Raw genomic sequence first — 264,716 nt, 5'->3', positions numbered from 1 at the left:
TCATTCAACCCCCATCTGACCCAAATGACAAAGACCCCCTCTCCAGCTATGCACCTCACAGGTAGAGTGAGCATGCAAGAAGTTCACCAGAGGTCACCAACATTTAACAAAAAAAGAGAACTATTTTATTTCCCTCGTGCACATGAGTGCGCACACACACACACACAGAGGCATGTATGGTCAGACATTCTTATTAGCCAACACACCTTATTAAGAAAAAAGCAAATGGCCAGCTTGCTGTTCTTCTGAAATTTCCTGCCTTCTTTATATTTGTATTTCTCTAGCAGATCTCTCTCTGTTCCTGTTGTTACCTGAAAATTTTATTAACTGCAATTTTTCCTGTATTTTCAGGTCTATGATAAAATCATGCAAAGGCATTGTGCCTAACACCAAAAGCTGCAGAATCCCCCCCCAGACACCTCTAAGGAAAACCATCTCCTGTAATCTGTCAGTTCACCCTTGCTAAATTCATTTAACCCGGAGGACAGGGCTTTAAAGAGCCGCTCTCTAGAATGATAGCACGTAAGTGACAGATCACACAGCAAAATTGTTTTAATATGTTCCAGATGTATTGCTTCAGTGAAGTTAATACAGAGATTAACCTGAATCACTGTGCCTATGGTCTCTGCTCTTCAGGTCTCCCACGGCTACATGCCAAATTTTCTCTGCTTTCAACTGAAAGGCTTTCGACAAAGTCAGGCTAAGGGAGTAAACGATTTGGTCCCAAGTAACTAGTTAAGTATTTGAAGCTGTTGTCAGCCTTTTATGACCTCAGTTTAAAATTACATTTAGGGAGGTTTGAAGCATGTTAGATAAGACAAATGCTGAAGAAATAGAGGAGGATCATCACGGAAAAAAAAAAAGAAAAGAGAAAAAAAGGAAAAAGCAGTATTCTACCAAAATAATATAAATAACATACATAAACAGGCATGCACACGCACTATTCCCCTGTTCCTGAAGCAAATGCACCATTAACAAGAAATTCTCAAATTATGAAAGGATATGGTAAGTTACTTAAATCTTAAATTTTCAGTTGTAGGGAAGTGATTTATTCTGTATCAGTAAAATGCTTAGCTGCAAAATAGAGACCAGAATTCAGTGTTCTGTTCAAATGCTTACATAAATCTGCAAGTTGGAAGACAGCTTTGATACCATCTTCATGGAATCAGCATTATTTATTTAAGGAAAAACAGTATTTTGAAGAGACTAAAAAGGACAAAAAAAGAAGTTAGGGCATCTGTAATACTGAAGCAATCCATACTAGCTCTGCAGAATAGCAGAAATCCAGGAGAAAAGATTAATGTCTGAAACTCTTTTGTAGGCAAGAAGAATATTAACTTCTGCTGTTATGAATAAATGAATTCTAAATTATTCTTTGTCTGCTAGATTTTATGAACTATTACCATAATCACATAAACCTCCTTTTTTTCACATAAAGCTATGTATAGCATAAGACTTCCCTTTCAGTCCCATGATCAGAGAAACTGTTTGAATGAAGACATTAAAGCAGTGAGATTCCAATTACCGTATGAAACACTCTAAATCTGTCAAAATGAGCTGCTCGGGTTACTGCTAGACCCAGAAAACCCCAAATGATGGAGAATGAAGGTGAATCAAAATTCAGATGTGCAGCTGTACCCATTCCACAAGCCCTGCCGTTTGATCCCAGAGCACATCCTTTTGCAGCCAAATTGTCCTTTTCCTGGTCTCCGAGCAGATGAAGAACAAAGTTTTATTTAAAATAAGAGTCAAGTAGGAGAATGTAATACATAGCACAAGTTTGAAAGGCAGTGACTTTAGCTGTCTTGCTGAATGAATATAACCTGTCTGATGCAGATGTATGGTGAAAGAGGAGAAAAGAGAGCAACAAGTTGGTGCCTGGCCTTAAAAGAGAAGATTTACACAATAGCTGAAAGAACAAGGATCTTGCACTGAGAAATTTGAAGCTACTTCTCAGAAATTAACATACAGCTAAAGAGACCAGACATGCAGCTGTTCTGTGTAAAAATATTTTATGGGACTTCTTTTCAATATCTTCAGTGCATCTTTTTTTTTATGTCAGGCGCACACACACACACACACAATCAGAAAACCTTTCATGGATATATAGATCAAACTGTTGTTCAAAGGAGTAAATTAGGAATTTTAATAATTGTCCACTGAAGTGTCCTTCTGTATGCCTCCATCTAGCCCATGTGAACTCCAGGTTCTCGTCCTTTACTTGAAAATCAACATGTGGAAAACTATGTTTCTGCATTGTCTCTGGCGAGCCACAGACCCCACAGTGAGCCCACAGAAATAAATCAAGAAATTATCCACCCTTACCCCTGTGCTGAACCACTGACCTTACTGACCATATCCCTCCAGTACAAATGGATAATGACAAAAAAACAGATTCACTCTCTGTCCATGGAAATCATCTGCCTCTCGTTTCAGAGGCTGAGCACAGAAGTAGTTGATGATTTCTTCTTTGACCTGTGGTCGGTCCGAATCTGCATCTGTCCAGGAAATACATGCTTTAGGGGGACACCCATGGGACAGTCCTTCTCATGGGGATTTCTCTACGGTGGGTGACGTTTTGCAGTCATTGCAATGGGAGATGCCCGGTCCTGTCTGAGCCAGGCTCTCTGCATGGCAGGCTGTGCTGGTGCAGGAAGAGCCGAGGTGTTCCCTAGCAGTGATGGGATGGATGATGGAGGACAGGCATCGAAGTCCACAGCACCGATGCACAGGAACAATGTGGGAAAAAACCTGCCTCACAGACAGCCGGAGCATGTTGCCACTGTGGCTGCTGACCCCCACCTCCCTTGGCTGCCCCAGGTGCGATGCTCTGCAGCTTCTGTGGCCACTTTGGCCACAGCAAGGCTGAGGGGGTAAACTGAGCCGGAAAGGTGGGCTGCACAGAGCAGCCATGCAGGGAGGAAGGGTGATTACAGCAAACGTGAAGCAGCATCAGACTGCATTTCTTTAATGCTTCACATCCACTATTGTCTCCTTAATAGAAACTGCACACTCACTCTGCCATCTTTATGTGTTTAGAGGGGGCTGAGGCAGAAATGAAACAATAACCGGTTTTCACTACCCTCCCTTCAAATTCTGAGTACTTAAACTCAGTGCTGCTACTACTCTGCCTTGTAGTCATACTGCAGGTCTGACAGCTCATGGAGGCACTAAGCAAGATCATGCTCAGTGCTTGGTACAGAGATGGTAAATATAACCTGTATCACCACTTCCCTTCAGAGCTTTATACAGTTCCTTATATTATCCTGCAGTTTAACTGCAATGTCCTCTTCAAGCTGTGCGTAGGAGGACGTGGACAGAAAAAGGTACTTAAACAGATAAACTGAAAGTTAAGCCAGTTCTCTTAGCAAGTTTCAGCCACAGCTTGCTTCTCTCCTTGGGTGCCTTTTGGATCACAGCATTAGCTGGCACTGATTTTAGCTGGAGAGCTGAAGAAGTTTTGCTCCCCAAGCACCATTCCCCCACAAGGGCTCCAGCACAGCCCTCTCTCCTGCTTATTGGTCTTCACATGCCTCATTCTTTAGATTTTCTCTTTAGACAGTAAAATCAGTGTGAAATCTTCTGATGGTCTAGATGCACCTCATGATCTTGACCTCTGTGAAGAGGTATATTGCTTTAGATTGACCAATTTTACACAATGTTCGCTTATTTTCAGGAAAATTTCTGAGCGTTTTTTTACTGACAGTTGTCACAGTCTGTTTCAAGAATCATCTCAGTCAGGAAAAAAAAAAAGGAAAAGGCCTTTTAAGGATATCAGCCACAGAGAAAATCAAATGCTAAGCCTATTCAATGTGTTCTCATCAGAGCACAAAACTGAATTTTAGGGACATTACAGCTGTATTTTGAAGGTATTGTTTGTTATAGGAATACTGGCAGAATAACGATTCTCTCTCGGATTACTTCATCTAGGACAAACATGTGTTCCCCTTGGCCGGAAGTCCTGCTTTGCTATTACATTGGAGTTTCTTGGCATAAGTGAGAGCAGCCTATGGCCCATGGTATCATGTTAAAATGCTGGACTACTAAGCAGGTGTGCCATTTTGCTGAACCTCTCCCAAGACTTAAAAAAAAAACTTAGATAAATGCTTTTACAACACACTAGCCAACTCATTAGGAAATATGGCATTCAATAATTGCATTATTAAAAGGGATTACTAACATTAAAAAGGTCATTTTCATATATTGAAAAGGACGTATTCATATGTATATATCATTTCTATATGATAATGTGAGTCATATTCATTGCCAGGGTAACATCTACTGATTCCACTGAAGCTGTATTAGGAACTAATTTTGCCCCTGAAGTCTGTTTTCCTATTCTATATTAGCTACATTATATTATCTCCCTCCACAGGCAAAATTGCATTTACCTCAAACTTGATTTGATGCAATTATCAAGGAATGAATGATCTTGTTTTGACTTGTTTCAACAAGTTGGGCCGTTTGCACACTGTTCCAACATCCTTCTGCCTGAAGAAATCTCTTGACAGTTCTTCAACTCTGATCTAGAAGTCTATCTGAAAAGGTACAGAACCTTTGTGTGTACTTACTGTACAAACACAATTGTTGCTGCTTATTTTTTTCCACAATGTGTCAAAACATTCTGTAGGGGGTGTGGGGGAGGTACAAGAATGTTAAGCTAAAGCATTTTTTAGGGCTAATATACTTGCATACAAAAAGCAAGTGTATCATATGCTTTTTAAAAAAAATAAATGTCAGATCACATTTTAGATGCTTATAAGAAACATACTTCTAGACACCTATTCTACCTTAAGCTTCTAAATTGCTTCAGTCCTAATAGAAATGTATTTGCAAGCCATCAGTTGTGTGCTCTTATTCAGACTAACAGAAAACTCAGATGCTGGCACACATAGGTACAAATAGGACTAGCAGACTTCCTTGTCACTTAGCACCTTTATGAACAAATTCAATGAGCTTCTTGAGTTATTCTCATTTATACCATAGCTGATGTTGGCCCATCATTTTCCTATGATAGCTCAAGTCTTCTGTCCTTTCCCGACCAGCTGCACAGGCCTATTTCAATCACAGAATTCTATTTCAAGATTTTAAAAGTGAGTTTCAAACAAAAGAATTAAAAAATATTAATAACTAATTACCAGCATTATTTTTGTGCCTTATTTTATCAAACAGCAATATTCTTCAATATCAGTCCATAAAGGCCATGACTTAACTATTATTTAAAAGCACATATTTGACCTTATTTGCTGAGATACTAAGCAATACAATGGCCAATTTCACAAACTGCAGTCTTAATATTACGCTGACCTTGCACTATACACTTAGCTTCTCTTCTACCTTGCTTTCCATAAAAGCAAAGAAATCACTTATACAACATACACCAGCTAAAAGCACTGAGCATAACCAGACTTAAACAACCCAAGAGGATTTACTTTATGTTTTAGAGCTTCCTGCTTGCTTGCTTAGGTTTTCTGTATGCTGTTTAGTAAATAAGTTGTTGTGTTAACAGCAGGTTGTAAAGTCCAAGAGTAGATGTGGGGATGGTCTAGGACACCAGACTTCTAAAGCTTCAGATCTGTTCCTATTCTGGTCTATCAATCAAAAAAAAAAAAAAAATGGGGTTATGTTTTTATTACCACTAACAGAATTGACAACCTATTTCAAAACACACTGCAGCTTGCAGAGGAAGTGGCTGTCTTTTCTTCACTGTCAGGCAATGGTTCAGACTTCAAACATCTCAGTGAAGGCAAAGAGTAAAGGCAGGGATCTGGGCACCCTCCCCTTTAAACACCTCTGCACGGAAGCGCTGTGCTGGCTAACACACAGATACACACTTCTGTTGCCTTTCTGTTGACAAGAAGAGAGTTTCAGTTTTGACTGAATTAACACCTTCTGGGCATATCAAGAGCAGAGATGAATTTGGCAGACAGCCCCGTGCTTTGTCCCAGGGCAGAGGGTGCTCCTTAAAGAGCATCATAAGGACCTGAGAAACCAGCCGGGCCTTCTCATTTTTCTGGTTATGGTCTGACGGGTGTTCCCAAAACCTGCAGTCTCTAGCGCCAGCTCAGGCATCCAGCAAATCTAGAAATGGCAAAAGAAAGGTAGTGGCTACCTACAGCCCTCCACATCCACTTGAATCCGCCTGCTCTTGCTCACTGAGTATTTCAGTGGCCAGCTCTTGGGAGCTGAGCTGTCTTTTTGCTTCATGTTTACAGCACCTTGAAAATGCAGATCAGATCCAAGTTAGGACCTTTAGGTAATACTGCAATAAAACTGATCAATAGTACTGATATCCTAGCAGTCAGGGAGTCACCAAGCTAGACCAGGACCCAGCACCAGCCCTCTGTACCACTCTAACCTGGATGGAGGCTAGCAAGAACATTTATTTAGTACTAGGTGTTGTTGCTCCATGGCACAGACAAATCCCACTCCACCTGGCATCTCTGATTTTCACATCAGTGCTGGGTGCTGACGCACTCCTGTGGGCTTGCTGTTTTTCCTGTGCTTTCTATGTTTCCATGCTCTTGTAGCAGGCTGAGAAATGGCAGCCCCTCACTCTGTCCTCACAGTGTGAAATGGTGAAAATCACCACCACGAGATGCTTTGTGCAACAGAAATATAAAGAGGTTCAAAAAGCAATTAGGAGGGAAGGTCCTTAAAAGGGCCACTGAAGACAGAGAGGCAACAACCTCCAGCATGGCAAGTCTCTGAGTGTGACTGGTAGCCAGGAAGTTCTATACTGGAGGTTGCTCTAGGAGCACATGCTTGTTCTGATCTAAGCTTGCACCAGAGCTAGGACATGTGAGTGATGAACTTTTCTTCTGATCCTATATAGTTATTTTTGTACTGACTGTCAATTTAGTTTTCTTGTTTTCCAGACCTAGGGAGACATTAACCTATTATATTTTCTCCCAGTTCTCATTCTTCCAATTCTGGCCTACAGTGCTTCTCCTAGAAAATGGAAAAAATCTGCTGTGGCTGGAGATTCTTCTAAAACAAATAAGCAAACAAAGTGCCAGCACACCACAAAATACTGCTTCTTTTAGGTTGGGAAGGTTGTAAATGACATGTGCTGCTGCAGATGGGAGCCAGAGCAGAGTCCTGGACACCAGAAACTGAGAGACGACAGCTTATGAAAAGTAGGAGAGTGCAAATGCTCATTTTCCACTGTTTTACAGCTTGTAAAATAACTTACATTTGACTTAAGCAAGAAGAAGAGTGTCAGAACTGTGTCAGAAGAGCTGACACCTGTTTTGCACACTCTGCATTAATCAAGCAGTGCAAGCCAATGCAGGCAGAGACTTGGGCCAGCACGTGTGGCTGCAACAAGTTTGAACTTCCCAAGGGGGATTAACTTAGTTCAGTCTGCCTGCAAGTCAGGCAGCACAGGCTTTGTCACATGCAGCAGCCCAGGAGAAGTACTGAGGCCGCCGGACTGCACTGCCATCACTGCGCTGATGGCACTACCAGGTTATTGCTACTCTGGGTGTGATGCCTGGCCTATTTTCACATCTCAGTTTGACAGTATGCATCCCATAAGATGAGGAAGAAGGACAAGGCAGGCAGAGCCAGTTTTTCCGCAGGTCTGAAACCCACTGAACAAAACAGAAGGCCTCTTCTGGCTAAGAACATTTTGTTTTCAAAAGCAGCATCCTTGTGTGATTTCACTGACCAATCCACATGGGACTATTTTGTGGAATTGAGATAATTTGTGGTATGATTTTTATGGTACGATTTTCTGAAAAATACATGTATGCAGCAGTCAGTAGTGATTACCAGCTTCAAATTCTGCTACAGCATAGCTCTGCTCCCGACAAGGCTGGAAAAGGCCAGGGGTGGGAATCACACGACACTGGAAAGAGAAAGCAGCGTTAAGAAGACCAACAGCAGTCTTGCCACTAACAATGCTCCTGAGCATGCAGGCTCCTCACCATCTTGTGTTGTGCAAGGCAAAACACTCTGTTTCCTTCACACTTCCTTCTCCAGGGCCAGATCCCCAGCAGGTATAAATCAGCTTCCCAACGCTGTGGTCACTGGTCTCTGCCAGCTGACACCAGCTGAGAGTTTGGTTGGAGGTCCTTATTTTCCTGAACGCACAGCAACACTCCTGAAATGTGTCGGAAGCCTTAAGCTCTGTTGTGTTCCCTCTCCCATACCTCCTGGCAGCAAAACTAGGTGCCAGCAGTCTGTTAGGAAAATGCGTGTCAGTTTTTAAAAGCATGACTGTAAAAGGGAAGGCAAAACTCCCCCGTACCTTTTCTCTTTCTCGCTGTCACACGAAGGCACCTCCCTGCCCCATGGAGGGAGAAGGCTTGCTGGACACAAGCCACAGCCTTGGCAAGATGTTTCCACCTGCCCAGCGAAGCAGAAGAGACCCATCACTGTCAGGCCAGAGCCAATGCACAAGATTTTACACAACTATTTTTGTGGTGGGATCGAATGGCTTAGTATCTGGGACATCTGCCGGAAGCAAGACACCCTTTGTGGGAGTCTACACAACTCAGCTGGTCTCGTGCTGCCAGTTGCTGAAGCCACAGCCTGGGACTGCTTCTCAGGTTTGGTTAAGGGCAGGAAAAAAAAAAACCAAACCAGATTGCTTCAAACTGATATCAATCATGCTCAGTGTTACCATGTTATGTATACCTTGTGCAAAACCCAAGAACCTGTGACATCCCCCTGCATGCCTCCTTGCTTCCCCAAATCCTATTTTTGAGTGAGGAGCCAGAGTGAACGCATGGTTGTGGCAGGACCTCAGCACCCACCACCTCTAATTATAGTGGAGTCCTGGTCTGTATTAGCAGAAAAACATGCCCCACACGCACACACATTCACGCTCGCTCTCTGTGAATACAACTGTTCAACCGCTAATTTCAGGCACTGGTTCCTTCATGGCAACAACACATAAATATAGACCTTGATGGTCCGGAAGACTCTTTTTTTTTTCTTTCTTCAGTTTAACCCTTGTATTATTTCCATAGCTGATACTTAAGGTCGATTTTGTGATATGAAATCCAATACTTGGGGCCGTTTGCTGTCTTATACCCAGGTACCCATACTGTTAAACCAGTATCCATCAGCATCAGTTGGTGCTCCAGGCACAAACGGTCAGCGGTCAAGTAGTAGAAAGATTTTTAGACTGACTCATTCAACCTTTGTTGAGAGAAGAAAAACCTTGTCACAGTCTAATCGCTCTTCTGCTTGCAGCAAAGACACTTGTCACTTGTGCCTGCAGTGAGATAAAACACATAGATGTTTTGTATTCAGAAGTAATGCTGTTTGAGGCTACAAGAAGGTAGCATGAGGTCAAGGTTTATAAGTCCTCCAGAGGCCCTCTTGCTTTATCTGTGGCAAATATTCAAAACAAAGTCAGGGGACTACCTGTGTAAAAGCCGCAGTACCCAGACCTGGTCTGTAGGCTTACTTACCCATGGGCATAGTCCCATATATGTATGCATCTATGCATTAAAGAGAGACTAACCCTCAAATTCTAGTCTGGAGGTTTTGTAAAATTCTTCAGGAAAAGGCATCCTAATGTCTCCATGCAAAACAATTTTTTTGGAGAATGGGTCTCACCTTTTTAACATCACAGGGGAATGCAGCAGTCCCTTTGGCCTCATGACTCAGCAGAAGCTTGGCTTCAAGCAACACAATTGAAGGGCAGAGTGAAATGTGTGGTTTACCTGCTGTGGAAAGAAGCACTCTTCCATCTTTTCCTTTGCTCGTCTGCCGAGTAAGGATTTGCATAGTCTGCAAATCAGCCAGGCTGAGGTATGAAGACCACCCAGATGATCCTATGGCAAATACCCTTCCTCTGAACCAACCTATATACTTTGTGGCCAAGCAGATGGCTCACTGGCCTCTGAGTGGCCTCTGAGGACCTTAACCTCAAGCGTACCATGTCTGTCTTTGGCAGGACAGCAGCCTGAGACTGGTTTGTTCTTTGCCGAACTCCAAATCCAAAACTGCATTCTTTGTTCCGAACTATGGTTTACCGAGGTGTGGTTTAACAAGGTCATATGCTATTTCAGACGTGTAACAACCAAAATGTAGTTGGAAAATCAAAGAAAATGAAAAACAGCTTATTACACTCAAGGACCTAACAATTATATGCGAGTCCTCCATGATACACAGTTAAGAAAATAGGAGAGGGCAGGCAGAAACCTCAAGGAAACATAAATCACAGGGAAAGGAGAGGGGAGGATGGCAGCAATCTGGAAAGGACTTCAAGAGGCCATCCGCTTTTTTTCTTAGGGCAAAATCACTATCTCTGTCATTCCCTACAAATGCTTGTCTTATCTTAGATGAGATAAGACAAACATCAAACACTAGTAATGGGGACTCCACAGCCTCTCCAGGCAATCTGTCCCAGTGTTTCACTATCTCTGCTTTTAATTCCTTGCCTAAGTCTTTCTTCCCTTACTTTGAGTCTGTTTCTTCATGTCACATCCACCAGGGACAAGAAAATGAGTAGGAATCGATTTAGAGAAATTACACTGTGTTTTGAAGAAGGGATGGCAAATGGTTTTTCTTTACAAGTTCATAAGTTGTTCTGGCTTACAAATATGGAATTTTTTTGCCTTCTCTTTTTCTTTTTTAGGGCCAAATACATTTCCATGTGCAAACTGCTGGCAAATTGATCTGCTGCAGAAAAAACACCAGTAACAGTAAATCCCTGCAAAGATATGGAGACGGGCAGGAAAACTGAAGTCTTTCCTGAACCTATTTAATAGTGTCCCTGTTAGAGGTCTGAATCAGCAAAACCTGGAAACCTGCCAGGGTCTTCAGTCCTGACACCTAGAAAGGTATGAGCAGATTTGATATTCTTACCTGTAAGAACATATGCTGAAGTTTTCAGATGTATTCTGGCTTGGCCATATAGTTCCTCTCAGGCAACAGGAGTTTTACCACTGACGTGATTTGAGAACTTTTAATAATTGGTAGAAATAGAGTCTTTCTGAGTGCAGGCTGCAGCATCATTGTATTGCATTGCCAGAAAGAAACCAGCACGCAGTTAGCAAAAGCAATGTTTTTGAGAGTGGTGTCCTGTTCCCATGGCAGGATATTAGTCAGCGTGGATGGCCACATTCAGCTTGTCCCACATTACCCACACAAACATGCACTTGCAGAAGCCAAAGGGCAGATCCGCTGCAGGGCATAAGCTGTCATAGCTTCACTGACTTCCGCTGGGTAGCAGTGATTTCCATAAATTAAGAACCTTGTCGCCAAACATCTACATGCTTGGTTTCCTTCTGTATTTACAGCAATACTCTCCACAGGCTACACGTTAAAGGGAGAGTCAACCCTCCATATGCAGGCTCCTTTTGGATGCATTCATGAACATGTTATGGTTGTGAAAGCAGGCCTTCAGCTCAGCTTGATTATAAACACTTCCGTACTTGCTAGTAGGTATAGAACAACCAGATTTTTAGAAATTGAATGAAAAAAACCCCATGCTTTACAACCACATTAGTTCTGCATTGACAAGAACGTATTTAAGATGGCATTAGTGCAATTTATGTGGGACAGTTATTACAAGTAAATATTCAGTGTGTTTTAAGTTTTGCCACAGAAATGGGTTTGATAGCATAGTGGGGAGAACCTTTTCAGACTTTAACGCTTACATTACATATCCAACAAACAGTAATAATGCTTATGAAAAGGTTTGGCATTTGTCTTTTATTGAGATTCTACTCCCAAGATTTAAACTATGGCATAAAGATACAACTGCAAGGTGGTGTAACTATAGGGAAGAAAAAAATCATACCCAGACATAAACTGATTACAACGGCTTAAATGAAAATAAGTCAGGTAAACTGTTTTAAGCCTCTTCTGAAAAGATAAATGGCATTTTCTTCAGGTATCTGCAAACAAAAATACTTCTGTTAGCAAGGCAATAACTAACAGAATTTCAGCATCAGAATTTTCAGGTTTTGGTGAGAAATGGCATAGGAAACTCCAAGTAGGTGCAGTCTGTGCACAAACTTAAACGCTTCAAATTTTGTAGATCAAAATTCTGCCTGTCACAAACATTTAGGCTAATGCTGTAAGGCCCGGACCAGCTGGGCACTCTGCTTGCCAAAGCCTCCTGACAGAAATTGTCTCACACCACCTAAGTCTGCTAACGGTGCAAAAGTTTGATGGGGCAGGACACAATCTGCTACAAACTCCTGATCTATAGAAACGGAGAAGCACATGTACAACTTTCCATTCATGATCAGATCATGTGTAGTGCCAGGCCTGTTCTCTTACGCAACCCATTTTGAGGTTGAGTTTTGCAAGAACTGACTTTTCATCTTTTCATTTTGTAAATGCAACACATCCATTACCCGCATTGCACAATATTTTCCCTGGACTGAAAGGGGAAAAAACAGAGACGTAATAAGCCATTTTTCAGCAGAGTATGTGTCTTCCTTTCTCTCTCTGTGACTTAATACTATTACTTTCCGAAAGAATAGGGGCACATATCCAACATCGCACAGCCCTGAGAGAATTCCCTAAGCAAACTGCTCCACTTTATTGTTCTTCAGCATCTCTGCATAGCTGGAGCAGAACGTGGCCTCAAGTCTCTTTCTTACTCATCTCCCACCTCTGTGTGCGATCATAGGCATTCCTCATCAGCGTTGAAAGGTACTGTCAGCGTAGCTATGATTTCTTTTTCATTCCCTGCCTGACATGCTTACAATGGCAAAAGCTCTAGAAGCAAGATCCATTTGGCAAAAAAGTCGCAATTGCCAACACACCCAAAAGGAACTACTTTATCCCAAAAATTCCACTGATGTTTTAGCAGAGGTCCCTGGGAAATCTGTACTAGCAAACCCTCTCCAGTGTAGGCAAGATCTGTTCTTCGTTTTTCCTTCCTTTCACTACAGGGCCCCTGTATCATCATTTGAGGCATCTAGAAGCTCATACACAACCTCACAGTTACATGGGGAGTCCCAGACCTTCTGCCCACCGCCCTCCTGTGTGCCCCAGCAGCGTGGGGCAGCATGTGCCCAGGAGGATCTGCTTTCCCCCCCGTGCTACCAGAACCCAGACCAGGCTTGGCAGCTCAGGGAAGAAATGCCTCAAAGACCTCGGTGTGACTTCCCAGCACAGGCGAATCCCTGAGAAGCTCTGCCAGCCTCCCAGTCACTCTTAGCAACAGGCTGTAGCAAGCCAGATGTAATAGCATATTTATTAGGTTAACATGCAAGGTTTAATAAATGTGTTGTAAGGAAGGAAATACAACAAAATAAAGGGCGTGTATTTAGCTCAAGAGGGCTTCTCTGCTGCATTCAGCCAGTAGTTCCAAAGCCAGCCTAACCTTTGGGACAACTATCACAGCTCTGAACAATAACAAAGATATAGACTTTATATATATTGCTCTTCTCCTTGGTGGTTTTACATGCCTGTACACTCATCCCTAAGGATTATCTGTAACCCCCAGCTCCAATAACTGATTCAACCAGGATGTCAGCTTGTATCTATCATCTGCCTTACTAATGAAATCCCATCTATCACCAGCTCAGCAGCTGGTGGGAAAATGGCTTTTGAAATTCATCTTCACAAAGGGCAGGCGTAGAGGGGTGGCTGAGAGCCACATTAACTTTGAGTTCATGTAAGTCTATATGCATAACATCTCCATCAAGAACTATTTATTTATAAACCCATAGAGAGAATAAAGAATGCAGCCCATTAGTACTGTAAAGTAGAGTTTAAACATAGGGCAAGCAAGTAAGCTTTGACAAATAGTAACCTTGGGAAGGTGATCTCCAGACATAATTTGCTTAGTGGAAACAGAGAACAACCAGTAAGTCTCCTTCCATGGCAACATCCTCATTTACTCCCTGAAATCATCGTGACTTCCTCCCAGGAAACCAGAACAAGGCACTTTCTGCCCTGTGGATATTGTGCTGCTCTCTCTGCCCAGGTCTTAGTCATTACTCTTACTCAAAAGTCAGCAAAATGCACTGTTGCCGTGTAACCATAAACTTGAGTGGTCTTGTATCAAATTACCCATAATTTGCTATTGGGGTTATCAGCTATTTTCCAGATATAATCAGGACTCTCTTCTAAAGTAATGAAATTAATTAGGTTCGCTAATAATGTGAGAAGTTTTCTAATTAACCTCCTCCATAGCACAACAAAACACCTTTCTCGTTCTGTCCCGGTAACTCCTGCCCAATAGGACTTCAGCAGCATCCTGAGCTGGTACACCCGGGGAGAGACATCAAGCGCCTTATTATAATTAGTATTTTATGACACTTAAATTGGAGATCTCTGACTAATGGCATTAACTGCCGTGAGCTAAATGCTATGAAGAGCTAGAGGAAATCTAAATTTTGGCCCAGGGAATATTGTTTACTTCTGCTGAGCAGCAGGGGAAAGGGGAGGCCTTGCTTATCAGGAAGAGAAATCAGAAAAGCAGCCACCTAATTTCCTGTCATTTGTCAATTTACAAAACACACTTGGATGCTGCTCCTTTATAGAAGTAAGTCAGAAACAAACAACAAATGTGCAAGACAGTTTAGGAAAAGCCAGCTAACAGTGTCCTAGTGCTGGATGCAGGTGGTTTGTGCTACCATCTCTCCCTGTCCATCAGGCTCACTCCCAAGGCAATCACCAACTTTTTTTGATCCAGCCCCTGATTTGGAAATCCTTACTTCAGGTCTCTTCAAGGAGAAGGAGGGGCCCAGAATGGGGAGCACAGGCTCCCTGCTGTGAAGCTGTTTTGAGATGTGAAGGAACCACCAGGCTCTGTCTCTTGGTTTGAAAGATGGGAGAAGTTAAAAGCCTGGCAGATGCCCAAGTGTGGCTGCTACACAGCTGCTCCAGGTACACCTGCCATCCTAACTTCATCCAGTCATCAGCCCCCAGGCATATCGATTGAGGTTAACATCCTCACACTTTGCATTACAGGAAAATCTGGTGTTACTTTTGTCCTCACTGGTCTTTGCATTCAGCCAGCTGTGACTATGGGGTATAGGACTCCTTCCAAGCCCCTTGCAGAAGACCTTGCCTACTTTAGGCCCTATATGGAAAGCCCTGTAAGTCCTATCAGACCCCAGATACCAACTGTCCTTGGGTTGTGTCAGCCTGCATGTAAGCAAAACCCATCCTCAACACCACATCCCAACAAGACTAAACTTGCCCAAGCCTAAAGCATCTCCAACCTCTAAGCAGGCGCAGCTCCTGAAGCTTTTGATCTAACAGCTGCGTAAGTCCCCATTTTAACATGAAAATGAAGGCAGGGAGCTTTTTCCACTGTAGGTATCACCCCAAAGATTTCTATGCCATAAGTCATTAGCACTGTAGCTGTAACCATAACTCTGAATAAACTCATTTTCTAAATTATTGTGAGAGCAAGTTTCCCCCCCCACACCTTACCTGTAAGGCCAAAGTAGGCTAGCTTTTACTGCTAACACTTCACTATAAACAGAGGTACAATCTTTCAAGCAAATAATGGCAGTTTGCCCTGTGGCTGAATAAAAAAATAATGTTACTTGCCTAGTGAACAGCCTCAAAAGAACCAGTGTCTTACATGTAAAGATGAAAAAATACTAAGATGCAGCTGTTCATTCAAGCCCTCATAAAGTTTAATGATATTGTGGAGGGTGTGGCTGCTAATGTAAACTGTAAATAATTCCTTGAAAGTAATTTATGGGAAGGGACCTTCCAAAGGTCTTGTGTGTTTTTCTCCCCCAGTCAGTCACACTGACTTACATTAGAACAGCTGTGCAGAGCCTTGGGGGCTACTGGGCTGAGTAAGTTAGGCCCAGCAAGAGCAGTACTCCTGAACTGAGCTAGTGATTCTCAGGGGTTTTAAGGATGGAGTTATTGGTGCATCGCAATGCCCGACACCTTTTTGTGTCAGCAAGTCCTTTTGATTTTTAATTTTTCCTCATTCCCTTTTACTTTGGAGAGAAGTGCTGGAAGTCCTGCTAATTTTTGCAGCGCCTTGGCCAGCTGCTCCGCACACACGCACGCAGCAGTGACATACTCCATCCATCCACTCATTCACAGTGGCAGACAAAGCCAAGCTCCAGCCCCGCTGGCAGCACAGATGGCCCCGGGGCTGTGCTGTGGTCAGCGTGCGGTTGCTCTGATTTAGAATTCCTCCTCACTGTTATTTACAAATACCTTTTTCTCTCTCAAATCTTCCGTTTGTGGCTATACTTGCCCTCCATCAAGAAACTGCGTGCCAGTTTTAGTTCTCCTTCCTGCCGTGGTATTTGTAACTGACAGTAATTAACGCGTTTCTGGAGCACGCTTTATTCATATTCCTGTAACTGTAAATACCATTCAGCATGCGCTCAGGGCGGCTCTCAGCTCATCATTGCCTTTGGGCCTGTTAGGGTTTGCATTTTGTGGTCAGAGCAGAAACAGACTGTGGGATTACCTGTCAGTGCTACCATGGTTAGCCTAAACCTTCCTGTGGTCACCATTAAAGCCCCATTCCTAAAACTGGAGGTTTTAACACGAAAAAGAGGTATATTTCAAACAGAAGTGGATATTTTAACTTCCTTCCCCCTACAAAGCAATATGGCATTAAGATCTACCTTTTTTTCCTCCTTTCTTAACCAACAGAAGTAATATATAGCAGAAGTCAGAGCACCTGGATTATTTATCTCTGAGACCACCTTTGCCTTTTGGGGAGACACCTTGCTTTTCCTTGGTGCTTCCATCTCCCTGTAACAGCTGTTCAGTTTTCTCAAAGACTTCAGTGGGAAAGGTCTCTCTGTGTGTTAAACATTATGGTAAAGAGTCTCTGGTCACATTCAATGGAGAGTGAGCTGAGCAGGCTCATCTTGCACACTGTGCTGTTGATCTGTCTTGACCTTAGTCATGCTCCTCCAGCTTCACTCCTAAGCCTGAGCCCCTTTCCTTTCACAGGAGGCTTCATTTCATATGCAGGCTTTATTTCTCAAGTGTTGTAAACACCAAAGTCTCAAGCATACCAAGGGAAAAAAATACATTTTGAAAGAAAAATATTGATTTTTCCCTCACCATTTTAAGTCTCCTGCCTGCGAATAATGCACAGATTTCTTTTTTTTCCCTTTCCAAAAGGATAGCAGATGGATATTTCACCCATTTTCAACCTGGTTAAACTCCCCCCCCCCCCCCCCCCCCGCCCCCAAAGCCCCTTTTCACCCCTGTCTAAGGTTCTGCAGAGAGGCAGGAGAGTAAGGACTTTTCCATTCACTGTTATGGGCATCCTCCATGCTTTTCTGTCTGTGTATGTCTTTATTTCTAAAGCTAGAATTGCGGAAGGGATAGTGATAAACTATTCCTCTTGGTTTACATGTAACTGTTTAAGCTTTATCATTAATGTATGCAGGGGACATGTAAAAACAAGGTGGAACTATATGTATATAATCTTATATGATGAGACTCAAACCATCAGCTTGTCCTCAAAATCTAAATATTTTTCAGTATATCAACACTGCTAAACTATGTCATGGACTGAATATTTCCACTGGAGGAAAATTTGATCCTTTAAATTAGTTAGAGAGCATATCAAGAGAGCTTCAACTACAAATTTCTGGCATCTCAGTTTGTATGAAATCTTTGTTCACACCCCAGCCCAGAAAAAGCAATAATAATTTGAAATGATATTACCCTGCTGTATTATAATACTTCAACATACCACATGTGGTACTGATATTACTGACAGAAAATAACTAGTGCAAGCCCAGTTGTTGCACTCCTTAATAGGCACCCTTCCTATGCTTTTCAGCAGTTTTAAGACTGTCATTCAGCTTACCTGAAGTCCTAATGAAGCTCGGTGCAACAGACTGGATTACATTTTGCATAAAGGTTACAAAGCATAACGTGAATTGCGCTCAGAGAGGGAGTACTGAACCCGCGGTGAGGAGAGGCATGAAATGAAGAGCTGGAGAAGGAGGGATGCTTACAGCCTTCAGACAAAGAAGAGTTTGCAAGGAGAAACAAATGTTCTCCATATGCCTGTCCAGAAAGCTGCCAGCCTTCCTGCAGAATGGGATTGGTGTGAGGATAGGAAGCAACAGCCAAATCCCAAGAAGGGGTCTAGAAGAGGGTGTCTGTCACAGTGCATGGCTCCCTAACCACCAGCAACATCGGCCTCACTGGGGTTAGGCAATACCTACGAGAAGCAGTACCAAGCATTGCCCTTGTCCTGTTTCCTTCACAGAGAGCCCTGTTACTCCCTGCACTAGTACAGGGCTGCTTCTTTGCTCGCTTGGCTATCTCCTGAAACGCTGGCGCTCACCAGAGTGGGAAGCTCGGTGAAGAATAGCGAGAGCTAACTCTAGCACCCCACGGGGCTGGGGAGGCAGCAGAAATCAGAGCACCAGCAGAGAAAAAAGGCTGAGAGGTACAGCATTTATGAAGAAAAAACAATCTAATTACAAGTGTAGACAAGGGACTAATTGCAAAAGGTAAACAATTAGACATGTATAAATTAATACTTAATTCATACCACTAGTGATAGTGATTAGCAATGCCTGTAAGAACTAAATATTTAGAAATAGACTCTTATTCACACAGAGAAATATCTTTCTGCATGGGCAGCCCAATTAATTATTACCAATGCAATTGGCTTGGTAGTTCAGATGTGACTCCAATGGCCAAGGACTAACAGTCATTGCTATCTAGGCTGGATGTCAGCTGCAGACATTCATTCAACGAACTGTTGTAATGAGTTCAAAGTCTCTAGCAGACCCAGAAATGAAGAAAAAAATAGGGCGCTTTTTTTTACACAAATGCAGAAATCTAGCTTCCACTTGAGGAGGCCTGTGAGACACGCTGGGGTTGTGACCCTTACTGTGTGCCCCCTGCATGAAGCCCAGCGGGGCTGCCTTGCCAGGAGACCATGCAGCAGAGACGGAGCTGGATGTGAGGTTTGAGTAACCGCCTGCTTGGCCATCAGCTTAACCCTTGTTATCAATGGCCAAGCAAAACTCTTAGCTCCGTGAGCTGCCTTTGACTTTAGCGCTGTTTCCAACCAGGGGCAATACAGCAGCTACAAAGCACAAATGCAGCCCAGGGCTGCCTCTACTCACAGACTTGCACTGCCCTTTACTTGCAGTTACATGAGCAATAGTGGCAATCTATAGAAACATGTCTACAGCGCACGTAGAGACACTCGCACTCCATAGTTTGATTATCTGCGCTGCTTAAAACACACACACACACACACATTCACAAAATCCTTATTTTTCCCAAGTACTGTATTCAAATTAAATATTCATCTCCCTTAAAAAGCAATTAAATTTTACTGTCTAGTAATTTGCAAATCTAAACAGCAAATGTAGAAAAATAATTAGCATGGTAAGAAATCGGTTATTTCTCTGATAAGCTCATAAACCCTTTTAATTAAAATCACAATATTTTTAATTGCTAAAGGGAATATTTTGTTTATAATAGCAAACATTTCTAAGTTTTAATTTAAGTTCCAATCTAATATTGTGATAATTGAGAAATGGCCTCCAGGGGGCAACAGTATCCACCAAACAAAATAATGTGCATCTCCACACTACCAAAGGATTTTCTTGCATGAAAATATGTCTTCTTAGGATACAGGAAAGGTAAGTTGCTCTATACAAACTCTGACAAGTCTCCTGTGAGCATACATTGAGGGAAACAATTGCCATTCATTTAAAAACACACTTATTTAAAAAGTTATTATTAATCAAGATACAACAGTATACTTCCAGTAACTCTATGCATGCAAACTAAAATACAATTTCTAACTGAATGTATAAAAAGATGTGATTTGCTTTTTAAGCTTTCAGACATGTTATTTTGAAAACATGTGAAATACCTTGGAATTGCCGTATTGTGTCACTTTTTCTGCCAACAGCAATCTAATGACATGTAAAGGATTTACGAAAATTAGGGGCTGACAAACCTGGTGGCCTGATAGAGGTCAGGCTGCCACCACTCCGTGTTCCCCAGTCCAGCCAGCAGCAAGGCTGAGCATAGGTATATGCCCACATGGCCAACCACACATACAGGCATGCCTAGCCATCACGAAAACGCTACCAACAACCTCGTCCTGTTCCCTCACTGCTGGTCAGGACGATGGTCCATTAGTAGGGAATATATACACAGATATGCACAATATGGATCCCTCCAGTAGCTGGCTCCTGGAGCAGCCCAGGGGAGATAGGATAGGGCCTCAGGTCTCTCACGGGGGTTTTGGGGCTCTCCACCCTCCCAGCAACATGCTGGGCTCCTCTGTCAGGCTGAGGAGCCACACATAATCACATAACCTAACAATGAGCACATCCAAGTTGTACATGATGGATGGTAAGAGGCACAGTCTCAGTGCTAGGCCACCAGCATTCATCAACCAGAAGAAATATTTTAAAGAAACCATTGAGTTTCTGTCTTGGGTACCTTTGAAACTGCCATCTCCTGGGGACATTGATCACAAGGTGTTACTACCTGGCAGCCACTTAGTGGTAGCTGCCTGATACTAACTTTGTAAAATATTGTCCCTACTTCAAGTAATAGTCAGCACTGAAATCCATCTTTGCTACTACAGAAAAAAAAAAGGGGCTATTCATTATTCATTATTTATTGTGCCATTATATTTAACAACCTAGTCAAGATCACGTTGCCTAACTTTCTGGGAAAGGAATTATCCCAGAAAGCCTAAAGAACAAAACTACAAGGACACACATAGGACTGAAGGAGAGGAAAGGTAATGAATTTTACAAGTGTGGGCCCTATAAATTGATCTCAATTCTACATGTAAATGCAGGTACTCGCCTTGTGGAGGAGTATGAGATAAGAAGTTAGTAGCTGAAAAAAACAACATCTAAAGGATGAAGAATATGGTCATATCTCCAGGTGCCATTTCTTAAAAATTAAAGGGAAAGATAATTAAAGCAGAAGAAGACTGAAGATAGGAGGAAATCACAGCAGTCGAGAACTTGACACTCAAGGAGACAGAACTCTCTTCCTTCTGGACACTGCCCCGAAGATCTGGACTGAGGTGGATGGTAGGAGGAGAGTCAGTTTAGCGCAGGAATGTGGTCAGATACTGTCACTTGTCTTTTGATTTTCCAAGATGCTTGAGTAATATTGAGATCCAAAAAGCTCAGCTGCTACTTGAGTGTAACATTGCCCACTTGGCGATCTCTTGTTTCTGTTTTACGTTTCTCTTTGATGTCTACATGGCAGTCAGAATACAACCTTAAATTAAACTTTGTCATGTGTAACTTGGTAGTTTCATCCTGGATTTGAGATCCCGGTAGAATATTTTCCTTCATTTTGATCATAAAGAAGGAACTATATTTTGACAGACCTTTTAGCTTCCATTCATCATGTTGCTTTTGTAGTTTACCATATCCAGGCTTGACTAAGCATTGATCAATCATCCATTGAGCACATGACTCAGATAGCATAAAGCACAATGAAAGTTGCGTTTCTCTGCCTGCAGAAGATTTTAATAAAAGGAAACTCCTCTTTGAAGAATGCCAACTTTTTTCACCCTACAGTCAAAGGGAGGTCCAATCAACCTTATAATAAAAAGAAGTCAAAATAACTATCTTCCTACATGTGAACTAGTATTTCAGAGTCCATTTTAAATGTATTTAACTGAAACAATTCAAAAGAAGTTGGATTAAGCATCAGTTAGCATGGTGTTAGTAAAGCTGTCCTCAACCAAATAAACATCATATGTAATTTTTTGTTGTTGTTCCTGTTATTTAAAAATGGAAATTTTTTAATTGTTGGAGGAGGGAAACTCTATGTCACATAATTATTTAAAATTATTTCTGTGTAATAAAAACCACATACTACTTGGTTTTGTAAAAAACCAAAAGATGTATAAATGTATAATTGCATTAAGAAGAACATGGGAGAATAGAGTCACAATATCAATATATTCCTGTGTTACTTAATTAAATAAAAACTAAAGTAACCACAGTGTGTTCCAGGACCAAAAACATACTGGCCATTTCATTTTGAGAGGTATTCCATGGCTTTCTACTCCGCTAAATTGTGCCCAGTGATCTGCATTTTCGTTCATTTATTTGTTCACAGGTAATGTTTCTTGTAGCAAGTTGTGATGAGTGCAAGATTTCATATTAAAGAAAAAAAAAAAAAGGACTTACTTGGGCATCAGCTATTAATGAACTGGTTTGTATCATTTCTGACCTTTTGTAGCCAGATATTAAGATATATCAAAATAGTCCTTCATACATTGGATGAGAAAACCCACATCATTAAAAGTCTAAGAAACAAAGGAAAACAAAACCATCAGTAAAACCAAACCTCAATAACCAGCTAAACTGAGTAGAAATATGAAGAAATGCTGGCAGGTAACACAGAAAATCATACACCTGAAGCTGTGTGCCTTAAGGAAGAATGTGTCTGGGACCAGCTACAGCTGTGAGGTTGTTCTCTTATACCTATTTAATAGCTGGAAAGTGGAAGCTGAGAACATCTTTTGCTACACGTAAGTGATTGGGAGTGTGGGACTGCCTCACAGGGCACGTCTGCACATACCATGCATCAGTTGTCGTGACAGCACGAACTCTCCTTGCATCTAAGTAGACCATTACTGTGGGTTTTCCACCTGATGCTCACCAATGCAACATGTCCAATCAACTGTGCAACTTGTTTAAGTTATCTTTACCAAGGCTATTAAAGTGGAAGTTTTACTGGAAGTTCAGGCCCTGTGCAAAGCTTTTCCTCAGGAGAGCCTCCCCATTCATGTTTATTAATTATACTGGGTCCCAAAGCTCTTATTTTCTTCTTATTTGCTTATTTAGTAAACTAGTATTGTAGGCTAATAGAAGAATAGCTATCTGATCGTGTCCTTTTGGAAATTATTAGTCCGTTTTTGTGGGTGTATCCTTTTTTTCATAAAATCTGGAAGCATCTGAAATTGTTTCTTAGCAACCCTTTTCAGTTTGCCATTTCCTTCTATTCAGCTCCCCAAAGAGTGCTTCTAAAGCTGTAGTAAGGTTGGCCATTTCAGAGAAGCTATTATTTTTCCTCTTGTATGAATGGTGAGATCGTGCCCAGATACCACAGCCTGATAGGAATATTCTCCAGTATATTAAAAACTATCCTTGAAACAATTAAATACTTTTAAACTGAGATAATAGGTGAATTACTGGCAAGAATACTGATAACTGTATCTATTGTTCTTGGCAAGGACACAAGAAGAAAAGGACAGCTACTTCCTTATTGTTCTGTGTAGAAGGTTAATTTTGTCTCAACCAAAGCTTAGACATTCATCTGAATCTACAAATGTACTTCTCACCTTGCTCATATACTTCTACCGCCTTGCCTTACCTACCCAGAGGCAGAGGACAGCTCAGTTATCTGCTGCGCCATACAGTGGTGCTTAGAAAGCCCTGCATAGTGGTAAATACCAAATCAATAGCATGAATTTTACACGTGAGACCAAATGACTTGAGCATTGCCCTCTTTGGATACCATAGGTTGCACAAAATACATATCACCCATACAAAAAGTGAAAGTCCCTCCAAATAGCTCAAGGCCACTGCACTGGTTCCTGTTTCTGTACTTTCCAGTTCCACTGTTCATCATGCAAAGAGTTACACACTGTTTCAAAAGTGAGGTTTTTCACAGCATGCTCAGGCAGTGGTAAACCTGACTCTTTTAAGTTAATTTATAGTGCAATAGTAAAACAGGGCAGGACAGAGCACGCTACAATGGAAAATTGTGCCAGCAGAAGTCCATTCACCCGTTAACTACTGTGGAAAGGCCCTGAGACACACAATGGACTGTTGATTAAGCAGAGTGAGTCTGCTGCTCACTTGCTGCCCAGAGTCCCTGCAAGGTCCGGTGCTCCCTTTTGTTGCCTCGCGCTCCTCCGAGTTTAATCGGTGCCATGTACCATGGCACTGATCAGTTTATCTATATATAAATACATTCCAGTAAAAAATGCTAAAATTCTGCATGCAGGCTTCAGGACATTTGGGACTTAAAATATTTCTGTCATCTCCAAATAAGTACATTACCAGAATCCTGCAATAAACGGTCTCTTTGGCTAGACACTTGACCTAGTCTACTCCCCTTCTGCTGTTTCACCAGTACAAAAGGCACTTCACATTGCCAAGAAGAGGTAACCAGTTTGCCATCCACCACAGGAAAAAAAAAATCTCCTTCATACTCTTTGTGTAGCTGCTTTAGACACGGTCTCTGGCTGCAGTGTGGAAATTCAGGCAATGAACACCAGCATGACAAGGGGCAGTTATTATTGCATGCAACATAAAATGGCTTTTTGGCACCTCTCTTTTGCCCCAGCTTCCAGCACAGAGAAACGCAACTGGAGTTTTGGCACACTTAGGCACCCATTGCTCGAATCATCTGATTTTCAGCAAGTTGTAAGACTAAAGATATACTAATATAAATCCCTCTTCTTTAATCACACTCGTGTATGAACTGAAAATCTGAAGATCCATCAGAACCATTTAATCAGCAGGGAGTCTGGGATGAAACTGTCTTGGAGGACATTTGGCAATGCTTAGCTTGTTTTGTTTGTTGAAACTGTGCTGTTCATACACACCTAGTCTCAGCCTTGCCCCCACTGCATCTGTTGATAAGGTTAGCATAGGGATCAATAGTAGCAGAAGGAGGGCCAAAATGGACATGTTAATTGCCGAATCTGTAACTTATGTCACCTGTTAGGAAGTCCTGTGACACATACCAGCCCTGCAGGGAAGATGAGGTGTATCACACCATCATCTGACATAACGCAGCAAAGCCACAGATAGCACAGTGTCAACATCAAGCAGCACCAGTCACTCAGATGGAATACAAGATGGAACAGATAGACAAACTGGATGCATAACCAGGCTTATGTCTGTATTTCTGCCCCTGCTACAGACATTTCACCTTCATCAGATCTCCAGAGATCGCTGTTGCACTTCAATAGGATATTAATTATAACCCTCTCACTCTAACAGAATTTGTTGTCTCTGTGATGTCCCTCTCAAAGTTACAAAACTTTGAGGTGCAATGTTGTGTTTCTCTGACTTAAGACCTGGGCTTTCATATACAGCAGGAGGACACTTGGTGGCACTCATTCAACATCATTTTTACTTCCCATACTACAGAGTCTCTGGGTTAACCTAAACATGTGAAAAATTCCCCTTAATAAGTTTATCTCATGAACTCTGTCACTAAGACCAACTCCTGCAGTCACTACTCAGTTTTGACTTGATTGTTAATGAAGTAAAAAATAATTTGTTTTGTGTAAAAGAAAACTAAAGATCAGTTTATGACAGTAAACTGATCACTAAATTAGAGCTGAGATGTTTTTGCCTACCAATTATTCTGCAAAATCTTCACTTTTCTGCTTGGATGGGTACCTGAAAAATTTAGTCCCTGTGTAATGTGCAAATTCTTTGTTCCTGCACATTACTGTTCAGTGCAACTTGCACACAGCTGTTTGTTTGAAAACAAACAACAACAAAAAAACCCCTGACTTGAACCACCTGGTAACCAAGACAGCTACTGAGAAAGAGACTACTGCAAAGGAGGTAGAGAGTTGCACTGGGCTGTACCCAGTAGTCCTTCTAATTTATACTTCTGGGTGACTGCCATCTGCAACCCAATATTCATACTGTGTTTTGAGAAAGACACATGGGAAGCAGCAACACCCTAACCCTTTTAGATGAACAAATACCTATAACCCCTCTATAAAATCCTTCTTTTCCAGGAGTTACCCCTGCATCTTATGGACAGTACCCTAAAGTCCTGCCAAGGACCACAGTCTTATCGCTGACACCTGGTGGTTACTCCTATCAAAGCTGCTGAAAGATCTGACAGTCAGGAGGGGATTTGTTTATTACTCTTAACAGCAGGACGCTATTACATTAGCTAAGGATAATCCAACACCATTAGATAGCCCAAAGCTCTACTGAAGGTGCCTCCTTTGCGGGAGGGGGGGAGATCAAGCCCAGATGTCCCTGCAACTCTCCACTTACTGCACTCAAACTTCTGCGAAACACAGGTTACAAATAGGTCAGTAGCCACTAGCAGCCAAGACATCCTCAGTGGGAAATGCCTCAAAGCAATGGAGTGCAGCCAAGCACACAAGACAGCCCGTCCTCTCAAAACACAGAAGCACCTGCCTTCCTCTAGAACAGAAAAAGGGCCCATCCCTGTCATCTTTCAGCAATACAAGGGCCAAAAGAGTGACCGGCAGCTGTTACTCCGGGTCGCAGCACCCACAGAGCTTCAGTACTCCATGGATGCCCACTGGCCCTGAACCTACAAAATCCATGCTTTCCCAGCAGTTTTGCTTTTGTTCCAAGTTTTACCAGCTGCACTGGAGAATCTTTAACTTCTTTGGACAAAGTGCCCGTTTCATTATCTGCGTGTACGTCCATGCACTTTGTTTGTATACTCAGTGGTGTTTGTATGCTTGAGAAAATGCTTTGCTGACAAGTTCTGTACACTTTTCCAATAATCTTTATTTAAAACCCAGCCGGCACTTTTCAAGCCAAGCAAAGATTATTGTGCTCTGAAAGGTGTGTGCCCAAGCCAAACTCTTAGTTTCAGAACAGTGTACTTCTGGCCCGTTTAGGAAGAGTTTTATATTTAAAAATGAGACAGTATTATCTTTTCCCTTTCCTTCTTTCCTTCCCTTTTATGCAACTAAAGGGCTTTTCTTCAGATATTCTTCTAAAAAGAGCGAAAAAAAAGACCCCACTGTTTTAGCAGAAAGACAGGAAGGCAAAGCGCGATCCTACAGTGAGTGACAATTAACCAGATGAAAAATCACACCGAGCACTATTTCACCATGCTAAGCACACGGGCTGCTACAAAGCACCGACATGTGCTCTTCACACCAAGCCAGCATTCAGCGTCCGCTGTGCCGGACGTGGTTCGTTGCAATAATTGCACAGCCCTTCCCAGACTGGAAGAGCGGGAGCATGAGTCACGAAGAAGGGCAGCGCCTTCCCAAATTGCTCTGATTGACCTGACCCCTTGCAGGAAGCTGGGGCTGCCTCGTACAGAAATGCCACCAGCACCATTTCTGTGCGCACCGGGAATTTCAGTTAACGTCGAATTTTATTATTGCCTGCTTTGCTAGAAGAGTAATTACTGGGAGCTAACGGCCGGGGGAAGCTCGGGGCAAGCACCACATAAACAGAAAGCGTGCTTCGGAGCAAGACAGCCCGTCCTGGGCCATAAACTCTCCAGCAGACGGTGCTGCGGGGACAGACTGGTTCACGGCCCAGCCCAGCGAGCCAGCGCCCCGCTCCGCCCCGCCCCGCCCCGGCCCGCCCCGCCGCCACCGCCTTCCCCCCGCGCCTCCTGCCTGCGCGGGCGCGCAGCGGGCGCCCACCGCGGGGCGGGGGCACCGGCGCAGGGTGCACCGGCGGGGGCCGCTGCCTGCTCTCCGAAGGGTTAAAAAGCCTTCGCCCTCCCCCCCCCCCCCCCCCCCGCGTGGGTGGGGGCCGGGCAGTATGAGCAGAAATGCAGAAAAAAGTAGGTCAGTTGTGCCCAGCGGCGTAGCGGGACGGGGCGGGGGGGCTCTCCCTCGCCGGAGGCTGCAGGACGTCCGGCCCCGCCCCCAGGAGTCTGCCGATAATTTGCTCCCAGGCATTAGCAGGTACTCTCATAGCATTTACAAGCCGATAGCTCTCCCGCTCCATACACATTTGTGTTTTAGTAAATACACAGACACGTTCAAGGAATTTCGGGGGGGCGGGGAGGCGCCTAAAATCAAAAGTGAAGCATAATTTGAAACTCTGCCTACACCACAGCTTTTACAATCAACTTGTGACATGCTTGGCACTAAACACTGTTTATGTCCGTAATTAATGCAGTTAATACTAGGTTAGTAGCTGTGGCAGTCAGCCACGTGCAATGCCTGGCACATGGGTGCCTTGCCCTGACTGCAGAGGCACACTTTCCTCTTCAGTGCACACGGATGGGCCAGTTCGAGCACATCTGGAACCAGTTTAACTGGGGCCTCCCTCCAACGCAGCACTCAGCGCTGCCAGTGTATTCTTTCAGTCAAAATGCTCTAAAAAGGGGAGAAGGAATTAAGACAAAAATGGGAGTGGGAGAGGATGAAAAAAAGGGGAGCACAAGGCTTTTTCCAAACAAAACCACCCTGCCGCAGCAGGTTTCATAGCCTGCCTGAACAGGACCCGGCATCAGGGAGCCCCTAACCAGGCCTTTATAACCAGTTCGGTGAGTTCTTGTTTCTTCTATGTCTCCAAGCAGCTGGATATCTCAGAGTGCGTTACCCACCTGTGGCTGTGGTGCAGCGTCTGTTGTCCCCACCTGGTGAGGGACAGTGGCAATGCTGTTCTCAGCAGAAGGTGGTTCACCTAAGGGGTACTGCATTGTACACCCACCAAGCATAAGCATGCAAGCCCAAGTAACTCACGGATGTTTTCCAAAAAAAGGCTTTCTTAAGACGGAGACACCATGTTGCAATGGGAGGATGAGCATCTCACGAGTGGGTTGCAAAACCTCATTTCTACTTTTGGGGCTGGAGGTGAATTTTGAAACTGCATTTTTACAAGTTCAAAAGCTCTAGCAAGACTTCTGCAGGCAAGCTCAAGGCTTTCTTGGGAAATCAAGCGTTTTCAAACATTTTGCCTACGTCTAGGCATATGTCTGTGTATCTACTAACTAATGCATCAGGCACACCAGTGTCATAATGTGCCCTGTTTTTCTTCTGTAGCTGCTTACAACTTCAGTGAGAGGAGAATAAAACGTGCAAATCAGTCATGCATTAAGTAACGTTGCTATCATCTATCACGTTTGTTCACTTATCCTTTCTCCCAAGGAGAGAAGCGTTTGGTTTGGGGTTTTACACCCCCCTAAACATTTATGCCAGAAATGTCAAGGTCAAAGAAAGGTGCTCTTCACTTGCAGTAGGAGCTGGTGAAATCTGAGAGAAGCTCCCAGAGGAATGGAAGCCTACTTCACAGTCATGGCTTGGCCATCAAAAACAAATGCCTTCTGCACAGATATACATCATCCTTTATCTGGAGGGCTACCTCGTGCCAGAAGAACATCCCTGTCAACCCTCATCCTTTAACCCAATTCTTCAGATAGTCTGAGATGATCTGTCATATCAGTTCCCGCTTCCCTTGGCATGGTTACATTAGAGGCAAACTCTGTATCTCATTTCTGTTCAAGCCCAGTCCACAAAATACCAGAGGAGTAGCTTTTTCAATAATATTTTAATCAAAATGATAAGTATTCTCTTACTTTGCACTGACAAAATGGGAAAATTGAGTTTGTTTGGATTTTTTAATTAAGTTACAAATTCATTAAAGGGAATTACCACTTCACAGGGTACAAAAGACTGCATGTGTCTGCAGTTATTTTTCTCCACATTTCTTTCTTTAATTGCATTCTGGGTCACCCATTACTGCTTTTTCACCTCCTGCAAGCTATAAGCAAAAGCGTAGCAAATACATTGCAACACATGCTTGTAAGGGTGCTATTCTTCCTGTTTCAAAGTTTTAGAAGTAACTTCAATCCACAAGCCTCCAAAAAGCACAAAACAAAAATAAATGGCTTTTTACAAAAAAAGGAAATCAGTTACTGATCTCCAGTGAAAATGATCTTTAGGTGAGACACTTTTCATTTTGACATGCTTAAATACCACAGAATTAATACTGCATACAGATGACAAAAGGGTCACACACTCACCAGCAATTAAAAAAGAAATCATCTAGCAATGGAAAAATGCAAGTGCAAGGAAAAGGACTGTGTCCAAACAATGCAAGGATTATGAGGAAAGAATCTTCTACACCTATTAAAGGGAAATGGCATCCTACCCAGGGTGCAGTCATCAGGTATATTACAGTGATATTTTATCTCCTAAATAATGAAGAAGGGGGATTAGGTGGAGTCCCTGTTCATTGTTGAGTAAATGGTAAAATGGTTGGTAAAAAACAGCTGTCCTGGTTTCAGCTGCCCACCTTTTTTCCATCATCACAAACTCGTATTTAGGAAGGCAGGATAGTGTAGAATGACAACTTGTGCTGTTGGGTTCCTTGCTATACTATTCAGCAAGGGAAACTTCCCACTGTTTAAAATGTCTTTTCTAACTATTTCGCCATCGAATCAGAGTGTTTCAGCATGGTGCTTAGCCCCACTGTCCCTGATTCTTTGGGGCAGGGATGGGCTGACCAAAGCCAATGGAGATATACATTATTTAGCAGGTTTCTAAGTAGTTTTCCTTGGACTCTCTGCTATTCATTATACAACATTTTAAGACTTTGAAGATGGAAATGCACAAAGTTGAGAATGGACATGGAATACATATGGTTTTATCATTCAAATCATCGCATGTCAATTACCATCACTATACTAACGAGGTCAGTCAGCCATGCTCTTCTACTTGCAACTGGAGGGCACTGATTGCAGATGTAGTTCACTTGGATGACTCCTTGTGGGAAGAAATACGTAGGAAGCCCTGGTTTCAATACGGTGGTGAAGATTATGGACATTGTTACAATCAATTGGCAGAGACATCATTTTAATTTATAATGAAACCTAAGAGTAAGTTTGATGCATTTATGCGTTCATAGGGAGCATTTCTCTCTGCTCAAGTGGATGCAGTGTGCTTCATTTCTTAGCAGTGTGTTCAGGAAGAATCAATGAACGGGAGAGTGAGCTGAAGAACACCTAGGTAATCGTCAGCAGTGAAATGTGGAAGGCGAACAATGCCACCACTCACAGCCAGATTACCATAGTCATGGCATGCCTCAGAGCAAGCACTGCCTGTGGAGGTCAGTGAAGAGTCAAACCGTGTCTTACCAGCAGAAAGAAGGGGGAATTTTAGTCCCTTTCTACTTCTTCACTCTCTGTTTCCTCAGATAAGCAGGAGTTATGAGAGCTAAGGATCATTATAAGATAGTCTTTGACCCACAATATAGAACAATTGCCCCGTTAGCTACAGTTGTGTTAACTGGGTTCTGCTACACGTTGTGTGGGGTAGAGCTCACTAAAATGTGTGCCTTCAGTCATTTGTTGACTAATGCAGTCTTTGTGGCCAACTTAAGCACGTTCCACTGCAAATGCTTTTGATAACGCTCTTATAAAGGCTTGTGAATGTCAGTGTAGGAGGGCAAAATATTTTGAGCTGCTCAGCTTCACTTTATAAATATTTTTGGAAGCCACCAATATGAAATGTTCCATTCACATTCGGCACTGAAAAAAATAATGGCTTCTTCTAAAACAAAGACACATCTGTCAGTGCAGTAGAGTATATGAATTTACGCAATCTGCAGCACAGAAAAAGTACTTTCTCAACCAAATTAAGTTGAAGCAGGCAGAGAAAGAACAGCATGAAGCTCTCTATGCAATGTCAACAATAATTAACAGAGCACTTTATAGTCTGCCAGTGCTTCCCGTGAGTAAGGTACTCTCAGATATTTGGTATGAGCAGGCTGCCCTCCTGTTCCTCTGCTCCTCGAACCCAAAGCCGCAAATGTTAGCTTTTAGCAGCTAGCCTATCATTAACTTTTTAAATGTTGTATGCTACCCAACATTTTCCCTTAGGAGGACAAAGGGCAGAGGGCAAGACGACACTGTTGCAACTGCTGCAGGGATTCATGGGGTTTGTTTTGCCTTGTCATACTGGGAAATTTGGGGGTTTTTTCTTCTTTCTCAGGTGCATCAAAATGAAAAAAACAACACATTGCACCACACACAGGGTCTGTTAATCTCTTTATTCTCGAGTTTGCCTGTTGATAACTTGGGAGAAGGCAGCTTCCTTGTTTCCCTCACAGATGAGTACAACATTTGGAAGTTTTCTTCAACTCCTAGTGATTCTCCAGGGATGCAGACTGCAGACATTTTGCAGCAGGGAGTCTGAGGCCACCTGTGTACAAAATGCAGAATGTGAGTCTGCTTTCGCACAGAGCACTGTATTGCTCCCATAATTCTGATTTAATTGTGCTGCCTTTACATGTACTTATGGATTAAATTTCCAGTATTGCTACAGAATGGGGCACTCCTGCCATCTTTCTCTCTTTACAGATGACAAAACTGCAGCCTTGTCTAGAGCAGAGGGATTTCCACAAGTTTTTTCCTTCTAGACTGATTGTGACCGATTTCTTCCACATAGAAGAGTGCTCACACAGTTGTCAGGGAGACAACTGTTGGCACAGCTTTGCCCTGGTATTTGGAGGGCTTGGCCAGTCAATTGCTTTTCAGTGGATTGTGCATTCATGCAGATGCAGCACGCTGGCAGACTGACAGACCTGACTTTTTCATTTGCCAGTTTGAGCTCACGAGCATGCACTACCTCCAACCTGCAGCTGCGAGAGGTGGCCAGCATATCTCAGCTAGTGTTATTTGAACTAGTTTGAGCAGCAGCACAGTACAAACCTGGTGACCAAAAGTCAAGTGCAGCCAATGTGAGACACAGGACTTATTTGGAAGGTTGGGCTGCACTGTGTATATTGCTGCTAGTAGCTCAGCTGGTTGTTCAAACTAATCCAGGCCAAGATAAAACACTGTAATAATGCTTCTGTGATGCCAGTGTCCTTCATACAGTACAGCTGTGAGCCCAGAAATTCCCATCAGCCTACAGCCTGTGCCATTGCCTGCATCTCCTCTGCGGACCTCAGCACTTTCTTCCTTCCCCTCCTGCAAGCTGTGACCAAACCTAAATCAAAACCAGCCATCACGTCCCCTGAATTGGTGTAAAGGTTGAAAACAAGGACAATAAACTTTGTACCAGCTGAGGCTAATTAGCATGCAGCCAGTCATTTATGATTAAGCCATGCAAAATGTGGTAGTAGCACAAGAGCTGAATGCCATAGTACACAGCAAAGGCTCAAGGCACAGAGAAGTTAAGTGATTTGCCCAGTCTGACACCGCCATTCAGTGACAGAGGTAGAAACAGGCTGCTCATTTCTCTCTCTCAAAACAGGTTTAATCTCTAGATCATACTTTGATCTTGCTTTAGCAGCAGAAAATAAAAATTCCTCTGTTCATGCTGTAAGTCATTACAGAAATTACTTTAAGGTTACAGACTCACCATTATCACAGCACTGCTAGATCAAACAAAAAAGAGGGCAGTAGGAGAGGAAAAGAAGGGTTACTATGTGTCATTTACTTCCACAGTCTGCTCAACAAAGCCAAAGAGGAAAAACATTTTTTTTTTAGACAGATGCCTTTTACAACACATCAAACACTTCTCATGGGTGTATGTCAGAGACATTTTACTACAAAGGCTTTATCCTTTGCATTCACAACAGCCCGGGTGTTTATCAGGATTTTCCATTCCCTAAATTCAAGATCAAATTGGGATCTGCATTAAGATAGCAGAAGAAGTACATCAACAAAGTCCAAAATACAAAATCATTAGTGAAAAGAAAGCATTAAGTCAGCATGTTCCTGTGCTAAGGCTGCAGTGGGGGGAGTTTCTATCATCACAAAAGGAATGTCTGGAGAAGGAAACAGCCTATTTTCAATGTGCTGGCTTTGGAGGAAGCCAATATGAGGAAATAATTACTCTTTCTAATGGATTTTACTGCTACTAAATGTTTAAGTCCTCCATGCAAAGCATGTGGCCCCAATGTCACGAAGACAACAGTACTATTTAATACATAACATCACATGCATATATTCTGTTCTCCACATGCCCGCAGCAATGGTCTGATTTGTTTATTCATAAGTGCAGTTTGTAATTCTCTAAATTATCAAGCATAATGAAGAACATTACACAAAGACAAACTACATTTAACATTGCTACACACTCTTCCACTCTTAGGCCAAAACTCAACAGCATCTTTCATTTCTTCCCTCCTCCCCCTGCCCGCTGGTATGCATAATCTCAGCCCCCAAAATACTACAGGAGCCTTCCAAAAACTGTAGCATCCTTCCTGGGTGAGGTGTTGTCCCACCTCACAACCACAGCTGTTGTGCTAAGACAGTACTCCCAGCCTCTCTGCAGGCAATACAAGGATGGCAGATGATGGCTCATGCCACCCATGCAGGGTGATCCGCTCCACTCCCTGGGAATGGCCAGGCCTGAAGGTTTGCCATCCTCCAAAACCCATCAGCAACAGTAGAAGCACCAAACACCTGTCCCCAAACCCAGCACCTCCAGTCTTTTCACTTAGGGTGACACTGAGCTCCCACAAGATGTTCTGTCCCCTGAGACCACTGTAGGTTTAGATACTTACTTGAGAGGAAATTTCATTGTGAGCCAGAAGGACAGCGTGCTCTTACACTTACAGCAGAAAAAGAGGGTAGGCAGAAAGAGCAGAGATGCCTGAGGTCACTTCCTTTGCTTCTGTTTGGAATATAAAAAATGTCACAATTCTTCTCTATGCCAATTCTGTTGTACATTGGAGTAATTGGTTTCCAGTTCTAGTGGGTGATCTTGATTTCTCAAGAAGGTAAGCCATCAGGTAATCCTACACTTACTGTCTGGCTCCTACCACCATTGCCACTGTGTAGTCTTGTACAACATTTTTCAAATACTGGCACATCAGTTCATGCAGTGTCCTTGCTTCCACCACCACTGAATGAACGAACCCATCCATCAGGCTCCAGCAAATTTGGGTAGCTGTATCCATGAAGAACAGGACTCATGTTTGTTACTGGTAGCAGTAACACCTTCCCCAGTGAGTTTGAACAGTCTCCCCCTCCAGGTTAAATCAAATGGCTCTTGCTCTCCCTCAGAGATGCCAGTGGATGGATGTGCCACCCCAAAACTCCCACCTCTTGGATCATATAATGCTTATGTGAAAATGGTGGGTAAGCTCCTAGCAGCTCTTCCAGTTCAAAACGGGCTGGGGAATAGCAGCATGTTAATTTTCTGGCAACAATGGTGGACCTATAAAATTAATGACAGCCTCTACAGCTATTCCCACCTGTTCTCAGAGCAACATATGTATCAGATACATACCCACCCATGAGTCTACCTGTGATGGTAATTCAAACTATAACAAAAAAACCCCAAACCAAACCAAACCCCAGCCTTTCCTGCACAGGGAAAAGAGTGTAAAAGAGCAGGTGGGAATTTTGACTATTTTGACATCACACTTAATTGGGCCTTCCATAACACATGTCCAAAACAAGACAGATGTGTCAGCAGCAGCATCAACCCAAGGCTGATACTGACCAGACATATTGTAATATATGAAGATGGAGAAAGATGAGGGTGAGTCAGCAGAAGATGTTTGTCTTCTATGAAGAAGATATGTCCTAAAATTTGGCTCTCTATTACAGGAAATTACACTAATATTTGAATCACTGTTCTGTACACATCATCATTCTGTACAGAAGTTTTCCATGGTGAGGAAGTCATCGTCAGGCTTTACAATTTTGTGCTACAGTTTTATTTCAAAACATGTCCCAGAGCGTCCAGCTGACCCTGTGCAGGAAAGTATTTGAAGTACATGTGACTTCTATTCTCTCCAGTAAAAACTCTGACCGAGACACTCCAGGGATACATGCAACAACCCTTCCATATTCTACCTGGAAAAGGCAAAATAGTTTGTGGCTATTGTCTAACAAAACATTACAGAGAAGAAGATGAAAAGAAGTGGAAAGTATCAGTGGAATGCTCATAAAATGGAGATTTATCTCACGACAAATGCACTAAGATTGCCTGGAATTTTTCTGAGATATTTTTAATTTTTTCCACATAATTTGCTTGTTAGTGGCCGTATTTTCAGAAGGAATATTCTCATTTGAAAATGCTTACATTATGATTAGAATTACTAAGCTTGCTCTGCTCTGGAAACTTTAAAAAAAGTCCTGGCAAATTACTGTTAAAAAAGTCCCCAAGATTTTACAGGTTGAGGGGGAGTTAATTCAAACTCATCTGTAGCAAAACATGTTTAAAATTTATTTCTTTTAACGGCCATTAAATGTTGAAAGTGCAGTACAGGAGATATGCTGATAATAGAAAAATCCTCCCTTTTGTGAATAACAACAGTAATGAGGCACTATTGCACAAGGGGAAAAAGAAGATAAGCATTTCATCGTGGATATTCTTCCCCTTAGACAATACGGCCTTTGGCAAACTGTGATGTTACCCAGGTCTTTAAATAGTGAAGTTTCCAAACAAAAGGTTGGGAAAAAAATTTGATGAAAATATGTTTATAATTAAGGATGGAGCTTGGAAGAAGCCCAACAATGAAAGCAATTCTTGTTTTCTAACCTGGAGAACAAACTTTCTATAAACACTCACAGTGAAGGAGATTACCACAGTAATGAAGCAAAGCAATGAGGTGAAACAGGGTACACATACTATACCTGAAAACGTTTCAGACTTTCAGCTATTCTCAGCCAAGACGCAAGCTGTCTAGCACAGATAGATTTGGGATGTAACGTCAGTGGACGTCTGGGGAGACAGTCTTGCTGTTACATCAATACAGCTCCATGCTCCCAAAACGATCCTGCTTCCTTCCATAGCTACTCCTTGGTGGAAACATTTCTATTATCTTTCCAGTATCCCATAAGTCAGCACTGCACAGAGTGAGGTAGCTGAATTGCAGTTGTTCTTTTTAGCATGTGCTGTTTTTACACATTCACTGCTAGTTCTCTGATTGAGGCTTTAGCCTAGCTATGCGAAAAAAAAAAAAGGTGGGTTGGGTTTTGCAAAAGCCAAACCAAAGCTGTTTCAGTTCCAAGTCCCATTTTTTCTGAACCCTGAAAGTTAAAGCCTGGGTGGTTTGGGTAAGTGCTTCTAATTCTAGCATACCCCTATTTAAATTAAGAGGGAGGATTTGTTTTTAAAAACCTAAAACTAGGATGGTCTGGAATGAAGTCTCTGAAGACATTTAGGGAGAATTCAGATAAGCAGTCCCATTCCTCCCCCCACCCCTTATATCTCTCATGAATTTTTATCCTATCCCTTCCTTGCTTTCTATCTCTCAGATATTGTTTGTTTCCCCTCAATTTCCAATGGAGCTTGAAATTAGATTTCTTTTACTTCCTTGTTCACAAAGAAAGCTCTGAACCACACATCTTGGCATAAGTTAACTCCCAGACTGAGTCACTGAGTTACCTTCCACCTCTGTACCTGAACTGGTTGAAACCATGCAACAGAAATCATCATGTATGCCTTTTTCCATCTCACACTGTCATTATTTGATTTTTGGAAGGAAAATTCTGATTTTAGTTGGACAGAAATAGAACCATCTAATTGTAATGGTTTTAGTCTCAATTTATGACAGCAGGAATTGGCCCACAGTGTGACTCAAGACAGAAACAGTATTCATTGTCACAATTTATAACTTCATCAAGAGTTAACTTGGGAACTGCAAGCTGGCAGCAATAATTCGTACATTGCTGCACACTGTGTTTTCATCATTTCTGTTGATACTGGCAAAACACTTGTTTTGGCTTTCTGCATGTTGCCGTCATTAGTATAATATAGTATAGCCACTCAGATCTATTTAGGGGAAGGTCATTTTTATTCAACTGATTATGTACTGGGATGTTAAATAAACAAGCAAGTTAAAGACATCAGCAATCCTACTCCTTGATTCATGCCAAAGTGAATTCTAAAAGCTGGCCAGTTCAATTAGAGGAAAAGTCAAGCAGTGATTATTTCAGTTGGAGGAAAGAGGACATTACATTTCCTTTTACTTCAGAATTACCTGGAACGCTACTCCTTGATAATGGCTAAATACATCCATAAGGCTGGATGTGTTCAAAGACAAGCTAGAACATACTTGGTAACTATGACATGAGCAAGATTACTTATCCTGTTCATAACAATGAAAATTTCCTATTGAGATTTCACCAAGCAGAAAGTACAGAATCATGACTATTTATTTACAGCTGTTTGGAGTGCCCTTCCAACGCACAAAAGGACACTGTCCTTGAAAATGATATTTGGGGGGAAGTAAATGTCCATTTTTTTTCATTTTGCAAGTTTGCAACCGTAAAAGTTACAAAACAAGTCTCTTTTGGGAAGTACTCATCTTTTACGCTCATTAGATTGCAATCCAGCGATGACTGAACATGATATTTAAACAGTAGTGTTTTTGCCAATGAGTTACATGATCAACACGAACTGCTAATGTCTTCTATTCTAAACCTTCTCAAAATGTCAAGTGTTCTTGTCAGCTGAGTGGAAGTGGCATAAAAGTAACTTTTGAAGTTGCTGTTGATGAGATACCCTTGGGGAACTTAGTACATATACTGAAATCATATTCACAATATGCTCTAATCTCCCCTGCTGCAAAAGGACTAGGCTCTTAACTCTCATTTCCATTAATGGCAATGTAGCACAGCCTGGGTCTTCCTTCCAAAAAAGACACTGGGCATTCTCAAATAACACAAGTCTTATTTCCTGATTTTTTTCAAGCTGTAAGAAAATAAAAACATAAAATAAACTAATGAAATTGCTTTTGAAAACCTAGACTTGGTAACTAACTCTGTTACAACCCTCATAATTGCAGCACTGTTAATTTTTATTATTTTTTTTACACAACAAATCACCAAAACAGCAAAGAAATTCACAGTTGTCTGATTCACACTGGCTGTAGCAGACTCGCTGATTCTTCAGTGCCAGTTTCTTTTGTGAGTGAAAACATCTTTCTGATGTTTTAACATCTTTCTGATGTTTCTGATCTAAGGTAAGAAAGACAGTGCATTACCTGATGTCCTTGCCAAGGATGCGCATGACCTGGGTTCATTCCCTGCTCACCCATGGTTATCGCATGTGACCATGGAAAAGTCATACAGAGCTGTTTCCACTAATGTACTGAGGCAAAACTTCGACGTGCCTGCCCAGAGGTCTCGCAGCCTTGCTCAGGTACCTCCAGAGCTCTGTTGGCACTTGCTGGTTACAGTTGCCTTTCATTGACTTTACCCTACTGCCCCAAGAAAGATGACGGGCTTCCAGGCTTTTGCCCCAAAACAGTGCTGATGGTGGCTGTTACACTATTTACAGTAAAAGCCATGAACTACTTTGCTTCTAAAGTTTCAATGAAGTAAGATAACCACCGACACTGTATTTCCAGCACCATGGGTCTTACATGTTGACGCATGTCAAGATAAGGTATTTTTTGGAGTCTCTTTCTTGACTAACGAACACTTTTTTTACTCAAAGTATTTTCCAAAAGGCTACTTAGACAGGCGGATCTTTATGGACTACTAGCAAAGGGACTGTGCGCTTGTGATCAATGTTTGGTACTTTAATTACACATACACAAGATCTTTTCCTCAGAAAGTGCCAAAAAAAATACCCCAAAGTCTCTGTTCACTTGTTGAAAGGCAAAACATGTATTTTGTGCTGTTCTTCCATGCACAAATGTCTGACTGCAGGAACAAATAGCAGTATTTTGGACAGGGAACATTCAGTTTTCAGTTTTAGCACTGTCAATCCAGAGTAACTGCAGTGGCACGTAATTTGGTGCAAAGCACAAGTGTTTATGAAGATGAGCTTTTATACACGGCACTTCATGGTTAATGCGCAAATAAGCATAAAAATCAGAAAGCAGGGTAGAATTTGGTATGTATTTTATTATGTTTGATTTTGTATCCACATTTTTTCACTTGACCTGTAACAAATATTAGTTAGTATATTGGTTCCATTAATAAATATTTCAGAACTTGAGTGCTTTCAAATTGCTAGCTGCTTTTTTGTGATCATTTAGCAACACTCAGTGCTAATGTCTCTGTAACAAGTAATCCATGTCTAAACTGGTTTTCACACTGCTAAAAAGTAAAAGTTCAAGGATGCTGGAAGAAAAAGTAGGCCTCCAAAAACATTTCAGGGTCATTTCACATAGAATCATAGAATAGAATCATAGAATCATAGAATCATTTAGGTTGGAGAAGAACTTCAAGATCATCGAGTCCAACCATTAACCATGCCCCCTAAACCATGCCCTGGAGTACCCTGTCCACTCACTTTTTGAATATCTCCAGGGATGGTGACTCAACCACTTCCCTGGGCAGACCATTCCAATGTTTGACAACCCTCTCAGTAAAAAAATTTTTCCTAGTATCTAACCTAAATCTCCCTTGCCTCAACTTGAGGCCATTTCCTCTTGTCCTATCTCCAGCCACCTGACAGAAGAGACCAACACCCACCTCACTACAACCCCCTTTCAGGTAGTTGTAGAGAGCGACAAGGTCTCCCCTCAGCCTCCTCTTCTCCAGACTAAACAGCCCCAGCTCCCTCAGCCACTCCTCATAAGACTTGTGCTCAAGGCCCCTCACCAGCTTTGTGGCCCTTCTCTGGACATGCTCCAGCACCTCAGTGTCTTTCTTGTAGTGAGGGGCCCAAAACTGAACACAGTACTCGAGGTGCGGCCTCACCAATGCTGAATACAGGGGAAAAATCATGTCCCTGTTCCTCCTGGCCACACAATTTCTGATACAGGCCAGGATGCGATTGGCCTTCTTGGCCACCTGGGCACACTGCTGGCTCATATTCAGCTGGCTGTCAGCCAGCACCCCCAGGTCTTTCTCTGCCGGGCAGCTTTCCAGCCACTCTTCCCCAAGCCTGGAGCGCTGCATGGGGTTGCCGTGACCGAAGTGCAGGACCCAGCACTTGGCTTTCTTGAACTTCATACGATTGGCCTCAGCCCATCGATCCAGCCTGTCCAGATCTCTCTGTAGAGCCTCCCTACCCTCAAGCAGATCGACCCTGCCTCCCAACTTGGTGTCGTCTGCAAACTTGTGGAGGGTGCACTCAATCCCCTCATCCAAATCATCAATAAAGATATTAAACAGAACTGGCCCCAACACCGAGCCCTGGGGAACACCACTTGTGACCCACCGCCAACTGGATTTCACCCCATTCACCACAACCCTCTGGGCTCGGCCATCCAGCCAGTTTTTCACCCAGTGAATAGTGCACTTATCCAGGCCACGAGACGCCAGCTTCTCAAGGAGTATGCCATGAGAGACAGTGTCAAAGGCCTTGCTGAACTCAAGGAAAATAACATCCACACCTTTCCCTCATCCACTAGGCAGGTCACCTGGTCATAGGAGGAGATCAGGTTGGTCAAGCAGGACCTACCTTTCGTAAACCCATGCTGACTGGGCCTGATCACATGTTTGATTGCATCTGCTCTTGTAACTATGTTATGCATTGCTGGATTTAAAAGCCTGTTTTCACACAGGTGATATCATACTTTACAGCACTGTAGCCTCATTTACATTGCATTCACAAACATAGCAAGTGGGGCGAAAAACACACAAGGATATTCAACAACTAGGTTAACCCACATCCAGAGACATCCAGAATGTGGGTTAAGTACAGGTAGAAGAGTACAGCTGTCACATCCAGGTCAATGAGATGCATCTGGGTTCCCAGCCCATCCTTGCCTCAGCTGGCTTCCTTTGTAAACCAGGCAACTGGGCCAGTTGATGATGATGCTTAGCAGCTCACCGTGCAAGCAGGGCACTTTCACTATTAGCCCTAACCACTTAACACAATCTTGACAGTAGTAAAGCCTGGCTTTTTGCAATATTGACTCACTACCATGAAGTATGAAATGAATCTTTAGAATATCATGGAAGGTAGGAGCTTTCTTCATTGGTAGCAAGGATCACAAAACCCTCAATGAAGTGCAGAGCCATAAACGCAGAAAAACCATCCCACCAGTATGAATTTTTAACTGAAACATCAGAAGCAGGGGACTGACTAGAAGCAAGAGGCTCCTGATGATTGTACAAAATAATAATAACTTTAAGGCTCATAATTTTCAGGTGATTTATTTAATCTTCACACACACCCACAATGAAGGAGGGCAAAACAATTCTGTCTGTGCTGCACAGGGACTGTGAGGCATCAAGAATACAGGATCTGCCCAGGGCCAGCATGAGGAGTCTGAAATGCCTGGCTGCCAGCCCCATTCTCAAAATACATCGCTCCTTTCTAGAGGCAGCAGCTGTTTGTTTGTTCTCTGACACTTATAGAACATCTAAGATTATTTCCATTGAAGATAATAATCTGTCCAGTCCAGTGGGAACAAAATTGGGTCATAAATGTTTAAGCTGGTCCAGTTTCACTGAAAACTCTTGGTAAGCTCATGGTTAGACACAACACTGTAATTATCAGGTTCAATTTAGGAAGCTGACTGGCACACCAGGAAGGCTGGGGCAAAAGCACAAGAGCTGTGGGTTCAGCTCTTTGTTCTGCCACTGGAGTGACCAATCTTCTGGCCAGGGCAATTCCTGTAGCCTGAAACTCAGCCAAGAGTTGTACACATGCTAAGAATCCTCCCATGCCACCACTAGAGGTGTGTACCTCATGCGAGGAAAAGGCAAGCACTTCCCCAGCCCATGACTGATGCATGCACTGGAGACATGTGAAAGCGCAAGGTCTTGGGAATAAAAGCTTCCTCTAGGATGCATGGACATCCCTCTGCATTTCAGTTGTGTGATGGGCTTGTCTGTCCCATGAGAAAGGGGACATTGTGGAGTTCTAGGGATAGTGGCAAAGAAGGGGGCATAGACAGGACCAATTGTCCCAGGAAGCAGGATCCAGATTTGAAGCCCCAGGTACGATGTCCTTGTTATGCTCTGGTCTTTTTGTGAGACTGTGGGCAAAACATAAGCGTTTAAATTTTTCCACAACGAAACTACTGAAAAGTATTTTTTTTCTTTTTAACTGGGATGTTCACCAAAACTTGATCATTTTAAAGCAGCAGAACAGCAATGAAGCTGGTGGACAGTGTCTTGCGACTGCAAGAAAGACCCTCAGTGCTTCTGACTTCCAGCAAGCTCCTACACGAGCAGGACACAGGAGCCACGAGCCATGAGCCACTGACATTTTTATATCAAAACCAGTAGCATTTAAATGATCACCCTCATTTCTATTGAAGAAATTTGTTCTTATTACTGGGGCTTTTTTTGAGCAGAGGTAGGCAGAGTAAAAATAGATGTCAATCTGACTGCTTATTACAAACGTTTTCTTTCTCCTGCTTTTTGTACCACATCTGGCCCTTTCTGTATGTCCATAGGGCACAGTGAAATGCTTCAGTGTAGGCATTTCACTGGGGCAATCTTGAGTTGCAGGCTAGCCACTTTGGACACGCTTACTGTCACTGAAGAAATACACGTACCACAAAAGGATAATTATGCCCACCTAAAAATCCAAAAGTGTGTCAAGCAGCTAACATTGGGTCTTGTAATAACCTACAATTAGCATGTAAAGCCCAAGGCATCTCCATGTTGACAACATGGTTTAATCCAGTAATAAAGTAGGCTAAAATTATTATTATAGCTAATAGTATTTTTAACAGAAGTGAAACTATAGAAATGAAGCTATGCAAACATATTGATTTCAGCTGTGCCTCCCTGACAAGTCTGTATAGATTTTGTTATCTATGGCCCATTTTTCCAAAAAGAACCCAAGGCTCACAAATATAGAAATCCCTGGTTGTATGAAATAGACAGTTGTGCATCAAAATGAGGGATTTACATGTTTAACTGCCCATATTTGTATCCTTCTACCCAGCCTGCATACACAAAGGTGAAGATTGTTATATTTATCAGTGCATAAATGAAAGGAGGAGAGATAAATGACCTGGTTTGCAGAGGTGCTGAGCACATGCAGTTCCCATTTATTTCAACTGGAGTGTGAAAAACAGGCCCTAAGTGACTGGCCCAAGCTCACACAATGCATGATTGTCAGTGCCAGGAAGAAAACCCAGAAATCCTTCCAGTCTAATCCTCCCAGTCTAAATCCTCCCCAGTCTAAACCCTAGACACAGGCTCTCCCAGGAAGGAAAAAAAGAAAAAAGCTGTACAACAGCCTAACCACTCTCTTATTCTTACCTTAGCTTGCTAAGAGAATAAAAAAAAAGGGACATGAAAAACTCCTGCATAATCTTTAATGACTAGCAAATAATGCCAAGTAGGGCAAGTAAATATGTGTGAAGCATTGCTCACACACCCAGCAACTTGCATGTGTGTCACAGATGGTTTTAGTGAAGAGCCAAAAAGAGAAAGAGAGAAAGGAAAAGGAAAACAAGTTACAGTCCAGATAAAGAGTAAGATAGACAAAGACATTTTCTAGTATTAAAAAAACCCCATCCCTTAAAAATGCCACAAAAACTAATGATAAAAAACCATAGAACCATTCCCTCTCCTTGATAACGTGTAGGCTAATCTCTACATAAATAGAAATAACAGCCTTTGAAATGGCAATGATTTGCTTGGAAAACATTCATTAAAAATGTCCTGCAATTATTGACTCTATCATTATTTCTTGGCAACAGCTGAGTCTCACTGCATCTTGTGTTGTTTTTCCAATGAAAAGCAAAGCATTGTTTGGAAAAAGAAAAACACACCAAAAAAACCCACAAGGACATTGTATTTGAAATATGTGCTTGGTGACATGGAGCTGATTGCCCAAAGGAATCAGGATACATATATTTGTATTATTGTACATGTGAGTAGCTTGAATCATGTACTGCTCTCTCTCTTTGTTTGGATTATGCAGCTTGGCTGGGCAGCCATCCAAAAGATTCACATTAAATTCGAGCTATATTCAGCACAAAAGTCATCTAGCATCAGAGGATCAAAGTTACATCAACCAACAAGCACTAAGGAATTGATAAGCCACTAAAATTAGGTCATCTCCTAGCAGCTGCTTTTGATGGATGAAGTAGAATTTAGCCTCAGGTTTTCTATTTAAAGATCTGTTACAGCATCTTTTCCTGCAGCTACAATGAGAACACAACAAAGTATAATGCTTCTGATTAAATGTTTAATCATTACTCTTTACTCTTCTGATTGTTTCTGCCATGGCACAGATGATTAACTGCACACACTATTTGCAGCTTTCCTAGCCCTTTTTAAACTGACATTAAAATACTCAAGATTTTTAATTCCTATGTTGTAAAACCTAAGAGATGATTTTTAAAAAATGTGGATAAAAATCTTGCAAAGCTGTTTACTTACCATACGTAGAGAGAGAGATTCTCACTTACTGGAACTGAAAATTAATCTCTATGCAATTATCCCACCGCTGTGTCCACCGGAAGAATCACCGCATCACTAGGAACTGTATGAATACAAAAGTACATATCTGTGCATAAGTACATGTGGGGCTATAGAAATTTTTATGTATTTATGATTTTATTTGTGGCTACTTTTGGGGAAATTATCCAATTACTCTAATTAACACATACTTTTAAAGGTACTCGCTAGTGCACTAGGCTATCTTAGGTCATTAGCAACTGGCATTATGATTGCTAGACGGAGTTCAATACATGACCTACCAAGACATGCTTATGATATCAGGATAATACAAATGGTGCCATCATTAGCAGCTTTACAAGAGAGCTCAAAAGGAAATAGACAAAAACCCCGAATTAGTTTCACATGCATAGAACCTGCCCTTGACCTGTTCAGAATATGACCAAGATCTGCTGGCTGCAGGCTGTGTACAACACTGTTATGTCATCATCTGCGTAAATGAAACTAACACAGGACTTTGTTGTCAGGGTTTTCAATATGACATCTCTCATGTCTGTTAAAATCACTAAAATCTAATTTAAATAATCTTAAGAAACACAGGAGAGGAAAAGAAAGAACATCTGCCTAGTGCAAAAGATGAAGTCAACAGTCTTCTGCCTTTTCAAGTAAAAAACTGATGGGGGAGAAAGACTGAAAAATATAGTACGTGACAATGTCACATAAGACACATCACTTTCTACAAATGATGGACATGTGTATGCCACTCTAGAGCAGTCATGCTCTCTGCTCCCTTATGCCAGCCTAGTAAGTGGGCTGTTGCTGGGTAAGTTTTGTAAGGGGTGGAAACTCCGTGTGCATTTCCGCTCCAAATTTGGTGTGCCCAGTCTTTATTACTTGAGAAAGCAGCATTATGCACTGTAGTTCAAAGTCTAGCTCTAGCTTTTTCCAGCTACGTACCTCTTTTTTAATTAAAAATCTAAACTGGGGCAGAGGGGAGAGTATGTAATACATCTGGAGTAGACAACACATCTGAAACTTTTTCTTTTCAAGGAAGAATCTTTATGAGCAGAATGTAAATGAGTTTAATTTATCAGTGGTGCTTAGTACTGCAGTCTGCTTGGATCTCAAGCTAATCAGCTTTCTCTTTTGCTCGGGGCCTCAGAGAAAAAGCCAGCCACGGAGCCAGCTTGTAGGTGCCTATCTGGCTCATGGAGTAGGACATCTGGTGAGATGGGGATGCTTTGATGCCACATAAATTTCTGACAACCTCAGCTGAAGGCTGTCTGTCATAACATCTGCTGTCTTACTGTGCTATGACCACGCTTTTTTCCTATGCATTGAGCATATCTGATATTACACATGAAAATCTTGGGATTTCAGTTTTGACTGGCCTAACAAGAAGTGGGAGAAAAGTGCCTTTTCTGCCCTCTAGCTGCCCTCCTTGGCTCATCCTAGCATTAACATCCTTTCTGTTCATTTGTTTACTAACAGAGTTACCTCATCATCTACTAATTACTGTGTGCTCAAGGCAAAACTGGCCAAAGATGCCAGAACATAACAAGAGTTTGCTTACTTTGTGACATTTCATCTCTACATCGATCTAAGGAAATAAACACATCGCCCTCTATTGTTAAACAAAATACCTGAACTCTTTTTAATGGAGTAAGGCCACATATGTTCATCAGGTCCACAAATTTCATTTAACTCAGAATAGAAAAGAAGAATAACATTTGCAGGAGAAATGTATTATCCTGGTCACTTTTTCTGGCAGTGGCTCTGATTTAAAGTTAAACCTATTACTGAATAATTCCTTCTTTACAGCTATACTTATTCTTGATGGTGACAAACACTCACAAATGAGAGTGGGAGTTTAGTATACATATTATACTGAGTCTGATACTAATCTCAACACAATGCAACATTCCATAATCAATGACCATACACTAAATCTCAATTGTTCAAGAACTGATCTGAGGCACTTTTAAAAAATCCAGTTGGCCAATTTATCACTTGACAATTTGAAGACTTACTTTTTTTCTGCTTTTTTTTTTTTTAAATTTTTAGTTTCAGAAATTTCTTTCTTTTTCCCTCTTTTTCCTTATGGTCATTTGATGCAACAAGTTGTGTGATGATCAGAATTTGGAGATAATCTAAAGAAGGAAGAATATCTGCCTTTCTCTTTTGTGCTGCTACCAGCTTTATCAAATGTCAATATCCTTGAAAAGTTAAATAGGGAAAGAAATGAAACACCAAAAAAAAAAACCCCATATAAAAAAAAATTCATTGCAGTCATTTCTCCTTTTATTCCAGTTAGTGATTAAAAGGGGGAAGGGAAATAATCTTTCCTCTTCTCTCCCCATATTTAGGACATTGGTTTGGCATAGCTACAGTTTCTAGTTTTGATAAAATGCTGTGTTTGTAAATATGATAGTTATCATTGTTGCTCTGATAAATCATACTTTGTTACTAAATAAAGTCAGGAATAATTGGAAACAGATCAAATAACATTTTTATGAGCTCTAGTCCTATTCACCAGGTACGAAAGCACTAGTAGTTCTAGATCATCTTGCTTGCCCACACATGGTTGCTATGCATTATGTTCCAAAACACAAACGCACAAACCTACTGACAAGAGTCAGTAAGAAGAGGAAAATTGTGGTTACTTGTCTTCTCAGATGAGAGGACCTGTTTCTTTTAGGCCTCCTTGTCTATGTCAGAAGAGTTGTACCATCCTATCCATGTCTTCTTGGAAGGGCAATGTGTCCTATTTCCACTTAAAGGTTGAGGGTTTGGCAAGGAATGTTCTGATCTTCTAAGACTGAACAAATGTTGTGCAAGATCTCATTACAGAGATCCCTGCTTGCTAGCCTAAAAATCTTCACCAGGCAATCACTGTTTCTTGGGTATGCTTATGAACAAGGAGGAGCTTGTTACTTATGCAGCGTGCAGTACACCAGATATGAAAATCAGCTACAAGATAGGGAAAGTGTTTATAGAAGAAATGGTCACTATACACCACCACATTTTGATGGGTCACTAATCTAAGCAAGCCATAGTGAAGATTTACGTAGGCTGACAGTACGAGGCTTGGTTTGTGGTCATGTGCTCTGAGGAATCAGCCACGCCAGCTGTCTCTCAGAAAGCGCTGTTGTTGTTTTCCATACTCATGATCTGCACTGGAGAAGAAAACTGTGAAGAGGATAATAAGACTCACAAAATGAAGCCCTTGAACGTGAACAAATTAAGCAGCAGGACTAAGGTTTTCCACTGCCTCTTACTTGAGCCCCCACCATGCTCCCCAACCTCAGTTCCTGTGGCCATGTCCAGTTACACGTCTCATACCCACAGGCAGGTACATAATGTAAAACCTGGTCAGACATTCTTCTGCTGGAACCTTGCCTTATTCCAGTGAATGGGCAGTTACTCGATACTTACGTTTATCCTACTCATTCAGCATGGGATCTCAGGTGGCATTTCCTGCATGCTTTTCAAACCCTACAAGAAAAAGAGAATTTTCTTTTTCTTGGGCTTTTATCTGGCTTTTATATCATAATATATTCCCATTGATTTGTTTGGGTTTTTTTTCTTTAAATAAACCTGAATACATTTACTGAAAGAGATATCATTATCACTGTTTTTAGATGCACAAGAAGCTGTGTTTCAGCAAGAATAAAGTCAAATTTGTCCACACTCTAAGCTAATTTGGGGGCCAGTTTGAGATGCCAACTACAGTTCTCAGTACTTGATAGCACTCTGTATTTGCTGAATACGGTTCTCACTGCCATCAGTTTCTGCTGTGAGGGTTTAGCATTTCTGCAAATCAGATCAACACCTCTAAACATGGATATTCCTAAATCAAGAACCTACTGTGCTTCCCAACCCATCCAGGATCCTTCTCTTCACCTGCTATTTCTCACCCTTTCAGTGACTGTACCGCACCAAAGCTGCCATCTTCCTCCACCTACCCAGGCAGTAAGATTTGGATTGCAGGAAGGACACCATCTCTACTGTTGGGTCTAGTTTTCAGCTCCAGATAACTGCTGAGGGCAGCAATTTCAGGGGAAATTTGCAACGAAAAGGCTCTCCTTTGTGGTTTGTGTATGTGCATGCAAGTGTGTGTAGCAAAGCTGACTGAAGTAGAAAACTATCACGTTCCCTTGCCTTTACATAGTATCTTGTCCATAACCCTCTGATCCCATCTTCTTTTCTATTCTGGAACTTGTTGCTGAAGGTATAGACCCCACCTTGGTGTGCTTCACCCCCTTTAACTTTTCTTCCCCTGCTTCCACAGAAGTTTGGGCTGGGATTGCCCAGCTAGGGCCAAGACCCGTAATTGTGACTGGTTTAGAAAGGTATGGTGAGACTAATGTGAATGAAACCAACAGAAAAGAAAAATGTTCACTGAATAAAAAGGAAAAAATGATCACTGTCAGGAATTTATTAAAATCTGGATCAGACATCCAGGTGCAATGGTGGACAACCCACATTTGAGACCCTTGAAACTCAAGTGGACAAAACATCCATTTTGCATGTGCTCCCAGGGCATGATGAACACATCGTAACAGACCTTTCCAGCTAAGATTTCTAGTACTAAAACTTATTCTTGCAATGCTGCCAGCAGCCTGTATATGCTTTGCCTAGCTGCAGTGGTCAAGAAAGGTACCTTCACAGCTATATCAAGGCCTTTTCCCCTTACTTGCAATAGTAATGAGTATATGAAATATTTTACATCCCTTTTCCTTGCCATATATAGCAATTATTCTCTCATTCATCAAATGTACACGAATTCCTTTTCATATGTAAATACACCATTTGCTTCACAGCTCTAGCCAAACAGTTGTGCCATTCTTTGTCAAGAAGATAATATATTTAATCATGGAGTGCCTTGTTTCCATTGTATTGAACAGGTGTTGTTTAATGGCACAGCCATTGTAATATTATATTCATTTATTAATATGAGTGTAACGAACATATTGTAGAGACATGAATGTGCTGGTCTCATGGTTAGGGTTAGTGGTTTCTTATGATGTGGTATGTGTAGGATAGTGGCTTAGATTCAGACTGCAGAGAAGCAGGAGTTCATTACAGCAAGTCCAAGTGATGTGGCTGGTTTTGGCCCTTGTTCACTTTTGAAAAGCAGAGAATACATGAAAGACTTCATTGAAAATGTGCAAGTTATTCAGTGTGGTTAATTCTATGTTGGCTTCGCTCCCACCTTCTTTCAAGAATGCGTATGTGACCATGCTTTCTGAAACAGCAAAACCAATCTGCAATAGATTCATGTTGCTTTTGGATACGTGCACAATCCCTAGTATCCTATTTCATGAAGTGACTTGTCTTCAAATATGAAGGAGGAGGTCAGCAGGTGATCAGCTAAAACTATGAAACAATGCTTGCTTGGTTAGCATAGCTATGGAAGCTCTGTCCCTTCATTTTTACACACACTGCCATTTTAAGAGTTACTGCTCTGAGCAATCCCTACCTAGAATTGCAGCTCAGCCAGCTGGCAAGGTAGCTACAGTCGCACAGGCAAATCAGGTTAGTAAGTGGAATAACTTAAGCGAAATCACCCATTTAGGATCAGGCCTCAGGGGGCCAAAATTCACAAACAAAGGTAAATGCCTGCAGTGCCCATTTGCTTTATGGAACTCAAGTGTCTACTTCAGTTTGTTTGGACACACGTCTCTTTTTTTTAAGTGCTTTATGCTAACTGTGATGGCCTATATCATCATTATGCAGTGCATTAGAAATACTCTTTTTTCTGCCCTTTTGGAAGCATTGCCTTTACATTTCATGGTATGTACTTAGGTGATTGCATTAGAGAAAAGATTAATAAATGCAACTAAATCTTCACCTCTGCACTGTACCTTCTGTTATATGACATATCTTGGCTTTTGTATTGTCTGGCAATTAAATAATCTTAATCTTGTTAATCTCTGTTTCACTTCCATAATGCTTACTGGCCGTTTCACAGCACTTTCTACCAGTCAGCCACAAACACTTTCCTCGCAAACCAAATGACAGCGTTCCACTAATGATTTTCATGGCTGCTTTCCGGACTCTGTCAGTTCCCAATGTTTTACTTTTAGTGGAGGGCCAAGAACAGAACAAGGTAGCTAGGAAATAAAATAAAGTGTTAACATTATTAAAACATATTCTGCAGTCTTCTCTTGACGCTTCTTTAAATTTTTACAAGAGATTGAGCAAATGCCCTCATGAAGTTGCCCAGCTTTTCTTCTTGCTTAGACTGAAAAACATATTGGCCTCATTTTCTTCTCACTAACACCAGCTTTGCAATCTTCCAACTCCAGTTTCAGCTGAATTACTTCACAGTTACAACTGAGTAAAGAAGAATTGAAACTGATTCATTATCTGCTTTCCAATTTTCTCCCATGGGACTTGGGATCAAGGTAGGGAGCGTTCAGTTCCAGCAGGAGGGGAAATCACTTCTGCATTCATGGTCGGTCACAACTCGGGCAGAGTGCAAAGGCCCCGTGCATGACAATCCCTCAACTCTGCAAGCTCAGCCTGGATAACTGTGCTTTGACCTGCCATGGCCATAGAGGACAGGCAAAAAATCTGGACCCTTACTTGAGCCACTTTGCTGATTTGCCATCTCCTGTTATGTCAGCTGCAACCATCATGCCTTTGCATGGCTCAAAGCAGGCTCTACTCCTCACCCCAAACCTCTTACTGAGTTTTATCCTCTTAACTCAGGCAAAAGCGTCAGTCTTCTTGTCCCTCTCATTTCACTATCTCTTCCCTAGAGATCTGATTTCTTCTACGAAAACTGGTTTTACTGAGCTGCCTCCCAAACCTACTGCAGGTTAGAGAGACAGCTAGGGACTCGTCACCCAAGGACACCCTGGTTCATTTTGTGCTGTAACAGTGATATCTAGCACAGATGCTCATACAGCGTTAGAGGTTCCTGTCTTGGCCAAGGCCTCTCTGGACACCACACAATCACATCCTGAAATCCAGCCTCTTCCGAATGTCTGTCTAACAAGCAGGACTGACAATAGATTTGTTTTGAGTGGGGGTGGGGGCAATCTGCCTACTGTTACAAAACAAGACTGAGAAAACTGGGAGCAAAAGCATCTTTTGGCTTCCCGACACAATACTGTGTCTGACAAGCCACGTCAGGCTGTTTTATTTAGCTAGTTTTTACTGAATTTATTATTAACCAGAATGAATTTTATAACCAGATGGGAACAGTAGCCAGCAGCCAGCTGTGGCAGACCACACAGCCCTCCTAGCAGCCCGGCGGCTGCTCCTCCCTCAGAAGACGAAGACCACAGCTCTGAGGATCTGATAACTGATTACACAGGTTGTGTTATCACCTCTTCTCTTTGTTCATACCTCAGCTTTGTCACCTGCCACTGGAGACCTCAGGACAGATTTTGATGTATGCCTGTCATGTAAATTAGATTAAGAAAATCACCCTCTCCAGGGTGAAAGTGACAGCACAGCCAGGTCTACCTACAGGATGAGTCTGCAACCTGGACTTCCAAAGGAGAGACACCAGGGATGGCTAAATCCATGCATGGCCCTGAGTAGTCTTTGCTCAGACATCTTTGCTACACAGACTTGAAGACTAAAATATGACAGCTTTGTACCTGAAGTGGAGCTGGAGTGAGGCAAAGTAGTTCCCCCATCTCTCCCATGGTAAAGATAGTGTAAAACTTTTGACAGAACCCTCTAAACTAGCTGTCCTGTGAAATACAAACATAAGGCATAGCAGGGGGGCTTTTTATTATATGACAGTTAGAGACACACATGAGACATCACACTTAATATTCATTTTTTACAGATTGCCCTTCCACCCACATCAGGAGATTACGCCATTATCTGCAGCAAGAGCTTTTCTTACTTGATGGAAAAATATTCTGATGTTGGCCATGAGAAACACTATTTCAGTACATATGGGAATGAAAAGAATGTATTCTTAAATGAAGAAAAAGAAATCCCCGATCAATAGAAAAAGGCAAACAAATTCTGTTCACAGCTCTGCATCTGTCAATGATACTAGCCAACTTACCCTGAATTGTCAGCAATGTAGCTAAGAGTAAACTTTGGCCAGTAACTATGGTGCATTTCATCTTACTATAAACAGAACTGCTAACATGCAAACTGATACCCAATCACAGCTGCATGAAAATAGCAGAGCAGCTAGGTAGGGAAGACAGGTGATAGGAGGTTTTCCAGAAATAATTGTCCCTAAACAATAGAGGTTCTTTGTACAAAAGATTTCTAATGGGAAGATCAATATCTTTAAACTATTATATCAATAACACTATTCTTCATTAATAGAATAAACCTATTAATATTGCCCTGTATCACTTAAGTGATAATAAAGGCAATACACCATTTTAAGAAGAAATCTTCTGACTCCAAATTCATGTTTTTCACCCTGAAAGGAATAATGCTATTAAAAGGAAACATTGCAGCCTTTGCTTTAGGAAACTTAACTTTTTTTTCCAAAGACTTATGAAGACTAAAGAAAGCTCAAGCATCTCTAGTGAAACTAGAGCCTCTACAGCTGAGGAAGATGCAGTGATCTGTGACAGTATAATTCCCTCTTTCTAAAAATTTGTCTGTGTGATGGAACGTATATGGGTACAACGCAGCTGTTGTACGGTCTCAGGCAAAGTGCAAGGGAGAGTTAAGTCATATGGGTGCTAAAATGATGTCACTAAACATAGCTATCATTAAATTATTTTTAAAGTTTTAACACGGAAACATGATCGTACTAGTCAACAGTTACTGGACAGACCAGCTGGGAGGATCCACTAGCAGCATAATTCAGGACATAGACATTCAACACATTGCATATGAACCTTAAAATAAGCAGAAAGAGGGGCAGGATTCCAGAATTATTTTTAAAAGCAATTTCGTAACAACCCTCTCTACCATGCCAGCTACTCAGTGCTCCAGGACACTCCTTGATAACTGCTGTGGTCTTGCTATCATGATCTCATCTTTAATTCTCATTATATGATGAACTAAAGAAAAAAATAATAAACTTGTCATCACGGTGGAAAAAAACTTATATTCTAGACAGAAAGAACACTCACAATTTATAGATATTAGCTGCTGTGTTTTCCTCCACCAACTTCCTAAGAAACTACTTGCTAAGAAGACCATGGGATTTACTCTTTCTGCTTACTTTGTTTACCTGTTGACAGCTGCCAGATGGCATACAGGCTAGAACAGGCCAGAATGGAGGAAACAGCACAGCAAGGTTTTCTATGGCAGCACCACACCCGGCACGTTCAGCAAGGAAACTTGGAGCAGAGGGTGTGCTGTGCCAACATGCAGGATGAGCATTGGTAAGTGAAAGGACTCCAGAAACAGGAGTCCAGAGCAGAAGTGTTTGTTTGCAACATCTACTGTTACCTGGAGCTACTAGGATGTTGTATTGTGAGAAGAATACTTAAGAAATAAAGCTCTTTTTTTTTTTTAAGTGATACTTATCAGGTTTTTTTTTACCCATCCTCACTCTACAGAATTCTAGCTAATGTTCCTCAAGTTATCCAACAGTTCCATAAAATCTTTCAGATTACAAATGGATTTTTTCTAGGCATCATATTGCCATGTGGCCCCAAATTACCAACTGACCTGCATTAATCCAGAACTTCTGAAAAGTCATTATGCAACATAGCAACAGAGCTACAGGAGCAGAGGTTAGTCATTACCATGCCCCTAACTGAAGTGATGGCACTAAAATCACATTAGGGAAGAATTTCAAAAGGCTACACCTACTGTGTCTAAGTAAAGAACGTAGATGAAGTATTAACTGAAAGTCAGAGAAGTAGCAAGTTATGAAAATAAGATTAGAAGAAGAGTTACACAGGAAAGAGAGACTCAGCTGATTAGAGAGAAATTATTCATAAGACCAACTGCTGTAATTTGGAAAAAACTCCAGAAGCAGCCAATTTATACTACCGTATTTATGTTAAATTCAACACTGTGAGAGACAATTACTGAAGATGTTAAATCCATACACTGGGGAACTCACCAAGGGACACTGGCCGTGCCTGACATTTAGGATAAAATGCCATGAGGTTGCACTGTTCCTTTTACTTGCCCTCGGTACTCCTCCATTATTGCCTGCTGGTGATATGCTCAGAAGGAAACTTGAGCTGCCCTGAACAGTAATGAAGTGCCATTGTGTTATAAGGGCATGCTTAACTTAGATGTTTCAATGTTATTTTTGGCAGCCATGTGATAAAAATCAAAAACTCTTGTGTGTGTGCGTGCAAGCCTGTTACATTCAAGTCACATGAGCAGCAGGCATAATTCTGTCCCAGAAATAAATGTACTATCAAGGCTTAAGTTTTCTAAAAGTGTTTTTTCCCATCTGATGCTCATTTAGGCAAAGAGAAATCAGCTTGTCTTACTGAAGATGCAGCAGCAATTTGCAGTAGTATGCCTGCCCCGCCCCACCCCCCGCCTTTAGCACTTTCCCAGTGCTGCTGCACTCCTATATACAAACTAATCATGGTACTGGGAGCAATCCTTACTCCCTCCACGCCCTCCTCTACTCCAGCACCCAGATTAGTCTACAATAGAGCACCTAGCCTCAACACAGCGCTTCAGTGGTGCAGCAGGACTGAAGCCGTGCTCAGTACTGTAAAGGCAATGCCATTCCCAATGCAAATACGAGGTGTTTGCAAACCCATCCTCAACAACGCTGAGAAGCCCAAACCGCCAGTAAGCTTCCAGCCAGGCAGTGTGGCATCTGAAGAGAAGACATGGAGTGCCTCCCAGGATTACTCCTCCCCATAGTCTCCAAGGGTCCTTCAGGTGATGGACAGGTCAGGAAACAAGAGCAGTATGAAACAGCAATGACTACCAGCTGCCAAATTTAAGTCAGGTGAGCAGGGCAGGATACTATGGACAAACCCAAGTTAACTGCAAAAAGGCTAACTCTGGTACCAGGAGCACTCTTGTCCACACTGCCTGGAGCTCTCTGCAGGCTATTTCACTGCTTCACAATCCTCCTTCAGAAACACCGCCTCATTTTTGGCAGAAGCAAAACAACCAGTGGCATTTGGAAGCTGTTTTCCTTGTCATGGCAACACATAAAACAACCTTTGTGGATGTTAAGAAATTGCTGGGCTTGAACAGGCAATGCTTTCCTCTTGCACTAATAGCAGATGCAGACTTAAAGTACCCAAAGAGCAACCCAAAAGGCAGGAGTGGGGAGCACTGATGAGCTCCAGGGCCTTGAGGATGGAGAATATTTGGGGTGGCTAGGACACATGGTGGGTGAAGGTTTACACAGAAGGAAGCTGTGTGAGCTGCTGGCCACGCTTGGCCAGCAGGACTAGGGAAGTGATCGTCCCCCTGTACTCGGCACTGGTGAGGCCGCACCTCGAGTACTGTGTTCAGTTTTGGGCCCCTCACTACAGGAAAGACACTGAGGTGCTGGAGCGTGTCCAGAGAAGGGCAACCAAGTTGGTGAGGGGCCTGGAGCACAAGTCTTATGAGGAGCGGCTGAGGGAACTGGGGTTGTTTAGTCTGGAGAAAAGGAGGCTCAGTGGGTATCTTACCACTCTCTACAACTACCTGAAAGGAGGTTGCAGCAAGGTGGGTGTCAGTCTCTTTTCCCAAGTAACGAGTGAAAGGACAAGAGGAAATGGCCTCAAGTTGCACCAGGGGAGGTTTAGATTGGATATCAGGAAAAATTTCCTCACTGAAAGGTTTGTCATGCACTGGAACAGGCTGCCCAGGGAAGTGGTTGAGTCACCATCCCTGGAGGTATTTAGAAGATGTGTAGATGTGGTGGTTAGGGAAATGGTTTAGTGGTGGACTCGGCATTGTTAGGCTTGTGGTTGTACTTGATGAACTTAAGGGTCTTTTCCAACCTAAATGATTCTATGATTCTAAGCTACCTAAACAGGTCTGTATGCTGTACCTGGTTGCTGCTGAGTCATTGGCGCCTTTGAGCAAGTCAAATCTCTGTGAAGAAAGTGTCTCAGTTTCTTCCCTTTCAAAGCAGGATAATGTTTACTTAGCGGAGTAAACCTCAGAAACACCAAAAGCCTGCCTTGTGCTTTGAAGCTCACACATACCATTTTACCACACAGAGTCATTCCCTTTTCTTCTGCTGCTCTTTTCCATATGAAAAAGAAATTATTCTGTGAACACTGAAATGAAACCTGGTTACTTACGGAGGTCACATCTTTGTCCCATCAGTTTTCTTTCCCCAGTCACCTCTGCCCAAACCTGTTTCTTCAGTCCCCACTGTATTCCTGATGCATGCATGTTTTGTATGTGGAAAACAGTGTGTGCTATGCTAAAGACGCCCATGCTGACCGCTTAGCTGATACCTATGCTTTACCTGCCTTTCCCTCCACAGAGGCACTGCCTCTGCCTCTCTGCCTCTGGAGAGAAAGCAGTTTTCACAAATCTAGTCAAAACGTAATTATCTGTAAACCCTCTTCAAATCCAGCTGAAGACTGAACAAGCTCAGAAGCTGCTTGTGAGGGGGACCAGCAGACAGACTGATGACAAAGAAAGATTGCATAAGTCGTGTTTTCTTATGAAACTAAGCTACAATAGAATTAGGAGATTCAACATGAAGTTCTGCAAAGATTATAATTCATCCACCTTACACAAGTTATTATAGAGCAACATTATTCATTTTACAAAGCAACACAAAATATTACACAGGAAAAAGAAGGGCTGATCCCTCATTATAGTTGGTCCAGGGGTCATGAACCTCATTATGGGTCTTGCAAGTAAATAAAAAATTTTAACAATAGCACTGCAGAATTTCATTTAGGGTTGAAACCTACAGAAAGTTGAATAAACAGACTCAGGATTTGGATTTATCCTCAAATCACTATAAAGCTAAGCTACACTATTTTAACTAACTAAAATACCAATTAATCACAGACATCTACTTTTACATTACAGGAATACTGGTCACCCTTCTAAATTTCAGTAGACATAGTCTTCCTCACAAACATTCACCATCTATACACCTAAATGTAGCTTCCACAGCTGAGCTTCATTCTGCAGCTGTTTTGCAGTAGTGTATGCACTTTACATTTCAGTAGTATGCACACTTCAGTTTATACATGTGTAAGCTTTCTATTTAATATAAGTTGCTCATTCCATTTGTGGTTGCCATCAAAGTACTTAACCTCATTTTAAACCCCAATTTTACATAGAACTGAAGAGTTACCTCAACAATATTCAAGCTTATGCCTTTCGGACGACCTGCATCCAGCCATTTTAAGTCAACAAACATGTCTTTTCCCTGACCCTTTTGAGCTTTTGTTCAAAAGTTTGAAGGCTGCTTACTGACAAGTGATTTGTTTCCATTAGAACATGCCTCATTCCAGCCATCCGTGACCATTTTGTACTTTGGGCTTTATAACCAGCACGTCTCAACATTCCTAAAATCCCAGAGAGGATCTGAAAATAGAATAAGAAATGAGCATTTAAATTAAAAGCAACAGCCCTTGCATGAAGCTGCCAGGTTTTTATGGTAGATAGTGTCTTGCCCACCCCCACTCTCTCTACTCCCCCTTCTTCACAGGGTTGTAAGCCACATTTTCCATAATATTTTGCAATGCCACCTAGGGTTACATTCACTCTATTTATAGGGGCCTGTTTTAAAGTGAAACAGGTGTCAGATTGAATGAGGCTGTTGTCAGCATACATGTCCTCTTGGGGAGGGGATGGGAGGTTTACTACTTTCTGTACTTGGGGATTTACAGTTTGATTGCTAATCTCTCTCTGCAGGGCTCAGTTGGAGGAGGGGGAAGAGCAGAAGAGCAGTGGAAGGAAAGGTTAGCTTTCTGCTGAAGCTATGCAATGCTGCCTCTCCCCCAGCTCCATGCAACCAGACCTTTTCTTTTTTCATGTGCTGAAACTGATCTTAGTGTTTGTGAAAGGGGCCAGACAGCCTGTCCTGAGGAACGAAACCCTTGGAAATGGCCGCGAAACAGGCAGAGCTCAGCTGAGGTGGGGGGAACTGAAGAATCCCATCCCACCCACCCCTTTCCATTCACCGCATCAGAGACCACTTCTGGGCAACATAAAATCAGCTTAAAGCCTCAGTGCCTCTCCGTCCTGGGTCACCCTTGTTGCTATTACCTCCTAAATAGTGAAGCATTAACATCGCATTCAGGAACTCTGGGAGGAGGCAAGATACGGATCATTGTGCTAAGTGGTGTAGCAATAAGCACCAGCATAAAGAGTCCCTGACCCACTGAGCTCAGAGTCAGACCAAGAAGGCAAGGAGTATGTGAACAGATTAAGGGTGTGGCGGTGGCATGGGAAGATGAGGTAACACTTAAAGAGAATTTAGTGAAAAGCAGAAGTCACAGCTCGTTGCTTGCCTTCACTCTGACTTGCATGTTACCCATGTTTATTGCCTACGTAGTGATTCATAAGGATGAAATAGAGGCCCCTAAGAGATTTGACATAGACCAGTAACAGTTCATGAATTGTTGTGACTATTAATCACTACCTATATCAAAATAAACTTCTTAATACACTGAACTCCAGTACGTGCCAGACATGCTACAGTGGCAAGCAAAAGAATTGCTGCTTGTCCAGGAACACATGGAAACTACAGAAGTTGACTTGACAAACAGAGGGAGGACAAAGGAAATGTGATAAAAGTCAGACAGCTGATGAGAGGAAAGAGAATGGAACAAAAGAAATCATGACTGAAGCTGGCTTTTCTTGCTGAGGACAGTTAATGCAGAGATGAGTGCCTTTTTGGCACAGCAGAGAAAGCAGGTCTTTCAGAAGTGCTGGAACGAGAAGCTCACAAATGGCATCAACATATAGGGAGAAGTTGGGAGAGATGCACAGGGACAATGCCAAAGGCATGGTGTACACCACGAAGACTGGAAGCAGAGCTATCAGGGTGAAGACAGAGTTGTGGGGAAAGACAGTAACAGAGACAATTTGATAAGTAAAGTCTTCCTAGAAAGAAAAAATTTTGCATGTGACACTGGCAACAATGATTTTAGAGGTGTCTTGGATTCATCTGGCATCATCAGCATACCCATCTGTCTATATGATGTATATTTCTTTAAGTATTCACAGGTATCCATCAGGGATTAGAACCTAACCTAACTTCCACAACACCTGAAAATGGGAGGATCTTTCAAGAGATAAAATCATAATTAAAGAATAATCTGGAAGAGAGGAATATTTAAGGTGGGTTAGGCCACCATACCGATTTCCATTGGAAGAAAGTAAGCTGTAGTTCTTGGAAAGATATAAGCCACATAAAACTGTCATATTTATCCAAGGAACAAGGCGTTAAGGCAAATGGATTTACATGTGCAAAAATCCCAGTTCAGCATGTGTTTGTGGATTTACTGTGATTCATCAGGCATTCATGTTAATTGGTATACAAATAACAACTTACATTTTAAATTTAGTATTTGTACTTGGAGTTATCACTACTGTGTAACTCATCATGGTATTTGTGGTTTCATTTGTGCACATATTTATGAACACTTGGGTTTTAAATATCATGAAAATCACAAAAATATGAAAAAATAATCACATAAATATGAAAATCCCGCTGCACAGAAATGCAGTGGAACTCTTGCAGGACTATTTAGTTTTGTTTTATTAAGCAAGGAAACAAATTCTGAAATAACAACGAAGAAATGTCACATAACTTCATGGAAAATGGGGTTGGGAGAAGACACACAAATATTTAAGTACAAAAGGTTACATTTTCAGATGTGCTCATCAGCTCCCATTCCTGAAAATGAACACCAGACCCACTGGATGCTGAGTGCTGTCAAAAATCTAACCACTTCACTGAAGAGCCTAACTGGGAGCTGAACTGTCTTTGTAATCTGATCCCATTTGGGAGATGTGGCATACCAAATTCTTTGGAAAGAACTAGATCTTATCATTGCTGTTCCTGAATTAATAAAACACAGTTGAAAGAGCGCTTTGTGCAATATAAATCATTTTTATAACAAATTTACATGCTGCAAAAACAAACAAGAAAACAACCCCCCTGAAGATATGAAGGTTTTTTAGCAGGTTGTTCTTATATTTGGTAGTGGACTTCAAAACAGGCAGCTGGGTAAATCCCCACCTGCTTAGAAACCCTGGGCACAACTTCACTGGACTTCGCTCTCTCCTAACCTCTAGGGCTTCTGTTTCCCCTCATGCACAAAAGCATAGAGATAGAGCTGGAGACTGTTACAACAGACACGGCTCTGTTGGCTGCTGCACTGTCTCTTCCATTTTGCCATCCCTGAAGCTGTCATGCCCAGCTTCATCCTCATGGCAGGATTCAGATGTGTACTATATATATATATATATGTATATACACATACGCATATACAAAAGTTGAGAGTTTGCAGACAGGTTATCTGCCAGGGATTACAAAGCAGTTGCTTCCAGTGGGGAAGCCTGCCTTAGATCGCTCTCTGGAAAGTGCCTGGGTCTTGAATTCAGCTGTAACTATGAAAATGCTTTCCAGGCAAAGTCTGCTACCCGTCCTCTGTATCACTCCAACATTTGTCAGATCTCATGCCACTAAGCAAATGCCCATAGCTTGGATTACAGGAAACAGAGACGACAATAGCTGTAGTCTTTCTTGCCATTCTTAGGTCCCTATCCCTAATATTCTTGGCAACTGATCACCTGCTCCAAAATGATCCTATCTCTATCAATCTAATTAAATCTGCTACCTGCTACCTATAGCTCTTTGTTTTGTTCTGCTCTCCTACAGATGCAGTTAATTTTGCATTTTTCCTCAGATTACAGTTCTTACAACTATTTCTGCAGAATGTCCTTCCTGTCTTCAGCATCACACAAATCTGCATTATATTTTCAGTGTGTGACAGGCCTTGATTCTTGAGGGTCACCAAACTGTATTGGCAAAGTCCTTGTTGGCTACAGCAGAAGTCTGTACACCACTCTTTGTGCTGTACAAGTAATGAAATAATAAAAGCATCCACTGTGCAGCAGGAACTTCATGTTCACCTTTCAAAGGATTTGCCACCCTTATGGAGTTAATTTACATTAACATAAATATTCCATTAGTAGAAAAGTTTATAACATACTTGTCTCTCAAGAGGCATTCTGCAACATGATTCTTCAACCACTTATGTTTGACTAATGTGTATCACATTTGAATAATATAAAGACAACTGAGTTAAGTGATTGAATGCCTGGAGAAAACCAATGTTAATTTCCACTAAAAGCAAAGCACATTCCCTTAATTCTGCAGCTTAATTACTGCAGTATTTGGCTCACAAATAAAAAATGGTTCAAGAAAAAGTCTCCAATAATAGGTTGCTGAAGCTTGTTTTTCCCCTCCCATGTACCTCTAAAAAGGACTTTTCAAACACATTATTTCAAGCCTGTTCCTGTGAGCCAGACCAAGGCAGGTAATGTTGAATACTTGCTTCCTGATATGTTGTTAATGTAATCTGATACCCTTGCAGGAGCTTGGTATGGGGGTGGCTTCTACATCCCAGGTTAAATTAGTGCCAAAAATCCACCCAAGGAATATGCCTGGGGTAAAACAATGCCCTTCTCCTTGATTCCTTTTGATAGGAAATTCTCCATGGCACTCTGGAATTTTACAGAAGCAGCTTTACAAGTAAAGTTTAGAAATGAGCTGATGGCCATGCTGTCTATTCTGCTACTGAGCTAACTTGTTGGCGATACGCTTTTAGTAATAGTAGCAGTGACTTGCTGAGGTTACTTGGTTAAGATGAAGGATGTACCGTGTTTCATATAAATTTCAGTTCACTGACATCCAAAATAGAGTGAATCAGTTTTCCTGCTATATAGAAGGCAATCTTTAAAAAATTCCTTTAAAATGAACAGGAAGCAAAGGCGTGTCAGTAAGTAAAGAATATATTAAAATGTAAAGCTTAACAAGCCTTGTAGTTTATGCATAGAAAACATATCACTGACAGAGCTCAGACAAGCTTAGAACAAACTCACTCGTGGCCATGAGCAGGATCACTCCTTTGACTTCAGTAGGAAGAGGGCAATTTACTTTATCTGGAATACAGCAGTGTCCTGATGTCTTACATTATTGCTCAGTGGAGTAGTGACCCAGATGTCTACTCCAGGCAGCTGGAAATGTCTCATAAGGGTCACTTAAAGTGTAATTATTCCTACTTTATCATCGTTATAGAAAGTTAACTTACTTTGTGCTGAACTCCTGTGAAATTTCTAAAACCCAATTGCTAAAAATTTAGCTCTAGTGAGCGGTGTTCAAGCAGTCAGATGAGGATGCAACAGAAAAACAGAGAAGAGTTAATTCGAGCCTTGTGAAGCTTTTTTTCCTTCCTTTAATGCCCTGCCTGTTAATTACTTATTTCTTTCTTTCTGTAAGTACAGAATCTTTGATTCTGCACTAAATTATGTGAAAAAATCTGCAAAATGGCAATAGCAGGAAGAGAAACTTTCATTTCAACTCAAGCTTCAATGACTTTTAAGAACAGAGGATATATTTCCCTGAATAAACCATATGATCTCTTATGTGCTCGGTCCATCCCATTTCTCGAGACTCCTATCTTTGTGTCTGGAGTGCACACAAGTGTACCATTACAGGGCCATTCTTTTACACAAGTGTGTATTCCCCTTCTAGTGAGACTTTTTAAATTCCCGATACACTTACAGTGAATGTGTAGTACATTGAGGTGGCTGGCTTGTATTATTAGCTTCTATGGACAACATATGTAATAGATTTCTGCAGCGTGGACATAAAAATGGGCACAAGGATAATGCCCATTAGGGACAGAGGACTGATTAGAAACAGAGGGCTTCAGGGGCTATCTTGAGGACTACCAAATTTAAGTCCTTGCATTTGAAGCACAAGAATGAATGTTAAAAAATTTGCTGTGTGATTTTATTGTTAAGAGCTCCCATTTCTCACATCCCACATCTGAGGTCATGATTAATACAAAGGTGTAGGCAACTTAGTTGTTTACCCGCTCATACAAGGGGCTATTTCACACAAACAGTGGTGAGAATAACTACTATGCCCATGCAGATATTGTCCACAACTGTGTGCAAAGAGACAACACCTCTTTAAGGGGATTAAATATGAAGAGTTGCTCTCAATTGTAGTTTTTGTGTGTGTGTGTGAGTAGGAAATTTTTCTTATTCATACAGAGTTTCACAAATTCAGAGATCTTTCTTATCTCCAGATGTCATGCCAATTATTATCTGCTGAGTGAAGGAGGTGCCTTATTGTCAACAGTTGCTGGAGGAAACAGTTATATCTGTGTGACTCCTACTCAGTATTTTTTGTCTCTGGGTATGTTAATTGCATTTAGAGCCCAAACCAGTAGAGCTGCTCTTCTGAACATCAATCCAGCAAGGAATCTAAGTGTATGCCTCGTTTTACACACGCAAGTACATTCATGAAAATTGCTTATGCTTTTGAAGCTAGACAGGTACTACAATTCCTTATGTGAATCCAATTTCTTAATGATGAATTAAGAATGAACACTGCCTTATCTAGCTACTGCAAACATCTGTTCTGCATCAGACAGAAAACATAGTGACTACCGCAATCGTCAAAATGTTGCCACAAGAGTGAACAATGAAGAGGATGGACAATGCTACTTGAATAAAACATAGGGTGCCACTGAAATTAGATGAAAACTGTGATGTATTTTAACGGAAGTAAAAATCAGGTTATAGAAAGGAAAAGGCCCTGAATCTGATTTGGTAAAACACAGGGCTGTAGAGCAGAGTGGAGGGATTTCTGAGTGTGCATGAAGTAATCGGTATGAAACTGTTGTGGGGAACTTTCCATGCTGGGAGCAATTTGTAGCATGGCCAGAGAGGATGTACATCAGGTCAGAAAACATGATGATACAGCAGAGCGCTGGAGAGAAATGAAGTGGCAAGCCTCAGAACAGCCACAAGGGCAAGGAGAAGACCTGTGAGCACATCTCTGCACCAGGAATCACACTCCCCCCTTGGGAAAACCAACAGTGAATTCCCTGCCACAGTTACATAGCACCATCCATCAGATGTCAAGGAAAACATGTCTGAAACATATAAACATAAAAGAAAACAGCAATTCTAGCACTTAAACTGTACTGACACTTAATACCTGTAATTGCATTCAAAACAATAAACTCCAAGCAGCTGGACGTTCACGGTACCTTTGATCACACAGAGTTATGAAGTAGTGTCAAAAAAGATGAGGCCTTCCAAAGAACTTCTTTGTAAGTGTGCTTGATGGAGGATGCTTGCCACCTGTGTCTGATAACTACGTGATGAATTTAGGCCCCACATTTCTTCCAACAATGCACAGAGGTTGCGCATGCACAATGCACATACTCTGCTCTAAAAGCTCCACTCCTCCCTAGATGGTAGGAACCAATGTGATAAAGCAGAAGCTACAGTATGCTGAAAGGACTACACACGTTTGAAACTACTGTATAAATATATGCATATATATAATCAACATTATCACGTAGAATTACCAACAGGTCTGCCCACAAAGGGGAAAGTATAGAGCTACCTGGCCTTCCCCTTACACCTTCATATACCAGCATAAACTTTGCCAATGAAGAACCAGAGCCTTAAGAAGAAATCACCAAAATGCCTTCCTGGAGAACAGCATCTATGAGGAGACATCACGGAGAAGCAGCTATCTGCCTAATAGGCACATTTCTTTTTTGTTTTACAGGGAAAATATATTCTTAGCATTCACAGTAGTACTTTTTCAGAGAAAGGTTATATAAAGCGATACAACACACACACAGATACACACGCAAAAAAGAAATGTGAATGACTCACTGCACTTAGGCAAACTAAGTTGCGTAAGCCTGTTTTTCTCAGCTCTTAAAAAAACCCAAAACAGCACATACACAACCCTAAAAAATAAGCTGAAATTTGCAGTTATGAAAGTTAAAATTGTTGAATAAAAGCAGAACTCCCTCAGCTTCTCAGGGTCTTTCACGCCCACATCTGGTGTAGTGTTTACCAATGGATAAAAATAGAAAGTTGAAACTTAACAGACCCTAACATTTATCACAGTATTTAAGAATCAAAACAGAAAACATCAGAGAAGAGAGATCAACAGCTACATTTTGAAGGGAATTTAGTTAATCCTCACTGAAATACTACCCTCTAGATACTTAGCAAGGGCAGGCCAGAAAGAAAATAATCAACTGTACTTCTTTCAAATCAACAGGTAGGTAACTATAATAATGCAACCTAAAAAGAATTTAATCTTTTTAAAAAATCTTGTGGAATGCCATTTAAACGATTACATTCATGACATATTAATTGTTGGCAGATGACATCATAGGAGTTGGTTTCTTTAGACATGTACAAAGTCTATCTTTCTTGCTAAAGGGCAGGGGTATTTTCTTACCTGCCAGAGCAAGCACTTGACAGCACACATGCCAGAGGTGGAACATGAGCAGATGGGTAACTCCGCATGTCACCGTTCGGGTGGTCAATAACCATTATGTGTCTGAGGCGCAAGGCATCACCAATCAGCCCATCAGCAATATCTGTTCAACTTTGGATTTGGAAAAGACATCAACAGTTTGGCGCACCAATTTTGAGGGCTGCCAAACCATGCCTTTGAACGGATAGGCCACAAAATTTAGATAAATTAAGCCCTGAATTAAGGAAGGTGTAACATGAAATCAACCTTCTAATGTATTCTCAGAAGTATGATCCACAATAATTTAAGAAAGCGTTTGCAAATAATCCTTCTTTTAATTGCAGTAGTAGCATTACTTTGGTGAATTATTCAAATCTACTGCTGATGAGATAATATCAGGCCAGAAAATTATATGAGTCAGCTAACCTGCTCTCACAAGATCCTGTTCTCTCTCATTCACAGCACACAGGCACATAGCACACAAACAGCATGTGATTGATTAGCAATTGGATCCTACGAGAGCCTGAATGTCGAGTCTGGGGGGCTGCTCACAGGCTGAAAGCACCACTTGGCGAGAGAGAAGACTGGAGTGTATCACTGCCCATGCCCATGTCTCTGACACTGAGCACAGCAGTAATGCCAGGGCAGCCAGGAGGACCCTGGCCATGACGGAGTGGAGCAGAAGAGCAGAGAAAGCTGCACTGGTAAAGGACAGAGAAGAGGGGAACAGAGGAGGGGGGGCTGGGGGATGGCCCAGAAGGAACCTGAGGCAGAGGAACAAGAAATTTGAAAAGTGAGGCTCTTTCACAGGCAGTGCCAAGTACGCACTAGACTAGTACATATTATATGTAAAAAGAAAACCCTGAGCACCTTTTGAGTTAGAGGCTGCAACTCTATGTCGGGATTCTGGCACCTTCATTCTGGCTTCATGACTGCAGAAGAAGCCTCTGATGGCATTCTAGCCTCACAATTCAAAGAGCTGCTGGTTTTGTTTTACATGATACATGGGACACGAGTCCTGGTCCTGTGCCCGCTGCCTGTTACTTATTCAACATGACAGACACACAGAAAACAGAATAGAGTATATTTAGAGGAAATAAAAGCCTTGACTTTAAGGCCACAAGCCACAGCTCAATGGTTCTGTAAGATATCTTTAGAAAAACACCATTTTCTGTGTTGTGGTACATCAACATTTTCTATTTGAATAGAATATTGATTTTTGAGCTACAGAGTTGGTGCTACAGATGATAAAAAACAAATTCTTGCTCTCTGTCACAACAGCAATCAAAGCAGCACTCATTTTCAGAGAGCTCATGGATAACCAGACTTCAGTTTTAAACTGTTGCCAGTATGTCAGCTTTGAAGTATAGGTTTAGAGTACGCCAGTAACCTAGCAATCTGCCGGCAGTCCTGCCTCAGACAGACAGACAGCATTCAGGAACCAGTTCTGCTCTGGCAGACAGCCCAAGGCAGAATCAGCAGTCCCGCTGCCTTCAAGTTAATCTCAGTTAACACTAATGACACGAAGAAGAGCTACATTCGTGGACTCCAAGCAACTGTCTTCACTTCTCCCAAGATGCTTCCTGTATTGGGGTGAAAAGTCCTTCAAAACTGAAAACTAGCCTAGGTATGATTTCAGAAAAGACCTCTAGGTACCACACACAGTCATGCTGCATGGCTCTGCCCTCCACTTCAGGACACTGCAGGTCAGGGCAGGAGACAGGGTTGAGCTGAGGGAAAGTACACCACGCTAGACAGCAGCAACACCACGACAACGTCTTTGCTAAAGATCCATCAGTAAAACACTGATGAAACAGAAATTTCAGTAACAGAAACACTGCAAAATGTTCCATTCTGGGAAACCCGATGAAGGACAGTTCGTACTGCTGACTGCTTTAACTTGCTTTAGAAGCAAGTTGCTGTAGGCACCAGAAACATCTAGCACCACAACACAGAGCTTTGCGTGGGTCATTTGTGCTGCACTGTGCCACATAGACCGGGTCCAGAAACGATATACCCTTGTCAGCTAAAATGAACAAAAAAATATCTGTGCATTAATGAAACTTAAGTGTGTAATCACAGATAAATTCAGTTTGATGGGTATGAACAATACCCATATGGTTGAGAAAGACACAGGAGGAGCTGAAAGAAACCATGTGACACAAATCTAAGACCTATCCTTTAATGTTAACTCTATCAACTCTGTCCCATTAGAAGTCATATAAATTAACTTCAAGATCTGAAGATGCTTTTTTATTCTGAAGAATAAAATAAAGCAGAAGAAAGTCCGAGTCCTACCAAGTTTTATGTGGGTAGTTAACTTTATTTCCACAGTCAGGTCACATAAAGTCAAATCATGTATATGTCTTCACATAAGGCAAACTTTTCCTTGTCAGCCTTTTCAGAGGAGGAATAGTTTTGAATGACTAATACAAGCCAGTATATTGTGTATGTACAATTAATATTATTTCAGTATATTTGGATTTCCATTCGACTTTTGTCATTCAAGAGAGCCCCAAACAAACCAACCAGTTTATTTTCTGCATTCTGTCCTTCAAACAACATGACAGAGGACAAAGACAAAATGCCCTGTCAGATGAGGCAAAATTCAGTTTTACAAGAATTCATTTTACTGAAAGCTGCCAAAAATATCTACTTGGGTTTCACGGCCTCGTCCTGACCAACGACAAGGAGCTCTGAATTCCACTGAAGATGGAGAAGATTACATGCTGGTACTCCATAGTGCTTACACTGATAAATTAACTTTATTTTTAGGAAGTACAGACTCTACTTTCAGAAAGTACCCCCACCACACCCAGCTTCTATTTTAAAGGACAGGCAAGAATCTACGTATTCAAGCTAGATTAGTTACACCACTGATTCAAGGCAAAGGTAGGGATTTTTTCTCTGTGTTCTTCACTGATTCTCCACATCTTCCTGATCCTCCTTCCTTCCAAGCAGGAGGATAAAGAACAAGAGTATCACTTTATTCATTGCAAGACTATATGAGTGCAAAGAAGCAATGATGACTGAAAAAGGAAACAGAGAATGACACTGAAATTGTGTGTTATGTATTTCCAGTGGACAGAAGTGTGCTTTCTCTGAAAATGACAGTCCAGCTGCCAGATTATGCACTGGGGTGTTGCTGAGGCTGTAATTTATAGACTGACATCATAGTTGCAAGCGCTAAATGTTGACTGGTTGGCCGAAGTCAGAAGACTGATAGCCTAGCCCTGCAAAATGCCAGTCTGACTGAGTGAAGCTGGATAGCTGCAACTTGGTAATTTACACACACAAGGTTTCTGACCGAGAACCCGTGTGCTGACCATATGAAACACACTGCTGCTCTAATCCAGGCAGATTAAGTAAATCAGTTCCTGACCAAAAAACATCACTGCTGGGCACCCTTCTCCAGCAGACAAGCCTGAGAGGATAATGATGGGAATTAAACTGTTCTTTCAGCCCCAGAGGCAGGGCTGTGCCACACTGGCAGAGCTGCTCAGGAAAGCTGGAATGACTGCTGTGCTGCTAGCCTTGGTGTTGAATGGAAGATGCTAGGCTCAGTGATTACACTAGACAAGTCACAGGTGACATCCAAATTCACCTCCTGGTCCCGAGGAGATAGCTGAAAAGCCAGATACAGAGGCTGTTTTCTTTCCATAAAGACTGTTTTAAAATATGCTTCATGTATGAGGGTATGATAAGCATACTGATATATATGTGACTATATTAATTACATATTAATGAATATATTAGTGTCTGTATTTAATAGAGACGTATTAAAGATACATGAATATACATAGTATGTTCATGTGTATTTCACAGAATTACACATCATTCCTTCCTGGAATCATCAGTTCAGCTATGCACACAGTTATTGCTCACCTGAAGAGTAACAAGTACTTCTTCTAAATTTACTTTGAAAATATTAGTACTAAATTTAAGATATACTGCATTTTTATTGTTAATTATGCCATTCCAGACGTTAAAGCCACCAATATCTGCTACAACTACCAAACACTGTATCCCACACAATATTTACTGTTTAAACAGACCCTTTATTTAACGGGGAAGAGGTACAAATGAAGCCCAAGTGCTCTGCATATGGTACTCTTCTTCAGGGTATTGGTAACAGCTCGAGCAATGCTATGCCACCTGGAGTTGCTTCTGGTGGAGAGAGGTTGCATGCTGACTGGAGCACTGATGAAAACAGAGAACTGATCTGTAGTCTAATAAAACTTTTCCATGAAACAGTGTTTGCTTTGCTTGGACTCAAAGAACAAGCATTTGTTAATTTTAGCATACAGCATGAGCACAGATGGGTCTACTTTTTGCTGCGCTAGCCTAAACCAGTAATAGAAATCTAGTAGCATACAGCTACAAACTGGCACATGAACAATTTGACCCATTTCATAATCTTTGGATTCAACTTTAGCTGTGAGTTCATTATAATTCCAATATAAAATGACTTGGAGAAGAAGAGAACAGCAACAGTCTGTACCATTTTCTATTTTACATACTTATTAAATAGACATAGACATATGTACATTGCCTCTGCAGATAGCTGGTATATGCAATTACATGACAATTTTTAGTATATACACCCCTTTTATTCTCATTTTCAAGGATGAAAACTCTGATAATATAAATAGTTGGTAGCAGAAGGTGTCGCCTATTTGACTATTGAAATAATTGACAAGTACAGCCCTAGAAGTCAGTTCAAAGAATACTGTAAGAGAAGCCTACTCAAAGAAATGGTAATGAAGGGGAGGATGTGCTGGAACATCGTATGTGCTGTAACATCGTATGTGCTGTAAAAGCAAGACCCCTCTCAGCTGCTGCACCTCTAACTCCCTTCAGTCACTCACAAATTAAGTCCAGCTGATTGTCACCTGCAGTTGCAAGCAAGTTCTTTACAAAAACTTCTCTATTAGTAGCTATGGGTAACCTGGCCAAATTTGGAGCTCTGCCTTCTTCTCTACCTGCAGAGGTATGCTTGTTTAGGGGAAGAGAAGAAAGAAAGAAAGATGCGGTACACCAAGCCTGAAAAACAGACAAGTCAGGCATGATATACCAAGTTACTCTTTTGATCCACCACTTCCAAATGAAAATATGTCCTGCATAATCAGACAGCTGGAAGCCTCTGTCTTCTTAGTGGTCAGTCATACATTGTCTTACAGGTAGCTGAGATACGGGAGTGCCTGGAAGGGACTGCAGGAAGAAGAAGGGAGTGTGGAGACTCAACAAGCTAGCAATGGTTGCAGGAGATGGATCAGAGATATGGGAAATATTTGGATGGTGTTAGCTGCCACACAATTTAAGTCTGTCAAAAGCATGGAGAAATTTCAGTTGTGCACTTCTATAATAATATAGCTCCTGATGTATTTCACAAGAAGCCTGTATTATGTGGAAACAGGTGAATGAGCACAAGCACAAACTATTCCCCAGCACTGCCCTGCAAAAGCAGTATTTACTGCTTTTCTTTGCATTAGAAAGCCTCAAGATGACATACAGGAATTAAGTCCTGTCACCCCTCTGTGGTGCAGTATTAGCTTTCTTTGCATATACAACACAACAGCAAGCTCAGAAGCATGTTGCGTATCCTGATTGCTAGTGATACTTGCCAAGCTCTAGGCCACATCTACGTACCATAAAGACCCCTTTCGCAATAGACATAGTTCAGCTGAAGGAGAAAGATGGCAGCAGAGCACATGTTTGCTCCCAAGCCCCCTTACTACACCTGCCCAAGAAGGGATTTCCTGTCCTGTGAGGGGAATTCCTCCGACTAATACCGAAGTTTCCACCCCATCAAGCTAACACCCCCGTTCCAGCTCAGCAGGTGAGAATTTAGGACAGTGGAACCATGAGAAAGAGATTGTGGACAGTCTCCCCTCATCCATCGCCCAGATCCTGCCTTGCCCTCTGAGAACACTTCCTCCTGGTGGTGCTCCATGAGAGGGAGAGAAGGTGCTGTGGTCCCAGGTAGCACTTGTAGGGATTTTTTTTTTTTCACTTTCACTGTATTGATCTAGGACTCTGGAGAGATGAATAAAAGGCCCTAAAATGCACTTCAAAAATTACGTTTCACACCAGGTGCACGTTTTAACTTTAAAGTCTTGAGGGCCCATTGCCACAATGTGTTACATTTCCCACTGTTACACCAGACATCATTATCATCTTCTAGCAGAGTTCCATGCACTTTGCAGGCAGTCTTTTGTATCTCATATTTCATCACCTATTAGGGTACTGAGAAATAAGCCCTATTCTATAAAAGAATTAGGCCTAAGTATGTATCAAAACCAGTATTTTGCAAACCCTAATCTCAAGTAAATTCTGACACTCAGAGACAAGAAAAGAACTATGCAGCCACATTACAATCCTCAGAACAAAAAAACACTTAGCCCTTGTCTGTCCATGAAGGCATCTGAACCCTTACAGGATTGTGTTGAATGTTGTTGTGCTCCAGGATAACGTACAACTTTCTCGGTCTAGCTCATTAGACATGTTGTTCAGGCCCAGGCACCAGTCTGAAAGGATAGAAGCCAGGTGTTTCTCCTATCTACCCTTGAAGGTGCAAAGTCTAACACATGTATGTCAGTGTACATCTACTCCACTCACTGGGTCAGGCTGATACAAAAAGTAATAGCCACCACCTTCTTTTTCAGCATTGCTGGAGCTGATATGGGTTTTACCCTGGATGTGGGACAATCAGAAGTCACCACCTCTTTTCTTGAAGAGATGTAACTCTTCATTTCAGAGGAAAGCATCCTGAGTCCTTCAGCCTAGAAGGGTGAATCTTCAAAACCACTGGAATTGCACTACTGACCAGCAAATTACTGACGTGGATGCAGGGCATGCATGAATGCATGTACAGATGACTGAGCCTCCATGGGTGGGAAACTGGGGCACCCACCTGAAGGTGGGGAGACCTCCATTTTGGTCACCAGATGAAGTACGGAAGCAATCGTATGAACAGGAACAAGAACCAGTTCTTTTTCTTACCAGTCATGAAAAACAAAACAAAACTTTACACACTGAAAAAAATCTCTAATGCAGAAGGGCGTAGGCAGTAGCCCAGCAATTGTATTATTGCCTCGCAGCAAGAAACAAATGTGGATTTGAAAAGAGGAGACAGATAACTGAATTAATTTGTCTCAGAAGTCAGCAATCCACTTGCTGTCTAAAGAATGCAGAAGTTTAATGCCAGCGTCTGGATGCCACTCACGAGATGCAAACATCTGCTGTCTACCAAAGCTGTCTTCTGGATGTGACCTGTCCTCTGACCAGGCCTATGACAGTCTTTCACACAGCTGCTTTCCCATCAAGTTAAGTGGTCCACATCACCCCAATAAGCTCATTACAATCAACTGTGCTGGCGTTTTCTGCTTAGCTTGACATTCTTGCCTGTTGAAACTCCTCTGACCTTGGGGCTGTATCCCACGGATCCTGCTTTAATCCACCCCTACATTTTTCCATAATGAGGCTCATATTCCCCTATACACCATATACAAATACACACAGAGACAATGTTTTAAATAATTAGTAATTTTCCCTTAAGGGTAAAAATGTTCTGTAATACTATTTCTTTTTGTTATGAAATAATGTAAACGAACTTGGTGTGGTAATATTTTGTAATACGGCTGTGTTATGCAATTAAGGCTGTAGGGTTCAGATGGCTTACATGCACCTGGAGATACTGACACATGCTGGAGACTTGGAGCTGTTGAAAAGCACTTACATGTCTCTATGCATGTACATACACATGCACATAAATACACAAAGTGACATACCTATCATCTGCCTACATCTTTTTACAAAAAAATACTAGGTACACTAAGGTCTGTGTAGTTTAATTTTGGCACCTTTCCTGTTCTCTTCAAATGAAGATCTCTTTGTAAACCTTAAAAAAGAAAATTTGTGACTATCTTTAGGGAGGTAGATCTCATCTCCTGCCTTCTCTTCTGCTAAGACATGTAAACCCTGTTGACTTTAGCTAGTGTGTGTTTGGGTCAGTGCAATTCAATATCCTCAACTTTGATTTTGATTCTTTTCCTCAGCTTTCAGTTTAGTTTTGATGAGGAAAATGTAGAAACCTGCCAAATGTTCGTGTTTGCAAAGTAAGTCATACTGACAAAAGCGTAAGAATTCATTTGTTTAGTGACTTTTTTCCTTCTTCTCCTTTAAGGTCATCATTGGGTTAAGGTGATGTGAATGACATAACATTCGCATGAAAAACAGTTTCTCACTTCATCTTCCTCTTTCTTTAATTCCAACAAAGACAGTGGCTGACTTTGCATAACCAGAAGTTTATCTAAAAATCACAGTGGACTGTATGGTTCTGCCTAGAGAAGTTAACCATCAGTGGAGTTAAACATCAGACTGCTGGCTGCCTCAGCACAAGCATCACCGTAAATCACATGCCTGTCCTGGCAGAAGCAGTCATTTTTTCACACTTTCCATCGTCCCACAGATTCTTTCATCTCAGGATTGTGAGATAGCAAAACTGTGTAGGAAAGGTAGGCTTTTAATACTCACCAAAAAGTTGGTGTGAGAAGGGAAGTAATCTGTTATTGCAGGAAAAAGACAACAGAAAGATCAATGTTTGGGGAATAAGGAAGATGACAATAAGGTTCAGGATCAGTCTTACTTAGAAAATAATACTGGGATAATGGGAATTGTGGTCAAAAAAAGTCAACCCTGTGCAAGGCTAAAAGGTAGAGGAGAAGAAGGGTTTTCTTGAAATAAAATTGTATTAGTTCAACACTCTAAAAACAAAAAAATTGTTTCAGAAATTAGACTGTTTCTACATGGTTTCCATTTTTCCCTCGAACTCACAGTCTGTCCCACCCGGTCCTGGCTGGGGTGCTGTACAGGGCCAGACCTGGGACAGGCCACAGTGCGGTTCCACTGCATGAACAAACACACAGACACGGTTGGCACTGATCAGTGCAGTTACACATCTGAAACACGGAATGACAAACTGACAGCAAAGTATCTATATGTATACCATACCAGGTATGACCATTCCTTGAAATGGTCTGTAATCTACAGCACTTCCATGACCTGTTTACTAGTATCATGCATGTAAAATCTACCTATCCTTGTAGCAAGCAACATCAGGCTCCTGTAGGAAGGATCTCACACTGCATTGTACATTCAGTGCTGGTCATCATGAGGTGGATCTGACAGCTAAAGCTGGAGGTCTAGGCACAGAGTTCAGGGTCTTTGGCACACAGGAGGTAAGTGTACTCTTCAGTACACTACAATAGAAAATTTATCCAAGAAAATTTATCCAAGTTTTCTCTCCCACCTTTCCTTTACATGACAGCTTGCATGCTCTAGAGCACGTCTCCAGGCGTACTTCAGTCAATTTGCTTTCAAGCCCAACTGATTCTACCTCGCAGCGCAACGGCTGCCAACGTTACTGACAATGTATTTATAGAGAGAGAGTTTTTCAAACTGAGCATTGCAACTGAAGTTCAGAGGGTTTGAAGGAAGGTCTGCTCTAGAGCATATGCTGAACTCTCTGATAAGAAGTGCCACGCTGCTTGCTGTAAGAATGTAACTTACGTGTGAACTGAGAGACCAAACCGCGCAGCCTAAGTTACCTCTAGAGTCAACGGAAAGGGGTTGATGCTGCCAGCTGGCATGATTTAGCACACTTTATCTGGGCACCTTCAGATAGGAAGTGAGTATTCACTTAATTAGTAAAATAAAGTCTTGATTTGGGGAATTATTGATCTTGCCAATCTCCAACAAACAATGAGGATTCTTAATAGTTCACAGGATTTGACCCTAAGGAGCTGTACCTCAGATACACAAATGCTGCCAGACACAATATTTTACACTGAGATCATTAAAATGAAATCTCTACCTTAGAGATCTGGTTTTGGTTCAGCTTTCTGCATCCATCATGCTAGGATATGTCCACACGCTATAGAGATAACAAATACCACCTTCTTTTACCTGAACCCTTACATTTAGTCCTTATGCCAACAGTTATGCCAAAATGAGCTAATACTGAAAATAATTCTGAAAATACTGTACTGTCAGTCTGTTATGTCAATCACCTGCAGGTGCACAGGGAATCCAAACGACTTTTTCTTTTTTCATTCATTAACTCTGTCAAACCATACTTTTAATAGAAGAAATTACTTTAAAGCAAACATAAGAACCCTACTTGACTAAGATGCACTACCAGTGCTTTTTTTTTCCACATGAATAACTCTCACTCTCATTTTCGTTTTCATAATTACAGAAAATGGGCTGGTTTTTAATGTCTGTTCCAGCTGAGCTGAAGATGTTGAATTCAGACTCATTCAGATTTTAAAGTCTAATTCATGCAGTTGATCCACAACATTAACCGGAGTGCAGGTCTCATCAATTTGATAAAGTGTCTTTATAACAACAGATGGTAATTTGTTGATACTTAAAGCTTTAAATGGACTCTGTTACAAAACCACTTAAAATGCTTTCTTTAAAAAAAAAACCACAAAAAAACAAAAAGAAAACCAACCCACACAAATGTTCTGATACTTTAACCCAAAGAAATTGCTGACAGATTTGTTTTCAGCCCAGCAGAGTACAGAGCTGACAACACATTTTTGCTGGATATGGTAACTTGGGTCTATTTTTAGGACTTTTTTTTTCTTTAAAGTGTACCAAAATAGCAGTGGGCTTAAAAATCACCATCTGCTTCTAGCAATGAAATAATTATCTGAAGAATAGCTAATAGGCATAAAAAGCCCACCCCCAACTCTTACATTCTCCACAGCAAGACTGAAAGTCACAATTATGTATTTGTTGTAAGCACGGTTTATTTCATAAAACCATACTGCAGGGTCCCAACACTCCTGTAAATGTTCAATATACCTATTTACCAGTTATTAATTCACCAGCGTAAACTGTTTACATTTCAGTCACGAATGACTGACTGGGAAGTGCTATTGCTATTGCTGTTACGATTTAGAATGCTGACATTTAGGGCCCAACGCAGACTCTCCCCCTTTCTTACTTTAACTTGGATTTAGTTAAGGTGTGAAAGAATTCTGATTTGTAGGGATTTGTGGTTTTGGTTTTTTTTTTCAAATGTCCATTACAGCTACTCTGCAATTAGGATTTGCAAATGCATGTAAAGAAATCTGAGCTGGTTCACTTCCAGCTAGTTTGGATACTGATAACAATGAATCACTATGTCAGTTCAAGACAGCCTGGGACCTGGGCTCTTGCTCATTGGCTGAAGCCTGTCACCACAGTTTCCCAGTCCTCAGCAGAGTTTATGCCTGTGACAGCTCGAACGACTGACTGCACAACAAGATAAAACCCAGCCCCACAGATATCCCCTATGCTCTACCAGTGCATCAATAGCCTTAAGAAACAAAGTGATGTTATCACTATCAGTCAGTCCTCACCCTGGTATCTTTTGAACCCTTACACAATGTAAACTGCGCTTGAAAGAGGCAGAGGAGAATCCATTAGTTTTCTGTAAATGGTTAGATGGAAGACAAAGGCTCAAGCTAGCATCCCCTTCCCACCTGCATCCTGGAGAAAAACTTGTGTAACTTGGAGGGCTCTTTCTCTTGGAGGGCTCCATCCACAAACAGCACATACCTGTGGTTAGGTTAGATGACACGCACTCCCTCTCCTCAGCAGGAGATGTCCTGGGCAGTAGGAGCAGGGATTGCACGGCAGGACGGGCAGAAGGTGGCAAAGGCCAAAGAAGGGAAGAAAATTGGTTTCACTAGTACGAGCGCTGGTGGGACTGTGTTCACTGGTTCTGTGCTTTCAGTAAAGATGACAAATTTTCAATTGTAGTAATTTCAGTTTAAAACATTTCAAGGTTTTGAACCACAGAACAGCAGTTAGCCTTTTAGTATAATTTGCAAGAAAGGCACTGTGGGGTTTTTCTTCCCCATGATACTCCATGAAAAAACAATGTCTTTTTCAGACATTAAGATCAAGTCTTCTAAAGATAGAAATAAGATAAACCACAGCAAGATGCTCCAAACAACATGTAAGACGACTTATAAACAACCAGTTTTACAAAACAAAGAAGCTTTCGAAGTAGCAGTATTTAACAAGTACCATTTCTAACAAATTTGTCATCATGGTGTTTAATTAAAATCAAAGCTCATGACAGCAGCGGTTCAAAAAAGAAATTGCCCGTAATTCATATTTATACTTGGTGGATTAGAATTTTTGTGAACATTAATTGTCTAGCGTTTAAAAGACCTGCTAGTGACCACTGCAGCAACATTATTTAGGCTTTCACATTTCAACAAAAAGAGATTAGAAAAATCATGGAGAAACATAGGCTTGTTGGTCTGTCCTGTTCTGGCGAGGACAGGACTTCTTCATAGTAATGTGCAAGAATCACCTATCTCTAGTAAACAATTACCAAATAATTTATTAATGAGGGAAATTTGTTCTTATTTTTTTCTGAGTAGGCAATAACTAGCCCAAGAAAGGAAAAAAAAAACCCCAAAGGTAATTAAGGGATGTAGTGGGTTTGACAGCTCTAGTGTTCTCTGGACCTTTTCAAAGGGGACCCTCTTCACTGAAGAACAGTTGCAGAAAAAAAGAACAAACTTTGAATAGCCAAGATTCCTAGTGATCTCACTGGGAATTACACATTTATTTGGAAGGCATTAAAGGAATAAGGTTACAGACTTAAGACCTGATCCAAATTCCATTATGTAAATGGAAAAAGAAAATTTTGTTGTCTTAAAAGGAAATTGAATTTAGCTTTTAGTTCCCAGTTAATGATATATTAGTAAATGTAGAGAACTGCAGGGGAAGTGATGAAAGAGAGATGCCATTTTGGGTTGGGTTTGTTTTTTTTTTTTAATATTAAATACTTATCTAGGCTGCGATTTACTCAGATTTATCGTCGTAAGACTCTCCATCCTACTGATTCCATCCTTCTCAAGTGGCATGCAGATCCAATGGAAAGGCAAGTTGCAACTGACTTAATGTCATCCTTAATGAATGAATGGAAATGGGGCATATCACAGATTCTAAATGTGTAATTAGCGTCTAAGAATGAGCAAAGAGAGCTATGTAACCTGCACATGATCCATGGGTTATATACTCCTGGCAATATATTCCTTTCTTCACAATAACATACGGTTATTGCTGTTACTAAGGATATTGCTTGGTTTGAAACAAACACTTCATAGATTCCTCTTTCTTTTACAGTCTGTACATTTCTGTGGTTTGTTTGATCCTGCTAAAGCTGCTTTTGTTAGTGCATGGAATCACCTAAACAGGCCCCAAATCTGCAAAATGATCTCACAAACAGGTCCTCCCACTGCTGCTAAGTAATACTTAGGTCAACTGGGCTCGTACTGCGCACTCATGTCCTAGCACCTGAACTCAACCCCAGGATAAAGGATTAACCTTTTGTGCTGCAAGGTTCTGAAAACTCTCAGCTTTTGCTGGACCCAGAATGAGTTCAAGGCACTCAGCAACTGAGTTTGCACAGCAGGACCTTTCGAGCAGCATGTCACAGACATGTTTCTTCTCTGAAGTTACAGGTACACATAAGGGTCTACAAATAACGTGAATTTCAACAAAGGAACAGATCCATTTTGATTTGCTAGTTTTATTGAAAATTAATAAATTTAGGCCATGTATAAACTATCCAGTCATATACTGTAAAGGTTTAAACAGTGAAACCACAAGGGAAAATAAACTAACATCTCTTCCCTTTTTATCTTACAAGTGTCTGAAATGAATTCGTTGCTAAAGAAACCTGATATAATTGTGACAGAGTGTTTTGAAACCCTTAGTGGAGTTCATCTGAAACCTCAGCATAACAAGTGGCCTCTTATCTGCGTACTATTCCAGGAAGAAATGCATGGCATTTCGTCATCACAGCTGAAAGACTAGCTGGCTCTGCACGTAGGCTAAGTGAGAATAAGAGCCCTCAGCTATAATGAGGGCACGCTGGTAGCTAATGCTTAGTCAGAGGCCATTTCCTTTAGCCTTTGCTACTACTTGTAGGAGTTGGAATGCAGGAAAAGGCAAAAATTAAAGTGAACATACTGAAGGTCAATGTTTACCTTCTCTAGCTTTTCTCAATGCAGATCATTTCAGAAGAAATGGCACACATGCATTAATGTGGTGACATCCTAAACCATCCCCCCTATTGTAAGGACTTTAAGTAGCTTTATTTAATGTGACTGTTTGTGAGCAGGATTACTTACAGGAGAGAGAATCATAAGAAGCAGATGTCATTTTTTTTAGTCTGACATTTAAAGGAAAATTAGTAAGTGGAAGTTTAATATAGTTATTTCCTTGTGAAAACTGATCTTGAATTTCCAAATAGGCAAAGCAACTTTCTCCTTAACAAAGCTGTTGAAACATAGATAACTGGTAGCAATTGACAGTACTTCAAAACTGGAGATGAATCTTCATATGTGGAGGAATATGGTGAGGAACACTTCTTTTTATAGGCTTTTCCCCTTTTGTACATCCTTAAGATGATAACATCTGTGATGCACTGTCATCATGCTTTTTAACATAAGATTCTGCAAAATTTGAACATGGAATGATAAATCAATAGAATACAAAAATGTTAAATGTGAACGTGTAGCAATGTTCAGACTGTAAGTTTGCAAGCTGCTTCATTCGGGACCACACTGTGCTTTCTTCATCTGCTTGCAGGAAAATCAGCAATTATTGGGAATTTACTCTGCTATAACCATGCTGATTTAAGCACACAACTGTATGCATTGTAATACTGAACACACTGGACTGAGTCATTTTACACACACGCAGTTGCTGGTCTAAATAAGGGCTAGATTTGACTTGTTCTGTTTAACTCACTGGTTGAAGACTGAAAATAGTTGGCACAGATTCTTCTCAGGAAATTCAAACTTACACAAGCGGAGGAAAAACATTGCGAATGAGATGCTGCTGTGTGCAAAAAATCACCTTGGGTAAAACTTTAAACCCTAAAAATAAATCTTGTTTCCAGTTCTCACAAATAGGCTCTTCTATTCAACTCTGAAGGTTTAAAGCAGTTGTTAATCATGTACTGTACACAGTACCAAGCAAGAAAGTGTTCAGTTATTTCTGAAACACGTTATTTTGAGGCTATATTTGAATCTTCCATATTTATGTGATGAGAGTTATGTCACAAAGTTAATCATTCCCAGGATGCTAGCATTCAGGGTAATGAAAAACTTCTTGTGCAAGCAGTCATTAATCAGTGAGTATAACATTGCATAATGCTTTCTGAAGCATGTGTTATGTGATCAGAGTACAAGGCTGCATAATACAGCAAAGTGTTTATGCCATATGCTGACCTTTTCTAAAGCAGAAACGGAGCCATGTGACGTGCTGCTCCTGCCAGCAGTTGCTTATTGCCAATAATTAAGTTTGATGATATGAAGAAACACAAACTTGCATTGCTTTAGAGTTCTAAAAGGAAGAAGCTTTGAAGTTTTTGGCATTGTAAAGCACAAAGATGGCCAACTTGGCTTGGATACACTACCGTTGTCCATTATAGGCACCGCCCATAAAAACTGGAATCAAGTGCCCCGCTCAAGTGGTTACTGGCATTTCTGTAAAGCAAAACATGTGCATTGTTACAGGACTGCTGTATTATCCAGAAGAGCATAAAGGTCACAGGAACAAAGCAGCCAAAAGCATGCTTGGTACCTCAAATCTCAGAACATCACAATAACATTTGATGTTCTTGTGCAATAGTGCTAGTAAGCAGCTATTACTTAATCTCCTACCAGTATTACACAAAAGTATACTTGCGAAATACTTCAGATAAATATGCTGTAATTATATGAAATATAAAAACATGTATAGGACAAAATGTTTTTGTAACTCTAAACACACATACCTGTGGAGATGTGGTTTTAATGAGCTATTTTAACAATGGAAACAATGCTTTAAAAGCTTCTATGAACAACCATAAAACTATGTGCTGGAAGCAGAGTGGACATATGGACATACATTTTATATATTATGCATATACACACACACAGCGTGATCAAAAGTCGTCCTGTACACAGCTACTTTGCTTGTCTGTTGGCAGAATCAGGCTGCAGAGCTGGAATAACCAGCTTAATATGACTGCTTTAGCACAGCCAACCATCCTGCTAGCATAGCTATGCCACTGCTGCTCCTACACCATCTCCTCCCTGACTTGCTAGGGTTTCTTTCTACCTCACTGATGACAGCCTGACTACTTTGGGGAGCTTGTACAGAAAGGAGTAGCCGGGCTCCATAAGTACCACCACCTGTTAACAGCAACTCGGTTCCATCATGGGATCTATGATATGTCACCAGTGGCCAAAGTGATTTCTGATATCCCTCGCTTACTTTAAGGAAGTATTTTCAAGCTTAACTAACAATCCTAAAGAGTAAAGCAGCCTAGCAGTGCAATCACGAATGCACACAACTAAGACTACATCTATGCAGGGAATTAGGTGCCCAAGTCCAAAATTTAAATTCTCAAAATTCCTGCTGAGATTTTGCTTCAGGAAGTCACAGTCCTGATGATATTAGGCAATGGCAATTAGACAATGCTGTATCGAAGGCATTTCAGGATTTATGAATTAAACCTTCTACACCGAAGGAGTCTGACTCAGTAGGCATCTTCACACTTGGCAGACAGGACTCCACACAGTACAAAGATGATGCTGGGGATGAGAGGAAAGTGAGCAGGATTCTCACCCTTGCTACAGCATCGATTAAAAAAGCCATTGTGATACTTGCTGCATGAAGGACTGCAAAACAGGCCTTCCCTCTCTAAACTAATCGGTGAATGGACATTATCTCTACATCTCAATAAATTAACTTGTAAAATAAGTAAAGCAGAAAAGTTTCATCAGAAGTGACTGAGAGCATCCAGTGACGAGGTCACTCCTGTAGGAGGGTTCAGTTCAGGTCAATTAAGTGAAAGGAGAGAGCAGAAAACGTGTTGCTCTGGTGTTTCATGAGTCCTTCAACTACTGAGCAATCAGGTAGATCAAGGGGCTGGAGCATATCCTCTTCACTTTTTCAAAAAAAGGACTGATTTCAGCTAAGATTTGGAAAAAAGGGCAAGAATCCAAAATGAAGAAAGGAATTTTGTTCCACACAAAGCAGAAAAAAAACATGTCCATGTGTTCATTTACAAACTGGTAACTTAGGCAGAACCCTTGTCATTATGCCATTTTTGTGGCTCCTACCTCCTTTTGTATGTTAAACGGATAGTCTAGGAATCCTGTTTGGATGTTATGATCTCTATTAGTCATTAGGGTATAGAACTCAGGTGCTGTAACCAACCAATACAGAAAAATCCACTTTGTGGAGATGCTCATGAAGATATTAGAAATGACTGTGGTGAAGTGGACTGTGACTTAAAACATGTAGCCTGAACACACCTGACACACCATCTCTCCTATCCATCCTTCCTAGACCCACTGCTTCTCAGAAGTGTGCTCCCTGGCTCCCTCCTCCTTTCACCACTACTTGGAAGAGGAGGCTGGCCAAAAGATGACAACTACAGGACAATATGAACCACAGATTGAACCCTGAGTGATCACTAGCTGGGGATACTTACATATATTTACAAAAATAGTTCAGCTACAGACCAGCTTGGAAGACAACAGTGCTGACAGTATAGACCTATTACACAAAAGATATGGAGTCAAACTCTTTCCACACAAGCATACAGATGTATTATTAACATTTATATGTAATGAAAACACAACCTTCACAACTCTACCCTTACAATTAGAATTCTAAAACTTTGCCTTTCTAAGCTGCATGGAGACACATTTTTTAAGAATTTGTACAACTGGCATCAGATTTTTTAACATGCTAGAAAGAATTGAGCCAAATATGATATCACGAAGTCCCTTATGCTTAAGGGAAAATGTTAAATCAATTAGCAGTTGCTAGAATAAAGAAGCAACAATTTGATGTATAAGTTCCTTAAAAAAATAACAAACTTCTCATGTTCTTCTGAAAGTGATTATATTATGCAACAAGAAAACTGCAACATATTCTCATCTCTTTAATGTTACAAAAGCTTTATTAGCATATGCTTCAGAAATTATAATCAAAGTGTAGTAGTCACTAGCCAGAACTTTGAAGAGTTTATAAACATATATGTACAGGCTATGCCTTAGAGGGTTAATGTACTATTTTGAACCCCAGTATTGCAATAGGACTTAGCTTAGACACAGAACGTTCACACCCTCTGTAATAAATTCTTTTAACATACTTCATATTTCTTCCCATGTGAGTAAGTGTCCTTGGAAGAATTATCTACCAGATAAAATTTGAAGATGAAATCTAAGTCTAGACTTATTTAAAGAGGGTGGAGACTGATCTTATAATCTACGACAGTTGTTGATTAATGAGCCGCCCATGATTGCTGTAGGCCTCTCCAAACTGCAGAAGCAAACGATACTATAGGACTGAAAGGAATGTGCTATCTGGATGCCACACCTTTGTTGAAACTTAGAACTCACCTTGACTTCTGCTACTTTTATTCTAGCCTTGAACTACCAGATGTGCACAACCAGGTTGTGGTAACATACGTGTGTCCCCTTGCTACTTGACTTCTGCTCCTGTGGCAGTTTCTTTGTTACAGAACTTCCACACTTTAAGCATGGCCACTTGTGGCAGTCACAGTACATACTGTGTGGGGTTCAAGGTTTTTGCTGGTAGGGCTCTTGCACAAACAAATTCAAAACTTCCTGGAGTAGAATAGTACTATCAAGTCCTGAGGGAGTTTGGCCTCATCTGACAGTCTGAAGAATTTTATTTATATGTACACATATGCATATGCACATACAAATACGTATGCATGGATATGACATGTCAGTATACATACATATATAGTATAATACATAATGAATAATGTGCATAAATACTGTGCATTCTGCATAACTACGGAAACTTCTATTCAACTCTGTGCCCAGGTTGAAACTGAACATGATTTAAATCTATAATAAAAAAGGTATGTTACCTCATCTTTGGTGATAACATGATCATTTCTGATTACATCTTTCAAAAACCTTTTAGGAAAATTTTTAAAACTTTCCTAATTTTGCTTATAAAATATTGATGTTCTTAAAGTGAAAACAACCCATACAAATTCTTAAAAATGTTCCCTGCACCCTGGTGTCCAAGCTCCAGACTAAGAGAAAACAAAAGCCAACAGAAAAAAAAGGCATAAACAGGAAAACTAGTCTTTGTAATCCCTCAAAATACACAAGAGGAATTTCATTACCTTTAGCTGAACACATCTCTCCATTTGGTTTATCTGTTTGCAATTATTCTCCTTTTTCTCAATTTTGGAGACAGCTGTCTTTCTAAAAGTGTGCAGAAAAAGAACATCTTAAACCAACTACATCATCATGAACATTATCACACCTTGAGTACACTGACTGTATCAGCCTCACTAGACAGTGAAGCCCTATGGCTTTTCAGCAGTGTCATTAGGTGCAAGAATGAGGCTGAAATCCCACAAATGAGACGTGAAAGCACACCTTGTTCAATGTACACCACAAAAAATACCAATGGTTTTCAATTATTTTTTTTTTAAATTGTAAATAAATCCTCTCTCTAATCTCAGTAGACACCTTTTCAGGGATTTGCTTGCATGGAAAAGCAATAAAACAAAAACTAAGTTGGTGATAAATTAAGATGTTTCAATTACTCTTTTCACTTTGCATCTACGAATTGGTTTTAGTATGTGAAGTGACACTAGTACCAAACCCCTTACTTTACTCCCTAAGTCTCCCAAAACCAGATTCCAAGTAGGAGAGCGCAGAATATCATGCTGTGTTGGAGAGACCTGGGTTTTTTTGTTCTGTTCAACAAATCTGATTATGGTTAAATGCATCAAAGAGCAATGACTGAGGAAAATATGAAACAGCTGCAAATGATACACCCCGATGTTTACTATTGTGAATGCAGCCCGTTAAAAGCAGCTCTAGAAAAGCATTGATATGAACCTTGGTGTAGGACTACGAGTAACTGCATGCAGACTGACAGAATTTCAACAATTTGGCACAAATGCTCTGCAATCTCATAGAAATGTTCCACAGAACAACATCCTCCAAGTGCTGTTAACTGTATCATTACACAACCTTAGAATAAATAAAACACCATATTTCTTCATAGCAGGGGAGATACTCAAACGCACTGAACTGACTTAAGCCATTAAAAAAATTCTGAAAACTTTATCCAGAAATTTAGCAGAACTAGTAAGAATGTGAGTTACTTCAATAATATTGAGGAGAAAACGCAAATGCTTTCATAAATTAAAGGCTAAAATGGTATGTGTTATATAAAGTCACACATAAATTTCTGCATGAAACTGAGAATCTCTAGGCAATTTCATAGGTTGAACTTGCACTTACACTGTTGAGAGGTAATCAGCTGAAGGAACAGACCTACCTGTATTATAACTTTTCAATATCCAACTTAGTGGAGAAGTGCAGAACAACTCACTAGCCATTTGAGCTCAGCAGGAGCAGGAGAAAAAACTGCTTATGCCTAGGGACCATGAGATAACCTTTCAGGAAACCAGCAAGGACCAGGGCTCACTCACCCATAAGGTACTGTGGAGAAAAGCATGCCTTTACCAGGAACTGAAAGAGCTGAGCCTAAGCACTTGAAGGAGGATTTGCCAGATCGTAACTTTTGCAAGGAAAAGTCAGCCTTTATAAAAGCATTTCTGTTACAAATCACCCTCTTGTGGAAGCAGAATTCTTATATTGCTATTAATCACGAGCACTGCAGCCATTGTAACATGTCACTTAATAACAGGGACAGTAAGTGATTAACACATCTTTTGCTAAAATATTGTTCCGTTAGAACTATTTCAACATCACTAGAAAGTACCTTTAAAATTGTCCTACTGGTACTCACTTTGTAATAATATTCAAACTGTTGACTTCAAAGAAGGGACTCAAATTGCTATGATACGACAGTATCTTCTCCTGAGAAAAGGAATGGAGAGACCACTGTGACAGCAAAATTATTTTCTGAGATAAAACCTACTATTTAAAGGCACAAATCTACAGAGTCTTATGCCACAGTATTTAAAATTATTAGGTTTTTTTTAAATAGACATTCACAGAAGCTACTTAATCAGCGCTTGTTAGAAAAACAGAGGCAGCTCAATAACCAGATTGTAAATCAAAGTTATGAAACAGAAACCCGTCAGCATAGACTTAATATTTTTTCTCCTATTAACATAATTATTTCCTACTCAGTAAAAATGAAAATGACATGTTAGCATTTCAAAAACAAGAGAAAATGACCCTCTAGGCTTTATATAACTATCAAAACAAGCACCGGTACTTTATTTGCAAATTATCGTGCATGAAATGATCGACTCAGCAAGTTTACCAGTCAACAAAGTGTGTGCTCTACCAGTTATAATCAATTTACATGTAATGATATGTCTAAATAGGAATTTAAATAAGTTCTTGTCATTTAATGTTGATCAGCTGCTTTATCATCATAGATATGGACAATGACCATAGTTAATGTTGCAGAAACAGCAAAGCATGCACAAGTTTTGTGAGCCAATGGTAAACAAACATGAAGAAATTTGTTTTCATATAAAAAGACAGCCTCCGACTGCTAAGCCATGTTTATTTTCCAGTCAAGTTAACAAAAATATTTTCTAAGAGGTTATTTCCAGGCATTTGCTCTATATGCCATGTCCACAGCAAATATACAGTATGAATCACAACAGTTTTCTCACCTCGTAACCTACTGGATTTCTCTTTCAATGTATGAAAAGAACCCTGAGGCCGCCACAGAACTAAGAACATTTCAGCATCATCCCTGTTGTATACAAATATACATTATTAGGACCTGCAAAAGGATATTCTGGGGATTAAGAGAATTCTAGTTTCTTTAACAGCGCATTAGTCACATCCCTGCACAACAATCTTTAATACAATCACCAAAAATTTAAAATAACTGAGGCAAGTGAAATAAAGTTCCTTCACAGCAGACAGTGCTGATCAGATGATATGTTGGAAGAATGCAAGACAAAGCCAGGTTTAGCATACAAGAATGCATAATTAAAGGCTGGCCTCAAAAATGTCTTCATTTAATACAATTAAATGAGTATAATGGCAATGACTTCATCAAAAGGACGAAATTAACTTTAGCACATAATGGCATGTTACTTAGAATAGTGTAAGTCAGATAAAGAAAGCGTAATATTTTCCAAACAATAATCCTTTTCATTTCCCTTAGCTTTATTAATAATGTACATATTCGGGTAGAATACGCAAATATAATTTTTACTGACATACAGAACCATTTTAATGCATATTTGGTACAATTTCTTATTTTTGGTGGTCAGTAGTCGCTTTTGTTTTGATAAAATGATACAGCAGATTTATACTTAACATCACATATAGGTTTTGTCTATATAAAGAATTTACAGAGCTTTTTCAATTGTGGAACGGTACGTTTCATACATATGAAATTTTAAAAATGCTGCATGAACCTGTGACCTTGCCAATATACAGATCAACCTTCAGAAATGTAATGAGCATGAGTTGACACACATTTCTATCTGGGCCCAGTACATGTATGGACACATTCAAAATGTTGTAACATCAGTATGATTTGCTTTTACTTTGGTGGTTGTGATATTCCAGGTGCGGATGCAAAGTGCACCTTAATGGTCCTCATAGCAGTACTTTTATCCCCCTGTATTTTAAAGGCATCAGCTTCTTTTATTCTCCCTTGTAGCGAGGAGGTCTCTTCTCCTTAAATGCAAGAAGACCTTCAATTCTATCTTTTGTTGGAATAGTCTGCAATGAGCAGAGTAAAAATTCATTATTGACACCAAAAACAATACCAAGAAAAATATTTCCATACAAATCCTAGTTCTTCAATGTGTCCTGCATGCAACATATAATACAACAGAAAAATGAAACCTAAAATGTCTAGTCGGACACGGGAAAGTACCAGACACTTCAAAGGCACAATATAAGGCTGAGAAACAATTTAGGAGAAGGAGTATCTTTTCTCCAAACAGATGACTGTGAGAAACTCTTTAGGGTTTGTTTTTGAGTTTTTGGTGTTTGGATGCTTGTTGGTTTTTGGGGTTGGGTTTTTTTGGGGGTGGTGTGGTGTAGGTTATTGATCAGATCACCATATGTTTTAAATAAGCATCTAATGCTAATGCTTCTATTTCCAGGATCAAAAACTTGTCTCAAAGTCCAAGAACATACTCAAATACAAGATTCCCATGTTTTGCTGGCAAAGAGGTTTGTCTCGATTTTCTGTTGGTTAGCACATATGCCATTAGTGGCACATGTTAGTGAAATGTCCTTCATGTTATTTCATGTTAAACCAAAAAGAACCAAAAGCAAGGCAGTTCTTGGACTAGATGCACAGCAGAGTATGACCTGCTAGGTATATGGCTGGTAGTGGTTCACTACCTTCACACTAACACTCTTGGCAGGGAGTCATTTTTGTCCTAAACTACACCTCCTTACTTAAATTCCTTACAAAACCAGAGTATGTAGAAGGAAGGTCTAAATACAATGCCAAAATATTTGTAGAAGAAATTGTAGAGCAATTTATAGTTGAATTTCTGCATGTTTCATAACAGGCACCAACAAAGCTTGTTTTCTGGGTTTTTCCATGTAATCATAGTTACATACCTGAGCGTAACAAGCTTCTTCAATTGCTAAACCTGTTACCAAGTCGACCTGAGGAAAAGAATATAATGGGTTTTAAAAGCATATTTTTGTATGTTTATTATATAATATTTCCTGACAGCTAATTTAAATACTGTGTTTCTATATGCCACATACCAAAACACTTTGCAAAGTTCTTCTACACTACTTTAACACAGAAATGCTACCCTGCCATGTGGTGAGAGTGGTTAGTCTTTCTGTAACAGTTTCCTTATTTGGTGATACAATTAGTATGTAATACACTGTCAAAACAATGTATGTTCTTCACTACAAATCATCTGGACTAAAAACCATTAGCTACTTGCACATTTGTAATCAATTCATTTACTACAGTGGAAAAGATTTAATGTACTCATGATTACTTAAAAACTGTTCTGTAACAAGTTATCTTCACAATGTCATATAAGAACATGGTGCCATGCCACAAAATAAACATAAATTTGAGTTTAAAGGGATTTAAAATTAAAAAAAAAAAAAAAAAGAGGTTAATGGCCATCCTGCATCACCACCTAGTTTTAATAAGATTTTTTTCTTTGTGAGCTGGTCTGAACAGCTGAAAAGGCTGATTTTTCCCCTTACTACTTTTCCGCCTGTCTTAAGCATCAGCTGCTGCAGAACTTACCAGCTCTCCACATGGCCACTGAAAGGACTGTGGCTATGCGCCACAAGCAATTTGTCAAGAGGAGATAAGCTATAGGATAGATTACCAAAGGAAGCTGTGAAATCACTGCCATGGAAGGTTTGTAACAACAGCTTGAATGAACATTTGGCTTGACTGGTTTTGATACAGTAGATCTTGTCTTGGGGCCTCAAGATTGAACGAGACAATCATTCAGAGTCCTTCTAACCATATTGTCCCTAATTCTATAAACATCATGATTCTGATATTTCAGTCCACTACACCTGGTAGCTAGATAATTTAGCTTGTAGCATTTTGAACCTTGAGTACCACTGAAATAAATCTTGAATTCCATCATTACTTGCTGTGGAAACCTAACAAACATATTCTTTGCACAACAGCATCTGAGTTTGGTTCTCAGGCCAAAACTTACTGGTGGTACACTTTGCTGAACTCAATTATATCACTGGTTGCTTTGGAGACTTTAAGAAAAAAAGGACCATTCTTAAATTTGTCTTCCTGGATTCAGGTGTTGCAATGCGGTGTGATCCCCTTTCCCTTGTCCCAGTGTCGTGGTTTAACCCCAGCCAGCAACTAAACACCACGCAGCCGCTCACTCACTTCCCCCCCACACCCAGTGGGATGGGGGAGAAAATCGGGAAAAGAAGCAAAACCCGTGGGTTAAGAACAGTTTAATAGAACAGAAAAGAAGCAGCTAATAATGATAATGATAACACTAATAAAATGACAACAGTAGTAATGAAAGGATTGGAATGTACAAATGATGCGCAGTGCAATTGCTCACCACCCGCCGACCGACACCCAGCCAGTCCCCTGAGCGGCGATTCCCCGCCCCCACTTCCCCGTTCCTATACGAGATGGGACATCACATGGTATGGAATACACCGTTGGCCACTTTGGGTCAGGTGCCCTGGCTGTGTCCTGTGCCAACTTCTTGTGCCCCTCCAGCTTTCTCGCTGGCTGGGCATGAGAAGCTGAAAAATCCTTGACATTAGTCTAAACACTACTGAGCAACAACTGAAGACATCAGTGTTATCAACATTCTTCGCACACTGAACTCAAAACATAGCACTGTACCAGCTACTAGGAAGACAGTTAACTCTATCCCAGCTGAAACCAGGACACCCAGGTTGAGCTATAAGGTGTCCTGGTGCAGAGATCATGCATATACTTAACTTTAAATATGCATAGTCCTGCTGAGCTCAGCAACATGATTCACAAGCCTAAAGCAAAACACATGTCCAGACATGTTCAGGGCTGGATTTTAATGAGCTTTAGAGATAGGTCAATAGTGTTCAAGAAGGAGTGGCAATCAGAATCAAATATGAAATCAGACTCCAGATATAATTTTAACACTAACCTCTATTAAACTATTAAAAATAAATAACGTCTTTTGGCCTTTATTAGTTACTAAACACTGAGAGCATTGACAAATTTGACAAAGTATGACTTTGAGGTTTTTTTCCACCCAGCATTTGAAATACAACTTGTTCATAGTAGTTTATGTTTACTTTCTAGTATTAATAATTAGCAGAGTGCATTACTCCTGGACAGACATGAGGTTACTAAGCCTCGTTACAGAAATCAGTATCAACTCTAGTCTCAGGAGTCTGAGACATAAAAAAATTGCATTTCCTCTTTTAAAAAGTTTTGATTAAACAGATTTCGAAAGACTATGCACTGAGAAACTAAAAACAGTTCTAGGAAAAAAATCACCACAGTAGACCTGCTGCCAGCCTGACTTCTGCTTATTCTTAGAGAAAGTACAGATCCTTACCTCCATTCCCTGATTGATAGCCAGTTTTGCAACTCTCATTGCTACTGGTCCCTAAAATGAAAGAAAAAGCTTAATTACATACCATCAAAATCTACAAGATTATGCAATGAAGAGTTTGTACATCAATGCTCTTACATTGCGACCTTCTTGGCTTTGGACTTTTATTAAATTTATAATAAATAGGTCAAATATCCTAAATTACATCACTATAGTAGCCATTTGCTTCCAAACGGGTAAGTTTCAATATTGAGAAAAAATGAAAGTAGACTGTTTTTAAAAGAACCTAATTAAAGCAGTGTGCTTCATTTATGTTTCAAAGGTGCTGAGCACGTCCACTTTTGTCAAGCTTGTTCAATTCCCTTCAAAACAAGGCTCAGAACGGCCACCTTAAAAGACATCATCAGAGGCCTTCGCAAGGTCAATCTTTTGTCCTTATTATCACACAACGGAGACACATGGAAAGATGTGATAATGAAATAAAATGAACTGATGCAGCCTCAAACCTAAAATATGCTACTGCAAAGCCTGTGCTGGTCAAGTGATGACACACTTCTGTGATCGCCTGAGGTCCCCAGTGAGCAGAGGGATTTCCACCCTCCTCCTCCAATGTGCCACAGAACAGTGAGACATCGTTGGGAATCGTCTCAGTCCTGTGCCTATCCATCAGCATCAGCTTCTGAATGTTCAGATGTTGCTTTAGAGAAGTGGCCTGCTGCTTTGGGAAAAGCCAAATGCTTTTAAGCCGGTTCCAATGTGAAGCTGTAACTATAAATCAACCTTCCAGAATCACTGTATGTTAAAATTCTTACTGTATTTTTCATGTTTGTCTTTCTATGAGGGTGTTCAAGACACAAATAACCAATGTTAAATGCCACATTTAATCTGTAATATTTTAAATGAAAAAATGTAGCTGTTACCCTTGTGATCCAATAAAGTGGTTTACTAATTATTTTCTTCTTCTGCCTCCTGTGAATTTGCTACCTGGGACCCTTCACTTGAAAAGCAGGGTTATCAAAAGCTCCAAACTCACATTCCTACTCTGAACAAACAGCTTGCAGCCTATGGCAACAAGGGAACAGGCAGCAATCAGCTAAGACAAAGACTCCTGTAAGTGTCATACTTAAAACTTTTTCTTACTAAAATTTTCAAGTTCTAAAGCACAGGAATTCAGCAAATCCCATTTCAATTCTTTTATGAAAGACAGAGATAGGATGTCACTTAGAATGAATGATAATAAGAGCATGATTCTTTCATCAAGCTTATACACAAAGGACAGAAGGCAAGCTTTCCACTAGTAAATGGGATTTGCTTTAATACTGAAATTATGTTTTCAAAATAGGAGTTAAACTGAGATATGTCCACTTTCATATGGACCTTTTTGCCTCTCTTCTGAAGTGTTCAACAGCAATGGAATAACCTACTGAGACAATTGCTTTACTAACAAAACCCCCATACACTATTTTTTGTTTAAAACTTGAAAGCCAAATAAGCAATACAAACACAGACCATATCATGACGATATGAGGATTGACAGAGGTTTTTTGAAATAATTACCAAATAACACCATTCAATACACAAGAGAGAAAACTTCTGATTGCTATCTACATAACTAGAATGGCTTTTTAATACATAACATCGTAACAGTTTTTCTTAATACAGCTGGTTCTTTTTCAGTTTTAATGTTTGGTAAAAACTAAAAACTAAAATAAAAATAACTTGTTTTACCTGAGGTAAAAATTCTCTAGCCAGAGCTAATGCTCTTCTGTATGCAGCATCCCCTGCTTCATTTTGTTCTACCACATGGCTAATCAATCCTATTGATTTTGCTTCCTCACCATCTACAATACGCGCAGAGAAAATTAGTTCTTTTGCCAAAGACACTCCAATCGTGCGAGGTAATCTCTGTGTCCCCCCTAAAGTTTGGAAAAAGAGAAAATGCAAGTATTAGTTTCCCATCCATTTATACCACAAATGTAGATGTCTTGTTCAGTTCAAATATTTTCATTTTTAATTCCATAAACAATTATATGAACATACAGAAATTAAACTATCATACAAAGGCACTCCTAAACGCCTTCTTCAGTTTTGCAACTACATTAACCAGACACGTGAAGATTGCTTAGTTGGACTAACAACTAACTTCCAGAACTGATGAACAACGAGAATCATTATCAAAACTGAAGAAGTAGTCAAATCACAGAAGCAGATGTTTATATGAATTAAAACAGTGGAAATAGCCTTTATCCGGGAGAAAGGATTTTGAAAATATACAAGGCCTACCATTTTGACATGGCTCTGAAACAAATATTCAATTTATACAGACAGTCGGTAAGTAAAAATTTCTTTTCAAATAGCTATTTCTGCAAGAGCATGCTAATATATTCAAACATAAATGTATGTATATCTGCAAGAGGAATATTTATAAAAGAGATGTTCAAAAGGAGGTCATACAACACTGGATAAATGTGTGTTCAACTAATGTAAAATAGGTTAATTTCCACTAGATAATGGTGGACTAAGCCAGTATTTTATTGAAGCCATTCAGTTCTCTTACTGATGTTTCCTGAAAATACTTCAAATACATCTCTGAGACAAACAAACTGCCTGGAAACAAACAAAAAGTTTTTATGATTCAATGATTCAGCTTTCAACTATTGTTTTTTATGAATCACAAGCTTCAGTACTACTGTATTCCTTTCCATAAAAACAGACCTGCCATTGAACATATTACATCATACAAAAATGCAGAAGGTTTGGGAGATTTCTGCCTTACGCCTTTCTAGAATATTACAAAATCATGATCTATAACAAAAACTGAGATCTATTTTCTGGGTTGTAACTGGAGAAATTAAAAAAATGCTTTCACTTTTAACAGTTCAAATAGAATTTGTAGAACAACATTAGTAAATACAAACAATGTCATACTCTCTATGGTCCTACCACTCTGCGAGGATTTTAGCAAGCCTATGCTTATGGCCGAGGGCAACAGGCAACAGCAGGAGGAACTCCTGTTCAATAAATTCTGCTAATTCTGCTAGTTGTACAGCTAAGCCAGTGACAGTGCTTGGGGGAAAATTCTGCTAACAGTGTAATTCTGAGAAAGCCCCTGCTGTAGGGCATTTTTATAAAAGGGGTGGGGGGTGGAGACTAAAACAAAACCCCTTGTAAAATACTACAGATCCTGAAGCCTAAGCCTTCCAATTAGCCTTGGCTGCCTCACTGGTGAGATTCACAGAGAATGACTAAAGCTGTAACTATTAACCTTTATATCAGAGCTATATGCCATAAACATGTGAGCTGTGTTTTCAAGAAGCTTGCTGCTTTTGATACTGAGTTGTATCACCATCACCACCAACAAACATTTACTGGCTTTTTTGTTTTAAATACTGAACATGTCTTTTAATTTCTCACCCAGAGAAGCTGTCACACCCCAATCAATGTCTAGCCTTATACACATTTTAAGTGTACATGAGAACACAGCAAATGTCTACCCTGATTCTCTTTAAGAATAGTTTAGTCATAAATTATCCCTTTCACCATAGTAATGGAATCTAGAAAAGCATCAGGTTTGGCTTTTCATTAAAGAAAACCATTTGTCCAAATCATAAGATCTGAAACCATATGAGGCTGAATTTACTGACTCCACATTGCCTGTTTCTTCTTTGCTTGCTATGCCTAGTATTTTTTTCTACTTAATTATCTCCCCTTCCTTTACTGTTTTATCTCTTCTATTACTGCTTTTACCAGGAAATGTTGAAAACAAAATTTAATTGAGCAACAATATTTCATAACTTTGACCAAACAATGGGTATGTTTAAGCATGAAACAGTGTTTATAGATGAAAAAAAGTGTTCTTGCCAGTGTCTTACACAATAATGATTAAAGAGCAGAAAAAAAGCAGACTATAGTCTATGTTGCTTAGCTGTGTCCTACACTGCAAAGCTATTAAGCAGAGGAGCGTATTCTTTGATTAATATTCATAGTGCAGAAGCCAACAGTTCAGTGCATCGATCATATATATTCAGTAGTAGGAATAAGATATACGCACACACAAAAGCAGTAAGACCCAATTAATCAAATGCAAACAACACCCCAAAATACATCCAACACACCAAAGTTACATCCATTTATGAAGAAAAGACAGAGAGTACGCTGCAGATAGATGTTCTGTTTTAGTAATATACAAAGGAACATATAATGCCTGCCAACTACAATCAGAGCTAAAGGAAGTAACACCCAGTCTTCAAAGACATTACTTAACCAAGGCATTTCATCTAAATGTAGAGCAGAATTTGACGGAAGAATAGTTGTTTCATCTTCACAAATTTAATGACATTTTATTTCAAGGACTAGTGATCTGGTATTACTCACTGTGTTGATAAAAGTATTTGACATACAGTTGCAAAGGAAATGCGTTCTTATCTGAGATGGTATATATTCAATGTTGTAATAATTGTAAACAGCAGTTTTAGATGACACTCTAGTTCATGTGAAAAGACACAGTAAATGCAAGACTGCTAAATTCTGGTACGAAAATTGTTAAACAGTATTTTTTTTTTCTTTAAGAAATAGTTGATTTTGTATGAATATTTATTTACTGCCAGTAATTCATCAATTACAAAATATGTACACAACTGGTTTGGATTAAGGGGATTACGTGATAAATTCCCAAGAGTATATCCAACAAGATGAAGCAACTAGCTTACTGGAAATAGATTCATCATTCTGGCAGAGAATATCTACAGTCAGTAGTTTCTCATAGCTGAAAGCGCTGTCAAAACATATTGGAAAAAATCCTGTTCTGACAAAAAATCCAAACTTTAATTCAGTAATAATCCTGTTTATTAAGTCAAGTAAAAATGAGTCTTTCTATCTATCCTTTCTATCACAAGCTTTGTTTGATTCGCATTAGATTGATTTAACTGACAGGTTTCTAGATTTCTTCTTTTAAAGACTACTGTGCATTTCTAATGTTTTACTAATAATCAATGGTGAAACCAAAGTCTGTCAGCCACGAACTTTCTCATTATTCAAGTCAGTCAAGAAATGGCTCAAATGTATCCTTGTGATTCTTTTGCAGAAAGCTGTAAGGAGTAGATTTCTCTCCTTTCCATTGAAGCTCATAGAAATGTGGAATGCACTGCTGTTCCTAACACCAAATCCTTAACAATATGAGCCCATAAATAAACTAATATGCATAAAATTATTATTTTAATGTAATACTTTTCAATCATGTAAGTCATATTTTAAAAGTCTGTGTAACAAACATATTTTCCACCTTTAAAGTACCTGCCATCCATTGCTAAATTAAGCAATTTTCAAAATATTAAACACTGTAAAAGCCCAAACACTCTACCAAGACAATATTTAACACCAAGTTTCCAACAGATTATTTCCCAGATTAGGCCTTGATCCTCCGAAGTTGTACATGTTTTAGCTAACTTAAATCCAGGTATAAATCTTTATGGGGTCAGACATCCCAAGAACATGAAGAGCCCTTCACCAGCACAAACTGGATAGCCAACTAATAACTGAAAACAGCTTATACTGGGAAAGACATCAACAAAGATGCAAGTGATGGGGTGAAAACAGGATGAAGAAGAGAAGAAACAAAACACTATCTCTGCAAGGGCAAAAAACCACTGAGCTGACGAAGAGCAGGCAGTAGGCAAGACTGCTTTCATGTCTGGCCATATGTTGTTGCTTGGAAGAAGACTGGAGACCTGAGCAAAGCCTGAGACAGTGGCCTGAGGCTGACTCAGAGATTGCCCCGGGGCCTGTGATGACTGAGAAGTTGTTTCAGCGAGATGTCATAGTACATTGCCAAAAGGGCTCATGGAAGTCTAGCTTGCCAGTCAAGCCGAAGAAAGGCCTGCAGGAATGTCAGACACAAGCCTACCCGAGGTCGAAGAAGCAGGGTGACCTGTTACCTATGCCAGCCTGGCAGTGGCAAACTCCAGCTCCAAAACTGCCAACTTAAGTTGCAAATCAATCCTTAATTTTCACCATCTGTTTTATTCATCTGTGCCTGTGGATTGGTTTATTTAAAAACCTATCTGAGGAATGCCTAGAATATACCAAACCACCATGCGTGGGTGGCTTGAAGGTGGCAGCTTGAATCACAAGAATGTAGTACTTAGCTTGAAGATGTATGAACACTTACGACGCATGAGACAAAGTGTAAATATACTTTCAGAATTCACTAGCAGTTAAATAATCACAGCTTTTGTACAGAAAGATGAAATCATTGGGCAATTTAGAAAAACTAATTTATTTTCAAAATAAGTAATCCTCTTGTAGATTGAGAAAGATAGAAGATGGTTTCCCAGCAGATGGCTACATATGTGAAATGAATGGAACCAAAAAATGCATCTGGAACCTGATTTTTATAAAATGGACTCCACTTCAAATGGGATGCTGCATCTGGTGTAAGAAGCTTACTCCACATTTCCCTCACAAGCATGGTACAACCAACTACACGGACTCCACTGTCAGACTAAATACCGCTTGACAATCACAGATCAGCATTATTCCCAGCACTCACATTATTAGCAATGCACACACTGACAATTTACCTTTTTTTTTTTTCAACTTAAATTATTTGAGGAAGAAAACAGAAATGCCTAAGGCCATTAATCTACTTATTAACTTTTACTTAAATGTAAACAAATGCAACAAGCATGAGCACACAGAGATATTCGGTAAGGCCATGTGCATTCCTATTACTCCAGATAGTAACTTGGTCTTATGGTTTGGGAATGCCATGATGGAAAGTGAACTTAAATGAAATTCAGAAGTACATACACATTAAAACATAACTCATGTTGCTGCAGATAAAAATTAATGGCCCAAGAGAAGGCATTTTCCAGTTTCAAAATTACACCCACACATTTATGAAGTCACTACTCAGCTGTAACAACAGGTAGGAGGTTTAGACCAGTACTGCTCTGTATGATCATACTTTACAAATCATGTGGGCTTTATGAGTAATATTAGGTAAAAACTTTTATTTAACTTGTATTTTAAATAAATAATTTTATAGTCCATGTTCTTACAGTTTTGGATTGACTATGACAGATAAAATTTGACTCGTGAAAATCAGGACAAAAAAAACAGACATGAGAAAAACTGTCATCATTACTTAGGACAAGTGAAATACAGAAAAATTAATTACCACAGTAATATCCTATTTTTATTTACATTTTGAATGAGATCACAGTCCCAAATTAGGACAACTACTGTAGTTTTTAATGGACAGAACTGAAATAAAGAAACAACAAGCAAAGCAAAAACCAGACCATTAAATCTGAAGTCTTCACTGCTTATGAGCAAGTGACTTGAACGTTTTCCTCACTTCAGTCCTCTCTTTATGGAAATCTACCATTTTATTCTTCCACACAGCAAAGAAATCCATCACTCTGCTAATCCCCCAAACCAATTCCTATTCCTAACCCTATTCTTTTTCCCATCCTGACTACTATCAAATTAATCTGCTTTCAACTGTTCCAAAGTAATGGGTTTTTAAGAATTTACCTCTGAAATTATTCATCCCTGAAATTCCCTGACTTGAGCAGTACTAAAGAAAGGAGAATTGGTAGCTAACAGAATGGGAGCCCAGGGAAAACAGCAAAGCCAACAAGATTGTGGGAGGACGCAACCCCGCCTGGTTCAGCTGTCAAATCCCAAGAAGGCAGAGTGCTCTCTCTACTGATAAATATATGTAAAATGAACTTGTACATATGAAGCATATTTTTCATCTTGAGCAGGATGTCCTCCCAGATGAGGCAGCCATATACTACAGCTATACTGCACCTAACCTAGTACCTAGTATCTATAACATTTTACAGTGCTTTGAAAACAGACTCTACCAAAAAACTGGCCAAATTGTTCAAAGTTATCATGCATTAATCTAACAATCTGCAATGCAAAAGACAAACTTTTCAGTAAATCAGAACTTAATTTTGAGATACCAAGTCTGATACTCAAAAATACTCCTAACTTCTTCAGCTTGATCTGTTAGATTTTGTAGCACCATCTAGGAGTGCCAGAATGGCATTCTGTTCTTTTAACTTCCCAGACTGATCCTTCTATTTGTTATTTTACAGTAATAGTTGATATAAGAAGAAATAATCACTGCTGTGATTATTTCAGCCTAAAAATTCTGTAAGTCACATGAATAATTGAAATGTTATTTTTATTTGTGCATGTTAATTTGTATTCTAAATGTTACATTATTTGCTATTCCTTCTAAGCATATACCTATCTGCAAGAATAATTAAAACTTATATTAGAAATCAACAACTAAAATAAATTCATCACAAGTGTAAATATAAACATGCATTTGGTCTATGTTATAGGATATTCTCCATGTGGTAGTTTTGAACACATGGATATTCGTATGCCTAGCTTGAAACAATGGAAGACTCATTTTTTTCAGAGACACAAGCAGCCTTAGTGACTTCAGCTTCAGGTTTTCATGCTCATTACCTCCAGATTGGCTATCAAAATACTAAAATCAGTGAACTGACACTTAAAAAATTGCAGTTTAAGTGATCTGAACACACCAGGTTAGAAGCCTATGACACAGGCTGGGAGAAAAGCTACTCTTCCAAAGCCAGGATCATTCTTTACAGGGTCTACAGAACACTTTGTTATTCACTATACAAATATGATTCAGTCACTACTCAGCTATTCTGAGAGCAGCAGATATCCTCCAGACTATACAAAAGACCAGGTATTCAAAGACTGAAAGGTTACGGATTCTACATAAATGAAAGCATTTGGAAGAAGATCCAAATTACTTATTTGTTTATGCCCTATTAGGAAATCACATCTCTCTACCACTTTTGACTGACCCTTGGTTCCATATATTGCTGTTCAGGATCATCTGAGAGAGGGTAGGTAGGACTAGCACATTGTTTTGAGTTACACTACTATTAAAACACCAGACAACAGATGGTACATTTAAAACTACTTTCTTCCCTCACTGATAAATACTATTCTGTTTAATTCACAGTGTTAATATTTTGAGAATCAGAGTTTTTAAAGACATTACAGTCCAAATTAATTAAAATTTTTCACTTTAATAGGCATATAATTTTGTGTAAAAATATATAACACCTTTAAATGTATATGGGATGGATTTTCTACTAGGGCTGTTCCTGTGCAACAGTGGACCTGCCCCAATAAGTGCAAACTGGTATTTTAACATTTTATTGTTTGGGGTTATTCAGATGTTCTTCCTCAACAGAAAACTATAGCTCTTTGGTCACCTTCTAGTCAATTTGTAATTCCTCAAAAAAACCCCAAAGCCAGTAACTGACAGGAAATCAACAAAGAAAGAGATTAAATAAGTGATTATTCCGAGGCTGTAGCTGTCAGACTGCTACAACACTAAGGAAAGGAATTACATTAAGAAAACACTTTTTATATTCCTCTCACCTGCTGCTGTGACATAGCAATACAGAAGAGAAGTCACTTTATAGCATGCAATGCAAAACGGCTGTATGAAAAGGCAAGTCTTTCCCTATAGAGAAGCTACTGCTAATTAGATTCTTCTGTCACCTAATCACACACAGATGAGTTGGCTTTCATGGACCTTTACAGTTTTAAGGATTGAAGAAATCAGATATTAGTTTTATTTTCCTTACATCCTACATCCAAATTCCAGGAAGAGACATTTGGGGCTATACATGAAGGAGGTAATGAAGAAATGGATCTATATCAGCAGCAAGAGCTAGGATAGTTGCTGGAAACACTGCACTTATTAAAAAAAAATATAAATGTCTTTTAATTAACATAAGCCATTAAGAATAGTTTATAGCAAATGCTAAGGATCAACAAGATAGGGAGCACCACTCACTTCTCACTAGCTGGCCTTATCCTTCTCTTCAGGCAGGACCATTCTGATGTGAGCAGACCTAGATGCTGAACCTTTTGTTCTTCTAGGTGCGGCTACAGCCTTCTTGCTGCTCCTAGTTCTGGATCTCTCAAGGCACTCCTACATGCAGATCCATTGACCCTTCTCTGGCAGCAATCCACCTGCTTGATTAAAGACCCAGTGCTAGAGCTCTCCCAAATCCACAGCAGTTTAGGAACATTTTACTGAAACCTGGAAACTTCAAAAGCTCTATTTCTGCCTAAGTCCTTCAGAGAATAAATGGCGTATGAGCAAGAAACTAAAAAAAAATAATTTCTTTAATAAAAGACACTTTACCCTTGAATTCCAAAGAGAATCATGGAATCTTTAGAAAAAGAGTAGGCATGCTGAATGAAACCCCTTATAGACTCCATTTGCCTGCAAGGCTAGGAATTTGATGAGCAAGCATAAACCCACATCAGCTTCTTGGCCTCAGTCTCCTTTTTCTTTCTCAGAAAAAATGGTATTTTTTAACAGAATTCCCATCTCTCTTTCACGATAAGCCTGAGATGTGTTTCACCCTAAGAACTGGCAGCTCTCTTCCCCAACCAGCCTCAGCTGCAACATTTATTCTTCTTGCAAGTGGACCACTGAAACAACTCAGAAATTGAAAGCCTTTATCACTCCTCTGTTCTTAACCCTAACCAAACAGGGCTGTATCTTACCATGTATGTATAACTTAAGGCCACACAGCAAGCTCTAGGTATTCTGTGGAGATACCCAATGGAATCCCAAAGGCAGAATAAGCTTGCAATGTGTTAGCACGGCCCTTATACTTTTTATGTTATAAAACCTAAATAGGACTTGAGACAGCCTACATTGCTGTCTCAGTCTCTCTCATCCGGTTGCTTGTTCATGCATCTCTATTTCCTTGGGTTTTTTTAAGAGCCTAAACCATAATTTCTGGTGAAACAAAATATTGTGTTTAATCTGAAACAAAACATTTTGGTTTTACCACTTGATTTTGACTGATAATTTAGTTCAGCCAGTGAACTGAACCTTCAATTTTTTTTAATAGTCCTACCTACACCTAAAAATGTCTTATTGAAGAAAACAATTTATCCTTCTCCAGTCTGCTGCTTGTACTCAAGCCATGTACTATTTCATACCAGTGAGAATTTGTGGCAAAGAAACCCCGGGTTGTTTGAACTGATAAAAATAAAATACAGTCAATAAAAAACAAGACTGTTAATGTGATGATGATCTTATATGCTACTCGCACTGTGTATGTGGAGTTCCTTGAGCAGCAGCAATTTTAATTGTTTTATACTGATAATCCTCCAGCCCCGGTAATACGTACATCCTCTCCTTACTGGTTCGTAATGGGACAGAGGGATAGGTGCACACATGTGAGCTCAAGCTGGTAGGTTCAAATCCCACAGACAAACTCCCTCTGCTTATTGGACTAAACACAGTCAAAATTTCCCACAATATTCTGTGTTAGATCATTTTAGCTCCCTAAATATGAGAGCAATGGTGGTTTCATACAAACATGCTGGATGGGAAAGAGATAACTACTTCCACCCCCAAAGAATAAAGAAACATTTCTGCAAGTATAAACTACATATAGCTGATGCTCAAGGCACACATAAAGGAAGACAGGGTATGGGGAGAAAGAACTCTTTTAAGGAAAAACCACTGGGAAATTGAGTGTAGGGAGTAAGCCTGCAGTTGCAGGGAGCTGGAACAGATGACTGTAATTGGAAGCAGAGTTTCCAGTGACCCTGTGCAAAGCTCCTGAACTACTTCTTTTTGTGGCAAGATCATCACTATATTTCCTAGAAACAGGGCAAATGAGGACTTCCTTTAGCTTGGTTCTTTTCTAGGAACACCTAGAAAAAATTCTTAGGACCATCCAAATTCTGTCAGGCCAATAAATATATTTTATCATTCTGCGCAATCAAGAAAGTCAAGAAACTTATCGTGAGGAACTCATAGTCCCAATCTAAAAGGAGAATTTCACTCCATTCACAGTGACCTAACAAATAGCCATCCCTTGTGGCAGGTATTAATGATATTAGCATATTGAGCTAAAAGGTCAAAATTAAACTAACTTCCTTCATCCTCTTTTTAGTTTGGATAATTTAAATTTCAGCATAGTCATTCATATTTCTTGATGCCCAGATGCAAAATAAGGTTAAAAAGATGCATCAGGGCAGGCCTCTGACAGACTGAATTCTGTATTTTTTTGCTTAAAACTCTCATATCTATGTCAAGTACATTGCACCCTGTGTTCCTATTTTCTTTACAATTTCACAGAACTTCTACAGTAAGAATTAGCTGTCAAGAGAAAACTCAGATTAACTCAGTCATCTGATTAACACTAGTTTCTCAGATCTCAAATTCATACTAAATCATAAACATCATTAATACAGAGGTTTTAGTATAAAGCTACAAAGGATTAATAGCTTTTGGGGCAATTTTTCCTGTAAGCTTGTTTTCAGTTGTGCCTGACAATCAGGGGAAAAAAGGTCATTCTTGGTCATAAACTGAAAATAAATGATGAAAAATGGAGGTAAAGAAGGAACGACAGGAATCTACTGTTTCTGAAATTTAGAGATTTGTAATAGTTGGCTCAAATAAGTCTCCAGAGCCAGAGAGGTTCTGTGAAGTAATTAAGGAAACAGTACTTCATAAATCATTTTGTCCAACTTGTTTTGTGGTGAACTAACTTGTGCAGCTGTTCTTTTGAGGGAGACTACACAATTGCCATTTCATTTGCTGAATTTTCTGGAAATTGAAGAAAAATACAAGACATACAGCGAATTCATTATGAGTTTGGAAGCTATTTTTTTTCCTTACATAATACAGTCATAAATTAATAAGAAATTGAAATAATTAAGACTCTGTATTATTATTGAGTAATGATGGATCTCAAAATAGGTAAACTGGTCAATTAAAAACTGAGTTACACTATTCATACCCATATGAAGGATATATTTTTCATTTGCTTTGAGTTTAATGTTGACCGTAAGTAGAATGGATTTAGTTTTTCGTATTACCTTGGCCTGATACAATAGATCCTACTTACTTCAAGGTCTACAACCCTGTGCCAGCTGAAAATGGGGTCACAGTAAATTAGAAGGCTGTGCTTCAATTTCAGAGAAGTGTCAGATGTTCCATTCATCCTTTACACTATCCTTATCAAGAGTTCAGGAGTTGGGTTAGTTGTGTTTTCCAAGAAACCTGTCAGTGTTCTACAGAGCCATGATGGCAACCATGCAATATAATTCAAAGTTTGCCTTTTATACATTACAGTATAAATGATCCATGACTGTATTTTACATGAGTATCCTAAATTCAGTTACTGAACCTCTGGAAGAAATAAGTTTGATTATCTTTTTGGCATAATCAACTGCTTTTGCTTATTCTTTCTAGTAGAAACAAAAGACTAATATTTTTGATGTTCTGTGCCTCAATACCCTTGAGTAATTAAATTTAATTATTTAGTAGAAACAAAAGCTAAGTCTAGTATTTTTGACCTTCTATGCCTCAAAACTCTGAGTAATAATATTTCTTAAACACAGAAAGTGTCCACTTGTAATATTCATAACTGAGTAGTTGGGGAGGGTGCTGTTTTTATTTATTTATTGACACAAAAAAGGCAAAAACTTGTATGAACTAACAAAAGCATTCCTTCTACCTGTTTCCTCCCCCTTAGTAACAGCTATTACTCTTACAGCTTCCATGTGCCAAGACAGGGATTTCTTTTGATCGAACATTAACATTTTCAAATTCAAACCAACTGCTCTAGCAGTACAAAATAAGTTTAATATTTTCAGTTAGCTCTAACACATTACATGCATATCTGAGAACAAGGGAAGTGAGATACATCAGAAACTGTTTTGCAACTTCTGTGGTCATTACTAGTCCAAGTCTGGTAACCGCTATGTAACAGGCTAAATTGGCTTTTCTAATAGCAGAGGGGTGAAACCTAAGATGATGTGTTACAACAGCTGTGGAAGTCTCTAAATGTACAAACCTGATTACACCTGTTACAAACTACACGGGAAAAATATCTCAGTGTATCACAATGAGATTAATGTGATTTTGTTCGAAAAAGGAAAAAAGGGAAAGGTAGAGATTAATATTTTTGTTAACCACTTAACATTTTCTCTAAAAATGAAGGACAATCAGGAGAAGAAGTTATTTGCTGGATTTTTACCTTGTTGATAAAACAAAGCCATTTATACTCCTTCACAGGAGTTCTGGAAAAAACAAACTGTTTAACATCACGACAGCATGGGTGTCTCATAGCTACTACTGAAATTTATTTCCATTAAACGCTCCTGTAAGATGAAGTATTACCACCTACATGTACTTTTATATGGAAAAATGAACAATCATGTCCCCAGAATAAGGCTGAAAAACGTACTGAGAAATAGGGAACGGTGTTCAGTTTACACAATGGGGAAACAAAATATACAAAATGTTGAGTATTAGCTAATTAAAGAAGAACCATTTATTCTATGAGGATGGTATCCATGAAAAAATGTGATGATGCAATTCATGTTTCACAATGCATATGTACAGAGGAGACAATTTCAGTCATGGGGCATTATAGTGACGGTCAAACTTGTTGCAGTTTTTCTGATAATCATTGGAAAATGTGAATTCATTAGTAAGCAAAGTATTCAGTATAAACATACTTGTTTTCATTGAGTGCAACACAGGTGGGTTTCTTCTGAAAGCACCTCTGTTTCCTGTCAGTTAACACGCATAACTCATTTAAGTCCACCAGACTCTTCAGTCTGAGGAAGCTTAGCCATGAGGAGTGTCCAGTCCCACAGACTGCAGGATTGGCAAGCTTATAGCTCTGTGGTAGACTGACCAAGCAAAATATGTTAGGTCTCTGACTTAAGAAGCACTAGGCTACCTGGCCAGTTGGCTAAAGTATACCAAGCTCCGGCCAAAGTGGTTGCCCAAGGCCATTAACCAGAGCAAAAAGCTGGCCAAGGAGCCGGGCAGCTCTTCAAGGTTCTCCCAACAGAGGCCTCAGGATCCCTGGCCACTAGATGAGAAGCTCCAAGGCGCCATTTAAGAGGATTCTTAGGCTTTAGACATGGACTGGGAAACCTATATAAGAGGTAGGCAGGTTGGGTAAACAGCTGGCCAAGAATCTAGAAACCCACAGACTTCATACAATTGATTTCTTTTAATTTTTCTTCATTTGCTTCTTACTAATTCCTGCCTCAGCTTTATGTGTCAAAACCCTTCCTATTCTTTTTAGCCACACCAGCTACCATTAAGTTCTTAGGTTTTTCAGTTGCCTTTATCATACACCACAAAAAAAAATGGGTTCAGTATATTATATACAACTTTGTTTTCCTCCTGAAATGATTGTCCATTTTGTCTCTCCAATCTGATTTCATTATGAGATTAAGCTTCGCTTGTAGGTTCAGCATTTGAAGTTGAAAGTTAATAACTTTCCTGAGTTCTGGTGATTTATAAGAAATGGGCTGAGGCAGCATTTCACACCATACCGCTCAAACTCTAGAAGTCAGTATGAAACCTGTGTATGGGGATCAGGTAACACTAAAAGAGTCTGCACAAGAGTAGATGTTAATTATCTCATGGCAGGAGGAGAAATAGCTAAATGCTACTTGGTTCAATTTTCTAGTACCCCCTGCAGGTTAATACAAAGGAGTCGCATTTGGCTTCAAAGTGAATAGCATATATATCCTGCCTAATTAAAATGAAAATAAGACCAAAGGTCTTTTATGTTGTTATTAATATTTAATAAAATATTTTTAAGCTTCTGAGTGAACAGAATACCAAAGGGAGTTCTGACTGTATTTCACCCATCTCCTCAATTTCAGGATATCATAGTATCTTGTTCACATTACCATAGTACCTACTATTATTGTTGGGATTATACTTAACAGTCTTCCTTCGTTTCATGCTTCTTCACATCCATATCAGGTTATCCTGACCACTCACACTCCTCTGTTCAAGAAGATAAAATGGACTGCTCACCTAATTCAGCTACTTCAAGTACAAAGTAATCTTTTTAATGTAAATTAGGGATTCAAAAACAAATAATGGAATTTCATGACTTCTCTGAATTATGGTGTTATATTTTTCATTTTCTATTGCGTCATCTAACGATCTTGTACTTTACACTATTGAGTAATCAATTTTCATTTCACATTCATATTAATTTCCTTTGTATGATATAGGTAGGGTAAGCAGATTATCACAGGCCTATTTTTTCTTAAATCAAATGCTAATAAAGTTAAAATTGATCTAAAAATTAATCCTTAATTTAAAGAATCTTAGCAATATGTTGCATTTATATTTCTATTTACAGGCACTGCTGGTAGTATCACCTTTATTAATATTACATAAAATTTCCCAATATAAAGTGTTATTTTTAATTGAGGATAATTGCTCAAGATTTTTAACTGCTCTTCCCTTTATAAGTATTGTCCACCAAGCAGTTCATATTGCTAGGCTGTTTATGTGGTGGTTTTTTAATTCAGCTGAAACAGTTCATCTGTACCTAAGAATGAAACTTGTGGAAAAATGTGTTTTGCTTGTATTTTAACAGAAAAAAAAAAAAAAAGCCTTATTTTGAGCCCCTCTAATATCTCTACTTTGGAATACAGTTAAATTTGGCTTGACATTGGTAGCAATATCTGCAGAACATGTCATTTGCAATCCACACAACATATTTGGGCAAGCTTCAGTCTTTAAAAAAATCTCATTATGAACAGCACCAGTATACAAGCTCATGAAATGAAAGAAGATACAGAATAATGCATAGAGATAAAGAGCTGGCTTAAAACTTTGCAAGCTATACTGTGCAGTCTTGTGCAAGGTTGCATATAACAGTAGCTAACTTTTGAGAGCTTCACTTTTCAATCACATTCTTCCAAAATACATTTTACATATATCTGTATAATCTCCTAGGCGTTGCCCCTGCTCCTTTTTTTTTTGAGGATCTATATAAGGAACCATACAAGGTATACTTTTTGAGGAACCATATAAGGTATATTACCTTCAGCTGCAAGGTCCTGGATTTCCCTGCTGCTAAAAGATAACACTGAAATTTTCCTACAGTAACATCGAATACCATGCAGAGTGCAGTGCATGCTGCGCTTGGGACTGCTGGCAACAGAAGAGTAATGTGACTTGCAGGATGCCTGTATGGGAGCATTCTGAAATATCAGACTGATTTATATTGAAGTAAGAAAGTTCAATTTCAAAATGAATTAAAATAAATCAAGTTAAGTCCATTTTAACTTAGAACTATTTGTGTCCATATGGGAGTTAACACAGCTTAAGTAATACTTTAAACAAATACATTTTAAAATGACCTCCCTCTTCCAGAACACTGGCTCCATTCCCAACTCTGTAAGGGACTGTGTTTTACTAGGCACCGTCATTTCTGGTATGTCCCCATCCAAACATAATTTTTTATGTACCACTTCTCCATTTGGACACTCAAACTGCGCCCTGCCCTTTTCCCATTTGCTCGTTGACTGGTCAGCCCCAGTCCCCTCCCCAGCGTTATGGCTCTTCAGCAGGCTTTTCTCACTTCCTCCTTAGCTACTCGTTCCTTAACACCTTGTCCTTTCAGTTCCAGGATCACCTACCAATTTTTTCCACCTAAAAACCTAAAGCAACTCCTCCCAAATCCCCATTTCTTCTCCCTTCTGAAGTCCAGTTTCCTGCTAAACAAATTCCGAGCTGTGTCTTCCTTGCTCACGCTCCCTACAAGCCCTGAAGCTCTGCAAGGTGCTGGGGTGCTCCGCAGCCAGCCATACGCTGTGATGTGGCGGGCATTGCAGCAGGGTTGCCAAGAACACAGGAAAATGCCTAAGATTTCTGCCCTCGAGCCTGACTTCAGCCTCTCACTATAAGGAAAATACTGCTCAGGCCTGAACAGAAACAAATGAATGTCATTAGGAAGCTCCAGAAAAATCTATTAACAGCATGTGGAAGACTCAACAACTTTTTTGCTTCAGTCTCACTGGGGACCTCTCTTCCCACAACTCTCGAGTGGATGGACTGCAAGATGGGGACTGGGGGAGCAAAGTCCCCCCTGCTGTAAGAGAACATCTGGTTCATGACCACCTGAGGAACCCAAACATACATAAGTCTATGGGACCTGACGAGATGCATCCCAGAGGCCTGAGGGAATGGCTGATGTAGTTGCCAGGTCACTCTCCATGATACCTGAAAAGTCATAGCAGTCAGGTGAAGTCCCTGGTGACTGGAAAAAGGGAAACATTTCACCCATTTTTAAAAAGGGTAGAAAGGAAGGCCCTGGGAGCTACCAACCTGTCAGCCTCACCTCTGTGCCTGGGAAGATCATGGAACAGAACCTCCTAGAAGCCATGCTAAGGCACATGGAGGACAGGGAGGAGATTTGAGACAGCCAGCATGGCTTCATCAAGGGCAAGTCTTGCCTGACCAACCTAGTGGCCTCCTATGATGGAGTGACTACATCAGTGGACAAAGGAAGAGCTATGGATGTTGTCTATCTGGACTTCTGTAAGACCTTTGACATGGTCCCCCACAACATCCTTCTCTCTAAACTGGAAAGATATAGATTTGATGGATGGGCTGTTTGGTGGATGAGGAATTGGTTGGATTGTCGCATCCAGAGGGTAGTGGTCAACAGCTCAACATCAAGATGGAGACTGGTGACAAGTGGTGTCCCTCAGGGGTCCGTATTGGGACCAGTACTGTTTAACATCTTCGTCAATGACACAGACAGTGGGATCAAGTGCACCCTCAGCAAGTTTGCAGACAACACCAAGCTGAGTGGTGTGGTTGACAGGCCTAAAGGATGGGATGCCATCCCAAGGGACCTGGAAAAGCTTGAGAAATGGGCCTATGTGAAACTCCTGAGGTTTAACAAGGCCAAGTGCAAGGTCCTGCACCTGTGTCAGGGCAACCCCCACTATCAATACAGGCTGGAGGATAATGGGATTGAGAACAGGCCTGTGGAGCACTTGGGGGTACTGGTTGTACTATGTGCGCTCGCAGCCCAGAAAGCAAACCATATCCTGGTCTGCATCAAAAGAAGCATGACCAGCAGGTTGAGGGAGGTGACCCTCCCCCTCTACTCCACTCTGGTGAGACCCCACCTGGGGTACGGTGTTCAGCTCTGGGGCCTCCAATGTAAGAAAGACATGGACTTGTTGGAGCAAGTCCAGAAGAGGGCCATGAAAATCATCAGAGGGATGGAACATCTCTCCTATGAGGAAAGGCTGAGGGAGCTGGGTTTGGTCAGCCTGGAGAAGAGAAGACTCTAGGAAGACCTTGTTGTGGCCTTTCAACACTTAAAGGGGGCTTATAAGAAAGATGGGGACAGACTTTTTAGTACAGCCTGTTGCAATAGGATGAGGGGTAATGGTTTTAAACTAGAAGAAGGTAGATTTAGCCTAGGTATAAGGAAGAATTTTTTAATGATGAGCATGGTGAAACACTGGAACAGGTTGCCCAGAAAGGTGGTAAATGCCCCATCCCTGGAAACATTCAAGGTCATGTTGGATGGGGCTTTGAGCAACCTGATCTAGTTGAAGATGTCCCTGCTTGTTGCAGGGGGGGTTGAACTAGATGACCTTTAAAGGTCCCTCCCAAGCCAAACTATTCTATCATCATTCCAAGGATAATGCTTAGTCAAATTTTGGATACCAAAAGCTATCTCCTTAAACATCGGGTCTTCTGTAAAGTCCTGCAACCTTCCCAGATCAAAAAGCTGGTGGGTTGTTTTTTCTTTTAAAACAGCCTACATTTCCACTTAAATTATCCTGAGAAAGTCACTTAGCATTAAAAGTTTCAGCCCAAATGACTGGAACTTGTCAGTTGTATAAACCCGTCCCGAGACCTTTCACCAAGGAATTCTTACACAATGCGCATCTTCTTGGGAAGCCTCAGAGAAACAAGAGCTTTCATAAGCAGATACTGGCACTATGCACTGAATGGAGATAGTCATCTATATATGTACGTATAGAGATGCAAAAGTATGTACAGACTCACATAGGACTGTATCTCTGCATTTACTTAATAGAAATACTAATCACCACAAGTTTTCCCCTGCTATTTACATCTTTCCAGGCCTCAGCATATAACAGACTGCACAACATACGCTACTTAGGAATACCACTTCGTGTATTTAAAAGTGCTAAAGTGACTGAAGACAAGATGACTAATTCAGTACAGTTGTTTTCTTCAATACTATTCAATAGATATTGGAAACACGGCACATGGGTATAACGTTCAGATGAACGGAAGGGGTAGAAACAAACAAAGATCTAAGAGCACATCTTTCATTAAGAATAAAAAGCAGTTACCTAGCAGTTTGGTAGGCAACATGAAATCTGCCTCACTGCAGAGGACTTGCTGAAGGGATTCTTTTCCCATTAAACTGCACTTAAGCCCTTAAGCCATTTTTAAGCACCATATTAAATGAAGTCCCGGATACACGTAGCCCTGGCAGATTTTAAATGCTTAAATCTATGACAAACCTGGTCAGATGAATCAGACTTGTATGGTTTTGCACATGTGCAGCAAAGCCAGTGCCTCAGGATCAGTGCACTTTCACAGTAGAGTTACTTTGGTTATGTCCAATGAATCCAGCACAGCTGGTGCTGGACTGAATATTCGTGTACTATTTAGCCATATGTACTCAGCAGCCATTTTCCTAGAGGTTGAACAACCTGAGTTATCAAGCCTCTGAAAACTATTCAGATGCCAGAAAAACAAAGGAAAAGCCATGCTCCGTATGCTTTTCTGTAAGGTCAGGTTCTACATCCTGTAATACACAACATTATCTACAGAAAATATCTGTTAATCCTATCTGTACTACAATGAAAGCCACTCCAGAGCTTCAGGCAATGCCAAAACACTCACACCATCATCATTGCTGAAGTGAAGCTCACTCCAGCTCAATTTCACTGTACCTGTTAGTCAAAGAGGTATTCTGAACAGCCCACTGTCTTGCCCAGATGCTATTTTTTTTTTCCTCAAATCAGCTTACACATGCTAACCTGTAAGGCCACAGAGACACAAAACACAACACAAAAGACATCTGACATAAACAAAATCAAAAGAGGATGTTTAAAGTGAAGATCTTTACACTTACATCATTGATTACTGCATTGTATGAACTGCAATGCAAGGTTACCTTGAAAACCACATCTTCTGCTGGAGTTTATTTTTACTTAAGTAAAACCTAGTTGAAATGTTAGAACATAAACCCCAAACTGCATAAAAGAAATATAATGTTTACATTAAATGGTGTGTGAAATATGATCATATAGTTTTCCTTCTAACTCAGAACAGCTCCCCAATGTTTTTATTCCTAAATAGGCAGTAATCACACTACATTTATAAACAATAACCAGTAAAACAATGCCCTTACCTCTTGTATCTTGCATCTCAAGACAGATAGCAAAAAAGAGACTTTATTTCAATGGAACCACAACAATGTAATCTAGATGAAATGAACTGAGAGCTTATTAACTCAGAGTGCTCTGCTGAAACTTAGCGATTCTTCTCAGCATGTTATTCTGGTTTGGTGGTTATTGCTTTTTATTATTTCTTTTTTTTTTCTGTGGGGTTTTTTTAGCTTCTTATTTGCTGCCTGTTATGATGTGGCAGGATATCATTTTGAACAAGTCCTGCATGAAGACTTTTTTTAGGCTTACTACCACAATTCTTAAAACACTCTATCTATCAGATTGCTGCTTTCTTCTGGAACTTTTTAATTAAACTTCTAAGTTTTATTTGTATTGATCACAGATGTAGAATAAGATTATTTAATATTTATTTTAGTTTAAAAAAAAAAAGTGCTTCGGCAGAAACCTTAACCTACAAATGCTTAGTTCATAATGGAAGCTATATTAAATATTTAAAAGAATGGCACTGATTCCCAGTAGATGGGCTTACACTGGTTAAAAGCCTCTACAGTGACGTTATCAGCCTCATTATCTGGAAAAAATTTTGTCATCATTTCCATTACAATCTGGTGCTTTCAAGAGTATAGGAAATAAGCAGTAAGTATTTACTTATACTACATTTTTATATAAAACCTTAAAACTAATTTCTAAATCTATTGCAGATTTATTTATTTATTTTTAGCTAATTTATTTATTTATAGCTAATTTTATCAATATACATCAGAACAAAAGATATTCAAGCTTATTTCTCAAAAATTAAATCTGACAAGTAATCAGTCCCTAACATGCTTGATCACTTTTAAGATTTCAGGGGGAAAAACTAACCAAGGCCTCTTCTCCTTTAGGAAAAGAAATTGCAGGATGGGAAAGTTCTGGAGGATAGAAAGTGACACAGAAGGCTCTGAATGGCATTAATTTGTAGCTGAAGACAAGCAAATGCAAAGCTTCCCAAGGAACCTCATGTCCTCCTCTGAGTATCTTACAGCATCCAGAGAGAGGCAAGGTCCACTCAAACTGCTTTTTGTCTTTTTCCCTCCTTATATAGTGGTCCTCTATCATACTGTTATCCACAGTATTGCTTCCTGCAATAATCTGCCTTCTTTTTCACAGAGGAGAAACTGAACCACACCATTGTCTCTTCATCACACACAGCGCTGCAACCAGACCCACTGTCATGGCCTATTCTGTGAAACACCTCAACTCAAATATAATTATTTCATTGTATCACTTTAATACTTTCAGATAGAGAAAGTTAAAACAGAGTGAATAATAACTATTTCTTTAATTCATTAAAAGTGAAGCAAAAGATTATTTCACTTGCAGTGTACTTTTCAAAATGTATTTTGAAACACCAGCACAATGTAAACATTATAAAATCTACTTTATTTTCTATGAGGTTGTATTTCCAAACTTAGAAAACCAGAGCTCCAAGAAATATGTAACATATACACACATTATGCATATACACATATTTAAGTAACCTTAACATAGCATTAATGATTAGGTTTGTACAGAGCTCTTTCTGGTTTTCTGAAGTTCTTTGTGCCAAGAGGAAGTCATCATTTTTGTTGTTATTCATACACAAACAATGGCTTATGTTTAATGCAAATTATTGAACGTTAAACACAGAAATGTAATATCATGTTTGTACTTGTTAAAGGCTATTATCCCTTGAATCTGCAAAGTACATCACTGTATGAGATGAGATGTAAGAGATGTATGGAGCTACGTCTCAAGCAAATCAGTTGGTACCTTATATTCAGAACCACTACTTGCCTTAGCAATTTGCTGAATTGAAGCTTTACATTACAATAATAAAGACCAACTTTTTGGCATATCCTCTCCTTGACAGCATCGTGGTTCTTATTCAAAGGATACCGACAGCCTGCTTCAAAATGTGAGCTTTATAGATCACAAGTAACATAAAAGTCCTCAAATGGAAAACAAGGAAATTCCAACTGAAAAACTGGAAACGTCAACAAATCCTGACTGTAATAAGCAATCCCTCCTCCTGAGCAGGGTAGTCCCTTAAAGAGTTTCCTCAAAAACCTTAATGTAGAAAGGTTTGCACTTTAACATATATAGATTTGTGTCCATCTAAGCGTTTCACTTTCATTTCTGAAGCTGACATGTAACGATATGCTCCAAAATTTTGCACTCTGATTCAAGACAAAAATAAGAACATCATACTTAAATGTATCAAGTCACTAGTACAATCTTGACATATATTTATGTTAAAAACATGTATCTACTGGTTATGATGACCTTTCATGCTTAAATTCTGTATGTGTCATAGAATTTGTCAGCACTGGGGGCTTTCCAGTTATTTTATTATTAAAGTGAATGGAAACGGAAACTTAAAAGGGCAAGTTCAAGATAACTTTGGGCATAGTGATACATGTTAACAGGAGATACTAAGTAACTTCCAGAACAAGTTATACAACGTGTGTTTCCCTATTCAGTACAATCTGCAGTAACACAGTTTGATCATAAAATGTCATCCATCTGCATGCTTCTAAACGCTCCAATACCCTCCTGCATGTCAAACACCTTCTCTTCAAACTTTTAGCTTCTGTTGACACTTCATTAGAGAACATTTTGAAAATTCCTCTGTTTTGAAATATATGCATTTTGAAACACAGAGTCTCTGGAACACTTTTCGCAACTCTCTCTTGGTTTTCGGTATGAAGTTTATCTTGCACCTTCTTAGTCTAGTTTCATACACCCAAATATCAGAAAAGCCCCCAATGACAAGTCAGTGAGCACCCTGGAGCCCTCCTAGTCTCCTATCAAGTCGTATATTGATGACAGGGCTGAACTAAGGACTTTAAGGCCTCCAAAACCCATTCCTCTGCAAAGCCTTGGCATACAATTTTTAGGCTTGTCATGGCTGAGGTGCCAAATTCATCCAAACTCCCTGCTGCAGAACTAAGAAATCTTACAGGCTCTACTATGAATTTAAGAAGCATGTAGACTTTAGGAGGAAAAGCCTTAGTCAAGCAGCTAGGACACCTAAACAGATAATGGTGGGTATTAGCTCTCACCAGAAAACAAAACAAAAACAAACAAACTCCAAAAAAACCCCACCTCAGGACTAACATCTTTGATGGTATGCTACGTTTCAATCTAATTCTGCTTAAGCATTCATTACTTTTACTCACAGCAGCCTTGTATGCTATTGTTCATCTCAGAGCTCAGTGCTGGTTGCACAGGAGGGAGTCCCTCAGAGGCACAGCGTAGGTCAGGATGATCAAGGAGCACAACTGAGAGCCTGTTTGGGCCGATGTGTGTGTGGGTCAGGAGCCTTGAGGATCCAGAACTCAGGGTTGTGCTGAGAAGTCTAAAAGCTTGATGCATCTGATCCAGTACCAGTTTTCAATTCTCTGATAAACTTGCTGCAGTTTTTCCATTCCCATAGATAACTTCTGAAATCCTAATTTTAATTCTGAAACATCATGACTCTCCCCACAATACTTCAACTTTGAAATTCTTTCACTGAAGAAATACTCTTGACTTGTGCTACTTAAGAAATCAGTTTTCCTACTAGCTGGTTGTACAGCACTTTCTACTTTTGATAGTGCTATCTCACAGTATATTGAATAAGGTAATTTTAATTAAAATATGTCAAACTCATTTCAGAACTTGCAATAACTTATATTATATAAGATAACTGCAATGACTTCGTTTAAATACCAACAGTATGAATTTCATCAGACATACTGCACATAACTAAGATTTATAATAGACATACTGCATATATTCATCTACTACATCTGCAGAAGTAGTTTCTACAGAAAATCAACAACTGAGAGGATGTTTCAGACAGCTGTATATTATTTGCATCCTCTCCCTGTCCAAGATTTTTCTCCTGGTCATTACAATCTCTGCTGCAGCATATTTTGTATCTCTGAATGTGACTTCTAAAATTATTCTTATAGCTCACAGATGAAACTGAATTAAAAATGGATAGGTTTTCAAAAGTATCAGGACTGCCAATGCTGAAACACCAATTGGAATTTCATAGAGGCAGATGTCAGTATTTTATCATTCATTTACCTCCTAATTCAGAAGTCACTGACAGGGTAACTGAACAGTAAAATTTTGGCCACCAGTCTCTTTGTTATTTCTTCTCTAAGGTTAACTTGCCAAAAAGAGATTGTTGCAGTACTTCAAAAAAATCTAGTAAGAAAGGCTTTTGACTGGCATACGAATAATTATGTTTTAGGTTCAAACAGAAGCCACAGAATGACAACAGCATACTGAGGTTGTTCTTTTTTTCTTGTTACACGTCAAATGCAATTTGCTATAATAATTACACCATGACTATGTTTTGTTCCTTTACCACCTAAAGATCATTGGGATTTCAATAATTAGTCTAACACACATATGCTTTAACTAGATTACAGAAAGAATGTATGTTTTAAAAGCCTCAAAAATTAATGCAGTTGCTTTTAATAAAAAAATACAGTATTTGTCAATTTGGGCTGTTTATAAAGGTAAGGAAAGGAATTAAAACACGAATTACCTGAACTGCAGCTACATCACAAAAGTTGTTTCACTTATTCCTACAGACTTCTCAAAATGTAGCAACATTCAACAAGTTATTAAAACCGTCATACTCTGAACCACAACTGAGTCATCTTACACATCTTAAGTTCCATCCCTGAAGATCAAAGCTAAAATTTCACTTTGTTCAACATGAAGTCATCAGAGTTTAAAACTCATTTTACTTCATCACATAAAGCCTGAAACTGTCACTGAACATCCTACATGTCTGTAAACTATTATATAAGATTGTTTGAAAGCTAATATCTGTGCCTTCTAAACTGCTTTACACCAGGAGAGCAATTTGCCTTTTCAGACAAGTCATCTTGTAAGACAGTATTAGGAAAAGAGTTCTTTTTAGGAAGCGTAGGAATAAATGGCTTTGGATGCAGTTTAAGTCCTCATTTAAAAACCACTAGAGTTGTCTAATTTAAGACACTGGCAAAAAAAAAGCTCTGTACTTTTTCATACACCATACAAAACAAAAAATACAGAATTATTGTACGTGATGAGTGCTGCAAATACAATAACATTACGAGAGAATTTTGATCAGCCCATTAAACTGGTTAGTGAGGCCTGAACTGTGTTAAACACATATCCATTACATCTATAGACTGTTCTAATTAAGCTTTCTGCATTTTATTGCCATAAAATAACTCTTCATGAACGGTGCAACATTTTATAAATTTCTTTCAATGAAATAAAATTAAATATACATTTGCTAATAACACCACTATAACAAGGATATTAACTGCAACCTTTATAATTCTCTGAATTGCTGTTAAAAATAAATTTACTCATCACAGAATGACTGATATAAAAAAAAATTTAGCTAGAAACCAGGTATCCAGAGCGACCTATTTTTAATGGAACGTCTCAAATCCCCAAAAAAGAAAAGAGAAGGAAACTGCTTAAACACACACTTGAATGTCACTTAACACTGTTTGAACAATGAGACTTGCCTTAACAATTGCCTTTGTGCATTTTATGAACAGACTAAACAGACATAATCACGCTAAAATCAGAAAAAGGTTAATCTCGTTCTACTGTACACTATTCTATATAAATTGATAATTATTATAAGGTTTGGACTGCACTCTAGCTCTAGTATTTTATAACATAACAGGTAAAACATGTTTCTAGTACCACATTCCCGCTTGAGATAGAGGGAGCTGCAATTATGGAACATACTCAATTACTCATGAGCAGAGCCTTCAGGCTATTGAAATATTTGCTTAAAGCCAGGTATTTCTCCAGCTGAAAGCAGATGAAATTCTGGCAGCAGTCATCGAGTAAAAAAACTGGGCATGCAGAAATCCCCATGATAAATTTCCTCTGCAAATATGAAGGAAAATGAGAAAAAACCCAGAATATTAGAAAGTGTATGTAAGGTGGAAGTGGGGACAGGCTACTTAATAGGAACACAGAAACATCACCTACATGAGCACAAATGGCAGTAGGAGCTGGAGTTGGAGGGGAACAAGAGCTTCTTTAAGTATGTGAGCACCAAAAATTGACCAAAGTAAGTGTGTGGGTCCCTGGTGAATAAGGCATGAGACCAAGCAACAAATGACACAGAAAAGGTATGACAAAGGACATAGAAAGGCTGAAATATTATTCAGTGCCTTCTTTACCTTGTTCTTTATTGTCAAGGTTTGCTCTCAGGCCCACCAGGGTTCCTGAGCCTCATGTTAGCATCTGCTGCACTGAAGTACTGCCCACAGCAGACGATGACAGGGTCAGGGACCAGATGAGCAAACTGGACATTGCCAAGTCTCAAGGAGGGATGCATCTGAGGGTCCTAAGGAAGCTGGTTAATGTCACTGTGATACAGGTCTCTTCTTTGGAAGGTCACAACAATCAAGTAAAGTACCTGATGTGAAGACTAGAAAAAGGCAAACATCATACCCCTCTTCAAGAAAGAGGATCCAGGGAACTAACTACAAGCCATCCAGGCTAACCTAAGTCTAGGGAAGACTACAGTGCAAATTTTCCTGGAAGTCATTTGTATTCACATGAGAGGCAGTGCCTGACCAACCTGACAGTGAGATGGTTGACTCAATAGATGAGGGCAGAGCAAAGACTGTAATTTACCAAAAATTTAGAAAGCTTTGACAGTCTACCACAGTGTCCTTGTTATCCTCAACTAGTTAAAAGGGTAGTTATAGAAAAGTCAGAGACCAACTCATCTCAGAGATGCACAGCAAAAGACTCAGAAGCAAAAGGCTCAAGTTGCAGCAAGTGAAATTCTAATAAAATAGAAGGAAACAATCTTCACAAGGAGGGTGGTCAAACCACAGCATTGGTTGGTCAGAGAGGCTGAGGAATAATTAACCTCGAAGACATAAAAAACTTGGCAGGACAAGACCCCGAGCAACTTGATCTGACTTCAGCAGGGGATTGGAGCATATGACCTCAAAATCACCTGTGCAACCTATGTTATTCTATCATTCTAGAATACACAAGGGAAGTTCATCTTGTATGATATTAGCTTTAGTCAATCAGACAGGTCCAGCTGTTCCAGTAAAAGAGGTTATTGCTTCTCTTTAAACACCAGTGAGGTTGCTTCTACAACTGATCCCAGGACTCAGATTCCCTGAGTTTGCTTTAGTCAAAATCAGCCTGGATAGCTTAAATTGTAGTCTTTGCTAGCCCTTTTATTTTGTCTATAATAAGAGTCTGCACAAGCTGTTCTGCAAGCAGATCTAAATGCATGATGACTTCTGGCAGGAGGGCAAGACAGGCAGCTGAGGGTAGGACAGTAAGCAGTAATCTCTTCTCTCAGCACAGCTGCTTGTAATGTGCTGACACCCTTCCAAGTAACTATTTAAATTGTTTAACCGACCACATCAGGAAAAAAGTGCATCATGGCTAGGTTACCAGAACTTGTGTTCAACTAAGCAACTGTTCTTTGTCAGGTAACACAGAGACTCGAATTAGCTAGTGTGAGTGAGGTAAGGAGCGAGGACTAAGGGAGCAGAAAGTCAAGAAAATGCATGAATTCTGTCAGCATTTCCACTTCCCTTACTGCTCACAGAATCCACAGTTGCAGACACTGGTAATGATGTAATGGTCATTTTAAAAAAATGGTACTTAGATCATCACTTAACTATCAGGTCACTGTTACACTGGAATCTACAGATCCCTCTGTGCAAAGTCAACTCAGTGGTACAAGTACTGAACAAAGCTTTTAACAAAGCAGGAGCTTAAATGGAGGAAAGATCAGACAAATTCATGGAAGGAGAATCCACCAAGAGTTATTAAAAATATGTAAACTACATCCAGCTCAGAAAATCCCTAACCAAAAAAACAGAGACTGGGAAAGTAATAAAGATAGGTATCATTTATACATATTTGCCCTGGGGGAGACAAGACACAGGGCTAGACAGACTTTTGGAGTAGGCAATACAAGCTCTTTGGTTCTAATGCCTCACGTGCTCAAATAAGCCCCACCTGTAAGCTGGAGAATCATATGTGGAAAACTATAGCCTCTATTCACCCTTGTACTTTAAAATTTAAATTTGAGCTTACAGACTTCAACTAATTCTTAAACTTATCTGTGGTGCAATCAACTGTTGAGGATTTTTAGACTGTGTGAACATTGGGAGATGAAATAATTAACAAACTCACAGAAGTTTAGCCTATTTCAGATTCAATAACAACATATTTTTTATACTGTTTGGTGTAAAATTTTTTTCCTCTTTCTTTATGGAGAAAACAAGACCAGCCTATAAAATTGTGAACCTAAGACTCTGTCAGGAGCAAAAGAGTTCTAATAACACCTCCATCTGTGGCTTAAGGGAATCATTAAGAGATCAGAGAGAAAACCAAGGAGGCCATGAAATGGTTTGTACAATCATCTCAACCAGTGGAAACTATACATGAGAGATCCACAATTCAAGCTGCATGTACTCAAACAAGTGTACTCTTATTTCCTCTACAAGCTTCCTACAATTCCTTTGCCAGTTCAGAACCTTATTTCCATAGTGTATCCCCACTCAGCTTCATTTGCAGCATCAAAAAGCGATTCTTCAAATCAAATAATGTTTGTCATAAGGTCAGAAACAAGGTGTGAGAGTATTGAAGAAATGTTATTTTTTCTCCACCCAGAATATGTTGGGAATGCCAATGGCAATCTTTGTTAGTCGTGCTGAAAGATACAATGGGTTTAGATTATGGTGCATATGATTAGCCTTCACGCCTTTGTTGATCAGAGTATAAGGATAAAACTTCAGAAAAGACTTCATTCTCTAAACGTCAAAGACAGTGTCTCTACTCTGTGTTTCTGATCCTGCCATCTCTCTCTCTTTGCATCTTCTGTGGGCTGGACTCTGCTTTTATTGAGTAAAAATATCAGTGTAATCCTATCCATGAAGTCTCATTCAGTACTGAAAGAGTGAGTCTGGTCTTCGAACTATAGCAGTAATGCCAGCCTCCACCGTTCACTTCTCATGTTGTGAAATAAGCACCTTTGTGCCTTCTTCCCTGATACACCTCATGCCGGAAAGCAGTCTTTTGGAGACATTCACTATCCTCTTCAAATCCAGCCTTAAATTTTCCTTTACTCTGATGCCTAATGAAAACTGAAGAGACTATATCACAAGTATACTAAAAGCATTACCCGTCACACCATATAATGTGGTCTCATGGTTTCCTTATATTTTGAAACCATATATTGCATCTTTCCTACATTTATACTTACACTTACTTTGTACTGTATTTTCCATCAGGGACAATCACTTTGCTCCTATTTGCACCTTGCCTTAAACAACAGGCTTCTCGTCCATAACCAGAGTATTTATGCACTACAACAATACAAATGAATGATACCAAATATTTTTAAAAGCACCTTTTTGTTATTACCGATTCTCGCAAATCCTCTCAATTACTTAGTTTTATTGTTAGTATGTTAGCTTTGCAGTTATCAGAAGAAAGCCTGTCTTTTTTTTAACTGTAAAAACAATGGGAAAATTCCTTTAAATCACTTAAATATCACAAAGTAGGACATACAAATGATTTGGGTTTGGGGTGTTCTGGGGTTTTTCTGAAAATCACATTCAAAATTGGAGTGAGTTAATGAACTTTGAAGTAAATGGCAAATTAAGAGGCAGTCTTCCATTACATCATTGCAAACCAATTGTCCAGGTACAAACACATAATCTTTTTCCAACATGTAACATAACAGACTAATTCTACTGCACTAGCTTCATGGTATGAGTAATATAATACTCAAAAACTGATTCATATGACTATAAAACTAGAGGCTGATGTGGACCACAGTTCAACCAGTTTTTATTCCACTGAGACAATGTGATTCATATAATAGACATTTTCTAAACGTCTGAGAAACTATTCCACGTGAACTCCTCCATAAAATAAGGATTAAAGTATGATACAAATCCTTAACTGGCCAGAAGGCCTGACATACAGAGGCATGTTAGGGTCAAAGAAAAAGTGCTGTAACACAAAAGGTATTTAGTAGAAATCTAAATAGAAGTCCTCAAATGACCACCTATTTGTCCACTTAAGTGCTGAAGTAGTTTCCTAAAAGACGTGCTATTTTGATAAATTATATTTGTATGATACATTTTCATTTCACAGTTTATTTATTAATTCAGCTATTTTCCAGCCACAGTGCATTTTACTTCTGCATTTCTGTTTAAATTCTACTTTTCATGGCGCAAACCAAAACCAATTTGGCTATTTCTACCCTACTCCAGCTTTCATAAAAAGCTTCTAGTCATCCTAAGGAGTGTCAGACATTCAAAATTAACACGTCACCCCATTACAACCTTAAAATTGCTCATTGTTTTGTGTAACACCCACAGTGGATGGAAGACTGCTGGAATGGCTGGATCCTGCATGGAAACACCAAACTTGAAAGATTCCTCTCATATTCATCTCTTCACATTTGTGTGCACATGGCTTCTGATAATATAGTCTGGCCTTTTCTGCAGACAAAACTCATGCTACAGTTGCGTAATGTTGTGTATAAGTGAGTGCAAAACTAATTGCAATATTTAATATATTTTAATGTATATTTTATCTCTGATTTATACTAATTCTTAATTTTTTATGTTATAGTAATAGTTAATCCTTCTCAATTTTCTAACACTTGACAACTGCAAACAAGCCAACACAATCCATGCCCATGGTGGGTTTTTTCCTGATCTTCCCTACAGCTCTTCACTTCTGGGCTAATAAGCCTATATATGCAAGATTAAATGTACCTGGAAGGATATCCCAGCATGATATTTAATCACATCTTCATACTGCTTTAGCACATACAATGCTGAAGACCATCTCACTATCATATGAGATGTTTCTCTTGACCAACTACTGTCTGTGTTTTCACTTCTTATTCTGCCAGAGTCACAAAAAGACCTTTGCCTTTTTTTGAACGTGAAGATAAAAAGAAACTGGGCTTGAAGTAAGAGCTATTCGAGTTACACAGTCCCATTGGCTATGTTCCACTGATGACCAGGACACTGACAATGTTTCATTTTTCAGAAGCTTTACATTAATTTTTCAGCTCCTCCATTTCAATAAAGAGGGTTTCACCTGTTAGATCTTCCGGAATGTGAGAAAACACTTTCTGTCGATTCTGAGATGACTACAAAACCCTTTGAGCTTCTTCACTGATGCTTTTCAAGAATTCATATTTTATCTTTTCAATATGATAACTGTTGTGAGCTAACTGTAGTGCTACCTATTGAGACCAGTCAACTGCTTCTCCCTCATATCCTCAAACATTGAATAGAACTTCTCAATCCTGAACTTAGTGTGAAACAGTAACATCACCGGCTTAAAGTAGTGATCAGCAGCATGAACATTACAGCTCAAATCAAAACTAACAACCTGCACGCCATACCAATGGCAAATACCACTACTAACATCGAGCATGCAATGAGAGCAAATACTTTTACTGTAATTGGTAGTCCTAAAGAAAGGAAAAGGAAAAAAGATAACAAAGGATGTTTAACAAACATCAGTAACATTTTTGCATCTATTTTTGTTTTGAAATTTTAACAGGTAAACATTTAAAGAAATACAAATATCACTCAGCACTAGTCAAACATAGACACTTTGCTAATCTATTAGAATGTTTAATTGTCAAGAATTGAAAAAAACACATTATTTCAACTTCTTGTCAAACAGAAGCTGGTTCCAGTGGCTACAGGTCTTTCTTCACTAAATTCTACTTTCTTTCTTAGCAACCAGATACTTCATGTAACTTACTGTTTTCGAAAACACTTAATAAGAATTTTTGTGTCATCTCCTTTTAGATTTTTCAAAACACAGTTTCACAAACTGTTTCTAGAACAAAAAATTCAAGTTGGAATTATGTTAAATTCATCCTGGAAAACACAAATTAAAAAATAAATAGAAAAACAAGATCATGCTTAAAGCACCTAGTGAATTACCATTCACCTAAAAACATGAGTGTATGCATGCATGTGCACGTATACAACACTCTGCATAAGCTGAAAGTAAAAGTTATTCTAAAGTGTTAATTCTTACATTTACAATTAAAACAAATGTTTCGGATATAGTACCAATCCCTTCAACTCCATCCTTTTTTCACACTTAGAAAATTAGGTAAGCTGTTGCAGAATACCATGTCCAAGAGAGTTGTAAAACCTAATTTTATCCAGAGGCACTATAAATTTAAACTTTTACATATCAAAGAAAAACATCCAAGATTTTGCAACATACTCCAGTTATCTTGTCCTTCAAAGTGACTAGTATCTCTAACTAAATCACAATATATTATGTTTTCTTTTCTGCACAAAATACCTTTATACAGTTCAATTAATTCTCTCTCCTATGCTTTCACTAAGCATTCACTGAACTACTGTTCATCATCTCTACTTAAAGTAATTCAAAAGAGCAAGTACAGTAAGTAACAGTCTGTAGAAAGAGCCATGCATCTTAGGGCATGACCTTAAGTTAGGGAACAGCTGAAGTTACAGTGGACATTAAGTATCAAACCAATATTAAAATTATTTAGATTCACGATAATATGTGTTTTCTTTACTAAGTTATCTCATAAGTCTAAATTTGGTTGGATTCATGAAAATACTCACAACAACAACTATGGTATCACCTTCTACAAATTTAACCTAGCTTACATAGTTCATTAAAATCTCAGTTCTAGGTAAATGGTAGAGCCCTTAGTTGCATGAAGTTCCATTCTAATTATGTGGAATCATTCGTATTTGCCTACCATCACAGGGCAAGTTTAAGCAATCAAAATTTCAGTGATACCAAGCACAGCTGAACAATATGGACTTTATATTAGGGATATTTATCCTTGATTATCTTATCTGCAAAGTCCTGTTGACAAGCTTAAGATGTCTGCTTTCTAAGAAGACTGAAAGTAGAAGACTAAAAGTGCACTTCTGTTATCTATTTTTTAATATTGTAAACATGAACTTGAGCTGGAATAATTAAATAAGCAGAGGGCTTCCAACAAGCTTCTGCATCTTCCCCAAGGTGCAGAATTTTCAAACTGATGTACTAATTCATTGGTTGCTTTCTGCTTCTATACTGTTAAAACTACGGGTATGATGGCAGAACATTATGAAATAGCCTTTGCAACAACACTACATTAAGTTTACTGACTGTATCAAGCCAGATTCCACCTAGTTTCATATTCAACATCTGGTTTCCCCACAAAAGATACACAGAGGAGAGTGTGATGCATTATTGAATCAATCTGGATTTTCCTTAACCACACGGTGTAAAAGATTGACTTACTCAAGTAGAGAGGTTTCTATCTTTTCCAAATTATTCTGAGTCTTTAATACAATAAATCAGTCACTTAAAAAAAAAAAAAAAATCTTCCTAACACCTTAAGAAAATTATTTTGTAGAAATGAGTACCTTGCTTAATTCTGATTTGTGTTTAAAAGTAGTAAATTTTAAGTGATTTTTGACTTAGTTATTAAGTCAGCCACATACTTGATTGGGAGGCAAAGAAACGTGCAAACCAGCCCTTTTCAGCATTAAAAGAGCTTAGTAAATCACAATGAAAGACAACATAGAGATAATTGCCAGACTGACCATGAAAGCAAGTGCTGAAAATATTTCACTCATCATAGGACATAATGAAAAGCAGAATAAGGCATATTGGTTTTAATTTTTTGTGTACAGAAATAAAACTTAGCAGGCCAATGTGCAAAACACAGAATCACAAGCAACTTCTGACAAAGAATGTCAATGATTACTAAAAATGAAAATATCAGTCATACGGAGGTGTGTTCTATTTAGATGAAATGGTATTCAAATGTAGTTAGTTCTTGGAAAACATTTTCCTCCTACACACATTCTTAAAGCTGACTTTTTCATTATGGAAATGATTACTACTATTACACCGCTTCCATATTTCTACATTGCCACCCCAGCGACTGATGTGATTTACTTTAATCAGATACTCAAAAATCAATGAGCTACACTGCAGATAGTTTATGTCCCAATATACCACTTCTGCAGTAGTGCAGACTAGTCTGGAGTTATCTTATATTTGCAAAATAGGCAAAAATATCCCTACTCATACTATACTTTACACATATCTGAAGATTGAAAATAAATCAATAACACCTTTAATGCAAACTGAATTTTCAAATTCTTTAATGGCACAACTCAGTTTTCATAAACTGTAATTATTTCAAAAAATAACTACATCACTATACTTTGCTAAAGCTGACTTCTCACAAATGAAATCCTTCAAAGATACTATGTTCACCTACTTAAATCTCTAAATATCAGGAAAGTATCAGGAAGTAAAATCAATATAATTTCAACTTTTCCCCAGAAATGACTGTAATTTTAGTGGGCATTGCTATTTTGCAGATGAAAGGGACAGTAAAGACCATGTATACAGCAGAGGAAACCGCCAGACCTCTCTTTCAAGAAAAGTCAAAAATCATGTTTGGTCATGTACAGTCAGCCAACCAAACTTTACACTTGGTCTGTACTTGATGATTCTCTAATCTACTAAAAATATATCATTAGTGTCAAACTTTACAATCTATTGAGCAGTGCACTAAAGATTCCCTGTAAAATATTATCTACATTTACCCTTTCAGAAACCTGTAATTTGATACAGATGCTATAGGAATACTAGAAAAGCTTATTATAATAACAAGCATTCAGTTCTCTCTGTGAGAAAAACCCACATAACCAAACACAGAAATGATGGGAGCTATGATTTCGCAAATGCACTTCCCCTAAGTGTTTATTGATGTGTTTATGTAAATCCCTAACAGTAACACTGTCCCTGACAGAATTAGACTATATGCATATAAATAAGAGAACATAATTCATTTAAGCAAAGAAAATTTGACACTTGCATTACGGTTGTTTTTCATATCTGTTTACTTAGGCATTCTGGATGGACTTCAGCTATAATTGTTCAGCCAATGCAGAACTTTACATCTGTCAACAGCTGCTTCAGAGAATGATGAAAACTGTGCAACACGTAAACTATACCCTCTACAAGAATAAACAAATAAAACCAAAAAAGCCTCTAATTTTTTTCCTGACTCTCCAAACAAAGCAATTCTCTCCATATTATTTTCAAAATATAACCTTTTAGTTAAGGTCATTCCATATATTCTTTGCATCTGTAGAGATGCTAGCCATATGCATAAGACTGCTGAAAGCAAGATTCCTACTCAGTGGTGGGTCCTATTTAGGAATGAAACCTAGAACAAGCAACCCAACATGACCCAGCAAAACCTGGAATAAACACCCCAATGCAACGCAGTCACTGACGTCTATGTGCTAGAGTATACTAATGCTCAGCTCAGATAAACACTTCCTCAGCCACATACAAAAGCTATGAATCTAGAAATACACGACCAATCTCAGAATGCTTCTTTGCATTACCCAAGTCCCTCTACAGTTTAGCAATACACTTTGAAATTAACTACTGGAACAATTTAATCCTCAAATGTATATACTCACACACTGCCAAATCAGAACTGGATATGGTACTAGGGCATCTCCCGTTCCTTTTATATCTTCTGTCCTGCCACCCTCTGGGCCAAGAATCACTGTACCTTGCAAATCTCTCACTCCCTAAATGTGACTGTTCACCATAATGTCATTTTCAACAAGAAACAGCCACTTTTAAGATAATCTCAGAACACATTTTGCTTTTAGAGCATGGAAAAAGTCTGCAACGGAACAGGCAAATTCATGTCAATCTTAACCACAGCAGTACTATCATTTCACTATTATTCTACACTTATTTGTAAGGATAACGCCACTTTACTTTGTTAGTCGTGTTGGCTTCCCAATGTGACAGCCTAAGGCACACTCCCTTTGGCACCAATCCAGTAACTGCACACTTATCTTACACACTTGGTTAAGCAGGAGTACAACTAAAGTTCTGAACCAAGCCTATTACCATCAATAAAAGTATGAAAGTGAGTTTACTATTCACATCACACAAAGTAGGAAGGTAGAAATCATAAAACACCCTTGTTTAAAAGACTAAGCCACCTTTCTTTAAAAGGCTAAACTACAACTCACACATGTAATGAAACTTGTGAAGTAGAGGTTTTGTCAAAGGTGATAATCTGAAGTCCTACAACATCAGGAAACAAGAGAATGAAAAAAATAACAATTTTGAAAAATAGCATGAGACTGTGATAATATTTTGTTCTACAAGCAGTGTTTTCAGGAAAGTCAATGATTTTTCTACTGACCCATCATACTTCACCAGCTGTCATTTTGTTGGTCTACTTTGAAAGTGCTACTTCCTTTTTCTATGCAGGGGGCAAGGAAAAACAACCAAACCAGATTTAGACTCACATACACGTTTAACATGTTTCTTTCTGTTGTGCTAGTACTTGTGCTTACAACATGCAAGCTCACTTTACCCTGATTCTGCAAAGTAAGAACATGGTTTTCACTGTCTTTTGATACTTCATCCAACTGCCAAAATCACAGAATCACTGAATGACTGAAGGTGGAAGGGACCTCTGGAGATCACCTTGTCCAACATCCCTGCTCAAGAAGGTCACGTAGTAAAGGTTGTTCAGGACCATGTCCAGATCAAGGAATTCTGAAGACCAAATTTTTCTTATGCAGTAGCTGGCTCCTGGATGATAGGATGACCAAATGGACATCTACACAAACCTCCTAAAATGTATGTCACCTGACAAACCTGAAACAGATCAAAGTCTAACAATTATTTTATTCTGCCCACCAGAAAGAGAAATGTCTCTTCAACCACAAAACATAGCTTTTACTGATTTTTCTTTCTTTCTTCTTGTTTTTAAACAAATACATATTTTCCTGGGGTAAGATATTTTGGGGTTGTTTGTTGTTTTTTTTTTGGGGGGGGGGGAGTGGTGGTTCTTGTTAAAAGGAAACAATAGAGAATTGTTGTGACTATCATTGGTTGCATTATCTATAACCATCTCTTCTCTAGGAGTGGAAAAACATATAAATGTTGTCTTTGCAGACATTGAAGCACACCAAACTGAATTTAGGTTTCCAATAAGAAAGGTATAGTAAAGATAAACTTACAGTAAAGGCTAAAGAGTAGAGTGATCTCACCAGGAACTAAAGAAAACAGTCTTGCCTAGAGACATTACATATTGCAGGGAATTGAAAAGAATCAGAAAATCTGTAGTTACAATATGTTACACCCCATACTCTAATTTAGGACACATCTTTTACAGAACATGGAAATAATTTACTTGGGTTTTAACTCATTTTGAAATGGAGAAGCGTGATGAGCTCAAAACAGACAACGTATGAGCCTTTTCCACTATTTAGACCCTCGACACTATCAAGACTTACTTTTTTCCATATGAAGAACGAGCAAGGACTACAACAGTTGCTTCCTATGCTGCATGTACTATTATTTTTGTACTCCCGGTGTTACTTTCTTCCTCTCTATTTCTCACTTCAAGATTCTGTTGAAGAGATCATATCCAGAAAGATAGTTGGCACTTCTAAGCATTCAGCATGAAGACTTTTGATCACCTGCAATAGTTATAAAGCTGGCTAGGCATAACATCCTTATGAACAACTAAAATACCAAAATTCAGTCACTCTATTTCTGTCTCTAATAGCAAATCTTGGAGAAGCAGTGAGAAATCTTTCACTACTATGGTCCAGTCCCATAGGAACTGACAGTCCAATATATCTGGGTTAAAATAGTCTATTAATTCCCTCAGTTGTAAAGAAATTTAACATACAAGCTGTATATTGCCTTGCTGATTGTCAGACTCATGGCAATTAGTACATGAATCTAGTGTCAAACTTCAGGAATTTCAGTAAAAGATCAATAGCTACCAGCTACTTTTCAGGCAGAATTATTATCGCAAAGAGCATTTGGTCTTCAAATTATCACATTTCTTTTCCATACTGACAGCAGCCAATTCCATACCAAATTTTTTCCTTTAACTTTTTTTAAGTTTTTTGTAAAATGAAGACTGAACTGGAAAGCAAATTTTATACTCAAAAAATAAGAATAAAAATATGAACATTTATTCTGATTTTATGACTTACGACTTATAAAAGAGTTGGTCTAATCTTTGATGTGAGCTTTTACATATGAAAATTCAATGGAAATTACTGGCAAAGCCCATACAACTTACACTTACTAAATTTTATTTCTGAAGAGCACTTTTTTCTCTCAGATGTTCTTTGCCATATTTATGATGGCTATGTACAGAGCTATGCTGTACCTCTGTACATTCCAGTAGCATTACAGTGTTTCATATTGTTAGGACAGTCTGTGAAGTTTTGGTATTGCCTACACAAATGGCCACATAATCATTTGCTATGTTTGTTCACAGTTGTTACATCTGGATGAGTCTGTTACCAGCACAGATTACATGCATATAATTGCAAATTGTCTGTCCCTTGTAAGTAAAAAAAAAAAAAAAAGTTCTGGTTCAAAACAAAAATAACCAAACAAAAAAGCAGACAGATCCATCTGAAAGAACGTAAAACCAGCAACTTGTACCATGCTGTTATGTTCTGTACTCTACAAAAAATTGCCCTTACAACCTTCTGAGCTTGAAGCCTCAGAACACTGACATTATGCATGGGATTCAACTTACTACACTTAGGTATCAAAAGCATTTTGGACATCACAGTGTCTCTACAATTCCTACACTGAGAGAGAGAACACAGAAGTAAGCACAGCCCCAGCCATGCACTCCAGGGCACAGGACACCATGTTTAGGGAACTGAATCCCACACGCTGTCTTCTGCTTGCAAGAACAGCCTTCTATGAATTGTCTGAGGAGAAAGGTTGGCTCCTGCTTCAGGATATGACAACTCAGAAACACCCGTGTCCTTGTGCTACTGTGTGCCTCTGTTTTGACAATTAAGATGAATACCTAGCACCTGGGTGTCTGAATTCAGAATTGTCCTACCAGTCCACAGGGTACACAGAGAGAAGTGGGAATTTAAGCTTGCCTATGTTTGAATCCAGGTGTGGTAGCACTCTAAGACTCTTCCAGAAAGAGAGTAATAGAAAATATACAGAAAATATCAGCTTTCCAATTAAAGTAGCTTTTACTTCACTGATCTTTCCTAAGAGGACAACAACTTTTCCCATGTTTATTGCTACACTGAGGCTTCCACTACAAGAAAAAATGGTGGGAAAGTCTGTACTGTAAGATGAATTTACCACAAAAATTTTTCAGCTGACTCAGCTAATATCCACCTAGCACCTCACATATTCATACATGGTAGAAGAAGTGACTTGGCAGATGTTTTAATTTTTCCTTCTGTTTAGCAGACATGTGAACTCACTGAAATTTTAGCTGTATTTAAGATTAAGGCACCTGAGAATGGCTTGATGATTTTGGAGGCAAGACTTAAAAAGTCCTACAGTGTACAGTGAAACTCCACACATAAAAAGTTCAAAGCTATGAATATTTTCAAGATTTTTAATTGGTTATCATTCATCTGCTTTCTGCAAGACCTACTTTTTTTTCCAGCTCTGCTGGGAGAAGTATCACCTGCTGACCTTTTACAAGAAAACAGAGAGCCAAGAAAGGTATTTTCTGAAGAAATTTCCCCAGTAAAAACAGTGAAAAAAAGTGACTTAATGACAGAAGAGGAAAACTGCACTTAGCTTATATTCTTGGTAAGTGCAAACCTTTGGCAAAAGTGTCACAGAAATTAATTTGAAACAGTTGAAAAAGCAGATGTTAAGCTCAGCTAAATGAAAAAACCTGCCACAGTAATGACAAAAACCAGTGAACCCCTAGAACACTGAAGTTTTCAAGAACATTCACATGAATATTTAGAAGATTAAACTGCTCTCTTTTAGGCTTCCTACGGTATAGGTGAACTAGTGATTCAGGCTGAGGGATTTTCCAAACATGTCATTTTCAATGTCCCAAAACAACTGTGAGTTTAGAAAGCCACCAAACATTAACACATTTCTTTATTTCATGCTGAAACATAAAAATGGGACCAAAAAAACCCCAAGAAACACCATCTGAATCATGTTCACACTGTGTACTACTAATAAAATAGCATAAGAACACTATAAAATATGAATGGGATTTCCTCATAAGTAATTTAGAAATGAATACAACTAAAAAGACTTCAATAGTATGTTTTAAAGAAAACCACTCAAGTGTCTGAAACACTGTAAGATGTATCCAAATCATTTTCATTTGGTTTGCCTGGCAGGAAAAACCAAGTATGCATGTTCTGCTTCCATGTAATTTGCTAGATCAGAATATTGTTCTACATTGTTCATCCCCAGTTTTGGTTTTCTGTTTTATCACATATTAGAAAATGACTCACCAGGAATTTACTTTGTTTTTATTCTCTGTTTTATTACAAAGACTTTGGGGGACAGTCAGCAGATGCAGTGAACAGAGAACAGCTTAATTTACTGTGTCACTTAAAAGAATTCGAAAACAAAGGAGACATCAAAAGATGCAATGGGCCAAGTCATCAAAATTTGCTAGCATTCCATACGCTGAAAGACTGGATATTATACAAAGCAGCCAGAGCTTTTCATGTTCCATACAGTGGAATCATACAACTAGCAGTCCAGTAAGATAAATATCACTAAACAGAAGAGTATGCAGTAGCTACTACCTTTTATACAAGTCTCCATTAGAAAATACTGGTTTTTGCAAGAGTCAGTAAGAAAGCTGCTATTTTCTGTCCTATTTTGTCTATCTTTAATTCAAAAAAATGCATCTTCCTATTATATTTTAAACCAAAAACCCAACAAGCCTTGGAATTGAATTTTCATAAATTCTATTCTAGCACTAAAGAGGTGTAGGATGATATTTCTATGGACATCACAACTTCACCCCAAAATAGTGTTTGACCCCTCTAAAGGGTTCAGATACACTGTATAAAGCTGGAATTTTCAAAACTACTCAGTTTCAACCTACAAGTTACCGCTAAAAAGATATTTCTAGTGGTTTTCCAGCCTCAAATACTGGAAAACAATAAAGCAAGACTCCCAAAAAATGAGATTGGAAATAAATGTAGCCATTCACTTACACTATCCAAACCATTATGAAGAAGGGACATGTTTTCAACTACCATTGCTCAGCCATGGAAGACCAGGCCATAAGTTGTCTTCTGAAACTAAAGCTTCAAGAAAAACACTACTGATCATGAAACCTGAGACTAAAAAATGTGGCAATTATTTCCATTATGGCAATGGCAGCAACAGTAGATCAGCACTGAGCTCTGCTGAAAGTTCCATCTCAAATTTTAATATCTATTATCACATGAAGTACTCTAACTCAGAAGCTCCTCAACTGTATTAAATGAGACCCCCAAAAAACCCCAAAACCACCAACCCCCCAAAAAACCTCTCATTATTAAGCTTTAATGTGTGCCCGAAGATCAGTTTTGCACAAGTCTAGATAAGCCTTTTCCCGTATCTACCCAAGAGTAGGATTTACTACATGCAGTGATGGTGTCTGATACTTTAATCAGAGGCAGCTTACTGCTATAGGCAAAATTTAATTTTTCTAGACAGTGGATTAAGAGACAGGATGCTGTGCAGCTTGTACCATGGGGAATGGTAAATGAGGAAAAGAAGAAATATTCAGATCTAAAGTAAGGTAAAAGGCTCAGAGCTAGGATGCAGAACAGGGGAGGGATCCCTTTAGAACTAGGTTTGCTGCTGCTTTACAGCAGAAACATTTAAAATAGCTGCAGCATTGCTAGGAACAGCCAGCTGTGACACTGTGCAGTAAGAACTGTTTTCTGACCCCTGAACCCTTCTCCCTCAATGGCAGCAGCAAGCTTGACTCTCCAGGGCTCTGGCACATGCAAAGTAGAAAAGGGCTAACAGCTATTTTGCTATGCAGAGCAATCTACTGCCCCGAGCGTCAGCCTGCCGTGCCTGTGGCAAAAGACAATCCTGATTTTAACAAAACCATTGGGGGTGGGGAAGTAGGGGTATGTGAGAATAAGCCTGGGACACCAGTAAATTTGAATTACTAGTTTTCCTTTTATTTCACAAGTACAACAGTAATAATGTAACACGCTTTTTCAAATAATTATGTATCACCTACACATGCTGAATTTCTATACTTTTTCAAAGGTAACCAGAACGTTTCTCGGATATATTACAGTATAATGTGGTGTAAAACAACCACTTCAAATCAGTTATTTCTCTCCAATATTTACTAATTACAAGTATTTTCCTTTGAATTAAGTTGCTGGTTTGTTTTCATTAAGTCAGACTCTTCTACATGATAAAAACCAAAAAATGTTACATTGAACAGAAATCCTGTAACTAATCACCTGATAGGGTGACCATGACTATTTCCAGACACTTCCTCTGCCTCTGTAAGCCAGTGACAGATTGCAGTTATTAACAGGTCAGTGAATAAATTAATTCCAGGGCACTGGAAATTATGTTCATGAAATGAAAAGTGGCCTTGCTGACATTGCATCACTATTTCTAGACAGTGTGCTTGAACACCAAATAAATCTCACAACTTGGATGAGTGCCAAAAACTAGTGACCTAGTTTCATTAGGGTGGGAAAAGACTAGCAATTGGTCCTATGAGAGCAGATTACCAAAATAACTTCACACAAAAACATTCCATAGAGAATTTTCTTTAAATCAGACATTTTCCAATCTAACAGGTCACTGAAAACCCTCTCTCCCTCAAAAATGCCATTAAAGATGAGATCCATTAAAGTTAAAACACACTTACGTTACTCATGCTGCCATTCCTATAGAACATTCCGATTAAACAGAATAAATATTATCTTCTTTCCATCTCATTATCTCTTTCCATCTCATTCATGATAATTTAATACTGTTTTAAATCAAAACAGCTTTTGCATTTTCAGTGAAAAATATAACACTTCGGGCTTAAACAAAGCGTTTTCACTAATAAAAGTAAGTCTATTTTTAAATATTCAGCACACAGTAATCTGCTCAGTAATCTTCCTTGATTAAAAATTCCTTGGCTTCTCTTCAAAAAACACACTGAGTATGGATGAGCTCAACAGCTGTTGACATAATTTTTAGGAATTTACCAAGCATTGTTGCATCTATACTAGCCCCCATTTATACACTCCAGCTGGTGCTCCAGAGCCCCACTCCCAATTCTTTGCCCCTAGTAACATCTATATTGAGATGGAGACATACTGAAGAGGGGAATCTTAATAACAACATACAGTAGAAGATATTTTGTTGTCTTCTTTTCATCTTTCCAAAGCCTGCTGCTTCCTGTAAATTGCTTTCCATTCACTAACCAAGCGAAGCGCAAAAGGTAACCTGAAATACTGCAAGAAAACTATTCTTGCACTGCTAAAAACCCCACAAACATTTTTTTATAAGCCAGACTTGAACATAAGTAATGCAACGCATTAATTTCACCCAGCAATCCCTGCTTACACAAGTCCTTACTAACACATGCCAATGACTAAACTGCAACTCTTCTCTGCGTGCTATGCACAGCAAGGGTCACTTGCGCAATGACTTACACAAAAGGTCTAGAATTTAAAAGACGGAAACATACTGGTTATTTAATCTCCTCAAAAGTTGGGGTTTTCTTTTTTCCTCCCGATTCCCTCTGGATTCATTACTACTGAAACAAATCCTAAAGGATGATCATAGTTTTTGTAGTCTTTACTGTGGCAAACACTGATGTCAATAGAAATTTTGACGTAATAATGACATAGAGAGTTGCAACTAAGTTTTGGGAGGACATACCCATCATTTAAATTTCAAAAATGCTGTGGGATTATCTGGGAAAAAACAAATAGAACAAAAAACTAGATACATGGATATGTTTCTAAAACCCATCCTTATTATTTTCTTCTTAATAAATCATTTCTTCAAGTGACTCAATAGGGAAGTTTTAGCACCTTATTTCTTTCTCCTCATTTATTAAAAACTTCATAAGTCCTCAGGTTTGTACCTCCAACCTGTCTCATTTCTCTGTCAGCAACCTCCTGATCAGAGTGCATATCTTTTCTCCTCTTTCCCTCTTTCATCTTCTGTCTCTGCTTCTTTGCACAACCTTTGTACAGATCTAAGGTTTCTTGCAGACTCCATCCCAAATATACATACAGACTGTGGCAGTATCATAGCTAGGTTCTGCCAAACTGTAGACTTAAAAAAAATAAAGAGCAGGGGCGAGGAGGGGGGATATGTCTCAGAAACTGAGTCACTTAAAACCACTTAAAGAGTGGCTTATAAGCTGTTCGATTCCTGTGTGTGAATGCTGCTTTTCTCATCTGTGAGAATCATGCAGGGCTTCTATACATACTTTTTATCTCAGCTTCTGCAACTGAAAAACACACTTGGTCATCACTTCTAAAGAACTACTGAAAACTACAAAGTGACATGTAATATGATCAGCTACATACGTTAGCATCCAATGTCTAATCTTCATCATCTTGTACGAAATTCTGTCTATCACTATGCAGATTAACAAGCTTCTTAACACTACAAGGAATATTTTCATCACCCTTTCTACACATCTTATTTAGGGACAAATCAAGAACTAAAATAAGGAGTTTATGTTTCCTGGGCTGTCAATGCAGAGAGACAGGAGTGATGCACACCAACTAAGACTTCCAAAATTGCCTATATGGTATGAATAATCTTCTTCACTCCTTTTAGTTTGCTGTCTTCCACTGCCCTGATATGTTTTTCATACACACATACTGATAGCTGGTAATGATACATTTCTGTTTGATCTGTCACTAAAAGATAAAGTTTGATTTTTCCCTCACCACCTCAAGAAACCAGAAAATAAATTCCCAACCCAAATTGACTGGCTTATGCATTTTCACCTTCATTTGTCACTGATTCTTTAAAGTTATTAATTTTCTGTACTAGACTCTTACTTTCACCTGCCTATTTTCTCCGCCATTCCTAACACTCCCTAAGGAGTTCTTTCTCCTTACCACTTTTGTTACCATAGAGATAGGAAGAGTAGAGAAAAAGTTGTATTAGTTTGCCAAATAGAGAGTGTAAGTGAAGGTACAGGAAGAAAGGACACTATTGAGATAATACTTAATCTCTGACAATGAGCTGAAGCAGCAATGAGTCTCCTCAATAGAGGAACGTAGAAAGGTAATCAGACAAGAAGGTGGAGAACCTCAAAATTCAGAGATGCTGACTATGGAAGAAGCCGAGCCTAGAACTTTGAAGCTCAGGATTTTTGTTGTAGCTCCTAGTCTACCAGAAGAAGAAAGACAAGTCAGTAGACACTGAGTTTGTCTAATACTTATTTCCAAAATGCAGGGGTTTTAAATTCCAAAAAAACTTCAGTAAGCTAATTTTTAAAAGAAATTTTTATGCAACTGTATTTTCTATATCCAGCAAATTTTTATTTTCCTCATGCTCCCCTTTCCCTAGAAACATTGGTTATTATTCCTTAGTCTTCTTTTTGTTTTCACATAAGCTTAAAAAAGAGAAGTTGAAAGAAAAAAATACAAAAAACTTTACACCAAAGTGTGCAGCTGGAAGTTTTTATCATGATTTTAAGTGGACAAGAGAGCTTGAGATAGACACTAGGTGCTGGTTTCAGGACGTGTTTGGGGATGAAAAGGGTGGTCTTTTACAAAGTAAAAAAGGGTGGTCTTGTACAAAGCGCATTAGGCTTCATCCAACTTTTAAAATTAATTCCAAACTTTGTGCAAGGGGAAAATAATTTCATCAAAGCATTCATGAACTCTGATGGATCCTTATGAGTGAATACAAACCTCACTTACCTGATTAATTGCAAGTGTGTATACAGACAATTTTAAATTTTAAGTGGCTTTAGAAAAGCAAGGGATTCTTTACCTAGCAGCATTTTAGATCATTCTTTTCTCCATTTACTTTATTCCCTCCATGCCCTTTTCACTTGAGCACCCCAAATGAATATATCCTACTTTGCACCTATGCTACGAGACCTACCATGAATTCCATCCATATTGTTACAGTGTGCCTAAACTGTGGTTTCTATTCAGTATCCTACTATTCTATATATGGTGAGAAAATCAAATTGCAAAAGCAAAGTTCAGGTTTGCTTTCTTTTCAAAGCTTCACTCCTCAGTTACCAATGGCACACAAATGGTCTGGAAAAGATACAAATGTGATAGCATAACTGATGCTTACTGAAAGAGTACCTGAACCGGGCTTAAATCTACATGATTTAAGGAGGATGGAAGAAACCTAACTGTTTGTTACATTTTTTCATTTTTCTGGCTGTCATTCAAAAATGAGCAATCTATCAGTCTCACAAAACAATTTTCAAACTGATGAAAGCAAATGTACTTATATACCTATGAGAATGAGGAAAACAATTGATAACATTGCTCAGGTTGTAAGAATGACTTTTAATAAAAACAGCACTACAAAATTCAATCTTGATATAAAGAACAATGTTTTTATACCCCCAAGACATGACAAAGGTCTAAAGAACAGTCAGTCATTGTTTGTTGCTAAGGTTTGCTTTCTCCATAGGTATATTATACTAATCTCAGACTTTCCATGCTTTGCTTTCCAAGACCAAGAAAATTCCCTTTCTTTCCTCTTATGCTTCTAATGCTCAACTTGGCTTCTAGGGCTTTCTTTCGTCCTTGTTTTATGTCCTCCTTCCTCGGCAGCATCAAAGGCCTACCTTTAACTAGACACAGTATGTTGGGGATGCAGTGCCACTCCTTATGATAGTGAAATTTCTCAAACGTCTGATTGTTAATTCTGATTTGTAAACAAGACATCTCCAATTTTAGGTTGGTGTCCTGGTTTCAGCTGGGATAGAGTTAACTGTCCTCCTAGTAGCTGGTACAGTGCTATGTTTTGAGTTCAGTATGTGAAGAATGTTGATAACACTGATGTTTTCAGTTGTTGCTCAGTAGTGTTTAGACTAATGTCAAGGATTTTTCAGCTTCTCATGCCCAGCCAGCGAGAAAGCTGGAGGGGCACAAGAAGTTGGCACAGGACACAGCCAGGGCACCTGACCCAAAGTGGCCAACGGTGTATTCCATACCATGTGACGTCCCATCTCGTATAGGAACGGGGAAGTGGGGGCAGGGATTCGCCGCTCAGGGGACTGGCTGGGTGTCGGTCGGCGGGTGGTGAGCAATTGCACTGCGCATCATTTGTACATTCCAATCCTTTCATTATTGCTGTTGTCATTTTATTAGTGTTATCATTATCATTATTAGCTGCTTCTTTTCTGTTCTATTAAACCGTTCTTATCTCAACCCACGGGTTTTGCTTCTTTTCCCGATTTTCTCCCCCATCCCACTGGGTGGGGGGGGAGTGAGTGAGCGGCTGCGTGGTGTTTAGTTGCTGGCTGGGGTTAAACCACGACAGTTGGGAAGAAATGTTCTGCAATCTCTGCTAGCAGAAACAACTAGAATGTCAGAAGTGGTCTATTTTTTACACTGAACTTGACATTTCAAATAACATTCTATACAATTGCAGTCACTTGGGACGCTGATGATAGCCTTGATAGCTCCTTTTTCTGTAGGAAGTACTAGTTGTGGTTTTAATATGGTTTTGGAAAGTGTTCTATGGCTAGTATGCAAAGGGAAAAGCATAGATTGCTCTGTGGATCACTCTGCAAAGGTAAGTACTGCATGCTTCATGTAGATATAGGGGATAGTTCTGATGACATGGAGTTCTCCTATCATCCTTTCTTCTGCTGTACGTTGCCACTACTTGCAAAATATTTTGTTTATATAGAGAGAATGTAAATAAAGTTTGCAAAACACTAGTTCTATGTATGGAGCTTTTGCAGTGTTAGTATTGCATGACATTTTGAAGTTTTGCCTCAACATCATCACCATTACAACTGATCATAAAGCCAGCGAGAAAATGAGTCATTTGATGAAAACCAGCTTATTTTTATTTAAGAAAAGGAAAATGTAAGAACCACAATTCTCCCTAACTTACAGAAGCAGAACCAATTTACCTCCCTCTAGTAACATTCTATATATTGTGTTTAATTACTCTGAGAAAAGAGTGGATGTTCAAACATCTGTTTTCTACACTATTAGCAATTTTTTACTGCAGGCCATTTATTTAACATGATGCATAAAATAAACATCACAAAATATTAAAATGCAAATAAAGCTATCTATACTTCAGACGATTGAAGAAAAAATAGATAAATGTTCTTAGAGTGAGTAATTTAGGGGGTTTACTGTATCAGATCATAATAGGATTGTAAATGCTCAGCAGTCACTGTTAGACCTCAGTAAAAAAAAAAAAGTTTTTCTTAATTGTAAGGGAAGAGGAAGAAGAAGAAAGTGTATCTTCTTGGTTGTTTCACAGTAAATAAATTTTTAAGAACAATATTGATGAAATGCTGAAGATGTTGATTCAGGAGCTTATCTGAAGCCATCTTCTACCAGTACTTAATTTGGGAACTTTATAATATTAAAAATCTGACTGGGATAAGGAAACAGGAGAAGCAAGAGAAGTCACAAGAGAGTTTATAGACTAACTGAAAAAAAGAGTAACAACCCCAAAGCTAACTGTTTCACTTTGGGTTTTTTTTCCCAATCAGTCAGTCAGTTGTCACAGGACTAAGAGTTGAACTTTAAAAATGTAAGAGTTTGGTGTCCTTATGTAATGAGAAGTTGGTGTCCTTATGTAATGAGAAGAAATTGTGTATGTAAGAACTAGGGAGACTTTATGGAAAAAGTAAAGGAGAAGTCAAGAGTAGGCTAGTGAGGGCAGGAATAAAGATGGAATGGAGAGGTATAGGATTACTCAAGTAAGATGTTTAAGTTATACGAAGTAAGCAGATCTTTCTTTCTAAGTATCTCTGTGATCACGTACTATCAAGTAGCACCTACATGCAGAAAAATTACACTAAATGTGCAGAAGCCTTTAAGTCCTACCTCAGACACTACCACAAATGGTGACATTTTAATTTTTTCAGTATTTGTCAAATGCAATTATTCCTATTACTGTTGAAACTAAAGTATAGAAATCCGAAGAATATGCTAACGATATATTGTAAAGTGCGTCCGATTTCAACTTGAAATGTCTGACATTTTCTTTAACCTTTACAGTTGGCTGAATTGTACAACTACTGCTGTTACCAAGATCACATTCTGTATGAGTTTTTCACATCTGGAAATTCCCTTGACAACTTTCTCATCCAAAACAATTTTTTTTCAGCTTTAAAATAAATCCTGTAACAGAGACCTTCATGTTGTGTTTAGAAGCAAACAATGAATACTTTAAGAGATAAGCAAAATTCATAATGATTACCTAAATACAGTTTTCATTCTTAGGCTCATCTTCTTCCTATGCAAAGAAAACTAATTTTTCAGTGTGTTCCTCTGTCATCTTTTATAATCTTATAACCCACAAGTACCATAACTTCCCCAAACAAATTTTAAAGTTTAGAAAAACAGTCAAAACAATACTGCTACCAAAGTGGAAAGAGCAGAACACAGAAACACTGCCATTAAATCTCTGCCTTGCTATACATTTTAAAGCAGTCCAGCCTGCTATATAACAAAGCTTGAGTTTCACCTTTGGAAAAAAGGGTTCAAAGTAACTTTAAGATGCAGAAAGAAGATGTAGCTTATTTACAATCTTTTTTAAAGATTTAACAGAGATTCTTTTTCTTTTTTTTTTTTTTTTAAAGCCTTCTGGATAAAATACACTTTTAAACTAAATGCTGTCAAGGAAAAAATAATCCCAGGGATTATGTGCTGGGTTTTTATTTTACCTTTAAATAGTGGAAGACAGCTCTGTAATGAAGTAGTGATATTTTGGGGAGGGGCAGGCAAGAACAAAGGCAAAATTCATTTTGATGAGTTGAATGAAGCCTTACTAATTAAAATGTCTTCATAAACAAAAGAAATAAAAAGGAGCAACAGCTGTAAGTATGCAGGACAGTAACTATGGTTTTAATCTAGCCGGGTCAAATTATCTGCTGACACAAGTATATTAATTTCAATGCAGTTCCATTATTTTATTTTGCCTTTTTTGTGGAAACATAATTGTTGATATATACCAATACCTCAGCTTTAGACACGAAACTTTCATAGAAAAACATTGCATAACGAAAACAAAAATTATTTTTTATATATACAGCTGTCTTTCCTACTTCTTATTATCACAGAATATTTTCCCTTGTCCAACCAATCATATCTCATTCTACTAACAGAGTAAGAACATTTATGTATGTTGTTTACAAGTATTTTTATCTTCTCATAACAGATCTATTACTGAGTGGTATACAAATAAGATCCTAACAGGTAAAAGCAGGTCTGCCAGCAAGGCATCATCTATCAATTGCAGGCCCTGTATGACATCCATTGTGAAAATCTAGAGATAAACAACAGAAATAAATCATGGATGGAGATAGCTTTAAAGTTACAAAGCAGAAAAACAAAGGACTTTAGATACAAAGGCTCTAATAGACAATTTCTAGCTAAGGAGAAACTTGCCACTGTGAAACACTTACTTTGCAAGTTGAGAGACACCAGAAACTACATTCAATTAACAAAAGCGGTTTGCTTTCTTTTTACTTCAGTTTGGGAAATAACAAAGAAACATGATTTTTGTGTAAAAGAGACTCTTCTGACATTATACTGAGTTCTGTACAGACTACAGCGTTACACAAAAAATTAGTTGTTTAAACAGCTTTTTGACTAAGAGATCCGAAAAATCAACTCCTTTCAGCAATGAACAGCTTTTAGAAAAGCTACCCTGGCTGATAACAAGCATCTCCATAAACCACAAAGCTAATAAAGTCTGGTTTCCCATGAAATCCTGTCTCTCATGAACTCACTGCTGTCCAGTGAGAGGAGTATTCTGACAAACATTCTCCACAGCTAAGACATCCACACCACCTCCCTCCTGTGCCCATTCTTTCATGCCCAAGAATAGGTTAGTTCATGCTGAAACTTTTCATCTGAGGACAAGGTAATTTTCCCTTCATCTGGCCACTTACTTTTAATAAAATTCTAGGGACTATCTTTTTTTGCAACCACTGGCCTGTAGTCAAATTAGACCACAACTGGCCAACAGACCCCAAGTTCACAGGGAAGAAAAGTGAGGAAGAAAAGGGATGAACAGGCAAAGAGTCTGAAATACAATACAGTACAGAGGAAACAGTCTAGGAGGTTCCTGGAGTGTGTGGAAGATAACTTCCTGACACAGCTGATGAGTGAGCCAGCTAGGGAAGGCACCCCGCTGGACCTGTTGTTCACAGAGGAGGACTTGTGAGTGATGTGATAGTTGGAGGTCAGCTTGGGCATAGCGATCACGAAATGACAGAGTTTTCGATTCTTGGAGAAGTAAGGAGGGGTCAGCAGAGCTGCCACCTTGAACTTCTGGAGGACAGACTTCAGCCTGTTTAGAAGACAGGTTGACAGAGTCCCTTGGGAGGCAGTCCTGAAGGAGTCCAGGAAGGATGGACATTCTTCAAGAAGGAAATCTTAACGGTGCAAGAGCAGGCTGTCCCCGTGTGCTGAAAAGACAAGCCAGTGGGGAAGAAGACTGGCCTGGCTGAATGAACAGAGAGCTTTGGCTGGAACTCAGGAAAAAAAAGAGAGTTTATGACTTTTGGAAGAAGGGGCAGGCAACTCAGGAGGACTACAGGGATGTCATGAGGTTATGCAGGGAGAAAATTAGAAGGGCCAAAGCCCAGCTAGAACTTAATCTGGCTACCGCTGTAAAAGACAATAAAAAATATTTCTATAAATACATGAGCAACAGGAGGGCTAAGGAGAATCTCCATCCTTTATTGGATGCAGGGGAAAACATAGTGACAAAGGGTGAGGAAAAGGCTGAGGTACTTAATGTCGCCTTTGTCTCAGTCCTTAATAGTAAGACCAGCTGTTCTCAGGGTACCCAGTCACCTGATCTGGAAGACAGGGATGTGGAGCAGAATGAAGTTCCCATAATCCAAGGGGAAATGGTTAGCGACCTGCTGCACCACTTAGACACACACAAGTCTATGGGGCTGGAAGGGATTCACCCAAAGGTACTGAGGGAGCTGGCAGAAGTGCTCACCAAGCCACTTTCCATCATCTATCAGCAGTCCTGGCCAACTGGGGAGGTCCCAGTTGACTGGAAGTTAGCAAATGTGACACCCATCCACAAGAAGGTTAGGAAGGAGGATCGAACGAACTACAGGCCTATCAGTCTGACCTCAGTGCTGGGGAAGGTTATGGGGCAGATCATCTTGAATGCCATTACGCAGGACTTACAGGACAATCAGTCGACCAGGCCTAGTCAGCATGGGTTTATGAAAGGCAGGTCCTGCTTGACCAATCTGATCTCCTATGACAAGGTGACCCGCTTAGTGGATGAGGGAAAGGCTGTGCTCGTTGTCTACGTGGACTTTAGTAAAGCCCTTGACACCATTTTCCACAGCATTCTCCTGGAGAAACTAGTTGCACATGGCTTGGATGGGTGTACTCTTCCCTGGGTAAAAAACTGGCTGGATGGCCAGGCCCAAAAAGTTGTGGTGAATGGAGTTAAATCCAGCTGGTAGCTGGTCACAAGTGGTGTTCCCAGGGCTCAGTATTGGGGCCAGTTCTGTTTAGTATCTTTATCAACAATCTGGACAAGGGGATTGAGTGCACCCTCACTAAGTTTGCAGATGACACCAAGTTGGGCGGGAGTGTTCTGCTTGAGGATAAGAAGGCTCCGCAGAGGGACCTAGATGGGCTGGATCAATGGGCCGAGGCCAATCGTATGAGATTCAACAAGGCCAAGTGCTGCATCCTGCACTTCGGTCACAACAACCCCATGCAGCACTACAGGCTTGGGGAAGAGTGGCTGGAAAGCTGCCTGGTGGAAAAGGACCTGGGCGTGCTGGTCAACAGCCGGCTGAATACGAGCCGGCAGTGTGCCCAGGTGGCCAAGGCGGCCAGTGGCATCCTGGCCTGTATCAGAAATAGTGTGGCCAGCAGGAGCAGGGAGGTGATCGTTCCCCTGTACTCAGCACTGGTGAGGCTGCACCTCAAGTACTGTGTTCAGTTTTGGGCCCCTCACTACAGGAAAGACATTGAGCTGCTAGAGCGTGTCCAGAGGAGAGCAACCAAGTTGGTGAGGAGCCTGGAGCACAAGTCTTATGAGGAGTGGCTGAGGGAGCTGGGGTTGCTTAGTCTGGAGAAAAGGAGGCTGAGGGGAGACCTTATCGCTCTCTACAACTACCTGAAAGGAGGTTGTAGCGAGGCGGGTGCTGGTCTCTTCTGTCAGGTGGCTGGAGGTAGGACGAGAGGAAATGGCCTCAAGTTGCACCAGGGGAGGTTTAGGTTGGATATCAGGAAAAATTTCTTTATTGAAACGGTTGTCAGGTATTGGAACAGGCTACCCAGGGAAGTGGTTGAGTCACCATCCCTGGAGGTATTTAAAAGATGTGTAGATGTGGTGGTTAGGGAAATGGTTTAGTGGTGGACTTGGCAGTGTTAGGTTAACAGCTGGACTTGATCTTAAGGGTCTTTTCCAACCTAAACGATTCTATGATATATGCCTGTTGTAGTGGCGTAAGACCACTTGTGCAATGAATAGCAATTGGCAGACTTTCTTTAGAAAACAAAAATCATCAATATTCATTCTCAGGTAACCACCAGCACTGAGTTACCAAGCCATTTTCTCTCTTTTACACACTTTCTCTAGTTCTCTGAATCTTGACTTCCCTACTAGACAGTGAGATGTACTGAAGAGGAAAAATGGAAAGATTTTCTACTTTCCCTAGCTCACAGTCTGGCAGCTAAGCCTTTTTTCATAGTGGAGAGAACTGGACTTCAATTTCCAAAGGCAGAAGAATCAATCCTTCTCCCTCACAACCTGAACAGCTGGTCTGTACACAAAACTTATGTATAAAAGGAGACACTGCTGTCACCCCACTTGGTCTTGCTCTGCTGTCTGCCATGGATGAATGTTCTGAGGAGACTCAACCTGCTATCATACATAAGGCATACTCTACAAATGCCTACTTGGTTGAGACCCTCAGCAGACTTAGAAGGAACAATTCATTTTGGTATATTAACTGGGATTCAACTAACTGCTGTTCAACCTTAGCCTTTAGAAGGCTGCAGTACTTCTGTGCATATTGAAAAGCAAAATTTCTCACACCTGGGAAATTTACGTTAAAACTGGTTGGTCAGTAGACAGCAGCTGACTGGGTCTTTGGATGACCATGTTTCAAAATAGGATGGAATAAAACATAACATACAACCAGGTCCAAAATGTCATAGCTGATCCGCCCTGAATCTATATTTAATACTACTAAATTCTAGTAACATTCTTCTAACATAGCTTTTTGAGTGTAACTTCCTGGTGTTTTAAAAAAAAGCAAACAGAAAATAAAGAAGTTTTTCATACAGCCTCAAACACCCCAAAAATTATCTATTAACTATTACCCAGTTAATTATCACCCAAGTTAAAATCTTTACATCCATCACATAACTTGTGGCAGCTGATGGAGCAGAATAAAAACAGTAGTAACTTGACATGCTGTAGGGACCTACTTCAAAGAAGCAACACGTTTTGTCAGCGTGTTTCAGATGTACTCAATGGCAGCAGAAACCTACTGAGGCCTCTTAATGGCTAATGCTCTCTTTTCAGCTCCACTGCCCAGTCCTGCTTTGGCTCAGAGCATCCTAAAGTAAGCACTGTAAGGAAATATTCCATTAACCTATGAAGCCTATGGTTCAAGTGTGCATATCTGGCTTCTCTACCTAAATGACATATGGAAAATGCCTTCACTCATTCTTCACTTTCTGATGACAGAAAGCATGATGAATTACTATTTGGATGTGTGCTGGTTTTGGCTGGGGTAGAGTTAATTTTCTTCACAGTAGCTGGTATGGGTCTATGCTTTGGATTTGTGCTGGAAACAGCGTTGATAACACAGGGATGTTTTAAGTTACTGTTGAGCAGTGCTTACACAGCATCAAGGCCTCTTCTGCTTCTCACACCACCCCACTAGCGAGTGGGCTGGGCGTGCACAAGAAGTTGGGAGGAGACACAGCTGGGACAGCTGACCCAACTGACCAAAGCGATATTCCAGACCGGATGATGTCATGCTCAGCATATAAAGCCGGGGGAAGAAGAAGGAAGGGGGGGATGTTCAGGAGGTATGGCATTTGTCTTCCCAAGTAACCGCTCCACGTGGTGGAGCCCTGCTTTGCTGGAGATGGCTGAACACCTGCCTGCCGATGGGAAGTAGTGACTGAATTCCTTGTTTTGCTTTGCTTGCACATGCAGTTTTTGTTTTGCCTATTAACTGTCTCTATCTCAACCCATGAGTTTTCTCACTTTTACCCTTCTGATTCTCTTCCCCATCCCACTGTGAGGGGAATGAGCGAGCGGCTGTGTGGTGCTTAGTTGCCAGCTGGGGTTAAACCACGACAGGAAGACAGGAGACAAAAAGGGCTGAAACATTGTCATTGCTCAACAGGATTGGTGCAAGTACAGGCTGATCAGGAGAAAGTTATGATAAGCTCGAATACACACAGCAAAAGTAGTCCTCAAAAAGGCTGATAGGAATAGGGAAAAAATTCATCACTGAACTTACTCTAAAATGTTTTAAGTTTAAAAGGCATTGGTAACACAGTGAAATCTGTCATATTTTCATGGAGCTGAAGACATATGCCCAAATCATTATTTTAGGATGAGGAGAAAAAAAAAAAGATTTTTCAAACCTCAGTCTTTGAATAGCAATAAGATATTCTGAACGAAACTCATCATGAGTCAGTCACCTAGCATTTTAAGGTGAAAGCGTTAAAAGTTTGAAACATCTATAATTAACTAAAGACAAGGAAACATGAGACAGCCTAAGTAAGTTGAGAACATATGGAGAACGTGACCTGAATTTCTTGAACTGGAGAGTATGTCTCCAACACTGTCCTGCAGAATTCCTTAGGCGAGGGTGGAGTAGGAGGACAAAGGGGAAAAAATTGTCAACAAATATAAACACCACCATTTTCTGTCTTCTTCTTCACTAGGACTTATTGTCAAGGCACGTTATTTCATGACAACACCACCAGAAGGAAATATATCCTTAAAATCATCTACATTATTATCTTTATCCACTGCTAAAAAAGAGACCGGTTATCATAACTCAGTTTTCCTTACGTAAAATATAGCTCTGACCACAGAGGAAAAGAGATAGGGAGAAAGAATTGACTGAAATCACAACTCAACAGTAACCATAATAATAGAGCATTTGAAATTGTACAGTAATTGTCTAGATTAGTGATAGGATGGGATAGTTTCTTACACAAAGTTCATACCAGTGCTCACATTATGGTAGTTTTTACTGTCATCTCTACATGAGCTGCAATGGTATCCATTAAAATTGGATACAGTGCTTTCAAAATAGGTTCCACCCATTACAAAGAAAATATGGGCGAAGAAAGGGTATAAAGTTCCCCAGAACTTCCAGAAACGAAGGCCAAATCTAGGTGGGGGTCACAGGGATGCACTGGTTTTCAAGTTACTGCACTTTCCCCAGAAAGGCAGCTATCTTAATTCAAGTGACAATGATTTATCCATAAAATAAAACCAAAAGGTTTCGTAACACAAAGATCTCCTCAAACATTATTCATTACATAACTTTCATTCACCTTGAATCCAGGAAAAGCCAGTCAACTGCCCTTCCAAAAAGAAAAGAGGTTTTTGACCCCCAAAATCTCAAAAAATCTTGGCAAGACAGAAGATCTATTCACAGCTATACTTTTATCTTTTGAACTCTTTACAACCAATTTACAAGCAGCATGAAAACAGAATTTGAATCCTAAAGTACCAGGCGTTATGTAACAGTGGATCATTATTTAAATTACCAGGTTTGTACACTGATAGTTAACTCTGTCTTTTTTCCTAGTCTGATCCTTAGCGAAATTATTCAGCCTTCAGATCAAGACATTGTATGTCATTTACAGAATCACTCAATACTGACCAAGTTAATGAAGACTTTGATTAAAAACATAATATACAAGTGCCACTCCCTAAAAAATCTTTGTTATTAATTTTTGGTAAGTAATATGAGCAATAAGCTTTAAAACATGCCATGATCCTTAAAAGAAATATAAAAATAAGAAATTCATAAACACTCCAAAATCAAACATCAAAAGCATGTGTTATTTAGTTACCCATGGTAACAAAAGCAAAACTTTCATACCTGCACCTGGAATGATAGCCAACTTCGTTTCAACTAGGCCCATTTTAGCAGAAGAGGCTAAAAAACAGAATGTAAATGAGTTCTTACTATAATCTGTAAGAAAAAACTTTGCAAAGTATGTAATAATGACCTACAAGAGTGTTAGTTTATTACATTTCCTCCATAAAGAACAATAAATCACTTAAAAACCTTTTGTTTATGAAAATCTTTAAATAGATTAAACTGATCTGCCTTCAGTAAAAGATCCAACTACTCCCATCAAGGCAAGCTCTGTACCTTATTAATTTTCACACAGCAAGTAAGCAATTACAGTGAGTAACAGAGGCTTATTTGCAAAATGTAAAATACTAAAAGAAAAAGACTTATTATTTAACATCTTAAAATGGGGTAGAATTCCGTATCTAATTATTATGAATTCTTTAGCTGACAGAATATTCTCTAAGGGTCAAACAGCTTTACATGCCCTAAGTTAGTTACCCACAACTGTTCAGAACCCAGTTTCCATTTACTTTCCAACAAATGGCTTTACAGTTCTGACAGCTGGATAGGTCAGGGTTCTTCTTTTCAAGTGCTGTTGTCACTTTTCTTTTATAACAGCTTAATTGCTTGTGTAATAATACTCTCACTAACAACTTTTGCTTTTCCCTGTAACCTGTTTAGACAAAATCAAATCTCCATCTACAATACTTCAAACACAGAAGAGTAGAATACTTTAATCACTAAATAAAATATCAAAACAACTATATAACCCTTCTAGCAATACTGATAAAATGAAGGTCATAACAATAAAATAAAATGTGTAACAAAAACAAGCCAGCTATCAGCAGTTAAGTTGTTTGAAATTAAACATTAGCAAGTACTTAGACAGGTTTCTACTAAATCCCCTTAAAATAATTGGTTATAAATAATGTCAAATACAAAATAAGTTTTATAAGATTGTTGCCAAAACAAGGATTAGTCAAGCCATCTGCAACACTAATAATCCTATGTTATATAAACAGGATTCAGACCTACCTGCCACTCTTATATCACAGGCTAACGCAAGTTCTAGGCCACCACCTAATGCTGTTCCATCTATTGCAGCAATAGTAGGTACCGGCAGATTAGCTGAAAAAAAAAAGTTCCAATTTATACCAGTCTCATAAAGAACAACTCTGAAACACCATTTGCTTATATTTTGTTCAAAGTACAGTCACACTATAGGAAAAGAGTTTCATAAAACAAAGCAGGACTAAAAACTGATTGCTCAGCAAGCCTTTGGAAAAAAATTTGACCCTCCCTCTAATCGCTCTGTGGCTGAATAGGTTCGCAAGCCTTTTTCTCCAGCTTCTGCTCACTTTTGCCAGAAATCTAACCAGTAAACTCCAAAAATATACATAGCAGAACTAGGCAAACAATAGAACAGGAATACTTAAAAAAGGCACACACACAAACAGTCCCAGCTGAAATACAGATGTCTTATCATAATCATCTCTGATCATAGCTGGAAGCTCTCTGTGTCTTAATAGTCCCAGACATGGGTGGTGTGGCCACCACTACTGCCCCTTTCCTCCTGTAAAGCAGCAGCTAACAGCTCAATGGAATGTGGGAAAGTTGTCAGCCTGATGAACAGATGCACATGCTGCCAATACAGGACAGGTAGCAGGGCTCCAGAGGCCTGTGATTTATCATCAGTGTTCTGACACGGGGAAGGCATTTAAACATTCAGCTTCAGGTACTGCTCTTCACCTACAACAAGTTTAAGTTCTCTTTCTCCCTCTTCACCAAGAACTCGAAGAAGTTCAATGAAAAATGTGGTTTTTACTTGAGAAATAAACTTGTGTATTACAGCTTTATCTTTAACGTAACATTTCCCACAAGCTATCAATAATTTTAAACTATACTCAAACAATATTTCAGTAGTACATTTTTGATACTAACGTTTTAAAGATAATCTAAAGCAATTCATTAGCTGAACACTTGGGTGTACAGCTTGTTGAAATGTTAAACCAACTCGACAGCAATACTTTTTTCTGCAGATCTTAAAAAAATATTTTCTTTGTTTTAATGTTTCAACTACTTGAATTCAATGACCAGTTCATTCAGTCTTAGTTGGAAATTGAAAAAGAAAAAAACCTGCTGCCAAAATATAAATGAAAATTAGGTGCTCGAGAATGTTCTCTCCTTTTAAAATCTAGAAGGGTAATGTGACCAAAAATGATTAATTTAATGTATTAATTACAAATAATACTTCCTTTCTTTAGTGAACTTGTTAGTTCTAAATTTAGAGGTTGTGCTACCTAGCTTACCTTTTTCCTTTCTGACAGATAGACTTTAGGTAACTTCAATTTTTAAAAAAATCAATTAAATGTTAATGTGTATCAGCATGAATAAATCTGTGTACAAACAGGTAGTCTCTCACTGGGTGACAAAACAAAATATCAAATTAAATGGAAGGCTATTTTTAGCTGCAAATCGACAACTAATGAAAATCCAATTGTCTTTAAGAAAAGAACAAAAATTTACCAATGTTTTTCAAGATTATAACAGATGCTTTAAACCAAAGCCGCTTAGTTGCTGGTTTAGATTGTGATTAAAAGTGATTATCTTAATCAATTACAATGGCAAAAGAGACTACTGATTACTGTCTGCAACATCAAGCACTTGCAGTCACTTAAAAGAGCCCAAGGTATCCATTACATTTTTCATCTACAACAGAAGGCATAGGAGACAGAGGAACAGAAGTAAAATCTGCTGTTTCTCTATTTACTTTTTCTTCGTATATGGGAAGGCAAGAAGAGAAGACAACTCTCACTTCCAGCAGGGCCAGAGTGCTGACTGAAAATCATAACCCTGTGACCATAACTAATGTGCCAAACAGTCTTGCAATCCAAGTTCAAGGCTAATACAGCTAGCATTTCTCTTAAAGTAATCTGCCTTTGCCATAGGTAAATGAAAACTAATTTGCCTGAACATAAAGGCATGGTCATTATTAACTGTAGTTTCCAGCAGTTACTGTCTGCATGTATGTTCCATTTCTCAGAGACTAGCAAACAGGGTCTGGAGTACTATTTACATAGCTTTTGCAGTACTCCAAGGCAGATTACTTTCCCTATGATAAGTAACTTCCAGATTTAGCTATGGTACAATTCAAGTAGACTATTACACATGGAAATTAAACTTATAGAAAGAATATTATAAAACAGCTTGGTTTCAAGAATTACAGCCAGCATTCCTATCAAGAAATACTAAAATTCATAATTAAAAGGGAGAAAAAGCAGTTTGATACCGTAAGTTCAAATCATCACTTCCCAAGGATATTAATTTTAAAGGGTGACGAGACATGGAAGTTGACAATGAAAGAAAGGCAAAATACAAATTCTTTACAATAGCCCTGTGCATAGCTATCAAAAGAATTGAAGAAATTAATCCTTTTAACATGTTCTTGTGAAGCATCGGAAAAAGCAATACAGAAATCAATTAGCAATTGCTCTGGATTGTAAACTGAGTTTCCAAATTACTAGAACTTAGTACCAAGGGCAAAGCTTCTTGGAATATTCACATTTTGTAGTGCAAGAGGCACTTGCTCATGTTTATCTGCATAATTTTAAGACACAACTGCCAAAACTGTTCAGCTCAGAACAAAACCAGAGATGATGTTTCACAAATCATGCCCTGTAGACTTAACTGAGTTGTACGCCCTCAAATTTTAAGAACAATAAATTACATAAATAGACAGGTCAACCTCCACAATGATTCTACATGGCAAGGCTCATTTTCTATGAGTGACAGAAAAAAAACTATATAAAGCTTTGCCAAGAAGCCCAGTGCTTTTACTCTCTAACATTCCACATTTAAGTAACAGATAGAAATTTCAGGCAATTGTTGTACTACTAATCATTAGTGCTAGATTCTAGATCTTATACGGGTTTATCAATGTGCAATCATGAGCTGCATAGTAAAGTCCACAAAAGGAATTAGAAATGTATAAAAGAAACAAAATAATTAAACTAGATTAGAGTGTACAACACACAGACAAGAGTAGACCATGTATATACACAGATTAATGTTGTTAGAAGTAGTTAAAAAAAAGACTAAGTAATAAGCAGTATTAAACTGTAGTCAGAGAATTGCACTGAACTACTGTAGTGCATCTAAGTGTGGAATATGAAGGACACTAAATAATAAGCCAGTTCACACAATGAATTCATAAAGGATTACTTCACACATCTGTTGTATTGTAAAACATGCTGCACATTCTGCAGATAAACTTCCATTCTGCATATAAAAGAAGCGTCCCAAGCAAAAGCCAATACTCATGTCCTAATATAACATCCATGCTTAATGATATTACAGAAAAGGAAGGTTCTAAGTACAGTAAAGAAAAAGAAGGGCCCATTTCAGTATATGTTAGTCCTACATCAGCAATAGATCCAGATATAAGACAAAACCACATTTCTATATTTGAGATCACAGGAGTAGAAACAGAGTTTGACTAGCCGAAGAGAAGGCAAACATGAACAAGCAGATCAAAATAATTTTTATGTATTAACTTACTTAAGGAATAATCTGTTAGGACAGAAGGCAGTACAACCTGTATAAACATATTGGCTATTCAAGATATGATACAGGTGGAATGACCAACAGGCAAACTGAAGAAATAAGAAATCAACAGCATGCAAAAAACTTCAACAGAAACTAAACATAATAACATGATACAGCTAATTAAGTCCAATAAACCCATAAAAAGCTCAGACAAAAGTTAGAAAAATATAATATCCAGCAATATAAAGAAATGAGCCTATTTCCTACTCTGTAGTAACTGTGGATCTTCAGCTCAACTTCAGGAATGCATTCCTGGTAAATATGTATGTTACATGTAGTATTAGATTAGGCTGACGAGCAGCATCTTGTAGTCTCGGGATGCCTCCTTATTTCCTGTGACTCTCCATTACTGAAAGACGTAAAGAGTAAAGCAAGCTAAACTCTCCTAAAATTTTGTCACCAGTATAGAATGTTACAGGAGGAGGACTTTGCATTTAAGCACATAAAACCATGTGTAATGTGTGGGAAGCAATCTCAAAGAATCACAACTGTTTTGAAGGAGGTAATTGTTATTTCATCTTTACATGACTTTCCACATGTCCACGGCTGGTGACTAACAAGGGATTTCCTTTCTGCTTAGAGTTGATTATATGATGAAAGACCAGCATATGAATACAGGCACCAGGTCTGGAGGATTCGACCAAGAAATAGTTTCTCAGATGTGTGTCACAAAGCCCACACAGCTGATTCATATATTGTGGACACTGACATTCCCCAAATAGAAAGCAGAAGTTGCCTGGATTCTATTGACCTGAATCATATGTGACTATTTAGTCCTCTGACTAATTTGTTTTAAAAGTTCTTATAAAATTACAGATATGTAAGATAGTATCTGAGAGGAAACTGAATTACACTTAGTATTTTCTTAGCAACTACCAAGCAGCCTTTTCCTATTCTTGCACAGCCTCACTTTCTCGCTATTGACAATGAAATGGTCTGATCAACTAGGAAAAACCTACTTTCTGCAAATATTGAGGAAGAAGGAAGGAAGAAGTATGAGGAACGAATAAATAAATAGAGTAAAAACAAAATGGCAACAATTTGTATATGAAAGTAGTCTTGCCTTTATGAAACATTACGTACAATAGATTTTACATAACAGGCAATAAGCACATTCTTTAGACAGTGTCCAAGGGCTCAAAGGAAGACCTATCACTATTACCAGTCCCTTAATGAGAGTTCCTGAAACAGGCAGAGAAGAATAATATGGTTATCCAGAATTCCAGACTTTGTGATTTCTGTTCCTGGTCAACTTACATCAACTTGTCCAGATTGATTAACTTAAAATACATGACACACATAAAAAAGAGTTACTGATTTAGAATGTATCAAACCCAGGGAGACCGACCTCTGAAGAGTACTTTGCTTGCCAAGTAAATTTATACCTGTAGTATTTTCTGTTAGCAACTGTACCACATATTCGTACAAAAAGGAGAAACATTCTCGAGCTAGGCACAAAATTTTGAGATCTAGGCTGTTCACATGCCAATGAGCTTTCTATGAGAACTATACATTTGTAGCTTGAGAGCAGTTTCAAACAATCAACCTGAAGAACACCTGTAGTAGTCCTTCCTATAGCTAGGATATACGAGCCATCATTAAAGAACTGGAAGTCCAGCAGACTTAGAATTCAGTTTCTCTTAAACAACTGCACTGTGACTGCAGCAACAGTTGCAGTTCATGATTCCCTTGAATCAGAAAAGAAAACTCCATGGAAACCCATTCAATCCCTAAAGATGAACAAGTTATATACTGTCCCTTAGATATAATTAACTTTTATCTTTTAAGTACTCTTTTATAGATTAGGACAAGTATTTTCAATTCAACTAACCACAGCGGTCAGAATTTGGTACTTAGGAACATTCACACAAAGTCCCACTTTAAAGCGTGCCTTCTCAAGCATTTGATATGAAACACTAAAATGAAAGACAGTCACCTTAACTCCCCTCGCTATTCTTCTGTTGTCCTCCTATACCTGGACAATGTTGAAAAAAGTCTTTATTGTTCATTTTTCTTCTTATTTCAGTGACCTCTGGCAATCAATCTTCAGAAGGAACAGTTATTCAGATGTAAATCAGAATCTAGTCACTACCTTTAGCACCTGCTGAACCAGATTCACAAGCCTGACTTGTCTTCAATTATCAACAGACAGCCAATGGTCTAGGAAGAATTCTTGTTTCCCAGTACTGACAGAATAGAAAGCAGTGAGAGTACTCCCCTCAAAAACTGTAAGTCTCCAACTAAGGTAGCAGTAGCAAGAGAATTCAAATTTACATGACAGCACAACTGAGTTCCCACAGAATGGAGAAATAGATTGTCCAAGCTATTTATTCCACACGTGCATTTCTGATTATTTGACAAATACAGTTGATTAGTGCACGGTGTACGAGGACAAGCAAATTCAGGGGGCATTTCTAACAGCTCATTTTTCCTTTTGAATAATGGATTTCATAAAACATAAAGCAAGGAGGATGAATTGTCTAAAAATATCCTGCATACTTTATTACATGGATTACTGGAAGAAAGTATGTTATAAATTGAGGGATATACAAAAAGTTCCACAATTCATTATCTAACTCAAGCAGATTAAGAAAGCATGGCAAATATCTGCCTACATATGCCTGCAGCACATGAGAATCCTTTAAATCACAGAATGGCTGAGGTTGGAAGAGAACTCTGGAGGTCACCTTGTCCAACCCCTCTGTTAACGCAGCATCACCTGCAGCAGGCTGCTCAAGCTCAAGACCAGGTGGCTTCTGAAGATCTCCAGGAAGGAGACCTCCTTGGGTAATCTGTGCCAGTGATCAGTCACCCTCACATTAAGTAAATGTTTCCTGATGGTCAGGAAGAACCTCCCATGTTCCAGTTTGTTCCCATTGCCTCTGGTCCTGTCACTGGACACCACTGGAGATAGCCTAGCTTCATCTTAACACCCTCCCCTTTAGGTATCTATATATATCGACGAGATCATCTCCTGAGCCTTCTCTTTTCCAGGCTGAACAGTCCAAGCTTGCACAACCTTTCCTCATAGGAGAGATGCTCCAGTCCATTCATCATCTTGATGGCCCTTCACTGGACTCTTTTCAGTAGCTCCATCTCTCTCTTGTACTGGAGAGCCCAGAACTGGGCACAGTACTCCAGCAGTGGCCTCACCAGTGCTGAGGAGAGGAGAAGGATCACCTCCCTCTACCTACTGACAACACTCCTCCTAATGCAGACCAGGATACCATTAGCCGCCTTTGCCACAAGGGCACAGTGCTGTCTCATGTTCATCTTGGTGTCCACCAGGACCTGCAGGGCCTTTTCTGCAAAGATGCTTTCAGATCATTAGCACCCAGCATGTTCTGGCACATGGGGTTGTTTCTCCCCAGGTGCAGAACTTTGCACTTTCCTTTGTTGAACTTAATGAGGTTCCTGTAAGCCCATTTCTCCAGCTTGCTGAGGTCCCTCTGAATGATGGCACAACCCTCTGATGCATCAGCCACTCCTTCTGTGTTTATATTATCAGCCAACTAAACTCTGTCCCATCATCCAGATCACCAATAATGTTGAACAGGACCAAACCCAGTACTGGCCCCTGGGGTACACACCCACTAGCTAGGGGCCTCCAAGCAGACTTCATGCTGCTGATGACCAGCCTCTGGACCCATCCATTCAGCCAATTTTCAATCCACCTCACTGTTTGCATGTCCAGTCCACACTCATCAGTTACTCTATAAGAATTGTACAGACTAGGTAGAAAATATCCACTACTCTTCCCTCATCTACCAAACTAGTCATTTCATCATAGGCTACAAGGCTGGTCAAGCATGATTTCGCTTTTGTGAATCCATGCTGACTACACCTGATGACGTTCTTGTCCTTCATGTGCCCAGAAATAGTTTCCAGGATTAGCTGTACCAGCACCTGTCCAAGGACAAATTTTAATTTACAGGTAAGAAAGCTCCCTCTCTGTTTCTTAGTACATTTATTTAAAAGTAGTAACAATAATGGAGCCTTCAAACTAATAAAAAGAGTGGTCACATGCCCCCAAAATGTCTAAACACAACTAAAGACGTATTTGTAGAATCCATAATTGATGGGTCAGCCATTAGGAAAGCAAGAACAAAGAAACATAAGTCACATCATAGAGTGAAAATGTCAAATAAAGAATTATAAATTTGGGGTTTATTATTACAAAACAATGTACTTATTTACATTCTGTTTATCTTCAGTGAATATTTCAACTAACAATAGCTTAAAACCACATAATACTGCAAAGTCTGTGGGCTGATTCCTACACCAACCGTGTTGAAAGAAAGGTTCAAGATCTGTTACTTTACAAAGTTTCTTTATTAACCCAAAATCTGCAAGTTTTCCAGTTACAAGTTACGAAAGAGTTTTCAAAAGGCCACAGATGTAAATAGGAATTTTGAATCAGCATTAGTATTTGTTGAAAACTACATGCTAGCTTGCTATAATAACTGGGAATGGATTTTTGTTTTAAAATAATTAAGTTTGTACCTAAATATTCATACCTTGTAACTCAGAATAGACTTCTCTTCCACCTGCTCACTATCCAGACTTTTGATCTGTCTTGGTGATGTTGCTCTTGAGTGTAAAATTAAGATATTTCCCTTCAAAAAAATAAAAGTGCATAAACTATGCACCTTGAGTGGCAAGTAGAGGTAGTCCATTGGCAATTACGATAACAGAAATATTCTTTACATTAGGAACATAATTTAATCATAAATTATGATTAAATCACATTTAATGACTAATTTTATGATTAAATCACATTTAATCATAAAATTACACTTTCACATAACTTATGTCATAGGAAATCAGAAAAATAATTGCAATGCAATACTATATCTTGATTTCATCTTTTGGGATCTTTTCCTGATAACATTAAGATGGCATACAACCTTTGCACTTAAGAGAGCAATGTTAATTAATTGTGTTTCAGGCATTTACCTTGCCTTGTAAAATCTGTTATCAAGTCAATGACTACAACAGTTTGCTTGCATTTTCAATTGCAAGCACCGCCATCAAAAAAGGCCCTTCTATGGGGAAAAAAGCTAACAGAAAACCAATACTTCAACAAGCACTTTCATCCATTCTATAACACTATGAAAACTAACCAATGTAAGTAGCAACATACGAAAGTGGCTAAGAGACACTGTCAGATCTTCCTACATGAACTTGAAGGCAAAGAACATTGGTCAAGCCATTTTTGTGCAAGGCAAATAATTAAATGCTACAAAGCTTTACCTGTCATAATTGCAAAGAGAATGAAAAAGTGGTTACTCAAAGTAACTTAATATATTTACATATGTTTTAACAATATCTCCATCTGCAAAAACATGACCACACTTTTAAGTCTGAACAGTCTACATGTGCATTTAGATACACACAATTCTCTTCATACGTTTGCTAGTTATAACTGTGAAAGACCTTTAGCTACCCTCTAATTCCTGTGCTTCAGATAAGATGCTTAATAGACTGCTACTGTTGATAGATTTATTTCAACATTATTATCTTTGCTTTAATACCTTCAAAGTTCAGGCAGACAATTGGTAGCAAGAAAGAGCTGCATAAAAAAATTATTTTTCAGTACTTGGAAAGAAATTTTGCTTTTTAATGAAAATGGTTACTGCACATTGCTTACAGCTGATTATTAAGCAAAAGATATTAGTCAAGTTTATCTTCCCTTTATTACGACAGTAGCTAAAGGGTTTTCTTAAGGCATCTTCCTCAATCCCATTAATTTCCTGGTTTCCTCCAATGATCACTCACTCTTATAAATGACCTAGAAAAAATATTTTCGAATTGACAAAAAAGTACTTAATATAGGAATATTATGTACTTAATTTTAAAATGTTCTATTTAGTACTTTATTATTGACAGGTAATAGGGACAGTGTGTTTTATATTCTTGATAACAGAAGCAAAAGCTGGGAAACTAATGGGAATGAAAGAGGTGCTTTAATCAAACCCTTTAACTACAGTCTTCTGCAGCCAACTCTCCACGATTCTCTTTTTGTACTATATAAAGTAGTTTGGATATTTCATTCATCTTCAGTGATACACTTCAGTTTGATAAACAGATTCCTCAGTTTCTTTTTATTTACTAATGTTTCTTCTTGTAGAAGACTACTTCTGCCCTCAGTAAAACAATGAAGAAAAGCTTTGGATTGAAGAAAAATGAAAACTATTTCTTGTATTTCTTAACCTTACTAAGTACATTTAAGAGCTTATTACTCAAATAGCATAGCACATATTCAAGCACTGCATTTACAAAACAAAAGAACAATGCCAAGGATAAATGATTTCAGTTACATTTTTACAATCTACTTCTATGTAAGTTTTTTTCTTTCATAGAGAGCACACAAAATAAAATTCAAACAACAGCACAACTATAATCTCTAATAGTTAAGAGAATCCAACGGGACAAGTTTTTCATTTTTTTAGTTGTCTACTTGTGTGATTTACAGTATGAAGATAACACATACTCTAGTACCAGTAGCATTCTTGTTTGATACAATACAAAGAAAATCCCACAGACTGTGATCATTTTAGGTGAACATTTCTAGAATTTTTTTCCTGTATCTATTTTCAACAGTATTCCATAAACATACACTCCTCAGTCTAGTGCTAAAATATCTTTATTTCTAAATTAGCTTAATGTATTAAGTAATAGTTTCAGTCAGCTCATTCACTGAACACTATGGAGGAAACACTCCCTAATGTTTCACAGTAAGCATAAAAAATTTTTTTTTATAAATTACCTTGGTAATATCATCAAAGCAGCACGTAACTAGGTAAAAGCCATGTTCAGTACACGACTTGAACGTGCTATTCTGAAGTCAAAGCCTAATGCTGGGCCCAAGCAACGAGCTTAGGATTTCTTCGATAGAAGAGCAACATAATACTTTCGGTACCATGCCAGGAGTCACTGCCCTTTGAATACCAATTGGTTCTAGGAACAGAGCCAGAGACTGAGACAGGCAAAGCAAAAGAGCTAACAAACTATTCCTTCTCATTCAGGGATTGAAACATGCAATTTCAAACCTGAAGAGGGCAAGGAAAGGGTAGAGTTTCCCAACGCATCAAACATACACAGTGTGGCTCCCTAGAGAGGGAACAGAAGCCTTGGACAGCAAGTCATACTGGAGGCCTGTTTTAACAGTCAATGTGCAAACTGACTATGTTGATCTCAACAAACCTCTTGAGCAAGTAGCACCCTTCTTTTGGTACAGTTCCTTTTTGTGGGAGGAAAATTAGAGCCATGTCCAGAGCACAGTCTCTTTTCCTCATAGAACAGCATTTGGAATTACTACCAGAAGCAAAACTGAACTGCATCTCAGGGTATGTTAATTTTTGTCAAGGCTGTACAGCAATGCCAGGGATGAAAGCAATGGATTGGCAATGCAAAGCCACCTCCTTCCCTAATCTTCAGATCTATAATGAAGGACAATCAGCTCATTCTAACATTCAGGTCCTCATTTCTGCATCTTTTTTTTATAACAGTTTTTAGAAAGTTATTAATATTATAGGGGGAAAAGTGTATTACCAATTGTCGAAGCAATGCTGTCATATAAATAGCTAATAAACATCTTGGTAGAGAAGTTTAATGTTGCATTCATTGCCTATATAATGGTAAAGAGTTTAGCATTGTGTTTTTTAATTAAAAACAAACCAATGCAATTTGACGAAGCCTGTAATTTTAGCTCTGCAAGGACAGTACTGTCTATTTAGGAAACAGACAATACTTAGTCAAAGGGTATCTGAAATTAATTCAATGTTAAGAGAAGCAGTAAATCTACTACTGGAAAACAACCAAGAGCTCAGCAACGCGTTCAGAATGCTAGCAGTCTTGAACTGTATTAGCCATGCTCTACACTTAACTGAACAGGCAACAACATAACACAGCAAGACAAATACTGTGCCAAAATCTCCCTTTCACAGTGTCAGCAATGCAGGGAGACCATGATGCCTAAGGATGGCTGCTAAGCATGGCACTGCTAGCTGTAAATAATGTCCTTTTTCAAATTTGATTGCTACCTGTGGTATTTCATTCAGCTTCCCAGTGAATGCTTTTTCAAGTTATAGCCTATATCTGCTCTTCCCTAAGACAGAAACCCACAGTTCTTCTCACTGGATTTCCACATCAGAGCACTCCATCTTTGCTGCCCAGATTTACCTCCAGCAAACACAGGTGGATTTGGTCAATGTTAAAAAAGCAGTCACTTCTCAGAGCAGCGATCAGGTCTGGAGTGTTCGTTACTAAACCAGGATTTTTAATGTTAACCAAAGCTCCACAGAAGCCCCAGAAACTCAAATAGTAAAATAGAGCACTGCACCGACCTCATCAATGATCATTCTTGCCTATTTTTGAGACTTTACAATGGAAAGGTGGGGTGGCAGTTAGCAGACCAGAAATCAAGTGAAACTTATATAATCCCGATCCCATTCTTGGAACCCCTGAGATCAAGTTTTGACAGCTTGCATCCAAAAACAAGCATATAACGTGGCACAGCGTAAGAATTTCCAAGGATGCACGATCTTCAATAGTCAAAAAAGGAACTTTTTGGACAAGAGACTGTTCTCCCGAAAGATGAATAAGAGCACTCTTTTAGGTAAATTAAAAGTTTGGAGATGACCGAGAGAACCCAGAATGACAGAAAATTGCCAAGGAGGACAAAAAATAAATCTGTAAATATAGAGTTGTATCTGCTTTGAATAAAATAAAAAGCAAGCAATAAAAAAACAAATGCAAGTAAACTGACCACAACGTGCTTTCATTCAGGATGATCTCATTCAGATTGGACTATGTCAAAATAACCACATCTGTGAAAATTATATCTAAACAAAGCTACTAAATACCACTACTTACTAAAGTTGTATCACAACTTACGCATCAAAACAAATCAGATGTCTTAAAGCACTATAAGGTTTGTTAGAATGGAACATGTCCAATAGAAAACAAGTAAAATTAGTTGTTTTACTAAAAACTTCTTCCTTAGCTCAGTTCAGATCTAGGTTCCATCAGGCCACAAGTAAGGTGTTTTACCTCCAAATGTGACATAAAAATCAAGCCTGACCATACTTTAATTTTAAAAAGTAACCAAGAAAGTCAGTCTCCAATTTTTTTTTTTTCCCATTTGTGGGACTTAGGTACTTAGGCCTATGATCTTTGGAAGAGCTTTGCTAACCAATGGTGTTTCTCACTTAGAGGAGGTTGGGGCCAAACGTCACTCCAAGTAATTACAAGTATTTGCCAAGTTCAAATTCTTTCTGCAGCTTCACTTTTTCTTTCTGTTAAACAAGATGTTTTTCTGGAGGAGTGGTTATTGCATTCAGCTCCATACATAGCCTCAGTTTGTTTTGCAGCTGAAATCCCAATAGATAACATATATACAATGGTAATATCACAGCCCAGGCCCCACAGCCAGTATAAAGAACAACATGGACTTAATGGGAGTCATACCATAAAATATATGCTGAAGATCTGACCCGCAATGATGGCTTTCTTTTTTTTAACCCAAAGTATCAAAAACAAGGTTTCTGGGAGTCAGTAACATTTGATTTCATTTAGTCAGGTCTGTTCTGTTGTGCGTAGTTGCAAGAGATCTATTAATGCTCTTCTCTCCTAGTGTTTTGAGGGTAAAGGCAGCCTTATATCAGTAACAAAGAGCCTCAAGGCAGAATCTAGTAATGGACAAGTAGCCTTGAATTCCTACTATTAAAAAACAAAACAAAACAAAACCAAAAAGCAAAACCAACCCCCACAATTCTGGTATAATTTTAGCAAAAGCAACCACTGCTAAAAATAGAGGCTGTTTTGATTCCCCCCCCCCCCTCAACTTAAAGGTCTAAGCACTGCAACTAACAGCTCAGTACAATTTTTTCAGCTCTTTTTTTAAGTGCTTATTTTTATACCAAGTAATATTTACTGCAGTCTTAATACTTCAGCCAAATTTAGCACGAAGTTATAAATTAATCCCATAGAAACAAGTGCAGTATGCTTTTAATTTCCAGAAAACTCTCTTCTGTAGCTGTATTCCAAAATGATACCACAGCTTTTTACAAAACCACTAGCATAAGGTTTTTAAATATAATGAAATTGACAGGAACTAAAGAAAGTCAAAGCACGCAAATTCTAAAAAGCCAGGTTTATCCAGTTGTTCAAGACATAATTAACCTTTTGTGTACTTTGTCTACAAAGATAACTTAACGGTCTTCTTTCTGAAAATATTGTTAAAAGAAGCATCTCCTTACTAGGTCACACATCTGAACAAAAACGCAATTATCAAAACATGACCTATTTCTGAAAAGCAAAGAGTAGAACACATTTTAAATGAGATTACAGCATTAAACCTGGATAGAAAAAGAACAAAGTGGGAAATTGGAAATATTGTGCCCTGGCTATATAGCATTCTGCAGTGGCAAATAATAATTTGAAAATTGTTTCCCCTCTTTAACCATCTCACAGCATTCTGGTTGTTGCTGGGCAAGAAATATATCATTATGATTTTCAATACAGAGATTCACTGCAGTAATCAAATGCAAATACAACGTCCCACTAGTTCTACAAAAATTACGTTCTGTAATGCCAGATCACTTCTTCAGAAGAAAAAAAGAAAAACTGAGAACCTCTGACTTGCTACAAAATTAATGTTTTCTTCCATTCGTAAGGGCATCACATAACATGATGCCTTGTACAGCCATCTGATCTAATCTCATTTATAAAATCCACTTGTATATATTCTCTACCAGTTCCTGATGTACGGAACCACATTTTAAATTGGTCTGCAAAGACCCTTCAGAAAAATGTTAGATCCATCCTATAAATACATCTACTGTTGGCATAATGTGTTCAAAAACAACGCCTCAAATATGTATGTAGTGGGAATACATCATGCGACTGAAAAATAAAAGCTACTTATATAATATGCATGTCCAAACATACACGATATGAAAATTGACCAGTAACATTAGAAGTGTTACCTCAGTATTATTCTCCAATCCTGTAAAAACGCCTTTAAGAAAATGAACTGGGAGATGGCCAAATATCATGTAACCATTAAAGAACATTCTAGTGACTGTTTTGTTTAGCGTTTTAAAGCAGAAATGGCAAAATGGGAGGAGGGAAGAAGTGAAGAGTGAGGGGAGAAGGGGGAAAAAGAGGGAAAGAAGAAGGACGGGAGAGAGACACTCACAAAAGTTTTGTTAAAATATTGGGCAAGGGCTATGTTCAAATTCTTTCTCTTTTCCAACGTGCAGCATGTCTAGTTGCTGTTACTACATCCCCTCGCACACCTTCCTATCTAGGTACTTCAGTGACCTAGAGTCTCAAACACTAATTCCACTTACTCATATCTCATGCTTCTTTCTTGAGAAAGAGACTAGAGATCAATGAATGAAAGCACTCATACTGGTTTCCTAAACTTCAAGTAATTCACTGTTAGCATAATGATCCACTGTAAACCTTTAGATAACATTGAAAATTTGCTTACATGTTCAGTAGTTAAAGACTCTCACAGGAACCTTAATGAAGACAATCAAAAATTTTTCTTAAAGTCTTTTCAACTCTGAAGCAAAACAAAGCATCACATCACTGTGTATATTTTCCACGCATTCAGTGCAGAATGCCAAATCCAAATCTTCTTTAGTCTTTAGGAATTTTCTCACTTAAAAATTTAATCAAATTTAAAAAAACCTATTTCCTGATCACAGGAAGATCTTAAAACCAGCCGCACCTGTTTAAACGTTGATAGCAGCTCAGAAAGTATTTCCAGTAACTTCAGTCCAAGAAAATCTGAAAAATTATAACTTACAACTAAGGAAGCCACCCAAAAATCTTACAAAGTAACTAAATGGAACAACTTGTTGCCTTTTGCTCAGCATTCCAATAAAAGGACAAATGCCACCATGAAATACAGTATCAGCTGCAGGAAATTAATGATCTATTCACTTCTAGATATTTTACTGATTTTATTTATTTAAAGAGCCTTAAGAACCTGCTTCACTTCAAAGACATTAACTCAAGGACACAAGTATCTCCATGAAGTACCTAATCAAAGACTCATTCTTCAGTAGTCTGTCATTTACCTGCAACAACTTACTGGTTTCCACTAATAACATTCTGCCAAACCAAGATCTGACCCAATGTTATTAAGGATGTACATCTAAAAACATTCTCTGAGAAGCAATTTATTCCTTAGAGTTTTGTGCCAAAATTTCAAGTAACAAAATATGTTGCATATATAAATCAAATGTATAAAATTGCTTCAAATTTGGTACACTTGACTTCTCTTTTTGACAAAGTGTACCAGCAATGCCCTGTTGAAAAACAATTATATTAAAACTGATCAGCTGAGATGCAGAAACATAATGATTTGATGGTGAATTCATAATGCAAAATTTACAGAGAAATTACCACCCTTAAAAACTGGTACAATTCAATTAAAATCCCAAACTATTAACAGGTTTTACTACACCAAAACAAGTGCATATTAAACAAAATTGTAGATGGTCTTAGTAGCTAACTTTCTATCAACAGCTGACATTTAACATGTTTCTAAAATGTATTAAAGACTGTATTAATTATACCAACCACAAGAATTCAATAGTAAAAATTAAATTCTAAAGTACTTGGATGTCACTGAACAATCCATCCTTTATGAAAACAGCAGGGCAAATCACCTCTATTTCAGCTGAGATTTAGCTTTTCCTAGCATTCTAAAAAAAAGTCCAATTCAATTAGGAACATTTTAAAAGAAGTAAGGCACTGTGATTCGTATTTAACAATATAAATAGTTGTGGATATTCTACTACCTGTCAAGAATTAACCATGCACATTTATATCATTCCTCTGATCTAACCCTTCTCAGGTTACAGTTAAAATAACATTGTTCAAGGGAGAGGTTACATACCCATTTCATTTATAGTTGCTCTTGCTTTTGAGACAAAAGAACTAACTTCACTTGAGTGCATTTTTGCTCTTTCTTTAAGGTCAGCACCTGTAAGTGACATTTCACATACATGTTAGCAAGCCATATACAGTACTGTAAATACATTTTCAAAAGTAAAATATTCCTATATTCCAAAAAAAATTTAAGTCTACTTTGAGACAAGGGCAGTTCAAATTGGTGACATTCATTTCCCACAGATTTCAAGGAAAACACGGACTGTTTATCAAGGAAAAACAGAAACAAAATTAAAAAACCCCAAAACAACAACAACAAAAAAATCACATTAACCACCACCAGTTTTTCACTAAGTATATTCTTCCCAGTGACATTTCTTCTTCCCATATTAGTTTATGAGCAAGAGTATTTATGCTAATATTTCACCTGACATACACTTATATTCTCCCAACTGTGTCACAAAGTCTGATAAATACGTGTTTTTCATATTGTGCTCTTGTTATTCTTTTATTGGTAGATCATAAAATACCTAGGGTGCATGTGTTTATATTAACAGACTAGATTTATGTAAATAAAAAATTCTAGAGTGGGCCTAGTACCATTTTTCAACTCACTTTACTGAAATGTATTTTTGAATGTGAAATACCGCATTTGTTGTTCTTCCACAAAAAGCTAAAATTTTTATTTTTTAATCTATTTCTTCATGTTTAAAAAGCACACTGGAACTAGAGATGGTTTCAAAAATGTGTTTTTAAAAATTCACCAATATGCAAACCCAACATTTTCTCTCATGAATGTGTAAAGAAAAAGAAACAGATAGTAATAATAGCTAAATACAGAGTAAGACAGGAAGTCCATTTTTCTTATAGAAGAATACATGAAAAAGACAAAACCTGCATATACACATTTATTCTCCAAAGAAGTGCAACATTCCCACTGCAAGTTAGTGTGTATTTTTTCTATTTGGTACAAATAAAGCTATTAAGTTAGTGTCTTGGCATATGCCTGAAAAGGCTAAACAAGGCATATAACCAAAGCAGAAAACAGTGTTATGTTTCTCTACCCTAAGAATCAAAATACTATCCGTTCAGGAAAATGCATCAGACTCAGATGAAGTTAAGACTGTATCTTTGAATTTTAAATTAAGCAGTGATAGGCTCCCCTTTTTACCTTTCTGGACTTAACTCATGCTAGACCCTCTTGGCCCTCTTCATCAAACACAGTTTTAGATATACTTTTGTTGGCAGCATTAGTTGAAATTCACAACTCTAGTCTAGCTCCATGAAAATCAGTATCTCAATCTGACATTTTCTGATAGACATCCAGCTACTGTTTTAAGGTAACATGCCTAACAAAGCAGCTCTGTATCTCCCCTTCTACTTCCATCATAGCAAAGCTCCTCATTTCACTAAGACTTTTGTTCTCCTTCTATGCACGTCAATATAAAAACAATGAAGCATCAGTCCTGACTGCATTTGCATGTTTCCCACTAAATAATGTCAAGTTTAATTTACACTATCAGACACCTTGCCAAAAGCTTCCAAACAACCTTCTAGGATACGCCCCAACTGAAGACAGTGTGACAGACCAGTTGAGCAGCAGGATAAAACAGGAATTACTGTGGTCAAGTCTACGCTGCAGCAAAATTGCAGTTGCTACTTTAGTAATTCATAAACAATGCACACAGAAATCTTGCCAGGAACCTGAAAAGCAAACAAAATTTCCATCCATAAATCTGGATAGAACTCTAATTCATATAAAACTGCAAGCAACTTTCACAAATGCATTTATGTATAGGGTTCTGTAGCTAAAAGGAGCGTTTTAAAACTTCATGACAAAACCCGCTTTAAAAGTTGTATGAGCAAGTGTGCAAATGAAAAAATATCACTCCTCTGATATCAGTTAATGTCTGGGTCTAGCTTCTACAACTCTGTCCAGACCATTGCCTATATAAGAACAAGAAACTGCATGCTTTATGAACAAGAAAACTGCACGGCTGTGCAATCTCACTCAAACCCTCCACACACTGAAATCCTGCTCACCGGTCGTACCCTTGAAAAGTATAAAAAAGAAAACTTCAAAAGAGAGGCACTGAACCTAAAAAATACCTCTAGTATTAGTGTTAAGAAAACAGTTGGACTCAACCCCCAAAAACCCAACCCTTCTAAAACAAAAACATACAAACTGCAGACTTCTTCCTTCATTTAGAATATACGTTTCCTTGATGATTTTTACAGAAATCTATTAAATTTTCCACAAAAATTTTTGTAAGAATGGATTAAAAGGTAGCTGAAAATTTAATCATTTTGAGTACTGTAAAAAAATTTCTAGTACAATAGCTTATCTTAGCACCCTAACCAACTTCTGTAATCTTACATTTCCCTTTTTTCGTATTTCTCTCTCATAACTGTCAAGGAAATGGAAAAAGTTCTTTTCCTAACCCTTTCCTATTTTAGCCCTCCAAAGCATAATAATAGTAACTGAAGCTTTTTCAGAGAGAAGACTTTTAGGCAGAAACCATTCGCTGCACTCCAACAGAACACCCGCCTTGGCATCCTCTGGTTCACAAGAGATGGAACTGCTACTGACTTAATACTTTTGTTCCTGTTACAAGATTCAAACACTGATCAAAGAATTCTTGAAGAATTCCTTGACCCATATAGCAGAGAACTATTCACATGTTTCTTCGAAATCTCTTCTCAAGTCAGAAGTAGGAAAGGACAAGTTTCTGAAGACAGCCATGAAGGAGAGTGCAGGTTCAACCAGAGACTTCTGCTCTCTCAGCTACTGAAATCAAAGATCCCTCCTCTCACCCCAAGTTTCCTACTTTAAAGTATCTGAAAATAGTATTTGCTCAACTGCTGAGAGCAAAAAAGTAGCTAAGCTCTTCAAACCACAAAAACTCTCACAAAATGAACCTCTGCAACTTTCCCATGGGCCACAGCTGAAATCTGTGGCCGCGTTTGGCATATCTGCTTCCCCACATCCACTCACAACAGACTCCAGGGGCTGTACTGTGGGTCCGTGACTCCACACCACACTGAACACTGGGATCTCTAAGTCCTTCTACCCAAAGATGTAACAAAGGGGGAACCTGAGCTACCAGTGAGCAGAGGCAAACTAACTGTTGCAGATTTGACTGTACACTGTAATTACGTCCCCACATCCATCCGGTTTGTGCTGAAGCATGAATCACTGTTTTCTCCATATTACGCTTTCTGGCATCTCAATGCTTTGTCCCACTAATTGAATCTCATCTACTCCAAAATGCAGCAAAAGCTCGTCAAAACCAACTGTGGTTCTAGGACTCATGCTCCCCAGTTCTCACCTCTCTACTCCCAGCACTTTAAGAACTCCCTTTTAAAGACTACGGAGTGCCTTTTCAAATTACTAGCTGTTAGTACAGGACAAAAGAGAAGTGCAACTGTGAAAGACTACACTGACAGTGCAATCAGCCACTTCCTCCAACAGCTACATTAGGATTAAGACAGGTACTCTCCACTTGTGAATAAACTCTTCTTGAATCAACTTAATTCACAGAAGCATCACTTCCAAATTTATGAAGCAAACTGGTAGGAGAGAACTTCCCTGAAGACTTCCAATGAAGTCCTGTTGGCAAACTATCAGTACAAACAGCAGTCTTTTAGAGATCTGCTGAGCAGCAAGTACATAAACTGGTACACGCAGATCAACCCTTGAAACTACTGTGAAGAAGATGCATGCTGGTTTAAATACTACCTACACTTCTACTGAGGTTTGCCAACCCAAAAGAAAATCCGTTTAATTTTCATCCATCACTTTCTTATTTCCCCCCTCCAATACTGGAAGAACATCAAAAGGTTAGTTATTTTTTACCTTACTTCCCATAAGTATAAAAACCCTGATGTAATCAATTAACTCAATTGCATGTTTTTAAACATTTGGCTACTCAATGACTGTTGTATATTGTCAGTCCAGGGAGTTTTTGCAGCATGTGCCTGACTTGCATTTCACAATGATGCCAGAGAAAATGTTTATTTCAGAAAGCCAAGGGCAGTCCAGCAAGATAGGCATATTGCTATTATTCACCAGAATTTTCTTCCACCTACATGTCTATATGACAAGGATGGCTATTTAACTTAGAAAACACACCAAAAGAAACCAAGTTTTACAGTGATTACTCTGAACCCATGCCTCTTGCCATATTTGGATTTTTTCACACACTTTCTAAACAGAATTTATATACTGTTGAAAAGCTAAGTGTTGTGTTTGAAAAATCTGTTCCAACATCTTTGTATAAGCCTCACTTTCCAAATACCATAAATGCCTAGAAATTTTCTTGTACAGTACTATTCTATACTATGATTTAACACATACTTCCAAAGTACACCACAAAAGCTGTAAACTAACAAGGCATAAAATTTAATGGTTTATACATCACGCTTAAAATTCTAACTTTATGCAATAAGTATTTTTATTAAAAAATAAGTCTTTTAGAAATCTGGCACACCAAAATTAAACAGTGAAGTTATTCTAACAAGTATCAAAAAGTGCCCAAAGTGCCTTTTCTCTGAGAAGAGAAAAGGAAGTGACACATGCACAGGCATTTGACGTAGAGTAAAATATTAAATTCTTACCATAGCAATGTTATTTTGAGCTTGCCCTTTGATCTTGCTAAACACAGATCAACCAATTCTGTCAGCATACCAAAATTTCAATAAGGAAGTGACATCCAAGAATATCAGAAGATACTCTTTTGCATACTCTGTCCAATTCCCCTGTACCTTGTTGGCAAGAACTAGGAACATTGAAAACTGCAAAGCACAGAGGCATCACCTTAATAATCCAATGAAACAGGTTAAGGAATTTATGAAGGAAACTTACAATGCTTTCAACTGGGAGTACAAAACATGTACTACCTCACCAATTAAAAGGTTAAGAACTGCTATGTGCCCACAGCTTATTCCCACACAAAGTAATTAAGCAGACTGTGAATTAATATCCCTCCTTCTCCACACAGAAAAATAGACACTTAAGATACTGAACTAAAATACTGAGGCAAATGGTCAACTTTGACATATATTATAGATTAAATTATAACTACTACAAAAAACTCCACCAGTTAGGGTACATATAAATATCCTTCCTCAAAGGCAGAAGCGCACATCTCCTAGAGAAGCCACTGCAAGAAATCCAAGTTTAGCTGAAATCATTAGCAGAACCTCAATCAACTTTTATGAGGTTAGGAATACCCCAAAAGGGAGCTGTATGTACATATTTGAGGACAACATTATAGCCAACTTAAGTTCAAACTCAGAAAGATTTACCAACAATTTTTTCTCCAAATTTCCAATAATTTCAGAAATAAAGCTTTTACATCCTGAAATCTATTCAGGACAACTTACTTCCCAATTTGAACAGAAACTGCAATACCTCATGAAAAAATAAATTTATTTAGTGATAGTGTCAAGTCTACGATGAGCAAAACTGTTTAAATAGAATTAGTGTTATATATATACACCACAGTAATAAATAAGTTACAAATATTATTCTGCCAATAGATATACACTTCAAGCTAATATCCTTAAAAATCCTTTAAAAAAAACACAAAAGCATAATTTAAATTTGATAATAATGTCACCATGTAGATTAATGATTTTTATTTTGCTTTCAACTACCATTTTTCTGTGTGTAAAGCTATACACTTGACAAATCACAGTACAAAAAAAAGTCAACCACTACTTAAATTTCTTGCCTGTGAAAGAAAAAATGTTTTATGCTTTGCAGACAAAATATGCATGCATTCCAGTAAGAGCTCCATTGCACCTCTCAGCCCAGCCAGACCCAGGATACTTGGATCATCAGTCTCTAACCATTAGAGCTACTACTGATTGTAGTCTTGAACAAAAATGAGTCCAGTCTGTTCAATTAAGAACAGACAGAATGCTTCATAAACATTAACTATTCTGGACCATCTTTCAAAGAGTAACAAAAAAGATTATCACCTATTTGGTAGAATAATAGAAAAGTCTAGACTGGAAGAAAACTCTGGAGATCACCTGGTACAACCTTCTGTCAAATGCACAGCCCTAGATTAGCTCATCCAGGGTTCTTTCAAGTCTTTAATACTGCTGGCAAGGGAGATTCCACCACTTCTCTAGGAAAATCATTCCTATGTTTAATTCTTAATCAATCTTCTCACAATGAAGAATTTATTTTATCTGGACAGAATTCTCCTAAAGCAACTTGTGTCCACTGCCTCTTCTTCTGTCACTGTATACATCCTTGCAAATAGAGTACTTTTCCCCGTATCTACCGGGCACAGGAAGACCAGTTAGCTCTCCCACCTCAGCAATCTCCAACCCTCTAATCACCTTCTGCTGGCCTACTAAGTGCTGAGTAGAACAAGCACATGCCTTGATATGCTGATGGTTATCTTCCTGATGCAGTCCAGGACACTGTCTGCCTTCTTTACTGCCATGGTACACTGCTAGCTCATGTTAAGCTTGCTGTCCCCCAGAAGCCCCAGGTCCTTTGCAGCCAGTCAGTCCCCAGCCTGTTCTGCCACTTAAGATTTTTCCATTCCAGGTGCAGGACTTCATATTTATCTTTGTTAAACCTCATGCAATTCTTGTTGGCCCAATTTCCCAGGCTATCAAGGTCTCTCTGAATGGTGGCTCCTCCTTCCCACACACCTGCCTCTCCTTCCACTTTAAAGTCATCTGCAAAGCCAGTGAGGGCTCAATCCTATCCTTAGAATATTTACAAAGATACTGAATAGTACTACCAGACCCAGTATCAACCCTCAGGGAACTCCACTTGTGACCAGCTGACAGTTTGACTTTAAGTCATTAACACTACAGCACCCTTTGATCTTGGTACGCGAGCCACTTTTTACGGTCTGTATGTCCAGACTGTATCTTACCAACTACAGGGATGTTAGGGCAGAACATGTCAAATGCCTTGTTAAAGTCAAGGTAGTTAGCATCCATAACTCTTCTCTCATCCACTGAGCATGTGATTTCATCACAGAAGGCAATCAGGTTAGTCAAGCTCAATTTACCTTTGGTAAATTTGAGTTGGGTTTTCCCAGCTGCCTTCTTGTCTTTCATGAGCCTGGAAACAACTTCCACAAACACTTGTTCCATAATTTCCCCAGAGGCTGGAGTGATACTGACCGGTCTGTAGTTTCCCAAATTTTCCTTTTTGCAGAGTGGTGTGATATTTGCCCTTTTCCAGTCTCTTAGGTCTTCAAACACCTTTCAAATATGATAGATGGTGGCTCTCTAGTGCACCAACTCAGATGCATCCCATTGGATCCTGTTCAGGTGTATGTGTCCAACTGGTACAGATGGACCTTAAGTCAGTCCTCTACTGTCAGTGGTTTAGGGTTTACTTTGTTGTTGCTTCTTGGCACAGAGACTTGGGAGCTGACCTTTCCCATGCAGACCAAGGCAAAGACAAAACGGAGTACTTCTGCCTTTCCTGTGTCATTCATAACTAAGCTGCCAGTGGACATACATTTGGCTTGAACTTCTGCTTTGTACTAACATACCTACAGAAATTTTCCTTGTTAGTCTTGACACCTTTTGCTAGTTTGAGCTCCAGCTGCGCTTCTTCCATCCTAAACATATCTTGGCATACCTGAGCAGTATTTCTGCATCACTCTTTGCTAGTCTGTCCCATTTTCCAAGGGTAAGATGAATAAACACCTCCTCCAAAAATTTACAATGGATATTTGAGAGATTAAAGGACAGGAAGAAAGCTCTTTTTCAAATTTTTTTAAGAATAAAAAGGAATATTCAAATCTAAATGTTTAAAAGCTACAGAACACACCAAATAAACTTATAATGTACTGAATATGTTCCAGTGTATTCCTAAATATTTTCAAGATTTTATATTCGAATTGATTCTATCAATACTAAGAACTCAGTTACTAATTCAGACATTAAGAAATGAAACAATTTCATCAAGAATCACGGTTTTTAGTTGTGAGGTATAACAGATCTGAAAGTTAAGGATAAAGAGAAAGGGAAAAAAATATTACTGAAATACCTGCTAAACAAAGAACTGCTAGCAATTTGCTTCTGAGGATCAGCTTCTTTTATAAGTACTACTGAAAAGAAAGATCTTACTCAGAAAGCAGTACAACTTACTCTCTGCTTTTTCTGTTCTCTGAGATTTCACATTTTAAATTTTAAATCAAACATGTGCATGTAAGAGGCAAAATTTAAATTAAAAGATCATTTCCTCAAAGATTAATCTCTACGAGAACAATGTATTATTGGCAAATTATGGCTTTATATAACCCTTTTTATTGTTTTCTTATTCCTTAGGGAGAGATAAAAATCTACGACTCACATTAACTTTGCCTGTGCTGTAGAGTACCTCAGAACTTTTCAATGAGGAAGGAATCCCATGACATTTAGACTCAGTCTCCACACGGTTTCATCCAAACTCTCATATCTTCTCATACTTAAATTTTTCCTTGATACTTATTTTTTAATTTTAAATTGAACAGACATTATCACCACTTTTACATGGCAAGTATGACTTGGATCTCTACATTTGAGTGCATTTCATACTGGGATTTAAAAAAGAACAACAACAACAAAACAACCCAAAAAACCCCGCACTTTAGCGATTTAAACAAATTAGGTAGAAAACAAAAACCACAACTGAAAAGAAGTCAGTAACATATCACAGAATATTAAGAAAGTGCCGAAAATCTTCTCATATAAAATGGAATGGAGAACTCCACAAGTTATATGTAAGTATTCATAACTCAATTTTTCAGATGCACAAAATTTTTAGGAAGTCAGCACACTATAAAGATCCAGAATGATTTGAAATGAATATAAATAAGCACACATATGCTCATGATCATTAGGAAGAAATTTCAGTATGCAATGTATAAGGAACCAAAAAATTAAAACCAGTACATTACCATGGGACCCAGCCTTAAGAGTGAATTAATATACTTACAAGCTGGCTCTGAAGCCCCAAAGAGCTATAAATAAACATCCAGTGGCTAGAAACACAGACCTTGGCCCTATGCCTATCTAATTGGGTTGTCTCTCCATCTTTGGTACTGTTACACAAATATATTAAGAAGGTTATGATACATTTTTCACAATTGCCTGTTAAATAACATTTCATCTAAGAAACTAGTTCACAACGTATGGTTATCACAGGGTTTTTAAAGCAGCAGACTTCATAATTCACCTTTCCTAACTTGAGAGTAACCACCTACTTTCTCTAGTAATCATTTGCTTTATTGACAGCAACCATGAGTCCTATTGCACACTGGTATAGACACAAATTTTTGCAGACGCCACCTGAACTGAGCACAAAGAAAAATGCATTTACATGTAACTTTAATAAAAAGCAAGGTGTATTCTAAATTTCAAAACAAAATGAGAATGATGCTGGCTGAAGGCATTTTAGTCAAGGGAAAAACAGTTTGGCATGAAGGATGCTATGTAAGTTTCCTACATAAGTAATTTAAATTAATAAAATTATTAATTTTTATGCAAGACTTTATATACCTGAAGTTCTCTAAATGTGGATATATGATTTTTAAGTCAAAACTGATATTGATAGCCTTCCATATAAGATTTGCTGTCATAATTTATTAACATGACTTGGATATCTGTACTTTTTGCACGTATCCCCTCTGTGTCACTGTGTCACAGAAAGCTCCTGAGAATCATCAAACTGTGAAGAACAAAGAAAATGTCTACAATTCCTGTATATTTGAGCCTGTGGCAGAATGCCAGTCCTAAGCATTCCCTCCGGTAAGATGGCAGTCTTGTAGCTCCACTACTATAGGTTATCTCATATCTTGCAATAATTTACACTCAGATCAGCATATTTAAAGCACTAGCTGCTAAATCAGATGCCATGAGTGGGATATTTCAGAAGATACAACTTTGGGGTTTTTTTTTACTTTTGTTTTCCTTTTAACTTTTGAATCCCAAGTCTTTCTTAAAGGCCAAGGTGTTAATTCAGACAGGTTTCCTCCTCAAATCCAGGAATCCTGAATATAAACGACCCTAACTTTATATACAAAAGTTCTACAATCCCTTTTCAATGCCTATGCAAATTCAGACCTGATACAGATTAAAAATCAGATGGCTCTTTTTCCATCCTGCCTGTCCAGCTCTAAATTTAGAAGCACCCAACAGTATTCCTCCTGTTAACCTTTCCTGCCACAAAAAAGGCAGCTTACACCTCACATGCCTTTCCTGAATTCATCTTCGCTTGCAGAAGGGAAAAAAAAAGAATCATTATAAGGATCCTAATCTCACCTCTTAAAACCAAAGCCAATTTTTTCCCAAACATCAACCAGTTTTCTTTGTGACACTTCCACCATCTAACAACTACCTCAGTCACTCCTTAGTCCCTAGTATCCTCTTATGGAGCCAAAACATTGTGGAACTATCACAACAGGGCTTCTTGCAGTTTCTTCCATGGCACATGAAAGAGACCACTACTGGTGGAAAGGTATGAGAACAGGATAGTTACCTGTTTCCAAACAGTAAGTTAAGACAATATTAACTTTGATTCTGTGCTATGCCTCACTTCTAGTGACCTCTGTCAGGCCAACTATCAGGACTACCAGAAGACAGGCATGGAGGCTGCATCATCCTTGACTCTCAGATAGATACAGAATCAGTGGACAAGATCCAGGAGGAGAAGACAGTGGTGGCAGCAGTGAAGTTCACCTAGTAAGTGGCTAGGAGCCACAAATACAGACCTCTAGAGCAATGAAATCATGACAAACCTGTTTGTCCCAATCTTCAAATAATCCCTCATACAACAGCTCAGCTACTTAAACACCGCAAGACCATGAGTTTACACCGCACATCAGAGTAATGATAATTATCAGTATTTAATAAAAAGCAATGTATGTTGCAATTACTATTCAATACAGAGCTTTTTTTTTTTTTAAAAAAAAAGGCAAAGCTACTTCCTATGCCACTTGTATTTCTATGTTATTTCCACAATAAGCATTACAGAAGTACTTCTTTAATCCAGTCATTCTGGTAGTCTGAACACCCAACTTCCTCAAATGACTTTTCATTTTCAAATTCAACCTTCACTAAGAGAACTTCTACATCATGCCTATAACATGATGTGCACTTACTTTCTGGTAATGAAACATAACTGAATTCTTATAGGGAATAACATAGTTCAAATTAGACAACCATAAAAGCTGCATTTTTTTACCCGACTATTTAGCTCCAAATCGTGGAATCATTAATTGTGATTTCCATTTATTCTACACCTTCCATAAGAAAATCCTCTGAAAAGATCAGCACCAGAGTTCTTGGGTTTTAAACAAAGAACTAAAAGTAATTTACTCAATAGAATAAAAATGTATGGATATTTTAACACTACTACTACTGAAAAAAATATCATTAATGTAGCACCGCATCTGATTTGTATCAATTGCTATAGCTATGCAGTGAGTTTCCTAGTATCTAACCCCTATAATGACAAGTGACACACAGTTTTCTACCTTCTAATTAATAACCAGGCATTCCTAAAATTTGCTAGTGGTGAGATTCTTCATCTTTCTTCTTTAACCTCAAATGAATAGTGATATTCAGACTGAACATTCTTAGTAAATAGTACTAAGCCTTTCAACTCAAAGAAGTATGAACACATCTAAAATTTTGAGCAACCTGCTGTTTGTTCCACTTCGATTTCTAGTAAATTAAGTAATCAGAAATAGACATTTTTCATTGCACTACTGCAGATGACTGACTCAAATCTTTTGCATATACCATATATCTGACCACTGCACATATGTTTTTTTAATGTTAAAAGGAATTGATACTGCTGGGTTTATCTATTTTGATTAGCAATAATTACAAAAATAGTTAACTAACAGCACACCCAGTTTTATGAGCTGTAAATACAAAAGGAGGAAGTGTGTTATGTGGTAAAAAAGAGAAAGTCAGAATCTCTTCTAAAGAAGTCCTGAAGTCAGTATTCAGCTATAAATCCTATTAAACAAAGGAGGAGTTCTTCCTGAGAAAAACCACAGTTTGAACTGCTGTATCACCTGAATGTAGATAAAGGCATGGGTGAAAGCCTTTTTCGTCTTCTTCGTTACCCTCTATCCCATCCCTTGATTTGAAAAGCATCACCCAGTAAATCTTTAGCTGCCTTTTTTTTTTTTTCTTCCCCCTCTCAATGATCAGTATTTGTCATATTGGTATATTAGCCCGAAACTTCCAGCAGGTCAAGATTCAGCGACACTGGATTCTGTGTAGCTATACAGCAAGTGATACTTGCAGTGGAAGATTTAAAGAAGCAGGTAAATAATGCACGTAGCATATGAAAATAAACACACCTTGTGAAGAATATCTGTAACAATAATCATGACTTGTTGCTTCCCAATTACAAGATGATCATTCTCTGCATACAGCAGACCACAAACAAATTTGAGGAAAGATTTGAAGGAATAGCCTTAGAAAGATTAGACGAGGTGACTACTGAGACTACTGAGTTTGACTGGGAAGCTTTTCAAGCTACAGCAGGTAAGAAGAACAAGGACTTTTGTGGGAAAACTCAGAAGAAGAAGAGCCTTCAAGGTTAAATATATGGAGCTCAGCTTTGGCCACTTTAAGTCTATTCAGAAAGCTTAAATATTGAACTAAAAAGAAAAAAAAGCATTAAAATGTCTGGCATTCCTGCACAAACATCTCTGGCTCATATTAATGCTGGGCCAGCACTCAAGGCCAAAGTCTTGCCATTCCACACAGTACTGTGTGAAAGTAAGGACTAGTAAGCATTTGAGCCATGAGCAGGAACATCTCTTAATTATGCTTTGTTCACACAAAAGTCAGACAAGAAAACAGCAGCTGTGATTCTATTTCTCATAAGCACCAAGTTAAGCAGCTCACAAGCAGTACTTCCCCTTATTCCCAGTGTCCCCAAAGGCTTCAAACTGACTCAGAAAAATAAATGAAAATGTTTGCAAATAGCAAAATTTCCCATCCATTGAATATATTTTCAGCACCAATGTTGCAAACTCAATTTTATTTTCTAAGGACTTGTTATTTTAAAATACTTCAGAGATATTTGATCTCTTCTATTTTAGAAGACCATACAATAGACTTGTCAGCAAATTACTTCAGAGAAATAAAGTAAAGGAAAGGAGATCCAACACTAGAATATTACCTGCCATCTGGAGGGGCTTAACAAATTATACAGATTGGTGGTATTTGAGCCCAGAGCTCAATCACTTAAAAACCATGTCCATCCACATGCAGTCATTAAGTTCCAGCTGGTGACAGGAACTCCACAAAGAAATGTTAAAATATCGAAGAGAGAGTATTTTGGACCTAAATTTCTTATATCCTACAAAACCCTGCTCCTTCACTATTAACGTAAACTACCGACGTTGAGTTGGAATATACTGAGGGACATTGTAGACACCTATCTATCTGCACCTTTTTACCCTTAAATAGCTTTTGGGGGGCTGCTTTTTGTCTAAAACAGGCAGGATCTGACTAAGAGGCACAGCATTTTTTTTACTTTTCTTTTAAATTTCTTTTCGTGTAAGACAATAAAAGAGTTGCCTGATCTGTATAAACAGAAGCACACGTATATTTCTATTTATTAAAACATACCTATGGGATCAGCACTTAAATAGGAAAGAAGTAAAAATTTTTACAAGGAGAAAATTATCTAAAGAGAAATTTCAGAATTTCTTCATTTTCATATTACCTGTATTACTTTTACAAAGAAAAACATTTTGAAAGGTATAAAACAAATGTCCACTGACTGCATATAAAAAAACTAAATTACATACAAGATTCATACCATTTTCACTATGGCCAGGTCTCCACCTTTTCCTATGTCACTGCATGAACATACTATAACTGTGAATATATAAGCAACTCTATGCTACATTTATGTGGATTCAGTTATGTTGTTCTCCTCTAAGCTTTCAAGAGCTGCACATTCAAACTAAATGCGGCAAAAAAACATCTTTTACTGCAGTAAACCTACAACAAAGGTGCCTTTAAAGGAAACCAGTGTAAGTGGCAGGCAAAGACAAGAGAAGGGAAAGTAAAAATTTTTAATTATTGGAAGTTTTTCTTCATATTTGTGGCAATTAGCACACATATGCATAGTTGCATTGTGTGTTATTCTATGCCATTTATAGAAGGAAGCAGATATGAAACTAACTGCTGTAAATTGTCTTAAGATAAAAATGCCATAGATTCAGATATGTCTAAATACCTCTGCTACATGATCATTTTATTCTTTTCAAAAGCAAATGGAAAATAATTCTTTACCATGCAATAACTATTTTTGCCATGTGGTGCGTACATGTATTCTATTTCCAGCACACATTACCACCAAGCACATGAGATCAGATTATTTTTGCCAGCAGGTTTTCTCAGCTAAGGATATAAATGGCAAAGCAAGCTCAGTTCCCTCACCAGTAAGAAGCCAGGTGCCACAGGCACTTGGTCCACCAGGGTAAAGGCTTAGTTAGCTCATACAGTGCACTGTGACAACCTACCTCAGAGAAGTGCGAAGAAAACCAGCAGCCTTTCTTCACAAATCAAGATGTCAAATACCCACAGACATGACATGAGTATTTCAAATGGAGGTGACTACTCAATTTGACTTAATAATTATGGAAGAGATCTGGATCTTAGACACCACAGTGGAAAATCAAAAGTTCACAGGTACTTAATAGAAGTTAAAAAGAATTAAATTCCTCATCTAAGCACAAATGCATTTACCAGTGGCGTCCTGGGTAGCAGAGGCCTACCCAAAGTTATCCTTATCAATTTAGTATTAACAGGGCTAATCAATAATGTGTATCTTTCTGTTAAAGTGATCTTCATCTGGTTTTAGCCACTTCAAAACCACACAGTTTTTAACTGTTTTATATGGAGCAGAGACAAGTGAGCATAACTTCTGACAAAAAATGGATCCACATACGCTCTCCCTGAAACTGCACCGAGCCCTAGCCAACATCTGAAACTAAGCTTGCGGCCTTTGAGAAGATGTAGAAGAGTCTATGACAGACATGGAATTTACACATAATAAAGATTTGATTGCTTTCTTCTAACCAGGATTTGAAGTTGATGAAAAGAGTGAGAAATACATGAACTAAAACAGCCACCTTCCATCATAATAATGTTAAAATGGGTCTAGTATCATGTTGGAGTCAACCAAATTGCTCAACACCCCAACTGACCTCTTATCATCACCAAACCATGAACAACTTGATATTACTAGAAGACAGGATTCTGTCTAATAAAGTCCTCTGTGTTTTCTGTGCAATAAATAAAATTCCATTTCAAAATATGCAACACTGTCTTGGGAATCTAAAATGTATTTATTAGAGAGATATACAAGCAGCTTGGAAAGACAGATAAAGTTCCTGAATTGTCTTAATGCAGGTTAGGATACTAACCCAGCTTTCAAGAGATCTTAAAAAAATAAATTAAATGTCTTCACTCTTACATACAGAGAACTTTTTCTCCATCCCAACATTTGAAATGAAAGACTTAATGCAAAAGCACACTGCTGATGCAGGCCGACAAAGAAAGACAGCCAACCAACATTTTGTAATTTATGAGTATATCTCAAACTGCTAATCTAATACCTAATACTCTTAAGGTGCTGCAATTCCAGACTCCAGTAAAAAACTGCAACTGTCCACAGGTAAAGCAGTGAGAATAAGAAACCCCAGAAGTCATCTCTCAAAGCCTGCACGAACTGCCAACCATGAAGGCCTAGAATTACAGAAAGAATCTTTTTCTAAAACCTGTGTTTCTACCTGAAGAGAGCTAAAGATACTTCTGGATTAAAAATAGCTAAACAGCACCTCCCTAAATACTGAGTTCTTAGAGTTCACCACTGCACTCTGAAAATAGAATGGGAAAAAAGAATAACCCTCTAGGGCTGCAACACCTGTTGGAACAGGCTTAAAGTGACTTCAAGCATCCCACTAGCAAAGTTAAAAAGGAGTATGGTAACATTATAGTTATGTTGGTATTCATTACCATACAGGACATTTTTGGAGCTACCCCAGCTAACAGCTCAAGATTTCATTGCTGTTGTCATACAAAACTGTAGTTTTGTACTGGGTTTGACTATGGCTGGCAGGTAAGCCTCCACCCAGTTGCTTGCTCACTCCCCACCAGCAGGATGGGAAAGAGAAATCGAATGGCAAAAGCAAGGGGGGTGAAGGGGGAAACACCTCGTGGGTTGAGCTAAAGGCAGTTTAATAAGTACAGGGGAAAAAAAAGAAGAAAACAAATGATGCAAAAGCAATCAACCACCACCGGCAGACGAAAGCCTCACCAATCCTGAGCAAGGTCTGCCTTGGAAAAACAACTCCCAGTTTTACTGCTGAGTACGTCGTCATATGTTATGGAATATTCCCTTGCTCAATTCAAGCCAGCCTTGCCAGCTGTGTCCCCTCCCAGCCTCATGCCCACCCTCAGCTCACTCATTGCCAGAGTGAGAAGCAGAGGGGACCCTGATGCTGTGCAAGTACTGCTCAGTGACAGTGACTGGTGTCTTATCAACACTGTTTTGGTCACCAATCTAAACACAGCACCATAATGGCTGCTACAAAGAAAATTAACTCCATCCCAGCCATGGTCTGTACAAGCTTTTAAGATAAGACCACTGGTAGTCAAAGCATTTGTTAGCACATAGGTGCTAACACCCGTTTCACCACAGGTGAAACAACTCAAATACTTCAAAACACCTACAGAGAGCTACCTACAGAAAGCTGGTACATACACAGATATCGGAGGACCCACCTGAACTGCCCTGGGACTTTAAAGAACCTAAAGATACCAGCAAAGACTGCATAGATATTACTGTAGCTTTAGATATTAAATCAACAGTTATCTAGCTCTAATACACCTGTAGGAACCTACACAGCCTATAGCTTCCTTAAAGATGAAAAATTATGCCATATTAAGGATTTTCCTGGACAGGAGAATCTCAAGCATACCAAGACAGCTTTGCTCACTTCCATGGAAACAAAGACTGTTCAGATACAGCATCCTCTCCACTAGTCTACCCTACCAAATCAAAGACTTCAGCAGCACTGAATCTTGCAGTCCTCAGACTTTGATACACACACAGAGACACCACAGCTGGTCTGGTGATGGTTGTGCAGGTTTCCAGTTAAGTCTTCTTTACTACAGTCAAGTTCATCTGCGCATCTCTACATTACACATGTAGGTCAATATAAAAATTTCTTACATGGTATCATGTACACCAATAGTCATCTAATTACAACCTTACATGACAGAGGATAGAAAAGGAAAAAAAAAAAAAGTGTGATGCATTTAAGTTAGTAGCTGTACACAAAGTTCAACAACTCCTAAGCAGTCCTAAGCAGTGACACAAGGACTATATTCCGAAAGTCAAATCTAACTGTAACAAGCATATGAAATGCAGGAAGTCATCTACACCTGTAAGCTAGACAAAGTGGGTTTGTATAAACCTGATAGAAATACTACAGACCACATTTTTAAAACTAAAATTAAATGCATTGCAGTTGCAGTAGATACATAATATAGCTATCAAAGATGCATTTCCAATCCATAAACGCTCCAATAAGCCAGTTACATCACCAAAGACATCTGTGGAGCAAACCTTAGAGAAGCATATTAAAAAAAGATGACAAATACAGAGCAAAACTATTTCTGATTATTCTCTAAACATTGAAATAAAAATTTAGATAGATTTTATATCCAGAAAGCAGAGTGTCTTTATAAGAGGAACTAGGAAAACAAATTGTCCGACTACCTAAGGACATCCACTGCAGAACATAGTTGTCCCAATATAAAATGTTCTGGATCCGCCTGGTACCTTTTCCATTTTAATTTAGTCTATTCTGGTAAAATCCACTCCAGAAAAGACTTCACTATCTGAAAATGCACTACAGCACTTTAAGTAAGGTCTGCATGCACATTGCACTATTATAGGTACTCAAGTGAGGTGCCTTTCATTGCTTCATAATCATCTTGACAAGATGTCACTTTCATTTAAATTCTGGGACACACCTGAAGATACTTCTACACAGCTCCTGCTTGTGTCAAGTTTGCACACCAATTCACTACACACTTCTACTCAGAAGACTTCTGTATCATTTCTGTAACCATCCAAAAGATCTTGAGCATTGTGTCAGTTTCAAGCATCTCAAAAAAACTGCAGAAGTTCTCCAACTGTTCAGGATCCTATTTAATTTGCTTATTTAGAAGCTTTATGGATATATTTATTCTCATTAATGAAATGACATTCAGTCATTTCGTTATAAAAGTCGTAGCTCTAAAGTTAGGCTCAAACTCTCTATCTTCCATTAAAAAAAGCAAGCTGCACTTCCAAAATTTTCACTCAACTTAGTCTAAACTAGATGTAGGAAAGGAACTCATAACGGTCAAATGTATCCTTCAGATGTTTGTCACTAAGTTTTCTGTACAGCTACTTAAAAGAAAGGATACCCTGGAGAACAACTCTGACTGCCATACACTGAACCCAAACAAACAAATTTCTCTTTTCACCAGTATATTTATGTTTTGTGACTGCTTCTCCAAAACATAATAACAAATTATTTTGTACATAATATTTCAATTTAATGATTTTAGGCATTGAATTTGATCAGTTTTTCCCATGCTTTTACGATAATTTTTTTTTTAAGGGCTTTAGGAAAATCATTCCTGTTTTCTGTTACCCTCCTCTGGTTAAACTAAAGAACTAACCAAATGCCACTCTCTCAGAAATACATCTTCTACCTAGAATTTAATATTTTTAGGTGGTTTTCACTGAAAAAAACTATTTCCATAAAATATCACATTCATTGTGTGCATTTGTTCTAATGGATTAAAAGCCTAAGACAATTCAGTAAACTATTTAAACAGAATAATTTTTTTTATCAGCAATTAAAACTTACCACAACCTCACTATTTTCTCCAATAGCCAAAGATACTCTTTAATTCTGCTTTTATACTTTCCAGCACACATAAGGCAGCTGAATGACACCAAGTACAGTATAGCCCTCTGTTGCTCAAAACTAGTTCTAAAGACAGATATCCATCATATAAAATAACCCCACATTTCAAATAACTGAAGTAGGTGTTCGTTTATAGTTCCATGTGATTGTATTACAGAGTCCAGCCTCAGGTAAGTCTTACACTAGTAAAGCACTAGCTTGATCATTCCTATTAAGTCACTGTCCACAAAAATGTTGATTCTGCTTGGCATGAGAACCAATTCGGACCAATTTGGGTTTTTTAGGTAAATCTTAAGTAAAAGCATGGATCTCAAGTCCAAGATGGCTTCAATTCTAATGGGGAAGGAGAAAGAACAATGCTTATATTATTCAGATAAATGAACATTTTACATTTCCATTTTTTAATCAGATATCACTAGCTACACAAGAAAAGGAATGGTCAGATGTTCTGTTTCATCAGCTTGAAAAGGCAAATACCAAAATTACGGCAATCAAGGAAAAATACTGCTAGAAAGATGGCTCTCTAGCTGGCTTTCATAATTTATCTTTCACTAATGGCCTGATCTTAAATTTGTTCAGCTTTGTGCTCACAAATCACAGTGAGCTACAGTCTACAGCTCATTCAAGACCAAAAATGGAAGAAAAATTGCATGGAAATATCCACAACTAGCATCCCAGCTGAATACAACCAATTACCAGAAACTTAAAAAAAAAGTTTTATGCTGCGGTGGTATTAGCTATGAATAAAGTTGTCTCTACTTCCACTAGAGCCTATGAAAAACCTTGATACAGGAGAAAAGTACACTGTGGTTGAAAGTACTTTCAATTCAAATAGTCTTCAATCAGCAGAAGAATGGAGTCTCTCAGACAGAAATAGAATGTTTTTATAAATTGCTCCTGGCACTAAAGGAGTAACTAAGCTAAAGTTGTCATTAAAGGACTTAAAAAGTAGAGGAGAGGGACACACAGTACTTCATAGACAAGTGGTTACAGCACACAATGTAGGAAGAGAGAGACCTGTAAACAGATGTCCTGCACGAGCCTGATGAAAAGAATCTTGCATCTCAAGTAAGGGATGGAAGAAACAGATTTAGTCTCTTCTGTCAAAGTTAATCCACTTTAGCTTCTGTACAGTACTAATTACACAGTACTGGTCACTACTCACTCAACCAGAGACAAAAATTCCTGACTACTTTTATTTGGCCCAGTTTTTACGCAAGCATCTCCGAGAGTTTATATGACCAGTCCATTCTCAATTTCATAGTTCCTCAAGAATAAAGGTCTTGCTTGCCTCAGTCTTATTTTGGAAAATCCATAATAACTGGATGTGGTGGGTTAACGTTGGCTGGCTGCCAGGTGCCCACAAAGCTGCTCCCTCACTTCCCCTCCTCAGTAAGATCAGGGAGAAAATACAATGAAAAGCTTGTGGGTCAAGATAAGGACAGGGAGATCACTCAGTAGTTACCATCATGGGCAAACCAGATTTGACTTAGGAAAGATATACTTAATTTATTGCCAAGTAATTACAGAGTTGGGTAGCGGGAAACAAAAACAAAACTAAAAACATCTATTCCCGCCCTTCCTTCTTCTCAGGCTTAGCTTCACTACTAACTCTTCTACCTCTTTCCTGGCTGCTGAGCAGCGCAGAGGGGATGGGGAATGGGGGTTGCAGTAAGTAGCACTTCTTCCCTGCCATTCCTTCCTCCTCACACTTTTCCCCTGCTCCAGCACAGGGTCCCTCCCACAGGATAGAGTCCTTCACGAACTGCTCTAACGTGGGTCCTTCCCACAGGCCACAGTTCTTCAAGAACTGCTTCAGCATGGGTTCTTTCCACGGGCTACAGTCTTCAGAAACAGACTGCTCCAGCGTGGGTCCCCCATGGGCCACACCTGCCAGAAAATCTGCTCCTGCATAGGCTGCTATCCACAGGCCACAGCTCTTGCCAGGAACCTGCTCCTGAGAGGGCTCTTCATGGCTGCAGCTTCCTTCATGACATGTCCACCTGCTCCAGCATGGGATTCTCCACAGGCTGCAGTGTGGATATCTGCTCCAAAGTGGTCCTCCATGAGCTGCAGGGCGATAACCTGCTTCACCATGGTCTTCTCCTTGGGCTGCAAGGGAATCTCTGCTCCGGCACTTGGAGCACCTCCTCCCCTTCCTTCTTACTGACCTTGGTGTCTGCAGGGCTGTTTCTCTCATGTTTTTTCTCACTCCTCTCTCACAGCTGCTGCACATGGTTTTTTACCATTTCTTAAATAAGTTATCACATAAATGCCACCAGCATCGCTGACGGGCACAACTTTGAGTAGCCATGGGTCCATCCTGGAGCTGGCTGGAGCTTGCTATGTCCTAGTCTCTTTTCACAAAGGCTACCCCCCTGCCACCGAAACCTTGCTATGTAAACCCAATACACTGGTTTAAAAACTCTATTCCCAGCTACAGAATAACTTTAAGAAAGCTGAGTATATGAAAAGAAAAACCTTTCCTATAATTTCAAGGCAGGCATTGTCATCACCAATGAGAAGGCAGACAAGTAATTCTTAGCTGAAAGTTTCGTAGCTGATTAGAGCTGATTTAAAGACTGCACTGCTGTTGACAGTCCCACCCAACTTCCTACCCTATTCCTTGTGCTCGCCTCCTCAACAGGAATGGATCACTCTTTTGGAGATAAAGAAAACAAGCATGGTTATATTCTCGTATTTGTATTGGAAAAGTTCCTGGTAACCTCCCATTTGTATTTTTTCTGCAGCTAAAAGATATATGTATATTTATCTGGTTTTGCAGCATAAACCAAGCATGCAGCTACTTACTGTGCCACCACGTGCTGCATTATCTACAAGCAATTTTCATTTGCTAATTTCCCAGTACCTTGTTCTACAATTAGCCACAAGGTTAAGGTAAACATGGGCAGAATAACATGTATCAAATAACATGCTGAACTCATCTGAACTACATTCCAATACTAGAATCATGTAAGTGATCAATTAGGAACACAGCAGCTCTGCCATACTTAAGGCCAAGAAAAACTTTTGTTTAAGATGAACGTTTCTAGCTCTCAAAACTCCGCAGTCATTCCAGTTTCTTCTGAAATTCAGTATGCCTCCTCAGGGTAGAAGGCAGAGGAGCACCTGGAGCTATCTGACTGAGGTACTTCCAAAAGAAAGACATTTAAACCAGTTTTTCTTATTGGGATTTTTTCCTGAATAGACTAGGGCATCAAACCACAATCCGAACTGCACTCTTTATTGGCTCGGTTGTTCAACATGTGCTCTAAAAAATCATGACAGCTATTAGTTCTTTCAGAAGAACAACATCAGAAACAAAATTAGGAAGTAAAACAACCGATGTCAGACAAATGCAAGCTGCAGACTCCAAACTCAACAAATTACTATGCACACATTCACAAGACATAGCTGTCACACTGCTGACCAACCTGCCGAATTTCACATAAGTCATGTTGCTCTAGGGAAAATGCAACTGTCATTGAGCCTAGTAGTCTACAAGCAGCTAGCATCAGTTTGAATCTGAACCTTGGTGAAAGTCTGGAATGAAAAAAAGAGGAAAGAACCTAGCTACAGTCTGAAGGCATTTATTTTGGGGAATGAAATGTATGTACAGCAACAAAACTATTCAGAAGACACTAAAATATTTTCATGTGTGATCTGAATCCTCAGAAGGGAACAGTGGAGTAATATATGAACTCTTTTCTCAGTTCCTGTGCAGAAACTGGGATCTGGAGGACCAAAATATGTTCTCGGAAAATATACCCCCTCCTTGCTTGCTTAACAGAGAATGGAGGGAAAAAAAGAGACTACACCCACAGTAATACTTCCCTACTACTCTTCCTAGTTCTACAAAAATAAGAGTAGGTCAAGTATTTGAGAGCTATTATGAAACTCCTCTCCTCCTCCACATCAAAACCTCATAAGCGAAGAAGGCTTCAAGGATCTGCTCTACCAGGCTTGTCTACTTCATAAATTTCTGCCAGAAAAACTACACCAGCTGGAAATGGCAGCCAGGAACCATACACCAGACAGCTAATTCAGCTGTGCTGGAAACAAAATTCTGATGTAGACAAGTTATGCCAACAGGAAAAGCGTTTGTGTTGGCTTTACTCACACCACAGACCCAAACGATGAATTTTTGCTGGCAGAAAGATTACTTCTGCTTTTCCAAGAGTGGGCTTTATTGGCCAAGCAACTTCTAGGTCAAAGCAGTTTGAAGAGCTCCAATACACAAATTTTTCAAATTGTCTTGAAAGACGGTTACAACAAAAAATGTTAACTCTCCATATTGTGATATATGTCAAAGATTTGTGAAATAACATCTCCAAAGAACAAGATTTTTTTCAAGTCTGTCAACTAAAAATTGCCCCAAAGCTCTCCTTCTTTGTGTGCACTCATATACAAAGCAAATAACTAATCAATCTCACAACCTCTATTTCAATTAGTGCAGTTCACTCTGGAGAAGCAATACTGAAGAGCCTGTTCTTAACAATTATACTCTAAACACAGTCACCAAAAAAATCTCAAGAAGTTAGAGGTTCTTGCCCCTGAAAGCTCTCCTTCTAAGTCTTGCATGCAAAAAGAAATCCAGAAGTGGTCTGTTCCTCTAGGGAATCACAGCATTTCATTCTCCTCCCATATAAGACAGCAGAACTTTTATGCATATCAACAGAGGGTAGATGGATGCAGGGAAACTGACAACAACTCACATGTGTACTTCTAGGAAGGAAACAATCTCTGATTGGACTGGGACAGTCAGAGTGAAGCAACTGTCCCTGTTGGCCAGGTACCAGAGGAAGGAAAATAAACCAGTAACTACTCTGAGTTGTAAAACAGTAGCATGGGGTTTTATTTATGAGTATGAGCTGTAAACTCAACCAATGGAGTATGGGCCAGTAAGTTACTGCCTGAGACAAACACATGAGGAATAAAGTTTTAAAACACATCCAAGTGCCTTCTTGATAGGACCTGAAAAGCAGGCTGGAGGAACATGACAGTCCTAAGGGAAACAACAGTACAAGGAATAGCAGGTGGAAAGGGTGAAAGAAAAGAATATAAAAGGAGTCTGTTTCTTTAATTACTGTAACTATCAACAAATCAAACTGTTTAAAAATAAAAGAATATTATCTGATCTCAAATATCCATAGTTTGCAATTGCAAAATATAACGTAATCCCCATTTCACATCACCAAACACACAGACAAGGGGTGAGGCGGGCGGGGCGGGGAATGAAAGGAGAAGATTCGGAATCACATGGCAGGCTTCATCTTGCCAAGACATTTCCAAATATGAAATTCTATAATAACTGGAAGTTCTATAAATATTACTTTGCCTTTTATTCAAAGCCTTAGGAAACTGAACGACAAAAGCTTTAACGTGCAATATTAGGTTGTTTAACTCTTCAGGCCACAAACATTATCAAACACTATCTGAAAACCGAAAAAGTAGCTCTTGAGCAATGTACTTTATTTATACCTTCTTCCAGACCTCACGTAGTTAAGATCAGAAGAAGCTGTAAGATTGTCTCCAGAATACACTGCCACTCCAAAATAAGATTTTGCAAAAACTTGCAGACAGTCCTTCCTCCCTTCCTCACAGTACCGTATCTCCCAACAGTACTATGCAGACATTTACACTTCCAGAAATTTTTTGAAGATGAAAAATTCTGAAAATCTGCTCACAAAACTACACGAGTGATATCACTAATATGTATGTTAAAATTCCATTAATAATGAAAAATGAAGCTGTTCAAACTCCCTATGTAAATGTAATTCAGCCCCTTGTGTGAACACAGCACAGCTCTTAATTACTTGACCACAGACTTTTTACCCATGGGCCACCTGCCTTATCCCATGCACAAACTGTGCCTTCCTCAAGGATGGAAGGCTGCCACAAAATAAAAAGACTCCTGCACAGACTCACCTGCCTTGGCTGCAGAACTGAGCAGCCACATAGTGTAGGCTTACATAGGCCAGGACTGGTCATACGTGTTCACTCCAGATATTTATTTGGTTTTAGACAGAGAAAGAAAGGGGCCAAGAAGTGACTCAGAGCCAGAGCACTTCTGACTGAAGCACAAGAAGGCCTCACAGACATAATGCATCTTTAACCCCAGCCAAGCTCTTCTTTGACTTCTAGTTGTCCTTTTTCATCAGTACTAGAGCATTAATGAGGAACTTTCTGCACCCATGGATGTATAGAGCGTAACAAAGAAGATACAAAGAAAACAGTAGTAAAAGATTCAAAATGAATCTTTATGCAGAAATCAAAGGATACAATTGCTGGCACATCTCTATATTCTTTTATACAATTCCTTTTCTTTTTTCTTCTCCCATTTTACCATGTGAGAATTCCATAATTTGGAATCATACTCAAATGCACATCAGTCATGAACAGAGTTTAAATCTTTCAATCACCCACACTGCCATTTTGTGAAAAACAGTTGGATGTCATGTTTTATGGACTAGCCCTTAGAAGGAAACAAGACACTTGACTTGTGGCTTTCACAGATTTTTGTTGATAGCTAAGGAATGGCAAGATTTAAGGATCTTGGATTTCATTCCACACATAAAAGGGAATTACATTCTAGGACAAAGTTTCTCAATCTGCGGTCTGTAAAACATCAGATGGTGGTCCAAAAACTCATCATCAAAAATGTATTTTTAAAAACATACATTCCCACGCATGCAAGCAAGAAAATGTAACTGAAGAAATACAAAAAATAAAACAAATATTCAAAGTTTAGCCTAATTGAATTGCACTATAATGCATAAAAAAATGCGACAACACTTCACAAGATGATCCTTGCATTTTTTTAAGGAGTTAAGTGTTCTTGAAACAACACATTGTCCTTTAACATTTAAGCTTGAAAACACTTTTTTCTGTCCTACTGAATTTCCTAAGTCTCCTCCAGAAAATGCCTTGTTACATCCAGTATGTTCCTCCCTTCATCCTACTACCCTAAGCCGTCGCCTGTGTTCCACTATGCTTTCTCTAGTTTCATTCTCTTTACAGAAACCCCTTAAAGTCATCTATAGAAGCAACCCATCCAGCCACTGAGCTCTTTCTGCCTATTTTCATTGACAAACTCTGCCTCAAGTCTTCTGGTTCACCCTGAATTTCAGTTACTACTGTTGGAACATCCTTTATTTCACTGGTTCAGCTGCAGGAGTTTCCTTTTGTAGGACCCTCTTCTAACCTGTCACTTTTTTTTTAAATTACAGATACCTGGTCCACACCCTATCTCTACTCCCTGGTTTAAGATCCAGATACAGCTACACAGCCCTAGTCTTTCACACTCCTCTTTTCAGGGCTAATTTCCTTTCCTAATGTTCACACATAGCATCTTGTCTACAGTCAGCTGTGTATACGTCCTCTTAAGTTGCTTTTTTTAGCCAGACAAACGGGCAACAATGTCTACATGAATTCTTAATACCAAAACAGCTCTGCAAAGTCAGCCAACAAAGAACACTAGAGAAGTACTTGAAGTTCATAAATACAACATTAATAGCATACCTGAGATCCTCTCCCTCAAAATGAGTATTTCTGCTCTCATATATTCTATATAACACTACCATAAAATTCATGAATGTTAAATAAAAATATTAGGTTAAAAAAAAAAAACAGTTGATAACAAATCTCAACTAATGGCCACCTTTTTATATGAAGTACATTAACACCTAACTTGAAATCCCATTTGCATGTGTTGCTCTGATGCTGCACTCTTCATCAGTTTAAAAACCACAGCTTTTAAGCTTTTTTTTCTGAAGATTATTATTAGTAACTGATCTTTAAAACTTGTTGTTTTAAAATAAGATACAACTTTTAAATTAAATATGCTGATTAATACACACATATTTAACCTGTTTATATGTATTACTAAATGCTGAATTGATTATTCCCTTTTTTTAAGACAATTCTTTTCACAAGTCCTGCAAGTGACAAACTGTATCTGGATGAAAACAGACTTATTAAAACAACAAAAAAGAATTTTAAATGCCACTAAAAGTATTTACATATGTTACAGATGTAAAAATTGGAAAAACTATTTTGCATTTAAAACTGAATTAATTATGTGTGGCTAGCAAGCTTAATGACTGCATAAATGATCAGGAAACAAAGATTTTGGAACGGATCTCCTCCTCTTTCCAGGCAATTCTATTTGTATATTGGAAAGAAGAAACTGACTTACTTCTGTTTTCACTTTCAAATGGATTTATATTAAATTTGAACAAATTAAGAACTGGATGGAACATCTGAAAGTAAGGAGACTATTCACTCGATATCCACAAAAGACAAGGTTGCTTCAATTCATTTTGACATGTTGACAAATTCTGTTTCCCAGTGTTTGGTAGTTGAGAGCTTTTATTTTCCTGAGCACTTTGGCAAGACACATATACTGCTTGATATGTGGGCTGGGGTGTATGCTTTTTGTTTTGGTGTGATTTTTTTTTTTTTTTAATTTGAGAATACATTCAGCCTGCAGTAACAGTCACATTCATAATGAGTTTTAAGTATGTTTCTTTAATTAAAAGTTAATATAATGTGTTTAAAATATGATTTTGATACAGCTTTCTATACAGCCTCTCTATATAGCCTCTAGCATTATTCGGTCCTCATTCTGAAGTACATGCAAGACTTCCTACGAGCTCAATTAAATAATTTTCCACCATCATGAGTAACCTATTATATATTTTGAAATACTTTATGACACAGAAAGAATAAAACCAATATTTGGTTCTTGTTAACAATGAAGGAAAATCATACAAAAATGTTTTGTTTCCTACTGAGATGAATATATACAAAATACATGTTTCCTTGGAATCTGGGCTTTTTTTGTGAAATATGATATACAGATTTCCAGCTTCTCAGGAAAATTAAGTTTGCATACCAGCACAGAATATCCCTGGGACTTCACTCCGGAATATAACAGTTCGTACTTTCTTATCAGATTTCAAAGCATCCACAGCTTTTGACATCTACAGAGAAAAGGAGGAAGGGGGATAACCAAACACTTTTTAAAGTGCTTAATTCCAATACTTCACCTTTATAGTAAAAACTGTTCTTTTCACTTACCATTTTTAAAAGATTTTTGTTAAGTGCATTCTTGGCTTGAGATCTGTTTAATCCAAGCACCACAATTCCTGTAGAGGAAGAAAAATTGTATCATTGTTACAACGTAGTAAAATATAAATTATCTATGTAAATTATTATTTTGAAATTATAGAAAAAGCATCATTGAGGACTGCAAAAAAAATGCTACTGTAATCACTTAACTACTGAGTTTTTGAAAGAAAATAAATTGACTTACATTTTCCAACGTTAAACATTTCAATGTTCAACAGAAATTACATTTATTTTAAGAACAAAAATATGGCCCTAACACCTTCACATGGAAATAGTGCTTACAAAGGCTGAATGTATAATTACACAACTGCATGCACAAATTTCATGTTTGTGTGTGAAGTGCTGACATGCAATCAGGAAAGATACTTAATTGTAAAGCATATGTTTCCATATTTAGACAGGCTGCCTTCAGAGACTTCTCAAAGAAAGAAGTGCTACCACAGCTAAGACTAGCAACTCTGATACAGGTAAAAGGAATTCACGAACATAGAAAGAACGCTACCAACGGGAAACCTGAATTTTTGTTTGAAAAGAAAAAATCATATAAAACTGCTCACCCAAGACACAAAAACTGTGCTCAATGCTTGGTACACAGCTCCAATCACACGTTCACAGCTCCCTTAGTCCAGTTAGGGATCAGTTGTCTCACTGACCGATTACATGTGCATTGGTGTGAATGTTGCAGCAGAAACACCATTGGTTTGTCCTTATTTCACCCCCCTTGGTTTAACAGGCATGATAATCAAATGGGAAAACTCTGGAAAGTTTATCTTAGTAATGTCTTAAGTTTACCAAGCCTATAGCAATGTTTTAGACAATTACTTCCTGAACACACTACAACTCCCTGAATTCTAAACACCAGCACACAGTCCTATTAAATCTGTCCAGCCCTGGTAAGATCTGATGACTCAGGACTTTTTTTTTTTTTTTTCTTTTTTTTTCATTACTTGGAGAATGCAGGGCTAAGGGGAGAAAGACAAAGGACTAGGACAGGAACCAGGAATGGAAGACAAAAAGGGAGCTCTCTATCTCAAACAAAAATGCTCACAGTATTGCCATCAATCTACAGGATGAAAAAAGAAATTCCAGAAACTCAGTATTTGCCTGGGTATTTACTACTTCACCACTCTGCTTCGCACCTATAATCTATATGTAGTCTGGTTCTCGTAGCCTCCACAGGGTGCCTATCTTGTGATCTCAGCACATACTACTTCTTTTATCTCAGGGAAACCTGTCCTCCCAAAGGACTGACCCATCAGTGCTTGAGCCCACTCCCCTCTGACTTCTTCCTCCTGCACGTATGCACACATGCACGCACACAAAAGGACATTAAAGAGAGCTCCTGCTCCTTTTGCAGCTACCAATTTAAAACCAAAGTCCTCTATTCGGCAGCTACCAAGATTCAAATAAAAATGGTTAAACCCAAGTAACAGAGCACACACACCTCTTGCTTGCTCCCAGGGTATAATCAATTGCTATGTATAGATACCTCTTAAAAGGGGAGAGGAGCCTGGCTAACACATATGACCTTCACTCCCTTGTTCTGTAAGCCTAAATTCCCACCTGTTCATCCCCAAGGCTGGAGGTATTCACCTAGGACCTACTGCAAGGGTCCTTATTCAACACTTGCAAAGGAATCATTTATTTATGTTTTGTTAAGCAAAAGGGAGTAGTGTTGTAGCACTTTTCCTCTCTTGTCTCAACTTACTCTTCAGGAGGATTACTCCAAATTCAAATATTCCACTCATTCAATGCAAGTAGATTAGGCAAAAGCAGCACCACACGTTAAAGCAACAAAAAGACACTTGACCTGGCTTTGATTTTAAACTCCAAGGCACACGGCAAATCCGATGTTTGAATAAACTAGAGATGCTATCCTCCCAAACTGTTTTTCAGTTAGGAAATAGAGTCCTTTTCAGAAGCATGTTTTTTTCAACAGCAATGATGTTTTTTAATTACACTTGTATTTTTCTTCTCCCCATCAGAGCCCAAAGACTGCTGCTCCACCATCAATCTTAGTGTATTCAGAATGAAGTTCCAATTAACATTAAAGCACATTTAATATTTTTTCCTATGAAGGTGTGATCCTTGAAGACAAATCATACAGGTTGATTCTTCTTAGCAGTGTTGCATCAAATCATAGATCTACCACTTCTGCCTCCCTCTCCAGAAAAATAAGAGGTAAATACAGATGACACCCACACAGCTGTTCTATTTCTTAAATAGGAAAAAAAGATGAAACAAGAACTGCAACAGGAAAAGCATAAAAGGTTTACAAGAGAAAACTATACATTGCAGTGATTTATACAAAAAGACATTCCTAGAATTCTCCTTTAAGTCAGTTTTGTTCTAATATGCCATTACTATGGTACTTGGGCATCCTTAAAACAAATTCTTAGGTTTTTTAATACTGCAGTAAGATTTGGAAAGTTTTCCCAATGTATTAATCAGTGACCAAACTACAGTCAGATTAAGTATGTGCTCAAAGTCACAAAACAGAAATTGAAAAATAGACTTCCTGACTTCCCACTGAGAATTTAATACCTCTCCCTTCCCCAGCCCACCCCAAGAATCTCCTGGCAAACACTTGTTTAAGGCAAGTCTTCTTTATTTTGCACATTCAACAGGATTTAAACCACTGGCCACATGGGCATATCAATTTCAGATGAGATAAATTTCCCTAACCAGGGCAAAAAGGAAAAATCAGGCTCCATATAACACAGCTGAGCCCCACCAACCCAATTCTAAAGACAAGAAAAAGAACAAAAAAAGCAAAATATCCAGACAATACTGCTATACAGGTAACCATTTCAACAAATATTTTTAGTTATACAGAAAACCTTATTATTTTTATGTATTTTAAAATACCTGTTACATCATCATCTAAAGCATTTAATCATGGTTCATTCTTCCTAAAGCACCCACATATAGGTGTGCTTTCCAAAATCTTTAAAAAAAAAAAAATTGTTTGAAACATCTATTGTAAAAGAAAAAAAAACATTAAAAAGTCATCATCACATTCATCAACAAATATCACTAGAAATAATAATAATAAAAAAATTCCAGTATCTGTGTGGTGTCAAAGAAGTGGCAGATGTACTAAGAAGGAATAAGCATTCACATAATGCTAAACTCAATATCAATTTCATAGTTTTTCCTGGGAGACATCTCCACATTATTGTAGAATACACTTCAGCAAATAATGCGCGTCTATTAAAAATTACATCCACATATCAAAAACTAACTTTCACCCTATTAGCTAGGCTCTCCAAGGGACTAGGATGACTCCTGATGCTGTCTAATATAAGCAGTAAAATCCCTGTGTACTACTTGCCTAGCCAACCATCGGAGGAAAAACGTATGCAAATGCACAGTATGTTCTCTGCTTATAAGTTACCTTTGTCAAAAGAGAAAGCTGCCTGTGATATAATTCTTAATGTTTAAAAGAAAATTATATTAAAGTCATATGTAATAAAAACAAAAAATGTCTTTCAGTGAGATAAAGATACATACATATATGAAAGATAGCTTCAAAATACCTCTAAATTCCCAGCAACATCCTCATTTCATAGCGTACATGAAATTTGGGATTTGCATATGAGTAATTCATACTGAAAGGTTCTTGTATTTTAAGAGTGACAGCAAAAACATATGATGGTATCATTACTCAAAACTGCTGAGAGAGAAGATCATATTTCTTTCTATACTGTACAAAACAGGGTGGACCAATGTAAGTGAAGTGATTAGATCATTGTTTAACTACAGTTAATATCAGCACACAGGAAATCTTACTTTAAATAATGATTTTTATCTGTTTTATCCTGTACTTTTTTGTTTTCAAAAAATACTCATCCTCAATGTTTGGTAGAAACGCATTTAAATGGTTACTTACAAATAAATCCTGTCTTAACACTCACATTAGTAATTTTGGCTGAGTTATATTCACTAAATCTGTATAAAAGTATGGAAATACATCTATTTGTATTAAGTATACACACACAAATGATCTATCCAAATGTACTTTTTCATAACATAAAAAAATTTAAATATCTGAATTATGCACTGAAAAATGGAGGGAGGATCAAAGAGAGGTAAGTTATTTTTAAGCTTGTCTCTTTTAACTACTTAGATAAACCAAGGTAGACAAGTTGACTTAGATATTTATTATTCTGGAATAGTTTCTTAAGCAAAACAAGCATCTATGGTGAGTGTATCGTGCACAATTCTGGTGGTTTCCATTGATTGCCTTACCGGGAACTATTAAGTGCAAAATCACACAGATGTGTATGAGATGGTATTTTTAAAAAAACACCAAAACACCTTCCAAAATCCCATGTACCTGCACCTTTTTTATCTCTAAACACCACTTAAAAATCTTTCCTGCACTTCTTAAATTAGTAGATCTCATCTGCTCAGCACTGCTTTATTTAAAGATAGCAAAAAAAAAAGAAGGGAAAGCTTTTCCAATTTATCAGCTAGCTATCAGTTTCCAACCTGTGATGAAACAACTTCAACTGAGAGCGTATTTGTTCTGCTCATTCTATGTATGTTAAAATTCTAACTGATGAGGACAAAAAGCTGTCTCACATACTCTAACTCAACTAAAACCAGCTGAAAAATATAAGCACAAAGCGTCATTCTAGTGTAAAATCTAAATTTTACAAATATTTATATCACATTCCAGCAAGTCACACAGCAACACTTGAGTCAAGACTACAGAGATATTTCTCCTAATTCCATCTATAACTTAAAGAGCAAAAGCCCTAAGTTCATTACAATTTGTAATGGGATGACTAATGTAACTTGGCTAAAAGTTCTGAAATAGTTGTAATATATTTCAGCCCTAGTGATAATCAAATACAATCTCAAATAAAGTAAAAGATATGTATTTAATTAAAAAATACTAATGCACTGACATTCACCTAAACTCATAGAAAACTGATACTAAAAGCTTCACAAGTTGCAACAAGTTCAGAACACACAGGAATTTTACAATCACATTCTTCAAAAATCTCACATCTTTTGTATTCTAGTTCAGTTCAAATTTGGAAGCTGGAAAGTCTCGAGTTAAAATTGCAATAACTAGCCATTTCAAATATAGTCTCATTTCAGTTTATGTTTAACAACTTTCCAAAAACTGTAGTATATGAATCACATGTAAGTGTTAGGAAGCAGGACGGTTTGCTACTTCATCTGCAGGGAATGATTTGTCTAGAGCTGCAAGATACGTGCCTCTATGTGAGGCAGTTACTGTCAGTTTTCCTGTCTCCCCAGCACCCTCAGCTATAAAAGCCCCTGGACAATACATCTTTCTCCAAGTAGCACGGAAAGACTAGGCATGGACAAAAGCATAACCACAGCACAAATAAGCATGTGTGCCGTAAAAGGCAGTCAGAGGGACAGGGTCTGTCCCTGTGTGTAGTCAAGAAGTACGTAATGGAAGAATATGATTAGACAACAGCACTGGGGTCCCACTCGGGAAGGTCTAGAACCTGAACTGGTGGAAAAAGAAATGGTAGGTCAGGGAAGAGCAAGAAAGACCACAGGGGCTTATATGGAGTTAGCATCCTAATGCAGCAAGGGTATTACATGCTGTAAGCAGATAGATGAACTTGACACACAAGGCGAGGAGGGTGTGTAGTAGCAGCATGGGGAAGAAGCAGAGACATGTTTCTTTCGCAGAAACGTGGTGTGCTCTTTGTGCTGCTGAAGGAGGCATATGAAGCTTATGTCTCCTTCTGGCTTACTTCTAAGACCCTTGCTCTTATCCTTTATTAGCAAATAGTATTTGTTTCTATGTCCTTCTGAAAGGCAAAGCCAAAGAAAATCCCTTCTCCTGAAGAGAATTAATGAATTAAAAATACGTTGATTGAATCCTTCCTTATGATAGCGCCAGTTGATTTAACACTCCAAAAGCGATCTGCATGTTTGGGGGCATTTTTTACGCCGCATTTAACGAAGATGTATATTCTGAGAAGGAAAGAAAAAACAACTCCAAAAAGAGTTTTTCAACAGAAAAAAAATAAAAACAGGTGGGCTATTGACATGCAAAACTTTAGCTATCTGTGCACCTTTTCTTCAAAAACCTCATTCAATTCTCTGCATAATCAAACTTACATCGTCTGCATGAGAAACACCCAACAATGAACTTTGGAGAGATACACAGTACAAAACACCTTCATAACATTGCAAAAGCAATGATTCCTAGCTGATTGAACAGCTGGAACACAGTACCTAATTCTATTGCTTGTTGTCTAATAGCAGAAATAAAAATCTTGATCTTAGGTAGTACTCAAGTATCTTCTACCTCTTGTTGGAAAAGCACAAAACAAGCAAAAACACTCCTTCAACATTTTACGAACTCTTTGCTCCCACCTTGCCTTTTCCTCAATTTAAAATAACCTTAAAAAATTAAAATAGATGTTTAAAACTAATTCCGAGTTCCACAACTGGCTGAGAAAACAGGACTAAAGAAGTATATCTTAAAGGAATTGGAAAGAGTTGGGAACAGAACAATCACCAAGACAGAAATGGATTTCAGGATCAGATTACATCATCAACTTTACTGACCCTTACCAGTGACAGAAAAGCCTTCCCTCAAATAAAAGCAGAACCTCAGTTTTCCTTTGAAAAACAATCATCTTCTAAGCCTCATGCTGAAATTCAAAGTTTTAAAGTTACGTCTCTCTATATGTGTACAAATCTATATACATGCATACACAACTCACAGGCGTTCACCTGGATTTGCAGCAAGTCTGAAATAACTTGAGTTTACATGCTGAAAGATGTAAACGGAATTGTGCATCTCAACATATGGTTATCCCAAGACATGCTATCCACTTAAAGAGACTCATGCACTGCAGATGATGAGCTCCACACTATGGCCCTCTCCATAGAAGTAGGTATAACATCATGTCTCTAAAAATAAATCCTCACGAACGGAGCTTGCACTGTTTCTCCACCATTCCTAGCCCTGCTGCACCCAAATGGGAAGGAAGTGACAAACACCAAAGGAGGTGAAACACCCCCAAAGGAAGATCACCTGGTGAGCATCAAACCAGAAGAGGAAGTACAAGTGTCCATGTTGTGATGCACTGGCTCCAGATAGCTCTGGAGCACGGATTTTCCTTCTTTATTTAACCAGGTGGGTTAAAACAAGACTCTTAGCATAGTTGAATAGAACAAGGTCAGCAGCAGCTGACAGCGCTAAAAGCAAGGAGGAGGGCGAGATGGTTACTAGGAGAGCAGCATGAGATGAGCAAGAGCACTGAAGCCACACTTTCCAGAACAGAAAACGTCGATACAACTTCTGCGTCCTCCTCTAACCCCCGCACGCAAAGACGTAACAGGTGTGGGAAGCAGCACGACTGTAGCAGTTTGCCGCTAAACTTCATTTTCTCCCGTTAAAGTGGCCAACAGATGCCACCTGAGAGAGGCGTACCTGGCACACGCAGCACGTACCCTGAGGTACTCTGAAAATGACAGGCCAAGAGAGACCAAGCCGCCCCACCTCTGCAACTGCCATGCCGGCAGTTCCCAGCACCCTGCCACAAAGCCACGGGCCGAGGTGCCGACGAGGAGGAGGAACCGCCGCTCCCTTCCTTTCTCTTCCCTTCCCGCCCCTCGCCGCGGGGCACCTCCCCCTCCCTGCCCCACCGCGGCGGCCACCCCACAGTGCCGCGGCGGCCACCCCACAGTGCCGCGGCGGCGACCAAGGGTCACCCCGGGCCGGCGGCCCGGGCGCTGCCGGAGCCGGGGCAGCGGCAGAGGGCCGCCCCGCCGCTGCCGCCTTCCGCTCGTTACCTTTGTGCTCGTCATCCAGGTACCGGACCCGCAGCTCCTCCTCTTCCTTCGCCTCGGAACCATAGCTCCTCCCGGCCGAGAGGAGAGCGGCGGCGGCGCCTCGCGGCGCCGGCGGCCGGCGGCCGGGCCGGCCGAGGGAGGAGGTCGCGGCGGCCGCGGCTGCCAGCCTGACTCGGCCTTGCAAGAGGCCCAGGCCGCCCAGCGCCGCCGCCATGCTGCTGCCTGCGCCGCCTCAGCCTCTCGCGACCGCCGGCCGCGGTCCCGCCGCCCACGTGACTGGCTGCGGCACGCACGGGGCGCCGCCGGCCCCCTCCCCCCCCCCCCGCGCCGCCGTTGAGGCGCGAGGACCTCGCGCGCAACCCGCGCGCGCACTCAACGGCCGCCCGGCAGTCGTTGGGGCGCCGCCGGCCGCAGGCTGAGCCGCGGGAGCCCGCGGGGAGGGGGAGGCTGGGCAGCGCGGCGCCTTGGCCTGGCCTGGCCTGGCCTGGCCTGGCCTGGCGGCGTCGAGCGGCCGGCCCCAGCTCTGGCGGATGCCGATGGGGAGAAAAGACTTGTTAGCGAGAAGAGAGATGAGGTTTTTCACCCACAGCTTGAAATACACTGGTGTGTGGAGCAGTTTCTGATCGGTAAAAATTGCTGTTTAGTTTTATTGAGAGTGCTTGATAGCAGTGGAAATTATGCAGCACATTTATATTTGTGGTGAGCTTACCTAGATCCCATCTGAAAGACAACGTGCTCGGGCTTTGTTGCACTGTATGAGGTGGTCCCAGAAAGAATGCACGTGAACTTTTCCGAAGCTCTTGCTGCTTTTCAAGTATCACAACCGTGCCCAGGCCCAGTGGTGGCATCAGTGCTGACCAGAGCAGCTACGGTTACTAACTTAAACCAGGTAGTGCTTGGTTCTGCATGCTGAAGTAAAAGACTGCTTGCATTTGTTTCCCCTCTTGCTCTACACCCACCCTTCTCTTTTTGGGCACTCAGAATTACCGTTGCTTTCCAAAACCAAGGATCAAGTTAATATGACTTGATATTCAGAGCTGGGTTTAGTTGTGTAAGCAACATGGCCATGGTGTCTGCTTCCCCTCCATGCACACTGGCAGGTGTACCAGCTTGAAGGGAGTCAAAGGATATAAGCGGTAAGGGTGGAGGTGGGAGATAGTTGCCATCTTTAGTCGCAAATTCACATGTTACAAGACCACTATGACCTGTTTCAAAAGGACGGTAGAATTTCATCAATCCATGTGTCAATATTATAAGATTTATTTGGGCCTGAGTATATGTATATATTAGGTATAAGTAAAGACGTTCACTCGACTCCTTACACAGGGCTTGGAAAAGGTTGCTATAGCTGCAGTTAATCCAGGACATTAATGAGGCTCCTAAAGCTGTGAAGTTTGTCTTTTTCAAGTTTTTTTACTTCAAAGAATTAGGCCTTGAGAATTGAAAACATGCCTTTGAGCCACCTCCTGTCCTTTACAAAACTCAGTGTTACTTAATCAGAGGGATAAAGCTGTACCACTTCCCAACAGAGGCTCAGATGGAGCCATTTTGGTTGTCGTTTGGGAAAACTAGCTAGTGCATTCCTCTCCTTCATGCGGCTGCTCAGTAGCACTTCTACTGCCTTCCTTCTGGAGAAATGAAAATCTAAAAATAATGTCCTATTTGTTCTTGTAGAGCACCATGAAGGGCAAACATGGGGGGGAGGAACAGGCAGGCTATCTCCTTGCATTTATTATGTTTTACTATTTAAACAGGGCTATAGCTTGTGATTAACAGCCTGTTCCAGTAGTGCTCGCAGTATGCTAAAGACTTTTCCAGCAGAAGGGAATAAAGAATGCCTGTCATGGAAATTTCATTCACAGTTGAAGAACATTTTATTTTATGAGAAAGAATTTTGAAAGATCATACCCAATTATGTCAATAGAAACAGAGAGACAGCACTATTCTAAAAGGCAGAGGATAGGGTAAAAAGATATTAAAAGCAGAACTAGATTCACTACAGTACCATAATGTTGCTTTGAAGCTGAAGGCAAACATGGTGTCCCTGTACAGCTGTCATTTGCAATGGTTCCCAGACTGAAGGTCTAGCAAACGCTTTCCTGAGCAGAGGTCAGTGTATGGAATCAAGCCCAGTAGCCTCCTATCTGCTGTACAAACACCCGCAATCATGGTTAAAGCTGAAAGAATTTTAGAAGTACAATTTTCTTTTACACCGTCACTGTTTGATTTTACTTTCTTAGCATAAGAAGTGAAAACAAAATTTAATTTCTGTTCACTTTTTCTGCAGTTTTCCACATCTACATTGCTAAGGCATGTTTACACCTAGAGAAACAGTTTTATTCCAATGACCTCTTTAGTGTTTTTTGAAAACAGAATAGTCATGAAGAGTGGTAATGTAGCTATCATTGTAACATAAGAAAGTTAAAGCTCTTGAAGATTTTCTGCAGCCTATGGAGTAAACGTTTTTTAAAAAACGAAATTTTTAATATTTGGCAACAAGAGACATAAAGATGCCTGCTGTAGTGGGTCTTTCTGTTCTTTGAACTGTGTCTCTCTGTATTAATGCCTAAAACTACACAATAGTCATATAAGTGTATTCTATTTTGGTAATTTAATACTACAGTGCATTTTGTAATACTGTATATTCAGTTCCTCCCATTGCACTGACATTCCAGCATGAATCAGGACTCTTGGATGAAAGCAAAGTTTTCCATATTCTCTTGTTCCCTGTTTTTTTTCACTGTGGTTTAGTTCTAACAACACAGCTTTAAAGTCAAAGTAGTACATGGAAAGTACATTTAGTTACAGAGGGAAAGTATATTGACATGCAGGTTATTATTTAAACATATATCCTAATAAGAAAAAAAAAAATGGAGCAACTGGAACAAAACTGTTAAGTAACTACCTAAATAGCATATGACATTGCTTGGTAACCTGATAGCTGCTGCACACAGAAATCCAAATATTGATACTTGGTGATGGGTAAAATAAATTGATTTAGCACAACTGTATAAATCTTGACTCAGCCTCCCGTATGCCCAGAAAAGCAATGTTAGCGTGAATGAAAATAGAACCAGTGTAGCTGGAGAATAGCTCAGCAATTCTCTGCACTCAGCTGTTACTTTTAATATGGTCACTCAATCATAATCTAATCCAAGGGAAAAAAACTTGAAGGCCCTTCACACTAATTAATTTTACATTTGGAATTACCCTGTAAAGCCCATTCACATCAGGTTGCAGGTTCTCAGAGTGTACAGGACTGAGACTGAAAAGGGAAATGTGCAGCCCCTTTTTTAGCTTTGCTCATGGCTTTTGTTTGAAAATACAGTCTGAAGGGAGGGGAGGTTGGGGTGGGGGGGCAGTCTTTTTTCTTTTTCTGTGTTTTTGATGCAGTACTGTTGCAACTTAGGCACACACAGAAATTGGGAGGCTGCCTGCATGGTTAGTGGAGAGAAGTTTCTTCAGAATGTTATTCAACATGCTTCAGTGCAGGGCACCTGCCATGATTCACTTTCTAGAGGAACAATCTCACTCTTAATTAAGTATAATGGAGGAGTGTGGCCTCTAAACTTCAGACTTAAATTAGGTACCTAAAATCAAGGAGTGTGAAAGTACTTGTGTATGTTCAGTTAGGCATCTAGTATTATTAAAAATACTAATAAAACATTTGAAATGAGACAGAAAAATAGTTGCATGTGTATTTATACTAATACGCGACTTTACAGCTAACAATAAAAAGGTGCAGACAGTATGTACAATGTAGCAGGAATAAGGACATGAAGGAATCTCACATAGTTCTAAGTTGCTTTGATTTTCTTACATGGTGCATGTAGATGAGGTGTAACAAATAGTTTCATTTTCCCTGGATGAGCCATCAGTGGCAGTGTGTAACTAAAGTGAAAAGGGAACATGTTTTAGGGGAAAAATGGAGCAACCAATTTTGGCTTTTTGAGCTAAATCACTTGTCTTTCTTGCAAGTTGGAAATTAATTGTCTCTGTAAAGCAACTTGATATTTGAGAGTGACATCCATTAGCTACCTGTTGTCTAAGTTGGTTTATAAAGGTTGTTTCAATTTCACAGCACTCGCCAGGAGCTTTTGTCTCTTCCGATTTTCACATATTTGCTTTTTATTAATAGCAGAATTTTACTAATTATTATGTTATCCAGTTAGCACACTTGCATTTCCAATCTTGATTTTTAACTTTTTTTAAAGCCTTTTTGATCTTCTTGTAACACTGATAATGCTGAAGTCCTGCATTGTTATGTATTATTAATAAGCATGTAGCACACACAGCATGTTCCCTTTCTGGCACCATGCCTGTTCAACATGTTTTGCAGGCAGCTGTTTCCTTGGATTGTCTATTTTCTCTCTGTGCAGTGCAGCTTTGAGATTATAATGCTAAGATATATGATGTTTTTACAGCTTATTTTTTCTCTTCAGAAATTATTCTTAGGAAACTCAGTCTACTTGGGTATGCTTGCAAGTTTTCTTACATGGCACTTGTTATCTGGTTCCAACACGTATTGTTGAAAAATGTACTTATGCGTCACTCATGCCTTGGAGCACAGGACAAATTTTGTCTTTACGTTCATGTCAACCCCATTTATTTGTGCGTGTATTGCGTCTTGAAAATGGAGACAACTGCATTGGATTGATTTAGTGGACAAGCGCCTGGCATATGTGAGCCAATTACACAAGGGACTGCTTAAAATCCTAATTCCCAAACACGGGAGGTAGAAACAACCAAATTGTCTGCCCATTCTCTGCAGATCACAAACAAGGCAGAATGCTAAAACAATTACAGGAACACAAACGTGCTGAGCAAGGCCTCTTGCATGGGTGAATTGGCAATAGTTGCCACAGAGCTGCAACCATGTAATATTGGAAGATCGGAGCCTAAAGAAGGCCTTTGGTACTTCTAACAGGAACTGTGCAGGTATTTAGTAAAGAAAATATATAGAATGTTTTCATTTGGGGCAGGGCACACAGTTTATCCCAAAAGGGCATGAAATAAAGGTATGTATTTTTATAGGGGTCGATGTAAGCAAAGATAATGGAAATAGAGAATTGACCAACAGGGGAGGCTCCTAAAAATTGAGATACTTGTATCTAATTACAACTCCAAGTCTGTGAATGCTGATATGTCTCCTTTTGCCAAAGCTTTTAAAAAGCTTTCTTGTGTTTTTAAAGTAGCTCAGCAAAACAGACATTCACCAACTCAGGTAAATTAGTATGCATTCAGGCAAACTGCAACCAAACTGCAACATCATTGAATACTTTTCTTACAGTGAGTGTATCCTGTTCAGCTATTTATAGATATTGTTAAAATCATTTATAGTCTTCATGATCAGGGTTCTGGACAAGCCTTTGTATGAAGCAATACTCCTCTCCCCTTCCATCTTTGTATCCTTTTGAAGAACTCCAGAGCCAACATTATTGTTAACTGTGTCTTAAAGGATCTTTGCTTTGGCAACTGACAAGGCAAGCTCTCATATAGTGTAGGGGTGTCAGTGAAAGCTGCACAAGAAGCACAGAAACCAGGCAGAACACTACTGATGTAATTGGCATTTGATTTAAGCTAGTTGATATGAAATTCTAGTAGAAAATGGATTTCCCAATTTTATCTGAGTGCCTTTATGTGTGGTAAAAAGCTATGTGGTCTTCTGCTAAGGAGGCAGTAAAACAATCCTGTCAAATTTATGGTATCTAGAAGAATGAAATAGAACTAGGTATTAGCCTAGAGAAGGAAGCATTTTGGAACAAAGAATTACTAACTTAATAAAAGCAATATCTAAATGCAGAGAGTAGGGTTTCTGTCCAAACAAGCATTTGGTGAAATAAAGTTGCAATTCATCCGAGTAACATTTTGTTTAAAAGTTTTTTAATTAAAGTAATAAAGGGCATTTCTGTAGAACTCTCAATGAAACAAATTAAAAATTACTGTCATCATTACAATCAGGAGATGAAAAATATTTTAATGCTTCTGTCCCAAGGTAATGTGATTTCTAGTGAAAAGAACTTACCAAGAAACTCTGCACTGTTTAAAGGCAATACTTTGTCATGAAATCCAGGTCTCTACTAGGAGCTAGGAGAAACCTGGTCTTTTATGCTTAAGCTATAAAAAGTTATAGAAGAATCAACAGCACTTCATAGACTGTTTTTATCAGATGTAATTCTTTATTACTGTTCACAAGCAAGCCAAGAGTTAAGATGTGTATTACATGTCTGAATGGCATTAATTACAATGCCTTCTGTTCAGCTAATTTCTTTTTCTTTTAGGTAGTTTATGTCTAAACACAACTGAGCTTACAGTGGATGTACTGTAGATAATATGTGAGGTTTAAGATATTGTTCACCTTTTTGCTAAAAGCTGGAGCATTTTTTAAGAAAGTCAATTGCATAGTTACTGCTTGAAAAATATGATGCATTATGCACAAATCACTCTGAAAATAAATTTTAAGCTGTTATGATGTAAAACATTTATGTTCATTGCTTTTCCTTTTTAGTCTTTTATGATTAACAATATGTTGTGCAGAGATCTACTGAATATATTTCATTCTTTCTAAGAAATGCTTCACATTCATTTTCATGCCATATGGGGAAAACACTGGGGCCTTTTTTGATCTTCTGTTCAGTGTCATTAGACTAGGTTATCTTTTCCATTCTAACCTTAACAGTATTTTCCTGCATTCTTTACTCTCTACATACTGATGCAATTACGACAGTCTGATAAGCTGAATAAGCATTTTCAGTGAAAGCTTATTCTGTCATATATAAGAACTCTTGTAATGTCAAAGAATCTGTATGACCTTATGACCCAAATTTCCGGGACAGAGCAAAAGGTTAAATAATCACAGTCTTTGTCTCTCACATGAATATGAGAACAGATGAATTGGGATCTACATAAACTAAAGACTCTATGTTTTGTCAAAATGGTTTCATCATAACCTTTTTTTTATTTAAACACCGCAGTGTAAGTAAGTCATTTGTCTATGTAATAAATCAAGATTCTTAAGATCAAGAACAACGAACATAGCAATTGGTAGGTGAACATAAAAGAAAAATGCAGACTAAGTGGCTAGTATTTTATGTGCCTAGGCACAGACTGAATACAGAATTATTCACCAATGCCAGTAAACAGCCATTTCAAACACAGCAATTTTCAGATTTTTGGTTTCTTAACATTCTTTAAAGACGTGGTTTTGTAGATCCTCAAAATTAGGAATCTCATCTAGGAATCAGTTTTTGCAATTTGTGAAAATTGTCAATTAAAGAAAAATAATTACAAAAATCAGAGTCATAGTTAACATTTGCTTTCTAGATAGTATCTTCTTGTGTATGTCACTTTATGTCTGGAAGGTGAAACTATCATCCAGTTGCCTTATGCCCTGTGAAGTATGTTTTATCTGCTAAGCAGAACACAATATACTGTGTCTTCTCAGCCCTGGCAGCAGCTGGCAAAAAAAAAAGCTTTATGTATGTAAGCAGCTCAATAAAGTGGAACACTTAAAAAAACCTAAACCAGGTTTCCAAGACTAAGCCAGAATGTTAGGCTAATATTGCCTGCAGTTTTCTACTTCAGAGATGGCCCATAACTTTCAGAAATTTTGTAGCATTTGTGCTGTTTCAACAGTATGCCTCAAAAAAAGTTAAGAATATGGTTTCCCTCTTTATTGAAGTCTTTCAAACATGCCTTTTTCCTGTGGTATATGCAGCCTAACAATAGGTGGAAGAAGTAAAAATATGAACAAGAATGGGATGTTTCTATGTTCTGAAACAGTATTTTAAAGCTGTTTAGTGAAAGAAATTCCCAAGGTGTTCAGAAGAGCTAGTAAACTGTAATACTGGAATGGATATTTAATACAATTAGGTATAATGGGACAGTTTTTGGTGTTATTCTTAATCCATGCATTAGTCAGACTCCAGTAGTGACCTTAAGATTGATATTTCTCGGAACAGAGTTATAGAGTATCCTTGGCATTTTTCTCCTCCCTCATCCTGCACCCTCTGCCAGCAAAGCTTAAAGGAGGCATGCAATACTGCTTTGGATTTAGGCATCTTGGCCAGGGCAGGACTAAATTAACAATCCTTCCAGTAGCCACTGCACAGAAACACAGAATACCATAGCTTCTTTAACTATAGAATAAAGCTTTTGTAGTTTTCTTTGTAGTTTTGATATCACCACAGTATCTGGTTCCTCAGTGACTATATGAGCCTTGTCAGTATAGCTTCAGTTGATCTGTGCAGTATAGGATGAGGTGGAAGCAAGACAGAACCTCTGAGATGTCACGGCTTACCAGGGTTTGTTTTGACCCCGGAATGAGACTTTTAATGAAATTTCTAATGCAACCAGTAGCCCTTTAGCCTGGAAAATGTGGAGTAGGAAGTTGACCCAACAGAAATCCACATACATGTGTATGTCTGCATTATACTCAAGATGCTTCATAGTAACAGACTTCATCTAAAGGGAATGTCATTTACAGAAGACAGGATATTTTTTTCATTACATAAATTAGATTGTGCTGGACTAAAATTATTTTTTAAAAGAAGTTGTTTTATGATTCTTAATAAGTTAAACCTATGACATTTCTTAACATAAACTTACTAAGACAAATTAATGTACAGCCATATTTCCCAGCAGTTGCCTGTGTTCCAGTTTTTCAGAGTTCAACCTGAAATGTTTTAAGCATGATTTTTCAGAGGTGATGAAAGCCTACTACCTCTACTGAACTTGGTTGAAGAGAAGTTCAACATGACCTGGCGATGTGCATTTGCAGCCCAGAAAGCCACCTGTATCCCGGGCTGCATCAAAAGAAGTGTGACCAGCAGGCTGAGGGAGGTGATTCTCCCCCTCTACTCCGCTCTTGTGAGACCCCACCTGGAGTACTGTGTTCAGCTCTGGGGCCCGCCCCCAATGCAAGAAGGACATGGAGCTGTTGGAGTGAGTCCAGAGGAGGGCCACGAAGGTGATCAGAGGGCTGGAGCACCTCTGCTATGAAGGCAGGCTGAAAGAGTTGGGGTTGTTCAGTGTGGGGAAGAGAAGGCTCTGGGGAAACCTTAGAGCAGCCTTCTAGTACCTAAAGGGGGCCTGCAAGAAAGCCAGAGAGGGACTTTTTGCAAGGGCATGTTGTGATAGGACAAGGGGATGTTGTGATAGGACAAGGGGTAATGGCTTTAAACTAAAAGAAGGTAGATTTAGATTAGGTGTAAGGAAGAAGTTCTTGACTGTGAGGGTGGTGAGGCACTGGAACAGGTTGCCCAGAGAGGCTGTGGATGCCTCATCCCTGGAAGTGTTCAAGGCCAGGTTGGATGGGGCTTTGAGCAACGTGGTCTAGTGGAAGGTGTCCCTGCCCATGGCAGGGGAGTTACCTGGAAGTAGATGATCTTTAAGGTCCCTTCCAACCCAAACCATTCTATGATTCTATGATTCTATTTGCAACTGCAAGCAGTCACGAAAACCCACTGTGTCATGTATTGGATACGTAAGAAGACTGATGAATATGTCTGAAAATTTTGGCAACGTCTGAGTGCCACAGATGTTATATCAAATATTGTTAACATCTGAAATAAATAACCACAATGCATGGACCATCACACAGAACTGCAGTGTTAAAAAGTGGAAGTGTATTCAGCATTTATATTCCTTTCTCCACCCTTTTAACAGAACACTGTTGTGCTCTAATAAAATCTTGCTTGCTCGTAGACTTGTTTTCCTTTTACTCGATCCTGTGTTGAATTCGTCATAATCCTATGTTTAAAGCATCAGTCTGTTCCCATGGAAATGACTGATGTCACAAATTCAGTTATAACTTCATGACAGGATCAAATATAAAAAGAAAATGGGGCTAGAGAAGAAGAAAACCATTGTTCAAATAGCAAAGCTTAGGTAATAAGCTAAAAGGAAAAAGTACACGAGGATATACAAAGAATAAGGTGATTTATTATTTAAGTCTGTTGGAGGAAAATTGTTTAAAATTTTCTCTTTCAAATACCAAGTGATGTTTTTAGAGTTATATGTAAAAAGGATATACAAGTGTATCATAAAACCAAGCTTTCTAAACTTTTACACCTTGAACTATCACATATGCCAAAACAGAAGTATACAAAATAGCCACAATAGTGAAGAAGGAGTGAAGATAGGTGGGTCTTCTTAATGAAAAGAATAGGAAAATAAATAAGTTTTAATTAAGAGATGGTACATATACTCTTTATTCATTACTGGAAAACTTAATTGAAGTACCATTTAAAGGTTTATTCAAATTAGTTTGGGCATGTTCACAAAGTGACATTTCTCTGAGATCAGATTCTGCATCTTTTTAGTCATTTTTACTGTATCTAAGACTTAATTTCGTGGGCTGGCTGAAACTTCTTACTGGCTGTATTATGTGGTCTGTCAGACTTGTCAGATACAGTATGTCTTGGAAAAAAAATGCACTTACAAGATGCTCAGTGGCACCAAGTGAGCTACTGTTCCATTTCCAGTTAGAATGCAACCAGCTGTTACACTGTTATTAACAGAAAGCTAGCAACAAAGGTAAGAAACAGATTAATGATAACAATTTCAAGACAGCAATTTTTGGAAAAAGATGTAAAGAGGTGCTACAACCTTCTAAATATATTTGTAAAATTTCTAGTAAGTGGCAAAGCAATTTCTTTCATAATTATAGGACTAAGAAGCCTCATAAATAGGATAAAATTTAAAAATGTATTGTTTTCCTCAGTATTTCCCTATCGGCTAGCTTAGATTGTTTGCCACTTACATTGCTTTTCGGATATTCCACTCTTAGGTGTCCACCTTTTCTCATGGACATGTAGGTTCCAAAAGCCTAGAGAACCCAGCAGAGCAACTAGGTGTCCTAAAAGTTGGGTGTTGAAATGCTCTGTATCATGATACCCAGCTCACTTTTTGAAGAATTTAGCAGTAAAGTTCACTTTTTATGCCTTATAAAACTGATGAATATAGTGTTTGTACAGAGTAACAGAGGCCACAGTGCGTAAATTAAAGATGCATCATACAGGTGGAGCTCATAAAAAATGCAGGTGAAGCATACTGTAGACCCTTTCTATTCTGTCCCCTTTCTAACAGGGGGGACAAATATGCCCAGATCTTGCCTAAACTCGGAGCCAGGAGATAGCTGGAATGTGCAACTAGACCTGAATAGGTGGAGAACCACCATTTGCATGTGACCTGGGAGATCTAAGAAAAAGGAATAGATATCTTTTTGTCCTCTGGTCTATCTTCTGGGTTAGATTATTGTGCAAGATAAATTTATAAACCACTTCTTGTTACTCACTTTGTGCAGTATTTGAATACTTACCCTGTATTAGCAACCGCTGCACATCTAAGACCCCAGTGCAAAACCCATTGGGATCAATGGGGAGGTCACACTGACTTCAAAAAGGAAGCGAATTGAGCCAAGATGTTAAAAGGAAAAGCTTGTTCTGTGAAAAGAAAAAAAAAAAAAAAGAGTCTTGGCAATGTTATAAAGTTGGTCACTCTGAGGTTGCTTATAGCTAACATATTCCATCTTCATACTAAGAAGGAGTTTGTGCTACGTAAGGTTAGCTTGTTAGTGTCTAATTGGAAGCCAGGCATAAACTTCTTTCAGTCAGCACTTCATTAAATTTACAAGCATTCCCACACACACTTGTGTGTGGGATGCAGAATAGATGAGAGACATTTAACTACTTTGAGGCTGGCTTTGGCACAGAGCTATTCATCCAGACCCACTGGGGTTTTTTCTGTATGTGAAAGGCAAAAGCAGAAAACTATTCCATATTATAGTCAGATGCTGCCTACATTTGTCCACCTGCCCACATCATAAAACGGTTTACAATTGTAATAAATGTAGCCATTCAGACTAAGGTTTGCCATGCTGAATGCCTGCCTCAGTCTTTGGCTAAGTTTAAACTAGAATGGCCCAGTCATTTCTAAGATTGGCCTTGGAAGTAATTAATTGTCTTGAAAGATAGGCCAGCTAGTCTTATGTGTCATCTCTCCATGTCTTGTTACAGAGAACTACACTTTGTTGGTGACATCACTAGAATACCAAGGATGTGCCTTTTCCTAATTTTTCACCTTTCTGTCAGAAGTCATGCAAACTGACTAAGTTGCAGTATTTCCATCTTGGAGGGCCTACAGTTTAGAAATGAACTCTATGAAAAGACAGGTATGTTCTGGATAAAAGTGGTGCCATATGGTAATACTGAAGCAGTGTCATAGCAGGAGCTAAATCCATGCAAATATCTGTTAATTTTTCTTCTGCACTGTTTGAAATCACTTTTAAAGCTACATTTTGTATATAGTCACTATATCAACCAAAACAAAAAGTACTGTCTTTATACATTGCTGCTTTTTTTCCCCTCAGTGGAGCAATGAACTGCTATAAAGTAACAAGTTATTCATAAAGCTGTGCTAGATTCTCAAAAATAATATGAATAACATTGTATGACCTATTAGTACCAGTTCAGGTCATGTCCTCACATGGAAAGTTTGCAAGAGCTTAAAGATAAATGTGAAAAAAATCTTTTGCTTTAAGATGGCATAGCTATCCATATGAGAGACATCAAGGATGGAGGGAGGAGAATTAGGAAACTCACTCAAACTCTTGATTTCTGTTGTCCAAACCTACCTCATAAAAGTTTTCAAGCAATAAGGTTCAAGATCAATTAATTCTTTGCAATGCTGGGCTTGTCAGCCATAAATTACTTGTAAAATTTCTCAGAGAATTTGTAGGTATCTTTGTTGTCCCTCTTAGTCCTCATCTCTGAGAAAACCTTGTGTACAGGTATCATAGTTAACAGGATTTCCATGAGGTCAAATGGAAAGAAGTAAATGCGGTTTGATCTCAACAACTGCAATACCCCTGCAAGACTATTTCAGAGAGGTGGATACTTTTTCATCCTCTCCCAGGAAAATTCTGAAAGAAATTGTAAGACCTGCAATCTTCCCTTCTAATAAGTGCTAAAAATACAGGAAAGGACTTTATGTAAAATTAAACTTTAACCTCTGACCTACATATTTATTTTTCCCTTCTTAATGACAAATTACACAAGCAAAATGACATGCATTTGCTAATGCTTTTTTGCCTTAAATGGTTTCCTAGCATGCTCAGATTCAATTCCCTAGTTATGCCTTAACATTGCTGGGTATATTTTTTGTTATACTGTAATGCTACTGAATTATTTTATTTTATAAACTTAGGAGTTTCCAAAGATTTCCAAAGAAAGTAACTCTTTTTTACAAGACTTGGCAGATAAACAACGAACAATTTTGGCAAAAAAAGCTCTTTTAACTGACTAAACAGAAAATATATATTCCGGTTTTATGTTCATTGGAAATTTTTACTACAGAACCCTGTAAATTTATTAATTTGGGGGTTTAAATTAAAGCAGACAACTGCAATTGGATTATTGTTGGACAATTCATACAAGATTATATTTTTATTCATTCAGCTCCATGACAAAGTAGTAAAAGACCTCCACTGTGTCTTCAGATGAAATTAACTTTAAAAGTATTGAATAAGTTTCCAGATAAACACAGTGAAATTCTGGTACCACTGAACTCAATGGCAATATTCCTTTTAACTACATTAGGGCCAGGAGTTCACTTTATTTTATCCTGAAAAAAATGTTTCCTTAGTTTTTTGTGTATCATTTTAATCCAAATTCTGAATATTTCTTCTGCCTCCTCTGCCTTTCTGCTAAATTAGATGTATTTTCTCATAAACCATGTTACTAGAAAGACACAGTGCAATCCAATCCCCTGCATTTGAAAGTGACTGTGGATTTTATCTGCTTTAATCTGACTACATGAAAAGGTCTTATTTTTAGAAAATTTCAGTTCCTCACTCTGAGAAAGCCATGCTCCTTAAAAGGTAAGGTAACTGAAAAGGGGTGACATATAAAAGTGGCAAGGAAAGTAAAGATACTGAATGTAGGCAGATCTATGTTTACAGTGGTACACGATATAGTTAGAGAAAATTTGTATTTAAACTGGATCAGGAAAAACAATTGATTCCTGTCAATGAGAACAAATAAGGGAATTACTACAGTATGAACTGAAAATCCAATAATATGACAATTTTTAGATTAGCCTGGAAAAATAGTGAAGAATATGTTCTTTTGCATTGATAGTAGATGTGGTTTAACTGGATTTTTCCAACTGTAGTGTCTGTGATTCATTGCCTGAAATCAAAGTAAGGAAAAGGCTCAGAAAAAAAATGCCTAGTCAAAGGAATTACAAATCCCTTTTCTTAAGAATTACATTTTCCAAAAGTAATTCATACATTTTTTATTACTACAGCCTAGCTAATAAGTTTCAAAAACATCTTTGTTGGACTGTACAGCTTTTTCACATTATAAATGTGAAATATCACAGTTTTCTGTTGATCTGCAATTTTGAACTAAATCAAGCTCCTAGTTAGATCTGTACGCAAATTTTGATCCAATGAGCTGAAGCTTTTTCAAGAGAGAATTGGGTCTTCTTACCAACATAATTCTTATTGCTGTGCAATAAAATAATAATAGTAATAATTTGACATTTCAAAAAGGAATTGATGAGGTGATAAAGTGTTTAATTAGGTAGAAATCAGATACAGGTCAAGATGTTATAGCAAATCTAAAAGATAATGAAAATAATTTATAAGTGAAATAATCCCTTCAAAAAGTGTGATTATAATAGACACATATTTCTTAAATAGAACCATAATTCAGAAAGCACTCAGGGAGCAGAGATGGCTAAATCACTACCTGGCTTTTTCATTAGGGAAAAGTTATTTCATTATTATTAGGACACAGTAAGTTTTCGGTAGTGGCTGAAGTCAGATCCAGAGCAAATCATAATGGCTATATATGCATTATTACATGTTATGAAAAGAAAACATCATCCAATTAAATTAAACTTCACTCTGTAAGGTTTTGTTTGTAACGATAGTGATAAGCTGCAATTAATAAAAGATTTGATGCAATGGAGATTGAGAGAAGAGTAAAACACTAACATCTAATGAAAGCCAGACTAGAAATAATACAACCATCTTATCCACTCTTAGTAAGGACTGGGAGTGTGATTCCTTATTCTACGTACCAGTGACTCTTGCAACATCTCCACTACTGTATATATTTTAGTCATATGATTTAGTTTTATGTAGTCCTCTGAGGAGCAGGGAGTTGAACTTGATGATTATGGGTCCCTTCTAACTTGAGATATTCTATGATTCTATGATATAGCTGGCAACGGTAAACCCTCATAGGGCTGGGCCTATGTTCCTAAGTAGGGACATTTGTGGTTTGTATAGCTATAGATAAACACATTAATTCCTTGACGGTTATCTAAACATTGATTCTTTGATTGTACTCATAAGACAGCAATCCAATCAGCACTATTCCCAAGTACATCGCAAATATTGATTAATTAGAAGGTTTGTTAAGGTGATAAGCAACTGGGGCCAAGACAGATCACAGAACTGCACAAAGTAGGGCTAAAGGAGCTTCAAGGAATAGACCTATTTATCCCCATTCTCAAAAAAATAACATCCTGACAGATCCTTGTCTAAGGTGCTCTTAAAAATTTCCAGCAACGGAGACTTCACAGCCTTCACAAGTGATCTGGCCCAGTGCTTCTCAACCCTTTCTATAAGTTTTCCTCAATGCCCAGTTCTAATTTTTCTTGCTGTTGTTGAAGCTTATTACTTCTCATCTTATCCCTCTTGAACAGACAATAAATAATTACCTTATTCTTTGCAGCAACTTTTTATGTACATGAAGATTCTTATCTGTATAATTCCTTAGTCTTTTCTTTTTTTAGGTTAATTAACCTCAATTTTCCCAGTCTTGTAGGTCCTGTGTTTGATGAGCTCCTTCTCATGGCCCTATTCTGGATTCTCTGCCATTGGTTGGATTTTGCTTCATGTTCTTCTTGAAGGTAGTGTCCAAGACTGAAAACACCCAGAGCCTTAAATAATGCAGAACTTCTATCTGCATCTTGTAAGCTCTTCTCCTCTTTATGTGTCCCAATATGCTTTTTTCCAACAGCACGATTTTGTTAACTCATGATCAACTGTTAATCCATTACAAGTCACAGGTCACCCTGATGGAGGCCTGTCATGAGCCAGGTGCTGCTTATCCTGCAATTGTGCAATTGAACGTTCTTGTCTGAATATGGTAACTTGCATTTACTGTTGAATATCATCCATTCACTTGCATCTCCTTTCTCCAATTTTGCCAACTTCATTTTGAATCTTAAACCTGTCTTCCACTTCACAGACAGTCTCAGCTCCAAATTGTCTGCAAATTTAATAAACACATTGTTACGGTTTCATAGTAGTAATGAAAATATTTAACAGATGAAACTAGGCACGGGCTACTGCAAAATCCCACTTGGTCTAGCTTTTGTTTAGCAATGAAGAACTGTCGACTCACTGCAATATTGTCGTACTACTGATTTTGCATCCCCATTTTAGCATTTCATCTTGATCACACTTCCCTAGCCTACTAAGCGTCTGTCATGTGAGACAGAAGACTCTTACAGTAGTAAAGATATATACCATCTGCTTATTCTTCCTTGCCCCACAGCCTGTTGCCCTGTGGTAGAGTAAGATAGCTTAGTGTGTTCATGATGAACTCCTGTTTGTTCTCACCTGTTTCCTCACTAACTTTCGATTGTTTACAAATAGATTGATCCACAATCTTTCCACAAGTTAGCCTCCCATTTTTGAAAGAAACAATATATTTATTTTTTTCCCAGAGCATCACCCCATTTCTCAAGAACAGCTACTGCAATATCTGAGATAGCTTCAGATGACTGTTTAAGCAAGATCTCACAAATCCTTACTTTGGATTTGTAAGAATCCAAAGTTGAAATTCTTTGGTCTCTGCCAATTTGAAAGCATTGTAAGAATCCAAAGTTGAAATTCTTTGGTCTCTGCCGATTTGAAAGCATCCAGCTTACTGAAGTATTCTTATGCTGTCATGTACAGGTATTGTCTTGGCCGCTTGCTTGCATTAACTTTATTAGAGAATGCTAATCCAAAAATACTAAACCTTTAAATTTTGTCTGTAATATCTATCATTACTTCCTCCTTTCTGTCCTGTAGCAGAGCAGCAATTCCCTTCTCACTCTTATAGTGCTGATGTGCATATATGCTTCTTGTTCCTGTTGATGTATCTAGCTCATTTTCTAACTCAGACCTTCATGTGTGCTTACATAACTGAACCTAGTTTCCACCTTCTGTATGTTTTGCTTATGCTTGGTGCCAGTGAAACCCATCATTAAGCAAATTGCTCCCTTCCGACATTCCCCATCTCCTGCTTTGTGTCCTTAGTATCACTTCTTTACCAGTTCTCTTAAGCCTCCTACTTCTTTGACTTGTCTTCCTGATTTCTGCATTTTTTCAGTCTGCTGATTTCATTTTACATTGCTCCATCTTTAAAAGTGATCAGCTTTCATGTTATGGTCACTCTGATCCACTTTACTGTGCACTCTCAACATTCTGAAACTCATTGGTTAGAATCCAACTTCAAAGACTCTTTCACTGTTTGCATACTTTGCTGTCTGCATCAAAACTTTATTATTAACTCATTCCAAGAACTTGCTGAGCAGTCTGCATACTGTCCTGTACCTTCCCCAAGGTCACACCGAATTTCTGCAGAATTTAGTTGAAATTACTTCTGATAACCACACAACATCTTTCTCCTGTGAAAACCTAAATAAAGATAATCGTGCATTCCTTGATCTAACATGTACCACTACTCCCCATGCAGTTTATCTGGAGGATTAGAAGTAGAAATATTGTTCCCATGTTTGGAACTATTTTTTCTTGTTCCATACTAGCAGGCCTTCAAACCAGATGGTGAGGGAACATAAATAAGAGAGCTTTTGCTGTGCCTGAAAGGCATAGAGGTTGTTTGGGCCTGCTTCCTTCCTGCGACATTTTGGATACAAAAGGGAGAGTCCAGCACAAAGCTTACCAAATAAAACCCTTAGATCTCGGTGCATATCGTAGCCTTGATAACAGCAGCATGAGACAGAATATTTGATATATTGTACATTCATAGGTCTGATCCACGTGCTTTAATAATGATGTAGGAAACTAGACCAGTTGGTTTTCCTAACAGCTGGAATATGCCTTACTTTGTAATTTACACAATGAAAATGATGAGATGATAGACCCTAAGATTATTTTCTTAACTATACATCATATTTTTTTAAGTAAGGCATGACTTTAACCTGGGGTCTGAAAGACTAATCAGTGAGCAAAACCCTCTAATTAAAATGTAGTCTTATTTATAATGTACTCTTAATGTTTCCTAAATCTTTAGCTGATGATTGAAATGCTTTTTTGATAATAATATATGCTATTTTATCTAGTTTTCTTTTTCTCTAGAAACATCTGTGAAACAGAAGGGATGAGACTTTCTCTTAAAAATTGTGGGAACACATAAAATATACAGTACACTTCCTGTTATAGAAGGCTATTTATTAGTCTAAATACTTGTGCAGTATTTGGCAAATGATCAAAACTAGTTTCTCCTGATGTGTTTACAATGTTCTAAATTAAAAGCAAAGCCCATTTTCAAGTGAAATTTGTCATACAAACTGAAACGTTTCTCTCATGCTGCATGTGGTTGTACTTTCTGCTTGACAGGATAAGCTCCAAATGTTGAGTACAAAGTTTGCAACAAAGTTCTTGTGAGAATTAGACTTGCCGTCTAGCAATTCTTCTTATAAGAAGAACCAAAGGAGTCTTTCCCCCAGTGTAGGATTTTTTTTCTATGACTGTGTGTTTACTTAACTTTCTGCCTGATGCTGTACTTAATCAGCTACACTGAGAGAAATTCTTTTGATTTCATTGCATATTCTGTTGCTCTTTACCCCATTTTAATGTTCTTTCCCATAACCTTTGAGTGGTAAAATGGTCACAGACAAGAACAGAAGAGCTCCCATTTCTCTAGTGAATGTTTCAGAAATGTACTAAGGCATAAATTTAGCAGAAGTTTTGAACAGACACTGTCTTCTGCATCAAACTGTGAAAAAATAGCTTGGAATGCTACAAAAATGCACTTTCAGTGTTACAAAAATTACTTGGCACCATATGCAAAAAGTTTTCTTCTCAACTCAGGTTCAAAACCTGTTATACAAACCTGTTTATTAATTATCATTATTGTTTCCTAAGGGTTTTTGACAAGTTTTGAGAGAAAACTGGGTCAGTTCATAATAGCAGCTTTTCAGTGTATCTCACCATTACATGTATTCAAAATGCATGCAACACTTAACATGTTGCACAGGAAAAATGTGGTTGGGTCATGTTTCATGTTATAAATAGATAGGCAAACACATACACTGTATCATTTCCAAGAAAAACACTTCATATTCCAGTAACCTGTCCCTCTTTTCATATCTCAGATTTAGTAATCTCTTTACTGAGTTGCAGACTGCCCTTGGACTTTTAGTCATCCTTGAATTTAAATAAAAATTATTGGCATCTGTAGTTTAATTTCTTTCTTCCTTTACCTAAATGCTTTAATAACTACGAATGGTCCTGAGTGAAATTCTAATGAGAGAATCTGCTGCATTTCAGGAAAACCACCATTTGCCATATGCAGGCAACTGCCCTGTGGATATTTTAGGACTGTAGCTTCAGCTGAATCAGAGATACTTGGAAAAAGAGTGAGTAAAAAAAGTGTGTGTACGCAGCCTTAAAAAAAAAAAAAATTGTGTTGTGTCCCAGTCCTTGAGTACCTCTCTAAGGAGTATCTCTCTAAGGAGCACATTTTGCTTCCTGTTCTAAAGGATTCAAGTGGCAACAAAAAGGGTTTTCTCCTACGAAGTAACTACAACATATTTAACTACAGGTTTTGGTGCCAAGCATTTTCAGAGATGGTGCAGAAAATATTTAATAAAGCTGAGGCAAACAATCCAAGAAAATAATACTGAAAGCTAATTATTACACCATGTTCTGTAAAGAAAGACTTGTATAATAAATAACAAATATGGCCCAAGTTATCAAATCACAGTTACCTAATGAAGAAAACACTGTTGTTGCTTTGCCTTTTTACATTCTCTCCATTGCCAGCACCCCTATTACATTGCACAAAAAGATTCTACCATAACAAAATGAGATCCTTGTTGAAGGCTGGATCCCATTTCCTTCATCTGATGTAAATATCAAGTAATACAATGTTGCCAGAAAATTTATGCCAAATTAAAGCCACAGTAAGGTAGTAGAATTGAGATTATCTCACTGTACAGGAGTGAGGAAAAAATTTAGATGGAAAGCATTCTGTGTATACAAGAACACACCATAATATTCAAATTGATATTGAGAGATACAGTCTGGAGGGCAGGAGTAAACAAGGAGGTCAAGTTTCTTTAGGCTCTGCTCTCAATAGTTTCGTTTTTAAATTTAATTAGGATTATTCATTTATGCTTAGATATCCATAAATGGTTTTTTTAGGAGATACAGATAAACACAATAAAGATGCTGGTAACTGAAGAAAGAAACATTTCAAACTGAGCAAGGATGCTGAAGTCAAAAGAACTGGCCTTGGCTAATTTCAGATTTTATTCAAAGGTTGCTCATGGGACTGAACTAATAACCCTGTGATTTCCTTATTTTAGGAGATAGCTTCAGCAACTTGTGGAAAATTTGAGCATCTGGAATCTGAACTAACTGCAATGGATGGGAAAATGAAACAGCTTCAACTAGATCACTACTGATACTGAGGGAAGCTTTCTGAGATCTGCCCATGAGAATCGACAGGAAGGAAAAAACATCTTAGTCAACGATTGGAGGACATGCAGTAATCACTCTTCAGCAGCAGTGTATTTTAGGCCATTGTTACCCTGGTTCACTACAATGCTCTTTTAGGGAAAAAGTCTGCTTCCAGCCACATTATAAAGACATGGTGTAGAGAGAGGAGAGTCTGGCACAGAGTCTATGGAGACTCTCTGTAATCTCTTGAGGCCACACATGAACAAAAAGAGAGTATCTTCCTTAAGGAACATTATCGCATGAATTTTATGTAAGCAGAATTATCAGAAGAAAAATAAACAATGAAAGCTTGCATGAAAGCAAGCTAGTGAGTGAAAGCATCAGATTAGCAAGTGTCACATAGACAGATTGTAACAGATAGTGATAAAATGGCTCCAGGAGGAGGCTTTTCTTACTACTCAAATCCATTATATCACATCCTACTTATAAAGTAATCTTCTGAGACCCAGCTGACTTTTTGTACAATCTGACATGTTACTTAACTGTTTATCACATCAAGAATGATCATAATACGTAAAAGTGAGGACTGTGTAGCATTTTTTTTGAGGTAAGGAAGTCAGTTTCCTTCTCAACCGTAATCCTGCACTTGTTAAGAAGATGAGAGACTTCTGACAAAACAGAGTGGTTTATAAAGAACTCGGACTGCAGATGAGTTCTTGTTCCCTTTGCATGTCATCTACAGGCCACACTTTCATTTTTTCCATACCTGAAGAGACTAGTGCATAGATACTACATAAACTACGTACCAGGAACCCAGTATAGACATAGAAAGTTCTGTAGTGGACTCTCAAATACAAGGCATTCTTTCTAATTTACCTATATCTCTCACTGTGTTGCTAGGATTTACAGTGAAATTTATTGTTGATCTAGAAACTGATGTAGATTAATGCATAAACCTGAAGACTGTACCTCCCTTCCATACCAACACTAGTACTGCTGAATTATTCTATAGGCAATTAAGAGAAATCTCTGGATTGGTAGTCCTTGTCCTTATGGGAGATTTCAACTTCCCAGACATCAGCTGGGAGTAACGTACTGCTGTGGCAAGCAAGCCTGGGAAATTTCTGGAGTTGGCTGAACATAATTTCTTGTCATAAGTACTCAGTAAGCCAACTAGGAAAGGTGCCGTCCTCAACTTGTCATTTCTGAATAGAGAAGGACTCACGGGATATGTGATGGTAGGTGGCTATCTTGGCCACCGTGATCCCAAAATGGTTGAGTTTAAAATTTTTAGTGTAATGAGAAAAAAGTTCACCAGCATTGCTACCCCATATTTCAAGAGACCAAAATTTAAGCTGCTCAGGGACCTACTTCGCGTGTCCCCTGGGAATCTGCTTTTGAGGGCTTTGGGGTCCATGAGTGCTAGTCAGTTTAAGCACAGGAGCAGGCCATCCTGTTGTGTTGCAAGGCAAGCAATCGGGGCAGAAGACCAGCTTGGCTCAACAGGGAACTCCTCTTGGAACTCAGGAGGAAAAAGAGATTGGATGATCTCTAGAAGCGAGGTCAGGCTTCACGGGAAGATTATAGAGCCGTCGTTTGCATATGTAGGGATACAACATGAAAGGCCAAAGCTCAGCTGGAGTTGAAACTGGCTATTGTTGTACTAGAAAACAAGATAGGATGTCCAAGGAAAATATAGCACCCATACTTGTTGAAGATGGTCCCCTGGCAAATAGGGGTGCAGAAGAAGTGGAGGCATTCAGTGCTTTTTTTGCCTCAGTCTTTAATACTAATGATAGGCCTTGGGCTGTCCGGTCCTCTGAGTTGGAGGACCATGACTGCAGGAACAGTGACTTTGCATGTGGGGACATGGAAATTGTAAGGGGCTAGCTGTATCAGCTGAATGTTCATACATCTATGGGACCTGGTGGGATTCATTCCTGTGTACTGAATGAGCTAGGGGATGTGATGGCAGCACCCCTCTCCATCATGTACCAGAAGTCTTGGGAGCCTAGGTAGGCCCCCGCTGACTGGGAGCTGTCCAACAGTGTTCCAATTTAAAAGAAAGGCATGAAGGAAGACTCAGAAAACTGCAGACCTGTTACTGTAACCTCAGCACCTGGAAAAATGAAGCAGAAGATCCTACTGGGTGCTGCTGAAAGGCATTTCAAGGACAATGCAGTCATCAGGCACAGTCAACATGGGTTCACAAAGGGAAAGCCCTGTCTATCCTTCTATGATAAGGTCGGCCTCCTAGTGAGTGAAGAGAAGGCAGATGTGGCTTTTCTGGATTTTAGGAAGGCTTTTGATACAGAACCTTACAGCATCCTTCTGGACAAGTTGTCCAACTGTGAGATGATGTTGTGGTTTAACCCTGGCCAGCAATTAAGCACCACGAAGCTGCTCACTCACTTCCCCCCCACCACACAGTGATGGACTGTGATGTCACCCAGCAGTGGACACCTGTGCTGGGGCCGCAGCACTGCTAGGGCGAGCGCTGTGGGCAAGGATAGCCTGTTGTGATGTCACTGAGGGATGGAGTACAACATCCCTGAGTGATGGATTGTGACCAGGCGACCCTCACTGCTTATATTTGGGTGCCAAGTCTCAGCCAGCCAGCTCATGGCCGCACTCCAGCTGAGCAGATCGCGAGGTCTGGAGCACTGAGCGAGGCCTTGGCGCTGGTGTCGTGCTCAGGGAGTTGCTCCTTGCAGCTCTCAGTGCCCAACCCCAGAGCCGTCGAAGGATTTTCCCCGGCCCTGCCACCTCCAGGCAGCCGGGGCACCCAGGAGGCACGGTTGCAGCAGCAGAGGTGAGCTGGTCGGGGACGCCTCACCCTGGGGAGCTGGGAGGGTTTCCTTCTGGAGGGACCTGGGCACTTCTTCCACCCCTCCCCAGGCCAGCTAGTGACCCTGCCCTCTCCTCCTCTTCTAGTGTGACACCAGCTGCTGCAGCGCCGGTGAGAGGGAGTGGTTCCACATCCCTGGTACCCCCCAGCCCACCGCAGCACGTGGAGAGCGTAGCCATGGAGCTGGAGGACCGCTGTCCCACCTGCCTGGGCAGCTGGGAGGAGGCCAGCTTTGTTATGCCATGCCTCCACCGGTTCTGCTACCCGTGCATCCTGCGGTGGGCTGAGAGCAAGCCCGAGTGCCCCCTCTGCAAGAGGAGGATCCTCTCCATCTTGCACTCAGTGCGGGCGGATGATGCCTACGTGGAGCATGCCATCACACCACCCTCAGGCATTGTCCGTCAGGCGGGAGGAGCTCCCAGACATGCAGCCGCCCACGACCTCCATCTCCCTGGAGCACCCCAACGCTGGGCTGCAGAAGGGGTGCCCAGGCGTCCTATGGGCATCTTCCAGCCCCCAAACTGGTTGAACAACTTACGGGACAACCCAGCGCTCCTCCAGATCCTGCAGCCCTTTGTCCATCAGCAGATGGAGGAGATCTTTGGCAGCAGCATGTTGGAGGCAGCCATGGAGGAGGACACCGTCACCACCATCCTGACCAGCCAAAGGATGGATACAGAGCTGCTGGGCCAGATGCTGGGGGTCTCCCATCAAAACCATGAGGAGACATTCTTCCAACACCATGGACATGTCGCTGCGCAACGGCACAGCAGAGAGACCCAACGTCTGCTGGGCTGGCAGGATGCCCCTGCTGCTGGAGGTCAGGAGGACCGCCCCATGGGTGCCCCTGGCCCCACTGCCACCCAAGGAGGGTCTCTTGTCCCCGGCCCAGCCTCCTCCAGCAGCCCTGCAAGATCCAGCGCAGACGAGCTCCCTGGCACCTCATCTGCTGCCGTTGGTGGGATTCCCAGCAGCCACCCCACTGCTCCCATTGCCATCCCTGCGGAGCAAGAAGTGCCCCAGGAGGAGCCAGGGGAGGCTGTGCCCGAGCCGTCCACTTCCAGCCGGGGCAGGGAACGCTCCCCTGGGAGGCCACGACAAGCCCCAAAGAGGAGGACCGACAGCTCCGAGGCCTCCCCAGCCAACAAGAGGACAGCACCACGTCGCTGACCCTGGAGTGTCCCTCGGGGGATGGCCAAACCAGGACTGGGCCATCAGCTGGGGCATGCACCAGCCCTCAAGGGCTCCCGGCCCCCCACATCCAATCATCCAAATAAAATAAGTGCATGAAAACTACAGAAAAAGTCTCAGTGTTACTAACAGTGCAGGTGGTGTTGCTGTCCTCACCCTGTTTTGTTTTTTTGCCGGGAGGGGTGGGACATTAACACTGATGGGTCCTTCTACGCATGCCAGGCACTACTTCATTGTTCCACCCAAAGGCAAGTGCTGCCCAGCTCCAGGCCTGCAGCATCTCTGCAGCTGCTCCCGGGGCAGATGTTTCCAGCCGGGGGCTCTCCAGGACCAGCCCGTGCCCCACCGCTCATCACCCCAGGCTCGTCCTCCTCCTCACCGCACCCTCTGCCCCCGCGTCCCGGGGCTCTGCTCTCCTACCAGCCTGCACTGCTGGGCGCAGCCTTGCTACAGCAGCACCCAAATCCCTCCTCCTGGGCAGACTCACGACTCGGTGCTGCTCTCTGCATCGGCCTAGGGTCGTACCCTGCCAAGGCAGGATCCCCGACAAGCTCAACAAGGGGAAGCGCAAAGTCCTGCCCCTCAGAGGGACAACGCCAGGCACCAGCACATGCGGCGCGCTGCCCGTCTGGAAAGCAGCCAGGGAACGGTGACCATGCTGCTGCCCTCAAGTACAGGCTTTCTTCCCACTCTTCCAGATCCAGCCTTGGCGCTGACATGCCTTCTCCTCCACTTGGAAAGAGCCCATCTTCGGCAGATGCTTGGCAGATGGATGCCAAGCGGCTGAGGATTCTGGGTTTGTCTAGTTTGGAGAAAAGGTGGCTGAGGGGCGACCTCTTTGCTCTCCACAACTTCCTGAGGAGGGGAGGTGGAGAGGGAGCTGCTGATCTGTTCTCCCTGGGATCCAGTGACAGGAATAGTTCAAAGCTGTGGTAGGGGAGATTCAGACTTGATAGTAGGAAGCATTTCTCTAACAAGAGGGTGGTCAAACACTGGAACGGGGTCCCTAGAGAGGTGGTTGATGCCCCATGCCTGTCAGTGCCTTAAAAAGAGGCATTTGGACAATGCCCCTCATAGTATGCTTTAACTTTGGGTCAGCCCTGGAGTGGTCAGGCAGTTGGACTAGATGATTGTTGTAGGTCCCTTCCAGCTGGAACTATTCCATTCTACTACCTTTCAATACCATCAAATCAGCATTGTTTGCTTTTCTCCGATTTTCATAGTTTTCACTGCCATAAACATTATCTGATGAAAGAAGCTAAAAATCTTTCTTTTTAAAGGAAGGCAGCCATGGAGGAGGACAAAAAATGAGAAAATGTAAACTATTCCCTCCAGCCCCAGACAATATTTATAGACCATGTATGTTGCCTAACTCTTACGGTCTCTTGTCCAATATAGTTTTGCTTACATAAATATTTTTGACATTTGCTTGTTCACATTTTTAACTACCAGGCTTTTAAAAAAACATGTGTCACCAAGACTTTTTTGGACAATGGGAACTAAATATTTTGTGCAAATATATTGGCTATTGATATGTATATTGTGGACTTATAGGTTAATGTGTACCTTTAATTCATGGATCAGCCCCGGCGAGTTTGTTATTTTACTTTTCTCCTCTAAATTCCCTCTGGTATTTCTAAATCCTTAATGGGAACAAGGCCCAGAGAAAGGAACACTGTGTTCTGCTACAATGGCTCTCTGCATTTTACCATCTTTTCAGCTATTTTATATGATACAGTATTACGCTTTGGTATTTTCTGATTGTTACACAGACCATTAATATCCTGGCTTTCAGGGCTACATAACGCAATTCGCATGGAAAGCGATGCAATATGTCCTCAGTATATTTATATACAAAACTTAAGAGAATTTTTAGAGGCCCAAATTGTCAGAAAGAAACATGTTTAGTATCATGCCTCAGAAATGTAGACATAATGGATGCCGACTCTGGCACATAGAGATAGAAGGGCAGACTCTTCTTTTTACATATGGAAGTCATTAACTTAGATGCCCATTCAGGCATTTGCACATCCAAGAATCTGAATAGCATGGAAAAGTGTAACAACTGCCTGGCATTTTAAGTTGTGTATCCATTTGTAGGGAGAACAAGGGACGGTGGAGGAAAAATTAACCATGTTATCTGAATGTTGGTATTATTAGATGGCCATTTAGCCTTCCCCAGAACCTTTGGAGTGATGCAGGCTTTCTCAGACCAGATCTGTGTGAGATGCAGTACAAGCAGGAAAGATGCTTGTGTGGAGGAGATTAAAACCCACATAAAATAGTGGCAGAGTTGCAGGCCCTATGTTTGGTTTTCCCCAGCACTTCTGCTTGTAATCCTGTGGAGCTCCATAGTGTTTAAGGAGGAGGAATTACCATAACTCTAGTTACGGCCATTGGGATTGGCACACAGGTAATAGCTGGTCAGATCATAAAAAGCATAGATGCATTCCTGCTATTTTTTGAAGTCCTAAAACCAAATGTCTTCTGATGCTTTCTCTGTCCAGCAAATAAACACTACACCTCTACTCTGAGCTTTTGCTCATAATTCACTGAGTCCTTTTAGAGCTGTCATTGAATAAATAATAGTTGAATATCTGGCTACCTTCTCTTTCGTGCATGAGCAAGTTCCCTATAACTCCAGTGATATGAATAAAGTGAGTCATATATCACTGTTGTGTCACAAGGAAGTTAGCCTTAGAAACAGGAGAATCAGTAGGAGTCCGTGACATGAGTGAACCGTAAAGATTATGTCTTGGCAATGTTACTCATCTTGAGTAAGTAAGTCCCTTACTGGACACATAAAAAGTCTGCTTCATTAAGGAAAGCAGAATCTAACACTGAGTTGAAAGCCTTAGTTAGTATTTGGCCTAGTATTTTTAATTTTTAATTTGGCACTTGGTAGTGGAACAATATGTGCTACTCGTTCTTATGCAATAAATACCAAAAATTGTTGTGTTGTATTCTTGTAGCTACCAAGCCCATATTGTGCAATAAACTGTAAAAGTATTTTTAAAACAATATGGTGTTAATAAAAGCCATATTAATTAGATTCTGTGAGTTTTCTGCTAAATTCATTGTATACTGCCTATTTTCAACAGCATATTTATGTACTAGCAAGTAGAAAAGATTTTTAGAAGTTGGTATTTTAATAAAACTTCCCCAATGTGTTTATGGTGCAATTTTACATTTCGGTTAAGTTCTACAGAAAACAAATGTTTTTAGTCTCATAAACTGGTCACATGGACATAAGGGCCTTTAATGAAAACATCCAAAATAATAAGCGATTAACCAGGAATTGCCAATCACCTGTCTCCTATTCACAAACAAGGGGATATTTGGCTGTACAGAATATTAATAAAATTTAAGTATATCCCATGCAGTATGTAAGTTTTACTGAAGGCAGAAAGTTGAAGGAATTCAGAAAAACTTAATGTATGGGCTCGGTATATGTATGGGCATATCCACATTCAATCTTTGTACCTACCAAAATATAGGTGTTGGTAGAACATGAGGGTATATTACTGTGTTTATGCATAATTAAGTCGGGCAGATTTAACAGAGGACCTGTTCACAGTGTTGATTAGCCACCAGCTGATGTCACTAGGAAAAAATTTACCTTGCTCATCAACAGTTATTTGCCCTGGATGTTTCTTAAAACTTCCCATGAAGCCCTTCATACTAACGATTATCACAGGCAAAGTTCAGGGCTAGCCAAACTAATCTAGCATGGTAATTCCTGTGTTCCCATGAAAAATGACAATTTGTATTGGTAAGTCTCTGGAGCTCCCAGTTTCTGTATGTGGTCTTCCTTAACATTCTCATTTGAAGGCACACTCTACAGTCATTTTTCAGTTACTTTCTAGTCATCCATGTTCCTTCACATGAGAAAGATTCCACTTTCAGCATGTTTTATGTTGTTTTGTCAGTTAATCGCTGAGTTTACAAGAGTTTTGATGACTTAGGAGATGTGATACCAGTTCATATTCATTTAGGTAAAGCCCATTTTGGGCTGAAACCAACCGTCTGATCTCCAGCAGAGAGACTAGTAGACCAGCCAAGGATATTCTTTTCCTGGAGGCCGAATTTGTTTTCTACAGTACAGGGAAGGCAAGCTGGAAGGGCACAGCTGTCCGATTCCCCAGCTCGCTGGTCACACACGTATGTAACTATGTACCTGCTGAAAGTTGGAGCAGGGGAGGAGAGTCCCACTGTGTTCTCTCCCTCCCCCCAGTCAGTGTGACTCTCCATCTTTCCCGGTACCACGTCCTGAAGGAAAGCAGGCTAAAGACAGGTCAGGAGGGTGATGGTCTCTGGGTGAGGAGGCCATCTATACCACATTTACTGCAGTTGAGCAGCTGAGAGTTTCCTCTGGCCAGTTTGCAACTGTAGCCAAGAATGGGGCTCTATATGTACCACCCACACTCCTGCATTTTGTAACTGTACAGCCTCTGTGGAAGATACTCCAAATATTAGCTGCAGAAATAGCAACTTCAGCACAGGAAGATGTGCCATCAACTGCAGCTAACACCTCTGTGTTGGAGTGGGACGATGAACATAATAGAAAACCATGTTGTAGTTAGATCTGGTTTTGAACAAAAGACAAATTATTTATTTCTTTCTTCAAATGAAGCATAACACTAAGGTATAAAGGGAGTATAAATAACATCTGATTGTGCTCCTAAGCTCCATGCTATAACTTTCTTGCAATGACATCCTTCAACAAATTAACTACATCATTACTGTTAAGTATTAATTGCACAAAACAGATACACAAAATATATAATGAGCTAGAAAGAGGACAACATTCTTCCATTATGACAAACAACTGTAACAAGAAATGGAAAAAAAACCCAATAGATCTAGGCTTACATAGATGGCAACACTGAGAGTTTTAAGTCCTCTCCTTGAACACATTACATGTGATAAATAATATGCAAAATATTTAAAGAATTTTATTGTTGCTTACAGAAGATACTTAGCAAGCAAAGAGACAGTAGCAATCACTGCCTCATGTCTCATATCCCCATCATTCAATGCAAATTTTTACATTTCATGCAATAATCCTGAGCTTATTTTCAGTAACATTGAAATGTCATCTATATTAATTACCAAATACATACAGAGCCCAGCTATGGGGTCTATTGTATTATTAAGGCATGAAAAAAGAATAACAGTTTATTAACTCTGAATGCCACAAATACAGCACAGCAGTTAGAAGGCTCAAAAAAGCTCAGAAAGTACCAGTGATTTCTGTGCCAAGGTCCTCCCAGAACATGGCTGTGAATCATCAGCTCCTGAAAAGGTACAGAAGTGAATCCTGGCCTTGCTGACATCAGGGAGTTCTGCCATTGCCTTGACTGCTGGACCAAGCTTCAGAGCTATCAGGAGTAACTCAGACTCCTCTTCATATCCCCAAAAAATTGACAAACTTCCTCTCACTCAAGTCAAGTATGAATTTAAAAAACAATACCTACATATTGTTTTCTTAACTAGTATTTTAAGTCTATGGAACGGTTCCATTCATTATACAGTATGGCAATTAATAAAAAGCCTTTTGAGGAAAAGCTTATTTGTTAGTCTGATTTATTAGTACGTTAGTACGTTAAAAGAAGGGGAAAGTATCATGAAAAGAACCTCTGCCAAGTCTATGCTCTATTTATAAATTATTTTTAATTTTAAAATGAAAGACTTCGGTAAGCCAAACCAAGGATATGTGATCCAATTCTAGTCTCCATGGTTCAATGGCACTTCTCAAAGACAAGGAGCACGACGGCCCTGTCCAGTCATCAACTGAAGAACTTATCATCTGCATAAATTGTAAGGGGCTAGCAGTATCTGGATTGTGCAGTTCTTTACATAGTCTCTATTTTACAGTTAAGAAGTTCTTGCAAAATGCCCTGTAGTGAGTCAGGGTATTCCAGTTCAGTTAACTAAGCCATTGAAACCAAGGCCAAATTGGTGGTAAGTCTTACTTCATACTTACAATTGCATTATGTCCCACACTGGGAACTAAAACAGCAGATGATCTCCTCTAACTCTGCTACTACGATTGCCTGCCCCTTATGTAGATATTTGCCTAGTTGAGCTCAGAGTTTACAGATCCAGTAGCCTTATCCTTCATCTACAGGTGGCCCATGGTCTGCATGGAAAGAACCATGGTATGCAGGAGGGACAGACTCTTTTATGCAGCCTTCGTGCATGCTTCTTTCCACCCCTGCACCCCTTGCACGCAGAAGCCACCCCTTGGCAAAGATGGAGCTGCCCAATTCTCTCACTGCAAGGCTCTGAAAACTTTGCAGATGCACAAATCCAACTTAACTAATTTCATCTAAACACCAAGTTATATTAGTGAAAATACGGTTCATCACAATAAACCACTCAGGAAACTCATTACTGTCTCATCTGAGATAGAAGGAGAAAAAAGGTTGTTGATATTAGATAGTTACTGGGTTAGAATTTGTGTGGGTTTTGGTTGACTTCTACTAATAAATAAGTTAAAGAAGGCTAAGGCTATAAATTGGTACTGTTTCATTTATAAATACTCACTTTATTTCTATTCTCTTCTAAAAAACATGTTAAGGAAAAAGGTGGCCAGAAGGATTACAGATGTTGTAAATTGTAATTTGGTTGTTAGGCTGTAAAAACCAAACATGTAAGTGAAGTTGAGCACAGTGTAAGAAAAAGCCATTATTTAATTAACAACTTATTTACAAGTTCATAAAATCAACTGAACTGGAGTAGGTGTTCTGTGTTTGTCACCAATATTTTATTGTAACTGGTAACTTGCAGGCTTTATAGTAGAACAGAAAGAAAATTAAGTTCACTATATACAGCCTTTGTACAGGCTACTTGGCTATACACAAGGCATAGTGATCATAACACAACCTAGTCTTCATAATAATTTGTGCACAAAAAGACACCAATCAGACATTATGTGAACGTTACAGTGAAATGACATCACAAGTCCAGTGAAAATTCAGCATAATACAAAACATATTGATCTACTGCAAATGACATCCTTTAAAACAGTAAGCCTTTATTCAGTAGTAACTTAACCAGAGTCTGAAGCAGAGATTTGTTGTGTAGTTATAAGTCTTTTAAGTGAAGCAACCTCTGCAGATAAGTTTGCTATGCCCTGCTTCAAATACAGGTTCTCTGACTCAGAGACATTGTAGATATTGTCTTTTATTTCAACAACTCCAGTTTTGCAACCACTCTGAATTTTTACATTGAGTTCCTTCTGATGCCAGAGTTCTGGTTTAAGTGACCAGTCTTGGATGTTAGTCACTTGAACCGAGAAGGGAGTGTGAGAAGAATGCACCAAATTTTGTGCACCATGTTTTTCAAGCTCAAAATGTCTTTTTGAGGACATGTCAATGGGTGATGACAATTTCTGTGTTGCATCGTAGTCATTATCCATTGCTTCCACTTTAACTTGCATGGCTTTGGCTTTAATTCGAAGCTTGTGAGGCAAAGCTGAAGAATTCACTTCTGGAACTTTAACTGTTGCATGAACATTTTTATGTTCAACTGGGGAATGGATTGGACCCTTAGGAACCTGCTGTTCATCTTCTCCATCAGATGACTTTCCAACTACACCATCATCAGTTTCTGACGTTCTGGGGGAATTACTGGAGGACCTATTAACTTGCAGGAGAGGAGGAGAATGTGAGTACACATTAAAGGTAGCTCCCATGTAGTTTGGATATATGGATGCCTTATATGAACCTCTGTCATCTCTTGTCTCTCTCTCTAATTCCATGGGCTCCTGTTTTATAATCTGGAATTTATTTTCAGGACTTCTGCAGTTGCTTTGTATATGACTTGGTTGAGTGTGCTCTACGGATGATATTTCAGACACATCGGACATTGAGCTTTGAGGAGAATGTTTGATGACAGAAATACAACTGCTACCAACTATAGATGGTTCATGTTCATCTACAAATGAGCTAATATTTGATTTGGAACTCTGGTAGTCTTGGAAATACACAGTTGTTGAGCTACTGAGTTTCTGTATCTCTTGGGCATAGGCTGCAGAACTAATTAAACCAAACTTTAGCTTCAATGAAAGCAGCTCCGCCTTCAAAGTGGCATTCTCCTCTCCCAGGGCAATTAGTTTGTTCTCTAAGACAAGGTCGTTCAGTCGTCGTTTTTCACGAGATCTTTTGGCAGCTTCATTATTTTTCCGCCTTTTCTCCCAATACATAGCATCTTTCTTTTCATCTGGAATGAATTCTCGCTTTCTCCGGCAAGCTGAAGATTTGCTTTTTCCGCTACTTGCTTCAGTAAGTAATATATCTTCATTTGTAGACAATTCTTCAGACACTTCAGCTAAGGTAGACTTAAGTACCATGATTTTGTCCACATTGCTACTTGTGTCAACAGGTCCGTGTTCCTTTTTAAGGGTCTGCATTTTTCTCAGCTGCATCAGAAACAATTTGTAGTAGATCTACAATGAGCAACAGAGCAAGCTATTTCCCCAGTATTTCTCACTCCACAACTTGATAAATACAGTGATTTTAAATCCACACACATTCTTCCTTTTCTTTCATATTCTCAGACAGAAGTCTAGAACCAATTTTCTTGGCAGAGGCAATGAGAATCTTCTTAAAAACCTGGAATAAATAGAGAATTTGATTACTGTTTAGGAATTGCTGGTTCAGGACACACAAAAGTAGCTTTTGATAAAAAGCTTAGACTAGCATTTGGTTCATTAAACCTGCTGTAATACAAAGACAGCTCAACACTGAAACAACTGATACTCTAAGCTTTATGATACCTAGGTAGCAGATTTGCTTCCAAAACAAACACAATATGATCCAAGGAAAAATCAATAAAAAAATATTTGAGTTTTGATCCTACAGTAATGTTGTCACAGAACTTTCCATGATATCACTGACCAGCCTAAACCTTGAACACTTAACACTGCAGGACACCAGGCATGTTGATGAGCAGCACTAGAAAGTATCTTGTTCTTCCACATTAAAGCATCTCCTCTAAAAACAGCTGTGGTGTGTGACTTAGAAATGCTATATATTTGGGTCCTTCATGGATTAAAAATAACATAAGCTGGGTTAGAGAAGCTGCAGTACTTTCTATTGTCTTAAAATAACACCACTATCCATTAAAGCTATTAAAGATTTAATTATTGGTTTTGCATCCTATAAAAAAAATATATGTTTATACACACACACACACTTGGAATTTTAAAATGCCTTTTTGATCAATCATATAAATTCAAACTAGTAAATGCACACACATAATTTGGGCAAGTACCTAACTATTAAAAAAATAGTGGCAAGAAAAAAAAATGTATTACATAATCTTTTTTCTTGTCTCTTATGAAGAAAACTTTAAAATCAGTATTGAAAAATACATTAGAGAAATAACATTTCATTAATAATTTGCATTTGAAAAATAGTCTTATTTCATGAAAGTAAAGTTTAATACCATTGAGGCATGTGCACCTTTAGAAAACAGTGTTTGCATTGAAGTAGAATTTTAGATCTAAAAGTCTTACAATTAACAAAGGAAAACTAACTTAACCTTTAGCTTCAGACATTTTAATCATTAAATTTGAACTTAGCATTTAAATTGACCTTTGTTTTATTTAGTCCCTCTTAATGCAAAAATACTTTATTCTCATAAGATCATTTGGTCTTGATCTGAGATATTGCTTCTCAATATCTCATTTTCCACAGTCAGTCATGTTCCTGGTAAAATAAATGTAGTATGCCAAGTGCTTTTATAGAACTGTCTATTGAGTCAGCAATGATTCTTGCCTGCATAACAAGAAAAAAAAAAATCAGCCACTTCAGATTAATGTCACTATTTATTGGGAATGTTTTTACAATGACTAATGAAACTAATTTTAACATTATCAGTTGGGAAAGTTATAAAAGAATTAATGAATTGTATTCTGCCAGTTTCTCTTGTCTTTTCCAGAAGGCAAAGAGGAGTGAGTGATGTAATAACAATTAAGCAGGGTCATAAAGACTCAGGTTTCAAGCTGAGTTCTGTTCCATCAAACCATGCCAACTCTTCTGTCATGAAAAATTAACACATTTAATAGAACAGCTAAGTAGAATTTCTTAAAATCCGTGGTTAATTACTGCCATGTAACTATTTGTCTTCAATAATACAGCCTTAGTGGAAAATAGAAGCCAGCCACACCAAAGACAGCATCTAACATTTTAGTGCAAAAGCAACACCACAAATTGCCATGTTTGTAAAGGAGAAATGTATGTCTAATATACAAGCAATTACATAGTTAGATCCTGATCCAAAATTCAAACGAGTCGAAGGGAGTTTTCTGTCAAGTCAAATAGGAGCTGGATGAGGTTTAAAAAAAAAAACAAACCCACAACAAAGCAACATCTGTTTGTCCAAACATTCAGTATAACTTGATTTGCTGAAGAAGCTGTAGAGCCATTCTGTCCATTTCACTGCTACATGTAATCAATTGTTTAATTAATATGCATACCATTTTAAATCTAGTACAACCCAATACTTAAAAAAAAAAAAAAATCATTGTTGAACACACAGAATTTAAAAATAAGACAAGGCTACCTGAAATTTTGTGGCATTTGTAGAACACTCAGTCTCTGTAACATGACTTTACATTAAAAGAAGAAAAATACTGGGATTTTATTTCATTATCCTGTAGCATTTGGAACACACAGCTATTGATCCGTAATTGTCTTGTTATATTTTAATCACTGTATTCACTTGTATCATTAACAACAACTGCATTTCTGAGGAAATGCATACACCTTCTATGGCACACAGTAGGAAGCAGTATAACACATACTGAATACCTATGAAATCATCACTTGTCTCTTAGTATGCTTCTCAGCCAACTCCCACTGAAGTCAAAACGGTTCAGAACAACTGTTGTGACATTTCAAGGCCTTACCAATACAGAAGTCTTATTGAATTTAACAGTACTAGAAAGCTACACTCAAACCCAAATAAAAATATTTATTCTCTTAAAAAAGGGATACCAATATGCATATTTCATAATTTTCTATTATTTATCTGCCATACACCCTGGAACATCTATGCTTACTTGAAACAGTAGCAACAGCAAGGAAGTACTTATAAACATAGGATTTGTGCATATTTTAGAAGAATGAAACTATACCTACACAGATTTAATACAACTTTTTTTCCCTCTTATATTCCAATCTTCCATTTCCACGTGATATAGAAGCAATACATTTAGTCTTGAACAAGACTGTTTCAGGATGAGAACTATGTGTCTACTTGTATGGTGTCCAGCTCAAAGTGATTCCACTTTGGTGTTTGTCCAACACTGCAATCTAGGAAAAATACTACTAATAATGATAATAAGCTAAAAGTTGTTGGTTTGGTTTCCTTTTCCTACATGAATGTAGACTAATGGCATAGTTCATCAGTATGACCATCTATGTATCAAAACTCAACTGCACGTCCAGCCGTGATCTCCTGCAGCCTAACACTGGCACTGAGCTGCACTTAACAACCCAACAACCTGCAGAGTTCATGTCCTTTGTTCCACGGAACTTCTGCAGTTTGGGCCATTCCAGTGTACAATCTGCTCACTGTAGCACTGACAACTCCTGTTTTGGCCAGCCTCCCTCCTGTACACGTTGTTCCTGGCACAAATAGACAGAACGTAAGTAGCATGCAAGTCTACAGCAAATATTAAGTGTGTATCAAAACTAACATTTTTTTGTATGCAGTATTCAACTTTGCTCTCTGCCAGAGTCCATCAGTGAAGCTGTTGAGACAGACATGTAACCCACTGACATATTCTTACTGGTTTGCTATTTGTGTAGTTAGTTCAAATGCCATCACTTTAGTGAACTAGCAAAACAATAATAAATCTTTAGCTCTTTCCACATTTTCCTTGAGAACTTTTATCATGGCAACTGGAATTGCTGCTTTACAAACAGGAGGCAAAGCCCTTGTTTATTAATACTTCTCCATGTAGATCAGCCCAATGCTGAGTCTGTAAACAAATCAAATCCATCTGATGATAATGGCAAAATGCCTTCAATGAAACCAGCCATTTCACTTCACTTGCATTTTATAATTCCACTGGAAAACATCAGTATTTACACATAAAGTAATGAACTGTAATGATTCCTCTGACTATATTTCAAATTCCAGTATTTTCCCTTATGATTAATTTTTCAATTGCTTTATCACTCCCTCATAAAGTGTTATAAAACCAACATTTAATACTGCCTTACATTAGTCACTGTTAAAGATTTTTTTTTTTGGTTGGTTGATGTTAATGGCATTGAGTGCCAATTCAACAATGTAATAACAGTCGACCCTATTTACTTAATTACAGACCCAGTCTTGCTCCCACAGCAATTTTGCCATTGGCTTCAACAGAAGCAGCACACAATCCCAGATCCAAATATTAATGAGACTGTTGTATAGAACTCATGCTATTGAAGCAAGAAATTATATATGCAGAAATCACGAAAACTTAATTTATCCATGGACTTCAAAAAATACTTAAGTGATCTGATTGTGTCAAAATAGTACATTAAGGATCTGATCCTGGGGATTTGTGTATTCACACTGTAATAATTGAAATGTTTCAGAAGGTTGAAGGACAGGGCCACAATCTTTCCTTTCTCTCTTCTGTGTAATTTAATTACCTAAGTCATTTCTGCTATAGAGAATGCTCATGAGCCTCCCCACATACATATGTTTCCCCACTGAGTAACTGTGTATTATTTTTTGTATTTAGCAAAATAATTCATGCTACCTCCAAGCATAATTTTTCAAACATATCCTAGCATGAGATAACTAATTGTTCAATGCTATTGCTCTAACATTTTGATAGTGATTCTATGAAATCCCATTTCTAGCAGTTGGATGCTCAAACACAATTCACTTTTCTATCACCATGTGTCCAAAAAATTTCTCTCAGTCCTTCAAAAATGGAAGAAAGTAAGTACAACTTCTTGTTTTAAAAAAGAACCACGCCCCTGTCACCATCACCACTATATGGCAAACTGCAAAAACAATAAAAATTCCTATTGATATGTGTCTGTGCATATTTTTAGTTGCTGTTGTCCATGTTTTGCATAGGTATCATTAATGATTATTACTGCTACCATTCTGTCACAGGTTATCTACTTTGAAAATCTGTCTACATACCAGAAGAGCTGGTGTAGAACCTGCTCATAGATACCTAAATGACCAGTTTGCGTTCCAGACTTTGAAAAACTGAATAATACAGTTTGCACTTTATCTTCAAAGTGTTTTTAAAACAGTTGCTATCTGTCTCGGGACTTTTATGAGGTACAGAAAAAATATCCTCATTGCACATGCAGGACAGGAGGCTGAGTTTAAGCTTAGGTGGTGAATACACAGCCTGCCTAGACAGTGCTGAAATACTCTGGAGCTGCTCTATCTCTACCGCTTTCCACAGACAAAAATTACGCTATGAAATTCTGCACCTTTCAGGTCTATAATTCATAAATCCTCTCCAACAGAGGATGTGGCCCTATTCCAACCTTCACTGAAATCCTTCAACATACTTCTTGCCTTTTATCTAGCACCGTTAGTAAAATTATGTTCCTGTTGAAGAAAAGCTTTAATGCTGGCTCCACTGGAAGAGTAATATTATCCCTAGGACAGATTTGCAGGCAAGAAAGTCTAGGCAATGTAGAGCAAATGAGGTTCAAACTTTCTGGAAAAAAACGAGGTGATGGCATTTTATGCTATGATGGACAGGTTAGCCACAGTCACAAAGGGGAACAGCATTTACAATACAAATGTTACCACCAATTACTGCCATTATATAGTTGCAATCATAGAGACCATGAATCCATTACAACAGCATGGAGCAATGCAGAACTATTGATCCTGTACACAGTTCCCTTTTCTTACAACTTCATGGGCATCTTAAGTGCTTAAGGTTTCAGGATCAACGTGTAATTAGGTCAGTGGAACACTGATGATGATAGCTTTGTACAAGATGACCCAGTTTTGCTAAGATGCTGATCATCTTATTGAAAAAAATGGGAGATGTCTACACAATATAGTCCATTGGGAACATCAAAATTCATTTATCATGACACTTTTCAATCAAATATAAAAAAAATTAATAAGATCGCCACGGAACTTGGAACACTATTGCACCTTCATATTACCCACCTCCAAGCTGTACCCAGAAAGTTGATGTCATATGTAATTTTTACAAAAGGCTTTCATTGTTAGGAAAATTACTTAACTTACTGTTTATCTTAATAACTACAAATTAACTCATTAAAGTACAGCCTGCTTCCCAAAGGTAAATTACACAAATTATGCAAATAAAATTATTTGGAGAGCACAAAACTTATGTTAAAGGTAGTTGTTGCTCAAAAAGGTCAGTCAAGGTAAATAGGTGCAAATTTGACTTATATTTTCTTCCATTTCCTTAGGAAGACAGTATGATTCTATCTGATCTGTTCAATTTTTCCAAAATAAACTGTTTACTGCTCTGATTTAAGGCGGTGGGGCATGGGGTGGGGAACAGAATCTAAGAATGTTACTCAAAGTGCCAGGAAAAACTTTAAAACTGAGGAGCAAAGGAAATGTATATATAACTTGCATAAATATTTAATTACATATATGTAATATATATAGTATGTGTATATAAATCATGCCATTTTAAATATCACATCACTTTCCAGTATTTTAAATAAAACCCCAACAGAAACAACAGTAACTGAAGTTACAGTATGCTTCTCCTCATTTCAAGAGCTACTTGACAGCAGGAAAAACTAGGCTGCAAAAAGCTATAACTTAATAGTAACAATGTTCTGGAAATACAATCTCAGCTTTCCCCTAGTTAAGAACCGTAAAAAAAAAAAACAAACACCACACCAAAATCAAATGTTAATTATTCTGACAACAAATGGCTTTCTATTATTGAACTATGTTTTTAAAATGCCAAGCATGGACCAGACCTTCAGCTGACCTAAATTTATATAGCGCTATTTAAAGGGAGCAGAATTATGTCAATTAATCCTAGCTGATGCTCTAAACATGCATCTTGTTACATAACAACTGAAGTACAAATATGTAAAACAAACACTGCCTGCACTTTGTTGGTATTTACCACTTACTGCAAACAGAACAGAGAAATAGCAATATCCAGAGCTCCGATTCTGTGAGATGGTCCAGGCAGGAAGACCGCTGCCCATGCTGAGCACCATTTTCTTTCTTGGGTTGCTTTCCACTCGTAAGAGGAGGTCTTGTAGCACTGGCTTCCACACTGCTAACTGCTGTGCAGCCACCTCTGTGGCAAAAACTGGTTAATTATTCAAATACTTCAGGACAGACTGAAAATTACACCAAGATGGAGCAACTCAAGAAAGGGGAAAAAAAACCCCTTGTCTTAAATAAGGTATTCTTTCTGACAGGAGAGAGATTTTTGCAGTACCTGTCACCAACTCAGTCTCATAGTATGCTAGTTTGGACATGGATCAACTCAACACTTGAATCAGGAAAAAAACAGGATATCTAAGGAGGTCTTAATAATAATGATTCACTTCAGATCTACCTTTTAATACAACAAGTTTTTAAGAACGTTGCTTCTATCACATTGAGTCAAGTCCAAGTATGCCCTTGCTTACACAATCTTATTTTTGACAGTCATGCTTAGGATCAGTATTAGACAGTTACATATACCTTTTTGAAAAAAATTTTTTTGAAAAGATTTTTTTTAAAAATTACTTTCAAGGACTGTAAAATGCTGTAACATGGAAATCAACTGTCATTTTCTTTTAGAACAGACTGCAGGAATTGGCCATCTATTTGCATTTTTTTTCTATTACATATCCTAAGCACATTTATATCTCATAACTGGCTGTAATGATCATGGCAAGGTCACCTAGAAGAGTCAATTAAGCTGATGAGTCAGATACATTGCTTAACAGTGTGTAATAAGACTCAAACAGGGGATTTTATTGTTCATATTATTGCATCATAGTGATGTTATAACAGCAGCGAGATTGCTGTCTGGAAAAAAATATTGCATAAGGATAGTTTGCATAACTATTTGTTAAAATAAGTCAATTTGAAATGAGCTGAAGGTTTATATTATTTATGAGTTTTATTTCAAGATAAAGGATTGAAAAAAGCAGCATGGTACTGATATCTTTCACAGACTCTGTTTAGACTTTATTGCAATAGAAAGAATGTCTGTATATTCTACAAATTTCAGCCAAAGTATGGCAAATACTGTTCCGTCTTAGGATAAGCTAAGCTGTGAGGAGGTCATGTAAGTTCATATTGCTCAAGGGAAGACTCTAAGCTTTTTGACACCTTTCAGATCAGTTCCTTTAAAACAAAAACAAAACCAAAAAAAAACCCCACACAGCAGAAACTTGAGGCTTTGAAGTCAAATCCAGGAAGCTGGATATTTTAAAAGCTAGTTAAGTCCTTTGGAGAGTAAGAGGAGTTAAAAATGTAAAGTAAACAAAAACAGAAAGTAGAGGCAGATCATTCTAAAGAGAGTTAGCACTTCCAACAGTCAAAGACATCTGTAACGTGAGAACTTTTGTAACAATAACTGTCAGTGCCAACGATATTAAGGATCTTTATTCAGTAATCCTTGAACTTGTTGGTTTATTTCAGGTCTTTGGGCCAAAACTCGAATCCTTATTCATTCAAGTTTCCCATCAAAGTCAACATTGAGATTGAATAAGGACTGTAAAAGTGATGCACATAGCAATATTTTAAATGAGACACTGGATTGAATTAATTACTGAGGAGGGCAAAGATGACTCAAAGTAAGTTACATACACAGGAGTGAACACAATGAAACTGAGTGCAATCATTCAAGTTACAAGGACAACAACAAAAAAAAGGGTTGTTTGTAACACAACAGTAACTCCATGAGAGCTTCACGATCAAAGCTGTACTTGACCCCAACAATCAAGTAGCAGAAAAGTTTATGCATGTTATCAAGAATATCACATTTTTAAAATACTTTGCTGCCACTACCTACGGCAGGTATACTGAACATAAAGACAGTGGCTGGGGTACTCAATTTGGACTTTGGAGGTATTGGTCACAAGCACAGTGATGTTGGTTTCGTCTACTTAGAGGACCATTTTAGTCACACACAAAAATCACCTCCTCTTGAAAGCCAAGTTATCACCAGCAACTTTCAAGCTATGCTCCCGTCGAGGAGAGAGCACAAGCTGACCCCAGAGCACGGGACGTCCAGCCACAGCTTTTGCCACTGCAATGCTGAAGTGACTTGGCAAAAATAACAGAATTGGGCAATGGCCATTTTCTGTTGTTTTTGTTGTTCGTTACGTAAGGAGAAAGGCGAAAATACTCGGATCGCAGGACTGGGGGGTGTGCTAGGCCATCTCATGCCTACCTGCGAGCCATACCTCTCCCGCGGGGCGGGGAGGCAGGCGACAGCGCTGGAAAGGGGGGGGTGGCCCTTTGTCTGGCGCTCCCTGCCTGCAGGCGACGCTGGGACAAGGGGGGAGACGGGAGGGGGGGTTGGGGACGCTCCGCCGGGCGCGGTGCGGGGCCGAGCTGCGGGGAGGCGGCAGACGCCGCCTCTCCGCAGCTCGGCCCCGCACCGCGCCCGCCACAAAGGCGGCCCGGCGGCCCCCTACGTGGCCGGCGGCGCATGGCGCCCGGCCCGCTCCCCCCTCAGCACGGCCCCGCGCTATCAGCCCGCCACCCCCCCCCTCCATTCCACCACCACCACCCCCCTGCCGCCGCCGCCCCAGCCCAGAACAAAGGGCTGAGGGGGAGCGCCAGCGCCCCCAGCCCTCGATCGCTCGCCCGCCGCCGCGCGGCCGCTGCGCCCCAACGGCCACCAACGGCTCCCAACGGCCGCTGGGGAGACGGCGACCCCTGCGCGCACCGGGCGCAGCACAAGCCTGAGGGGAAGGTGGGCGGTGGGATCGGGCTCAGCCTACCGGCTCCGATCCCCGCCGGCTCTGTCACACTGACCTACTTGCGGGGCTGGCGGCTGCCCCCGGGACCCGGCCCCGCTGCCCCCGGGGGGCCGGCGGCACCCGGCCCCCCCCGCCTGCCCCCGCCGGCAGGGCACGGGCGGGACGGCTCTACCTTTCTTCTGTGGCGCGGCTGACATCTCCTAAACGCCTTCCTCCCTTAAACTAGACGTTCTTTTTTTTTTCTCCTTTTTTTTTTTTTTTTTTTTTTAAGAAACCGCAAGTGAAAGCCCGTACCGGAGGAGATGGCTTAGCGTCTGGGCGAAATGCCTTCCTAAAAATACAGCCTTATCAAAACGTCTCTGAAGGCGTGGAGTTAAAAATCCGAGCAAATGGCCTCGAACGTCTACACGCACAGCTCTGGAGAAAAGACCAGAAATAGCACATGAAGCCACAATTGCTAAAATGCGATGGGGCTAAATTTAGAGCATCACAAATCTCGTTTTAAGGCACCCGGCACGCAGCCGGCGAGCGCGCCTTGCCTCCCCACTTCCCCAGTTGTCTACTTCCCTTATTAAACGCACTTTTAACAAAATCTGTTACAGTTACGGGTTTGGGGGGCTTTTTTCCCGGGCGAGATTGTCCTAGTTTCTTTGTAGCGAGATTATAAAATCGCATAATTAGCTCCCTCTTCCCAGCCCGGCTGCCAGCAAATTCTGTGGTTACATAATGCAACATTTCCAGGAACTATTATGCGATCGGTCCCGCAGCGCCTGAAAAACAGCGACAAAACTGGCGAAGAGGGCTGAGGCAAGCAAGCGCAGCCCCGCACGGCGCGGGGACGGGGGCCGGGCCGCTGCCATTAATCCCGCTTGCCCGCGGGCAACATCCCCCAGCGCCGCCCGAAAAGGGGAGGTGGCGGGGGGGGGGCTGGTCCTCGCCGGCAGGCTCCGGCAGCCCGGCGGCACGCAACTCCCGGTGGTTTTGGGGCCGAGGCGCGGCTGTCTCTCGGGACCCAGCCCTCCGCCCCGCACGGCGGCAGGCCGTTCCCCGCCGGAACATTATGCAACGCGGGAGAGCGGCTCCGGCGGCACTGCCCCAGGCTGGCTGCAGGGAGAAACTGGGGGAGGTGGGGGGGTGGGGGTGTGTAGCGCGGCACGCCGGGAACGAGCAGCCCCCCCCCCCCCCCCCGCGAGGGAAAGCCTTCGGCGGGCATCTCCCGGGCTGCCTCCCGCGCCGCCACCCCTCCGCCGATCCGCCTGCCAGCGCGCAGAGCCGGCCCTCCCGGCGGACCCCTCCCCGCCCGGCGGCCGCCGGAGCCGGCTGGGCTCGCGTTATGCAACAGCCGCCCCCAGTCGGGGCGAGGCGAGGCCAGGCGAAGCGCGGCGGGCGCCGTAGCCCGGGCGGACACCCCAACTTTATAGCCGCGCACCGCTCCGCGTGCGCACCCGCGCCTTCCTACCTGCAGCACACCGCGGAGCGCCGAGCACCCCCCGCCCCGCGCCGGGCCGCGGGCGAGGCGAGGCGAGGCGGGCGGTGGTGTGATGCCGTGCGGTGCGGTGCCGTGCCGCGCTGTGCTGTGCAGGCAGCAGCGGAGCAGGCGGGCGGGAGCGTGCGGCGGTGGCGGCGGCGCGGAGGGATGTGTGTTAGTAGGTCAGGGCTGCGCGGCGCGAGGCTCATAGCCCGCATGCCAGCCGCGCCGCGCCGTGACTGGCGGCGACACCGCCCCAATCGGCGCCGGGCGCTGCCGGGGGACGGCCAATGGGAGCGGTCGGGGGCGGGGCGGGGCGGGGCGCGGGGCGGTGTGTGGTACAGTAGGTCTGTGTGCTGGCGATTGCATAACCGCCGGCGGGGCGGGGGGCGGTGCGGCGCGGAGCGGGGGGGCAGGGGGGGAGCGAGGGGGCGGGCGGGGGGAGAGCGGCGCGGGGGGCGCCGGCACTTACGTAACCACCGCGGCGCCCCGCGGCAGCGCGCAGGGGGGCGCTCGCCGCGCGCAGCCTCCGCAGGGGCGCAGCGCCGCGCCCCCTCCCCGGCAGCAGCGGGGGCTCGCGGCGGGGGCCGAGCGCCGCCGCCCGCGCTGCCGGGGGAGAGGGAAGGGAGCGCAGCGCGGCGGGGCTCGGCGCGGCGGGGCTCGGCTCTCGCAGCCTTACCGCTGCCTGGGCGCGCGGCGTCAGCGGGCTGCGCCTGGGCGGCGAGGAACATTCAAACCCCCAGCCCCGGCGGGAGCGTTGCCGGCTCGGAGCAGTTGCACAAGACCCGGGAGCCGTGCTCCCGAGGCACGTACCTGCCGGCGAGCCACGCTCGCGGGTAATCCGCCGGTGGATCGCGCTCCGGCTTTGACTGGCGGAAAATAGGAATACTAATCCTAAAAGGGAGGCGAAAAATAGAAGGGGGTCGGAGCGGGGGGGGGGGCGGCAAGGGGCCCGGCGACGGCGGCCGGGCCCCGCGCTGGGCGTGCTGCCGGCCGGTGCCCGCCGCTGCAAGGCTCACCCTGCGCGGCACGGCCGCTGCTTGCCTTCGCTGAGCGTCAAGGGTGGAGGATTTTGACAGTGTTTCTTCTTCATCTCTGCCCTCGTCCCTGAGGCGGCAGGGCTGGGCTGGAGTGCTGCTCAAAAGCGGGGACGCACTTCGCAGAAACTCGCCCACGCAGCCCCCCGCCCCTGCGGGGCCATCCCCTCCGGCGGCGGGGGCACTCACTGCCCGCTCTCCCGCCTCTCCGCGCCTTCGAGCCTTACTTCTCCCTGCAGAGCATGGCAGAGAGCGGAGCTTCGGTAAGAGAGTCTGGTGCCGGTCTGACCCTTGTTTAACCTCCGTTTTAGAAAATGACACACGGCCAGCGAGAAATCCAGTTCTTGTCTCAGAATGTGTTTGAGTGTACACACGTTTGATTAAGTGTGCGATATGTATCTATCTTCCCCATTTTTTTTCCTCGAAGGTTTGTCACTCCCTCCCTTTTTTCCCTCACAAGTAAAATTTATGGAGACAACAGAAAATTTTCTTTATTAAATCCTAGTTCCAGAACATAAATGATTCCTGATTTCATCCTGTTAAACACTCTTACCAAAATAGCACAGTCCTCACTAACACAGCCCTGTTATATTACGCTGTCATCCTGTACTTATATGTCAACAGACATAGCCCTCTGGAGCAAGGCAAACCTAACAGAAAGCAAATTCAGACACCAGAAGAGCTTGCTGAATACATTTCAGTTTGTCTCAGCCCTTGATTGTTTATCACACGTACCCATACCATATCTCCATGACAAATCTAAGCGCCTTGAATTCTTCTGTATATATCTCCCCGGATTATTTATTATGCAAGTCTAATAACCTTTACTCACATCGATTTTCCCCTCTTCCCTCCCTGTTTCTAATATCTAGGATATGGAGCCTTGTTCACAGTAACAGACCACAGAGCCCACCACGACTAGAAAGGGAACTCAAAAGCAGCCCGAGTCTGAGAGGTCGACTGCTGCCTCCATCTGGGGGGCTGCACGGTCAGGTTTTTTGCCATGCTTCTGCTTGCCAGTGGGTGCATAAACATACAAAGGCAGTCGGCATGCCACTGGAAATGTCAGGCGTGAGCTCTAGCAATGAGCTTGAAGACCTGCTTGCTAATAAATGTTGGCATTCTACTTAAGGTCTTAGGCGCAGCAGAGAACCTATTTGAGGAAATGTATGCAGCACACGTTGTGTCCAGTACTATGTGTATTGTACTAATACAATGCACTGAGAGTCCCCAGGACTGTCAAAAACTCAAGTAAATCCCAAAACTTCAGGCAATTTTTTAAACGGAAAGGTACATGCCATTTTCACCTTGGAAAATACTCGTGATGAATCCTGGGCATATACTTTTAACAACTTCAAATCTTGTATCTAGAAAAAATAAATGCAGTAACTCAAATCTGCCTTCATAACTTAGATTCTTGAAATATAGAAAGAAGTCTCCAAGGCAATAATATCCTTCCTACGTGGGTGGACAGTCCTGGAAATAATATTCCAGATGGAGTTTGGTCGCCTATTTGCTTGTATGTTTGTCACTAATTATAATCAGCCATAAAACCAGACCTGATCTTTCTCCCAGATTCGTAACAAAGATAATTTCTATATTTCACATTACTTCTACTCTGTGGAGGTCAGGAGAGTCAAAACCTTCTACAGCAAAATCTGTTCTTACTCTCCAAACCTTATGGCAGGTGCTTGGCAAATCCAAGGATAAGGTGAGATAGAGGGCTGAATGCTGATGTGGCTGAAGGATCATATTCATCATTTTTCCTCCTCTCCTGAGGTACAGAAAAAAATAGCATGGATGAAAGCCATAGCTAGCATTCTGCACAAAGGGAGTCTAAGGCTTTAGGGAAAACTCTAAAAAGAGAATTTTTCTATGATTATCCACCTCTGCTGATTTTCCTACTGGAGGGATGAAGTAGGTCATGAAGATCTTTAGCTAAATTCTCAGCTGACTCTAGCATGGTAGGATTTATACTTGCTTTTGGACAGAGCAATATTAAGTTCAACTCCTTTAGATCCATTGGTATTTATTACTACATGACTTAAACCCCCTTAATGCTACCTCTGATTTTGGCTTAATGAGTATTGCTGAGCCTATACTGAGTTATAGTACTACACAGAGGGTCTAGAAGAGGGGCATTTGGGAAGTAATCAGTGAAAATATCACAGAAAGTAACATCTGTCATCTCTAATATTGATTGACTACTTTGCATTCACTTGTGTCCACACCTCTTGGGCTTTCTCTAATATAAGCTTTGACTATGACCCAGCCTGAAATTCATCATCAGTTGAAGTCCCAGTGCCTCCAAAGAAGAAAAGCTTTTTTCCCTCACCTTTGTTATAGCCCACATACAGTACCACATAACAATTGAAATAACATATAGTTTGGACCAAAATAAGAATAAAATACTTTTTAAGATTATGATCTATTAAACATATTTTAATGATTTATATATATGTGTGTGTGTGTGTACACACACAAACTCACACACACACACTCTGGAATTAACTGAAGATGTGGCAACTTCTGCTATAATTCTTGGTTTCCTTGCATTACATTCTTTGTATCTGTAGGAGGTTTACTACATAGCAATGCAATCACAGAAAACTATATTCACCAATCTTTTTATATATTTAATGTGATCAGTGCTCAAAAATGTTTAATACTAACCAAGTCCTCCAGGGCTTCCTGCTCAAGATAAGTAGTAGTGAAAGTTCCATAAAATAGATGATATTGTGATTTTATAAAGATCAAAGCCAGAAATAAAATACATTAAAGAAAAAGGCAAGTCATTTGACTACAGTTCAAAGTATTAATCAAAATATTTCCATGCATCTGGGAACATTTGTGGAAACTGTACTGGAAAAATATTTGTGCTGTAACGTACTCTTGCTAAAAGCAAACCCAAGGGAAATAGATGTTCGCATTGTAACTTAGGCAGACATAAGTGAGGCAATGTTTACTGGAGCTGTTAAATGTGAAGAAACACCAAAAATTGCACAATAAGTGCACAGACTAAATAAAGAAAATTTACATGATACTTTTGCACTGCAACAGCCAACTTAAGATTGATGGGTCATTCATAACCTTCACACAACATGAAAGTGCAAAAGCAAACTCGATGAGTATGAATGGCTTTCATAGTCTCAAGAAGAGCTACAATGTAAAACACAAAAGTAAGAAGGTTATGGTGTTCAAATATTTTAGATGAGTCTAAAAGCAAACAAAAACGTCCTGTTTCTTGGGACACAGATAGCAATTCTGCCTGCAGAGCCACTAGCATGTTACCCTACTTAGATCCAGAGACAATCCAGAGAACAGCAGTATCTTCAGGACTGAAGGAAGTATCTGATTTCACGTGAATATTTTAAACACAAAGAGAAGTACTTTCAAAAAGGTTCTTTTAATTAATGACAACATGTGCCGCTAATGCATATAACACTGCCATTACTGAAACTCTAAGGTAGTGCTGCCAATACTGTGGAAAGTAGAAACGTATCACCATCCATTTTCAAGATTAGCCTGGGAAAAAAAAGCACTGGAAAGCCCTCAAGAATGTGAAAATGTGCCATTTTATGAAGTGTATAGTATGTATATAGAAAGTAGGAAATGCTATGAATATCCCTGCAAAAAAAAAAGATGAGTCCTAGCTTCCCTCTACATATGACTGAGCAGCAGACACAATGAGTAGGACTCTGGAGCGCACCGCATAAAAGTACTGGAGAAGGGAAGCAGCAGGCACCCTGCAGTGACTGAGAAGGCAAGGCACACCTTACACCCACATACATTTGAAAGGAAGGGGGAGATTACACACAGGTAGGGAGATCAGCAATTTCTCATGGCCAACAGGACAGACGTGAGACAAGTGACGTTGCAATGCCACCAGGAACAGCTGTTTTCAGCCTGTGGTGAAATGAGCTCACCAGGCAACACATGAAGTTCCAGCTTCATGGCACCTTGCTCAGAGGTTGCCGAGGACCGGGGAGGTTTGAATTGTGTAGTTGTTCAGAGCTGCCTCACTGCTGATGTTTGAATCATTCCAATTAAATGAGACAGGCCAATAATTTACAGGATTTCTGATGCGAAGTGATGAGTTCTTGAGAAGAAGCAAGACCATTTCTGCTAGAGAGGGCCCAGAAGTCCCTCGTGTGTGGAGGCTCTCCTGGTCTACAGTGACTGAAGCAATTGCTGACAGCTTCTAATCTGAAGCCCCAGCAGATGAAGCTTTCTGACACAGAAACAAAAAAACCCACTACTCAAACAAATGAACAAAAAACCCCCACAAGTTTTCACATTTTCCCTTTAAGACAGTTTTCTGTCCGCATGGATATGAGCAATCTTATCTCCAAAACAAAATAAAATTGTCTTGCATAAAAGTTACCTAAATGACAGAGTTAACACAAGCCTGATTCAGTTAGTCATCTAAATGAGATTACTCAAAAATGATGATACAAGTCAAAAACTTCACTGCCTGGTCTCCAGCAGAGCCAAGACAAGGGAAAGTCAAAACTCTTACGCAGAGCTTTTTAGATATGACCTAACACTATTCACTGCTATGTTTCCAGTCATCTACTTTTCTGCTTCGTTTGTCGTATTCCAAGGTGAGAGATGTGTAAAGAAACCAGTGGGATGTTTTGTTGCAGTCATTTCTTATATACGTTTTGAGACTTTGTCTTGCCATTTAATCTTTGTTCACATTAGTCATCCCACTGAATTTGATGATTTACATTTGTGAGTAATCCTTACTTAAGTGACAGCACTAAATCTATAAGAAATGTACTTCAGCCGATTTTCACCAAAATGTTTGGAAGTCTAGTGTGCTTGACCACTGAAGGCAGCAGACACTAGGAGAGACGCTTTTCTATGACGTACTTTGAGGAATGATGCCGAGAGCAAACATCGCATGATGGATTTTTACAGCCACCATAACAACTAAGAATAGTAAAATGCGTATTAGAATACTGAGCAGTTGGCTCTCCTATGACAGTAATTATCAGTGAGTCATTTGTTGAAGCCACTATGCTTTGCAAAATAGTTGGAAATGTGTTCTATTGAAGTGAAAATTGAGTAGTAAACTTAAAGACATCAAGAGCTATAAAAAGTTTGTCACACAGCAAGATTAGCAGAAAGACAAGGAGAAGCCTTTGTTCTGTGCAGGGGATGTCTGTGCTACTGTTTTATGGTTATTGTATGTTAAAGCTGTGCAAGCACTGGGCAGGCTAATTATAGCCTTGTGAGAGAACTGAGTATAATTCTTAGCCTTAGACCCTCACTCTCAAGGACTGTAATCAGTCTGGAAAACACCCTTAGCAGGGATCACCGGAAAGCATGCTCCTGATTGTTCAACAGCTGTTGTTGCACGCACTTCATCATTTAAAGTCAGACAGATGACTTAATTCAAACTTTTGCTCCTGAAATTCTCTTCCTAGCCCCTTGGTAGCCTTGGAGGACTAGAAATATCATTGCCATCATTCCTTTTCACCCTTAACATGCTGAGATGATTAAAGTTTTTCCTTCTATGCATGCAGCAGGGAAGAGCCCTTCCTGCAGATGATTCCAGCTTGGACCTAGAGAGGTGGGAAATTGGGACCTCTTCTACTCAAGTCCAGAGCAGGGCTTTGGCTGATAGCCATTTGGAAAAATCTCTACCAACCACTGCTGGTATAAAACCCTGTTGTCCTGGTGACTTCCTAACTCCTGGACTGCAGAGTTCTAAAACTGGCATCCAGGAGGGTGGGTAGAAAGTGGCCTAATATGCGGAAAAAGAGTTAAAAAGCCACCAGACCAGACACAAAGAGCAAAAGTGAGCTTGCCTTTTATAGCATAGCCATCAGGACATTCACCACGGGAGAAGGGGATCTGTGTTTCACAACTTACTTCAAGGACAGTTTATGCATTGAGCGGACTGGACCCAACTCTGAAGAACATCCTGTGTTACCTGGGATAAATAGATAGTCATCATGGATTTGTGCAAACATGTTGTATTCATTCTGCCCTGAACCACCCTGATTCCCTCATAAAGCACCACATGCAAAAAACTACTTATTAGCTGGCTCAAAAATAGTTCTCTAAAAATAAGTATGATGGAGACTTACACAACAATGTATACATAGTTTTCTTCATTGTCTTTCATGCAAGAAACAGATGGCTAATGCAAGAAAGATCAGAATGTAGTAAAAGAGTGGGGTTGGAGAATATGTAGTCCAATGAAGCCAGTAAGGCTCAGCAGTCTGTAAACAAAGCTGTTTCAGAGGTATCTTATCTGTTAATACCTGTGCCTTTCCTTTAGATAGGAGATGGAAGTTTAGTGTGTTAATCTGTTTCAACTACCATACTCTTCTTCTTCAAGAATAAACACCAATCCCTCAACAATATTCAGTACAAATCCCTTACGTTAGAAGAGGTAGACACAGATAAAATCTATTGTGAAATTAAACTGGAACTAGAGAAAAGGAAATCCTGTTTAGTGTTCCATATACCTATGTGGTTGCAACACTTAAAGAGTTACAAGTATCTTCTCTCCAGAAAAATTAATTCATTTATGACTTCAGACCTGCTGCCAACACAAGTCACAGCAACACAGGAAAACACTAATCTTGACTGTAATCCTGCTTTTACATTGAGCTGTCTGAAACACACAGCAAAGTTTTGAAATAATGCAGTAAGTCAAATAATGGTTTAAAAAGCCTGCAGTGTTAATGGCAAGCTAGCTTTACCTAGCAGTGCTAGCCATCCAGCATTCCAGTATTTTTATGTTAGAGCAACTAAAGAAATTATTTGAATTAACTCTAAAGGCTGAGCTGTGGCAGGCCAAGAAGGAATGGGGCAACAATCTAAAGGGATGGAGTTTTTTTCCCTGCCATCCCATTATTATTGTCTGCATGTGGCACACTCCCTTCACAACACAGTGGAATCTGTCCCTTATGTCTGCTAGTGGTGACACATCCTATAGGAAAATTTTCTCGAGATTTGTTAAGTTAGCTTCTGAGGTGCCTTTCTTCACGTTCAGACAGAGAAGATGACACCAGATAGGAAGAAGGACAGAGCTGAGGAGAGTTGGTATTTGCCCAGGGGCAAAAACTGATGTAGGTGCATGGGTTTGTGTTTGAGGTGTGAAACACTAGCTGTGAACTTCTTACTGAGCAGTGAGAGAGCCATGGTCCAGAATTAGGTCAAGGGGACCAGGCTTCCACTGCTGGTGATGAGGAGCACAAAAAGATTCGGAAACTAAATATTCTCTCACATGTCCCCAGAAAAAATCTGAGGAAAATAAGGGATTGATGAAGCAAGACTTCCTGAGGGTATTTAACAGTGAGTAAACATGGAAACAGTAAGAGATTGTTTCTTTTTCTAGGCCAAATCCCAAATGCTCTCCATGCAATTGGTAAAAATAAGCCTAGAATTTGTCTCCATAGGCCCTGCAAGTTCTAAGGACAAGGCCATGTTTTTAATTTTATTTTACTTGTGTTTGGCTCAAAACATGTGCGAGAAGAAAGGTGTTATTTCCTTGGTACAAATAGTCTTCTCAAACATGAACCCTTTCCCTTTTAAACTGAGTATATGTCTAGAAGACACAACACATACCATTTTGAGCTATATGAGCTCAGAGAGGCAGTTTTGATACAGAAGTTAGCTAAGTGGTAGTTTATGCAGCTGTACTCCTGCCTAGTGTACCTAAGCTAAACTCTGTTTTGTCTAATTAGCCGTAAATGAATGTCGTCAAATCTCAGAAGAATAAGCGTGGACAATTCCTTCCAGACTGACTTATTATTCTCTAACAAAAAGTTGTTTTAGTTTTCTGTCATCTCATGGAGATGAACTGGTGTTAGTTCCAGTGGCCAGTAAGGGGAATGCAGTAAAATGGTCAAGAACACTTTTTATCCAAATCCCCAATTAGCCTTTTTTTTTTTTGAATTGTTCCTCAGATATTATTCTTAGAATAAAATCTGTTCCCATACAGAATAAAAAGAAAACAATAAAACCTACTAAAGAGAATGGTTAAAGAAGTGTTTAGCAAGACCATTTTCTCAGCCACAGGTTCTCAGCCCTCATTCCTACCCCAGGCCACAGATGACCTGCTTGCACAACTTGTGAACTGGGTTCCTGTAGAAAACTTGGGATCAACCAGGCAGATGGTGATGGGCAGCTGAGTAGTTTGAGAGCTGACAGAAGGCCACTACTACCCACCAGCCTTTGTGGAGATCCTTCATGTTCTCTTCCATCACATGACAAAAGCACATCCTTTAAAGGATGAAGGAGATGGTAAGAGGCCCCAGAGTTGCAAATAAAGATAGACTACCACTTGCAGAATGCCTCACCCAATATACATCCTATTCCCTTTTATGTTCCTGACTGGTAGGGACAGTTGTTTGAATTGCCACTAACACTTGGGATGTTTCTTGGGGCAATCACAGACCTGTGCAGCGTAGCAGGTGCATGATGAGTTCTCTGCTGCTGGGAAGAACTTGGTCTACTATCCACATGTAATGCAGCCACCCTGCAGTACACATCAGTAAACTGGGCTTGGTACAAGCCCACCATATGACAAAAAAGGGGCTCTGCTCCTCTGTCCTCCCCAGCACAGAAAGAAGTTAAATGGAGTCTAGAGGAAAAAAAGTTGAAACACTTCTTTGTATACACAGACACTTTGATTGATAGCAGTCTTCAAGTAATTGAGCCAATTTAGTGCTCCCTTCCTCAGTGGGTTTCAGATCCAGAACTGGAACTCCCCCAAAACAAGGTCAGTTGCACGACTAACCAGGGCAAAAGGAAATGGATATTTTGCTGTCCTTGTAGCCTTACTCCTCCTCACTCTTCATTTACTGCTCACACTACAGAACTCACAGGCAAACGTCTTTCTTACCCTTCTCATGGCAGGCGGCCCTGGTCTGGCCTGCCTTTAAGGCTGATAACCAGTCTAGCTTTGTGATGGACAGCCTGCAAGCCCAGGGTCCCCCAGTGCTGAGGCACTTCATTCAACAGGCTGCCCTAGCACTGGGAAGTCTGAAGGCCTGGCATTTTGTCTCCCCAGCAAACTGCTGGGCAGACTGCTAAGGAGCTGGGTTGGCAAGCTGGCATGAAACTGGGCAGGCTTTTGACTGAAACCTGCCTGGCAGGCAAGTTTGGAAATGTGCCTGTGTTTTGTCAGAAGATTTGTTAAAACAGACACATTCCCACAGAATGTTCTGAGTTTGATTAACCAGCATTTCAGGGTGTGTATCATGTTCCCCTAGAATGTTTCTGACCATCTTCGCTGACAATAAGCTGCATGTTTACAGCATACTCCATCGCAATGATCCTTCAGTGCTTCCCTCTCAAATGCTCTACTGACAAGAGACCGAGTGCTACCCTGCAGGAATGCTAAGCTCCACCGTGCCCATCATGAATAAAGGCAGGGTACAACATGGGCAAAGACTCCAGGCCTGGGCCATTTGACATTAGAGGAATACTTTGCAGGCAGACAGAGAGGAAAAAGCCCTTCCCATGCATTAAAATACCTCACAAATATTCATAATTGTGAGCTGTGTTGCTCAAGCTAGTTCATCTCACACAAACTTGCTCTTGGTTTGCAATTTAATATTATGAATTATGGGCGCTAGAACTGCTGAATTAGGAAAATAAGGACGTGGAAAGCAGTATGCAGGTTAAAGAAAAGAAACTCGTATCATCCTCTGCTTTGTTTTCTCTGCTCTTGCTTCTCATTACCTCCCCCATGCCTAACAACGTGTCTGGTGTACATTTTAAAAACCAATGTTGTATGTTTTCATCCTTGTCTTTTTTTGAGAATAACAACAAGGTTCTGTTTGCTCTGACAAACTGAACTTATTCTTACTGTATTTCAAAGCAGGATTTGACACACAGGAAACCCAGAAGAGAATAAGCCTGTCACACTTGTTTTTCTTTTTGGTTTAACTGATTCATTTATTTTCTTTTAAGATATTGTAGGGCATGTAATGATTCTCCTGCACTTTCTTGCATCAGTGACTCATGAGGTAGGCTGAGTCTAAGAGAGGGGCCAAGCCACAAAGTTCACATACAGATTCTTGTTTTTCCAGGGCCTGAGGAAGTTCAGATTTGAGGTTTTGGGTTTGGACCATCTCAGGAATGTGCAAGGATTCAGTTCCTAGCTAAGTAATTTGACACATTTCTCTCTCCTTTCCCTTCTACTCTTACCACTTGGGATTTTATTTCACCGACTGTGTTAGCCGTGATTGGAAAAATGAACAAAAAAGTCATTGCTATTACATTGTCTTTCTGCTGGGGGGGGTGGAAGGGAGAAGGAACAGAAATCTTCCACTGAATGATAATATTTCTCACACTTGCAGTCCCCTATGGCTAACTAGTTACTTATATTGCTACTTATCAATAGTATCTGAGTGCCTCACAGATAACAGCAGTGGCAATGACAAAACCCCCAGCAGACTGCAAGATGAAAGATTTTCAGGCTCTTCTTTTTTTTTTTTTCTTTTTTTTTTTGTTGGGGAGTGAGGAAGCTCTTAGATTTTGGCAATGAAAAGATGTACCTGAAAGGAAACATTTATGACAAAAAGGCTGCCTCAATGTAAAGAGTTGGTTTTGTTTCCGAAGACTGTCCATCTCAAAGCTTTCTCATCTTCTCTACTGAGGTAACTTAACAGAGGACATTTTGTTCCTAGTTCACAAGTGCTTGTCTTGGACTTGAGATCAGTATTGTCCAGAGGCACACAGCTATGTCAATGCATGGGCTAATTTGGATACTACTATGAGACACAGTGGAAGCAGATAGCCCTACACCAGAATTGCTCCAAGGCTTTCTGTCCAACAAGACTGGGAGAGAAGCAAGTGTAACTTTTCCCACTTGAATCACCCTTCATTTTGAAGTTCTATGGAGATCCATACCATCTCACAATATCCGTATGAGTATCATGGACTTGGTGCCCATCTATAGATCTTTGACTAATTTAAACATGACCAGATGTAGAGCATTAACCTGCTTACAGGAAATCAGGCTTTGGATAAAGACCAGCTGGTGTGAGCTGAGATCAGGCAAGGAGGGCTATTCTGAAAAGGTTCATGGGAAAGGCATACAGGTCTCTTCATCAAAATAGCTAGAGAACTTGGCATTTGCAAACCAGTCAAGGACCCCCAAATGCCCTCTTCCAAGTTCAGTGTGCTAAAAAAAGTCATCCCTCTCTGCTCGTGACCAACCTGTCCATCAGGAGGTTCATACTGTGGTCATTTCTAGGATGGACGACTGTAATATGGAAGATAGTGTTTGGGCTCAAACACTTATCATGGCTGTGTGCCCTCTCCTTGACTCAGGCCAGCATAATCAAATTAATCTAGCATTCAAGTTCTTTCTATGGTTTCCACTCAGCTTTTAATGCCAATTTAAGCATTTAGTTAATTTGTGGATCAGGCTTCAACCTCATCAAAGACTGTTTTTTGATGTAGAGCTAGTTTTACTCTGGTTGTCTCTAGTTTTTGTTGTTTTCTACAGCAAGAGATTAGAACCTTAAGTCACCATAAAATATGCAAGTGCTGCTAGCTTTTCACCATTTTTATTTAATTTTCTTCATGTTGCTATTTAATACCCTCTGCAATCCTTTCTCTCAAAAATCACACATCTGCATGTACACTTTCGAAAGATGTAATGAGTTTCTTCAGGCATATTTCCTTTTTCACAAGTTGGTGGAAAAAACCATTTTATGGCAATATGAAGCTTAGCCCTAGTACATAAGAAGGGAAATACCAGTAACTATGAGTTTAAAAGGGAAGAAGTGGAGCTGTGTGGAATCAACATCTTGAAACACACCTTGGATGTTAAAATCAAGAGAAAAGTTGACCCTGATAACTCAAATAAAACAAGCTTCGTTTAGGAAGGGCTAAAGACCATGTTATGTTTGCCATTTAGCATTAATAGAGAAGTACCAACTAGTTTTTATTGGCTAGAAGTAGCATCAGTAAGGAGATGAGGAACTATGAAGAGCATAAAGACTGGTGTCTCTAGTAAATGCATGATGCAGATTGGCAGATTGTGACTCTAACAGAAATGTAACCTCTTTGAAGTAAAAGATCACACTATGGACTATTATGGTCAGTACTTTGACAGCCCATATCAGCAAAAGAATCTAATAGGAAAAGGAGGCAGGAACTTCTCAACATACAGATGACATGGCCAAGAGGTAATCTTCAAAAAAAAAAAAAAAAGTAGAGGAAGTAGCAAATTGATGGTAGTCAAACAAGGAAACAGGCATAGGAGCAGCACGAGTAAACAGAGGTTATGGAGGTCAGTAAAGATGCCAGAAGGAAACTGGATGCACAGATTAATGGGGCTGGACTAAATGAGACTGACTAATGCCACTACTTTGGGCAAGTTACAGAAGACAGAGAAATTGACTGTGAGAACCAGTCCAGTCTGTGGAGTGCAGGAAGACCCTGGAGTAAAAATATCAAAGACATGTTATAGGAGAACCATATGCTGCCAATTGGTGGGCAAGATAGCACTGGGGGTGTCTACAACCTGACCTTAGATGATGGGATACAATAATCTAATTTTCAGTTAAATTTTCTCAGTAAGGAACTGGGATCTCCTTTCCATGTTCACTTTTCACAGCTGTGCTTCATGACTTAAATTCACTCAGTTTATTCCAATCATAAATCTTGCCCATATCCGTCTGTAATTTGAAAAGAATTAGCTATAGGCATTCTGGAAAAAAAGCCCTAGTAATAAACCATATCACTGGATGTAGAAATACCATTTGTTGTATTATTCTATTTCAATTTACAGATTAACAGCAATCTAAAAGGTTTTTTTTCTCCCATTCTTTTCCATCTCCTTCCTTCTTTCTCTATTTGCAACAAATAAAAATAAATTTATTTTAATCAATAAAAACCAAATGTTTGTCATGCAACAGTTTTCTGCAACAAAGTAAACAAACCATCAATGTCAACACTTGTGCCCTGACTGACTCTGCCAACCAAGCCAATATTTAACTGACTGTTTATATGGAGTCTTTTTTATGAGCCTTATGCTGTACAGTGTGCAGCAGCAAGAAAGAGGGTCTAGTACCTCTTTGCAGAACTTGGTGGCTCAGGAGTACACATTAGAGAAAACTTCATAATTACAGCAGGTACAAATCTTTTGACAGGGGTATGCCCTACTACCCCAATGACTGGCTCGTCACCTGTTATCCAGGAACATGCTCTGCTACTCTTTGGTGCACAATCACCCTCTGAGTGTGGCAGAATAGCTCTCATACTTGTCAGTAGTTTTTATTTAATTCCTGGCCTCTACAGAGCAATGGCCACACCTCCTCAGTGGAAGAAATGAGATTGGGCTCCTCTGTATCATGGAATACATCAAGGTTTAACTCCAAGGACACCTCATGGCTAACGAGCAAAAAAAAGCTTTTTGAGATTTGCACACATTTCTGTAGGTCATGATCAAATAAAACCCATGAAAGCTAGCTTCATGTAGATCAGATGGGGTTTTAGATGCCCTCTGTGTGGCTACCTGTGACCATCACATCTGTATAATACTGCCAGTTTTCATACATTGACTGCTAACAAGGATTTATGCAGTGAACACTGCATCAGCACAGTGTGTTTTCTACTCCCCTGAACTATGCTAGATGCAAGCTGCAGTGCTCTATGTTAGAGTTCGAAATGGTGATGTTCTGCACATAGGGCTGGGCCTCACCCAGCTGAAAATGCTGTGTGTTCAGTGCTGGCTGTGGGCTGAGCCAGTATAGGTGTTTCACATCCCAGCAGAGTGACCTCCAGTTTCCCACTGCAAAGCACCAAGGCTCTTATTACGGGCTCATTAGAGCAGATGCTCTGTGGGCTGGGCAGCCATAAACTAGTTCTTGATTACTGTTACCTTGCTGCTGGTCAAGTTGTTGGTGTTCTTACTCACTGCAGGCTGAACTTCGGAGCCAAGCCAATTTGGCGCTTGTACTTTCTTCTTAAGAAGCAAGTTTCCATCTTTCTGTTTCTGAAATCCCTCACGACAAATTCAACACCTACTCATCTTTTCAATGTGTCTGAAGGTGATCTGTCTCTGGTTATTGTCATGGCTCACCAGCAGGGCTCTTTGGGTAAGGGACTGTCAGAGACATGAAACTTGTCCAGGTATCATGTAAATACCTGTATGCTGCTGCAGATCGGAGGGAGTCATTAGTATCCAGCATCCTTGCAGGTTCACAGCAAACTTCTCAATGGCTGGAAGCTGCGAGTCACTCCTTGATTTCAGGAGTGAAACAGATTAGTCTCCAACTTACAGCTAGGTAAACCTCCATAGCACCTAAGGCCAGCAACATGGGTTCCCTGGCAGATTCTTTGTCTGACATACTTCTATGTCCTGTCCCTTTGTAAAATACATGCATCACTCTGAATAACATCGGTTTAAGCTTCTGAATTTAAAAATTTTGTTTGTTCTCTAGAGTAATATCAGGTGCGTATTTCCATTTCTGGGCTCTCTTTAAGTATCAGATCATCACCCATGCAAGGATACCAGCAGTTTCTATTTCCTTTTGCAAATGCTCAAACAAATCTGGGCATTACCAGCTGTCTCTGTTTGTTGCTGAAGCTGCAGTACGATGTGCTATACACAATTGGACATTACTGGGCAAAAAGTCTCCAAGAAACAGGTTCTTCTTTGTCAAGGAGTGCCCTATGTTTCCTAAAACTGTACAGGATTCACTTTCAAAGCACCTTGCTGCTGTTAGGGAGCAGGTATCGGAGTTGCTGCTGCACAGACAAAACTCAGCATTGTCCTGGGCACAGTTTTATGAGGATGCCCATGCTGTTTGGCACGTGCAAGGAGAGCTAGCCAGAAGATTTTTATTTTCTAAAGCCTGAGGTGCATACAGAGCCTGGGTGGTGTGCAAGGCCGGGCTCAGCTGACTTCCTGCCCATTGCCAGGCTGCGGCTGGGACATGGCTCATCAGGAGCCCAGCGAGGTGGGATGCCAGCAAGTAGCAGCCTCAGCACGGCTTTGTTTTTTAATAAGGCATGTCCCAGGCAGTATTAAGCACTGCAAGTTGATGCTCAGCTAGGAAAAGCCAGGTCATGGTCCTTACCACTGAGCTTGAGCTGCTGAATCCCGAAGGGTCACTTATGCCATTGTCTCCATTGTGCTACTTCATCAGCTTGCTCAGCTTCTTTGCTCATCTAGTCATCTTTCTTCCTGACCCTCAGCTAACTATTTGATGAATAAGGATCATTACGCTGGTTTTACACTATAAACTTTATTTTTCATTGCAGTCGTTCTGGGTTTGATAGAAATTTAAATGAAT

At 39.5% G+C, this 264,716-nt stretch overlaps 2 protein-coding genes and 2 long non-coding RNA genes across 8 annotated transcripts; 1 reads left to right on the top strand and 3 right to left on the bottom strand.

The window, feature by feature from the left end:
- Window positions 1-31,649: 31,649 nt before the first annotated feature.
- LOC128136406 (uncharacterized) lies at window positions 31,650-86,006 on the bottom strand. Its single transcript, XR_008233359.1, has 5 exons — window positions 85,482-86,006; window positions 83,802-83,866; window positions 77,846-81,804; window positions 44,836-44,938; window positions 31,650-31,816 (listed from the first exon to the last, which is right to left on the bottom strand). It is a non-coding gene; the product is annotated as an uncharacterized LOC128136406 (long non-coding RNA).
- A 1,667-nt stretch (window positions 86,007-87,673) lies between these two features.
- On the bottom strand, window positions 87,674-204,538 carry AUH (AU RNA binding methylglutaconyl-CoA hydratase). Of its 2 annotated transcripts, none has more exons than XM_052775906.1 (10): window positions 204,255-204,538; window positions 196,401-196,468; window positions 196,216-196,303; window positions 168,329-168,415; window positions 151,840-151,932; window positions 150,826-150,882; window positions 94,077-94,264; window positions 92,352-92,402; window positions 89,899-89,946; window positions 87,674-89,040 (listed from the first exon to the last, which is right to left on the bottom strand). In XM_052775906.1, exons 1-10 carry the CDS (start codon window positions 204,466-204,468, stop codon window positions 88,963-88,965), a joined length of 972 nt encoding a protein of 323 aa, XP_052631866.1. In that variant the 5' UTR covers window positions 204,469-204,538; the 3' UTR covers window positions 87,674-88,962. The 2 variants fall into 2 exon arrangements, with proteins under 2 accessions (XP_052631866.1, XP_052631867.1); XM_052775907.1 differs by lacking the exon at window positions 204,255-204,538 and adding an exon at window positions 203,893-204,031.
- LOC128136407 (uncharacterized) lies at window positions 204,134-227,725 on the top strand. The gene is made up of 4 exons (XR_008233360.1): window positions 204,134-204,273; window positions 216,272-216,426; window positions 223,834-223,922; window positions 224,874-227,725. It is a non-coding gene; the product is annotated as an uncharacterized LOC128136407 (long non-coding RNA).
- A 5,867-nt stretch (window positions 227,726-233,592) lies between these two features.
- On the bottom strand, window positions 233,593-248,622 carry NFIL3 (nuclear factor, interleukin 3 regulated). Of its 4 annotated transcripts, XM_052777325.1 has the most exons (3): window positions 248,390-248,622; window positions 247,225-247,347; window positions 233,593-237,624 (listed from the first exon to the last, which is right to left on the bottom strand). In XM_052777325.1, the coding sequence occupies exon 3, from the start codon at window positions 237,435-237,437 to the stop codon at window positions 236,061-236,063; it is 1,377 nt and encodes a 458-aa protein (XP_052633285.1). In that variant the 5' UTR covers window positions 237,438-237,624; window positions 247,225-247,347; window positions 248,390-248,622; the 3' UTR covers window positions 233,593-236,060. The 4 variants fall into 4 exon arrangements, with proteins under 4 accessions (XP_052633285.1, XP_052633284.1, XP_052633287.1 ...); XM_052777324.1 differs by lacking the exon at window positions 247,225-247,347; XM_052777327.1 differs by lacking the exons at window positions 247,225-247,347; window positions 248,390-248,622 and adding an exon at window positions 239,579-242,336.
- Window positions 248,623-264,716: the final 16,094 nt, after the last annotated feature.

This window comes from Harpia harpyja, chromosome Z (assembly GCF_026419915.1).
Source record: "Harpia harpyja isolate bHarHar1 chromosome Z, bHarHar1 primary haplotype, whole genome shotgun sequence".
NCBI lineage: Eukaryota > Metazoa > Chordata > Aves > Accipitriformes > Accipitridae > Harpia > Harpia harpyja.
Note: the sequence above shows the minus strand (reverse complement) of the source record. Positions and strands in the feature narration are given on the sequence as shown.

What these genes read in the sequence shown, in the direction of transcription:
- AUH (XM_052775906.1), bottom strand. Translation starts at nt 204,468, where the DNA reads ATGGCGGCGGCGCTGGGCGGCCTGGGCCTCTTGCAAGGCCGAGTCAGG. An exon ending in CCTGGATGACGAGCACAAAG is followed by an intron (nt 196,469 to 204,254) that starts GTAACGAGCGGA and finishes CTTCCTCTACAG; the next exon opens with GAATTGTGGTGCTTGGATTA. An exon ending in CTGTGATATAAGAGTGGCAG is followed by an intron (nt 150,883 to 151,839) that starts GTAGGTCTGAAT and finishes TCTGTTTTTTAG; the next exon opens with CCTCTTCTGCTAAAATGGGC.
- NFIL3 (XM_052777325.1), bottom strand. Translation starts at nt 237,437, where the DNA reads ATGCAGCTGAGAAAAATGCAGACCCTTAAAAAGGAACACGGACCTGTT.